The 288,358-nt window shown below is 37.8% G+C and overlaps 1 protein-coding gene across 2 annotated transcripts; it reads right to left on the bottom strand.

The window, feature by feature from the left end:
* Positions 1–81,500: 81,500 nt before the first annotated feature.
* On the bottom strand, positions 81,501–278,352 carry xylt1.S (xylosyltransferase I S homeolog). 2 transcript variants are annotated; one of them, XM_018239112.2, is made up of 11 exons: positions 277,875–278,352; positions 171,869–172,394; positions 147,097–147,269; positions 145,257–145,459; positions 130,453–130,533; positions 116,836–117,052; positions 109,502–109,678; positions 103,722–103,981; positions 95,988–96,183; positions 83,810–84,143; positions 81,501–82,218 (listed from the first exon to the last, which is right to left on the bottom strand). In XM_018239112.2, exons 1-11 carry the CDS (start codon positions 278,154–278,156, stop codon positions 81,896–81,898), a joined length of 2,772 nt encoding a protein of 923 aa, XP_018094601.1. In that variant the 5' UTR covers positions 278,157–278,352; the 3' UTR covers positions 81,501–81,895. The 2 variants fall into 2 exon arrangements, with proteins under 2 accessions (XP_018094601.1, XP_018094600.1); XM_018239111.2 differs by having other exon boundaries at positions 103,722–103,984; positions 277,875–278,351.
* Positions 278,353–288,358: the final 10,006 nt, after the last annotated feature.

Genomic DNA, 288,358 nt, shown 5'->3' with positions numbered 1-288,358 from the left:
GGACTTTTCAGGCATAAAATCAGAAAAATTCGGATTTTTTGCATGACAATCCGAAAAAGTAAGGGTAAATTGTAGTGAAATTTGCTAAACGCATTGAATTCAATGGGCGTCCAAATAATTTTGACACGCAACCATTTTTATGCAAGCGACTATTTTGACAAAATTCATTCATCCATCACTATTAAATTGTAAATTCTAGTTTGGTCTGACTTTTTTATTTAAAAAATTTGAAAAAATTGGATTTTGTTAAATAACCCCCTTTGTAAATGGCATTTTAACTGGTACTAATTTGGCCCCTTTTACAGGCCCGGATTTATGGAAAGGCCACCAAGGCCTGGGCCTAGGGTGGCAGGATTTTAGGGGGTGGCGTGCTGCCCAACCACACCCACATTGGTTTAAAAACACTGGGGATGTTCTGTTCTGTTCTGTCATTTTTTAAATTTTCTGTGCCAATCCTCATTGCTCCGGTCCTGATGAAAGAGATATGCATGAATAAAGGGGAGGGGACAGGGGCGACAAATGGCAGTTGGCCTCGGGGCGCCCGCTATGCAAATCCAGCCCTGCCCTTTTATGCAACTAGTGATCATAAATGAGCCCTGGAATGTGGCAAAGATTTGGTTCTATACATTTATTTCTTGTGTTTTATGCATAAAATATATGCAGCCTGCAGAGATAACAATTACAGAACAGGCAATCCCGGACAGTGTTATCTTAAGATTCCACCTCTGGTGTTGCTTGACTACTGCTCCCATCACAGTTTAACCCCTGCTCATATGTTTTCAGTGTACTGGAGACTGTAATCAAACAACATTTGGCGACACTAAAGAAGAGGCTCCATTTATAAGGGTAGTAACTTTCTGCATTTCGTTTCTCCTAGTATTGATGTGCAGATTAGTAACATCTAGTGGCTGCAAATGTGCTCATTACATTCTTTTTTCTTGTGCAGATTTGGAATATCTGTTTCAAACTGACTTTCACTGCACATCTCTTTAACTACACCATAAGGCATATTAGGGCTGAGGCTCTATTGTCTATAAGAGCAGCTGTGAAAATAAAACAGCACCTTTTTAGGATATGTGAAAAAAACTCAGTATCAAGGGCAGACTTGCAGCTCATCAAAATGGCACCTAGCAGTATAGGATTATATGTTATATGTTGTATAGGTATGGGATCTGTTATCCAGAAAGCTCTGAATTATGGGATGGCCATCTCCAGTAGGTTAACTAGATTTTAATGGGCCCTACAGCAAATTATTTTCCATGCCCTCAAAATGTCTATAATTTGACTTGTTTTACCAATATGTATGAAATTTGTATATGAATTAGGGCCTCATTGGGCCCCTATCCTTTCTGGGCCCCCCTGCAGTCGCAGAGTCTGCTTCCGCTGTAGTTACGCCCCTGGCCATCTCCTATAGACTCCATATTATCTAAGGGCAGATTTATCAAGGGTCAAATTACGAGTTCATAAGAGTTATTAAAAACTCCCAGGAACTAGAAATTTGACCAACGGAAATTTATTTAAAAAAAAACACATTTTTCAATGTTGGGTGAATAGGATCGACCTGCAAACCTGAATCGAAGTCGTTTTGAATTTTAAAAACTTGAATGTCAGGAAGGCTGCAAACAACTCCAAATTGATCCCAGGACGTCTTCCATAGGCTAAAACCACAATTAAGCAGGTTTAAGGTGGGGAACGGTCGAATTTGAATTCTTAAAGGGCTAGTGTATGATAAATTTTGAAAATCAAATTCGAATTTTTAAAAAAACTCAAATCGAATTTTAATAATTCCCTAGTTGACAGTTTTGGCCATAAAAAAAACTCGGAAATTCAAAATTCAAATTTTCACTTCAAACCTTGATTAATTTGACCCTAAATGTTTTCCTTTTTCTCTGTAATAATAAAACAGTCCCTTGTATTTGATCCCTACTAAGATATAATTAATCTTGGGTTTATTTAAATATTTACATGATTTTCTAGTAGACTTCTGGTATAAAGAATCCGGAGTTATCCGGAAAACCTCAGGTCCCGAGCATTCTGGATAACCGATCCCATACCTGTATTAATATTTTATACAAAATACTACTGCTAAACCCATTCCATTACTTTTCAAACACCTTTCCTTTGACACTTCCTTTTTACATTAGAATTCAGCATATATTTCTAAAACTGGTTTTGAAACCCCCCCATCTAGAATATGCTTGCTTGTCAAAAATAACATTGTTTTTTGTTTTCAAATGTATTGGATTATTTAAGATCTATATTACAAGTATGAGATCAAGGTATCTGGAAACCCATTATTCAGAGATTTTTTAAATTGATGTGACGTGGATCATTATTTGTTAAAGGTCAGATTTTAGTGGCTTTAGAGGATTTTGAAACCACGACTAAACTCACCAACTCTAAAGTCACTGTAGTAGATTTCATTATTTATTACGAAAACCTCTAAAAACCTGAATGGATTAAAAGTGGTCCAATAGGATCAACGCAGCTCCCATTGACTTATATATCACCTCAACAACTTTTACTTGGTGATTTTTTACCTTAGAGGTTTTTGTGGGTTTTTACACTTATTAAATTTAAATTTTTTTGAGTTTTTATTAAATGGGACCCTTAGGGGGTTATTTACTAAAATTCGAAAATGTCTCACTATTTTCTTAAAACCACTTTAAAAAAACTCCCATCGCCATTTTTACCACATTTTTATCAATAAATTAACTCAAGAAAATCTGGACATCTGCCATTGACTACTACATGACCTCAGCTGGTTTTTAGTACTTTTTTAATAATAAATCTAACAAAAATTGTGTTTTCCCCTTTAAAACTCAGACCAGAAAAAATCTGAGTTTAGTAAATAACCTCCTTCATGTGTGGAGATCCAAATTACTGAAAGATCAATTATCCGGAAAACCCCAGGTCCTGAGTATTGTGGATGATCCCATACCTGTACCTGAAAGTAGAAATTGTCAAATACAGGTATGGGACCTGTTATCCAGAATGCTCGGGACCTGGGGTTTTCAGGATAACGGATCTTTCCGTAATTTGGGTCTTCATGCCTTAAGTCTACTAGAAATTCCTTTAAACATTAAATAAACCCAATAGGCTGGTTTTGCTTCCAATAAGGATTAATTATGTCTTAGTTGGGATCAAGTACAAGCTACTGTTTTATTATTACAGAGAAAAAGGAAGTCATTTTTAAAAATTTGGATCATTTGGATAAAATTGAGTCTATGGGAGACAGCCATTCCGTAATTCGGAGCTTTCTGGATATCGGGTTTCCGGATAAGGGATCCTATACCTGTACCGAAAACAATTATTATACTGAACATACTATCATTATCAATTATGTACAGTAACAAGCTGTCTTCCATAAACCTATAACTGGGGCTTAGGAAAATATATAATATTGTAAGTCTTCTGGTTTTAGGTGCCTATTCTTCTTGCAAAGAATAATAAAATAAATAGGAAAAGAATGATAGAAAGAAAATGATCTCCTACTTTCAGTAGCTAAAACTGATCCTTTTTAAAATAAAATATTTCAGTCATGAATAAAATTGCAGTTTTTTTCCAGGTGGAGAGCAATTTGAGGGAATAGAGAAAGATTTATTCCTAATAATATAATGATATGGTGAATTCATTGCAAGAAAAGAATTGCCAATACCTGTGCTTGCTTTCAACGGGGTGCTCCCACATTTATTCAAGGTGCTTCACTGAGGAAGGGCCATGCGGTCCCGAAACGTTTGATCAATTGTAAAGTGTCTGGAAGCACCTTGAATAAATGTGGGAGCACCCCGTTGAAAGCAAGCACAGGTATTGGCAATTCTTTTCTTGGATTTACTACTGGCGAGTGGCTAGGCCAGGGCCATATACACCTGTATCCCCTGCATCGTTGTTTCATGGTGAATTCATTGAACATGGCACTTGCCACCTTAGCCATCTTGTAGTTGTATTATAGAAGGCCATACCTTATTTGCAGTGTGTTATTTTAGTAAAAAGAAATATTTCTGTACCATTACTTCCCTATACGGAGTTAGCTCACAGTAACTGAGACGCAACTTTGCATTTTAGCGAATCAGCGTAGTGGTAACGAATTTGCTCCTGGCGGAGTAGCGCAAAGTGTGATGAATTGGTCGCTAGCGAAAATTTGTACTTTAGTGAATTTGCCCCAATGAGAGAGAGAAGGCCAAGGGACTGATAACATTCAGAATATTACATTTGACTATGAGAGTAGAATTAGCTGATAAATACCAAAATAACAATGTATTCAGCAATGTATAGTTAGCTATTTTGTTGATATTATATTAAAATTACTTATGGGTAATGATAACACTTAAAAGATTTGATAAAATATTACAAACTGCAAATATTAATGAGGCACTCTGTGTTCGGATTATGCCACAACTTAAAAAATAAAAATATTAATTTAACAAGTTTTCGCAATGTTGAGAATATATATTTGCAAAATTACCATCAACTATATATATGAGCACACAGTGGCAACACATGTGCAAGCCAGTTGCAAATATTTGCAGGTAATGTTCATCTCACCACGATGAGCAAAACAAAGAAAGACGGGCAGATTAAAGTAATATTTAAGTAATTAGGGGAAAAACATACACAAAACAACCATATGCAAATAAATATGCCCTGTGTTATTGTGCACGGCCCATTTCCAGTTATTAGCCCCAAATTATAGCTTTCATTTTGCAGAAAAGAAAGTACATTCCGTTATGAAGGGAAACAAAGGAAAAATGAATTGTATTTGAATTATATTTCGCCAAATATATATTATCAGCCTACAACTATGGGGCAATTGCTGAAGCAAAATTTTCTTGCATTTAATAAATGAGCCCCCTTTCTAGGAAAGAATTTTCTGCCTTTTTTTTTTTTGCTGTTGTGCATATCTTGGCTGTGTGTTTCTAGTAATGGATATATCCTGGATTTGGGACTATCCTGTTTTATAAAAATATATAGATCCAAAGTATACAACTGTGCTGCTAGTAATATTTAATTATGCGCACAGAGGTTTTAGTCAATCTACCCCATTAAGCTTTGTTGCTCTGCGCTGCTGCCGTATGAAGTGCTCAGAGCATTAATAAGGGAACTCGTAGAGCAAAGCATATTGCCATATTCTGCTTATGTTCTGCCTTAGTTCATAAACAACATTATTTACAGTAATTTTCAAAAGACTGGTACTCAAGCTCCTGGGGATGTTGTAATTGAAACACAGTTGAAATATTAAAATGTATTGTCACATATATTAATATAAAAGTTGGATTCCCACCGAAGACAATCATATATATTGTTAGAAATGTGTCATCTGCAGACTTCTTTGTAGTTCTAATGAAGACAAATTAAGACTGCTACCTGTTCTAGTAAAATATTTGTTGTTCCTGATACAGTATTCTGGATAATAAAGCTGCACTGGAAGGAGAGATTAGACATATACAGAAAAATAGGTTCTTTCTTGAACCATAATAAGAGCCATCATTTCTTGCTTTTAGGATTAGCACAGATTTAAAGGCACAATCAATACCACAGCTGTCATGTCTCTATTATGTTCCATCCTAATGTTAGTTATCTCACTGAAATGGTCAAGTGGTAGAGGTTTTTTTTTTAAAAAAAAAAAAGAAATGAGCCGCTGCAAACTTTTGATGCAGTTTCGATAATTTTTTTTTTCTGCGCAGAAATCTGGAAGTTCGTTGAGAATCTGTACATGGTGACATTTTTAGCTCATCACTAGACGTAAACTACCAGGAAAGCAAGCCTATAGTGTAGAATAGATTTCAAAATTCTGCTTTTCTCAGCTGCCAATAAGCAATTTGAATGTGCCCCTCCACCCCCCCCAATTATATTATCGTAACAAAGAGTACACAAAAAATTTGATTTAAATACATTGAACATTTCAGCTAAATTAAGTTAAAAGTTAAAGAACTCAATTCCAACTAATTGTAGCGCAGACCACAGAAACTTCCAAATAGGATAGGGACCTCTCCCATTGACTTATATACAACCTCGGCAGGTCTGAGATGCCAGATTTTTGGATTTGGACTTTTTCCATCCTCTGAGTTTAATAAATCTTGGAAAATTCAAGTTTTTTTTCCCACTAAAAATTCAGATTTGATAGTTAAAAAAAACTCAATTTTTTTTTTGGCATTCAGACTCTTTTTCCATCCTCTAGGTTTAATGAATCTCAAAAAATTAAGTTTTTTTTATCCGCTAAAAATTTAGATTTGTTAAAAAAAACTTGTAATTTTTTTGGCATTCAGACTTTAATAAATAATCCCTTGTATCATAAGCCTATTAATAAGTGTTGGTGAACATGAAACGCATAAGGCTAGCTTTACTATACAACATCAATTTGCTTTTACATGCCTGTTGGAATGCCTGACATATCCCAAGATATTGTTTTGCCTTGGTTCCATTGCCATTATTATTCATTGTTCAAGACATACTACTGGGTTATAGTAAACAAGGGAAAGTTGTGCTCACGACTAATTTTTAAAAACATTAAGCGGGGCTGCGATGAGGTTGTGACCACAAAACTCACATAGACAAATTCAAAAGGTCCTCTGCACTCAACCCATTATCAATATATTAAGGACATTGAAACATTGTCTGCCTCAGGCTACTAAAACAGCCTTACTTTTTAAACAAAACAGGGATTGTTTGTCCATATATTGCAATATATTTAAACTGGCCAACTAAGTCAAAGTCATCCCATATCTGACCAGTCTTACACTCAATTTGCATCTGATTCATTAAGAATTCTATTGTTTCATTATACATTTTATAAAGGTTGGTATCTACAACATGAAGTAAGCCACTGCTCATGTATAAATGTTGTGCTCACTACTAATTTTTAAACCATTAAGCAGGTGTGCAATAAGGCGGTGACCACAAAATTTATAAAGACAAATATAAGAGGTTCTTTGCACTCAACCCATTATCAATATATTTAAGACATTGAGATATGTTGTGCCTTAAACTATAGTTTATACAGGAGCAGTGGCCAGCTCCATGTTGTAGCTCCCACCCTTCCCAGCTATAGTCAGGTGATCCCACTGGTGTCTAATAAAAGGGCAGCCAAGTTTGGGAGTTTTACTTTGAAAGCAGCAAGTAAGTTGCAGGTAAAACGTAGTCCCTTTATAAAATGTATAATGAAGCAATAGAATTCTTAATGAATCAGATGCAAGTTGAGTGTAGGAACTGGCCAGATATGGGATGATTTTGACGTAGTTGGCCATCTTAAATATATTGCAATATAAGGACAAGCAATGTTCAAAAAACTTACATGTCTGTATCCCACAATCTCCCTTTAACTGGGTGTTCTTCTTTTTATGCAGGTACCTCCAAAAACTGGTCTTCGGTCCAGTCAGTAGTATCCACGGGATCAAGGAAGGTTAGGCTGTTTAAAACAATGAACAGGTATTATTAGGAAAATGCACTTCCCATTCTATGACGTGTGGTTACACGTCATAGAATGGGAAATACATTTTCCTAGTGATACCTGTTCATTGTTTTAAACAGCCTTGAATAAAGTTTTTTTTTTAAATTTTAACTTCTGTTTGCGGGACACTTTCCTTGGCCCTATGAACAAACAATCCCTGTTTTGTTTAAAAGGTAAGGCACAAAATGATTCAATGCCCTTAAGATATTCATAATGGGTTGAGTGAAGAGGACTTCTTGTATTTGTCTATATACTACTGGGTTAGTTCTCCTAAATGAGCAAAGTAGGAAATGGAATTTAATGACTCAGTAGTCTCCCATTTACAGCCATTTAATATGTTGTTGTCAGTACAGTTGTAAAGCCTTAAACCCTAATCTTTTGAAATAAATCAAAGTTTTATCCCTGAGGAATGCACAAGAAAATGGGGCACTACAAATATATATATAGTTAATATAAATAAATTGAACACACACACACACATTTAATAATTGGACAGGGGATGAATATGGATCTTTATATCTACACCAGCTTCATATAAGTAAGCCCCTTTGGTGTCAGGCCTAGACAGGTGCATGTAAGTACTGCACTCACCACACTGAGAAATTATTTATAAAGGCCACCATTTTTACACTAAAATCCCAACAGATTTCAGTTTTAATTTCTTACTTACTTTCACTGGCAAATTGATGCCAAGGTTAACCAAGATTAACTGAGCTTGTCCAATCAATCTGTTCTTCATTAGATCCTCATTATTTTACTTTATTCTAAGCAGAAAGTCAATTGTAAAATAAATATATCTCATTAAAAGATCTTAAAAAAAGAATTTGGGCATATACTTATTTGATTCTTCAAATTGAAGTAATCAATTATGATAGTATCAGAACTAATTCTGTGGGGAGCCTTTTATGTAGGAACCATGTCTTGTCAGTCAAGTCAATGAGCAGTTACTATAGACAACTCTTTACTCTGCCATCTACCTGGAGAATAAAAGCAGTTATCAAGGCAATGATGTTTGCTGTATTGATTCTGTTAACTTCTAAATGAAACCCAGCTACCAGAAATAGAAGATAATTATCCACACAGGATTCCACTTGTACGTGGCAGTAGCTTGCTTTTTCTTAAACCTAGTTAGGTTTGAGCCACAAGCTCTCAAATGCAATTTAAATTGAATGTCAGAAGAAAAGAAAATAAGACTTTAGTCCTTTGGGAAGGAGCAATCATGAGACAAAAGCCCTGTGTTATAATATTTCTTTGGTGTTAGTGCTCTGTACTATTGTATTGTCAATGAAGTAGATCCAAGATGGAGGAAACCTAAAAACCACATCAACTTGTCATTCTATAATAAGGTTTTCTCAAAGCAATACATTTAACTTTCTGTCACTAAAGCTGGCGACAAAGGCTGATCTCAGATCAGGTCAGATCAAACTTTCAATCAATCAGGACAAATTTTCAATCAGGTAGGTTGAAAGGTGCTGCTCCATAACTGCAAACTTCGATTCGGCCATTCGAGCAATCGACTATGAGGTAATTAGATAAATGACTGACAGCTTCAAATGAGGACCATAGGTACACAACAATGTCTGAGTCAAAAAGACTTTTGCAAACTGATGACCAAATTTAGCTCCCTTCACTATTGAAATAAACAATAGGCAAAAACATTTATTAAACTTGTGAAATGTTACTAAACTTTAAATCCAAAAGGGGAACTTTCCTTACAAGATTAAATATTCCTATGCAGTTTGCTGCTGAATCACTGAACCACTTTACATGACATTGAGGGGGTTATTTATCAAGGTCTGAATTTATTTCAGTATTTCTAATATCCAACTCCGAGCCATTCCGAATTCCTGAATGGACCATATTTGTGAAGAAAAAAGCCCGAAAAAATAGGGTCAGACAAAACTACGAGAACTTCAGAGCTTTCCCAGAAAACTCCGAATTTTTCAGCAAAAACTATGATTTTTTCTGAGTTTTCTGAGTTTTTTGTGCCAAAACCCCGAAATCATCGGCTATTGGTACAGACATCAGTGCAGACACTGGGACCTTCCTCATTGATTTATACAGGACCTCGAGAGTTTTTAGATGCCGTGGTTTCGGATTCTGAGACCATCAGACTGTAATAAATCTCGAAAATGTGTAGTTTTGTTTTTGATCTGAAAACTACGAATTATTCGAGGTTTGGATCTTCGGAGCTTGATAAATACTGTAAATTGTGACCTATGTAGTTTGCTTTATATTAATGGGAAGTTACATCAATGCACTTCCTGTTCTGCTCTCTCATGGAATTTGCTTGTTTCAGTGCTGTTAACAATACAATGCCTCATTTGTTGTACACAAGTCATGCCCAGGATCATATTTATCAACAAAAATCGTCTGGACACCTGCCTGTCCAACATCTAATTCCAAAACCAAGGTGATCTATATTAAGTTGATCCTCTCTTTGTTGCTAAAAAAGCTTTTACTCTCTATTCTTCTTTTCACTAGTAGAGATGTCGCGAACTGTTCGCCGGCGAACTTGTTCGCGCGAACATCGGGTGTTCGCGCTCGCCGGAAGTTCGCGAACGTCGCGCGACGTTCGCCATTTTGGGTTCGCCATTGTTGGCGCTTTTTTTTGCCCTCTCACCCCAGACCAGCAGGTACATGGCAGCCAATCAGGAAGCTCTCCCCTGGACCACTCCCCTTCCCTATAAAAACCGAAGCCCTGCAGCGTTTTTTCACTCTGCCTGTGTGTGCTGAAGAGATAGTGTAGGGAGAGAGCTGCTGCCTGTTAGTGATTTCAGGGACAGTTGAAAGTTTGCTGGCTAGTAATCGTTTTGATACTGCTCTGTTATTGGAGGGACAGAAGTCTGCAGGGGTTTGAGGGACATTTTAGCTTAGGTAGCTTTGCTGGCTAGTAATCTACCTTCTACTGCAGTGCTCTGTATGTAGCTGCAGTGGGCAGCTGTCCTGCTTCTGATCTCATCTGCTGACTGCTGCAATAACAGTAGTCCTTGTAAGGACTGCTTTTATTTATTTTTTTGTTGTTTTACTACTACTACTACTACTACTATAAGAGCCCAGTGCTATTAGTCTAGCAGTGTTGGGGAGTGGGACTGGTGTGCTAATCTGCTGCTCCTAGTAGTTCAGCAGCACCAACTTTAATTTTTTTTTTTAATATTCATTTTTTTTTTATTTTACTTTTTTTTATTTTACTACCGCTGTAGTAGTGTATAAGTTGACCTTTTAGGCATTATTTGCCCTGTAGGCATTATTTGCACAGTGTTTTCTTCAACCCGCCATCTAGCTGTGTGACCTTGTTCACATTCTGTCTAAATATCCATAATATTACCGTCTCCAGAAAAAACACCGGAGTGACTTTTTTCAAGCAGCCATAATATATTTTACGTAATCCGTATCCACCGCTGTAGTAGTGTATACGTTGACCTTGTAGGCATTATTTGCACAGTGTTTTCTTCAACCCGCCATCTAGCTGTGTGACCTTGCTCACATTCTGTCTAAATATCCATAATATTACCGTCTCCAGAAAAAACACCGGAGTGACTTTTTTCAAGCAGCCATAATATATTTTACGTAATCCGTATCCACCGCTGTAGTAGTGTATACGTTGACCTTGTAGGCATTATTTGCACAGTGTTTTCTTCAACCCGCCATCTAGCTGTGTGACCTTGTTCACATTCTGTCTAAATATCCATAATATTACCGTCTCCAGAAAAAACACCGGAGTGACTTTTTTCAAGCAGCCATAATATATTTTACGTAATCCGTATCCACCGCTGTAGTAGTGTATACGTTGACCTTGTAGGCATTATTTGCACAGTGTTTTCTTCAACCCGCCATCTAGCTGTGTGACCTTGTTCACATTCTGTCTAAATATCCATAATATTACCGTCTCCAGAAAAAACACCGGAGTGACTTTTTTCAAGCAGCCATAATATATTTTACGTAATCCGTATCCACCGCTGTAGTAGTGTATACGTTGACCTTGTAGGCATTATTTGCACAGTGTTTTCTTCAACCCGCCATCTAGCTGTGTGACCTTGTTCACATTCTGTCTAAATATCCATAATATTACCGTCTCCAGAAAAAACACCGGAGTGACTTTTTTCAAGCAGCCATAATATATTTTACGTAATCCGTATCCACCGCTGTAGTAGTGTATACGTTGACCTTGTAGGCATTATTTGCACAGTGTTTTCTTCAACCCGCCATCTAGCTGTGTGACCTTGTTCACATTCTGTCTAAATATCCATAATATTACCGTCTCCAGAAAAAACACCGGAGTGACTTTTTTCAAGCAGCCATAATATATTTTACGTAATCCGTATCCACCGCTGTAGTAGTGTATACGTTGACCTTGTAGGCATTATTTGCACACTGTTTTCTTCAACCCGCCATCTAGCTGTGTGACCTTGTTCACATTCTGTCTATCCATAATATTACCGTCTCCAGAAAAAACACCGGAGTGACTTTTTTCAAGCAGCCATAATATATTTTACGTAATCCGTATCCACCGCTGTAGTAGTGTATACGTTGACCTTGTAGGCATTATTTGCACACTGTTTTCTTCAACCCGCCATCTAGCTGTGTGTATTATCGTTTCCAGAAAAACCAACTGAGTTTTTGTTGTTGTTGTTGTTTTTTAAAAAATAATGCCAGGCAAAGGCAGGCCGCCACGCAGAGGCCGTGCTAGGGGCCGTGCTGCTATGCAATCCTGTGGCCCTAGCAAATTGCCCAGTTTTAAAAAGCCAATGACCCTGAACTCCCAAAATGCTGAAGAGGTAGTTGACTGGCTTACACAGCACACCCCATCCTCTACCGTTTCTAACTTTACCACAACATCCTCCTCATCCTCCACTGCTATGGCCACCCCACGTAACACTTCCTCCACCACCGGTGCCCCTTCTTCACTGGCGTCAGAGGAGTTATTTTCCCATGAGTTTCTTGAACTGAGTAATGCGCAACCATTATTGCCAGAAGAAGATGAAGGAGATGAGGACCTTACACCAGATTTAATTCTGGCAGAGAACACGACAGAGATGGACATAATGAGTGATGAGGAGGAGGTCCCCGCTGCTGCTTCCTTCTGTGATGTGTCAGAAGAAATTGATGCATCTGAGGAGAATGATGATGAGGAGATTGATGTTTTGTGGGTGCCTAGTAGAAGAGAGCAAGAGGAGGGTAGTTCAGATGGAGAGACGGAGAGTCAGAGAGGCAGTAGGAGAATAAGACTTAGAAGAAGCAGGGAGGACAGCCCGCAGGGATCAGTAGGGCAACAACATGTATCGGCACCTGTGTTCAGCCGGCCAACGCACCCGCCATTGCCGCCAATGCCGCCAACTTCTACTGTTACCGCCAGATCGCACACTTCCAAAAAGTCAGCAGTGTGGGATTTTTTTAATGTGTGTGCCTCTGACAAAAGCATTGTAATTTGCAATGAGTGCAGTCAGAAACTGAGCCTTGGTAAGCCCAACAGCCACATAGGTACAACTTCTATGCGAAGGCACATGAGCGGCAAGCACAAAGCACTTTGGGAGCAACACCTCAAAGGCAACAGGCAAACTAAAAGCCACACTCCTTCTGGTCCAGCATCTTACTGCTCTACCTCTGCTCTCCTTGACCCGTCTGAACCACCCTCCACTCCGCCTTCCACCTTGACCACCTGTTCCCATTCCCAGTCATCTGCCACCAGCCAAGTTTCTGTGAAGGCCATGTTTGAGCGTAAGAAGCCAATGTCTGACTGTCACCCCCTTGCCCGGCGTCTGACAGCTGGCTTGTCTGCACTCTTAGCCCGCCAGCTTTTACCATACCAGCTGGTGGACTCTGAGGCCTTCCGCAAATTTGTAGCAATTGGGACACCGCAGTGGAAGGTACCCAGCCGCAATTTTTTTTCTAAAAAGGGAATACCACACCTGTACCAACATGTGCAGAGCCAAGTTACCGCATCTCTGTCACTTAGTGTTGGGCCAAAGGTCCATATGACTACTGACGCATGGTCCTCCAAGCATGGTCAGGGCAGGTATGTCACCTACACTGCCCACTGGGTGAACTTGGTAATGGCTGGGAAGCAGGGAATGGGTAGCTCAACAACAACAGTGGAGTTGGTGTCACCGCCACGGATTGCACGCGGTTCTGCCACCACCTCTACTCCTCCATCGCTCTCTACCTCGTCTTCTTCTTCTTCTTACTCTGCTGCTGGGTCCTCCTTCTCCTCCTCCACACCTGTGCACCCCCAGCTCCCCGTAGGCTATTCGACGTGCCAGGTACGCCGTTGTCACGCTGTCTTGGGGATGACGTGCCTGGAAAGCAAAAACCATACCGGATCTGTACTCCTGTCATCTCTGCAGTCACAGGCCGATCGGTGGCTGACCCCACACCAACTGCAGATCGGAAAAGTGGTGTGTGACAATGGAAGCAATCTGTTGGCAGCGTTGAGACTAGGCAATTTAACACATGTGCCCTGCATGGCACATGTGTTAAATTTAATAGTCCAACGTTTTGTCTCCAAGTACCCAGGATTCCAGGACGTTCTCACCCAGTCCAGAAAGGTGTCGGCCCATTTCAGACGTTCCTACACAGCCATGGCACGCCTTGCTGACATTCAGCAGCGCTACAACATGCCAGTCAGGCGTTTGATTTCTGACAGCCAGACTCGCTGGAATTCAACGCTCCTTATGTTGGAACGTCTGCTGCAACAACAAAGGGCCGTCAACGAGTACCTTTTTGAACTGGGTGGTAGAACTGGATCTGCACAGCTGGGGATTTTTTTCCCCCGTTACTGGGTGCTTATGCGCGATGCCTGCAGGCTCATGCGACCTTTTGAAGAGGTGACAAATATGGTCAGTCGCACCGAAGGCACCATCAGCGACCTAATACCCTTCGCTTTATTCCTGGAGCGTGCCGTGCGACGAGTGACAGATGAGGCTGTAGACCAGCGTGACGAGGAGCTGGAAGCGCACGATTTCTGGTCGGAATCACCAGAACGAACCCAGGCACCTGCTGCAACGCAGGGAGAGGTGCCAGAAGTGGAGTCAGAGGAGGAAGGTGGCTTTGTGGAGGAGGAGGAGGAGGACCAACAGGAGCAGGCTTCCCAGGGGGCTAGTGGTGACCTTTTGGGGACCCCTGGTCTTGTACGTGGCTGGGGGGAGGAGACCGTGGATGATGCAGTCCTTGATAATGAGGAAGCGGAGATGGATAGCTCTGCATCCAACCTTGTGAGAATGGGGTCTTTCATGCTGTCATGCCTGTTGAAGGACCCCCGTATCAAGAGGCTTAAGGAGAAGGACCTGTACTGGGTCGCAACGCTACTAGACCCTCGGTACAAGCATAAAGTGTCAGAAATGTTACCAACATACCACAAGTCCGAAAAGATGCGGCATTTACAAACCAGCCTGCAAAACATGTTGTACAATGCTTTTAAGGGTGATGTCACTTCAGGAACTCATCAACATTCCAGGGGCAGAGGTGCCAGTAATCCTGCCACGAGCACACCTGCAAGGACAAAGCCCTTTGGCCAGTCTGTAACGTCAGACATGCAAATGTTTTTCTGTCCAAGGCAGCGCCACAACCCTTCTGGATCCACCCTCAAAGAACGCCTCGACCGGCAGGTAGCGGACTACCTGGCATTAACTGCAGATATCGACACTCTGAGGAGCGATGAACCCCTGGACTACTGGGTGCGCAGGCTTGATCTGTGGCCAGAGCTGTCACAATTTGCCATGAACCTCTTGTCTTGCCCAGCCTCAAGTGTGCTCTCAGAAAGGACCTTCAGTGCAGCAGGAGGGATTGTAACTGAGAAGAGAACTCGCCTAGGTCACAAAAGTGTCGATTACCTGACCTTTATTAAAATGAATGAGGGGTGGATCTCGGAGGGTTACTGCACGCCGGAAGACTTGTTCTGACTTCTATGCAGCTGTCCTTCTCTTCAAGCCTCATGACTCCACACACAGCTGTCCTTTAGCCTCCTCCTCCTCCCTCCGCCACCGTTACAAACTAGGGTGCAAACCCTACTGGTTTAATTTTTCTGGCCTCTGTGCTTCAGTGGCTGCAACCAAAAAAACTGGGCAAACAATGTCTACAAGGTCAACGTATGGCAAAAAATGACTATTTTCAGCATTTATATGGCATATTTTTTCTGGCCTCTGTGCTTCAGTGGCTGCGGCCAAAAAAACTGGGCAAACAATGCCTACAAGGTCAACGACGTTGACCTTGTAGGCATTGTTTGCCCAGTTTTTTTGGCCGCAGCCACTGAAGCACAGAGGCCAGAAAAAATATGCCATATAAATGCTGAAAATAGTCATTTTTTGCCATACGTTGACTCAACGTATATGGCAAAAAATGACTATTTTCAGCATTTATATGGCATATTTTTTCTGGCAACTGTGCTTCAGTGGCTGCGACCAAAAAAACTGGGCAAACAATGCCTACAAGGTCAACGTATGGCAAAAAATGACTATTTTCAGCATTTATATGGCATATTTTTTCTGGCAACTGTGCTTCAGTGGCTGCAACCAAAAAAACTGGGCAAACAATGTCTACAAGGTCAACGTATGGCGAAAAATGACTATTTTCAGCATTTATATGGCATATTTTTTCTGGCAACTGTGCTTCAGTGGCTGCAACCAAAAAAACTGGGCAAACAATGTCTACAAGGTCAACGTATGGCGAAAAATGACTATTTTCAGCATTTATATGGCATATTTTTTCTGGCAACTGTGCTTCAGTGGCTGCGTCCAAAAAAACTGGGCAAACAATGCCTACAAGGTCAACGTATGGCAGTTGTTTAAAGAGAACAGTAGATTACTAGCCAGCAAAGCTACCTAAGCTAAAATGTCCCTCAAATCCCTGCAGACTTCTGTCCCTCCAATACAGAGCAGTATCAAGCAGATTACTAGCCAGCAAACTTACTATCATCTGTCCCTGAAATCACTAACAGCTCTCCCCCTACACTATCTCTTCCAAGCACACACAGGCAGATTTTTCAGATACATTTTTGCCCTTGATCCCCCTCTGGCATGCCACTGTCCAGGTCGTTGCACCCTTTAAACAACTTTAAAATCATTTTTCTGGCCAGAAATTTTTTTTTTTAGATGTTAAAGTTCGCCTTCCCATTGAAGTCTATGGGGTTCGCGGACCGTTCGCGAACCGCTCGCGTTTTTGCGCAAGTTCGCGAATATGTTCGCGAACTTTTTTTCCGACGTTCGCTACATCCCTATTCACTAGATATTGAACCATTGTTGGTGGCATTTCTTCCTTTCATACATAAGAGGTTTTTCACTGATGTTCGGTGATCAGGCCTGATTCACATTAATATTCCAATTCATTCTGCAGGTGTTTGAACTGGGTTTTTTGCAGGCTAGTCAAGTTCTTCTACTCCACCCTCAGCAAAACGAATTCTGTATGAACTGTACTTTGTGCACAGGTTTATTATACTCCTGAAATGAAAAATACATATTTCAACCCTGTACTGGTAAAGATAGTAGTTTTTCTCAGCGACGTGGGAGAAAACTAGAATCTGGGTGGCACCGGGCAGGTGGGTCTGAGGAGAGCATTGTGGGAAGATTCCCATGAGTCATGATCATTATGACTTATTAAAGGCCAGGGGCGCTGCTGCCATGAAGACAGTTGAGAACTCCCCTCAGGCGGCAGCAGCCCTCAAATTAGAAAAGGTGGCAAAAAAAGCTGCTCTTGGTAACTTTAGGAACCAAAATTCTGATTTCTAAAATTAGCGATGCAACCCCCCTACACCCACTCCAGCGATTGGAATTGTTAGATGCAACCTTACCTTAACTGCTGTATCTCAATTACTTTGCACTGTGAGGAATTGTAAAAAAAATTAAATCGCAAGTACTGTCCTTTGTTTTATGTAATATTATGTATTAACATAGCAATTTTATATAGTAGAGTAGACCATTTAAGATAATAATGGTAAAGACTACTTGGTCCCTTATTAATCGCAATCAACAGTATAAGAAAACATGAAAAGAGACTTAGTTAATTTGTGGGTTTGTGTATTTTGTGATCAAGCATTTTGGGCAAATGATATTCTTCCATATTGTTTTGTCTTTGGAAAACAAAGTCAGAGATAAACAAAATTGAATTGTTCACTTACTTTAAAGATTTTTTGCAGAACAAAACATTTATTGCTTCCTGCACAAGACAAAAATCAATGCCCTCCCTGTGAATGATGTCAATACTTTCTGCATTAGAAATGTGTCTGATCAATAATTGTAGAAATTGATTATCTATAAATAAAAGTTTATGCATTCTAGGTTATTATAAATACACGTACTAAATGTTTTGACCTTTTAAAAGATAGATAGAGCTGAAGGAGACACTTCATAATAGGAAGGGCTATATAACATGCCTTACATTGAAATATTTGCATAATATCATTGGTTCATGTTATTGCATGGATGCTGTCCATGTTCAATTGTGTCACAAAAGCTTCAATTTCAAATATATGGTGCAAATGATGATCAGCGTTGTTGCTGGTCAAAGGGGGGCCGCATTTCAAGTGCAATGATCACAATATCGCTCTCTGCACTAGAGGAGCCGAATGTGGGTTAGTGTATTTGGGTGAAACGACACAGAAGGTAAAAGAAAGGATAAAGCAACATTAATCTAAAATACGCTGTAAATTGTTGCATTTACCGATACCCGCACATTTTCATGAAAAGAAATATACGGTTTCACAACTACGATATCAGGTTATTGATAATATGGAGCCATTAAGACTTGGCTGGGATAGACAGGGGTGGCCTGAATAAAGAATATACACCAATGTTATTGCTTGTAGTTGACTTTATTGATATACTTGTTTTTAACGTGTCTGTTTATAGATTTAAAATGACTATTATATAATCATTTTATTTCCATTTTTATTGTGTTATAGGACAGTGAGATTTAAAGATATGGGAGCTCCTGATTCAAAGTAATTCTGGGGTATCAGTTCCCTGAATTCAGCATTGGAGCCAGAGATAAGTAAAATCAAGAGGTCTAATATTGAGATAAAGCAAAGTAAGGCTTCCTGTCCTTGATACTTATGTTGCAATTGTTATTTAAAAAGATTTTAATACATTGTGTCACTGTTTATTATATAAAAAGATTTTTATCTATTACTTGTTACTATATAACCCTTTCTACAATCCACTTTTTTGTTACAATATATGAGTATGAGACACTTAACATATGGGATAATTTGGTATATTGAATGTAATTTGGCATGAAAATATCTCACTGTGACTCATGGGTAATATGGAGGTGGAATGGTGTGACTCCTCCCTGTTGTGGGTATTCAAGCACATTTAGACACTGTTAATTAATGGCTTGACAAAGGGCCTGCGTAGCCGAAACGTTGCCTATGGCATTTGAGTAAAGTTTTTCACTTTTTCAACAATACCTGAATGCTGCTGCTTTATTTGATATTAACAAGAATGGATTATTTTAGGTGCAAAGGAGATTATTGATACAGGACTATGAGCAGAACATTTCACCTATCCGGTTTTGACCTGGACAGCTGGTTTTAGGAGGGGTTGTCAGTACGAAAGCTGGCAACCCTACATAAGAGGAAAAACTTCCAGTCTGCCCAGAGTTCCCCTTCTTCCTCGGGGACTCCGTCAGCTGTTTATCTCATTAGCCCTGAAGCCAACAGTCTCTCCTAAAGAGACATGCCAGGAGATAGCCAACATTTACTGAATTCTGTGCTTGGATGGGGTTCCACCTGCCACTCACTTCCCTTGGGGAAGTCTCTTAAAAAAAGCCCTTAGAACAACATGGCTTTCCAATTATATTTTAGTACACGTCCACCTTGTGGCTAAACTAGGAATAACTAGGGGTCATGCTTTGACCCAGGAAGAGGGTATTACTCCCTTCACAGACTGAGGGGCTAGTTTTCAAACTTGAGGGTATTGCACAATAAATAAAGACCACTCTATAAATAATAGAGGCCACTATTTATCAGTCCCCTACAAATGCAGTTTAGTACTTTTTTTGGCAGGTCTGAACATTCGGCTCTTTGAGATGTACTTTAATTCTTAATCTTTACACTTTCAATCAACATAGAAAAAGTATATCATTTATTTTTGCATCCAATTTCTGAATGTTGGAAGGCATATTTTTTGGTACCTTGTTTGTGTACTTTAATGAAATAGAAACATATTACCATGTATTGGGCAATTGAAATGTGGGCAATGAGTTGTCAGCCATAAACAATCCACTGTGTTAACTCTGATGGACTATATACTCTTAAAGCCAGCCTCTCCCCCTGCAATGTGGCATGCTGGCCTAGTGCTAAGATATCTCAAGTGGCAGGCAAGTGCTGTCATATGGATTTAAACATGGGTGTCTGAGTTTCTTCAGTCCAATATGGATCTCAGAATTGATTATTCTATATACAAATGTACATTTAAAAAATAATGTTACTTATAAAATAATACTTATAAAATAATAATCTACAGTATGCACATAATATTGTTAGGCTTCACTCATTTCTCATCTTAAATAGCATTAAATAATTATGTAGCAAATACAGTGCAGATGTATGCATAATAACATTAATAATACAAAATGATATCTTACTGACATGAAAGGCAAATATGTTTCTGCTGTAAAAATCACACGCTATAGAGGTTTTGGGAATTTGCCATATGGATGTTCTTTTAATGGGATATCAATAAAATAAAAATATCAATAAAATAACATTTTTAAAGGGGAACTATTGTGAAAATGTAATTTTTTATAGAAGCGTCGTCATACTGAAATAAGAATCTTTCTAAATACAATCAATTTAATATTCTGCATTGTTTCTGAAATAATCAATTTAATGCCAACTGTCCCTCTCTCAGCATCTGTTTCTCTTTATTCTGTCTTTATACAGCAGTTGGGTCAGATATTCATTGACAATTAGATACAATATATCTTATATGGGGGGCTTCCATTCCTAGCAGATGTATTAGAACCTCACTCAAATAACTGATTCCAGTACAAACAACATCTAACAAAACAACTGCCTTTTGCACAAATTCTGCATGTAGAGAGACATGATTTCTGGTGATTTTTATAGAGTGAGCTCTAATACATATTCTAGGCAAAAGGGGCCCCCCTATAAGATATATTGGATCTTATTGCCAATATCTGACACCCAACTCCTGCATGAAGAGATACAGATGCTGAGAGCGGTGTGATAAGTATGATGAAGCTAATATGAAATTTTCATTTTTTGCGATAGTTTCCCTTTAAGAAACAGAAATACATTTTAAATTATGTTTATAAAAATTAATTAAAATAAATGCTTCATTTTACCTCTTGGTACTATCAATTTAGATAAGAACAACACAATTTTAACCTTATTGAGATAAATACTCCTTTAACAGCAATATGAATTATATCCTTGAGTCTTCTTATCTTTGTTTCTGGGTACATAGGCATTTTGCTTGTCCAGAAAAGTATAAAAGAGTATTTTTTCTTTTTATGTTACAGAAATCTGTCATAACAAGCTCACAAGGCAGATATTCTGTAACTTTACTGGTTCTACGAAGAACCCATTTACACTGCTGATGGTGAAACTGCCTTTGACTCTAAAGGGATGACCTTTGCACAATTCTGTAGATAATAATGAGATCCCCAGAGATGTTTTCTTTATTAATCTTAATAATGTTTGGAATAGGATTTGGGAATTGTAGTAGATAACAAACCTGAGTGAAGCAGCCAGAGAAAAAGGAAAGAAAGAAAGAAAGAAAGGCGGTGAAGATTAATAGAATGTTAGCATGCATAAATAGAAATATAATTGTATATGTGGATAACGCATTGTCTCGATCATACCATAAGTACATGGAACTACCATGATGGCATACATATGAAGGTAGATTTTTTTTTTTAATATTCAAGCTGTTTCTTTAAAAATAAACACAAGAAAATCTCAAATGTATTTTTTTAAAGCATGACTGCTTATAAACATTAAAAATATGTAATTCAGTGAAATTGCATTCTTCTCTTAAATTTCAACGAAATTCAGATTGGCCTTAAAAAACTTGAATTGAAAAAATATCTTGAATCTTGAAAATACAGCTCTGATCGACCTCTATATGAACTTGAGATGGCTTAAAACTTGAATAGTCATGGAACTTCAATTTGCAATTGTTGCGATACAAAATTGAATTGTGAATCCTGAATGCAGATACATTTACCCCATAATGCTGGAAACTTTTATATTTACTATTGGTGCTGCCTGGTTTCTAGAAGGCAACAAAGACTGGACCTACGCCTTGAGTCTTGATGCTGAAATCATCTGTCAGACTTTTTAAATCTCAGATTTTAAATTTTTTCCCCAAAAGAAATGCCTTGGATATTTGAGGAAATTTAACTACAGCTATTTGATAAAGTCAAGGTGTTTTACTAATTGTGTACTTGTCCTGTCAACTGAATATCTGTCAAAGGACAAGTAAAATCAGAAAATGAAAATGCTCTTTAGTTTAAATTAATGATCATTTATTTATCAATATTTGCCACTTTGTTATTATTTGTCACTTTGTTATTATTTAGGTTGAGGTAACCATTCCACACAATGGACAACATTCAATTCAGTGAGAAAAAAAAACGTTTATCATGTGAAAAGTCACAGACAAGATTCAATTTGAGATGCAATTCAATTTCGAAAATTTGAAATTCTCATCTCATATTAAATCTCGTTCACTACTTTTTTCACTGAATTTAATCTGGTCCAATTTTTTTAGGCACAATTAAAGACTTTAATTTTAATTGTGTCCTTTTAGTGAAAATTTAATAGTGAAGAACCTTTACCTCCATTTCATTGAAGATCAAATCCTCCTTATGTTACTCTAAAGCAGGTTGTTGTCATTTTAGTTTTAACCTACAAGTTATGCACTGACAGGGGACATTTGATTGGTTACTTTATACTACTGCACTTGGCCCAATGTGTCTCTAAAAGAGCCGAAAACAAATCATTGGATCAGTTGGACATACAAGCAAGTGTTTTGCTATATTCTATTTATTTCTCTTTTTCTTTTATCTTTGCCATTTTCTATTTTTTTTTGCCAATTTATTACTGGAACCCTAACTGTTTACTCTAGCTATATAAACTAATGGATGGCTGTATTTCCCTTGATTCAGCTGGCAAAGTGATCAGTTGGCAATCTCATTCCCTTGGCTTCCTTAGCAATGAGTTTTATGGACGACCGAGTGCTTGTTTAGTAATTAGATGCCAGGCAACATACTTTAGGAAAAGACAACATGGCTTGCAAAAAGGCAATGCTTCGTCTAAATCTGTTTAAACATGGCAGCGGTTCTCTGTGCCATTTCTTCTCAATATTACTCTTAAAGGAGAAGGAAAGGTTAAAACTAAGTAAGCCTTATCAGAAAGGTCCATCTAAATACACCAGTAAACCCCCAAAATAGTGCTGCTCTGAGTCCCCTGTCAAAAGAAACACAGCATTGCTTTCCCTCTATTGTGTACACATGGGCTTCTGTATCAGACTTCCTGCCTTCAGCTTAAACCTCATTGCCCTGGGCAAGAGCATGCTCAGTTTGCTCCTCTTCCCACGCCCCCTCCCCTTTCTACTGTAATCTGAGCCCAGAGCAGGGAGAGACTCAGGCAGGAAGTGATGTCACACCACGTTAATACTGCAGCTCCTATCCTAAACAAACAGAGAGTTTCTAGAGCTTTTTACCCAGGTATGGTAAAACATTCTACAGAATAAATATAGCATTCTAGCTTGCACTATTGTGGCTAATCTATTGGTAATAAAATGCCTCCGTAGCTTTCCTTCTCCTTTAATGCTGGAAATAACTGCAAAGCACTGAATTTATCGCTCACCCCCTTTGCCGGCATTATTGGGAACATCTTTTTCAACATTTGGTGTAATAAAATAAGCCTACTTGCCTTTAGTTTTATCATGTGAACACAGCACTTAATATAACACAACAGTATAATTAAATGAATTACTCCTGCTACTAATTGCGTAAGGAAAGAAACTAGTGAAGTATTGTAGCACTTCTGAATTAATTTTAAAATCCTTTGGAAAGGGAACTAATGAGAAAAATTGATCTGTCTTCTTCCCCATTGTCAGATTTTTTTTTAATCTTTTTAGGAGGTAGGAAATAAACTCGGTTATCATGCTCAGCACATATGCAGAATTATTTAATACTACATGCATCATTTGCATTTTTATAAACGGAATCAATACTATAAAGCCACCAGCAGATTTTGATGGTTTTAAAGAGTCACATTTCATACTGTCTCTTAGCAACAAATTATAGTTTGTAAGGGGAAACAATGACAATTCAAGTCTAATGGGGTTATTTATCAAGGTCAGAATGTATCTCTGTAAGGAAGACTTAACTGGCGGAGTCCAAGATGGCGGCGTCTCCCATGCGGTTCCTACTGGGCGCAGCTCTGTGACATCACGCCAGCATAAGGCGCGTCGCCGGCGTCGGATTGGTCGCCAGCACCGAAGTGTCAGCGTTGGATTAGATGGCAGCTTCGAGACGCCTGCCTGAGGAGGGCGTCATGTCATCACTGCGTCTGTTTTGGCGCCAAAGGCGGCCTATAAAAGACGCTGGAGCACTTCTGACTTTGCCCTACAATAGGTTCTTCCTTGTGAGTTCCTGGGTGCGCTTCTAGTAATTCTAATTCTTGATTCTGTGTATTGACCCTTGCCTGTTTCCGTGTACTGAACCTTTGCTGCCTGAACCGACACATTGCCTGAACTCGACCAATCTTCTTCTAAATCCTTATCTGTACCTCGAACTATTAGACTGGTGCTTCCTCCTAAGTCCGCTACTCCTGGCTGAGCCTTTGGGCCCCATACAATCTCAATATCGACTGCTACAAACTCCGATCTAAGCCGCTCCGGTTTTTAATGCTTATTTATTATAAAATTTTCCTGAAAATTACCTTTGCGGGGAAAGCTCAGATTTTTCCCCGAAAAACCCAGAATTTTTGGAGTTTTCACCCGAAAGCTCTGAAAACATTGTGAAATTGCCCGAAACCCCAGACACAACCAAAAATCAATGGGACTGTTCCCATTGACTTTTATGCAACCTCGACAGGTTTGAGATGCCGTGTTTTTATACTCTGCCTTTTTAGCCCTCGGGGTTTAATAAATTCCGAAAAATTTGTGATTTTTTTAAAAGCCTATTAAAACACAAAAAATCTGGAATTTTTCGGATTTCGGGGGTTTTTGGAGTTTAGTAAATAACCCCCTAAGTATTTTCATGTCTACTAAATAAAATTTCCCTAATTTGTTCTGCCTCTCTATAATACCTCCTGCCAATTCGAATGCTTTATTTTGAATTCAATATCTACACCTGCCAATAAACAATGGAATGATCTCATTATGAAAAAAAACAACTTACATGCCTAAGGAGTCTTCTGGGTATTATGCATGCAGTACCTCTCAGTAAATGCCCATCTTCCAGTATGTATCTTTAAATACTGGGCCCTAATATCTTGCTCATAGGCACAGTATGTGATGTTTTCCTTCTGTTTTTCTTTTCAGCATGTCTGTGCATAACCATTCATGCAATGGCATCTTAGGGAAAGACTATTGGAGAACAGATATAAGACTAAAGATACAACATATGCAAATTAGGGGCAGGGAGGAAAGGAAGTAAAACAATTTTTCCCCCTCCCACCCCTAATTTGCATATGCAAATTAGGATTTGTATTCGGCAGAATCTTTCGCTAAGGATTCGGGGGTTCGGCCGAATCCAAAATAGTGGATTCGGTGCATCCCTAATTGCCATACTATGAACTTCAAGGAGTCGTGACTGAAATAGTGTGATACCTAAATGTTTCCCAGGGTTCCCCTTTAAAAACGCGACCAAAAAAAATCAAGGTTAAATAAACAGACCCCCAAAGAGTAAGACCCAGAGAACAGAAGGAATAAACAAACACTACTTCAAGCTACAATTAGATTTACATATACAGGTATTGGACCTGTTATCCAGAATGCTTGGGACCTGGGGTCTTTACTTAATTTGGAGGTTTATGTTTTCTACTAAAAAATAATGTAAACATTAATTAAACTCAATAGGCTGGTTTTGCTTTGAATAAGGATTAATTATATCTTAGTTGGGATCAAATATACAAGGTACTGTTTTATTATTAGTGAGAAAGGGAAATCATTTTTAGAAATTTGAATTATTTGATTAAAATGTAGTTTATAGGAGCTGGCCTTCCCATAATTCAGAGCTTTCTAGATAACAGATGATATACCAGTACATTTAAAAACCTTTCAAGTCTTTAGTGGATGTATATTGGAGAGTTGCTTAGAATTCTATTTTCTTTCATTAAGCAAAACATACAGTAAATATTGCCAGCCAGAAAACAACCCGCCTACCTGTCTTATATAAATATATGGAGACTTGCTGGCATGTAAGCAATGTTATAAAGTGCGGGCATTGCTCAGAATACTCAAGCTTATTTAATAAAAGGCAATACTGCAGTTGCCCATTCTGCAGAAAAAGGCTCATTCAAAGGCTTTTATTTATCAAGCTCTAAAGTCCGAATATTAAACAACATGGGATGCCTTCACCTTTTGATACAAGAGAAAGTACATTTCTTGCAATGATTGGGCCAGTCTCATGCCCCATATTCCTCCTGCAGCAATTATTTTGCAGAAAAGTTACAGAGCAACTTCAACATACAAAAAAAAGGCTGAAGTATTGAGCCACTGATTTATTTGAAAATATAGTATATAGGTGGCTGGGAGGCTGGAGCTATTGTATTTGGGATGTGAACCATTCATATACAATTCTTAAAGTCAACAATATCCAACTTGCCAGCCTTCTCAGCCCTTTAAGCATACTGCCTCATGTTAACACTGCTTTACTGGTTGAAGAAGATTATCACCCAGTCAGATAGCTACCCACCAATCAGCTGAAAGCGTGTAAGTAAGATTTATTCAGACAAGGATTAACTAACGCTTATCTGCAGAATATAGAAAGGAAAACCCCCAAAACTGTCATTAATGAGAAATTATTTATTAACAAAAATTATTTTATCTTCAATTATGTTTCCTTTAATGAAAGAAGAAATTGTTGGGCCACAATGTGTCAGACTTTTACATATGTGGGTGCTCTATAAGAAATACTGCATGGAGAATATACTTATTCTATCACTAAGGGGCTGGTATTTGGGATTCTACCACCAGGGCTCCAACCTCACTAGTTATTAAGGTTGTTCAGCTAGCAAACATTCTATAGCTATTGCTCCTGAAAGAACTCAACATAGAATCTAGCTCTGCAATTGTCTTTTCTCACCCACCGGGTCTCCTACCCAGACTCAGAGTGGCGGCCTACCTGCCCTAGGCTCTAATGCACTCTCAATGCCGAGAGACCACTAGATAACCACTTCCTTCTACTCTCTCTGCCATAAGTCACATGTATATGTCTGGGGCTGCTCTATTCTGTTCCATTAAGCCTACTCCAAAGAAAAGCCCATCCTACTATCAGGTTGCTACTTGTATATGGTTCTCTGTTCTGAGAAGAAGGACTTACTTTATGTACCCCACATATCTACACTATTGTATTATAATACATCATATCATATTTAAGGAATCCCTTTTATATACAAACAATATAGTATATAAATTGTGCTTCTGTCCAAAAGGAGATTTATAAATATGTTGTTTATGCTTCTGCAGATAAGTAAGAACCTGACCCCAAGACACATTATATTGAGGCATTTTATTCATTTTTGTATACAAATGATTATTTCCATTTGACACTGAATACAGGGGGATTATGACACAAGATAGCTTTAAGGCTTACTATGGCAATTGTCTTTCTTGCTGTCATGATTTTGTATAATGCAGCCCTTTGTGTCATGTTATACAAGGTAAGTTTTTTTATAGAAGAGAAAAAAAGCTTAAATGTAGCATATCTATAATAGCATCACATTATCAACATTCAGCACTACATATTTCACTTTAATGATGGTTTTATAATTATCGCTACTTGCTAATCCTGCCAGAGAAAGGCATTAGTATTGGCAAGTCATGATGCTGAAGGTTCAGACTTCCAGATGTATTCGTAATTATATCAGGTCAGTTTCCATCTGTATAATTCACTTAGTTTTAGCAGAAGCACATCTCAGCCTGACATTTACATACAGTCATGTCTATTTCCCTGCTGCCTTTGTCATTCATGCTAGTTAGCTTTACGGCCATCCCGAAACTGCTTCCAGCAGGGGAATGAAATCTCTCAGGGAATCAGTATGGTTTAAAGGGGTTGTTCAACTTTAAATTGACTTATAGTATGATGAAGCAAGTGATATTCTGAGACAATTTGTAATTTGTTTTTATTTTCTATTATTTGGGATTTTTGAGTTATTTAGCTTTCATTTAATAGCTCTCCAGTTTGCAATTTTAGGGTCCAAATGACCCTAGCAACCATGCACTGATTTGAATGAGAAGCTGGAATATGAATAGGAGAGGGACTGAATAGAAAGGTGAGTAATAAAAAAAATAGCAATAACAATACATCTGTATCTGTGTTCTCTTAGATGGGGTCAGTGACTCCATTTGAAAGCTGGAAAGGCCAATGGAAAAGTTACTTAAAATTAGCCATTCTATAAAATGCTAAAAGTTAACTTAAAGGGCATGTAAAAAATTTAATTCCCATTTTTATTTTCTTTAATGAAAAAGAAACCTTCCTCCAATATACTTTAATTTAAAAATGTCTACCGTTTTTATAAGAAACCTGACTGTATGCAGTGAAATTCTCCCTTCATTTACTGCTGTGGATAGGAATTGTCAGATGGTCCCTAACTGCTGAGCAGGGAAACAATCATACTTATGAACAGCAGGGGGAGCCCTCGTCTTAATTACCAGCCATGCAGAACTCAAGCAGCTTTGTTTATGATGATCCCTAAGCAGCCCAGACCACACTGAGCATGTGCACAGTCTTAGTCTGGCAAAGATTTTTAACAAAGTTACAAGATGGTGACCCCCTGTAGCCAACTTTGAAAGCATAAATTATTTGTTTGATTAGGCTTGTGGTGCAGTAAGTTCATGTTTATATTTAGTATACAAAATACAGCATTTCTAGCCTTATTCTATTTTAGGCTTTACATGCCCTTTAAGGCATGGAGATCCGTACCTTAATAGATAACAGGCCCCATACTTGCACTTGATTTGCTTTAGTAGCCACCAAATTACAATTCCTTGTTATAAACAAAAATCCCCAAATCATTCTCAATAAACGAGCTCAAATACACTACCATTTAGTCGCAATTATCTTATTTTTAACCATTTGCATAAACTTGCATTTATTATCTTTGAACCTCATTTTCCAGTTTGCTGCCCAGTTTTCCAATTTAGTCAAATCACTATCTGGCAACATCTTGCATGGAAATTATGGTTTTGTTCAATTTACTAAATAAAAAGACAGATACTTACACTTATGCTTGCCTTATGGGTCACCTTCTGGTGCTGCATTCTTCAACTGAAAGATAAGATATTAATTCAAATTGTGGGTGATAAGGCATGTGTTCTCCTATATAGGCCTTCAGCAGAGCCAGGGAATTTCTTCTCACAGCCATTTGCACAAGGCATATGTACAGCATATCTGACAGACTGACAGGTTTAGGAGGAAGTAAATACAAATTCAGGAAATATATAATTACAATATCGTTTAAAATGTCATGTGAAAGACAAAATCTAAAACTGTCTTTAAAGATAAATTCACAGAAGCGGAGCAGAGAAAATCAGACAAATCTGTCTCCACTTATTTTGTCTCAGGACCACTTTCTTGACTTTCCCCCATATTGTTAACTTTTAAAGTAATCACTTTTATATATATATATATATATATATATATATATATATATATATATATATATATATATTTACATATTATTTTTTCTGACACTTCCTATTAGGGGTGCATGTGAATGGGACAGACAGTAAATGGAAGTCAGGAGTACATTTCACTACGCTAATGTGTTCTGCATTGCTAGAGCCTGAGAAATTCAATGTATTAGCAGAATGAATACCTACAATATTATTTTGGCATTTTCTTCAAATAATGTCAGTGCGATCTCTTACTTGCAAATTTGTTCTCCGCTGAATTGTGGAATGTGTGGCTCTTGTTGTATATACAGTATATAGTATGCATGCAGATTTTAGATGTAGACTTTACCTTAATATTGTATCCTGACTGTGTAGCCGTCATATTGACAGGTGTTATAGATTGTCTGTTACATTTCTCTATGGAACATACAGTAAAACATCGAATGAGTCTCATTCTCAAGTAAATGATGTAGAGTAGAAATGCACACTGACATGAAAACACACATAGTTTTTCTGAAATTGTGAAATATTCTGCAGTCGGCTCCTCTAACTGGAATAGAAATCTGGTACAAAGTGCAGGGGGCAGGCAGTACTATCCTCTTTGCAGTCTGTGCCCTCTGGTGCTCCTTAATTTGTGGCAATTGCAGACGGGTAGGGAGTTAGAGGGGAAGATACCTACATGCATCCCCCTGCCCATCCCTCATGAATTAGGCTTATGCCACCTCCTTACAACATACCTCCCAACATTTAGGAAACTGAAAGATGATTTGGCTCGCGTAGTGTGGAGAATTTTTTTTGGCCATGCCAATTTTGTGGCCACACCCCCTAATTACCATGTTCATGTTACATAATTTGGCAGGTTATGAAAGTTTGAACACATTTCTGTGGTTTTTATATGTTATTACAGTTTTGCAAATGAAGGTGAATTGCCCTTTAAGCTGTGAGTCTTCAAACTGTTACAAAAGTATGTTAAGTATCTATTCTGGGCTGTCTGCCAAGACCCAATTAAGTTAGAAACTTTGTATCTGTTTCTGGCTGTTCAGTGCAGCAGATTAAAGAGAAACTCGGGACTTATCAGTACAAATCCGTGACAGCGGGTTAAGCTGTCAAAAGTGGGTCTGTCCTGCACAAAACGGGACAGTTGGGAGGTATGCATACAAGGGTGTATTTATATATAAAAAAAACAAATAATGGACGAGATCCTGCCTTTATTTTGGACAAGTTATACAACATGTTTCAAGCTTTTTTATATAAAATATATGGGGGCACCTTTAAGATAGTAGTAACTCCAGGGATCCCAAGCATTAATAGGCGCAGTTGCGAACAATTCGCAGCAGGATATGAGACAGGTGCAGCAGCACCAAGGGAAACTATCTGAAAATGCAAGGTCGCAGCTTTTGTTCATGAAATGGTCCTATTACAGGGCTGTAGATTTCTACAAAATGTAACTCCAAGCCTCAGAAATCAAGCAGAGGAGGTGGCAAAATGGATTTTAGTAGAGATCTACTGTATATGGATAATTCAATTAGAATTCAATTAAAAATGAAAACCCTAGAATAACTGGGTTACGTACCTATACCCATTATGAGGGCTGAAAAGGGATGGGAGAGGCATCTTAAATGCGTATTAGTGTCACTTATCAATCACATTAAGCAGGAACATTAATAATATTTTTTTCCAATCCTCAAGAATTTAAACTTAAACATTTTTCATTTTTGCTTTTTATTACTAGATTCTAACACAATGAAAATGAATGCGGCTTTGTTTTCCTTAAAGACTCTGATTCTAAAACAGTAAAGCACAGATATTCATTGAAGCTAATTGATTTTTTTATGAATACGAGAAGGTTTTATCTATGTTCCGCAGAACTTCTCAATTGTATTTATAAATTTCACATGGCAATTATGGAAAGTTCATCCCATTGTATTGGCCTGTTTTGGCACATCGGTCACATCTAATTGTGCATTTCATATTTATATTTATTTTGCTAAAATACAACATTCAACAAATGCTAGGTCTTTTTTTTCCAGACTACAGCAAGGGCGACACTTGAGCACAGCAAGGAAACATAACTGGGATTTGCACATAATATACAATAAGGGTTATTTAGCAAAACCTAAGGCAGAAGTGCAAGTGCCCTAAGGGGTACAAGAGTGTGCCCCTTAATGATCCTGCACAGAACACTTCTGCCACATAAATAAAGATCTGCCAAATGCAAGCAGTGTTGCTGTAGCGCTGTGAAATATGTTGGCGCTCTATAAATACATGTTAATAATAATAATAATGGGAGGTCACTGCAGGTCTCTGTTCTCCAAAACAGAGTACAAAGACCTGGGGCATCATCAAGGAAGGAAGACAGGGCTCATAAATACAAAAAGATGCTGACTATGAATTTTATTGTACAATTGTTTGAATAACTGTAGTTACTGTAGAGAGAGCTGCCACGTGTATTGTTAGATTTGGATCATTGTTGTTTGTAAGTCACAAGAGGCAGCTTTTTGCCACCCCTTGCAACTAGCCGCCTGCTGCCATGGGAGGAGCAGCCACAACTCTGGTTAAGGGTAAGGACACACTGGACGATTTGTCGCCAACGTTTTTAAAAAGCAAATCGCGGCGACATATCGCTCGTTTTGTCTCTGAACAAAACCAAATGAAAGACGCCAGCTCCTGTGCCCACAGCGCGTTTGTGAATAGCCTGTTGCTCCAAAACGCACTGAGACCCTTTTCCGAGCGATTTATCAGAAATAGCATGTACTTAGAAAAGCACTGAAATCTCCTAGACACGCACACACATACAGATAAGTAGCAGCAATTGTATTCAAATTACAATGCGAACGCAATGACGCAAGAACGCAAGCACGTAAAGACGCCAGGTTACAGCGGGAAGCACAAATCGTTTCCGGTTTGGGTGGAGCACGTACCGCACATGGGATACAAATCGCTCTGTGCCAATAGTCGCTGTGAATCGTCTGTTCAAAAAAGACGATCGTCTTGTCGCCGCGATTTACTTTTTTAAAACGTTGGCGACAAATCGTCCAGTGTGCCCTTACCCTAAATGTTCTGGCCTTCAATAGAATTTTAAACTCCTGATTCTTTCCTCCAATAACGTTTGATTGCTCTGAGCAGATAAATAGCATGGTGAAAGGTATGCTGTACACAATCTAATTGATCTAACATCCCCACTATGTAATAAATACACTTGACACACTTTTTGTTGAAGAATGGCCGCAGCTTATTAATTGAAAACCAATTTTTTATTGTTTTCTTATCCATATATTTGCATGTATAAGCCTAGCCAGCCCAATTCCTTCATTAGACCGCCTATCCCAATATAGTTCCACCTTTAACATTTTTAGCCAGGAAACTACTTAATCATAATAATAACTCGTCATTTTCCCCCAAGCTAAAACCCAAATCATATCATTTTTTCTGAGTTTTTTCCCAAATTGCTCCCTTTTTTCGGGCTTTTCCTGAAAAGCCTGAATTTTTCCGAATTTTGCCGAAAAGTCAGAAACAGTTAGATTTTCAGGCTAATTCGAGTGCAGACCACAGAAACTTCCACATAGGATAGGGACCTCCTATATACCTTTGACATATATACAAACTCAGCAGTTCTGAGATGCCGGATTTTCGGATTCAGATTTTTTGCAGCATTGGACTTTAATAAAACCCCAAAAATTTGAGGGTTTTTTTTCAACTAAAAATTTGGAATTCATGGTTTTCAACATTCGGACTTTAATAAATAACCCCCTTAGTGTTAAGCACACTTTGAGCTGGACATTCTATTTCCACGGGTCAAAAACTTGGAAACTTCAGTGAAGTTAAATGCTGTGACATGTTTTCACTCTGCAGCAAAATTGGTCACCATGAGGTTTTCACAGCCTTTGAGCAATCTACTGCCTCTACCTCTATGAATACAAATATCCCATAATGCTTTTCATGCCTGTGTGCAGTTTTTCAGAATATTCCTATGTGCCTTTCATTCCATGGTAATGAACCAATACTTGCAGCAAGGTGAAACAAAGAGAGCACTGAAGAACATCAGAGTTCTTATCCCTGGCAGTCTAAAGCTGGATCTGCCCCAAAGGATCTACTAGTGTAGATAAGATAACCCTTAGGAGTGGGTAGTATGTTTATTTATGATGTATGATGCTCTTGATTCCTGTGGTGCATTCCAACCCCTGAACCTCTGCTCCTCAGTGGTATTCAAAGATAAATTAGGCATCATTTCATTTCTAAAAATATCTTTTTATTTTAGCTTTCCTACTTTTGTCATAATCCTATTTTATTTTGTTTTGCAAATGCATTCTGTTAAACATAATCAGCTGTATTTCTAACTAGAACGCTTTGCCTCCTGGCCCTGCAATGTTCAGTAATCACATGGCAAACAAAGGCAGTGCTTAAACATTGTTCAGCCCAATTTCATCACAGCAATGTATTTGTTGTACAATAAGTCAGTTTATTATTAAGGTGAATTATACCATGTGGTTATGTATTTATCAAATGATATAGGTGCCATAGCTTCTTAGCTTATCTGTCTCAGAGATGATCTTTCTTTATATACACAGGGCTCTGAGTTATATGATAAAATATATGTAATTTTGTAAATAAGTTTGTTTTTGCAGACTAACCTGTGCCAGAATGTGCTACAGGTATGGCTCGGGAATGCTTGCGAACTGGGGTTTTCCTGATAAGGGCTCTAGCCATAATTAGGATCACTTTGCTTTTAAGTGTTCCAAAAAATCACTAAAATGTTAACATACCTCCCAACTTTCCCTTTTTCGGAGGGACAGTCCCTCTTTTGACAGCTCAACCCGCAGTCCCTCATTTGTACTGGAAAGTCCCTCTTTTCTCTGCACTGAAAAAGAAACAAAGTTTCTCACTTAATTGGCTTTTAGCAGAGAGCCCAGCACAACTAACAGGTGCAAATAAGATACTTTGTAACAATTTTGAGACACAAAAACACAGTTTAGATAAGGAGAAATATTTTCAAACTTTCATAAACTGCCAAATTTTGTAAAACAAACATGGTAATTAGGGGGTGTGGCCACAGAAAGGGATGTGGTCAAAACAATTGCTGCGCTACTTGCAGGAAAAAAAATTTTGTCCCTCTTTTTACTTCCAAAATGTTAATGTGTTAAATAAACCCAATAAGATTGTTTTACCACCAATATGGATTCATGCAGCTTAGTTACCATCAATTACCAGGTGATGTTTTATAATTATAGAGAAAAAGGAAGTCAATTTTAAAAATTGTAATTGTTTGATTAAATTGGAGTGCATGGGAGATGACTTTCCTGTATTTCGGATGCTATGCTACATTTGAAATAAAGGCTGTTTCAATGAGAAATTGGAGTGCTGCAATCCGTGTATACTTGAATGGACAATTCTAAACAACTTTTCAATTGGTCTTCGTTAATTTTTATAGTTTTTTAATTTTTTGCCTTTTTTCTTCTGACCCTTTTCAACTTTTGTAAAGCTTTATTGTTTTATTGCTTTATTGTTATTGCTACTTTTTATCACTCTTCTTTCTATTCAGCATCTCTCCTATTCATATTCCAGTTTCTGATTCATATCAGTGCATGGTTGCTATGTTAATTTGGCTATGCAACCAGATTGCTGAAAATGCAAACTGGACTAAAAAGCGAACTAAAAAAAAATACAAATAAAAAATGAAAACCAATTGCAGATCGTCTCAGAATATCACTCTCTACATCATACTAAAAGTTAATTCCAAGGTGGACAATCCCCTTAAACGTGAGCGTTTCATATCAGTTTAAATTAATTATGTATATCTAAATTGCGTGAAACAAGGAAGACTTGAAATTCAATGTAATATCCTTTTTTTTCTTTTCTCTCTGCATTTTTTCTGCCCCAGAAATGAAAGAGTAAATCAAAAACAATCTACGACTAGATGGCTCCTGCATATAGAAATATCCATTCTCATATCAAAAAAAAAAGGTGTTATAATACTGCAATATTTGTAGGGCCCATAAGGAGTCATTATTGTGCATAAGGAGTACTTAATGATTGGAAAACAGGCTGTCAAAAATGCAACAAATAGATCATTATCAACGTGCATATACAGGTATCAGATCAGTTATCCAGAATCACTATTATCCAAAGAGCTCGGAATTACAGAAAGGCCATCTCACACAGACTCCATTTTAATTAAATGTTTAAAAATGATTTCCTTTATTCTCTGTAATAATAAAACAGCACATTGTACTTGATCCAATCTAAGATTTAATTAATCCTTATTGGGGGCAAAATTATCCTATTGGGTTTATTAAATGCTTAACTGATTTCTTGGCAGACGTAAAGGAACAGTAACACCAAAAAATTAAAAAAGTGTATCAAAGGAATTAAAATATAATACAATATGAAAACTACTATAATTTTTCTGTGTAACCATGGGGGCGGGCCTTCAAGATGCAAATAAGGAGAAAAAGCACAGAATAAGCAACAGATAAGCCTGGTGTTACTGTTCCAAATTATGGAATAGAAAATTGGAATGTTCCCACTTCCCGGGTATTCTGGATAACAGGTCCCATATATATTTATGTTGGGTATTTAAGCCCACACCAAACACTTGCACAAAATCCTTGATAAAGGTCCAAACTTGGACCGAAACGTTGGTATGCACAGTGGAATAAAAGGTTATTGACCAGAAATATTGGAGTGCTTATCTTCCTTATTGCTATTTATCATATTTTGATATAGCACCCACTTGGACAAGTCAGAGTGCGGATACACACCTGGACTGTATATATATATATATATATATATATATATATATATATATATATATATATATATACACATACATGATTGGAAAAATAATAGAAGATAGAAGAAAGGTATATCCTTCCCAGAATCCTCTATGAGGCAGTACAGAGGGCTGTGAAAATGAGGATCTGTTCTGTTGCAAGGGCTGATTAACCTCACCTGTAGGTAAAAGGTGTGGTCAAGAGTGAGTGGGTTGCTCTGGTTTGGGAGAGAGAAGAGCAACTGGAGTTGTGTTGTGGAACTTATACTGTATGTTATGTACCATGTGTGTTGTTTGGCACAACGGGAAATGTATTCGCAGAGAGGCAAGTTCCCTGGTAGTATGAATTGGCTACTATCTGCTGCTGTAAAGATTTGGGGGTGAGCTGCAGCTGCTTCAGTGAGAGAGACAGTGAGAGAGAGCACTGGGAATATCCAAAGAACTGTGAGTGAAATTTTCAGTTGCTTATCTTGGATTAATTTGCACAAGTGGGGCTGTGGGCTTTTCTTCATAACAAGGCAGTTACCAGTTGCCTCTGGTAACGTTAAGAGCAGAATTTCTGTATGTGTGTGTGTGTGTGTATATATATATAGATATAGATATAGATATAGCTATAGCTATAGATATATATATATAGATATATATAGATATATATAGATATATATAGATATATGTTATTCTCTATATATAGATATATGTTATTCTCTATATATAGAATATATGTTATTCCCTATATATAGAATATATGTTATTCCCTATATATAGAATATATGTTATTCCCTATATATAGAATATATGTTATTCTCTATATATAGAATATATGTTATTCTCTACCCCATCCCATTAGACACTCTGAGAGGCTTTCAAATGGTCACATAAAGGATCACTATACCCCACAAACCATGTAGGTCTCAATAAAAAGATATTGCATGAAACAACTTATATGTAAAACCCGGCTTCATGTAAATAAACCATTTTCAAAATATACTTTTTAGTAGTATGTGCCATTGGGTAATCATAAATAGAAAATTGCCATTTTAAAAAATAAGGGGCGCCCCCTGGGATCCTATGATTCACGGTGCACACAAATAAAACAAACAAACCATACACGTTAGGTCACATGAGCAAATTAAAAGTTCTGTCTTTTGCTTCCAGACTTCTTCCTGTTACAGTTAGAGTTGCAGTATATCTGGTCAGGTGATCTCTGAGGCAGCACACAGACTATCACAAAATGGTGGTTCAAGGCAAGAGATGCACAAGATTTACTTAAATATATACACCAGTTTGGCAAGATTCTTTAATATGCCCCTTAATATGATATAAATCAGTTGCTTAAGTATTCATTTTGGGGGTTTGGTTTTCTTTTAAAACTCCCCTTTTCATTCAAGCATATAAATTAAGGCCAGTGTCGGACTGGGTTTCCAGGGCACTGGGACAACCCCCTGTGGGCCATGCCAACTGAGGGCCGCTCCCCTGCATGGGCTGGATCTGATTACAGACACAAATTAAAGAGGAGGGTGTTATGTGGCAGCATAAGTGGGGGAGTGATGCAAGGTTGGGTTTTGGGTGCTTGGAGGAGGGTCCTTCGGTTTGCACAGAGAGCTCTTAATGTTGCACTATATGTTGGCCCCTGGATGACCTCAGCAACTTGACCACCAACCAAGCCCCCTACTCTCTGTTCATACACACACTACTTACTGGTATTCACCTCTCATTCTGCACTTACCATTACTATCCTAACCACCAAGAACAATCTCACTGGTAACCCCCACTGTATGTCTCACTTCCTCTTCCTCTCTGAATATAAACTCTTGCGAACAGGGTCCTCTACTCCCTCTGCTATCTCCTAACAATATCCAGTTTTAAAGGAGAACTATACCCCTCAAACAATGTAGGTCCCTATAAAACAGCTCATGTGTAAAACCCTGCTTCGTGTAAATAAACCATTTTCATAATAATATACTTTTTTAGTAGTATGTGCCATTGGGTAATCCTAAATAGAAAATTGCCATTTTAAAAAATAAGGGCCCCCTGTGATCATACGATTCACTGTGCACACAAACATGCCAAACAAACTTTACATGTTAGGCCACATGAGCCATCAGAGTTCTGTCTTTTGCTTTCTTCCTGTTACAGTTAGAGCTGTAGTATTTCTGGTCAGGTGATCTCTGAGGTAGCACACAGACCATGACAAAATGGTGGCTCAAAGCAAGAGATGTAAAAAGCCAATATTTACTTAAATATATATTCCAGTTTGGTAAGATTCTTTAATATATCTCACTTAGGGGCAAATTTACTTATGGTCGAATATCGAGGTCAAAGGATTTACCGCAATTCGTTCGATTCAAAGGATTTTAATCCATTGATCGAACGATTTTTCTTCGACCCAAAAAAGATTGCAAAGCCTATGGGGACCTTCCCCATAGGCAAGGTTTTAGGTGGTGAACTAGGGGGGTCAAAGTTTTTTTTAAAGCGACAGTACTTCGACTATCGAATGTCGAATAGTCGAACGATTTTTAGTTTGAATCGTTTGATTCAAAGTCGTGGTCGAAGTAGCCAAAAAAAACATTCGAAATTCGAAGTTTTATTTATTCTATTCCTCGAGCTAAGTACATGGGCCCCTTATTATGATATAAACTATCTGTTGCATAAATATTCATTTTGGGGGTATAGTTTTCCTTTAACTGTAAATCAATTTTGGTGAAATGCTTTTTTCAGATGAAGTTTTAATGCACCACCCACATATGCAGGGATTTGCAGTCTAACAATAGTGGTGTGCTGGATCAGCTCAGTTGCTCACCAATGCACCCTGCAAAAATTGATCCGCACGTGATTTGTGTTTAATGCAGATTATTAAAAGTTATGTTTTATAGTACTAAATTCTGCTTCTTCAATAAGTATCTAGAAATCACTGAGTGGGGAGAGGCCAGAATGGTTTTGTATGGTCTTGTATTTGTATGTATTTATTCTGTAAAGCAGTACAGGGAACGATGGTGCAATACATATATTAATAATAAATAATGTTCATTTACACTTGACAGCAGCCAAACTGTCACATAGGTTAGTGTGTATTATGATTATTTTTTGACCCCCCATTTCTGTGCTCTGAGCACATTCACTTTCCATGCTTAGTTCTTTCACAAATAGTTATGTTGTTAAATACTCCCTGTTGCTTTATAAACTTCAAACAAGTGACATGCGGAGTATAGGAAAATCTAATAAGATTTTGTGAAAGTAGATTACAAGCAATTATGTTGTGTTGCCAAGAATATCTATAAACTACCATAGGGACCTAGTACTGATGTTTAAATTTGCTATCATTCTGCTGAAGAAATCAGCAATTCATTACACCCAAGCATGTTTAACGGCTTGATGTTAATAACAGAAGTGTCATGATTGTTATTTTCCTGCTGATATTATGTGCCTGGATTAGGGCTCTTATCCATAGGCGGTTTTGCTGCATTTTTTTAAACACATGCTGAGCACCAAAAAAAACACAAATATTTCGTTTAATCGCCGTTTTTTTTTCCGTTCCAAACACAAACCTCTGAACATGCATCAAGCGCAAGGAAATGCAACATGCTGCATCCTAACACATGCACTGAATTGCAAGTATAGTAAAATGCAACTCAGAACACTCTGACAGAATGTAGTGGAATCAATTAGGAAATGCATTTATGTGCCCGTGTGTAAGGGCCTTTACCTCTTACTATTCTTACTCTCCTACTGTATTAAAATCTGTATAATTAGGGTATGTACCTGAAGGGGACTCAAAGGGTTAATCTCGCCAACTGCTGAGGGATTCCCAGCTCTGTAGTATTATATATGCCCTATGGGAGGGAGGTTTCCCGAGATGGAGAAGTTGTCCTGTGGGACCTGTTATCCAGAATGCTTGGAACCCGGGGCTATCCGGATAAGGGGTCTTTCTGTAATTTAGATCTTCATACCGTATCTATTTAAATACAATTCAAACATTAATTAAACCCAATAGGCTGGTTTTGCCTCCAATGAGGATTAATTATATCTTAGTTTTGGTCAAGTACAAGGTACTGTTTATTATTACAGAGATAAAGAAATCACTTTTAGGGTAGAGGTCCACAATGCTATTTGGGGAAGATTAGTCGCCCAGTGACAAATTGCCTCTCCTTTGGGCGACTAATCTCCCCACAACGCCATCCTGCTGGCTAGAATCGAAATCATCGGTGGGTTGGCACTCGTCGCACTTCGTTTTCCGAACGAATCACTCCGATCCCACCAGCAATTTAGATTCTAGCCATCCCATAATTGGGAGCTTTCTGGATAGTGTAACATTAGTTCTCCAAGGTGATGGCTGCCTAAGGGGTATATTTATCAAAGAGTGAAGTTAGAGATCGCCATGGTCTGCTAGAGTGAAATTCCGCCACTCTCCATTCATTTCTATGGGATTTTTAAAAGAGTATTAATTAATGGGTTCCAGAAGAAAGTCGCCGATCGTACCTCAAACGAGGATATGGAGAAAAATAAAACAAGAAGAAGCTTATAGTGTAGCGTTCTTAGGTATAATTACACCTCAGAGTGATTATATTCACACACAATCAGTGAGTAGCTCATTGTTAAATACAAAAAGTTTAGTGTGAGTGATACAAACTTCAATCACCATCAAATTTAAAGTGCGCTTGTGCTAGATATGAGAGAGAGGCTTTGAAGACTTTAAAAACATTAGCAAGTAGGGGGATACCCACACAGCTTGTGTTCCTGTTTTAGTGCTTAATTATAATCAGACATTCACGTCAGAGGTGACGATCGCGGAAGCAATCTCGCACATGCGCAGTTGGACTGAGGGAACGCTACGGTGATCCGCGCACAGGCTTTGGTTTTAAAAAGGTGTTTAAAGAGAAAATTTGAAGGATCTGGGAGGAAAAAAGTCCAACTTTGATGTGCAAGCTTTTATTGTGAACGTCTGTGAGTATAATCAAGCACTACAACAGGAACACAAGCTGTGTGGGTATCCCCCTACTTGCTAATGTTTTTAAAGTCTTTAAAGCCTCTCTCTCATATCTAGCACAAGCGCACTTTAAATTTGATGGTGATTGAAGTTTGTATAACTCACACTAAACTTTTTGTATTTAACAATGAGCTACTCACTGTGTGAATATAATCACTCGGAGGTGTAATTATACCAAAGAACGCTACACTATAAGCTTCTTCTTGTTTTTTTTTTCTCCATATCCTTGTTTGAGGTTCGATAGGCGACTTCCTTCTGGAACTTTTGATTGTTTTTTTGGGGGTTTGAGAGGACCTTCGGTGTTGTTGAACTGGAGAAAATATTTGGTTTGAAACTTTTAATTGTATTTTTGTATTTATTAATGGGTGACCGGGAATGTTCATCCTTTGATTAATATGCCTTTAAAAATCCCATAGAAATGAATGGAGAGTGCCAAAATTTCACTCTAGAGGACCGTGGCAATATCTAACTTCACTCTTTGATAAATATACCCCTTAGTGTAGGGACCACATATTGGAAAGAGACTCGGGACCTTTTTTCATGCAAAATACATTGGAGTCTATGGACGTTGTATGATGAATTTTTTTCACAATAGTTTTGTTGAAATATTCAATCAATGACAACATTTGGGATTTCACCACCACAAATGTCACTCGTTAATACTGAGAGACTTCCACTGGAGGGGTTTCATTACATGGAACTGCGCCTGATTGGTGAAACAAATCGTTCACAAATTCTGGCTGCTCAGTGTATGGGTATGTGAGCCACTGTGTACGGTGTATATTTACTATGTCACTTGTGTTTAATTTTGCCTCATCAATTGAAGTTGGTCAAGACCAGTTTGTTATGCCTTCAGCAGTGGTGTCTGCTACCCCCAATATGGGCCTTAAGGCCAGAGTGAAATCAATGTACAGGTATAGGACCTGTTATCCAGAATGATTGGGACATGGGGTTTTCTTGATAATGGGTCTTTCTGTAATTTGGATCTCCACACCTTTAGGGCCTTTACTCACAGGCATTTGAAGCTGCGCTCCCCTGTGTTCCGGTTTCATGCGTTCAGCCGCAGGGGAGCGCAGGAGTAGACGCAATGAATTCTTTTCAATTCGGCTGTACTCACACAGACGCATGTAAGCGCCGAATGCAGGTTGGGAAGCAGCATGTTGCATCTATGTGAGTACAGCCGCATTGAAAAGAATTAATTGCATCTACTCCTGTGCTCTACTCCCCTGTGGCTGAACGCATAAAACCGGAACGCAGGGGCGCACAGCTTCAAACGCCCGTGAGTAAGGGCCCTTAGTCTATTGATACATTGACTCACAGCATCCAATCAGCAATTCACTTGTATCATCCTAGAGCAATTTGAATAAATTAATTAATTGTCTGATTGGTTTTTGCAGATTATAGCAAATGTGTCCATAATTTTATAAATGGTGTTCTACCAAACCAATGACTAAGCTCAGTTGTATAGCCTGTGTGACTGCACAAGTTATAGGTGCAATAATCTCCAGGCTATACAAATAGCTTTTAAGGGGCTGGTTCAAGTTTTAACTTTTAGTATGTTGTATGTAACAATACCTTGTATTTTATCCCAACAATAGAGTGGCTAATTCTAAGCAACTTTTTATTTGTCCTTAATTTTTCCCCTTTTAATATAATTTTGTAATTATTTGCCTTCTTCTTCTGACTGTTTCCGCTTTCAAATGGGGAACACTGACCCCACTCTAAAAACAAATGCTCTGTAAGGCTACAAATTCCTAGTTATTGCTATTTTTTTAAAAAAAACAAAAAAAAAAACATTTTTTTATTTAGGCCCTCTCCTATTGATATTCCAGTCTCTTATTCAAATCAATGCATGGTTGCTAGGACAATTTGACACTAGCAATCAGACTGCTGACGTTGCAAACTGGAGAACTGCAGAAAAAAAAATTTAATTGAATTTTTACGCGGTAGCTGCAATCTCATGGGGTAGAAACAGTGAATCTTTATTAAACCGGCGATTTTCACCATTCCGTAAGCAAGACGATTTGTTTCCTGAAGTTAATAATGCTCATTTTTCCTGGGGACCTACATTAACTGTATGTGGGATGGGAACTGTTCGCCACACGTGTGATTCATATTCTTTCATTTCTGAAATGGGAGTTGGTTAAACAATCCTGCTGGATAGAGCTCATTTTTACGGTCCCTGGGGATGTCCTGAACACAATAGCCCTGTCTTTATAGGTATGGAATTCTCAGGCATTAAAGAACAGCTGTCTTCCCTTGGAGACCAGTTATTTGCTTGCAAATGTGTTATCTCTGGGGTGGATTTCTTAGCATTCTCAGGTATAATACAAGTAGCTTCTATTTCTGGAACATACATAATGTAGTAAGATAACCTGTTGCTATGCAAAAGTGTATAGATATTCAATATAAATCTAGATTAATATAGCAGCAATTAGCATATTAGGATATTCAGTGCAGACCCATACAACTAATATGTATGATCTCAATTGCACACCGTTTTCTTTCAAACATTGTTTATATCTCTTCAATAGTTTTTAATCTATGTCACAATTGCTAAAGTTTCAGATTATCTGTCCAGTCATTAGTTAATATATAACGTGGCAGAAGCCGTGGACAGCCAACTGAATGGAAGGGCGGCTCCTGATATTTCAGGATTTTTAGTATGTCCTCCAAATTGCACCATGAATGTGAACCCTTAAAAGATGATATTTTCTGTCCAGATAGAAGACAACCCCTGCTTTCAGAACTGTTTGCTGAAACCGCCTGTACAGGTTTGGGATACGATATCCAGGAAACCTGTTATCCAGAAAGATCAGAATTAAGGAAAGGCTGTCTCCCATAGACTCCATTTTATCCAAATAATCCAAATTTTTAAAAATTATTTATTGTTTCTCTGTAATAATAAAACAGCAACTTTTACATGATCCAAACTAAGATATAATTAATCCTTATTAGAAACCCCAACCAGCCTAGTTGTGTTAATGTTTAGATGGTTTTCTAGTAGACTTAAGGCATACCTCCCAACATTGTGGAAATAAAAAGAGGGATAAAAAAGCTGCTGTGCGGAGCGCGGTGAACATTTTTTGTCCATGCCTATTTTTTGGTCACACCCCCTAATTATCATGGTCATTTTGCAAAATTTGGCAGGTTATGAAAGTTTTGACATATTTCTGTGGTATTTTTTTTCCAGTTATTACAGTTTTGCTAATGAAGGTGAACTGCACTTTAAGCTGTGAGTCTAACTTCTCCCAAGGGACCTGTTATCTTATATTGTTACAGTTAATTATTTGCTTATCTAGAAATTGTTACAAAAGTATCTTATCTTCTGCTGTGGCTGTTGTGGACTCTCAGCCAAAAGCCAATTAAGTTAGAAATGTTGTTTCTTTTTCTGGCTGTTCAGTGCAGAGAAAAATTGGAATCTCCAGTACAAATGAGGGACTGCGGGTTGAGCTGTCAAAAGAGAGATTGTCCCTCTAAAAACGGGACAGTTAGGAGGTATGCTTAAGGTATGAAGATCCAAATGACAAAAAGATTCATTATCCAGAAAACAAAATGAAACTAAGTCTGAGCAAATGGGCAGTAGCAACCAAACAACACAACCCTATTGCTGGGTGTAACTTGAACCCTAGTACAGCTAACGTATTATCCAGAATGCTTGAGACCTGAGGTTTCTAGATAATGGAACATTCTCTAATTAGAATCGGCATACTTTGTGTACTAAAAAAATAATTTTTATTAAATAAATCCAATAGTATTGTTTTACCGTCAACAGTGATTAATTATATCTTAGATGGGATCAAATAGAAGGCACTGTCTTATTAAAAAAAAAATTAAACTATTGAATTAGAGTCTAGGGGAGATGGCCTTCCCATAATTTGGAGCTTTCTGGACAACAGATTCCATACCTATAATATGTTTTGGTTTGAGTAAACACTGAATCTATATTAAACTGCTAATTCTCACCATTCCGTAAGCAAGATGACATTCCTGTTTGATGTATTCAGGGCTGCAAAAGACCTACATTCATTTACTGTGCGGGATGTGGATTGTTCTGCACACGTGCTATTCATATTCTTCATTTCTTAATGGGAGGTATATAAAAGTTTCCTGATGGATAGAGCTCATTTGTACCCTGTAATGGTCACTGGGGATGTCCTGAGCATAATAGGCTTGGCTATACTGTTAGGGAATTCTCAAGCATTTAAAAGCTTTCTGTCCCTGGAGACCAGTTATTTGCTTGCAAATGTGTTATCTCTGGGGGGGATGTCTTAGCATTCTCAGGTATAATGCAAGTAGCTTCTATTTCTGGAACATACATAATGTAGTAAGATAACCTGCTATTATGCAGTATAGATATTAGCAGTTATAAATATAGATTAATTTAACATATGAGGCTATACAGCATAGTCCAATAGAACTAATATGACTTTATTTCACGGATCCCCATTGCACACAATATTTACTAAGTAGAATGTTTCCCCTTAAGGGCCACACAGGTAACTAAATAAAGAAGAATTAGAAATGGAATTCAATAAGCACGTGCAAGATGAGAATCTGCCAAGTTTTGCAAGTTCCAACAGGAAGTATATTTGTATTTATATATGAGATAAAAGAAAATATGTATATATGAGATAAAAGAAAATATGTATTTATATATGAGATAAAGGAAGATATATGATAAGCCCTAAAACTCGAGGTGATATTAAATAATCCCTGCCTATCATCACTGGGAAGGTTTTCTGCAAAATATTGTAGGATTTGCTTAGCAAACACTGGCCAGTTTTGGATGTTCCAAAGTCATTATTAAATGGATTAAGGATTTATGTAGTAATGAGTTCAAAGCCTTGAATCTTTGGGAATTATAAAACATATCTGTCTTGACCTTGAATGAAGCAGGTTTTGATTTAGCTTCTTCTCTATGATCATTTATGTGTTGTTGATTTTCTTTTTCTTTCTGGTATAGGTCACAAAGAGCATTCTCCAAAGCAGTAGGCTTAATCTTTGTATGCTTTTTTTTCACAGTTGTCAGTCACTGTAATATAAAAGGATAGACCACGTTTAGCGTTATTAAGCAGTAGAATAAATATAATGTACAGTATGTCTTTCGTTTGTCACATTCCACATACCCCAGTTGTTCTTTTCTCCTAGAGGACAGACATATATTTATTTATTCCTATGTTACCCCTATGACTAGGGAATCAGAATTTTAATTTTAGTGGACATAGAGCTGATTATCTGTTCTTCAGTTCAAGAAGCCACTTAGAGTGCCGAACCATTTTCAAGAAAATCACAAAGTCTGGTTGCTTTAGACCTATTTCTACTAGATATTGTAATTGCATAATGCTTTCCATAATTATCATATCAAACTAAGTCTAGTGACACACTGATGAATTGCAAAAGTGCGCAATTGTGTTTATTTAGCTCATATACATGTACAGAAGGCAACATTTCGGGCCCTCCTGGGCCCTTTACCAAGCCTCTGGGAGTTGGTCTGTAAAACGTTGCCTTCTGTGCATGTTTAGATGGGCTGAATAAACTCAATTCTGCACTTTTGGGTTATTGAACAGTCTACTTTTTCGTATTATAAAACTAAGGCAAGAGGCACAGGGGATATTTTTGCATGGGATCAGTCTGTCAGTGCATACTTTAGCGTTTCCATACCAGAATTCACTCTCTCTGTGTTTAAATCAACTGATGCATGATGTCCATGTATGCAATATATGGGGTGGAAGGCAGTGGATTGGCTGCCAGTGGAGAAAACAATATGTGTGGCATTACTCTTAGAGTAGGTAAGTAATTTCAAGGTTGGAACGGACATGATGGTACATAAAAAGTATTGAAGTTACTACTACTGGTATCTGTATCTTGAGTTTTCTCTCAGTCCTACCTGCCACCCCATTTTTCAGCTTTAGCTGAAGAACCCCTAAGTAATACATCAGTTTGTTTAATTGGTGTTGGCGATGAAAGGGAGACCCATGGGACTGAAGGGAGAACTTTACTACTAGGAATGGGAAAGATAACGGGGCTCATGTATAAACACTGGGCAAATTTGCGCCTAGACAGTAACCCATAGCAATTAATCAGTGATTTGTTTTTTTCAGCCAGCCTGCAAGTAGAATACTGAAAGCAATCATCTGATTGGTTGCCATGAGTAACTGCCCAGGTGCAAATTTGCCCAGGTTTATACAGTAAATGACCCCCCAAACCGGGGGCTAGACAAAGGAAGAAGGCTGGATTAGGAAGGATCTAACAGGAGCTGGAGGAAGCAAGTATAGAACAACTGGGAGTGGAGCAGGACAGACATGAAATGTTGTTTGGGGTAAGGCCACAGAACACAGGGCCCTGTACTTATATCCCTAGTAGGCACTTGCTTATCAGTTCTCTGCAAGCAGACTTCAGGGGCTCAGTGTATACTAAGCTTTTAAGGGCTGTAACCTTTCTCAAAACTGACTTGCGTCCACTAGAATCCAATAGAAACTATCTCAACAGCAGACCCTGCGGTAGCAGAGGGTCCTGGGCAATAGGGGGGCCTGGACCATGGGATCTGCTGCATCGTAATCCCCTCTCCCCAGCCCTTCTCTAACCATTAATATAACAGTGTAGCTTGAGGAGGGACTGTGGAGCTGGGCCCCCCCTTAGATTTTTTTACACTGCTGATTTATATTTATTTACCCATGATCAGATCTCAAAATGATATTAAACAAGGCAACAAGCTGCTTTTCTCTAATATCTAGTTAATATTTTCATAATGTCAATTATATTTTCACATACTCCCAACCGTGCTGAAATTTTACAGTTCCATTAATTATTCTTTGTTATAATCAAATCATAGAAATCATTTTTGATCTATATTATGTAAGCATTCTTTTTTTTTTTTTATTCCAGCTCTGCAGAAAAGTATTTCATTTTGCATTAATGCTAATGAACCAAGATTGTTCCACAGCCAACTGAAATGTTGACTAAATATGATAATTTTATGAAGACATAAAAATATCAACTGATTTTCCCTTAAGAGAATAAAGGCGAGACAGGTTTTTTTTTATTTTTATGAACACCCTGCAATGCTAATAAATGTATTCCCTTTAGGTTTTCAGAATTAGAATCTCTTATTACTTATTCATTTATTTTCGGCTAGCTTATTTTAATGTGTAAAAGTTTTCTTTAAAGAATTACTAACCATATGGCCGCACTAAAACTTCATATAGTCTCTGTTTTTCATGATTCTTTATCTCAATGCATAAAAAAATGAACTGTTGGCCTCTTTTTCCTTATATGCCTTCAGTGTTAAAACTGGAAGATGCCAAAGAAGAATTAGAATTAATTAATTTGACTGTTAACAATAAATCACAAAACTGTTCTTGAGCTGTTCTCAGAAATGAACTGATATTCTCTATGAGACACTTATGAGTGGTGTAAGAGCTGGGTGGTACACTGAAATATAATATCTGCTTTACATATAAGATTGAGATTCAAGAAACTGTACAATTCTCAACAATTTGAAGGGTTTGCATGTGTATAACCTACACTGAGCATTGAGAGCAGCAGCCTGGCTTATTTCAATGTAACACTATACTGCGCTACTCTTACTTACTCATTACTGAGTAATGATGAGCATCCGCAAATTCGCCATCAGCGAATATTTTTATGATGGCAATTTTCCCTGCAGTTCTGTGGGACAGATTCTTTAATCACTGCAGAGACTCCTTTGCCCAAATATTCTTCTGGATTTGTTGTTAAATGCTAGAATATGGCTGGAGAGTCCTTGGATATTCCTAAAGTACCTTTTGAGCTGAAGTGGACCACAGATTCCTGGGTTGCTGTAACTGAAAGGAAACCTTTTAAATGCATTTTATTATGTAATAGATGTATCTATCCTTAACAAATAGCAACTTATTCAGGTGGTCCTTATTTCTCTGAAATGTTGTTCGCTTTATACCTTTGGTTTAAAATGCTGACTAGCTATCCTATTTCAGTAATGTAACAGGTATTTGGAATACGGGGTAACTAAGATCACACTTACCCCCAACAGGATTACCTCACATCGGGTCAGATCAGGCTCAACTCCACATTGTATCTCCACCATAAAACAGATCCTTCAAATAACTTGGGCGCCAGCTGGGGGTGCTGATTTAGAAAGTGCAACATCTGATCATCAATAAATGCAATCACTGATACAGTGTTCACAACACCCAGAGGTAGCATTGCCTGCCTTGGTAAGCAATCCCCAGTGCTAGACAAAGCTCACAGTGGGGCATTATCCTGGAATCTTTCTATTACTTAGCCTGGCCACTTGAGTCCCTATACTGGCAGCTTGGACACATAGTTAAATCGAGTTGAAAAAAGTCCATCAAGTTCCTCCAAATGAAAACCCAGCATCCATACACGCACCCCTCCCTACTTTTAATTCAATTCTATATACCCATACCTATACTAATTATAGAGTTTAGTATCACAATAGCCTTTGATATTCTGTCTGCCCAAGAAATCATCCAAGCCACTCTTAAAGGCATTAACTGAATCAGCCATCACAACATCACCCGGCAGTGCATTCCACAACCTCACTGTCCTGACTGTGAAGAACCCCCTACGTTGCTTCAAATGAAAGTTCTTTTCTTCTAGTCTAAAGGGGTGGCCTCTGGTACGGTGATCCAATTTATGGGTTAAAAGGTCCCCTGCTATTTGTCTATAATGTCCTCTAATGTACTTTATGTACATAGGCCTATGATTAAGGGATACATTCCCGAAACGCGTTAGGTGTCTAACAGCAGCAATCCTAATAAACCACATTCCAGAAGTGCCGTCTGAGTTATAAGGGGTTTTACAACCTCCAGTACTGTCCACTTCAGCTGGGAAAGGTTATGGTTAGAAGTATTAAAGTATCGTGAGACAGTTGTATCTGTGGCCGTTCCTTGCTTAAAATTCCGTATACTACCTCTGTGTTCTTTTATACGGGTTTTAACTGATCTTAATGTCTGGCCAACATATCCCATACTGGAAGGACATTTAAGCAAGTAAATGACATTTGTTGGGTCGCATGTAGCAAAATGTTTAACCTTTATTAGTACGCCTTGTGTAGGATGTCTCAATACGTCTCCTTTTATTATGGAAGGGCAACAGATGAAATTAAGACAATGGAAGGTGCCCATTTTTGGTGTCCCCAGAAATCTTTGTGTTCCTTTTTTAGTGTGGCTAATTTCAGCCTGACATAAGGAATCCCTTAAAGTGGACCTGTCACCCTGACACAAAAATCTATATAATAAAAGCCCTTTTCAAATTAAACATGAAATCCAATTTCTATTTTTTATTAAAGTATTCATAGCTGCTGTAAGCTCATTTAAAAATTTCAGATGTCAATCAAATATTGTCTGCCCCTCCTCTATGCCATGGGCATAGAGGTGGGGCAGACAATTACTTTCACTTTCCTTTCAGCACTTCCTAGATGTCACTGCTCTCCCCACATTCCCCTGTGCTCTTTACCATTTAATTGTGTAACCAAGGCATGGGGATGGACATCGGGTGCACAAACAAGATTCTGAGATGATGCAAGGCTTTCCTTAAAAACAGTGTCCACAAAATGGCTGCTGCCTGCTTGCTATCATTTTGAATTCCCAGACTGAAGGAAACAAGATTCAAATCATTTAAACAGTGTAATTAAAGTTCATTTTGCTTGACTAATATGATAAAATAGGATTTTGAATATTTTTTTTGGGTGACGGGTCCACTTTAAGCTTTTACCTTTGGTATAGCTGAACAATGGGGGTTTGGTTAGAACTTTTTTAAGGGTTTTATCCTGTAATAATATTGGCCAAAATCTATGAACAATATGTTCTATTTCTTTGCTACAAATGTTGTATTGGCTTACAAATGGCAAACATTTTTGGTCACTCTTAACTTTGTACATAAGTAACTGGTCTCTTTTCATCTCCCCCACTTCTTTGGAACATGTTTCAACCGTTTTTGGTTTGTAGCCTCTTTTGATAAACCTTTCTTTCAGGGTATTGGCAGCTAATTTATAATCTTCTGCTTTAGAGGAGATTCTTCTAGCTCTAATAAATTGACCCTTTGGTATGGCCTTTATTACATTAGGTGCGTGGTAACTTGAGGCATGTAAAGCAAACCTCTTATTGGTTGCTATAGGTTACTGCTCCTGGGCAAACTTAGTGCCTTTTATTACATATGGGGGGAAAGTGTTTTGATTGCCCCAAATAGCTATATGTACCAAAGCACTGAAATATTTCCTGGGCTATTAATGTTCTTACTGTATATCAAAACACAGACTAATAGTGATGGGCGATTTTCTCCCGTTTCGATTCGCTGAAAAATTCACGAATTTCGTGAAACAGCGAAAAATGCACGAAAAATTTGTGAAGGTTAAAAATTGACACCCGTGTCAATTTTGGACGTGTCCAAAAAGTCGCTCGCATAAATTTTGATGCCGGCTTTAAAGTCAATGGGTGTCCGAATAGTGTTGACATGCATAGATTTTGACACGAGCAACTTTTCGGACGCGCTTCCAAAATATTTTGACGCAGGTGAATTTTCGCGGGAGTTTCGCAAATTTATTCGTCAGTGGCAAAACCTGGAAATTCGCCGCAAATTTGCGCCAGGCAAATTTATTCACCCATCACTACCGACTAAGCATGGATTACAATCGTCTTTGTATTTAAATGTAACGATGAGCGAATTTTCTCGCCAGGCATGTATTCACAACGAATTTCTGCATTTCGCCATCTGCAAATTCTTTCACGAAACAGAGGCAAAAATCCGCCATGAAAAATTTTGCTGGCACAAAAAAGTTGTGGAGACAAAATAGTTTTAAAGACAATTAGAAAAAACGCCCATTGACTTTAATGCCTTTGGAGTGAGAATTTATCACATGTATAAAAATGTTGCATGCAAAAAAAAGTTTTGCTGCCAATTGACTTCAATTCGTTTGGCTAATTTTCCTCCATACACAACTGCATCAATATTAAAATGTGTTCATGGGAACAATTAGGTTGCTATAAAAAAAAAAGAGGATAAATAAAGAAATGAAATACAAGATGTTTTGACATGATTACATAGTGAAGCAGCCAAGAGAAACGGGACAGATTTGCTAATCACTACTAATAATAATTAATTTGGTAACATTTTCTTTGCCTTACATGAATACTTTACATTTGAAGTGCAGTTAGATGCTGATTACCACCCTGTTCTCCAAACTACAAAAAAAAAAAAAAAAAAAAAGTTGCGTCAACAAACATTTTACACCCAATAACAAATTTGCAGCAACATTGGTGTCTTAGTGTGGTGAAAATGTTCACGAGTCTGTGCCAGATGTTTGCCATGTGTTTATTTTGTCACCAGATAATATGTGTAGAATTTCGTGGGGGGGGAGAAAACATGGAGAAAAAAATACCCATTTTGGGGCAGTTTTACTAATAACAAAAAATAAATACTTGCAAAGTAATATTAGTCAATAGACAAATTTGTGAATTTTTAGTTGTGCATTTTAAAGGTGATGTACTCTTTTCCAAACCCGCCCCCTCCCCTTTTTTTAGTAAGGAGTATTATTACATACATTGCACTCTGGTGCAAACTATATAAAGGGAAGGAGAAAAATCATGAGGCTTCGGGGAGACTGCAGTATTAACAAGTAATTCATCTGTCATGTAGTCCACTTACCTTGGGCCCTGGTGCACCATCATCTGCCATTTCCCATTGGCTATCCAGTCACATGCACAGCAGCATACAATAGAGTAGAGCAAAATAAAAACCACTACTCTACTGCTAATGGGAATGATCTTGGACAACCAGTGGGAAGGAACTGAGAGAGATCATAACAGCAGAACACTCAACAGATAATTGGCCAAGGCCAATGCATTTCATCAATGAAGAGGAGCGCCGGCCAAGGATCCATGATTAATTTTATTCACTAGGGGTCCCTTAGAAATTAGCGCCGCCTAATGTATAACATTTGCCTTGCCCTTTAATTACAGAAGCAGTAAGAGTCCTACCTATCATACCTAATGCAGTGAGATCAGTGTGTAGTTTTGTTACTTGTATATCACTGTGTAATCAGATATTCGATGAACGGTAGATGTTACAGATTATTTCATACTGTATACAGCCTATTCCCAAATGATCAATGCATTGTTACATAGAGGCCTATTTACTAAAGTCCAACTTTGTTTAAAAAAAAAACCTCACTTTATCAAAAACGTGTGACCATTCGAATCATGCAACTTTTTTCAATTTGCCGCTCGAATTGCGTGACTTTTTCGAGGTGACGCCCGAAGAAAAAAAACAACGAATTTCTTGGATTACCAAATAAAAGCAACTCTGGTTCCAATTGTTAAAGGGATCATATTCCATTAACAGGTTTTAACTGGAGTATTTTCAAATTCTGATTTCAGAGTATAATTTTGTTTTTTTTCCCTCTAAACATTTAAAATAGCACTTCCATTATACCATTATACTTAAAGGGATACTGTCATGGGAAAAAAAATTTTTTTTCAAAATGAATCAGTTAATAGTGCTGCTGCAGCAGAATTCTGCACTGAAATCCATTCCTCAAAAGAGAAAACTGATTTTTTTATATTCAATTTTGAAATCTGACATGGGGCTAGACATTTTGTCAATTTCCCAGCTGCCCCATGTCATGTGACTTGTGCCTGCACTTTAGGAGAGAAATGCTTTTTGGCAGGCTGCTGTTTTTCCTTCTCAATGTAACTGAATGTGTCTCAGTGAGACATGGTTTTTTACTATTGAGTGTTGTTCTTAGATCTACCAGGCAGCTGTTATCTTGTGTTAGGGAGCTGCTATCTGGTTACCTTCCCATTGTTCTTTTGTTTGGCTGCTGGGGGAAAAGGAAGGGGGTGATATCACTCCAACTTGCAGTACAGCAGTAAAGAGTGATTGAAGTTTATCAGAGCACAAGTCACATGACTTGGGGCAGCTGGGAAATTGACAATATGTCTAGCCCCATGTCAGATTTCAAAATTGAATATAAAAAAATCAGTTTGCTCTTTTGAGAAATGGACTTCAGTGCAGAATTCTGCTGGATCAGCACTATTAACTGATTCATTTTGAAAAAAAAATGTTTTTCCCATGACAGTATCCCTTTAAATATACTTTAACTTAGCTATTTTTAGTGCTCCCACAAACCCCCTTTTTGGATATTACTAAATAGGTTCCCTGATCTTCTGAATAATATTATGTGATGCAAATGTTTTGTTACCACACACTGTGGCACATATAATCTAGATATCGCTGGGGCCACAATCTGCTACAAAGATGTTCTATTACATTACACATAAAACTGGTTCTAAAATATAAAATAATGACCACAAGTGCAGTGTGCAAAATGCAATTTCAGGTACAAGCCAGCAGGGTTTTTACCCCCAATGCAGCATTCCCCCCCCATAATATTTTTAGCTGCAAAATGAGATGCGCCTGATGTAATTGCAGCCGATGCTTCAAAACACAGGCACTCAATGATCTACTTTATATCAATAACTTTCTTTAGTCCCCCCTGCCCCTTCTAGTAACTTGTGGGAAGCGCACATATCCTTGCTCTAGAAGTGTTTTCCATATCACAATTCTGTTGGGTCAGTCAGTAGACAGAACCAAGTCCCTGGATATTATTTGGGGAGAGGTCACAAGTTCAATAATTCCTCCCCTAATTGAGATGAAATGAACCTAACGTTCTTAAAATCCTCCTGCTGGGCATTAGCTGTAGGTTTTGCTCGTTAGTGGTGTTCAGAAAACCAAGAACATGGTGACTTTCTAACTGCGAAACAGACGCAGCCCCTTAGCTGGATTAACCCTTATGGTGACTGGCTAAAGTAGAGACACCTTTGCTTTCCTACAGAATGTTTAAGGAAATGAAATGCTCTGCTAAACAAAATGTCTAGTTAAGTGACTGCTCTAGGACCATATGGCAGAACTATAAATGTGTTTATTATTAATCAATTCCAGGCATTTCTGCAAAAAAAAAAAAAAAATAAAAAGGAAAAGTGGGTTTTGTAACACTGAGTTATGTTTTATATTAATCTTGTGACATTAACATCACTCCAAATAAACACACATTTCAAAGCGTAAGACGGTTTTCTTTTATGTGTGGGTCACTTAGCGCTATATTTTATTTATTTGGAGGATAATATACCCACTGTGTGGCTTCTGGCACCCATACACAATTAAGAGTGTATTTGTAAGAGAAAAGTTATCATTTCCATATGCAGGCAGGAGCTGAGAGTTGCATAGCTACTTATGACATGTTACAAGTGCTTGGCACTTACCAAATGCTGCCATGCTAAGACTGGTAGATATACTGTAAATATTGTATGTTGTCATATAGTATAACTAAAATCTAATTTTTATTACCCAACAACTAAAATATAAAAGGCATGGTGCTAATGGAGTGGAGATCAGATGAACAATTTTATGCTATAAATACTTATACTATCATTTATGGCCAAACTAAAAAACTGTTATTTTTATAAATCAAGTACATGACCTCATCATACCTTATTATTCTGATATAAAAGTTTATGAAAGCTCTTTTGAAAAGGAATGGTGTCAGCCGTGATGGAATTAAAGAGGTCAATGCACAAATGGAAGTGCACCATACTACAGAGAAAAAAATACTTACTATAGACATCTGGCCCTCATGGGTTAGTGTATTCTGGCCCAGTGATCCCAATTAATGAACCATGGATATCCGTTGGCTCGGTAATTGGGGCAGCTTTGAATCTCTGGTTTCTTTGGCAGAAGCACCGTTAGAAAGAACATGGTGCATAGGCAGTTCCTCCACTTTTAGGGTCAGGGCACACAGGCAGATTAGTCGCCCGAAGTTGCCTCCTCATGTGGCAACTTCGGAAAACGAAATTGTGCCGAGTGCCATTCCGCCTGCAATTGCACCCATTGACGGAGCGGGTCCACGATCCTATCTGCTGTACACTACAGTTATGGGATCCATTAGCCGGAAACCCATTATCCAGAAAACTCTGAATTATGGGAAGATTATCTCAAATAGACTCCATTGTAGTCAAATAATTCTAATGTTTAAAAAGGATTTCACTTTTCTTTATGATAATTAAACAGTACTTTGTACTTTGACAAAATGAATCCTTATTAAAGGTAAAACAGTCCTATTAAATGTTTAAATTATTTTTTAGAAGACACGTTATGGTGATCCAAATTCCAGAAAAACCCAGGTCCCATGCATTCTGGATAATATGTCCCAAACCTGTACCTCCAAACGAGGAGGCTCCAGAGTTGCATACTTTTTTATCAGCCGAGCCTGTAGACATAATGCACTAGCTATATTCACTCCGTATAGCAGTGAGAGTGCAAACATCCTTTGATTTCCATCAGAGATGCTCTAATTAATATGCATCAGGCCACACACTGAGATGCTACAGAGACAACCAGTTGGCATTTCCATAAACTCTGTGCTGACAGATTGATGCCGGAGATCAAAATGCTCCAGGAATTATTACAGACACGGCAACATTTAGTCCAGAGGTGCTTTATTTAATGAGGTTGAAACAAAAATCAGAAAGAGGTTTCTTATGTATTACAGAGTTATATATTGCCAGAGGAGCATTTGAATAACAAATGTTATGATAGAATAAAACACCAAGCACGGCAGGCTTTTAGTACATATAGTCAGCTGGACACAATTCATAGAATAAACAGTAATCAGTGCATGCCATTTTTAGGACTATAAAATCTCTCAAAATGCAGTTATTCTGGGTCTCTATTGTTGCTGCCATGACAACTTGCCAATGCAGGTGGGGGGTCGCAGTCTGACATGGGGTTTACTGCACTTTTTGCTGAGTTTGCATGCGCTGCACATTCACCCTGAACATCATGGCTTCTATTTACAGAAGGGAGAATGGAAATGTGTCAGTCATTTCTAATAAGAAACAAATGTCTGCTCCACACTTTGCTATTTAAAGGCAGAAAGGTATATTTTTGATTTTAAGTGCATTATGCAGCCTAGGAGCTAACATGGCTATATTTGGATGCCAGTGGTTTTGTGCCACACTATGTTTAGCCATTGTTTAGTGTAAAAATCATATGAATATTAACATTTCAAACATCCAAATACTTAGAATACATCCAGTGGTGTAACTAGATGTTACTGGGCCCCACAGCATAATATTATAATATTTTAGGGCCCCCAACGTATCCAGAGATTGCCTATTTTATTAATAAATATTGAAATTTATTTGGGCCTCATGGGGCCCCCTATGCCTCCTGGGCCCCCTGCAGCCGCAGGGTCTGCTTCCTTTATAGTTACGCCCCTGAATACATCAGGTTCTGGATCAGCATTAACGAAGAGGAAAGGTTGTCATTAGATCATGCCAAGTTATTGCCCCCCTTTTATTCTAGCCTGATGATCCTCTTCTTTAAATAATGTGCCAGCCCAAAGTACTGATTTGGGAGCGAATTGCTGGCATCTTCTCCCAACCCCGTTTTGCAATTCTGCATTGCATATGTGCAGTACAGAAGTCTGAGTTCTGTACTGTACATGCAGTCCTCTAACTAAGAGCTAGGCTCAGACAAGTGGAAGAAGGTTGTAGCATGGTGATCCTCAAACCCACGGCTGGTCACAGACAGCAGTGAATCTTTTTTACTATAAAAAAAAGAGAATGCACCAGACAAGAAGACCAGATCTTTCCTTAGAAGCGACATAGGTGCTTCTTCACAGTCAGGACAGTGAGGTTGTGGAAAGCCCTGTCGAGTGATATTGTGATGGCTGATTCTGATAATGCCTTTAAGAGGGGCTTGGATGGTTTCTTGGACAGCATAATATCAAAGGCTATTGTGATAATAAAATCTACATTAAGTATAGATCTTGGTATAGTTTATAAATGTAAGCGTATAGATAGGTCTCTATATGTATGTGTACATTATGCATCGAATATATGCACTGGGACATACCTCCCAACTGTCCCTTTTTTGGAGGGACAGTCCCACTTTTGACAGCTCAACCCACAGTCCCTCATTTGTACTGGAAAGTCCCTCTTTTCTCTGCACTGAACAGCCAGAAAAAGAAACAAAGTTTAGCAGAGAGCCCAGAACAAGCGAACAGGTGCAAATAAGATACTTTGTAACAATTTTGAGACACAAAAACACAGTTTAGATAAAAATATTTTCAAACTTTCATAACCTGCCAAAATGTTGGGAGGTATGCTGGGGGTCCTCTGCAATCTAAATTGACTAAATTGACTATAAAGCCATGTAAACTAAAGATGAAAAAAATCATATATATGTATATATGTGTGTATGCATGTATGTATATGTGTGTGTGTGTGTGTATATATATATATATATATATATATATATATATATATATATATATATATATATATATATATATATATATATATATATATAGTCAACTACAAGAGGTCCTCTGCACTCAACCCATTATCAATATATTTAAGACAGACATTTTGTGCATACTGCTACAAAAAAATGCCATGCCCTTTAACCAACACAGGGATTGTTTGTCCATATATTGCAATATATATATATATATATATATATATATATATATATGTGTGTGTGTGTGTGTCACCCTCTTGGCCACCCCCCTGTGCCAAGGTTATACATCTTTACCCTATATCAGGTCCCGAGTCCCCTTTGCTAAGTGAATGGGTACTGGGAATTACCTCTCGTGGCAGTGCCTCCACCTAATAGTATCCGGGAATACACCTGCGGGTGGCTCCATTAGGAAAAACAAATCAAACACACTCTATTTAGTAAAACACATATCTTTATATAAAATTAAAGGCAAAGTAATAATGCAGTCACATAATTTGATATTTGCAGTCCTATTCTGGCACATCCTTGCAAAGCAAAGTCCCACACTCCACTCCTGAAGGACAAAGTGTCACATATCCCTTTCCACCAAAGAGCTTGTAAGTTTCCCAGGTAGTGCTACCTGCCCAAATACCTTTCCAGATGGACAAAAGTATTTTCTCCCATATGGCAGGCACACAAACAAAACCTGTAACTTTAACAGGGACACATACCGGATCCTTTCTTTCTCTACCCTCCCTGGGGCACAACTCACCTGGGGATTCACACAGATGGGTAGGCTTATCCAGAGCTGGAACAGGCATCCATAGGGATGAAATCCATTCAGTGACATACACGCAGACTGCTTTATCTTCATGGCATAGCTCCCAGCACTCTCCATAGTATGAGCACATAAAAAGTCCAAAGCTCTAAACGTGCATGGTTGAGTTTACCAGGATTTGGAGTACTTTACCCCTGCCCGCAGGACTATCAAACTCCTTTTTAGCCCTACATCCAGCAGCACTTTTAATCACTTTGTGAGAAATAAATCAGCAATGGCTGTGAGCACATGGCTCTGCCTATATCAAACTAGTTGTGCAGCAGCGAAACCTTATGACACCCTCTGGTACTGTATGTTTTTATTTCATCGTGGTACAGGAATCAACGTTTTGGCTCACATCCCGAGCCTTTATCAAAATGCCTTACCCTTTAAACAAAACAGGGATTGTTTGTCCATATATTGCAATATGCTCCCTGGTAGATCTGAGAATAGCACTCAATAGTAAAATCCAGGTCCCACTGCGACACATTCAGTTACATTGAGTAGGAGAAACAACAGCCTATCATAAAGCAGTTCCATCCTAAAGTGCTGGCTCTTTCTGAAAGCACATGACCAGGCAAAATGACCTGAGATGGCGCCTACACACCAATATTACAACTAAAAAAATACACTTGCTGGTTCAGAATTGAAATTTTATACTGTAGAGTGAATTATTTGCAGTGTAAGTTAGAAAAAAAAACGTCCTCATTAAAATCATGACAGAATCCCTTTAAGCTGCTCAACTACATCAAAGTCATCCCATATCTGGCCAGTCCTATGCTCAATTGTATCTGATTCATTAAGAATTCTATTGCTTCATTATACATTTTACACAGGGACTAGGTTTTACCTGCAATCATTTGCTTTCAGGGTTCAAGTTTGCCCTTATAGTACCTGACTATAACTGGGATGACTTTGACGTAGTTGGCCAGCTTAAAGTGATACTGTCATGGGAAAAAAAAATTTTTTCAAAATGAATCCGTTAATAGTGCTGCTCCAGCAGAATTCTGCACTGAAATCCATTTCTCAAAAGAGCAAACAGATTTTTTTATATTCAATTTTGAAATTTGACATGGGGCTAGACATTTTGTCAATTTCCCAGCTGCCCCTGGTCATGTGACTTGTGCCTGCACTTTAGGAGAGAAAAGCTTTCTGGCAGGCTGCTGTTTTTCCTTCTCAATGTAACTGAATGTGTCTCAGTGGGATATGGGTTTTTACTATTGAGTGTTGTTCTTAGATCTACCAGGCAGCTGTTATCTTGTGTTAGGGAGCTGTTATCTGGTTACCTTCCCATTGTTCTTTTGTTTGGCTGCTGGGGGGGAAAAGGGAGGGGGTGATATCACTCCAACTTGCAGTACAGCAGTAAAGAGTGATTGAAGTTTATCAGAGCACAAGTCACATGACATGGGGCAGCTGGGAAATTGACAAAATGTCTAGCCCTATGTCAGATTTCAAAATTGAATATAAAAAAATCTGTTTGCTTTTTTGAGAAATGGATTTCAGTGCAGAATTCTGCTGGAGCAGCACTATTAACTGATTCATTTTGAAAAAAACATTTTTTCCCATGACAGTATCCCTTTAAATATATAGTAATATATGGATAAACAATCCCTGTTTTGTTTAAAGGGTAAGGCATTTTTTCAGTAGCAGTATGCACAAAATGTCTCTGTCTTAAATATATTGATAATGGGTTGAGTGCAGAGGACTCTTGTATTTGTCTATATATATATATATATATATATATATATATATATATATATATATATATATATATATACTGTATATTGGATTTCTATCTATATTATATTTCTGCTCTGATTAAATATTTCTTGTGAACTAGTATGACTTGCAAAGATATATCTGCTAACACAACCTCTGTGGGCAGAGAATCCCATTATTTGACTGCTCTTCTGTAAATAACAGTTATCATTGCTCAAGGTGAAATCCCCTTTGCTCTAATTCTCTCGGATGACCTTTTGTTCTCATTTCATATGAACCTTCTCATAATGCTGAAAAAAGAGCCAGACATTCTTGTTAATTAAAATATCAGATGCCCTATATTGATGCAATTGTGAAGAGTTCTATCCCAATGCTCTACACAGGTGATCAGGGATTTGACTTGGAGAGTTCTTCCAAGGCCTCCCCTTACATAGGCGAATAAATTTGCCTATCATGAATTCGCAGTGAAATGTCGCATTTCCGCATTTCACCACCAGCGAATAAATTTGTGAATCTCCCGGGAAAATTTGCTGGCGAAAATTTGCGTCCCATAAGTTGCTTGCGTCAAAATGTGTGTGTCGACACTATTCGGACGCCCATTTATCGTTCGCGTCAAAATTGACGCGATCGACTTTTCGGACGCACGTCCAAAATTAGACACGGGCGTCAATTTCCATTTTCCCAATTTATTTTGCAAAATTGTCACAGTTTTGCAAATTTTGTGTGAAATTGGAAATTTTTTCGGCGAATCGAAACAGGAGAAATTTGCCCATTACTGACAATAATAAAGAATTCAAAAGCTGTGTTTGCAGCAGGGCCAGAACTAGGGTTAGGCAGAAGAGGCACCTGCCTAGGGCAGAAAACAATGTGGGGGTGCTGGGCAGGTACCTGTTCAAAGATCTTCTGCCTACCCCTAGTCTGTGTTCACTCCCCTGCTGCTCTCGCCTCGTTCCTCTCTCCTTCCCTCCCCTTTATCACTCCCCCCTACCACCCTCCCCTGCCCTTCCTCTTCAATGATCTCTCCTCCCTCCTCTCTCTTCTATTATGGCACTTGCAAGAACACAGGGGGGGGGGATAGCCGACTGGGGTGCCTAGGGTGCCCTGTAGGCTTGGCCTGGCCATGCAACAGATGCTGAAAATTTCAGATCCTGGGAGTCTTATCGGAAATCACCTAGAGCAGCGGTCCCCAACCTTTGGCCCTTGGACCGGTGTAGAGCCAAATGTTTTTTGCAAGGACCGGGGGGGGGTCTGGGTTTTTGGGGGAGCGGTCGGGAGGGGGCGCTATTCTCGGCGGCCCAATCTAAGACTGTCACCGGCCCGGTTCTGGGCCTGGTGGTTGGGGACCCCTGACCTAGAGAATATCTGATCCTCCTGCAGCCCTATGGGAGGAAAGTATGTCAATTTTCAGGAATGGAAACTATAACTATAATACATAAAAAGCCATGAATATCTTGTAAATTATATCCTTATAAATGGTGAGTTCTGATGTCATCAGTTATAAACGGTGAGTTCTGATGTCATTTCTGTCACATGACTCACTGAAACTTGTGTATTATAATAAATAAAGTACCCCCAGTTGCAAAATATTGAGGATATTAGTAGTTACCTCGGAGTTCCATGACCTGTATAAAACAGGTCATGAAACTGTATAAAAACAGGTCATGGAAACTCCGAGTTAACTTATAATATCCTTATAATTTTCAAGAGGGGGTACTTTATTCACTATATAACCGTCTGCCATTTCTTCCAGTCTGGGGGAGTATTACCACACAGGCTCATATTTCAATAGAAAATCTTTCATCTCTGTATTATTTGTATTATACTGTATACTACTACCTAAATTGGTTGTATTGCCTTGAGGTGGGACACGGGAGTAAAGGATAAAATGAGGGGAAAGCAATTATTACAGGGTACACACAAACAGCTCTGTTTTCATGTCCCCTACAAATATAGCCACTGCTATTATGCTTTTGACTCTGCTTTGAGCTTTCATCCAAACATTGTCTAATAAAAATACATTTTAATTGGCTGATTCAGAAAGACAGAATTGAATAAATGTGGGTGAAAAGGTGGCAAATACCCTCTCTGCCCTACTCTTCTACCAGTACTGAGTAAGCAAATAGCAGACAATTCGCTCACATGGGGCAGCATTACTGTATCTACAAAAGATCATTTTATTAAAAAAAGCAGTGAATTCTGTATATTCAGTGAAACCAGCTGCTTCCATATGATCTGTATTGTTGCTCCAAGTGGAAATATTCACATTCACAGTATATATTATCATTAAAAGAACCTCATTCACTGGACTATCCAGCGGGTCATGGAAAATCTTAAAATCGTTTTTCCAGGTGTTGACTAAGCAGTCACAAGTAACCGTCAATTTTTCTAAATAAATGTTCTTTCATAGTAGACATTGGAAGGTTTGCAGCTGAGAGGAAGCCAGATGCTTTGATTTTCCAGGTAGCTTGGGAGTGTTTGCTTTAAACATGAATTAGCCTGGTTCGCTCAGGTACTCGTTCAGCATCTCCGCAATAATTTAGATGTTCTGTAGCGGTATTAATGTACTGAGTGTGCATTTTAATTGTGGCTTAATGTCAACCAGTTGTACATTGTCAAATGCAGATTAATAACGAGTGGTAGAATGAGACTCAGAAGATGTACTATTAATTGCAGTTGCAGCCCCGAGATTTCATTTTATTGTTAAGGTCAGTCCAGAAGCTTTGGCTTGTTGATCCAGAGTATTTCAAAGAACAGAATTATTTGCAACATGTAACATATAGGGGCAAATTTACTAACCTCCGAAAATTCACCAGCGACGGCTTCACTCACAACGCAACACTAAGGGGCAGATTCACTAAGGGTCGAATTTCGAAGTAAAAAATACTTCGAAATTCGACCCTCGAATTGAAATCCTTCGACTTCGAATATCGAAGTCGAAGGATTTAGCGCTAAACGTTCGTTCGATCGATCGAAGGATTTTTAGTTCGATCGAACGATTAAATCCTTCGAATCGAACGATTCGAAGGATTTTAATCCAACGATCGAAGGAAAATCCTTCGATCAAAAAAAGGTTAGCAAATCTATGGGGACCTTCCCCATAGGCTAACATTGACTTCGGTAGGTTTTACCTGCCGAAGTAGGGGGTCGAAGTTTTTTTTAAAGGGAAAGTACTTTGACTATCGAATGGTCGAATAGTCGAACGATTTTTCGTTCGATTTCGTTCGTATTCGAACGAATTTAACCAATTCGATGGTCGAAGTACCAAAAAAATACTTCGAAATTCGAATTTTTTTCATTCGAATCCTTCACTCGAGCTTAGTGAATCGGCCCCTAAACCAGGCGTAGATTCGTCAAAACCGCTAATTTACTAAAATCTGAAGTTGCATCCAGGGTGCCGAATGCTGGCGAAGTTACACTAGTATTACTGCCCCAAGCTAAGTGAAGTTGCGCTAGCGTTGCCTAATTTGCATACGGCGGGAAGTTAAAGTTGAATGGACGTATATGTTGCAGCAAATACATTACACAAGCCCAGGGAACCTTAATAAAAGTTGTTATATTGCCCTACACATGAGCCCAGTGTATAGTTTATGTGCCTTATGTTAGGAAATGTAGGGGGGAAGCCAGTTACCCCCAAAAAAATATAGGCTCTTTTTCAGCCTATCACCCTGAAAAAGGAAAAGACGCCAGCGTTTTTTGGGACTTAGAAAAATTTTCAACAATTTTTTTTTAGGAACTCTTGTCTACTCTATTGCACTTCGCCTGGTCTGAGGTGACGAAGGCAAGTCTGGCGCAAGAGGTAACGTTCAGTAAAATCCGCATCTTAGTGAATTTGTGTAGTTACGTCCATTCTCCAGAGCGCAAATTCGCCAGGTGTTAGGGAGCGAAGAACCGCTAGAGTCTATCTCCTTTGCTAGCGAAGTTACACCAGCGACCGTTATTTGTCAGCGTTGGTCATTTCGCCCTGTAGTAAATTTGGCCCATAACGTCTATATAATGCTTGAAAAAAAGGTTGCGACAGTGATATTGTTTGCACACACACACATCTAGACCTGGGGTTTTCCGGATAATGGGTCTTTCCATAATTCTTCATACCTTCAGTCCACTAGAAAATCATTTAAACACTAAATAAACCCAATAGGCTGGCTTTGCTTCCAATAACGATTAGTTACATCTTTGTTTGGATCAAGTTCAAGGTACAGGCATGGGACCTGTTATCCAGAATGCTCGGGACCTGGGGTTTTCCGGATAACAGATCTTTCCGTAATTTGGGTCTTCATGCCTTAAGTCTACTAGAAAATCATTTAAACATTAAATAAACCCAATAGGCTGGTTTTGCTTCCAATAAGGATTAATTATATCTTAGTTTGGATCAAGTACAAGCTACTGTTTTATTATTACAGAGAAAAAGGAAATCATTTTAAAAAATTTGGATTATTTGGATAAAATGGAGTCTATGGGAGTCAACCATTCCATAATTCGGAGCTTTCTGGATATTGGGTTTCCGGATAAGGGATCCTATACCTGTACTGTCTTATTTTTACAGAGAAAAAGGAAATCATTTTTAAAAATATGGATTATTTGGATAAAATGTCTTCATCTAAAAGCTGCGGAGTTCATGTAGAAATCAATGGGAGTTCTCCTAGGAAAAATATAAGGTTTTTTGTTTTTTTTCAATGTGTTTCTCAAACTTTTAAGATTTCTTTGTGTGTTTTGAGACCTTTTAACAATGAGGAGTAGAATATAAATGACTGGCTTGAGTTTTTCACATTCTTATTCAATGACTTTTTTTATATTCAATTTCTTTCATAAAGAAGCACACATTCCAGTTCCTTAAATTTTTTGTTTATTCCCATGTAAAATAATTCGAATTTGAATAAACAGGCCTCTGTGCTCAAGGGGAGTATGGCAAGGGCCTATTTTTACTAAAATAAAAAATGGGAAAAAAGAAGTAGATATTGTCCTGCTTGATTACAATGATGGGTCTGCCATTTCTAGGGAATAATGCAGACATTATTGTAGTGAAATGGATGATGGTCGGACCCCCTTTTCTTGTTGGATCTGTAGTTCCTCAGCAAATGCCCTTTTTGCTTGTTTATTTTAGAACCCGTTTCACTACAGTCGCAATTCATTGATGCAAATGGTGCACAAGGCATTTTGGGCATGTAAAATATTGCTTATGTTGTTCATATAATATGTTGCTAATTCAGTGCATGGCAGGCTCATGAACGCTACGTAGCAAGGAAGGGCATTCTTTTTTTAAATTGACATGGAACCAGATTTTGCTGGTTTTTCTTCTCATTGCTGTGCTGAAATTCATTTCTGGGTTATGTCCTTGTGACTAATATTAGAAAAACAAATGGAGCATAGAAAACCACATATGGAACTACCATATGCATATCATTTTAACATGTGCAGACTTGCATGTCTTTGCACCTAGCAGTTGCACCCAGGCCTGGATTTGCCCCAGGCCTAGGGCGGCAGGATTTTAAAGGCGCAAAACCCCTCCCCCGTAGGCCCTCCTCCCCCCCGGGCAAATGCCCCTAAGTTGCTACTTACCCCTCAGCACAGGTCCTCTCCTGTGGAGTTCGCAGGCGTCATCTTCTCCCGTGCGGTTTTCTTCCTGGATTCCCCGGCGCATGCACAGTAGGAGCATCTGCCGGTTGGAATCTACTGCACATGCGCTGAAAGTTTTCCTTTGTTCGTCAACTTCGTGACTTTTGGCGCATTCTTTTTGGGTTTATTTCATGTTTACAAGATTTTCTAGTAAACAAGGTATGAAGATCCAAATTACAGAAAGATCTGTTATCCAGAAAACCCAAGGTCCCGAGCATTCTGGATAACCGGTCCCATGCCTGTTTTAGGTGTTTCTGTGTTATTCGGGTCTCTTTATCAAATTTTGATATGGAAGCTGGAGTTCCCGTTTAATGTTTACATATCCAAAAAAAAGTCCACGTCCCGCACATTTTAGATTACAGACAGGCTTTGAACCTGACAAACCTCTGGCAAACTACAGAGTGAAATTACTCCAAAAATTCTAGTTATTAGTGTCCTCTCTGTAAAGACCATTCCTGAATGCCTGTAACACATACTCTGAAAATGCACACGTATATTTAGGGGCACATTTACAAAGCTCGAGTGAAGGATTCAAATTAAAAAAACTTTGAATTTCGAAGTGTTTTTTGGGCTACTTCGACCATCGAATGGGCTAGTTCGACCTTCGACTACGAATCGAACGATTCGAACTAAAAATCGTTCGACTATTCGACCATTCGATAGTCGAAGTACTGTCTCTTTAAGAAAAACTTCGACCCCCTAGTTCGGCAGCTAAAAGCTACCGAAGTCAATGTTAGCCTATGGGGAAGGTCCCCATAGGCTTGCCTGTGTTTTTTTGATCGAAGGATATTCCTTCGATCGTTGTATTAAAATCCTTTGAATCGTTCGATTCGAAGGATTTAATCGTTCGATCGAACGAATAATCCTTCGATCGTAGGATTAGCGCTAAATCGTTCAACTTCGATATTCGAAGTCGAACGATTTTAGTTCCTATATTGTAATTCAAAATCGGGAGTCCATATCATTAATCAGCCAGGCACAAGGGACTCGCCCCAGTTCAGAAAGGCATTCAACTACAAAAAATTTTTATATCAAAAACGATATAAGTCCCAGGCCTCTTCAAATAAAAAATATTAATTTATTGTAATTCACATTAAAACAGTAGCTAGTACATACAACCCCACATACCCCACCTTACGCGTTTCGCACCCTCCGGCGCTTAGTCATAGGTGAGATACACCTATGACTAAGCGCCGGAGGGTGCGAAACGCGTAAGGTGGGGTATGTGGGGTTGTATGTACTAGCTACTGTTTTAATGTGAATTACAATAAATTAATATTTTTTATTTGAAGAGGCCTGGGACTTATATCGTTTTTGATATAAAAAATTTTTGGATTTTAGTTCCTAGTCGAATATCGAGGGTTAATTAACCCTCGATATTCGACCCTTAGTAAATCTGCCCCTTAATTTCTTCCAAATTAAATGCATATTTGTTACAAAATTAATTCCATCCTCTGCCATAATAAATTACATTATTTTTTCATAAAACTGAATGTTACCTCTGTTTTGTTAAATTTCAAAGCACAGTGCTACCTTTACAGTAAAGAAACCCTATACCTACACTTAATCAGAATCTGAAATGTTCTTTTCTGCTATCTAAACAGATCCAGCACTGGTAGAAAGGTCATGATAAATAAAGTGGTCTACAATACATCGTACGTCAGCTGTCGCCAGGTGTAATCAATCTCGCTTTGGCTACATTGCCTTCATGCTCAAAAGCAAATTCTAATACCCTACTTAGACTTTTTTAGTGCATCTTTTTCCTGTAAATAGATACAACTGTAAAGTTATACCTGATTGTGTCCAGAGACCAGTGTAGAAATAACATTAGACTCTTTCAAATTCTTTATTAAAGAAAGTTTGCATCTGAAAACACAGTATGGCAGCACTTTAATACGTCGCAGCTTCCCCCCCCCTTTTTTTGGTATTACACAGTCTACCATACATCCATTATTTTCTTCAAACACTTTTGTCATGTCGGAGACGTGAAAACCGACAATCCTAGAAAAAATACAGCTAAGGCACAATTTGTTAAGTTAAAAGAAAGACATTGGGGTAGTGCAATATATGGGTAAAAAAAACCCCACTGTCTACAGGTACAAAGAAAAAAAATATTTTGAACCATTAAGACTGGTCAATTTAATACATTATTCATTTTTTTTCCAAATAAATAGCAAACTATCTACATCTTTAAGTGTGTGCCACGTAAATGTGTTACCTTTGCTATAGACATCATTGTTTAGACGTTTTTGAATCAATACCAAATATTACTGTACAGTTGTTTTTATTTTTTTTTAACCACGATGGTTAGTAACAAAATAGAATTTATTTAATGTATGGCATTACAAAATATTTGAAGATCAATATATCATGGTGGATTTTAAACAAAGGAATTGAACCCAATTCTTCTAAAAATGTGTTGGATTGACCCACAACTACTGTATATAACGACATAGAAATGTTTCAATTAAAAACACTTGTTTTGGACTGTAGTATAAATATTATGTTTAGCTAGAGGAAAAGGAAAGTCCTATTTTTTGCAAATATTCTGTAATACAGGGGTCCCCAACCACTGGGCCACCGAGCCTAGCCCGCAATTAACGCTGGCGCGCCCGAATTGGACGCGCAGTTGCTGCTGACCCCATGACCCCCTTCTGACCTCTCCGACCCCCCTCCCTCGGTCCTTGCAAAAAATGTTTCCTTTACACCGGTCCCTGGGCCAAAAAAGGTTGGGGGCCGCTGTAATATATAGTGAATAAAATAAAGGATATTATAAGTCACAGAGGAGTTCAATGACAATATAAAAACACGAGGCAGAAGGCCGAGTTCTTTTATACAGGTCATGGAACTCCGAGGTTACTCTGATATCCTCATTTTCCAACAAGGGGTACTTTATTTATTATAATACCCACGTTTTAGTGAGCAGTGTGACATAAATGACATCACTAGTCACCGTTTATAACTGATGACATCACTAGTGACCGTTTATAACTGATGACATCACTAGTCACCGTTTATAAGGATATCGTTTTCAAGATATTCATGGCTTTTGTGTAGTATACATTCTATATAAGCCATGGCAAACTTAAAAGTTGATTTAATTAATATGTTGCTGTTTTTCTTGGGACTGTCAGAATAATTGAACTAATGAGAACTGATACCCCACCATTTGGAAATAAAGCTTAGACCATTAGAGAGAGAAGTTAAAAGTTTTTCCATGGCCTCTGCCGGTCTATTGCTAATAAAATAACTTCAACTTGAGACGTGTTTCTATGGAAATGAAGAAAATATTTAGTAGGCTTTATATCTAATTTCTCTTTCCATATTCAGATGTGCAGAGTGAAGCTGTCATATCGGGCAGATTCAATTGGCTAAGAAAAAACGTATGCCATAGTTTATCTCATGAAACGCCCCCCACTTTTATTGGCATTCAATTAGCAGAAATGTTTTTCTTATTAAATAGAATCTAGACTAGTGATGGGCGAATTTATTCGCCAGGTACGAATTTGCGGCGAATTTCCGTGATTCGCCGCCAGCGAATATATTTGTGAAACGCCCTCAAAAATTTGCCGGCGTCAAAAAAATGGACACCGGCATCAAAAACGGACAACGGCGTAAAAAACAGACGCCCATCACTAATCTAGACTATTAGGCCTAATTCAATATATTGTCGTTATATTTTACAATTGAAACAATGAATTGCCTAAAAGTACACCGAGCGTATTTTTTTGAATTCTAAACTGTTATATTTGCCAAAGTGTAGTCTGGTTGAGAGTTTTCCCAGTTTACAGTGCAACAAACAATCAATATATAATAGTGGATGGCCAATAGAGGAATAATTGGCAATTCCCAAGTGAGGCCAACTTACTACGAAGTAGAAATTACAGTTCTAGCAAACCACAAAAGACTTCTATTTTCAAGAAAATGTTTACCATTCCCAAATACAGTATACTGTGTAAATGTATAGTCATCCATATTCCTATGGTAATTTGTTCATTGGTCGCATACCTGACTTTGTGACTATGACTCCAGCTATGAGAAGCGTTATATACGGCATTTACCTTTTTTAGAAATCAAGTTGACATTTCCAAATATGAAATATAAATTTAAATGCAAAATCTTTCCTGAATTGTACCAGATTATAGAATGATAGACACCTAAAGGCAGATTTATCAAAAATTTAATTTTCAAAAGTTTTTCTCTGGTTCAAAAATCATTAATGTGTGCTGATCTATGAAGAAACTCAAATTTCTAAAATTCAGTAACAGAAAAAACATTAAAAAAAATTGAATGAAGTGAAATCTACCCATCAATTATTAGTCGGCCAAATTTCTAATCCATCTTGAAAACTCAAAAATAGCTTGACTTTTGCGAATACAATATTAATAATAATACTTCCACTGACTTTTGCATTAATGCGCCAGCTTTTAGGTTTCAGATTTTTATATTTGAGTTTTTGAGCTTTTTGCTCATCTCAAAAATTCGAGAAGCTTGAATTTGTGACTTTTGCAGCAAAAACCTCGAATTGCAGTAAAAACTGCATTTTGAATGTTGATAACTGATTCACTTAAAGTACAAAGTGATGTTTAATATAATTTTGCAGATCAATAAGATATACGTTTTTGTTTTTAAATTAATAAGTATACATTTCCTTTGAGTAAGCTGAATATTCTGTAAAAGTTGATTAAACTTAACATTGAGGGGCAGATTTATCAAGGGTCGAAGTGAATTTGATGGAATTTTCAAAGTAAAAAAATTCGAAATTCAAAGTAATTTTTTGGATACTTCGACCATCGAATAGGATATTTCTACTTTGATTCGAAGTAAAATCGTTCGAATATTCGTCCATTCCATAATCAAAGTACTGTCTCGATAAAAAAACTTTGATTTCAATACCTCGACAAATTAAACCTGCCGAAGTGCTATGTTAGCCTATTGGGACCTTCTAGAGCATTTTTCTAAGTTTTTGGAAGTCTAATTAAAATCATTCAATCGATTGCTGAAATCCTTTGGATTTTTTCGATTCTAAGGATTTAATCGTTCGATCGAACGATTTTAATTCGACCGCAGGATACCCAAATTCGCTGAAAAAAACATAGACCTCGATATTCGAAGTCGAAGTATTTCAATTCGATGGTCGAATTTCGAAGTATTTTTATCTTCAAAATTCGACCCTTGATAAATCTGCCCCTGAATGTAATTAAATCCTCTAAACTTGGAATATTTGTAAAAAGAATTCAGTGTCAGAGAAACATATATTATTAATTATGGTTTCATTTTCCAGTTGAGAATTTAAAGCAGGAAGTTATGACTTAAATGACATTTTCAGCACATTTGAAAGAACAAAAAATAAATGAAACCCTTTACCAGACGCAGCTGCATAATATAAACTTCTCATTTTACCTTGCAAATCAATTGAATGTACTTTCCAGCAGCACCTCTTTAATGCACATTCTAGAATGAAACGAATTCCCTCAAAAAATGCAAAACATGCTTCTAATACTAACAAGCTGCGTATGCTGTATTGAAGTATTTTAATTCTGATTCTGTAAATTCAAGACCTGAATTCAGAATGGAAACTAATATTTCTTTTATGCACTTGCACGCCTGCTAGAGTCTTGGTTTTGGTGCTAAAACAAACACCCTAACTAAATATTATGCTGATCTGAAATAATTCTAACGGCAACCTGCCATTGTATGTGTAAAATAAAATTGGAAAAAAATCATATTTAGGAAAACTACACAGAGCAAGAGATGGCTTTTGCCATCTTTGAAAAAAATTATGGTTCAAAAACACGAAGTTAAATATATACTGGTGTATATTTTTAAATCCCATTTATGAATTAGATCAGGGGTCCTCAACCTTTTTTTACTCGCGAGCCACATTTAAATGTAAAAAGAGTTGGAGAGCAACTCAAGCATGAAAAAGTCCATGGGGATGTCAAATAAGGGCTATGATTGGCTATTTAATAGCCTCTATATGCACTGGTAGCCTAGAGGAAGTGTATTATGTTCTGATGGGTGCAATTTTCTGCCCATGAGCATTTACAGTTTTCGTCAGACACAAATTTGCTATGAATTTTCCGCGTTGGGCAGCAAGCGAATTAATTTGCGAAACTGTGATGACAATTTGCAGGTGAAAAATTCCACCACGTGAAAAAAAAATGACGCGCATCAAAATCGGCACTCGTATAAAAATTGTCGCACGGCAAAATTATTCAGACACCCATTTTGCTCATTTTTCGCCATTTCGCGATAACAGATTTTCGCCTATCACTACTCTACACTACAGAGCTTACTCCTGGAGTTGGTAAATGTGTCCTGAAGTACCTGATGTACTGGTGTCCTATTTCTTCTGACGAAAATATGGGAACATAAGAATGGCTAATCCAAACTAACATTAATAACTGATGATACATATTATCTATGTAAATTTATAGTTCCTTTAGTATATGGGCAGATCTGCCATTCCCTTAATGTAACTATACATGTTTGTAGATACAGTAAGGCTGTGTGCTTAGTTGGTGAGTTCTTTTCAGGAACACATACAAAGGTAAAACACCAACAACTGGCCAAACAGTAATGGGAATGAAGGTGTTTATACCATAGAGTATGGCAAATCCACTTCCACTAATGCCCACAGAAGAATAAGATCAAAACAAGCTCTTTTTTGAACCGAGTATTTGGCTAGATAAGTACCACCTTATATTAGCAGGACTGAGTACCTATATGGATTATGAATACAGATTGTGTATTATTGGGCAATAGCACATACACCGTAATCATATTCTATTGAAGCTTCTAGTCAGTTAATAATGAAGCCAAACAAGACATGCCCAATCACTCATCTTTTTTGTATTTAGATTCTTCTATAGCAGTGACAAAGTGTAAGGTCACAGGAGCCATTTATAATAAAGATAAAATTTGCTTTTATTTAAAATATAATGACATCATATTTACAGTGTCACATTCTTGAACAGAAAAATGAAAATAGTTGTCCTAACAAACGGTGCAGGCTATAACTAATGTATAAAAAATGTGAATTTTAACAGAACATACCTTTATGTTGGATTTTGACTGAAATGCCTTATCATTATTTTATATCACATATTTCTTCTAAATTTTTAAATTAGAAGTGGTGTTTTGCATATGATTAGAAATCACTTCCAGATAATTGGATGTTATATACGGACTAAAAACAAAACAAAAAAAACTTACAAATTCTCCAAGAAAAAACCCACACCGATTCTTGTCATTGGATTTTTTTTAGAGAAATCACTTGTTATGCTTACTTTAACAAATGCCAGGAATTGCCTCCCAACACAAATATTTTTGATCTTTCTATTTCAATAAAATGTCAAGGGAGATCATCCCAAATACAATTAAAGATCTTTAATTTCCAGTGATTTGTATGATCATTGATTTCCAGGATTTTGTTGGAGGGCATTTTATCCTGCTGTCAAATGAAAAACCACAACATACATTGTTGCTAAACAAAGAAATGAATTTCTGCCATTTTAGCAGAATTTGTGAGGAACTTGCTTAGTGCATCGCATTAAAGGGCATGTAAAGTCTAAAATAGAATAAGGCTAGAAATGCTGTATTTTGTATACTAAATATAAACATGAACTTACTGCACCACAAGCCTAATCAAACAAATAATTTATGCTTTTAAAGTTGGCTACAGGGGGTCACCATCTTGTAACTATGTTAAACATCTTTGCAAGACTAAGACTGTGCACATGCTCAGTGTGGTCTGGGCTGCTTAGGGATCATCATAAACAAAGCTGCTTGAGTTCTGCATGGCTGGTAAGTAAGGCGGGGGCTCCCCCTGCTGTTCATAAGTATGATTGTTTCCCTGCTCAGCAGTTAGGGACCGTCGGACAATTCCTATCCACAGCAGTAAATGAAGGGAGAATTTCACTGCATACAGTCAGGTTTCTTATATACATGGTAGACATTTTTTAATTAAAGTATCTTGGAGATAGGTTTCTTTTTCATTAAAGAAAGTAAAAATGGGATTTTATTTTTTTGCCTTTACATGCCCTTTAAGGGACATTTATAAATATATATTAAAAGCCACTTTATCCCCAGTACAATGTGTAAAACCATTTATAAAGCTGTTCAATTTTTATTTAGGGGAATTCACTTTTCATGCCAGAAATTCTTCTTCATCTGAACATCCTTCAATTGGCATGAACAGTTTAAGCAATGTTTGAATTGTCCAAAACAATGGTGTTTTGAACTAACCCTTACAGTTACCATGATAACCTCTTATCTCTGAAACTTGGGTTTAAAGTTTAAGGACAACAAAAGAGCCTTATAAATATGCCATTTATTTTACATCAAATTTTAAACTTTTTTTTTTTTTACACAACTTTATAAATAGGCATAAGAGAATCAAAACCATCCAAATGAACCTTCAGAATATAAAAGGAAGCTGTAACCTATTTATAAGTAGGGTATGAGATATATCATCTATGTGTCGTCAGATATATCGTCTATGTATTTTCTATGTGCAGTCTGCCCTACTGGTTGCCTGAACAGAGTCATTCTACTTTGAATTGAAAAATGTAGCACTACCTAGTTTTGATATCCATAGGAAAGCCTTTGGAGAAGCCCTCGGCTGAGGCAAACAATAAGGCAACAATCTTATGTGTAGGAACACACACCTGTAATGGATGTTTTGTGTACACAATAAGCAAAGTCTTCATATTTGTCTGTAAAACAGAAATATATCTCAAGTACACCACACTTATTCACAGAGTATTTTCCCTTTAACGCTTCAAAAATTACTTTTCACAAGAGCACAGCAAAATTGATCTGGAGTAGAAAAAAAATCCAAAAATAAATCTGCCTCTTTGATGAAGAAATTCATTGACATACATATAAAAAAAGCAAGTATACATATTTATTTTAACAAAGCATCTACAAAGGTCAACACCCTAACTCTTGTTTTGATCATATTCTAGGGTTGATGGTTTACAACGTTATTAGAACAATATACAAATACAGCACCATTAACAGCGCCAAACATTATTATTACTCTGTTATCAGAGAAGCCTGTACAGTACCTTGCCAAGGACTGGCAAAGTAACATTTAATACTTCCAAGCTTAACTAAAATGAAATGTGTGTGAAGTCCACAAAAGACAGTTTGCATAGTTTGTACATTCAACATAGGGTTTTAATCATTTAGGATATCCTCTCACAGATTCATTTGATTATGCAAAGTGAGGTAGCAGCTGTGGAAGCACCCTTATGCAAAATAATGTACATTTCTGTATAAAAAAAGTCAGACTTCAAATTAAAAATTTGCGAGCAACACTTTAAAGTCTCATGGACCATCATTTGTTTTGTTTTTTTAGTCCATTGACTTAAATGGGAAATACCTGAACATTTCATATTCAAGTCAACATGAGCCACAGGAAACAATTTTGTACGCTTTTCAGCCAGCTGAAAAGCATCAAGCTGAAATTAGCCTAAGCATCACTGTTACAAAAAACCCTTTATCACTAAACAAAACAAAACAAAAAAACACATACTGTAGCATCACCGAAAAACATATAATCATTGTTCTCAATCTTTGTTTCTCGTGTTTTTGGAGCCACTAAGAGTTTGGTTAGAGATGAATCGGAGGCTGTCAAGGGATTCTGTGAACTGGAGATAGAGACTGGACACCTCAGACATTGGACCAGCTTTAATTTGATGAGAACTCATGAAAACTCAATAGAAGTCTACGGATAATTTTGAAACTAAGGCGATATGTGTTTCTCGTGGAATTGAGTCTGGTCCAAGCTCTGAGATAAAAGGGTTCATACACCACCTACCTGCTCTGAATGCAACACTGCTAAATGCAGACATCGACGCATTCAGAGCAAAGTGCAGTGTGTTCCATTCTAGAAATGCAAGGGTGCATCCCACAGGGCAGTATGCACTGCAAATTGTAAAAAAAAAACAGGTTGTTCGGGCCTACTTTTTGCGCTTTGTCTAACAAATGGCAAATGCGCCCTAAAACATCTATTCCATGTATGAACTAAGTTCAATCAGGACAAAAACTTTTCTCCTAATTTAGTTGAGAATCTGCTCATAGAGGTACATTTTTCTGAACTGAATCTGGCCCAATATGTTTAAAATACTGAATAATTTAGAGATGTAGCACTTTCACAAGTTTTCTCCTCTCAGTGTGGAAGGTACAATCCATATTATTCTTGTAACTAAGTAGGCACATTTCTTCCACTATGCTGGGAAATAACAAAAGAAATGTTACAAGCAAATTGTTTTTTTTTCAATAAAAGTTCAAATGTTATACAGGTATAGTACCTGTTAACCAAAATGCTCGGGACAAGAGGTTTTCTGGATAACAGATCTTTCAATAATTTGGATCTTCATACCTAATAGAAAATCATGTAATAAATCCAATTGACTGGTTCTGCTTCCAATAAGGATTAATTACATCTTAGTTGGGATCAAGTACAAGCTACTGTTTTATTATTACAGAGAAAAATAAATTAACTTATAATGGAGTCTATGGGAGCCGGCCTTTCCGTAATTTGGGGCTTTCTGCATAACAGGTTTCCGGATAATATTCCCGTACCTGTAATAGAGTTTGAAGGTAATAAACTCTTCCTTGTTTACTTAAGTCTAAGTACATTATGCAATGGCTGTTCATTTATTCGAAATTACTAAAATGTATAAATCCATAAAAAAAAAAAAAACTCTTGTTTCCCAGGTGTTTAGTAACTCTATGGGTGGGGGAACAACCCCAAACATCACCCCCACCATCCTCCATTAAGTTGAAATCAAAAAGCAGTTTGTGCAGACAATTATCACTTAAATTGCACCGATGCATTTCTAAGATATAATGATCAACATTACTAGGCGGGTCTTTTGGAGTATTTGTCCCCACCCACAGAGCTACGAAAAAAAAACTTGGTGACAAAATGCTCCAAACTGCCTATTGTATCTTTACCCTAAAGGCAGAAACCTGTACAGGTATGGGACCTGTTATCCAGAATGCTCAGGACCTGGGGTAGTCCAGATAATGGATATTTCCATAATTTGGAACCTCAAGGGGCAGAATTTCAAGGGGTTAAATCCCTCGAAATTCAACTGGGGAATAGAATCGAATAGGGAATTCAGGTGAATTTACGCGCTGGCGAATAGTCGAATGGGAAAATATTCGCCCGGCGAATAGTCGCACGATCGAATATTCGATCGAAGGATTTTCATTCGATCGAATACCTTTTTATTCGATCAAAAACTTAGAAAACAAGCCTATGGGACTTTCCCATAGGCTTTTAAAGCAATTCGGTAGATTTAATCTGGCGAAGTAGGCAGTCGAATGATTTTTAAAAGAGACAGTACTTCGACTATCGAATGGGCGAATATTCGCAGCGTTTTTGCGCTCGATCTATTCGAATCATTCTACTCAGGCGAATTTACACCAATTCGATAGTCGAGGAGCACAAAAAACTACTCGAAATTAGAGTTTTTTTCCCTCTATTCATTCACCCGAGCTTGGTGAATGTACCCCTACGTCTACTAGAAAATCATAAAAACATGAAATAAACCCAATAGGCTGGTTCTGCTTCCAATAAAGATTAATTATATCTTAGTTAGGATCATGTACAAGCTACTGTTATATTACTACAGAGAAAAAGGGAATGCCTTTTAAAAATTTGGATTATTTGGCTAAAATGCAGACTATAGGAAACAGCCCTTCCGTAATTCGGAGCTTTCAGGATAACAGGTTTCCAAATAATGGATCCCCTACCTGAATAAGATGAAACATTGGGTTTCAGATGCGTCTTACATTGTCATTCTATAATAAATCTATCCAGATGTCCTAAATCAACCCAACTGAACCACCCAACCAAAAATGACAACAAAATAATTCTCTTTATTAGTAAAGTGCACCTACCTTAGAACATTTCACTAGCCTTTAAAACGTGCACTTTTACAATATTTAGCTTTTTGTTCACAATCAGTAATAAAAATAGAATCCTACAGAGCTTTTACTTGACCAATGTACTGCTGTTAGAACGATGGCTGATCATTTCTTGGCACACAAGCATTTTCAGACAAAAATCCCCCGTGTGTGCCCTGTAGAATGCCATTACACTCTGCCATTAGATGCTGACAGGAGCTAAAGACATTTGCCTTAAGTCACGTCTGGAATTGAATTTAGATTTTTCTTTACTGAAATGATTATGCAAATATCATGTACTGAAATGAAAGTAGTATATTTTTAGCCTTATGTGCATTAAAAGATGTAACGGAGTGCCAGATATTGATAGATGAATAACTATCTCCTCAATAGTAAAGTTCTATTGCTGTCTAGTTCTGTGTTGTCCAAATCCAAGGCAATCAATTTGTTATTTACCTAAAGCACTTACAGGCAGATTTACTAAATTGTCACCTGCGACCGCTTCGCACCCATTGCACCATTTGCAACGATCGAAGGAATATCCTTCGATCAAAAAAAGTTAGCCAAGCCTATGGGGACCTTCCCCATAGGCTAACATTGAGTTCGGTAGCTTTTAGATGGCGAACTAGGGGGTCGAAGTTTTTTCTTAAAGAGACAGTACTGCGACTATCGAATGGTCGAACGATTTTTAGTTCGAATAGTTCGATTCGAAGTCGTAGTAGCCCATTCGATGGTCGAAGTAGCCCAAAAAACACTTCAAAATTCGAAGTTTTTTTACTTCGAATCCTTCACTCGAAGTTAGTGCATCGGCCCCTAGATGTTCCTTTTAAATTAGTGGACAACTGGCTATGGAGAACTATGGGTAAGATGATATCAAATAGTTGCTTTGGGAAACCACTGGTCTTGCTGAAGAATACAACCCAACATGTCTCCATTATTGACCATATGGTGGAGTGTGGTATGATAGTCCATCAACATATGAGAAAAGCAACACTACTGTAGATGGTATAAAACCCTTTTAAACAGTGCCCCAACATACTGTACTTCTATAAAAATCTATTATTGATTTTAAATTTGCTGGGGGTTGGTTCGAACCTACGCTTTTAATTACCCTTGGCTCCAGCTGGGTTTGTGAGTGTTGGGAAAGACGTTTCTGCTTACACAGATGTGCACTCTCCAATACTAAGATGTTTGTTAACACTGGAAATCAGAAATGTTACTGCTATGATACAAATTGGGCAATAGAATTGCAAAAATACATTAAAACAGTCTGTTTTTATACATTGGCAAACATATGCCTTCTTAAGTGATGAACGGAAAATGACTGAATAAATATTAAAACCTTTGAGCTGCATATATAAATTCACAATATGAACTGCAATGTTCTGTGATGAGACATTTAAACAAAATAACAAGTTCAGGATGTTGATCTAGACACTCACATTACAAGCCTCCTATTCCTCATAGATACTCATTAAAATGCAGAGCGAGAGGCCTTTACTGAAGAAAGGCAACTGTAGTTAGTAAGATAAATTTCAAGCTGCAAAAGCAGCATTTGCTAATTAGTCACTGACTAAAAATATAAATAATAAATATCTAGTATATATTTCTCCGAGAGGATTCTGCCTCCAGCCGTATGCTGCCAAAGGGGGCCTGCAATGCGCCATAGTCCCTCTCTGGATTTTAAGAAGCTAAATGTCAGCTCTGCTAATGTCGGCTTGTTGGGTTTGCTGTGTTGCAGGGCAACAAAAGTAAACTTATCAAGCACTGACTGGGTTACTCTAGCTCTATAAAAAATGAAAATGTTTGTTACAATAAACTTGGCAGGCAAGTTTTGGTAAAAAGGGAATCTGACTTACGGATAATGAAATGAATCAATTAAAAAGAAAAAAAATCAAGGCCTGGTATGTGTATTGACACTAGAGATCATATCATAAATATTAAAGAGGGCTTGTATGGGCATGAGCATGGCTTATTTCTATACTTTTGCTTTTCTTGGTAGAACATTTTGTTTGTTATGGTCCACTCCTTCCAGACATTTCTTAATGTAATTGGATAAATTACAGTATTCATAAATTGTCTAAAATAAATGGAGGTGTGAGATTCAGTAACCTATTCCTGTTCCATTATAAATATAGCCACTAACGGATCAGACTGCATCTCTGGCTATAAAGAGGTCAATATCTAGATTATGGAAGCCCAACAGAAATGGGAAGCCTGTGCCACAGACACAGAAGAATGAGCGACGGTAAAAGGAAGACTTTTCCTGTATTTCTCACTGGTACACTAATTAATTATACTCATTGCACCTTTAATGTTTGCATTGCCAACATTTCGGAGTTCAGAGTAGAGTCAGACTAGGGCCTACCAAAGAACTTGACATTGTGGATAAGGTGGCTACCTGGCCAGTAAGTCGGTAAAAAGAATGCTTGATGCCAATGTTATTAATAAGAAGGAAGATAAAAATATAGAAAGGCAGTTTTTTTTGGTAGAAAAGCTGGCAACCCTAGCCATGGGCCCATTCAATTTGATATTGCCAAAATGTATAGGTTTTTTTAAGGGCCTATAGTGAAAATAAGGATAGTCTAATGGGAATAATCCTAGACTGGGCCACAATGATCAGGGGCTACTGGGAGACCATCAGGTAGGCCAGTCCGACCCTACACAGAAGTGTGCAGAAATCCAATTTTGTTTTCAAAATAATTTTAACTCAAAATGCTTTTTCAGGTGTTATATGGTTACTTGATTTTTGTCAAAATTCCCCATAATAGTCCAGGTAATTCAAAGCCATACTGGACATTATCAAACAGAACATTTTTAGTGACAATATCATGGTAATTGATGTACCTGAACTAGAATCTAGAAGGACAGTTGCATAAGGTCTACTGTCATCTTACTGGGCCAGATTTTCTAAAAGAAAAAGATTTGACATTCGTAATAACCTGGTTTGAAAAAAAAATCATACATCTAAAAAATCAGATCAAATCCTTATGGAAAAACACTCAAATATTTAAAGCAATATCTGCCTTGATGCCATGGTCCTTAACAATACAAGACTTTTCCAGCAAAATATTATTTCTTTGAAGGCCACCTTTCACAAATTTCTAGACCAATAATTCAATAAATATTTAATTTGTTTTGGGTTTTTTTTTAAGATCCATACTAACAAAGACTAAAATACATGATATTACAAAAATAGAAAACATTTGTGCAAAGGAAACGGGGATGTTCATGAATCAATCCTCTGGTTTCTACCTGCACATCTAAGCCCTTGGTCAATACCAATTGTTGAAGAGCCAATTGTAGGGAAGTGCTATATTTGTAAGTCAGAAGAAAAGCCTACAATGGCAAGGCGTTTTGAAGCACCCCCTTGACACTAGAACGTATAAAAAGGGGATAAAGTAAAAACTCTTTCAAAAATGTGATTTTTTTTTTGTTTGCTGAACTGATGTAAGAAATGGTGAATTTTCCCTTTTAGTTCCCATGCCGTGGAAGGGTGTAACAGATGCTACCTCAACCGACCATCATGTTTCACAAGTCCAAGTTCTGATTTGGGGTCAGGGCTGAGTGAACTCCAGGCAGTCTGAGAACACGACTGCATTACTGGACAAGAGGATGGCCCAGTTGTGCAGATATCCACCGCTGACCACATGCTGCTTGTCAGGTTGTCCACTAAGTTTTCCAGCTTTTCTCCTAGAAGAGCTACATTTTTCCTTGCTTCTTCCACTTGCGCTGTATTAATTGGTATATTCAAAACGGGATTTAAGCCTTGGAAACTTTGCTCCATGTAGGCATTTTTTGGAGGTCCTCCATGGAACTTGGCTAGCTCCTCTGAAGATGAGAAGAAATAGATATGAGTGAACTATGTTCATAAAACCTAACATATACTAAACCTAACATATATTCATGCATAATATAAATACATTGAAGAGACAATAAAACACAAACAAACAGCCTATTTCTGCTTCCTCTAGACCTAATACTATTTCAGTAACATGAACTGAATCGCTGTATTGGGGACTTTAACATGCATTTCTATTTGTTTCGCCCATAAATTACTGTAAATAGGAAAAACTCGATCTTTCTTCAAAAAAATCTGCAGTTTTGAGTCACTATCTAAAAAAAAACATTAAATTAATTTTTAATAGATATACAACAGTATGATATGGATAGAGTGAGAAGTTTATTTTATATTCTAAATATTTAAAAAAAGTAGGCTTTATTAACTGAAATCCATGTGTTTAAGAGCCCTGTAAGTGACCTACTGTCGACTTTCAGCACTGCCTATGTGTTACATGCAGTTGGCGGAATAAATCATAGAGATTTCAAGATGGCGTAAAGGTGTGAAGTCTTCCTAGACACACATTCATACTTACTTTACAACTGTCCATTTATTTTAGGTTGACAGTTAGCATTAAACTGACAAATTTGCAGTCCAAGATACACATTGCCTAGACCACAAAGACGACTTATTATATTTAATATTCTCTAAGGATAGAAAAGCACCCCTTCTTCTATTTTAGATATGGCTAAATGGTCAAGAATTGCTTACAATTGCAGGGCTGTCCATGTCATATACACATATCTTTTGAGATAGAGCAGCCTTGCTTTCATAGGTGGAATGGACATTGGCAGGAATTAGGCAGTTTAGGTCATCCACATCATCTATTTACCATCCTCCATGCCAAATACCTAGACTTTCACACAACTTAAAGTTCTAGGAAACGGCTTTATTATTAGGGATGCACCGAATCCACTATTTGGGATTCGGCCGAATCCCCAGTCCTGGGTGAAAGATTCGGCCAAATACCGAACCGAATCCTAATTTACACATGCAAATTAGGGTCAGAAAAGGAAAAAGTCGAAAAGTATTCTTCTTTTGTGATAAAAAGTCATGTGAGTTCCATACCCACCTCTAATTTACATATGCAAATTAGGATTCGAATCGGCCAGGCACAAGGATTCGGCTGAATCTGAATCCTGGCTGAATCCCGAACCGAATCCTGGATTCGGTGCATCCCTATTTATTATAATCCAATATTTGCATTTATACATCTAAGAAATACACTGCATACATAAAGGTGTCAAGAAGAATATGTAACCAGAAATGGATATGGTAAGGGATTTTCCATATCTTACACAATTGGCTGCTTAATTTTGGATCAAATCCTATACATAATAGCCGCCACCATGCAGTATCAGCAATTTAAATCTCTATCCAACAAGCAAGAGCCACACTCTCAGGTCTTAAAAGGATTGAAAATTGTTATTGTTAAATGAGAAACTAACGTTTCGGCCTCCTCCAAGGCCTTTCTCAAAGTGATTTTTTTTCAATCCTTGTAAGACCCGCGAGTGCGGATCTTATTTGTTGGATATATATGTATATATATATAATAAAATGCCAGGAACACATTACACTTACCTTGTTTAATTGGTTGGTGATTAGAAAACATGAGGGGAGTAACCAAGAACTTTGTTTCAGCTACTGGAACCCAGTGATGTAAAATACGAATAGTCCAAACTCCTGGTCTGAGTGGCAAGTTCAGAGGTGGTTTGTAATGGGTATATTCTGCTGTGGACTCAATAAGAATATCGTACGTGGCTGCAATGACATTGATTGGATCGATCCACACAACAGTCACTGTTATATTAGGTCCTTTCCCCCACTTCTGCATAGCGATTGGTTCATCCATCGGCCCCATAAGACCTCCAAAGTTCCTGAATATCCTCTCTTTTGCATCCCACTCTGTTCCAACCTGAAATACCAATGTACAGAGTTATAAGTAGTATTCTCTAAATCAAACATTTTGATGTAGTATACTGCATCTTATTTAATATAATCATTGATATTTTTTTTTACTGCCAGAAATTTCAGGCAGTTCCTTCATCAGTTTACTTTCTGTAAAGTAATACTGTCCTGTAAAACACTTTCTGAAAATACATTTCTTACATGGCGCTGAAGTAAAATAATCAATAGTAACGATCATTTCAATTTGGTAACTTGTCTTTCACCAACAAACCTGTTTCCCAGTCATCAATTTTTATCATTATACTGTAAGTACTTCTCATATTATTGATGTGCCTATATGGATGAGAGAAAAGGCCAGAGAAAAAGCCAAACCTCAAAATCTATATTCCTATGTTTAAACATTCCTATTAGTTAGTCCAGACACTGTATGATGAGCTACAGACTAAATGATGGCACAGTTACAACGTTAACTATGACAGTGATTCTGAACATTGTTCTTTACAATATGGTTTACAAAAGGTTCAAAGATCTTAGATGCTTGAAACCCCAAAGGGCCCATGATCCTCACTGGGATATGTGGTATAAAATGCTCCCCAAAAAGTTTTAGGTAATGTTCTGTGTTGGAACATCTCAGTTATGTTTCTACTGCTTTTATTGCTGCCTTTGAATTTCCTAATAATACCCATGAACCATAAGAGATAATTAGAAAAAGCTAAAATTCTACCATAAAAAAAATTGCCGACACCTGTTTTTTTTTTTAACACAAGTGCAAAAGATGACAAGAGGGCACCCATTATGATCAGTGTCGGACTGGGCTGGCGGGACACCGGGAAAAAACCCGGTGGGCCCCGCCGGCCCAGATCCGCTACTTAGTGGGGCGGCGCGACCCGGTAGAATAGAATATCTGTGCATGCACACAAATGTGGCGCCATGCGCACTAGTCCGTTGCAGCACTACGCAGTGGCGAGTGAGGGAATACAGGGTTATGGAAGATAAGCTCATAGTACAAGTTGATCCAGGGACTAGTCTGATTGCCGTCTTAGAGTCAGGAAGGAATTTTTTCCCCCTCTGAGGCAAATTGGAGAGGCTTCAGATGGGGTTTTTTACCTTCCTCTGGATCAACTGGCAGTTAGGCAGGTTATATACAGACTTAATATTGAATTTGATAAATGTGTGTCTTTTTTTAACCTAACTTACAATATTACTATGTTACTAGCTATATCGGGTGGGTTAGACAACTGAAACACTTACCCAAAATCAGTGTGGTTATAGGGCAACCACATTTACAATGTGATTTTTTTAAAACTAGTTTGTAATTGGGCTTTAGGTTTTAATTGGTTATTTTCAATCAAAAATTACCTCTTTCCGAATAAACCAAACATGGTTTTAAACTACAGACAAACAACATACTTTCCGACTGCTATGGATACATTCCAGCAACTAGATTTCACATTCCATGTGACAGACAAAATATTAAAGCAAACTATCATTGCTAATTTTAGAAATCACTTTTTAACAATACAAATTATTTTAGCTCGGCAAAGGATGCTGGTATGGTTACACAACTTACCGGTTTGCAAGTCAAATAGATAACCTGAGAGTTACTGTATGTGCCACTGGAAAAATATCTGCCCCAAAATGGGCATCAGGAAAGGGCAGGAGGGGCAACTAATGACACAGACTGCTGATAAAGGACTTGCATGCATTAGAGAAATAAAACCGGACAAGCGATGACAATAAAGTTTCATCATGTTAGATAAAATAAACCTAATTTTACTATGTAGGCCTAATTAAAATTAGCTACACCAAGCAAAGTATAATACAGGTATAGGATCCGTTATCTGGAAACCCATTGTCCAGAAAGCTCAGAATTACGGGAAGGCTGGCTCCCATTGACTCCATTATAAAAAATAATCCACATTTTTAAAAATTATTTCCTTTTTCTCTGTAATAATAAAACAGTAGCTTGTACTTGATCTCAACTAAGATATAACAAATCCTTATTGGAAGCAAAACCAGCCTGTTGGGTTTATTTAATGTTTACATCATTTTCTAGTGGACTTAAGGTATGAAGATCCAAATTACGGAAAGATCCATTATCCGGAAAACCCCAGGTCCTGAGCAATCTAGATAACAGGTCCTATACCTGTAATACAATCACAGTTAGAAATCATATCTGCAGGTATACCTGTATATAACATTGCACAATACCCAGTGGCATTGTTGAGTGGGGGGGGACACATACAATACACACATTCAATGCTCTCAACATTCCTTAAAATCAACTTTTCTGGTTCATAGAAACTATTTACCCTTTATTTTATGTATTGAGTTAAGAGCGTGATGTTAAGGCTTTGGAGGTGACTCTCAGGCTTTGGCCTCTACATCTCTTCTAGGGAAGCTCATAAATATTCATTTGCAACTCACTAGTATCACAGGGCACGAGACAGCTACTCATGTTGGATATTGATGATACAGGTATAGGATCCCTTATCAGAAAGCTCCGAATTACGGAATGGCTGTCTCCCATAGACTCCATTTTATCCAAATAATCCACATTTTTAAAAATGATTTTCTTTTTCTCTGTAATAATAAAACAGTAGCTTGTATTTGATCCCAACTAAGATATAATTAATCCTTGTTGGAAGCAAAACCAGCCTATTGGGTTTATTTAATGTTTAAATGAATTTCTAGTAGACTTAAGGCATGAAGACCCAAATTACGGAAAGATCTGTTATCCGGAAAAGCCGAGCATTCTGGATAACAGGTCCCGTCCCACTGTACTATAAAAAAAATGATATATTCTGATATTGTGGATTGTGGAAGTAAATTAACAACCTATAACTGCTTTATTGTTGGCTGTTTATCATCTTGGTGCAATCTTTTAATAATATTTCAATGTATTTATAATTTCAAGTCTCTTTTTATTTCTCTATAGGTAATTTTTAACTGCTGCATAATCTCACCCTTAATGTGGGCAGGAGAACAACAACAAACTGATGTAAATTCCCACCCTCTAGTATCATCAGCTACTGGTAAATTACAGCTTTTTCTTTTTTTTTTTTTTTTATTTAATGCCATTGGCCATGCGAGGAGAAGAACTGTTGCTACTTTAAGAGTTATATATATATATATTTTTGTATTATAGAAAATGCTTCCTGATCATTTAATAATGGATTGTGAATTGTAAATGACCTGGAAACCTGCAAATGGATATACACACCTACTTGTGGTCCCAAGAGTAGAACGTGGATGGTGAGAAACTGCTCTTTGGACTGAATAATATTAAACACAACACGCTATTAAAGGCAAAACTGTGCTGAGATTTAACCTTGAATCACACTGATTAAATACTGACCTACTTAAAAGGGAGTATATACACCAAACTGTATTGTAGCATACATATTAACAGCTCCATTGATTATTACAAAGCTTCCTGGATTATCACGTCTGCAAATGATTAGCACAAGCGGCAATGCTCTGTCTCTTTGTAGCAGTCACTTTTTTAAATGCTTAGGACTAGTCTACACAAGGAGATTCAGGGAGATTTTGTCGCCTCGTCTTTTGAGCGACTATAGTCGGCAGGCGACAAAATCTCCCCGAATCTCCTCGTGTGGCCTTACCCTTAGTAAAGCAGGCAATAACATCATTGCTTTGTGTGACAAAATGACTTGTGAGCCCGTAACCAGCAAGCAAGGTATACCAAGCAATAGTCTCTGTGAATATTCACGTATGATATGACTTGCCCAAAAGTCTTAAAATAGGAACGTTCGTCTAATGAAGAGTATAAGGGGTTGTTCACCTTTAAATTGACCTTTTAGTATCATGTAGAGAGATTCCATCCTGCCTAGTACAGGTTTGGGATCAATTATACAGAATACTCAGGTTTTCCGGATAAAGGGTTATTTCCGTAATTTGAATATTCAAACCTTAGTAGGGGAATGGAATATAAAAAATGTTTATAAAATGTGTTATTTAAAATGCAATATTTATTTTTGCGAATGTTTTTCACAATGTAAAATCATTCGCTGGCGAATACTACATCATGAAGCAAAGGTTAGCGTTAACATCTGCTCTGGAGTTTCATTAAATATTTCATCGCAATATACACTTTGTGATTGCGAAATTCTATTATACACGCACACTTGAATGTTCGCCAAAAGCCATTTGGTTGCAAACTTTGCGGGGAAGTCGCCGAGGTCTGTAATCGGTCAAAAGGAAGCATTTGTATTAAACTTTGCGAACGTTTTTTTGTGCTAATAAAACATGTTACATTACCCCTTAAGTCTACTAAAAAACAATTTAAACATTTAATTCAACCCAATTGTTTAGCCTCCAATTGGTTGGGATCAAGCACCAGGTTCTGTTTTATTATTACAGTGAAAAAGGAATCATTTCAACATTTTTGAATTGTTTGATTAAAATTAAGTTTAGCCTTGCTGAAATCAGGGCTTTATAGATAACATGTATGTATATTTTTATTTGTAAAGCGCTCCTTTAGGGCAAAGCACTGTACAGCAAAACAATAAATCAGTAGTAACAAACAAGGGGTCATTGGAATAAAAAGTAACAATAAGTGCATAATTAGAAATACAATTCACATAAATATAAAAAATATAATGACAATACAGATTAAGTGCGCAGTGTCAAGGAAACAAAAGGCTAGAGGACCCTACACCGTAGAGCTTACAGTCTAAATGGGAGGGTAACATACAGACACAATTCAGAGGGGTATTAAGGTGCTGTGGGTTACAGTTTGTTACACTGTTATATAAGTGCCAGTTCAGGTGTTATCCAGGTGCTCCCAGAGGTAGTCTCTTTGTTTTGTTTTAAAAACATTGAAGGAGGATTCTCTCCTGAGAGATTCAGGAATGGCATTCCAAATATAAGGAGTGGCAAGAGAGAAGGGTTTGATACGGGAAACAGCAGTAGTAGTGGGGGGTACAACCAAGCGGTTGCTCTGAGAGGAGCGGAGGTTTCGGGTAGAAACATATAGAGAGACAAGAGATGAGATGTAGTTAGGTGCAGAGGAATGGAGGGCTTTGAAGGTTATGAGTAGGAGTTTATAAGTTATTCTTTGTTTTATAGGAAGCCATGATAAGCAGATGCCATTATTTTGCTGGAATATATCTGCCAAATTAAATAGTTGCTTAAATTTGGACTGGCCTGCAAAAAGTACCAAAGATTGTTACTGTGAGCCCAGGTCCTAATGGGTCCCAGCCTAGCAAATTTCCATTGGCTTCTTTATTTTCTCTCCACTCTTAAGCAGGGCTGATTTTATAAAGACTGGTATAATGTTTTCAAATTAAATTCAGGACAATAAACTAAACCTCTGCCCACTTCCTTGTAGGCCTCACTCTTTGGGGGGGGGGGGGTATGCGATATGGAAATCAACCAAGCACACCAGGAATGGCTCACAATTTAAAGGAACAGTAACATAAAAAAATGAAAGTGTTTTAAAGTAATAAAAACGAATGCAGTGTTGCCCTGCACTGGTTAAACTGCTTTGTTTGCTTCAGAAACTCTACTATTGTTTATATAAATAAGCTGCTGTGTAGCAATGGGGGCAGCCATTCAAAGGAGAAAAGGCTCAGGTTACACAGCAGATAAGTTCTGTAGAACTTAATGGTGTTATCTGTTATCCACTAACCTGTGCCATATAGTCTTTTTTCAATTTCCACCATTGCTACACAGCAGCTTGTTTATATGAACTATATGAAAAAAAAACACCAGTTATACCAGTGCAGGGCAACAGAACATTTCCAATACTTGTTCCTTCAACTAATAGTCTTTCTGGTTCTATTATGTTTTAAATATGTTTTTTGCTGAAGACATGCAGGGACAGAACATAATAGAATCCAAGCTATCAGATAAAGACAATCATTATTTTTCAGGCTTCAATAGCTGGATTATTATACTTTGTATATCTAATGATATAATAACATTCTTTAAGTCTATAAGATCTATTCATGATAAAAATTCAACGAATGAGTAATGTGGCCAAGAAATGTCAGTTATGTGACTTTCAAACAATACATTATGCCAAGTATAATGTGTCTAAAATGAATAATGCATGTGCTTATCATTTTGTATGGGGTTACTTTATTATTATGTCCTTTTTCTAAATATCAATAGATATATTGTACAATTGAAAAGAATTATAGAGTCACTTCACCCCTCAAGTTTGTTTTTTTTCTTTTAAATTTCGTTTTATTACTTAAACTAATCCTGGGTGCCAATAATTGAAATTAAGTGGATCTAATGAATACTATGATCTGCACATTTTGTTGTATGCGTTAAAGTTGATTTGTTAAAGAAAGTCTTATTCAGAAGAAAAGGTTGGATTCAGAATCACTGCCACTGAATTCTGAAAGATTGTCCGGTAACAATAATCGGTGTGGATGGCATTAGGCCTTCCTTAGTTAATATAGATTATTCAGTTCACAGGGTAGCAGTGCCGCTCATATAAAGTTAGGCTCTGTGCACAATTGATTCCAGTTGGGGCTGAAATATAATGACCATGACCAGATTGCCTGGAGAATACTTGTATAATATTGGTTGCACTGCACACAAATGTGAGTTCTGACCATTTGATCCAACCGCTGGCTAAAAATGCGACAACTTTGCTCCAGCAGGCCGAGTCAGATTACACAGAAGTCAATGGATATAGTCACACTGGCCTTAGATTAAGGTCATCAGATACTGCAAGAGCTACTTCTGCGTGTGGGCTCCTATTCAGACAGCTCTGCTTAAAGGAGGACCAAACCCTTAATTATAAAAACTCCTGCCCCTCTACTCTTCATAGACCCCCTCCCTGCCCCCCCCCAGCCTAGCTGTTACCTTCGGTAAATGCCTTAACTTTACTTAACTCTCTTTGCAGATTCAGCGCAGCGGAGCTCACGGGCGCCATCTTCTTCTCTTCGGTCTGCTTTGGGAAGTAAGCGCCGTATCAGCACATGCGCAGTTGGAGCAGTCTTCAGCTTTATAAAAAACTGCGCATGCACCGAAATTGCCAAAGTGCTGGAAGAAGACCCGGATTACTGAAGAGCCGGAAGATGGCGCCCGTGAGCTCCACAGTGCTGAATCTGCAAAGAGAGGTAAGTAAAGAGTTAGGGGCATTTACTGAAGGTAACAGCTAGGCTGGGGGGAGCAGGGAGGAGTCAATGTAGGGTAGGGGTTTTTATAATTAAGGGTTTGGTTCTCCTTTAAGTGGGACTATACACCCTACTTGAAATTAGTTTTCATTCTATGTTGTAGACATTTAAAAATTATATAATTTACTTTCCCCAAAGTACATTTCTAATAGAAATTAGTTGGGCTGAGACTACTACAAGTTACAAAAGGAAAGCAAAATTCTGACTGGTTGATAATGGGCAACTGCCATTCTAATAAGGGATGGGACCACACAACAAATAAAGTCATATGGCATAGCTCTAAATGATATAAATATCTCATCTATATTTAAGGAACTTACAGATGTTTAACAGGTAATACTGGAGAACTTGAAAGGTCCAGGAGAAGGAGCGCCAGCCTCTGTAGGAAAACAACTTGGCAAGACATGATAACTTGGCTCCTGTTAAATAACATACTGCACTGGACCAGGAAAATTTTAATTGTAGTGCCCAGTCATCCCACTGTCAGATTTTATGCTACTACACATAAGCAAATATGCATTACAGAAGGCCATGCTACTGTAACTAAGTCTAATTGGGAACTGATTAAGCAAGGCAAGATGGTGCTGAGGCACTATGATTCAAACATCAATAGCCGGTGCAGTTTTTTCCAAACAGGAGCACTGGCCCCCAGAACAAACTGGACGGTGCCTAATATTTCAGCAAAACTCAGTGAATAGGGCTTTCCTTGTTCTTTAAAGGGATTCACCATGCAATGCCTTAAACATGGATGCACTGAATGCCACTAGTACCATTGACGGGTTCCTTTAGTATTCCCTTGGTACCTTAAGATGAATGTTGTTGACAGCTGATCAGGAGTCATGTAGTATTTCCTTCCATAGAATAGGAAACCAAGTTAACGAGCAAGCCATAAGCATACACAATAAAACAGATTTGTAATACTAAATGTTTGTGCAACATAATATCTGGATCCCTTGAGGACTCTCTGTAATTTTCACACTTTAGGAATCAATTCTGGAAACTGCTAAATAAATGTTTGCTCATAAAATATAAAATCAATTTAGGATTTCTGCAGTTTTCAGCTTAAGCCATACCTAGGCTAAGTCGCCCTTAAGAAACAGAATCAGATCAAATGTTACAAGTAAAACAAAACATTGGGAAAATAAATAAATAATGCTGTGATAACTTATCACTTTAGGGAATTAAAAGTAAACCGGCCGACATTCTGATAAACAGCTCTAACCAGGCATTCATCTCCTTAATGGGACATTAATGTCTGGGATTTGCCACACACACCAAAAGTCTGAAATCTACATTGGTCTTTCTTAATTGCCCAATCATGACCACCATTTATTATGTTGGCCACAATAACAAAAAAAAAGCATGTGCCCTATTAATTGCAGGATAGGAAGGAATATAAAATCTCTCTATATGTTCTCTGTTTTATCTCTCTCTATATGTTCTATTTTTTATCTAATCATATACATATACATATATCTTCTTCCCATAAAGCATTTATACAGTTAGGGTAAGGGCAAACGGGCAGATTAGTCGCCCTGGCGACAAATCTCCTCTTCTTCGGGGCGACAATCTCCCCGAACTGCCTTCCCGCTACCTAGAATGAATAATCGCCATGGGATGGCACTCGTGGCGCTTCATTTTCAGAAGTCGCCCAAAGTTGCCTCACGAGAAAAATTCTGGCGACTCAGGAAAACGAATCACCGCGAGTGCCATCCCGCTGACGATTTTTCTTTCAAGCCGGCGGGAAGGCAGTTCGGGGAGATTGTCGCCCCGAAGAAGAGGAGATTTGTCGCTGGTGTGACTAATCTTCCCAAATCTGCCCGTGTCGCCTTACCCTAAGGGGCCCATTCATAAAGTTCGAGTGAAGGAATAGAAGAAAAAATACTTCGAATTTCAAAGTGTTGTTTTTGGCTACTTCGACCATCGAATGGGCTACTTCGACCTTCGACTACGACTTCGAATTGAAGGATTCGAACTAAAAATCGTTCGACTATTTGACCATTCAAAGTACTGTCTCTTTAAGAAAAAACTTCAACCCCCTAGTTCGCCACCTAAAAGCTACCGAAGTCAATGTTAGTCTATGGGGAAGGTCCCCATAGGCTTGGCTAACTTTTTTTGGTCGAAGGATAATCCTTCGATCGATGGATTAAAATCCTTCGAATCGTTCGATTCGAAGGATTTAATCGTTCGATCTAACGATTATTCCTTCAATCGTTCGATCAAACTATTTGCACAAAATCCTTCAACTTCGATATTCGAAGTCGAAGGATTTTCATTCCCCAGTCGAATATCGAGGGTTAATTAACCCCTCGATATTCAACCATTAACACATCTGCCCCTTAATGTCTCAAGTCCAGAAGAATTCAGTTACTTTAAGGCTAGAATGACATAATTGTGTTGCAAAGCTGTATCCAAATGTAATGTCCTTAAAAAAGTTTGTGCAGATTGTTGACATATGCAACAAACAGAAAACTGATGCTTTGACATGTACTGTTACAAGCAAAACAAAATAAAAAAAAAAGAACCACACCAATTAAATGGAATATTCGCTATTTTTTTTAGCATTGCTGCAGGCAATGGTATAGTAGCACATTACTCTTATGTCTTGTTCCTTTTATATTGTTGAACTTTTTGTTCTGCAGTTCACCAGATTGGAAATGAATCTGCTGGTTGGTATCTGGCTTACCCTAGCAACCAAGCAGAGGTTTGAATGACAGATTGGAAGTGGAAACACAAATGAAAATGATAAAAAAAAAAAAACAGGCTCGGATGAATTCTTTCTCTGCAAAGATGCTGCTGACCCAAGCAACTAGAAAGCATTTTAAATATTATGTTTGAGAGGCAGTTTCTTGCCCAATTATATGCTATATAATTATAGTGTTGTTGAACTACAACAACTGCATATTGTGTCTGAATGCCATTATCTAATTCATAATAAAATTACTTTTAAGTGAACATCCACTTGAAACAGATCTATTATTGCACACATGAACCCTTTAAGTGTCATATAATGTAGAATCTAGGGTCCCTGTGTCAAAAGATCAAGGCTGTGTATTCTTTGTGGTGTATTTTTTTCTATGCCACATTTTTGTTGTTCTTCTTATATTCTTTTTTTATTACATTTTTTTGTTGATATACAACAGCGAACATTAGCTTTAGATAGAATTTTGTAAACACATATTTGTTGAGATGCCTATGCATGGGGCAGATCAAAGAGCTGAGAAGGGTTAAAGCGACACCAACTATATTTTTTTTACAGCAAAAAATGTAAGTATCCCTTTCAAAACATACCTAGTGTTATTAGGTCTAAACTGACCACTTATAACAAATCTAGTAGAGTCCTGCCACTTTGAACATCCACTTTAAGTACTGGCATGTTATTCAATTAAAGGAAAACTTTACCCCCAAAATGAACACTTAAGCAAGAGTTTACATCATATTAAGTGACATATTACAGAATCTTACCAAACTGGTATATATATTAAAGTAAATATTGTCATTTTAAATCTCTTGCCTTGAGCCACCATTTTGTGATGGTCTGTGTGCTGTCTCAGAGATCACCTGACCAGAAATACTACAACTCTAACTGTAACACAGGGTCGGACTGGGCCGGTGGCACACTGGGAAAAAACCCGGTGGGCCCCTAGTCTTTTGGGGCCCCACTGGCCTAGATCCTCTTCCTGTATTCCCTCTCTGGTTATGCTGTGCCAGTAAAACGTGAGAGCGCACTCCAGTCCAGGCTTCCATGCACAATAATCACTCTCCCTGTGTGCACCGACTGCAACACAGTTGCGAAATCACGATTAGGCGTTGCAGTTCATTGAACGTGTTCTCAGGCGTGCAACTGCTACGTAGACGTGGTCAAAACACTGACGAAAAGCAAAGCCTTCCTAAGATGCCACAATAAGTTGTGACAGCTGATTTTGTGTGATCGTCTCATTAAGCAAGGAAGAGTAGATTGGAAATTTTGGGTCTGTCCTACGGACAGGGTGTTAGGCAGGGTGACTAGGACTCTTTCACTCTATTAATGAGACAATACGCTCAAAGCGGTTTCAGCAAGAGTATCCTGGTAACCGGAGGGGCATACGCGTGGGGGTGTGCACGGAGTTGTTTGTGGCTGGGGGCCCCTGAGGTTGAATTAACAATTCTATAGGCGTTTGAATGTTTTAAGAAGCCTTGAACATAGGGTTGCCACCTAGCTGGTATTTTACCGGCCTGACCGGTAAAAATGATGGCTTATCCCAATGTTATTAATAGGTAAAAAAGGTAAATATATAGGAAGGCCGGTATTTTTTTTCTAGAAAAGGTGGCAACCCTACTTGGACATTACATCAACAACATATAGGGCATTGTGCTCCACTTTAAACTGCGACCTCTTGTCCAATAAAACACATGAGCTGCCACTCAAGATTTTAAGTTCATATTTGTATAAAAGTAAGGTCTGGAGAAACAAACAGTGATGCTTTAACTGGGTGACAATTGGGTGCTGACTGTGATAAAAAGATGAGGTCTTAAAAACAGAACCTTTACTTTAAAATATGGTATCTGAAACCATAATGAAAAGTATTTAGATAATAAATAAAACTTATGAAATATGAAAGTTAATAAGTATTGTTTATTAAACTATTTTCACTGTATTGAGACACCACTCTGCTCCTTCACTGAAAGCTAAAGAAAATTTTGACTTATTAACTTACCTCGGAAAACTGCAGCCTTCCAAAATCACTTGTGGGATTTGCAATCTTGAAAACTTTCTTTGGCATAACCCAAGTCTCCAATGTCTCCATCTTACTGACCGCTAGATTGGTGGCATGATGTTTAATGAGAAAGCCCTGAAAGCGATCAGCGAGGAAATAAAGATGGACCGACACTGGATGCCCCATGGGATAGTACCTGAAATACAAGATTGGATTCAAACTAGATGGCTGAAAAGACAGGAATAAGGCAAGAGTTCTGCACATATGTTAGTGCCTAGAATGGATTGAGCAAAATGCCACGGGCAGGTTCGCTGATATGCACTTAATAACAAGTTCAGACAGGTATATAAAAAGGTTATATGATGGACAGATTGCCGAACTACAATAGCTTAAATGATTTATGTACTTATCAGGCATAGGAGAAGGGTTTAAAATACAGAGCCCTGTCTTGTTCCACCAGTTGCAGACTTTCTAAACGTAATGAATTACAAAGATCTGTTCCATTTCTAAAATAATCAAGTAATTTAGTCTAAGGGTGACCCGACTAAGGACGGGACTGGTCACTCCCAGCCTCCCCTGCGGTCAGCACTCAATATGTCCCCTTACCTCACTGACACCGGGTTGGAAGGTTAGCTATTTGCATGTGTCGGGTAGTGGGTCTAGATAGATGAACATATTGGGTGGTGGTGTGGTTTAAGTTGCTGTTCAGCGGGTCTAGGTTGAGCACGAGTCTGTCCAACTGGACCTGCACAAGGATATTTCTATGAGAACAAAGAGGCTAAATAGATGAAATAATAGATTATAGTATGTAAAGAAAAGAGACTAGGAGAATAGAGTTTGAGTGAGGAGAGGAAGATTAATAATACTGCGAGTGGGCCCTGGTTTTTTGGTTGGCCCCTGGTGTCAACACTGTGTGCAGGACCTTTAGGCTAAGGGCACACGCAACTTATTTCTACAAGAGGAGAAACAGCGGTATTAAATGCCATGGACTTGGATTTCAAGTTAATGGCATACTACACTGCCTGGTGTGCCATTATCCTTTGAACATTGTCCCAGATGACATACAAAGTTGACTAAAGGTAAAATTCTAAATGGAATTACTTTCATACAAATGAATCAACAAAACTTTCAGCTACTGCGACGTGGCATTTCTATTAAGATATTAATTTCCCTTGCTTCCTCCTCCTCCTTGGCTTCGGGCTGATGATATCAACTTTGTGCACATCTCTTGCGAAACTTCTGCAAATGAAGCAATTAGGTTTCCACTCTCTTTATTCTCCAAATTATGCTATTTCCAGAGTTAGTGCCTGAACATTGGTTGATGTGAAAAATGCCTTTTGCTCATGTGGGCATTTCATTTGCTCAGTAAGCTTTAGGAAAAGTTCAAATTAGAATGCGCTGCCTGGAAATAGTGCACATAAAGCCTAATATTTATAAGGGAGAAACAAAAGAATGTGAAAGTTGCATATAGTAAATTAGGGTAGAAAAAGAGAAAAGTCATTCAAGTCCAAAGCTTCTGAAACCCAAGGAAAGCAAAGTAAAATATTCCTGCCTCCTCCCAACTGACGTGCATTTGGTAACCCATCCATTGTAAAGGTGCAAGGCCAGGAACTAGGAGTTCCACCTTTGCCAATAATGAAATTCAGATAAAGGGGCAGGCTAGTGGCATCAGAGCAGATACCATGTGATGTCGGAAGGTGGAGCAGTGATGTTAGGGGTGTGTCTGATGTTGAGGGTGTGGCTAATTAACTGGGCTGTCCTGTTCAAAACCAGACAAATGGCTGTGGATCCGCTATAGCAAGCCGTTATAACCAGGTACTCCCTGAAATGCATGGATAAGCTTTAAGCTGTTTTTTTTACACTAAATCATGGCCATTTTTTTCACTACACTAAATTTTGAAGACGTCTCCTGCCAAGGGCAGACATCGGTTTTGATCAGATTCACACAATAACTGTATGAAATATTATTAAACAAGGTGAAATGTGTCCTTGCATTTTAAATCCTTAACTTGGCAGCAGCGATGGCTTAACATTGAATTAAGCCCCAACGTACCCTACTGAAAGACACAGCTGTGCTGCTTTGGCAGACAGTGCAAGGCTTTACCATCATACTTAAGCCTACAAATAATATTTTCCAGCTAATCGTCCACGAAAAGGGATGCCGTGTGTCTGTCTTTAGGTGAGACAACTTTAAGAAAATGCTGCCCCTTTTAATACTCGAATACGTAACGCTGTTAGCATTTACTGTTATGTATGGTGCCACGCACAAGTGATATACCAGATCAGCTGACAGTGCTCCTCCTGTAGATTAAGGGATATGGAGAGCTCAACATCCATTTGGCACAGTTATAAAGTAAAAGAAAAAAATGAATATCCATAGCTAAGAGACTAATTCTTTGTTGAAGTATATTTTCATTATAAGAAGTTGTTTTGAGAATGTTTCATTGATGTAAACTTGTTAGAATCAGTTGGACAACTATTACAGGTATGGGACCTGTTATTCCAGAATACTAAGGACCTTGGGTTTTCCAGATAACAACAGATCTTTCCGTAAATTGGATCTTCATACCTTCTACAAAATCATGTAAACATTAAATAAACCCAAGCTTTGCTTTTAATAAGGATTAATTATATCTTAGTTTGGACCAAGTGTAAGGTACTGTTTTATTACTACAGAGAAAAAGGAAATTATTTTTAAAAAGTTATTTGATTTTAATAGAGTCTATGGGAGATGGCCTTTCTGTAAATCGGGGCTTTCCGGATAACGGGTTTCCAGATAACCGTGCCCATACCTGTACTATCATTATATTACACAAGATAATTCAACTGTAACAAATACCACTAACCATTAGACTTCTAAACCAGCAAAGCACTGAGCTTGTGTAAAAGTGGCAGCTGCATGGGATTAATGCACAACCCATTAGCCATGGCGAGAAGCTAAGCTGTGACAGAAGGTGCATAGGCAGAACAACATGCCATGTTAATGAGGATCTAAACACTCGTTCAACTACATTTTAGGTACTGGATCAGGATACTGGGATCTGTAGTCCAACAACGTAAAGTGTGTCGTCTTGAAGCAATATTGCTTGAAAACATAGGTCCCCAGCTCTCCAGGGACAGCAACACCATTAAAGGGATAGGTAACCTTTAAGTATTTTTTAGTATGTTACAAAATGGCTAATTCTAAGCAACTTTTCAATTTACCTTCATTTATTCCCGTGTATAGTTTTTGACTTATTTGCCCTCTGACTCGCTCCAGCTTTTAAATCCCCATTAAAAACAAATGCAAAGCAAGGCTACAAGTGTATAGTTATTGATATTTGCATATTACTCATTCACATCCGCTCCTATTCGTATTTCAGTCTCCTTTATATCAATGCATGGTTGCTAGGGTAAATTGGGTCCTAGCAACCAGAGTGCTGAAATGACAAACTGGAGAGCTACTGAATAAAAAGCTAAATAACTCAAAAACCACAAATAATACATTTTTTAAAAAAAAAAACGAATTGTTTTCAGGGTTGTACTGAAAGAGGAACCATGGCTCATTTTTGGTGGGATTGTAAGGTTGTATCTAGATATTGGGATCTGGTAGCTCAGCTCATTTCCAAAGTTGTTACACTTTAAATTTTGCAAGGACCCCTTTGTTATGCTACTGGGAATGAAACCAAAGAAAATGTGTAGAGCAGCATATAGATTGTGTCAACACATTCTCACGGCAGCCAGAATAAATATAGCCAGCAACTGGAGAAAACCAAATATACCCTTGGCACCTCTTAAAACTAGAATAATACAGATAGCAGTTAAGGAAAACCTTGGCTATATTCTGCAAAATGATATGGAGACGTATGATAAAACCTGGCTTCCATGGCTAACATGAGAATGATCCTTTACTTTTTTCAGCGCTACATGTTTGAGGAGATTTATTCCGATTGGGGGATTAGAACGATCAAGATCACCACTGCGGAGGTTAAAGCTTTATAGTATAATAACCCTGGTCGCCAGGGGTTGGGGGTTTTTTAATTTTTTTTGGGGGGGGGGGTTATGTCATTTTCTTTTTTTCTTCTTTTGTATGCATTAAAAAGAATCTGGAAAAGAAAAAAACTAATTGTCAGTTGTCTCAGACTATCACTCTCTTGCTTTTGATAATTTTCTTTCAAGAACTGGGGGGGGGGAGTTTTAAAAGGGTTTTAGAAACCTTATTATTGAAACTTTTACAATAAAACCCCACAAAAAAATAAAATTTTCCTGCCCAGACATGCTGTTTCACATAAGTGAGTGAAACTGTGTTGAGAGAAAAATTCCATTCATTAAAGGGACTGCTTGCACTTCCATACTTAACTGCGGTCTGCACCACTCCTTGCCTCATGTTCTTAATCAAGTGCTGTTGCAACTATTGATGCGGGGGAACCATGGAGCAACCTCCACCTCAGAACCAGAGCTCCCAGGTTCCAACAGCGGCCTGAATCTATAAGTATAGCAGAGATGCTCAAAAGGAACAGGCACATGACACTCTAAAGCCAAATCCACCTAAAAATGTTTGTGCAATTGCATCTGACTCGTGTCAAAGTGTGAGTGCACCTATCAGGGGTTGGCGAAAGAAAATATAAGTGCTTGGCTCCCCCACTTTGTTGCGCCCTAGGCATGTGCCTCTTCTGTCTACCCCTAGTTCCATCCCTGGAAACTATTTGCAACCGCAACATTGCTGGAATTCTGGGGGGGGTTTGCTGCATTGTGTGCAGGGCCGGATTTACATAGTGTGCGCCCCTAGGCCCACTGCCATTCATTGCCCCTGTCCCCTCCCCTTTATTCGTGCAAATTTTCATCATCTGGACTGGAGCAATGGGGATTGGCGCACAGGAAATTAAAAAAAATTATTGTATCTCCAGCGCATCCCCAGTGTTTCTGAATCAATGTGGGTGTGGTTGGGCAGCATGTCGCCCCCTAAAATCCTGCCGGCCTAGGTGGCCTTTCCACAAATCCGGGCCTGATTGTGGGTAAAAAAACCTGCCGATTTTGCCTGAAATTGCACACATCATCTGCTGTTAATTAAAGGAATTGTTCAGTATAAAACTAAAAATTGGGTAAATAAACAGGCTGTGCAAAATAAAACATGTTTCTAATATAGTTAGGCAAAAATGTAATGTATAAAGGCTGGAGTGACTGGATGTCTAACATAATAGCTAGAACACTACTTCCTGCTTTGCAGCTCTCTTGGTTTCCACTGATTGGTTACCAGGCAGTAGCCAATCAGAGACGTGGGGGGGCACATGGGTCATACCTGTTTGCTTTTGAATCTGAGCTGCATGCTGAGGATCAATTGAAAACTCACAAAACCATTATGTCCCATGTTGCCCCCCTTTAAGTCGCTGACTAACTCAGAGTTAGAGAGCTGAAAAGCAGGAAGTAGTGTTCTGGCTATTTTGTTAGACATCCAGTCACTCCAGCCTTTATACATTACATTTATGACTAACTAACTATATTAGAAATGTTTTTTTATTTTGCACATCTGTTTTTATATTTACATTGAACTGTTCCTTTAACATTTCCCCACCAAGAAAGACAGTTGGTAAGAGAATGACAGAACCGAGGCTCACGTGGTTATCACTGTAGATGGTTAAAAAGAGTCACAGATGGATGAGCAGATCTCTCTATCTACAGAATCTGTCTTATTGATTCCTTTGCAAACATGGGTGCATTAGTTAGTTTACAGTACATAAAACACACAGGGATTTAAAGGTGTAAAACCATGTACTGGAATAAAATCAGGGTACCAAAAAAATGCTAAATTCTCCATTTTGGCTGCCCTATTCTCCGTGACCGATAATGTCCTCCTGCAATTCCCACCCCGGATTAGATCAGGACGGGCAATGTGAGCGAAATGTTAAAACAGCATTTAGTTTAAGCTGCAAGTTAAAGAGTTAAATAATTCTGTTGCGATATAGAACATCTGGAAAGATTTTCTTGCTGCCCGTTAAGAACATCGAGTAGTCAGAATACAAACAAGGCTGACATTGATGGACTCTGCAAACAAATCACTGCAGCCAATATAAGCAAAATCCCACCTGCTGAGCGGAATACTAAAGCGGCTTGTTGTGCATGTGCCGCAGTAAACATTTACTCATGAAATAGTCGGAGCAACAGGAGTTACAAGAAAAGGGCTTATGCTATGGCTGTAACCCAATATCCTGGTTTCCCAAGTATCCCCCTTTTTTGCTGCAAAAATATTCCGGATCAATAAAGAATGGTAGACATGCGAGCATTGATTCCAAACTTGGCTTCAGAAATGGGAAAGGAATTGGATCTGGCGAACGGCACTGTATTGACTTACTGTGAACTGCACTTTAGATATTCAGCCAGACGACTGTAGTGAAATTACAGGGCTGGGACTGTTCTTCTAATTGCTGTGCCGGATGATATTGACAAATGGCTATAAGTCTAAACAATTGTTTAGATTTCTCTCCTGCCCTTGTTGGCCAAATGTGCAATTTGTCTAAGGGTCCCTTTTATTTCAGAACAAAAAAAAACGTTGCAGAGGAAACGGCTTTCTGATTTGAAATGTTATTACAGAAAATGTATTTAAATTGCTACTTTTGGTGCTTTTTTCTGTCAAATCAAAATGGAAATTATTGGATTTTATCAGACTAGTGAACCAGCTAGACATGGTAAACTGCATATTTGGGCTGGTTGGGATATACTATCTACTTACAGTTTGGCACAGTAGAGCTCATTTAGTAAAGCAGTAGGTGCAAGTGATAAATATGAGGGGGTGAAAAATTAAGCACATCAGCAGAGCTCTCAGGGACAAGGCAGCCTTAACGCAATACCTACCATACTGTAGTTATGTGCTAAGCAAAGGGCTCTGCTGCACTTTGTTCCCTAAAGGTGGTCATAGACGTAACAATTACCATCTTTCTTGGAAAAGATCTTTCCAAGAAAGATCGTGTGTTTCAATATACATGTGTAGAGCTGAATCTTCAGATATACAGGTAGATATACAGGTAGAAACAATAGAATTCTACCTGTATCTGACGATTCAGCACTAAAGGTGGCCATAGACGCAAAGATCTGCTTGTTTGGCGACATCGCCATATGAGCGGATCTTTCCCCGATATGCCATTAACGAGCATGGCTATATCGGGGGTAACTGAACTTTCGGGCGTGTGGCCGAACGATCCGATTACAATGCGCAATGGGCTCCTGGGGGATCGGTCGGGTCAAAATCAAACCTGTCCGATCGACCAAACGAGCGATCTCCGCCGGACGAAAGATGTCGGCACAAACGATCTGAAAATCGTACGAATCCTCGATTCGTACTATAGGATCTGTGCATTTATGGCGACCTTAAAAATGGCCGATGTTTGGGTGCCTTCAAAGGCACTGGATCAAAATTTTCTGTCCAGCCCGATTGACAAGCCGACCCATATCCAAATCTTCTGCCGATGTCAGTCAGCTCTTTTCCCACCATACACGCACTGAATATCGTATGATAATTAGTTTTGTTCAATATTATCTGTGCATCTATGGCCACCTTAACAGGCATGTGTGAATTACACTCAAGTTAGGGGTCTGGATAGGGAGTGCCTGTATCCCACCTACTACTGACTACTTTACATTACAATTATATTATTAATTTCCCCTTCTCGCTTCTACTCTGGTTGGGCAGCACAGTGAGCAGTAGAAATGTGCCACATATAAATGCATTATACATAAACTTGGAAAACAAATTCAACTTACCGGCAGGTGTTTTCCCCATCAGTGTGGAGTGAAGACTCTGCTCTTTTCAGACCCAAGCGGGAAAATGCATGGAACATGGTCAGCATGACATCAGAGATACTGTGAATGCCATCGGCCTCATCATACAGATTCTCCCAGTACGACCGAAGTCCTGGTGTGCCTGAAGGGTAGTTACCATACAAATAATAATCCAGCTGGCCAATGATTTCTTGGTTAACCACGGCTTCGAATTTTCGACCAAAAAAGGTCGGCCTTGATGTCTGCTAAATAAAAAAGAAGATATCTAATTCAGTAACCACTCAGAGAAAAGCAGGTTATTCAGCACCATACATGTAGGTTTTTATTCTCATTTCAGGGAATTAAATATCAATGCTCCAGACCTGGGGTTTTCTGGATAAGGCATCCGTAATTTGGATCCCCATACCTGAAAGAGGTTGTTCACCTTTGAGGTAACTTTTAATATGTTGTGATATTCTGAGACAATTTGCAATAGGGTGTCATTTTATATTATTTAAGGTTTCTCCAGTTTGCATTTTAAGAAATCTGGTAGCTAGGGTCCGAATTCCCCTAGCAACCATACCCTGATTTGAATTAGAGACTGGAATATGAATAAAAGAGGCCTGAATATAAAGATGAGTAATAATAAAGTAGCAATAACAATAAATTTTTAGCCTTACAGAGCATTTGCTTTGTAGAAGGGGTCAGCGACGCCCATTTGAAAGCTGAAAAAAGTGAGAAGAAGGCCGCAAATAATTAAAAAACTATAAGAAATAATTAGTGACAACCAATTGAAAAGTTGTTTAGAATTGGTCATTCTATAACATACTAAAAGTTAACTTAAAGGTGAACCACCCCTTTAAGTCTACTAAAAATCTTTTAAATATTATATAAAACCAAAAGGATTGTTTTGAAAACATATAGATAAATATTAATATAGATAAATTAATCTTAGGATCAAGTACAAGGTACTGTTTCATTATTACAGAGAAAAAGGAAATTTACAGGTATGGGACATGTTATCCAGAAAGGTTGGGCCCTGGAGTTTTCGGATAACAGATCTTTCCATAATTTGGATCTTCATACCTAAAGTCCACTAGAAAATCATTTAAACATGAAATAAATCCAACTGGCTGGTTTTGCTTCCAATAATGATTAATTATATCTCTGTTTGGATCAATTACAAGGTATTTTTTATTATTACAGAGAAAAAGAAAAATGATTATTTGGATAAAATTGAGTTTATGGGAGTTGGTCATCCCATAATTCAGAGCTTTCTGGATAATGGGTTTCCGGATAACGGATCCCATACCTATAATAGCTTGGGAGATCAGCTTCCCATAATTTGGAGCCTGGATAATGGGTTTCTGGATAACATAAACTGATCCCATACTTGTATAACCATTAATGGAGACATATTGGATATGCCGTGTCCTAACAGTCCCTGCCAGAAGCACAGTAGCAGGGGGACAGCCAATCACAGCTCGGCAGTCACACAAGCAAAGACGGGCTTCAGTTCCCTATCAGGTCAGCCTAGTTGATGATTAGTTCCTTCTCTACAGTGCAGTGAGCTGAGAGCCGCCGACTCCCCCGCACAGGCAGAGAATTCAGTGGGTAGAAATTGGACTAGATTAGCAGGGCTATCTTGGTTTTGGGAGAATTTTTTAATAAATCAGACCCAAACACACATTTTTTAAGCACATTCCTTCTATAGTTAGAGGAGTATAATGCATTGGCAGGTTTTTGTTTAATACACAATATGTATGTATAAGATATGTATAATATATGTATAATTTCCCTTTTAATACTGAACCAGCTGCAGTACAGTGCTGATAGAAAGTCTGATATGTGGATAGCTGTGTTCATTCCTCCAATATACTGCAACTACTGGGCTCTATTACAGCGATCTCTGGATTGTATCATTTTTGCAAGTGACAGTTTTGATATTTATACTGACGCCATGAAGTTCTAAAGAAGGCAAAACATTAAGTTACTGCTATTTACACACATTAACGTTTGCGCAGCTGATCCATATTATGTTTTCTTTTTGTAGTTACTACTTTACTATGTAAGAATGTCTTGTTTTTTCCAACTACACAAGACATGACACGGCTCAGACAGCGGGTTTCCATGATAAAACCTCATTACTTACTGATGACTAAAGCTGAAAACCAACAGACCATTTACAGTAAGTATCAAACAATTTTCCTTCTAAAACCCATAAAGGTTTAATCTCAGATTCCTCTTAGGAGATGGATTGTGCACGGGCCATGTTATTTATGTGTTACTGTGTGAAACCACATGTAGGTATTATGTCTAGCACAGCACTGTTACATACCAGATGCCTACACCAAGCAATTATATCAAAGGCCACTTGTACTGCATCGTGTAGGGCCTGCTGGAAGATAACCTATAAAGGCAATTACTTTGCTATCAGATTTTTATCCTCATCCTATGCAGTTTCTGTTCTTAACAATTTGCATAAAGTCATTATTGCTGCCATGTTTTTTTAAAAGAGTAAGTTACTTAGATATGAAGAGTAAAACAGGGTCGGACTGGGGGCTTGGGGTTCACCGGGGCTACTGGCCCCAAGCCCCCCCTCCAGCACTCCCTGCCGCTCCAGAACTCCGGTGCCGGGTATGTGTATGCGCGTCAGTGCGCACGAGTGAAATTTAGATTTTTGATTTGACAAAGAGGAGTCGCGCGCCACTGGGAAGCGGATCTGGGCCAGCGGGGCCCACAAGAGCCTGGGGCCCACCGGGTTCTTTTCCCGGTGTCCCGCCAGCCCAGTACAACACTGGAGTAAAAACACCTCTTGAGAAGGGTCGATGGGATGATTTGATCTTAAATGCCAAAACAATCTACAAAGTAAATCAACCTAAATTAGGCCTGAAATTATTATACTCCCAGGATCAATCAGAAGTAGCATGTCCTGCTTGTGTAATTGTAATATTGTGCCTGGGCAACTGTAAAGCCTTTAATTATTGATGGGGGATAGACTGTACATCCAAATGCCAACAGCCTTAATCCATCTGAAATCACTACAAAACTACATACCCCAGTGTTATGGTATTAGAGGCATGGGACCTGTTATTCAGAATGCTCGGGATCTGGGGTTTTTCCAGATAAGGGCTCTTTCCATAATTTAGGTCACTATTCCTGCTAAAAATCATCGAAACACTAAACAAACCCAATAGGTTCTGAATAACAGCCTTCCAGTTACTGGATCTATCTATCTATCTCTCTATCTATCTATCTATCTATCTATCTATCTATCTATCTATCTATCTATCTATCTATCTATTATCTATCTATCTATCTATTATCTATCTATCTATCTATCTATCTATCTATCTATCTATCTATCTATCTGTGTAGAATGTACAGAGCCTTTTACCCCAGACCTTTAGAAATGTCACCCAAGTAAGTGCACATTGGACCATTATGCCCTTCTTCTGTATGCTGCAGCAGCAAGTAAATGTGACCCTCTTTTCCAGTGTAATGAGAGTACGAAATGCATTGCTCAACATATAGCTGTTAATTATGTCTAGACGAAGGCAAATACTGCACTGAGAGAAGCATTGATTTCTGTTGAATCCATTGGCCTTTCAGAGAAGTGGATACTGTTTACAGCAATTATACGTTGGCCAAAATCAACGTCTTTTCCCATGTGAACATCGCAGTGGATGAATACAAAACGCAGAGTAAAACATTCCTTGTTTAGAGCTTAACGGTTACAGAGAAAGAAGCAGGGCATTTGCAAGGGGGAAAAGCATCCAGCATTTTAAAGGGCAAAAGAAACAAAAATTGTATTAGTTCATTCACTTATAGTAACCATTTAGAGGTTTGATTCTAAGCAACAGGCCAACTGCTGACTGGTTGCTGATGCTATTTGTACCTGCTATTACATATATCTTAAAGGAGAAGAAAAGTCATCTTGCACTTGGGGGTGCCTAACATTTGGCACCCCAAGTGCAAGATGACTTTTCTTCTCCTTTAAGAGTATACACACCCACCACAGAGGCTCATATATCAACACTGGGTTGTTTTGTACCCAGGCAATAACCCACAGCAACCAATCAGTAATAAGTTTGTTTCTAAGCCAATTGCTGGTAAAATATGGAAAAATAAAAATGTAAATGTGATGGGTAGCTACCCAAGTGCAAATGTACCCAGTGCCAATCTGTTATGAATGCAAGAGCTAATATTATTATTAATTATAATTATTAATTATTATTAATAATTAATCTAGCAACCAATCAGCTTGCAGTATTTGTTGGTTAGATGGTAAAAAACAAATAATGCATTGTTGCTATGTGTTGCTGGTGCAAAAGCTTTGACATTTAATCTATTAACCCTTAAACATTTTCTAAGTGAGTTAGAGCAAAATGCATTGCAGGTAAAGAGCAAATCAAAGTCACAGCCCAAACAGCTTCTCCGTTGAATCATCTTAGTGAAAAGATAAATGCTGTAGACTGGACTCGTCCTACTTCAGTCTGTAGTTGTCACAACATCCATTAAGCAGCTCCATTAATTCATTCCCTTACTAAGCTTCTCTGAATATAAATGATATTTATTTGCATACATCAATGTTCCAGCTCAAGCCTGCGCAATTTTAGGAAACCAAAACATAGAGAAAGGCACCTCAACGGCAGAACAATGATTAACGGGCCCTATTAATTCTAAACACAGCTCATGTTGGAGCAGATTCACATCTTATATCAAATCATAATACAGTTATTCTACAATATATAGAGTAATACAATTTATAAAGAAATGAGTTTTGCATATATGAGAATGTACATATGATGTATATGTGATCTTTTATTTCTCATCAGGAACTTCACACAACAAAAAGCAGTGGTTTGCCTTAGTTCTAGTGATCAACAGCAACAATTGAGTGTGGTATTTACTAGCCAACTGTTTGAAAGCAATTGGTTGCTATGGGTTACAAGACTTAGGGGGTTATTTTTTTAAAGTCTGATTTTTAGCCGGACTTTCATAGGGAAAAAATACTAACATTTTCCGTGATTTATGAAACCAAAAGTGCTCCATCTCAAACCTGCGCAGTTCATGCAGAAGTCAATGGCAGATGTCCCGTTTAAAATTGGAAGATATCATGATCTGCACTAGGTTTCATTCAATAATCAGAAGATTTTGCGAACAAGTCACAGTTTTCGGCGACAAATCCAAAAAAATAGTTTGATCGGGATTTTTTCACGTTTTTTATTGAGTCTTTTCCCTGCCAGATTTTTTTCAGGAACATTTATTGATAAATATGGTAAAAAAATGCATGGCAGTTTGGTTGCAGTGGTTTTGAAAAAATAGTGACTTTGATAAATAACCCCCTATGTGTTCATTTTGTGACTTTTATTACATTATCCTATATCTAGCTAAGGAAAGAGCAACTCAACAGACAAATCAATCACTCCTTCCTGCATATCTACCAATATGGAAATCATAAAAAAAAAATTTAGACCATGGCACTGATCCACACCCATTTATATACAAAGATGCCCCCAATGCACTTGAGACCCTATTCACTGTCTAGTAAGGCAGGTCCCTTTTGAGACCTGTGATTCATTACACTTGCAGCCCGAAATACCTGCAGATCCATACTAAATATTCTACTTAATTCTACTGGTCACCATCAAGGAAACTATGACATTAAATTGCATTACCCACTAACCAATGAAAAAAGGTAGAAAAGAACCAACCCCAAACACTATTTCCCATTATTAAACAATGGCTCAGATTTGTAAACATGCTTAGTGATCACGTACCTGAAATCTATGGAAATCCGATGGCTTGAAGTCATTGGGAGAGCATCCACACCAGTCGACTATGTGTTTATACTGGCATTTGCAGCCTAATTTACGGTTCCAGTTTGTGATCCGGAGATTATTGTCAACCATGGTGTCACAATATGGACTGTTTTCCAGGACTGTATGAAAGAAGGACTGAAACCAAATGGCAAAAATATATGTAAATGTAAATCGCTGCATAAACAAGTAGCGCTACATAAATAAAAATATACAAATATATATATGTAAACAAATTAATAAAGAGTCTGTTGTATTATATTATATATTGTTTCTGTGATCAGTTGAAGTATACAGACAACACATTTTGAAATGGTGCTGGGGGAAGCCCTTTTTAGGTTCAAACCAACAAAGGAGAAAAAAAACTTACCAAGTGACTTAGTACAAAGCAATAATAGCGATAGACCCATTAAAGGTGTTCTAAACACAACCATATTGCTATCTCATTGCAATAAGTTTTAAATAGAAGTAATATATTATATACAGGTATACTGGGACCTGTTATCAAGAATCCTCAGGACCTGGGGTTTTCCTGCATAACAGATCTTTCCATAATTCAGATCTTCATACCTTAAGTCTACAAGAAGATCATATAAACATTAAATAAACCCAATAGGCTGCTTTTGCTTCCAATAAAGATGAATTATATCTTCGTTTGGATCAAGTTTATTTGGATTTAGTTTATTATTACAGAGAAAAAGGAAATAATGTTTACAAATTTGGATTATTTGGATAATATGTAGTCTATGGGAGACAGCCTTTCCGTAATTCAGATCTTTCTTGATGATAGGTTTCTGGATAACGGATCCCATACCTGTATAGATATTATGTCATTTTTGTTTCATTATAGTAAACTGTAATCAAACACAAAAAAAAAAAGGACATACTTGTTCAGTGATGGGGATATTTAGTTCAACTTCAATCGCAATATATTATTTAAACTATATATTAGTTCAACTTCAATCGCAAGAACAAAACTCAAAGCTTGTTGGATTCTCGTTGGAGCATTCTTTATTGCATTTTATGGGAGTGGAGATTTGGAGGAAAATTTTAGTTTCCACTATTGCTTTAAGCAACCGTAATGTTAGCCACAGCACCCAGCATGCCTTAACCTCTATAACTAATAACATTATTCTGATATTTGTAGTCCATCAACAACTGAGGAAAGTGGGGTTGAGTAGTGCAATGCAGCAGTGTTTATATTAGGGATGCACCGAATCCAGGATTCAGTTCGGGATTTGGTCAGGATTCAGCCTAACCAAATCTGAATCCTAATTTGCATATGCAAATTAGGGGTGGGAGGGAAATTATGTGACTTTTTGTCACAAAACAAGGAAGTAACATGTTTCCCTTCCCCTAATTTGCAAATGCAAATTAGGATTCGGTTCGGTATTTGGCGAATCTTTCATGAAGGATTCGGGGGTTCGGCCGAATCCAAAATAGTGGATCCGGTGCATTCCTAGTTTATATCCCCTTTAAATATACTACTAAATATAATAGCCTTTAGGGACAAACTGAACTTTTGAATTTAAGCTAAAGTGGATAAGCAACAAAATGTTGATGTCGCTAGTTTAAGATATGCCGGGTGACACTGCATTTATAATGATAAAAGTATTCTGGACACACTAAAAGTGAAGCAGTCACTGCCTTTTATACTTCTAGAAGTTTGTTTTGTAAAGGTGGACTACAAAAAGCTCCAGTAGAACATTTGTTAGGGGTACCATAAAAGAAACTTTCTTGCTTGATTGCACTATCACTGTATTATCTGACGTAATATAGAGAAAAGTGCATTTAATGGCAGCACTTCTGATTTATGAAATCTCAAATTCCAAGTAGCTCTATATATTCCCCATTTATCATGCTGTAGGAAAGGGTTGAAGGTAGGGATGCACCGAATCCCCTATTTTGGATTTGGCCGAACCCCCGGATCCTTCGTGAAAGATTCGGCCGAATACCAAACCGAATCCGAACCCTAATTTGCATATGCAAATTAGGAGTGGGAAGGGGAAAACATTTTTTACTTACTTGTTTTGTGACAAAAAGTCACGCAATTTCCCTCCCTGCCCCTAATTTGCATATGCAAATTAGGATTCGGTTCGGCCGTGCAGAAGGATTTACCTGCTCACAATCTCATGCTAGTTGTAGTATGCTCCTAAGGTCCAAGCTTAAAGCAGCGACACAATTATGGAAAGGCCAACTGCATGACAATTACAAACAGTGACCATTCTAAAATGTTACTTTTCCTTTCATACTATATAATATATATATATATATATATATATATATATATATATATATATATATATATATATATATAGCCTGATGGTTATAGGACACACTATACAGTTACACAGAAAAATACCTCTCGTTTCTATATTGTTCTGTATATGTCTTGAATACTGTAACAGAAATAATTCCTGTAATTTGTTTAAATTCGGATGACAATACATGTGTGTACCACACTTCTCATATGCCAGAAGGAAATTCAGCCTGTTGTAACTCTATTCAAATTACCCTGCATCTGTTGTGTGCTGACTTCAGGGGACATACTTCTATTTGTTGGTTCTCGCTTCAAGGAAAGCATGTGTCATTGTATTGTACATAGAAAAGCCGTGTAATTTGTGTCAAAACTCACCGTTGAGTTTGGCATGTATAACAATGGTTATTTATGAAGGTGTATAGTCTTTCTACTCTGATTTCTTTGGGGAATTAGAACTACTCCTTACACGGCTGGAAATTACAGACCTATTTTAAAGCAGACTTTTTATAAAAACGATCAAAAATGCATTCTTCTAGCACTTATTCTGCACTTATAGAAAAGAATCGGTTTAAAAAAATACAGTAAGTCACAGCATAGAAGACCATTTTAATCTCCTTAGTGAGATACATTTTATCTGTACAACTGTTTCCAAAATATCCCCATATCCACTTGTAGCTAGTCAAGTAACCTTTGCTCCAAAGAATCATGCAGAACAGGAAATTATTTAGTAAATGATTCATGCTGTCTACTGGAAAAAAAGGATAAAAAAGATAAAAAGGCTTAAGTTAATTGGAGATGCACGGGACTATGATATAAGGTTGCTATGCTACACGTAGAAGAAGTTTGCTAGAATCTACTGCCTTACAGTGCCTTGAGTGCTTTTTACCTCTAGGTCGCCATTTGAAAATCTTCAAGACATTAAATGCGTGGCATGCTTCCCAATGACTTCAGACCATTGGTCCAGAGTGTAATGTAGATTTTAAGGACACAGCATAAAAATTTGGGTTATAATAAATTTAATGAAAACAATTCCTTCTGCCCCACAGCGCTCACATTTCTTACAGTCATCAGAACTCACTTCTACAGCTCAATCTAGGTTTTTAGGGCAGAACATATTAATTTTGTTAATGAGAGAGATAATAGCAAGTCCCCTCTGGTTGACAATGCCATGAAGCAAAAATCTGAATATGTAATGAGCATAAATAACACTACAAGCAAAACATAATGATGTAAAAACACCATGGTCTAAACATAAACGGCATAGAATTCTAATGAGTAGATTCTTCTCAATAACTTTGTGATATTATGTGAATATGGATTTAATGCTTGAATTGATTAGTTAAATCTGTAAAGGCATCCGTTTCCACTGAAGCGATGCAAAACTTCCCAATTGCCCTGTGTCCTTTCATAATGATACAGAAATTCTCTTAGAGATAATGGACCAAAAGGTTATCAGAGTTGAGAGGAAGAGGTAATAGTAACTGGGATGGAATTAAAAGGGATCATTTAACATGTGCGCTGAACGCAACTAGTCGATGACGGCAAATCTCTATGGGGAAACGCTTCTACGTATAGTGGGATTTTACAAGGCTGATTTATCTGACAATTGAAAGGAGGCCATTATGATACCACTACAAGATATTTAAATATCCTTGCCTCAATTGTATCAACTGTGGTTGGCTTAGTTCTAATTTCATCCTCTTAACTGTGAGACACTTATCTATTATAGAGGCGAGTGAATTTAAGAGGGGGATTCAGACAAAAATCAGTCTTATGATTGGTTTCATCGAACTGCAAGTTCCACTTACAGTAGTTTACAATTCAAACAGACAACTTCGTCTAAGTTCCCCTTCATAAGCCACAGCTAGGTTCCCATGTCTATATTTTATCTTATGTCTCTATGTACTTTGCCCCATATAGAACATTCAGGAAAGCATAAAGAGTAACTGAGATACAAAAGTATCTAACACAGAGATCCAAAGATTTGGTTTTATGCAAAATAAGAGGTTATTAAGATAGTGAGGTTACAACCAGAGTTGCCCATTGGTTCTTTTAATTATCACAGTCTTTTGAGGGACATTGGCCAAGAGCGTCTTCCTTTAATGGGGAACTAAAGTCTAAAATAGAATAATGCTAGAAATGCTGTATTTTGTATACTAAACATAAACATGTTACTGCACCAGAAGCCTAATAAAACAAATGATTTATGCTTTCAGTTGGCTGCAGGGGGCTGTCATCTTGTAACTATATTAAACATATTTGCAAGACCAAGACTACGCACATGCTCAGTGTGGTCTGGGCTTCAGTTGGGAGGTTAAGCTTAGGGATCGTCATAAATTATCAAAACAGCACAACTCAAATAATATCTGCCAGAAGCCGATACAGCAAGACTGCGGATACAAATCTCTACACAGTCGCCTGCTGCTCTACAGGGAAACAAACAAAGCTGCTTGAGGTCAGGGAAGTAAGGTGGAGGGCTTCCCCCTGCCGTTTGAAATTATGATCAGTTTCCCTGCAGAGCAGTTAGGGACGTCTGAGGTTTCCTATCTGCCAGAGCAAGTAAAATGAAGAGGGGATTTCACTGCATACAATCAGGTTTCTTATAAACTGTACACATTTTTTAATTAAAGAAGACATATTGTGTAAAAAATAAGAATGTACCAGCGTGTTACACTCATTTAGATATAGAAGAATTGTGCTTAAAAAAGTAGTGTTTCAAGCTGATTTATTGAATATTTCTGCAAAAACCCTACTAATCCCTCCCTTCTCTTCCACTTCCTGCTCCCTGAATTCCCAGGCTGTGCAGGGGAGCCGGCGGTTTTAAGCTCACTGCACTGTAGGACAGGAACCAATCAGCAGTTAGCAGGACCTGATAGGGAACTGAAGCCTGTCTGTACTTGTGTGACTGACTGTAGGGCTGTGATTGGCTGTCCCCTCCTACTGTGCTTCTGGCAGGGAACGTTAGGACACGCCCACCCCTCATTTGAACCACAGACAGGCACCAGAGAACATCTATAGGGAGCTCTTATAAAGGGGCTATTTTTAAAGATAATATTAATTTTTAGACCCATGTAAAAGCAACACATATATTACTTATAATAGTCAACATAACTAGGTTTTTTTTCATTTATGCTATATGTCTCCTTTAAAGAAAATTGGAGATATATTTCTTTTTTATTAAAGAAAGTAAAAATGGGATTTTACTTTTCTGCCTTTATATTCCCTTTAAGGCAGCCAATTATCATTTTGGTTAAAGGAAATGGCTGCCCTTTGGCTGTTGACTGTTCTGAAGCGATGCATGCCTAATGGAATGAAGTGTGCCAAAGGGCAACCATTTTTCTATTCACCAGAATTGGAATTTGGATGAAAATAAGTACATTCGCTACTGGTCTTAGCCATTTACAGTGACACAATAATGACTAGTTTCCTTATATGAGCATTTTTAGAGGAATAAAGCAGCTCACATCAGCCCACTGCAGTCTGGTCATTTAGCTTTCCTCGTACACATGTACTCAAGTTTCATAGAAGTGCATTTAAAGTGAACCATCTCATGGAATACCATGATCCCTTCCATAAAATAAGAGGACTGGAGGGCCACCAGTAACATGTATACAACACTGCCCAGGATCCCCAGCAGTCTCAATGCACTTGAGTCCAGTATGCCTCATTTACTATTAGCACGTCTGATAAACTGAATAACTCACACACTGCAACTGCTGCTTAGGAAATTATACAATTATATCAGTGCGGATATTTTTGTTCCAGAAATGTGTTCAATTTCAAAATATAAAGAAAGGAGAAAAAGAGAAAATTAAACATTTTCGAACTATGCCATTTCAACTCTTTTACTGAAAGAATGGAAATAATTATAGGTTTGCTGATGCACTGGACTTGATTCACTGACATTTAAATTGTACATTTAATTTACTTTAAAAAAAATGGCTTGTAGTTTTTTTTCTGTGGTTTTCAAATGGAAAATATGTCAGAAAAGACTATAAATTAATCAAGTTTCCATACATTAGAATTCTTCTTGTATCTATAATATCTGACTATCCGGGCAACAATGCCTAAACATGTTCTATAGGCACATTTTGTTACTTTTTAATTTATGGAACTACAGCTGCTGTCACAGCGCAACTTAGCTATGGCTTGGGAGTTGTAGTATTGTCTAAGCTTAAACCAATCCTCTTGGAAAACAAATCATCAAAGGAAAATAAACCCTAAAAATATATGTAAAATGCAATTGTTTATTATGAACTTCCTACCCTAGCCTACGGGTTCAGTATTTATCTAATAGTAGTGACTCAGGCTTTCAGAGTTGTGCACAGGAGCTCACCATCTTGTAACGTGAGCAGCTTAAGAAGTTTAGTTTAGGGGGTGTTGCAAAATATCAAGCAGAAAATGAGGTTCGTCTGTCATAGAAGCTGAAGCTACAGGGCTGATTATTAAATTCTGATGCTAATTGTCTGAGCTACCATGTAATGTGCCTCTGAATGAATTGCTAATCAGCCTTGAATCATTAAAGTATATTGTGATGGACATTTTAGAGGCACAGATTTTCACTGCTAAAGGGCAATGGTTGCCTTGGGCTGGTACAATACCCCCAAAACATAATGCTCAGCATTTGTAACCTACTTTTTGTTTATTCTTTAGCTCTCCTTTAATGCTTTTGCATCTCATAGTTGCTTGTCCTTAGCTGCAGGGCTATCCCACCATGCTCCTTAAAATTCCATCACCTTTTACTGTAGCATTACAACGGGAGTCTTTGATTTATGGTACATGTAACTTTTTCAGGAAAATATTTTAAAAAAACCTAAAGGCAAGGGTCCCTCCCACATAGTTGCTTTGTGCCAAATTGTCATCTCAAGCACCAAACGATCAGATGATCCAGATTTGGCCCAGCACAGTAGTAGCCAAAGCAAGGGGATCATACAGAGTAAAAGTTTGTGTGTATATGTAAAATAAATTATATAACTCCCACATTACCTAGATGCTCACAAGAAGTAAATATTCGTATGTTATTTAGCCTTCATACCTCAGCTGGAAGAAGGGTGTAGGAATAAAACTGCTTCATCTTCGTAACCAGATCATCATTGGAGAAGGTCACATACTCCACAAACTTCCTATTTAGCAGGAACCAATCAGAGCCACCATCGACATTAATGCCTTCTGGGATCTTTCTATCCCCAAGTCGCCACATATGTGCGTCGCATTCAAGAAACAGTCGATCCAAACCTTGTTTTCGTATAAATCTAATGGGGAAAAAACGTACAGTGTTATTTTGCCAACACAATACTTGGATATAATTAATGATAATCATATCAATGTATCAGATGCATACTCTGCATATATTTACAGTATAAATGTAGCATTTGAAAGAGTCAGAAAACAAAATACTGATGAATACAGTGAGGGCAAGCCCAGACGTGGCGTTTTTGCGGTGCGTTTATAAAAAAAGAACAGCCAGGCGTAAAAACGCATAAACTGCACTACCACTGGAACTAATGGAAAAGGCACTATGGCAATTCACGCAAGCTGAAATCTGCCACAGGACGCCAGTATTGGCGTTTCTTTAGCAGAAACGCTAATACGTCAACAAACTACAAAATCGATAGACACTATGGGATCTGCACATTTGAAACCACACTTTACGTAAATACGCAGCGTATATGGCGTCCAAATTCAATGAGAACAATGAGAAGTGCATGTAGGGAAAAGAATCGTACGTGTTGAAAAACACATGAAAAACGGTCGCATGTGGTTTCAGTAGCGTATTTACGCCTGGGTGTTCTTTTTTAAAAGAAAACGCCGCAAAAACGCCATGTCTGGCCTTGCCCTCAATTTTACATCACCTGATTTTAAGTTTCCCTCCTTTTACAATGTTTTTTGTGGTCCCACCTATATATTATGCCCAATACATTTCTCTGATTTTACATTTTCCTAAATTTTACACCATTTTCGGATTTCCCTTGAAAAATGTAAAATGGGGGTTCTACTGTACTAGCATATGCACTATCCAGATGTAGGGAAAATAATATCCGTAAACCTCTCATCCAGAAAGCTCTAAATTACAGGTAGGCCATCTCACATAGATTATATTATATCCAAATAATAGACTATATTTTATCCAAATAATTAAATTTTTTTAAAATAATATTTCTTTTTTCTCTATACAGGTATGAGATTTGTTATGTGGAAACCCGTTATCCAGAAAGCTCTGACTTATGGAATGGCTGTCTCCCATCCAAAAAAATCTATTTTTTTAAATGATTTCCTTTTTCTCTGTAAATAAAATAATAAAGTAAATCAAGTAATTAATCAGTACCTTGTACTGGATTCAAATTAACATATAATTAATCCTCATTGGAGGCAAACCCAGCCTATTGGATTTATTTAATGTTCAAATGATTTTCTAATCTGTTGGATAGAGGCAGCGCACTCCTGGGTTTCCAAAAAATCACTTATCTCCAGATCAAGGTAAAATCATACACTTTATTTAAACATCGTACTAATCATACATAGCGTCTGAGACCTCAGTGAGCAAGACACGGCTCGTAATAACAATTTATGGCTGGTATCAGAACCCGCAAAACATTTCCTGTGTGAAAGAGGTTTAAGCCAGTAATAGTGCCGGAGCTCTTCTTTCGATATCTGTGCAAATGATTTTCTAGTAGACTTAAGGTATGAAGATCCAAATTACAGAAAGAACTGTTATCCGTAAAACCCCATGTCGCGAGCATTCTGGAAAACAGATCCCATGCCTGTACTAATAAAACACTACCTTGCACTGGATTCAAAGTAAGATCTAACTAATCCTTATTGGAGGTAAAACAAGTCTATTGTGTATATTTAACGTTTAAATGATTTTTTTAGTGGTTGTTCACCTTTGAGTGAACTTTTAGTATGATATAGAGAGTGATATTCTGAGACAATTTGTAATTGGTTTTCATTATTTGTAGTTTTTGAGTTATCTAGCTTTTTATTCCGCGGCTCTCTATTTTGCAGGATGATCAATTTGGTTTCTAGGGTCCAAATTAACCTAGCAACCACTCATGGATTTGAATAAGAGATTGGAATATGAGTAGGAGAGGGCCTGAATAGAAAGATGAACAATAAAAAGTAGCAATAACTATACATTGGTAGCCTTATGGAGCATTTGTCTGTAGCTGGGGTCAGTGACCCCCATTTGAAAGCTGGTAAGAGTCAGGAGAAGAAGGCAAACCATTTCAAAACTATAAAATACAAATAATGAAGACCAATTGAAAAGAGAGAGCCATTATCCGGAAAACCCCAGGCCTGAGCATTCTAGATAACAGGTCCCATACCTGTATCTCCTTAGCATCTATTTCTTATGAAAAATCCAGCTGGGTCTGCCCTTCACTTTTAAGATATACAGGTATAGGACCTGTTATCCAGAATGCTCAGGAGCTGGGGTTTTCCAGATAATGGCTCTCTCTTTTTAATTGGTCTTCCTTATTTGTATTTTATAGTTTTGAAATGGTTTGCCTTCTTCTCCTGACTCTTACTGGATAACGTATCTTTCCTTAATTTGGATCTTCATACCTTAAGGGCAGAGGCACACAAAGCTACTGGGGGAGATTAGTCGCCCAGCGACAAATTGCTTCTAATCTCCCTGAACTGCCTCCCCGCCGGCTAGATGGTACTCGGATCGATTCGTTTTTATCGAAGTCGTCCAAACTTTGGAAAACGAAGCACTCCGAGTGCCATTCCGGCGGGGAGGCAGTTTGGGGAGATTATTCGCCCGAAGATCTCGCCCAGTAGCTTTGTGTGCCCCTGTCCTAAGTCTACTAGAAAATCATTTAAACAACAATTAAACTCAATAGGCTTGTTTTGCCTTCAATACAGATGAATTATATGTATGGTTGGATCAAGTCCAAGGTACTGTTTCATTATTACAAAGAAAACGCCAATGGTTTTTAAAAATCTAAATTATTTAATTATAATGGAGTATATGGGAGACAACCTTCCTGTAATTCAGAACTTTCTGGATAACAGATCCCATACCTGTACCTAATTAACACAAGTGATTCTTGTTCACTTGTGGTTACCTACAGTTGTGCACTGTAATGTACCACTATAATCATGATTTTAATGAAATGGCACTTAAAATCAATATTCTTTTATTTAAACCTTTAGAATATAGAATATAAGGGAAGCAGACACCATAACAGCCAATATCACTGAACACAGGCAAGAGAAAAATAAAACAAAAAGTGCTGCATTCCGATTTAGAAACAATAAAAAAAAATATCTCTGACTGACAAGAAAATAACATGAAGTAACCATAATTGTTGCTGTGGAATTGCCATTGGCACGAAAGCAAATATCATTTTAGTTTCGAATAGGTGGGCTCCTAAGTCACAATTCCCAGCAACGAGTGTAGGATGAATCAAGCTGCTTTTAATGCCTCCAGTAGAATTTCAGACAATAATGGATAATTTTAGAGTAGCTGCCTCGTAATTACCATTATAATAATATGTACTTATCTGCGCGCGTTGAGAAAGCGAAATTACTTCTAATTTCTATTTGCATTGGTCCCTTTTTTCTGTTTAAAATCACGGCTTTCAATTTATTGAACGTCAGATAAAGTGATGCATTTACATTACGCCACACTCTAGTTACTCTGCATTCTGTTTTCCTCTGACATTTAAAATAGACAAGATGTGTGTCATACAAGAAACAACTTGTGTACAAAACGCAGCATGTATTATTAAATCTTTATAGATAATGTCTTCTCATTAAACCTCCACTAAGCTCTCTATATGGACTATTCCTCATTATGAGTGCGTGATTCATGGATAATATGGGTTAACTCTGCTTCTATGTTTTAAAGGAGAAGAAATCGTTAACAAAGGAGTAGGCTAGAAATGTTGTACATTATAGGGTTTATTTATCAAAGTCCGAGTTTATCTCAATATTTTCTGCTACAAACTCCGATCAAATCTGCTCGGGTTTTTTCTGTGCTAATTTAGTATTACATTTTCCCGAAAATTTGCTTTGCAGGAAAAAATCTGATTTTCAAGATTTTTTCAGGGATTTTCACCCAAAAACTCAGAAAACGTAGGGGTATTGCATGAATCCCAACACACATCAAAAAAATCATTGGAGCTTCTCCCATTGACTTATATGCATGCATATTGACAGCTTTGAAATGCCGGATTTTCAGATTCAGACTTTTCCATCCTCGGGGTTTAATAAATTCCGAAAAATTTGTGATTTTTTAAAAGTCCAATTCCATTAAAAAAAATCTAAGATTTTTGGTGATTTTTGCATTTGGAGTTTAGTAAATAACCCCCTATATCTTGGGATTCAGCCCAAGGCAACCGCAGCCCTTTAGCAGGGAAGAGCTGTGTCTCAAAAGATGCCCCAGTAGCTCCCCATCTTCTTTCCTGCTGATTCACTGCACATGTTCTGTGCTGCTGTCACTGACTGAGCTTAGGGACAGATGCAAAATATACTGTATATATATATATATATATATATATATATATATATATATATATATATATATATATATATATATATATATATAGCCCAGTAACATCGGCTTCTATGACAGGCAAACTTTATTTACTGCTTGATGATTCAAAACGACCCCTAAGTTTAACTTCTCACAGCTGCTCAGTGCAAACTGAGCATGTGCAGCTACTGACACTTCTAGCAAAATCCAAGATGGCGAACTTCTGTGCACAAATTTGTAGGGATCGTTATCGCTAGACTGATGCTGAACAACTCGGGTGGTGCAGTACATTCAGCATATAAAATATCCCATTCTAGCCATATTCTTTTTATAGTTTTGTTCTCCTTTAAATATTCAATGAGGTGATTTCCAGTACAGGTATAGGATCAATTATCCGGAAACCTGCTATCCAGAAAGTCCTGAATTATGGAAAGGCTGTCTCCAGCCATTATAATCAAATTTTTTAAAATGATTTCCTTTTTCTGTGTAATAATAAAACAGTAGCTTGTACTTGATCCAAACTAAGATATAATTAATCCTTATTGTAAGCAAAACCAGCCTTTTGGATTATTTAATGTTTACATGATTTTCTAGTAGACTTAAGGTATGATCCAAATTATGGAAAGATCCATTATCCGAAAAGACCCAGGTCCCGAGCATTCTGGATAATAGGTCCCATAACTGTATACTTAAAACTACCTTACATGGGCTAGGATATTTTTTCGGTACTTGTGTGGACAGCTTTATATTTTAAGGAAAGATGTTTTTTTTTAATCACAACATAAATGACATCAATAAATGCCAATTATAACTGACATCACCATAAATGATTTATTATTGCCTGTGTATAGTAAAACATGTAAAAACTATATCAGAATATATATTTCTAATGGATGCTTTGCACATGAGAGGGCTTGTTTACTAAAGAATTGCAATGAAAATCCGTGTCCTATTTGGTCAAGGCAGGTGTTAGGCACAGGGCACCAAAGCAGGAGTAACTAGTATACTGGAGCATGGTACTAAGAGATGCTTGCAACGCAAAGGTGTTATATGTATGGCATTTTAATAGACTTTAAAGGAAAATTCAACCCTAAAGTTAAAAAAAACCCCTACCGCCCTACCCTACATAGACCCCCTCCCTCCTCCCCCAGCCTAAGTGTTACCCCGGGCAAATGCCCCTAACATTTAACTTACCCCTCGGTGCAGATTCAGTCATCGGAGTTCACAGGCATCATCTTCTTCTCTTCAGAATGAGACCAGTGTGTCGGTGCATGCGCAGTTGGAGCAATGCATGCGCTAAAACTCACGAAAATTGCCGAAGCACCGTTCTCATTACGATGATTACCGAAGGGGCTGAAAATTGCACCTGTGAACCCCGATGCCTAAATCTGCAGCAAAGGTGTATTAAAACGTTAGAGGGGTAACACTCGCTGGTGAGAGGAGGGTCTATGTAGGGTAGGGGGGTAGGGTTTTTTTAAATTTAGGGTTTAGTTCTCCTTTAAAGGGGTCGTTTGGCTTTCAATTGACTTTTAGTATGATGTAGGGAGTGATATTCTGAGAAAAATTGCAATTGGTTTACATGTTTTATTATTTGTGTTTTTTGAGTTATTTAGCTTTTTATTCAGCAGCTCTCCAGTTTACAGTTTCAACAACCTGGTTGCTACCATCCCAATTACCCTAGAAACCATGCATTGATTTAAATAAGAGACGGGAATTTAAACAGGAAAGGGCCCAAATAGGACAGAAACGTAATAAGAGGAATCAAACTGCCTTTATTAGCATCTTGCTGTGACTCCGGCAATTACCAATGGCAGTCTGGAGCGTCACAGTAATTGCATACTACATAAACAATAATGATGCCACAGCTACAATAATCACCATTAAAATGACCCCTGAGACTCAGTTTATAGAAATTATATAGAATAATTGAAATGTATTTAATATCATTAAAAAAGAAGATTCCTTGTTTTTATGTCTCAACATTGACACAATGAGAAGCAACAGATAAAGGCAGAATTAGCCATCCTCATTAGAACTGTACAGTGGGTTCTGGTAACCAAGCAACAGACAAATAAATATATAAGATTGTGTCCAGTGCAATATGTATAGTCCCCAGGCAAGCCATGCAGGGAAGTGAAAGATATTATAGGGGGAACTGATTACAATGGAACAATGTTTGTTCAGTGGATGCAACATTTAATATCTCACATCAGGATGTTTCATTTCAGACAGGGTAAAAATGTAAAGTCATTTCTCCCATGCACTCACCATATAGGGCTTGTGCCAAAAATATACATGTTATCAGTATTATTAAACACAATCAATGTTTTATTTACATAAGACACAGGAAGCACAACCTATTTGGAAATGTATTTGGTCTTTTCCACAACTCAGGGAAGCCACTGTGGAGGGTTGATTTCAGTCTCCCCAATGACTACTTTCTTCTAGGGTTGCCTACTGCCTGGTTTTTGCATGGGCTGTCGGCTTCAAAACTGCCTATTCCAATTTCAGGTGTCTAAAACCCAGACTGGACAGGGTTTTTTTTAATAAGGGGTTTGTTTCTCCTTTAAATGTCATCATTCTGCCCCTGATGTCACCTGCTTCCCAGTTTGGACTTTTAGTACAGGTATGGGACCTGGTGTTTTCTGGATAACAGATTTTTCCTTAAATTGGATCTTGATACCTTAACTCTAGTAGAAAATAATGTAAACATTAAGGGGGTTATTTACAGAACTCCGAATGCAAAAATCTTGAAAATTTTGTGGGTTTTTTTTTCTGACTTTTAAAAAATCACGAATTTTTCAGAAATGTATTAAACCCAGAGGATGGAAAAGTCTGAATCTAAAAATCCGGCATCTTAGACCTCTCAAAGCTGCATATAAGTCAATAGGAGAAGACTCAATGATTTTTAGATGTGCAATACCTCGAAGTTTTCGGGCAAAAAGCATAAGATATCTGAGTTTTAGGGCGGAAAATCCAAAAAGAAAATCGCAAAAATCTGATAAAAACCCCAAAAAACATCAATATCTGATTTTTTCCTGCAATGCACATTTTTGGGAAAATGTAATAATAAATAAGCATAAAAAATCCAGAGGCAAAAAGCATAAAAAATCTGAGTTTTAGGGTGGAAAATCCAAAAAAAAAAAATCGCAAAAATCGGATAAAAACCCAAGACATAAAAATCTGATTTTTTCCCGCAAAGCACATTTTTGGGAAAATGTTATAATAAATAAGAGTAAAAAAACCTGATTTGATCGGAGTTTGGAGCAGAAAATATTGAGATAAATTCAGACTTTGATAAATAACCCCCTAAATAAACCCAATAGGATTGTTTTGCTTCCAATAAGGATTCATTATATCTTTGTTTGGATCAAGTACAAGGTACTGTTTTATTATTACAGAGTAAAAGGAAATCATTTTTTAAAAATGTAGATTGTTTGATTATAATTGAGCCGATGGTAGATGGCCTTTCCATAATTCTGAGCTTTCTGGATAACGGATCCCATACCTGTAGCTGTGAACCGACTGATGCTTGTTGATGGTCTAATCAGTAAAACAGTCTTATAAATGGCATCTCCACTTAAAATCATAATAAATCATCATGCATAATCAAACAAAAAGTAATTCAAATTAAAAAAAAAAAATACATTAAAGTCAATATCCATTTCTACGCCCTAGCAAAACCTAGCGAAAAATGTTGAAGAATATCACTTAAGAATATTGCTCAGGGGCAGTTTCCTGCTAATTGGTTGGGGTGATTATAATCACTGGGGGGTTCCTAACTTTTGGCACACTCAGTGATTTCACTTTTCCTTCTCCTTTGAACATATTTCTTTTTAAAGTAACAGTAACACCAACATTTTTAAAGAATGACAATATAATGTACTGTTGCCCTGTACTAGTAAAACTGGTGCATTTGATTCAGAAACTCTACAATAGTTCATATTAACAAGCTGCAGTGTGGCAATGGGGGCAGCCATTCAAAGCTGAAAAAGGAGAAAAGGCACAGGATACACAGCAGATAACAGATAATCTCTGTAGTATACAATGGGATTCTTCAGAATTTATCTGTCATCTACTGGATATCCTATGCTTGAATGGTTGCCCCCATGGCTACACAACAACTTGTTTATAGAAACTATAGTTGTATTTCTGAAGCAAACTCACCAGTTGTACCAGTGCAGGGCAACAGTATATTATATGTTCATTCCCTTAAAACACTTTAATTTTTTGGTGTTACTGTTGCTTTACAAGTACTAAAAGTGTTGTGTATATACTGGAAGTTACCATTTCCATTCCATTATCATAAGACTTCATTTACTATGTGATGGATACTTTTTTAAATTTACATTTATGAGTAACAGTTTGCCTGCAAATTTGCTGTTAAATTATCTCCTGGCATTTTGTGTACTGTACTACTATACTATACTACTAAACTACTATACTACTATACTATACTACTATACTATCTAATAAGGATGGGGCTCATCAATGCAGGTGGCTCTGTTACATAAATGTTATTTAGGAGTAGCAAGTAGTATACAAATTAACTGAGACTAATCTAAACGGTGCTAATCTCCAGACAAAATCTACGAGGTAGAATGTTAATACATTTATTCATAATTAGTGACAGGCGAATCTGACCCATCGCGGAACTGCAAAAAATTTGCCAAAGCCTTGAAGTCTATGGCCGACAATTTTTTTTTTATCACAAATATATTTTTTTTCCCATTGGAGTCTATGGGCATCTCTTTTACGGCAAAACCTGGCTAAAAATCGTAATCATCAATATTCATAATATTAATTTGTACTATAAAATCAGTAATACCACCTTAAAAATAATAGAATCAAGAAAAGAAAGGTTAGCTGTACAGTAACTGTCATTTTCTTTTATTTACAGCCCAGGTTATAATAAAAAGCTGTTTGCTTGTATACCTCACTGCTCATCATTTCCTCTACAATATTGCTAATTGAACTGACTTTTAAACACAGATAATGCATTAAATACAGCGCGTGCAGGAGCCATTTCAATCACAATTAAACATAATTACACATAATTTCATATTTACAAGGCTAACAGATGTTACATTAAAGGAGAGCTCTGCAATAAAAATTCGACTTTGGTTTTGTCCGGTCTCATGTGTACATAACTCCACAAGAAAAGAAGGTCAAGACAGAGATATTTATATTATGGCCCCAGAAACATCTAGAATATTAATACAAGAATGTTTTTTCCAAACTGCTGGAAATTAAAGGAGAACTACAATTTAAACCAACAGGTAATTTACTGTATATTAGCAAAGAATCGCTCCAAAGTGGCATAAAGCTATCAGTTAATATTACCAGGCATACCATCTAACATGACTGATTCACGGGACAGCAACTTTCCTTATGGTACTTGGCCATTCATCCTTCTTGTCCCAGTTGTCATTCTCAATATTTGTTGACCGACCCCTACTTCTCACTGCCTTTCTTGACACTGTTATCATGTATGAGATTACATTTTTACCCTGGCAGAGCAGACCATGCTGAAGCTTCTGATGGACAATTCTTTGCATCTGAACAAACCATATACAGTCAGGATTCAGCCATGTTCAGCAAGACATACCTCCCTACTATGGTACATGAGCTCGTGCTAAGTAATCATCTTTCTGGTTATGTATATAAAAACATTGAGAAGATTATAGGACAACTCAGAAGGTCAAACCATTGCTGAAGTCTCAGGTAAATCTTACCAGGACAGCAGAGAACCTAACTTGGTTAGCGCAAGACAGGCTGAAAGGAGCCAAAAAGTTCTTTATGTGCAAGACATGCAACAAAGAGCCTTCTGAAAACAAAAGATATTTACTTGCCTCGTGCCATATACATAGCACTGCCTTAATACCACTAACGAGAGATTAACTTTCACATGAGGCTTTATGGGCGGAGACATGCAAATCACCCCTTTACCCCCCTTTGGCCAACTATGCATGCTTACGGATTCACGCTCACCCCATCCTGATGTTTCACATGATTGGATTTCAGCCAGCACTAAGTTATGTTTTGTCCTGTTTCTCAGCGACAATTTTAGGGAAAGTGAAAAAAAGTGTTAATAGTCATATATTGATTGTCAAATGGTGGGGCTCACCCTCTGGGGCCTGAACGCTAATTAGGGTAAAATGTTGCTCTCCTTTATACATCTGAAATCCCAGTTGAAGGCTATTTATGGTGTGATTTGGGGATACAATATTCTTGGAACTATGGATAACTACACGTAGCAATGTTTCCTGTATCTGCACCCTTGTTATGAACTAATGGTGAGACCTCCAAGGGAGGGTTTGAATGCCTCTCTCTAATTCTATGGGGGCCAGACAAGTATACTTCTGATACTGTTCTTGTGTTTTCTAGAAGTATTGTCTCTTGGGTACATAGTATAACAAAATCCTCTATTTTAAATTGTACAAGTAGAACTATACAAGGTACTGTTTGTATTTTTTAGGGATCAAGGCACATTCCGTAGCTAGACTAAAGAGTTAGAACCAATGGTGGCTTGGCCATTTTATAATCATTAACTTGTAACTAAACTCCCTGTTTCAAAAAAATGTATGCACTTCTCAGAATAAATAACTAAAGATGAGGCCAGGGAATCTGCATTAATCAATCTGGTTTTTCGGATGTCTGATGGCTATTCCATAATACTTTATTCATAATTTGTTTGCCCTAAATTGCTCCCACAGTCCCTTTGCATATTAAATATACAAATATACTGACACAAACAACAACTGGGTGCAAACCAGATCTTTCATGTAAATAATGCTTCTAAACAGAAAAGATTTATCCTCCAAGAAAATGTATTTTGGGACATTGTGTTGAACAGTAGACACGTGTTGCTATAGCAGAACTGCGTATTCCTGGAGGCGATATATCCCAGTATGAAAATATAAAATATTCAGCCATTTGGCCAAGGTATATATGAAGTATTATGTTTAACAGTTATTTTTATAATTAATGCTTAGCAACTATACAAGTACCTTGAGACCAGTAGCACATTATTATATTGTAAATGATTCTAATAAACATGGAAATTTAACTGCTTTTTCCTCTGCAAGATCCATTTTGAAGCGCACAATAGAAAATAAATGTGTCTTGCATGAACTATTTTATATATAGGTACCATAAGGACAACTTCTGTTCTGTCTTCTAACCACAGAGAACTACTGGGATTTCACTAAGGTTTTAATGACTTGGGACACTGCAAGGAGACAAGGAAGATCACTAATACGAGCCGGCTACCACTGCTAACCCATGTATGCAATTTCTGTTAATGCATCCCAGATCTCCTGGAATGAATGTATCTCCTGCTGAGTTGAAGGCCCATTTTCACCTTTATGTTCTTTTTATCTTTAGACTCTAAAATATTTAGTGCGCTGCGATTTTCTGTGACTTTTTACAGAAGACTGGGATTAAAGCTTATTGAAGGAAACGGGCACAGATTCTTTATTATGCAATACAATATTCCATTAAAATGAAATATACAGTAGTTTAAATGAATACATTAATTGATTGAGAGAATTCAGAAAATATTGCTAAATGAAGGTGAAAATAGGATCACTACTTAAAAAGTTTTAATATAGCAATTAGGGAAACACTCATCAAGGACAAAATTATCCACCAAATTTCCCTTTTCTTAATGAAAGAAAATGCAATTCTAAGCAACTTTCCAATATTCATTAATTAAAAATGTTGACATTTTCAAATGTTATTTGTAAATGAATTGCTATTAATGAGTGGGACCTATTTTTAAAAGGTCATTATCAGTGGCAGACTCTAGGCTACTGTTGGCTCCGGATGCATACAGATCCAGACACACGTGCACCCAAGCTCTCTCCCAGTCACTGGATCTGCACCCATGCATGCATCTTGCCTTCTTCTCCCAGAAAATAAAATTAGGGTTAAGTTTAGGGTTGTATGGCCAGTCAATCATTACTAGACTTACATACAGTAGTCAGTTACATACATTAAGGGGCAGCTACTGTATATCAAATTCAATTTTTTACAGCAATTCAAGTTTTTTTTGCAGCAAAAATTGCAAATTTGAGTTTCCACAACTCCAACTTGATTAAGCTCAAAAACATGAAGCTATTTTTCAATTCGTCTTTTCAAGATCAATTTGAAATTTGGCAAGACTACTTTCTTTTTTTTTGGTAACTTAAATTTTTTATTAGGAAATAAAGAAGACATACACAATCTGGCAAGACTCCTTTCTTATGTTTTAAGGTAATTGTTTTCCAGATTCAAGATTTAATTTTTTATATATTGACCTCCCAGTTGTTGGACCTAAAATATGATTGTCACCTGAAATACCCCATACTCTAAATGATAAAATATAAGCCATTAGAAGCAAATGGGGACCCAGAATGATTCCCAGCAATTTCATATGTTTTGAGTTAGAATGTTCTCAACTTCTTGAAGCAGTTGGACTACACTGGAATTTTAAATAGAGAATGAAGGGTAATACAGCGGATGACATTAATATCTTTCATTTATATATTCATATGGATGAATATATTTATTAATATCGATTAATATGGATGAAATTAATTTCTCCATCTGCACACTTCTCCATACTCTTTCCATCCTTATTCAATAAGCAGTAAATTGTACCTTATAAATTGTTACAATTTACAGTTTAACTGTTGTTTAATATGTTTAAATAAACCGTGTTTTTTAGGGTAAGCTGCCAAATGAATTTAAGAAACCCAAAATATCTAATTAACTTGACACCGAATGCAAAGTTATTCATTGTTATGACGACAGCAATGCAAATTAAATGCAAATCGAAATAATATGATATGCAAGGCTAGAAACAAGACAACAAATATTGTAGAATGAAATTTGTACTTATCAGGAGATATTTAATTAGACAAAGACCTACTAATTGAGTATAACTATGTAAATAAAATATTTAACAGCCAGGTTCAATATCTTGTATGCCTACTGACTGATGAAAACAAAAATCATTAAGAATATTGTAATCCTTTTAAATAAAAGGGGAGAACCAAACATTCTGCCCAACCAGATCCCACTGCCATGGTGCTAACAATTATTTTGTAGAAAAAAAATAAATCATTAAGAAAACCTGGGTGGCGCTATACACATGAATAACAACCGTTATTATTTAATTAACTTTACCTTGCGTTGTCTCTCCCATGGGACTTCAAAAAATTCATGTCTCGATATCTAGAGAGGAATGCAACCAGTTGGTCGTTTGTCCTATAGAAAGAAAAAAAGGGGAAATTATTTAAACACTGTCAAAGTGACATACATGTTTAGGACAGACACACGCGGTGGTATTTTCGGAGATTAGTCAACCAGCGACAAATTGCTTCTTCTTCAGGCGACTAATCTCCCCGAACTGCCTTCCCACCAGCTAGAATGTGAATCGCTGGCGGGATGGCAGTCGGATTGCTTTGGCTTTCCAAAGTAGCATGAACTTTCCTCGTGACGCCACTACGAGCGACTTTGGAAAAGGAAGTGCTACGAAGTGCCATCCCGCCGACTATTTCGAATGTAGCCGGCAGGAAGGCAGTTCGGGGAGATTAGTCGCCGGAAGAAGCAATTTGTCGCTGGGCGACTAATCTCCCCAAATAGCAGCATGTGCCCTTACCCTTAGGGTGCACATACATTTATTAAATTTGATATAATTAATTGCATTTCAATGTGTATTTCAGCATTTAGTCATTGTCATGAAAGCTTGTGCATGACCTGAAAACAACCTCAACAACAATAAATCGGAACCCTTAAAGGTAAATAAAGTAGTCGATTTCCCTGAGCTACAATTCCCTAACTGGAGAGTCTAATGAAGCAAAGGCCTGTTTCCATGTTCACTCATGTGTACACTAACACAGTCTAGTGTTAGAGTCTGTATCTCACTTGCACTTCTGTATCTGAGGCTAGCAGCCACAGGAAAAATCTTTCTTTCTATAGTAAGCACTGCAGATTTTCACATTTGCTGCTTGGGTGATTCACTGTCACAGCAGGATGAATGGGCATTTAGTAAATTTATTTAGTAACCCTTCCACGTGAAAAAATTTCAATAGCTTAGTTCTTTACGGCCCGCAAAGAAGCAATTTTATCTGAAGGAAATTTGGGTAGCATTTGGGATAGCTCAGGAAGAATTTCCACATTATCCTTTGACCTGAAAGTATACAAAGTAAAGTAAAAGCATTTCAGCCAAAGGAAATCAATTAAATAAGGTCTCATGAACTTAGTGAAAAAGCCTGAGCTTTTTACTTTCTTGATGGCATGTATAGTTACATTACGGGACGTTGGGTCTGGACTGATTTATCTTTAAGATTCTTGTAAAGAAAATATTTATCTGAAAATGTTTTATAAATGTGAGCCAGCCTTGACAAAGGGTCCAGAAGGGCCCAATACGATGACCTATATTTGTATGCTTTGAGGCAATAAAATGGACTTTTTCATGTATTAAAATATTTTTTCAGTATTTCAGTAAGTGCAATACCACTCTTCTTAATATTTTTCTGGTCAGCCGCACTCATTTTAGACTTTGGACAATAACAAAAAAACACAATTTTTTCCCTGCATTGTATAGTATCCCAAACACACAAGGGCAAACCACCAAAAATTGCTTAGGTGTTGGTCCATCCTTAGAAGAAAATCATTGGCCAAAGTAAACTTTAAATACAGCGGCAAAGACTCATTCATGAACAAACTGTATGGGACTTGGTTCACCTTTCGTACACAAATCACCATGTTTCGTCTCACAATGCAAGATTCCCCCGCTCCGTTATTCCAGAATTATTGCGGCTGCCACAATTGTGTACAATACTTTTAAATTGTGTGAAATACAGTACATCTAACCTTGTGCATTTTCATAAATCTACCATTATTTTAAGAGTCAGGATGGAGTTAGTTTGAGTATGCTTGCAGCTGTTTGCCCTAGTCAGTTGTGGCTACTGACTCAACCTCCAAGGGAAAAGCCAGAATTACTGCCTCATTCAAAGTGGCAGTAATTCAAGGGTTCCGCTGCATCAATGCATACAATTCATCAGAGCAGGCTGGGTGGGTGCACCTGTAAACACATAAAATTGCAAAGTGAATGTTTGGGTTCAAGTAACTTTTGTGAATGGCATTGATACATTCACAACTTTGCATCCAGATTGGCTTGCCTTTACTTGTAGTTGAGTTTTTAAATTAAAGTCTCTATCATGTAGTAGTAGTAAGGGTGCACAGAATCCATATTTTTTTTTTGTATTTACATAGTTACATAGTTACATAGTTAAATTGGGTTGAAAAAAGACAAAGTCCATCAAGTTCAACCCCTCCAAATGAAAACCCAGCATCCATACATACACCAATCCCTACTTTTAATTAAATTCTATATACCCATACCTATACTACGGTAACTATAGATCTTAGTATCACAATAGCCTTTGATATTATGTCTGTCCAAAAAATCATCCAAGCCATTCTTAAAGGAATTAACTGAATCAGCCATCACAACATCACCCGGCAGTGCATTCCACAACCTCACTGTCCTCACTGTGAAGAACCCCCTACGTTGCTTCAAATGAAAGTTCTTTTCCTCTAGTCTAAAGGGGTGGCCTCTGGTACGGTGATCCACTTTATGGGTAAAAAGGTCCCCTGCCATTTGTCTATAATGTCCTCTAATGTACTTGTAAAGTGTAATCATGTCCCCTCGCAAGCGCCTTTTTTCCAGAGAAAACAACCCCAACCTTGACAGTCTACCCTCATAATTTAAGTCTTCCGTCCCTCTAACCAATTTAGTTGCATGTCTCTGCACTCTCTCCAGCTCATTTATATCCCTCTTAAGGACTGGAGTCCAAAACTGCACTGCATACTCCAGATGAGGCCTCACCAGGGACCTATAAAGAGGCATAATTATGTTTTCATCCCTTGAGTTAATGCCCTTTTTTATGCAAGACAGAACTTTATTTGCTTTAGTAGCCACAGAATGACACTGCCCAGAATTAGACAACGTGTTATTTACAAAGACCCCTAGATCCTTCTCATTTAAGACAACTTCCAACACACTGCCATTTAGTGTATAAATATCAAATCCTTAATAAAATATTTGGGAAACAATTAATTTACATAATACATTTTAAGAATTATCAATAAAATGCATCAACTGTGAACAAAAAATTGTCCGTTCATTTTGTTCAGACCAAATCTAGGACTCGGTATAGGCTCCGACTGATGTACAAAATCTATGACTAATTCATTTTGGGCCACATCTTTTGAGGCTCACTGTCACTAATGTTTCTGTGGAAAATATTGAATGTATACATAGCTGAAACAGTGTTATTGTATATGTGCTAGACTTCAGAAGACTGTAGTAATAGGGTTTCACTAACTTTATTAAAGTGTCTCGTAAAACTACAGTACACACAAGGGTAAAATTGATTGTAAAAAGGAGAAGAGAAAAGACAAAGAACCTTGTTTTGTGACTGCCAGTTGCCTTCAACGGTTAAAATTAACCCTCACTTCTATAGACCGTATGTCAATTGACTTAGTGACCAACTTTTTCACTTAGTTCATTCACCAATCAGTAAATATGTATGTATAAAATTCTCACCTTGTGCCAATAAATATAAAGTGATTGTGCTTAAATAAATACAACCAATAAAATATTGATTGTCACTACACCGGCTCTGTGTATATTTTATCAATTAATAATTCTCTAATAAAGCTAATACCAATTCATTAATACAGATTTTTAGTATTATATCAGTTACCTAATGAATTATAATTGATTAATTTAAGTTATAAAGTGCCTGTGCTGCAGTGGTTGGTAAAAAACCTCTTAATTCATATTTATCATAATGATTAAGGTAATGATTACAAGAAGTGACCAGTGCTAATGATACGTTCGTTTTTTTAAAAAATATTGAGTAAAAATAAAAATAAACTTCAAGCAGAGAGAGTGGGAGAGGTGGCACTGGCAGATTATGTGCTTGTTTACACTGTCTGATCTGTTGCAGCACAACTAGGGTTAGTGGGGTTTATGCTGCAGTCTCAGGCTGCCTATACAAGTAGCTGCACATTATTGTTACAAATATTAGCCTCCAATGTTGAAAAAGCTGTTGCCATCAATAAACAGGCTTAGCTGCACAGTATATTCCTAATTATTCAACGTGAGAATTATATTCTTCACAATCACACAGAGCCTGCCCTAACCTCCCTATAATCAAGAGAACGGAACATTGCCGTACTTGAAAATAATTATCAACCTCTGCAACTCTCAAATATGCTTAAGGGTTTAGCAGGACTTCTCAAAATATATTGTTGGGGAAATATAAGCATCATTTTTAAATACATAAGAGCGACTGCCGAACTTTAAAGATATAAGCTGAACTAATTACTTATCTTTACTTTTAAAGAGATTTTTTTGTGTGTGTGTAGCGTTTCCAAGTCTTAAAAGAACATTATAAGAATAATTGAAAAGTTGCTCTCCAATAAAAACAATGCTCATAGTTTATTGAAAAAATGGAATCGATTGTATACTTTTTGCACAAAATGTGCCCTAACTCTGGTGTACAAAAAGATATTTCAGATATAGTGCATCATTTGTAATTGATTATACTTTTTTTACTATTTTTATACTATTATAATTTTTACTTTTTCTACTTCGAATAAACTCACATTTTTAAAATCTGAATTTAAATAAGTGACTGAATAAAATTGTGGAAATTGAGTTTACAAGCTTTAAAAAAACATCTAAAAAACTCCAATTGCAAAAAACACATTTTGTCTAAGACAACTCCCATTGACTGCTTCATGAACGTGGCAGGTTTTAGCTGCCAAGTTTTTTACATTTTATGTTTTTTTGGCTTAATAAAGCTCTATAATTTACATTTTTTTTAAACTCTAATTCAAATTTGTGAGTTTTACCTAAAAAAAAATTGGAATTGTGACAATTTCAGCATTGATAAATCACACCCATAGGATGTTTCCTATTTTTTTTAAGAGATGTTTTTTTATAATATATTTAGGGTTTTTCCTATTTAATTGAAATCAATTCTATGGTTTTCATGATACATTCCTTTGAATGTTTGAGTGTTTTTTCTTTTGTTTTTTTAAGGCCACATCTTTTAGGTACGAAGGGATCCTTTTCATTACTCAGCAAGAAAACCGATATTTTCAGAATTCATAATTAGTTATTATGGGGATTGTTTATCAAACTTTAAAAACTTCTCATAATTTTTGGAAAAATACTCAGACTGAATACACACGTATTTTTCCCCCTAATTTATCAAAACATTTTCCCAAAAATTTCCTGTGCATGGAAAAAAAATTGTGAAAAAAATCGAATTGCACAAATTTTTTCGGATTCTTGCCAGAAAACCACACAATCTTTGAATTATTGCCGGAACCTAGCACAAATCAGTATATCTTCTGGACTTCTCGGGGTTTAATAATTTCCAAATAATTCAAGGTTTTTATTCCACAAAAATCGTATTTTATAGTAAAAGAAAACTCGAACTTAACCCGCTAAGTATGCCACTTTGATAATTTATCTATATTTGGAATTAAATAGAAATCATGTGTGAAAAATAATAGCAGCTGGAAAGATAACACAGAAGTAGTAACATAAAAAAATACACCTGCAAAAAATGACAGTGAACAGACATTTATGGAAATCCCCAGGAGAGGATTCCATAATCTAATTAGAGCTATTGGTTTCTCCAACCTCACAAATTATAAACACAATCTCATTACTGTTTAGAATGTAATGTTCATTTGTTTTGAATGCTTTACACCGGTCTCCCTTGAAACCAGCAGATGCCTTAAGCTAATGAAAACAAAAATGCCATACCGATATGTATTAATAAGCCTGGGGATGGCGGCACAGGGGCAAATGCTCATTACGTTTTTTTTCCATTTGCTGAATCTTCAAATTGTGCCTCATTTATTCATTAGGCAAAGTACCGCTCCTTCCATTGTTTGTGTTAGAATCATAGTAATTTATTATAGCTTTAGTATGGATCATCTATCTAACTATAAAGCTAGCTAGCTATATTCCTGTGTATATTTCTATCATCATAGTGATGGGCGAATCTAACCCATTTTGCTTCTCCGAAAATTTGGGAAATGGCAAAGAAATAGCCTAACACATTGAAGTCAATGGAGATTTTTTTTCAGGCAACATTTTCCAAACAGCGCACATTTTTTAAAAACTATATATTAGAGTCTATGGGGGGGGGGGGTTGCCCTGAAATACAGAGAAATATTTCGTTCATCCCTACGTAACTATTGAGCTTGCCATCTATCTTCCTGTCTAACTATCTATCATCATCATCTTACTATTTAGCTAGCCAGCTATCATCTTTGTGTCTATCTATCTATCTCTATCAATCATTGTATCTACCTATCTCCGTCTATCTATATCTCTCTTACTTTATCTGTCTATATATCTTTTGTGGGTGTTTTACTGATTAAGCAGTGCAATGAAAGAATGAAAGCATACACCCTACACACAACTCAGGAGGCAATGGTACTGCATTAAAATTCTTTAAAGGAGAAATAAACCCCATTTCTAATAAAAACCCTATCCTCCATAGTCTACCCTCCATAGTCCCCCCTCCTTGATCCTCCACGAACAGGTGTTCACACAAGTAAATGCCCCTGAGCTGGTAATTAACCCTCATTGCAGAGTCAGCACAGCAGAGCTCGGGAAACTTGAGAAAGTAAGCAGCATACCTATGTGGGGGGGAGCAGGGAGGGGGGACTATGGAGAGTAGGGGTTTTTATTAGCAAGGGGGTTTACTTCACCTTTAAAGCCAGGGCTAATCGTTGCACTAATTCATAGAGGTTGCAAGCTTTTTATTTTGAACATAAACCCCCATATGTAATAAAAGGCACTAAGTTTGCCAAGGTGCAGTTACCCATAGCAACCGATAAGATGTTTGATTTTAAACAGGAGACCAGTAAATGCTACCTTCTGATTGGTTGCTATGGGTTACTGTACTTAGGCAAACTTATATTACATTAGCCTCAAAGTATTTTGCTAAAAATGTAACTAGATATACTGACCATTTCACTCTATTAGTGGATATTAAAGCATCCCAAAGTCTTACAGGGTTGATGGACAGAAGGATGGTCAGATATATAAGGAGAGAGAGAGAGAGAGAGAGAGAGAGAGAGAGAGAGAGAGAGAGAGAGACTGAAAGAAGATAGAGAGATGGGAGATAAAGCATTGATTGTTTACTTTAGTTTCCACAAGATTCTCTGCATCCAGACAAATACTTTTTAAAACTGTTACTGTTGACAGACAAACAGATGGGCATGATAACTACAAAATAGATTGACATGGCTAAGGCATTCCCTACAGAGACGTCAATGTAAACCTAAAGGCATTCAGGTGAATCTGGCCCTCCCATGCCAACCCCAAACACACCACCCATAACCATGCCCTAGATCTGCTCAGACAACTTCCCATGATTATGCTTTCTGCTTTGGTGGCTTCTGAGTATTTAGGGTAGGGATGCAATGAATCCAGGATTTGATTTGGGATTCAGCCTTTTTCAGCACACTTCTACTAAACCAATCTGAATACTAAATGCTGTGTGACTTTGTCACACAAACAAGAACATTTTTAAAATGTTTTTTTTTCAGGAATATTTCATGATGGTTTCGAGGTTAGGCCAAATCCCAAAAGAGTGGATTTCATGCATCCTTAAAGGGCATGTAACGTCTAAAATAGAATAAGGCTAGAAATGCTGTATTTTGTATACTAAATATAAACATGAACTTACTGCACCGCAAGCCTAATCAAACAAATAATTTATGCTTTCAAAGTTGGCTACAGTGGGGTCACCATCTTGTAACTTTGTTAAACATCTTTGCAAGACTAAGACTGTGCACTTGCTCAGTGTGGTCTGGGCTGCTTAGGGATCATCATAAACAAAAGTGCTTGAGTTCTGCATGGCTGGGAAGTAAGGCGGGGGCTCCCCCTGCTGTTCATAAGTATGATTGTTTCCCTGCTCAGCAGTTAGGGACCGTCTGACAATCCTATCCCCAGCAGTAAATGAAGGGAGAATTTCACTGCATACAGTCAGGTTTCTTATAAATACAGTACACATTTTTTAATTAAAGTATTTTGGAGATAGGTTTCTTTTTTATTAAAGAAAGTAAAAATGGGATTTAATATTTTTTGCCTTTACATGCCCTTTAATTTAGGATGTGATTTTCTGTGCTTTTGAATGAGTATAAGCAAAGTGTTCAGGTCTGATCACTAGGCTGTTTCTGAAGGTGACCAGTGAATTGGGGTTAAACCCATGTGACTCTCAAATATTCCAGGGTGAGTTGACATGCCAGTCATGTTACTTCAAGGAGTAACATAAAATGGATCTGGTCTATAGCTTTTTATAGAGAATATCTTCCTGTAGGCCAGCAATATGACTCCAGTTACATGTTTATACTAAGAGGCATATTTTAAAAATTGCATTCTAAACTTTTCATATTTGGTTCAAGAGCTTACATATTTCTACCAATCCCATATGGGAAAATTTATGGTTTGGGGAAAGTTAGTGCAGGTACAAAGGGGAAGTGCATAATATATATATATATATATATATATATATATATATATATATATATATATATATATATATATATATCTATATCTCTATACTGCTTTCTATATATTATTTTGCTGTATCAAATAAAAACTTTCAACCAGTTTACCGGGAAAAAGGTCAGCTTTGAGGTGGGTAATGGGTATGGCATGACTAGGGCAGGAAAATAAATATTCCTGTATTCAAATATAGTATATTAGCAACTCAATTCCAAGATTATTTATACAGAACAATTGATTTCCAGCTTGTTTACTACTCATTTTAGCTCCAAATGATGCTACAGTAAATTTAGCAAAGAGAGTTGCTGCAACAGATCAGACAGTGTAAACAAGCACATAATCTGCCACCTCTCCCACTCTCTCTGCTTGAAGTAATGGTTTAAATTCTCTTCTGGCTTATCTGCTCCCATTACTTAGTAATGTGCTGCCCCGTGACAGGTTTATACTCTAGTAAAATAAAATAATGCCGGTATGCACATCAGGAAAAGCTGACTGTGGTTTTATAAACATTAGATAACAGCTCTTATGTACAGTGCTTAGGCTTATTTTACAGTGTACTAAATGTAGCAGTATATAAATACAGGGGTTCTATAATTATATCTGTGCTGAGCAGTCTGCTGTTAATGGGGCTGTGCATGTCTAATGATATTGATAGAAACACTAATGTCTCAGACTAGAGGCACTTGCTATCTGTAGCCGCTAGTGATGTGGGGGCCGGCCTGATAACTGCGGGTCAGGATGCTTTTGGGTTTATATCCAACACAGGGTTACTCCAGTATTGTGCATTACTAGATTTTTTTCAAGTACATCATATTTATTAAAAACACTACTAAAAGTTAAGGTAATAGTTGATAATAAAAGCTCTGTCCACACTTGTGTCTGGAGTGAAAAAAACCCAATATTTATTACATCTTCCATATTTCTTAACTTCCAAAATATCACAATACAGGTTATTAATCACAGCCAGGTCCTTTTGTATTGTGAAGTAAAACGACATGTTGCTCCCGTGTGAAAGTTTCCCTTTTAGTCAGAAATGCTGTATATATATATAAAATCATTTTCAATAGCTTTTCAAAACATACTTTTATACAAAGTGTGTGGGCTGGCCCCTGCAATTGCGTACCAGAAACCAGCTTTGTTTTACTAAGCATATTAAATGCCAGCCATTGTTCTGAACTCAATGTATTTATGATTATCTTCTCTATAAAGTGATATCCACCTTCATAACAAAGGGTTGTTCAATAACATTTGTCATTGTTTAAAACAAAGGCGATCCTGTAACAAACCTTCAGGCAAGCATGATCAATGCAGGCTCCCATTATGAGTTTGCACTTCATTATGAGTTTGGTTTCAGTGAAACAGAAATTAACCACAACCAAATGTAAATTAAACTCCATTTGGCACCTACAAGTGGTTGTTATCATAGTGAAAAGTCGATGCATTTGCATGAGTAACCAAACGGAAAAGAAATTTTCTTCTAATGTGCTTCCCAAGTATAATTGTGGGGTATATTCATTAAAGGTCAACATGTAATAGAGCATGTGTTATGAAGTACAGATGGGGCAATTGCTTATTTCTCAATTCATAAATGCAACAACGCATTTATCAGGTTCTTCGTATGCTGTTTTTGGATTAAATAACAATTTTTGTTGAAAGGTTCTTCCTGCCTGGTTCACAAAGCCAAAAACATGAAAGGGGAACTACTTGAACAAATGTAAATGCAACTTAACAATATATGTTGATTAAAAAGTTTCAGTGATTTTAATGTTATTTGTCAATGTTATTTCTATTGTTTGTGAAGATCCTCATTCATCCAGGTCATGGTATATCTGTAGTAATAAGTCAAATCAACTGGACTTGCTGTGTTTTTTTCTTAAGACGTTTCACCAGTCATCTTCAAGTAAAACAAAGCAAGTCCAGTTGATTTGACTTATTACTACAGATATTTATTTCTATTGAGAATGTCTATCTGACTGTTTATATTCTCTGCATTGCTGGTTTGACTGCTGGTTTGATAGCTGGTTAAATGACTCTGAGCAGAACTGGTGACTCCATGGTCTGCATCAATAGAAACTGCGCAATTGTGCATGAAGTATTGATGCGGATATCAATTTATGACAATTGCCACAAATGACTACATCCTGGCACTGAAGATTTTTAGTCCAAAGGAATCCAATTTACATCAAGGTAGGGTTATCACATGGTCAGTTCTTCAGCTAAGGCTGCTGCCAGCCATACAAATTTACTGGCATGTATTTGCCAAGAAATGTGTAATATGCTCTTTGTCTGTCCATGTTTTTAGTTTCTTCTCTGTCCTGATTGTCCTGAATCCGTCTCCATAATCAGACCCATCACTGGCCCACCCATTCACCTCCCTGTCATCAACCTGCCTCCTCTATGCTGTCATCAAGCCCCCTTTACAATGTTGGCCCGTCCTGTTGGTGTTCAACGTTTAAAAAGGGGACAGCCCTAGGTCACAAGGCACATTCTGTCTGAAACGATACTTTGCAAACTGCAGTTGCAGATATGAAGGAGCCCTATTATGTACCTTATTTTGAATAACATTGCCACTGTAGTAAGTCTGAGCATGAACACCCATCCTAAATAGTACAGGAACCCAAACCATGAATTCTTGTTCTTGGATTCGGTAGACTGAAAAAATGTTAGGCAAGGCAGAAAATCCAGATATTGGTTTGTGAAGATAATAACTCACATTTAACAATTAGTGCTAAATGGACATGTTGACTAGAATATGGAATCTAAATACATTTTTTTCACAGATTTACACATTTCAAAGCCAAGTGCAAAGCAAATTAAGCATAATAAGAAGGGGTGAAGCAGGTTTGCTAAATACTCTCAAACGATTATGACCTGACACCAAAAAAGACCGCCAAACAATAAGGTTCCAGGGTGAATGTGTGTGTGTTTAAGGGTGTTATTTGACCTTGATTAATGATGGGCGAATTTGTCCCGTTTCACAGAAAAATTAGTGAATTTCCCGCGAAATTCGCAAAACGACGAAATATTCCCAAAAAGGCGCCGGCGTCTCATTTGCCGGCGAAAATGCGCCATCGTCCAAAAAAACGGACGCTGGTGTACGGTTTTCTTTTACACCAACGAATTTTCGTGGCAAATTTTTGCTGCAGTTTCGCAAATTTATTCGCCGGCAGCGAATCGCGGGAATTCGCCGCTAAATCACGCCTGGCGAATAAATTAACCCATCACTAACCCTGACCTGAGATCCCCAGCCTTTTATACACATGAGCCACAATCAAATGTAAAAAGAGTTGGGTAGCAAAACATTAAAAAAGTTCCTGTGAAAGCCAAATAAGGCATTTGGGGGTCCATTTACTAAAGTGCGTTAAAAATATTCGCACAATATATAGACAGAATTTTCGCCAAATATGTTATCGCCAGTTTACTAACCTGCGGTAAATATAAATTTGCAAATTTTCTTACGCAAGAATAATTGTTCGCCAGTTATCGCATTTGCTGAAAATAACGCTACGTACACATTAACGCATGGTTTACTAAACAGCGAAATGTGCTAAAGACAAAATTAACGCCAGAATATTCGCAAACTTTTACCGCCACCTATGAAGTGGCGTAAAAGTATTTTTTCCGCCAGAAAATTCTCAAGGGGCAGGAAATATCCCATAATAATGTTTTTTTTTTTACCCATCATTCTTTGCTGACAGGAGACAGATCTGTAGCTATTGCTGACAGGATGTTTTGGCTTCTGCTTCTATCTGGTGCAACAGCAGCAGTTTCAGCTCAGAGGTGTATTATTGGCAGCGGCATCACAGTCCAAGGATTCGTCAGCCTCTACACTTTTTTGGTTTCATTGGGATTGGCTACATTAAACTGTGCATTTCTATGAAGCAAAGAGATTGACTGGTATCATTTCCTATGATTCTATTGGCAGAAGGGTTTATATGATGCATACATGTTTGATTGGTGTTACTCTGGTGATGTTGTTGGATGGTATAATCATCAGTCAATAAAGTTTATGAGTTTTGAAGATGCATTTCTGGCCATAAATGTCACAGTAAAAATTGCCATAATAACCGCCATAAAACAAGACTATTTTATAGCATAAATATTCGCAAAAACGTAATTTTTCGCCAGAAAATTCGCAACTCGCTAAAATTACCGCTAACGTAAGCTAGTTCCTTAACGTAGTTACCGCAAGTGATCGCAATGACTTCTGAGCGCATCGCTGTTTAGTAAACTTAGTCGCTGCGAATATTCTGGCGTAAAAATATTCTCAGCGATAACATGCGGAAACTTAAAGTCAGATTTACCGCACTTTAGTAAACGGACCCCTTGATTTATTATTTTGTAGCCCTATGTGGACTGGTAGCCTAAAAGATGCTGTTTGGCAGTACACCTAATTTTTATGCAACCAAAACTTGCCAGGAATTCAAAAATAAGCACCTGCTTTGAGACCACTGAGAGCAACATCCAATGAGCCACTTAGATAGTTATTATATTACAATGAAAAGTCTTATCAAATTGCTACAACACTCACAGCACATAGGGTCATAGTTATAGTAATTGCTTCACATTAAACCACATAGGGAAATGCTGTGAGCAGCATATGGCTCACAACATCACATTTTCAGGGAATAACTGCCGGTTGTAGTTCAAGATCCACTTTTTTTGTAAGCGGTGTACTTTGCATTGCTGCCATTTGTGTGTGTGTGTGCACATCTAGTGGTATATGCTGATTTTTCATAGTTACTGGAACTGCCGGCATTTATCTCGCTTATCTATTCTGCCCCCTGTCAGTCAGTATGTAAAACACTATTGACATTTATTCAGCGAGACAAAGAAAGATATACTGTATTAAAGGCACTATTAGATAATTACATATCAAATGTGCTCTGCTCCTGTCAGGGACTGTACAATAAATCTAAGCACTGATTGCTGGCACATTCCAATGTCCTTGACTACTTGTCCAAGAGAGGATAAACCAATCCATCTTGTGCATGTGTGTGACTTTAACATCCTGATATCTTGAGATGATGCCAATTAGCTACAGAGGCCTTAGGAGTCAATTGCTCTCCTAGTATTAGAAGGCGTAAGCCATTCTTTGACAAGCCCTTTGCTATCCTCATATTCAGCCACAGAGCTTCTCTAGCTGTAACTGATAACGTAACATTTCTACTTGTCAGCTTGACTGAGTCAGTTGAGGCATCAGAGATTAAATCTGTGATCAACAGCAAGAAAAGAAACCCCATGGTAAATATTGCAGCTAGATCTCATGAAAAAAATGCTTGTCTAACCAGTAGCTCTATGTTGCTGAGCAACCAGGGCCATGTTTAGAAGATCCAGGAGAAGGAATTGACATAAGACTTTATTACAAGTATTTTCTAATTAAGACAAATTGCAGAAATTGGGAACCACTGTTTATATTTGTCACTCAAATACTATAGTGATAGATGCACCTGAACTGTGTGTGTCTTACATGTTGTGGTGCAGAGCCTGAAACATGTGATGTGTAATTAATTACAAACTCTGTAGTTAATCCACTGGGTTCCAATACTCCTTTCTATGAAGTTCTTATACATTGAAGCATTGTATTAGGGCAGAGCATAATAATGCAGAGTAACATCCCAGATCTATTAACTATGCCCCATATCAAACCCAATTCCATCGAGCTTCCCAGGTCAGGCCCTGTTCTTATTTGCCCCAGTCCCTACCCCACGTTAACAACTACAACAATGCCTGTTCCCCTGCATCACTATTGGTGGTATTTTCTTTGTACAAAGAGCCAAGTTTTTATATGTTCATTCAACTATTTTATAGAACTCCGTTTTCATACAATCACAACTTTATAAAGGTTTATAAAGTGAAAAAAACAAACAATACCTAAATATAAAGACCAAAGACAATCAAAGATTATCAGTCCCTAACTGATGCCCTTACCTTTTACACTTTACCTCCTGTATCAATATTTGTCTGTCATCAGTATTGTTTAAGTATGCCTATTATACAGCATTATGCAGAATATGTTGGCACACCATAAATGCTTTTTAAAAACAATGCTACTTTCTGGACTAATCCATTTATTCTCTTAAACTGTACTTTGCCAACAGTAACAGGACAAAACATTACAAATTCATTTTGCTTTTCCGAGAGTCTAAAAGTTCTCTGTTGTTATGTGAAGGATATTTCTAAGCTTTTGAAATCGCTACCAATGTAGATGCAGGTTTGTAAACACTACAAGGAACAAGGGCTCTATAGAAATAATAATAATAATAAGTACACAGTGATGTTACCTATTTACTCTGCATAAACAAAATACAGAAGCCAAGATCAATTCTATAAAAAAAAAATATAAAACACACTATAAAGAATAATAACGTACCTGACTGGATAGTCAGCAGCACTGAGATTGATGAAGAAATCCCAAGACCAATCAGAAATCTCCAGCAGATCCCTCATACTTTGCAAGTAGGTGGACAACAGACTTGCTCCGCCCCAAATGGTTGACATTCTCCAGGGAGTAACACGGACATTGGGATACTGGCTGACAAACTGTAACACTTGTCTGTGTAGATAATGGGATCGCTGTTCAAGAAGAGAAATTAAATTAATCACCCTCTGGGTATTCTTTTTCATAGTCTGATTCTGTGTCTTACCAAAAAGTGGTCAAACCTCAGACAGGTACAATGGATTGTCCATTATTGTTTCTCTTTGAATACTGTGGAAAACTGCACCCTTTACCTCTGCCATGCCAAAGTCAAACTGCAAGCAGGGTTGCAAACATTATAAACAAGAGGGTAAGTCTGACCTACCAGGACACCAGGAATATGCCAGTGGGCACCTGTAATGGCAGGCTGCAGGTATTGGTTGTGTGCTGTGCAATCACTCAGCATGTATGTATAAGCAGTAATTCGAGGAAATACAAGCAGAACCTTAACATGAAAGGTAAATTTCAGAGCTAGTGGTCAGGCAGATGCAAGTGGAGAACATGCCATGGATAGAGTGAGACAGTAACTAAAGAAGAGTAGTAAAACTTTATTTGCTGTGTGTGATATGTTAAGATCACTTACACATTCCCCCCTCCAGCAACCCCTATTTAAAAGCTCAAGTATCTAGCAATTTTAGTCCACTGACAACTAGAGAGCAGTGGCAGGTCGGGCATCCAAAGTGGACCTCTTATTCTCAGGTTATAAACCCAACACAAAACCCAAAGGCTAAATAACATGAAATCCTTAAAGGCCACCCGTCACCCAAAAAAAACATTCCAAATCCTATTTTATCACATTAATCAAGAAAAATGAACTTTAATTACACTATATAAATTATTTGAATCTTTTTTCCTTCAATCTGGGAATTCATAATTATAGCAAGCAGGCAGGAGCCATTTGGGACACTGTTATTAAGACAAGCCTTGTATCATCTCAGAATCTTGTTTGTGCACCAGAATGGGGGACCTGATGTCCATTCCCATGTCCTGGCTACACAATTAAACAGTAAAGAGAACGGGGGAATATATGGAGAGCAGTGACATCTAGGAAGTGCTGAATGGAAAGTGAAAGTAATTGTCTGCCCCGCCTCTATGCCACTGGCATAGAGGAGGGGCAGACAATATTTGATTAACATCTGAGATGTTTAAATGAGCTTACAACAGCTATGAATGCTTTAATAAAAAATAGAAATTGGATTTCATGTTTAATTTGAAAAGGGCTTTTATTATATAGATTTTTGTGTCTGGGTGACAGGTCCACTTTAATACTTTATTTATTTCAGTGTCCAGGGCTCTTTAATCTGTATATCTGACAAAAAACCCAAAGGCTAAATAATATAAAATCCTTAATAATCTAGATCCTTAATGATCTAGAACAGGTTGAGGGCTGCATTTCATTTAAAAGTGAGATAAGAACAATATTATGACCAGACAGCCAGACTTGGTTTGCTTACGTAGCCTATTAAAACTTCATAAAGTGAAGAGATACTTAAATACTATCTTATAAATTCCATGGTTGTCCGCAGACTAAGGGTCAATCTGAAAAGCAAAGGATGGCCTAGAGCACCGAACACAACCATTAGATTTCCCATTATTGATAAGGAGACAAGGTATCCCATGGGCATCCATCTGTTGCTGTTCAACCACCATGAAGCTATGGAAGAAATGTGCTGGTTCATAAAAGGTCACAGGCCATGGTCGTCTAACCAAAAATTAGGGAATGTGAGTTCTGTACCTTGTCACAATGGATATAATAATAATGGTCCTTGTGGTAAATTGCCTTGAACATTCTCTGGAGCTGTCTGGAGGCTCTGCCATGGACAACCAAAACAAAGGCAATTCGGACTGGATTCACAGTTGGGTACTCCACTGAATCATCGTCCCACTGCACATTGTTGCTTGATTTTCCTGTTTGATAAAAGAAACATTCATTAGTAACTTATTGACCCAAGTGAAAACATATTATTTACATATCTTAAAGATTTCCATTATAAATGGTTTAGACTAATCAACAGAAAAAAACAGGTTTGATTCCCCATAACCAGATAAAAAGACAATGTTGTTTCAAGTAGATCTTTGGGAGATTGTAAATCAAATGTTCTGTAGCGCTGGAGGAAATTATTGTTCTTTGCAAAAGAACGGTCTGGACATCTCAAAGCAAATTTAGCAATCTGACAAACAGATGGAAAATAGCAAAGAAACAATAAAAAAAAAAAAATTGGAAAAGAATTTGAAAGAAACCTTTATCATGAGCCTTAGAACTTCATGGACTCACCAAGAGTGTGCTGGCTTAGAAGCAGAAGACATACAAAATTTACTTATTTTTATTTCGAATACTTGGATAGAAGACTTTCATTTTTAGGATATGATCAGCAACCTTACACAATTTTTGCATGGGGGACACCAGTCCATGAGCAAAACATATGTTTAGTCCTAATCATTGAAGCTGTGTTAAATAAGGGAGTATACTGCCCTTTTAAATAGAAGAAATTGAGTTGTTGGGTCTCTATTACATGACAAACAGTACATATGATATACTGTACATTTTAGAAGCAAAGGCCATCGTCTGAAAAATAAAATATATGAACCTTAAAATGTTGATATTCTGCTCTCTGTTTTGTCACTGAAAGATATTGCACAGTTTTTTTCAAATACATTATGACAGCTGAAATCGGAGATTAATTTACTAACCAAGTGCAATTTGATATGATTTACTGCTGCTTCTCATCCAGAAGCATATGTACCGCAATTAATCATGCATGCAGTTAGAATTTTAAACATAGTCCAATAACACAGGTCAAAGACCCAGAGCAATTTAGACTTTAAAAAGATATTGACTGAGAATTTTCAGCCCAGGCACACTATTAACTAGTAAATCATTTCACTACTGGAAAGATATTTTGATACTGAACCTTTACCTTGACAGCTTTCATAGGGCTCAGAATACGAGCTGCAAGGCTGTACACTGTCCTTAAGGATGGTGGAGCTCAACATAAAATACCCCACATGGGGTTGCATTATTTATTCTTTAACCCATAGTTCTTTTATTGTTACTAAACAACTTTCAGTGTCTCCAGGGAATCATGTTGCTGGATTCTGGAGTTATCCTTGGGTTGCAAAGCACTAAAAGCAGTTTTTTTTTTACAAAGTGTTGGAACCAGGGTTTTCCCTCCTGTTTGCTCCCCATTAAAGATGGTTCTAATACATAGCATCCTAATGTATATACAGATACGTAGTTATAAGTCTCATGCAAATTCTTCTATTATCACATACACTGAGCTGACCACTGAAGGCCAGATATTATTGGCCTATTATGACCAAACTGATAGAGACTAATACAATTAAAAAATAATATGACCACAATTACATTGAATCTTTTCATTGCTGTACAGCAAATCAAATGTTTAAAAAGCAAGGGTTGCCCAGTATGATGGGCTTGGCCTCCTTTTCTAGTCGAAGTGTTGGCTGGGTAAGGAAAAAACATGGTGGACCATCATAAACTCTATAGCTGCAGCAGACTTCAAGTTTTAGGGAGGATGCAGTAATGTATATGATTCTAAGTGAGCTCAAAAAGGTGATGCATACATAAAGTGCTCATCTATGGTTTTGGAGAACAGAGAAATGGGTATGTAGGGTTCCATAAATACAATGCTTAACTGTAAAAAGCAAACAATAATGCTCCTTACAGTATTCTAAATAGGGGCCGTGGTGATTTACATGCAGAGGACATGCAAGGTCACTGGTTATTACAGAATGCCACTGGGAGAGACAAAGTACTTTGTAGGTACTAGAATGTGTCAAGTTAAAAGGAAGGATGTGGTGAGGCTTTATAAACAGGAAAAAGCTATTGAGATAAAGAAGGTCAATGATATAGACTGGGAGAGGAAGGGTGGAGGGCAGCAGAGATCTGCATTAAAGGTATTTTTTTCAGCTGTTCTCTACAGCCACATACACAAAGTGACCCTACCTGCGACAGCGGATGGCTACATTCTGCCTGTTCTCTGTCCAACCCATCCAATCCTGCAACTCTATTCAAGTGAAGTGACGCTAATACATATCTGTTAGCGGAGTCAGACTTCTATACAAAGTATAGATTTACTAAAAAAGTGCCAAATAAAAAAGATTTAACCAAAATGCTACATTGCTAAAATATAGTAGAAACAAAAAGGTTGCAATAGCATTCATTAATAATTGCAACTGCAAAATTGTCCACACTTCATGCATGAAAAATCAAGACGGTCACCATGCACTCCTTGAATTTCTGTAGTTTTCTGGGTTAGTAATCCTTCTCCTGTTCCTAATTGAGCACAATTGCACCTATTGATACAGAGGGACCATAAAGCTACTGCCACCTTTGAACCAAGTGATAGTTCTGAACTCACCACAGTGGCTTGCATCAATTGCCACAGCACAGTTACACCAAAAGAATAGGACGCATAAGCTTCTCTCACACAAGAAACTACACCAATCGTACTCTTTTTTCATGCAATTTACGTGAGTCAATTTTGATGCGGCAGTCACAATTGTGTCAGGCGCAACTCTGTCTGGCAACCAAAATGATGTTGGAATTATAGGCACAAATACTGCATTATGGGTAAAAAAACACATGGCAAACACCTGAAAGCAGGGCTCATTACAAATAAAACACAAATGGAGTAATGTAATAAAAGTCAGTAACGGAAAAACCATTTGCAATGCGAAAAGGTATGGCTTTGCGCAAACAAATTTTTCTTTGCGCAAATTTAATATAGCTTTTGCGAACCCGGAAACTGTTTAGCGACCGCTTCCAACAGTGGAAGAAAGATTGCAAATTTTATAGTTTGCGCCAATGCGCAGTAAATGTAATAAAAGTTATTGAAAAAGTTATGTTTGCTCCAAAAGATTACGACACCTTCAAGCACTTCTTAAAAGTGCACAATTAAAATTTGCAATGCAATAACAGTTTAATGAAGAATATTACATTGTGAGATGTGAATTTTTATTCTAATTGGTGTGAATTGTTTTTATCTTTGTGACTTTTATTACATTCCCCCCTGTTGTGCACTAAATGAATGCAACACAAATTCCAGGATAATCACAGCTTCTGCGCTGTCCATCACAACTTGTGTAGCATCAATAATAAAATTAGTACCCAATTTCTTGATAAAATTAGTTGAATCCATTGATACTATTACCTACGAAATTTTTGAAACGGCAAAAAAAATTGCGAAACACAAAATTTGACGGCCGCGTCAATTTTGCCGCCGGTGTTAAAGTCAATGGGCATCCGAATAGTGTTGACGCATGACGGTTTTGACGTGAGTGAAATTTTTTTGATCACAGCACTTTTGCAAATTTATCCGCCGGGGCCAAACGCGGAAATTCGCTGCAAATTGGTGCCTGACGCAGAATTTATTCGCCCATCACTAGTACTTACATATGTAAATGAGACAGAATATCTTTTGCTGCTGTTGCTTTTCTAGAAGAAAAGCTGTAGCTATTCTAAGACAGACTGACATCAATCTTAATGATCATTTTATAATGTTCCATTCTCACTGGGTGGACTCATGTAGCTTTCAGTCTGTTGAAGAGTTATTCACCTAACCTGAGAATGCAAAGCTTCACATATAATGAGAACATCTAAAGTTCTAAGCATGGAACACAATTTAACTCAGAAATAAGCAACACCTGCAGAAGGGGACAAAACAATTATTCTGTTCTACATATCTGTCTACTTTAGTTTCACATCTCTAAACTCGCCGCACCTGTGCGCAGAAATAAATAACCCACAACCTCGCGCAGCATCATAATTTACTTTTTTTCCCACAGACTGCTGTTTTTATGGTGGTTTTAATATATATGCCTGAGCAGTTGTACTGAAATATGTAAATTACAGGCTGTTTAGAAGATAGTCTCAGTTGTGGTTCTTGATTGGAACGTTCTCTGTTAAAGGTAGCAATTTGGGACTTTTATTCCATGGCGAGATTTTAAATAATGAGAACAACAAGATATTTCCATAATAAATCAAACAAGAACATATATATTTTTAAATAATTATTTAACCCAAGCAGAACCATAGAAAGTCTAGTGCAGCTAAGCTTGAGCTACTACATGCTATGTGTTCTTTATAACCAGCTCCTATTAATATTCCTAAAAGTATTAAGCAAATATAAATTGCCTGTGAATGGGAGATGGCTGAGTAAATCTATTTTTCAAGCACATTAGTGCATACAACAATCTACAGATACTTCAAGTTTATCCCACGTAGAGCCACAATGAGTGATTTGCTTATTGTCTGCTGAGGCAAGAGGTATGGTAGCAGCATTGCCTCCCTCCTTATACACATTCAAAGGTAAACATTCATGAAATTAATGGGAAACTGGTATGATTGAAGCTCATATAAACAGTATGAATGCAAAAATCCCAAAAATGTTTAGTGCCTATATTAGTCAGCAGGACAAATTACACATGTGACAATTTGTCTTTGTAAATGAGAAGTCGCATCCTAATTGCAACATAGCCTTATTTACAGTGGTGTGAAAAACTTTTTGCCCCCTTCCTGATTTCTTATTCTTTTGCATGTCTGTCACACTTAAATGTTTCTGCTCATCAAAAACCGTTAACTATTAGTCAAAGATAACATAATTGAACACAAAATGCAGTTTTTAAATGAAGGTTTACGTTATTAAGGGAGGAAAAAAACTCCAAATCTACATGGGCCTGTGTGAAAAAGTGATTGCCCCCCTTGTTAAAAAATAACTTAACTGTGGTTTATCACACCTGAGTTCAATTTCAAAGGTTATAAAGCCATTTCTAAAGCTTTGGGACTCCAGCGAACCACAGTGAGAGCCATTATCCACAAATGGCAAAAACATGGAACAGTGGTGAACCTTCCCAGGAGCGCAGAGACAACTCATCCGAGAGGCCACAAAAGACCCCAGGACAACATCTAAAGAACTGCAGGCCTCACTTGCCTCAATTAAGGTCAGTGTTCACGACTCCACCATAAGAAAGAGACTGGGCAAAAACGGCCTGCACGGCAGATTTCCAAGGCGCAAACCACTTTTAAGCAAAAAGAACATTAAGGCTCGTCTCAATTTTGCTAAAAAACATCTCAATGATTGCCAAGACTTTTGGGAAAATACCTTGTGGACCGACGAAGAACAAAAGTTGAACTTTTTGGAAGGTGCGCGTCCCGTTACATCTGGCGTAAAAGTAACACAGCATTTCAGAAAAAGAACATCATACCAACAGTAAAATATGGTGGTGGTAGTGTGATGGTCTGGGGTTGTTTTGCTGCTTCAGGACCTGGAAGACTTGCTGTGATAGATGGAACCATCTACTGTCTACCAAAAAATCCTGAAGGAGAATGTCCGGCCATCTGTTCGTCAACTCAAGCTGAAGCGATCTTGGGTGCTGCAGCAGGACAATGACCCAAAACACACCAGCAAATCCACCTCTGAATGGCTGAAGAAAAACAAAATGAAGACTTTGGAGTGGCCTAGTCAAAGTCCTGACCTGAATCCTATTGAGATGTTGTGGCATGACCTTAAAAAGGCGGTTCATGCTAGAAACCCTCAAATAAAGCTGAATTACAACAATTCTGCAAAGATGAGTGGGCCAAAATTCCTCCAGAGCGCTGTAAAAGACTCGTTGCAAGTTATCGCAAACGCTTGATTGCAGTTATTGCTGCTAAGGGTGGCCCAACCAGTTATTAGGTTCAGGGGGCAATTACTTTTTCACACAGGTTTGGATTTCTTTTCTCCCTAAATAATAAAAACCCTCATTTAAAAACTGCATTTTGTGTTTACTTGTGTTATCTTTGACTAATAGTTAAATGTGTTTGATGATCAGAAACATTTTGTGTGACAAACATGCAAAAGAATAAGAAATCAGGAAGGGGGCAAATAGTTTTTCACACCACTGTACATTTTACCCTGACGGCTGCTGAATCTACTGCTACCTATGGGTAATAGGTTTACGGGGATTTGAGCGTCAGCAAACTCTCCCCATTTAGGCTTGTGGACAAATCTAAATGGGACTTCAAGAAGACAATCCATATGAACAATGAATGGGCCTGATAAACTGACAAAAAACATTACCCTAGTCTCTATACTTTTTCAGTTATTTCAACTGACTACAAATCACCAAAGAGCCGCTTGCACTTCTCCCCACCCTCTGCAATGGGAATTTCAGTTTATTACATAGAATTATCACCCTTTGATAAATACGCCTTTAAAAATCCAATATAAACGAATGGAGAGAGGTGGTATTTCACTCTGCGGACTGTGGAGATCTCTAACTTCACTCTTTGATAAATCTACCCCATGGAGCAAAAGGGTAACAGAAGCACTTTAAGTTGCAGGTTGGTGGTTCTTCCCAAGGAGGTTGAGGAATGCACTGGCGGGTGATGTTGTGATGGCTGATTCAGTTAATGCCTTTAAGAATGGCTTGGATGATTTTTTGGACAGACATAATATCAAAGGCTATTGTGACACTAAGCTCTATAGTTAGTTTAGGTATGGGTATGTATATAATTTATGTAAAAGTAGGGAGGGGTGTGTGTATGGATGCTGGGTTTTCATTTGGAGGGGTTGAACTTGATGGACTATGGTCTTTTTTCAACTCAACTTAATAATAGTTTAGGACATATGCATGCAAATATAAATCCAACTTGATGCATTAGTCATCAGTCATTTTTGTAAAGGACTTTTGTGAAGTGTAAGAAAATATCTATTCACCATAAAAAAAAAAGATGGTGGCAATTACGAACTAGAGGCCAATATAGACAACCAGTTGTCCTTCAGAATTTTTTAAGATATATTTCCCAGTATCCCAGTGACAACCATAGATTTTGATCCGTTTCTAGGAGATGTAGCTGCCCAAAGCTGACACCAGGAATACAGCAGACAGTTCAGTGAGCCCAAACAAATGTCATACTCAAAGTAATTCATGTATCAACATTTCAATTTCTTAATTCACCTGTAGGTTAGGTCTCTATAGAATATATTGTGTTGTTATACCATTCATTTTCACCGGTTCAGAGCACAAAATAGGCACTTTAACATTTGTATAAGCCGGCAAGCCCATCGTTTTATTCTCAATAGGTGCATATTAATGGCAAAGGTTAAAAGGCAAAGCATATTTTTAAAATGTATCAATGTGTCATGAACCTTGGGGACATGGGGGATATTTTATTAATACACACCAAAATGACTTCTGCTTTGACCTCCAATATACATATAAAAAGGATACCTTTCAGGGCCTTAAAGGGGTTGTTAACCTTCCAAACACAGTTGAATTGTTTACAGATTGTTCACCATATATAAAGACTTTTCTCAACTGCTTTCCATCGTTTATTTTTTAGCATTTTCCCAATATTTAAAGTTTAATGTTCTTTTTAGTGTCTGTCTCGCAGCTCGGTAATCTAGGAGCGTTTTGAACGGTTACAATTTGAAACAATTAGTTGATACATTTCTCAGCAGTAGCTGTTGACTATCACAGCAACTATTGTATCAATTCTAACAGCTGCCTTTAATGAAACTCAGAAGCTCTGCTCAGCAGGGACAAAGATAATAAACGTATAAACTAAATGTATTCATTTAAAACAGTTAAAGAGTCGGAGACCCCCCTCCCAGAGCTGCTTTAGAACAGGGGTCCCCAACTTTTTTTGGACCGGGGACCGGTGCAAAAAAACAAAGTCTTTTTCTTTTCTTTTTTTTTGCAAGGACCGGGGGGTGGGGTTGGGCCTGGGGTCAGCAGCAAGTTTGGACGTGCCGGTGTCCAATTTCAGCGCGCCTCGTTTTTGTCCGCGGCCCGGCGGTTGGGGACCCCTGCTTTAGAAGATAAAAATTGAAACTTTACACTTCAATATTGATATAAAAATGGTCACAAATAGAAAATAGAAAGTAATTGGAAAACAAATCTTTATTTCTAGTGAACAATCTGAAACCAACTGAACTGAAAATAATGTTTGAAGATGAACCTCCACTTTAAAGGAGAACCAAACCATTTTTATTAAAATCCCCTACCCTAAATAGACCCCCTCCCTGCTCCCCCCCAGCCTGGGTGTTATACTGGGTAAATGGCCCAAACTTGTTACTTACCCCTTGTTGCAGATTCAGGGCATCGGAGTTCACAGACGGCACAGACAATACAATGGGGGACATTCCATTCTTGCAGGTGAAATGGGTATAACAATGAAAAAGAATACAAATTGTGCCACTATTTATGGCTGTTACTAACTAAGATTCCTCACTTATATTTTACCCTTTTTCAGATTCTACATTGAGTTTCCTGTCATGCATAGGAGAAGACTTAAAGGAGAACTAAACCTTAAAAATCAGTATTGGGTAAAAATGCTGTTTTTTACATACTGAACCAGTCCAAAGTTTCAGAATATTAATAACAGTAATGATTGAGGCCTTAGAAGTTGTGCACAGGAGCTCACCATCTTAGATTTTGTTAGGAGTTGCCAGTGACACTGCACTTCATCATTTGTAACATTGTAGGTATTTGTGTCCTACAATGTCCCTCTATTGTAGGACACAAATACTTACAATGTTACAAACAATGATGTTTATAATTACAAAGCATTATTTGTTTCTTTAATGTTACAGGAAGGTTGTTTCTCTTGTCATTTCATTAACTGACTGTGCATTGGCTGTATAATGATACCCTTAGGCTGGGGATACACGCCCAGCCAATTACTATATGGGAGTGATATTATGGCATTTTTTGATTCCTCTTATTTTGTTTCAGGCTTTTTACCCACAATATGAGCTATAATAGAGTGAATAGAAGGTAGGCCCTTTACTGTCATTCGTACCACCAAGCAGAAATTCCCCTGGAATTCGAGGATACTTACAGTAAATCTGTCGATCCACTTTGTGTAAAAAAAATACCCTACTGAATGCATTTATGTTGGTCCATGGTGCGCCTAACGCCTTCTCCATTCATTGGTGTATGGGCAATATATTGGTTGACTGGTTTTGCTGAGTAAGTATGCCAACGAGGGGACAGAAAGTGTGCGTGCCAGACGGTACCTCATACTACTAATCCTGGTGAGCATGAAGCAATATGGCCAACGGCTGAGAACCAGTAATGTCATGGGAATGTGAAAGTGACTTGGAAAGTAACATACACAAACAATGCCCCTGTACACCGAGCAGTGGCTTACTCGCAATGCAGAGGTAGATGTGGCCAACTACATTGAGGCAGATGGACTCAGTGTGGTTGTTTGCCAGTAGGCACTGTGCATTGACAGTCTCCGGAGCATTATGGAGGGGTTTCTTCTGCTTCTTAGGTGGCTACAACTCTGCAGGAATGGGCGATATATCAAGTTAGCAGTTGCTTAATACGGTTGACATATTGTCTCTATGTGGGTACTGAGTTCCCATTCGGAACTCGGAATGGAAATAGGTGGCGATGCCCCTAAGACAAGTTTTAATTCTATATTTACCTTTCTGGTCTGTTTTAATTGTCACTAGGGATCCACACCACGGGATTGGGCACACCAATGGGGGAATGTATAAGAGACTGAACGATTTTTATGTTGGGCTTGGAACCGATGTGGTTATGTGTATATTTCACTTCCTGGCACTAGACATGTCATCACGTATGTTGTATACTCTGGGGTATGCCATCATGGGTAGTTGTTGGCGCCACTAGGGCCATTATGATGGGAATTTGTTTGGTGTGTGTTGCACTTCCTGATGACGGTGAGTTAATAGCCAAAACATTGAAGTAAACTACAATTTGTTTGGCACTATGAAAAGTCCTGTGAGAGAGGTTGTTGGATTGATTGGATCTCCTAGCTACTCTGAAGGGCTTTAAAGGGCATGTAAAGTCTAAAATAGAATAAGGCTAAAAATGCTGTATTTTGTATACTAAATATAAACATTAACTTACTGCACTACAAACCTAATCAAACAAATAATTTATGCTTTCAACGTTGGCTACAGGGGGTCACCATCTTGTAACTTTGTTCATAAGTATGATTGTTTCCCTGCTCAGCAGTTAGGGACCATCTGACAATTCCTATCCACAGCAGTAAATAAAGCGAGAATTTCACTGCATACAGTCAGGTTTCTTATAAAACGGTAGACATTTTTTAATTAAAGTATATTGGAGATAGGTTTCTTTTTCATTAAAGAAAGTAAAAACGGGATTTTATTTTTTTTGGCTTTACATGCCCTTTATGGATCATCTTAAGCATTTTAGCCAGGTATGTTTGGGTTCCTAAAAACATGGTGGGCAAGAAGTCCAAAATTAACCAGTGTGCATCTGTTCTAAACCAGAAGCCAACATGATCAAAATAAACAAATCTCTTGACTTGATTTGTGTAAGCTGTACATATCAGAATAACATAGCAATCGTATAACCAGGCTGCTGAACACAGCGATGCAATTTATACCAAATGTAACAGCTGCATTTAAAACATATGAAAATTAAAAATAAAGTTATAAAAAAAAATAATAAACAGAACATTGTTTTTCTAGTGGTGCACTGGTTTTATCATATACAACTATATTTGTTTTGCTATAAAAGAAGCACAACTTGGATTAGAACTGAACAGATTGCTTTATATTGTGCAGACATAACAGTAGAACATGGGGGGGGAGACAACAAATACAGCCTTTCTTAGTTATCCGCAGCCTTTTTTATCACATCACTGAGAAAGACATGCAAAGCGTTATTACAATGTGACACTTAAACTTAACTGCACTGACAGTTCTGCTCCCCTGCTGCTTTCTGTGTATTTATAAACGTGTTATGGATTTAAATGCAGCCGATATGCTCACTTACATCAAGCGAATGTACTGTATGTACCATGTACTGTTATACAATATATCATCAACCAGTGAAATTAGCAACGATTTCACCACATAAAGTGTATTTATACACATATTCCTCATTCTAAAAGAGAATGAAATCAGACAACAAAAAAATTTGCACCCTTTATTTCCCATCTCGGAAACCGGTGTGCAACAGAATTTCATAATCAGCCCTGTAGCATCAGTTGTTATGAGTGATGTAACTCAATTTTCTATTTGATTTCCTGTGACCTTTAAAGGGGAACTATCGCAAAATTTTAAATTTAATATAGGCTTCCTCATACTGAAGTAAGATGAATGATCCAATATATCCTATAGGGAGGGGGGCTTCCTTTCCTAGTAGATGTATTAGAGCTTACTCAAATAACTGATTCCAATGCAAAATGTAACAAAATAACTGTCTTTTGCACAAATTCTGCATGTAGAGAGACAGGATTTCTGGTGATTTAAATAGACTGAGCTTTAATATATCTTCTAGGCAACAGGAGCCCCCTATAATATATATTGGATCATTCATCTGACACCCAACTCCGGCATAAAGACAGAATGAAGAGAAACAGATGCTGAGAGAGGAATAGTAAAGATAAATTTGATAATTTCAGAAATTTTAATTGGTTGTATTTAGAAAGTTTCTTATTTCATTATGCTGAAGCTTATATTACATTTTTATTATTGTGATAGTTCCCCTTTAAGATGAGCTTCTCATCAGCTGCCCAGAGCTCACTGAGCATGTGCAGCATCACTGCCACTTAAAAGGTGGCCTAACAAGATCCAAGATGGCGAGCTGCTTTGGGCCGATTTAAAATTCTCAACCATTAAAGGGCTGTTAAACCTCTCTGCTGGTACAGTCAATTCCGCATATAAAATATAGCTTTTCTAGCCACGTTTGTTTTAGTCTTTAGTTCTCCATTAAAACACCTCTCCATTAAACTGAATGCATGAACTACATTTTTAGAGTCACACGGCCTCTCATAAACCTGCTGACTATGCCTTATAACAGGCACAACACTTTGTCATACATTTATACCTATGCTGGTCTCTAGATCTTGAGAAATTATTAATTTCAACAACCCTTTCTGCCAACTTACAAACTCCTGGATCAGTGTCGGACTGGCCCACCGGGATACCAGGAAAACTCCTGGTGGGCCCAGGTGTCAGTGGCCCCTCATGCTGATAAACATTTGGCCTATTTCACGGTCATTCCCTATTTCTATGAGAACAAAGAGGCAAAATAGTTTGAATAATAGATTATATTATGTAAATAAAAGACACCAGGAGAATAGAGGTTGAGTGAGGAGAGAAAGAATAATAGTACTCAGAGTGGGCCCCTGGTCTAAGGTTTTTGGGTGGGCCCCTGGTGTGCCAGTCCGACACTGTCCTGGATATATCCGAACGCAGCCAAATCATACAAACCTACTGGGAGCGTTGTTAATGATGATGCCTATTCCTGAGGCATCCAGGGAATTAAGCAAGAGGCACATTTATAACCACTGGGCAAATTGTACGTGAGCAGTAACAAGTGGCGACCAATGAAATGGTTGCTTCCATTGTTCTACCTGCAGGCTGGCTGAAAATATATAATCACTGATTGGTTGTTATGGTTTACTGCCCAGGTATAAATATACCCAGTGATTATAAATGAGCCCTGAGTTTTACATCAGAGCGAAAAAAGGAGAATATCAGTCTGGGCTGCAAGACCCTGAAATGTCCCAGAAAACTGATAAATCCCCCTAGTTCTCTGCTTTGAGGTACAAGCTGGCAGGTGGCTACTGGAGAGCTCAAGAAACCAATTATACCCAGCTAAATCATAGCCTACATTTATACAAGCAAGACAGAATGGGCACTTTGAAAAATGGAATTTTGTGAATGTTTTTCTAGAGCAAACAGTTGTGCATTTGTCAGCGGCACTTCGCTCACAAACGAGGGCAGTTGTAGATGCAGAAAGGCGCCACATGTCACGTTTGTACATAAAGCTCAAACAGGAATTACCAGGTATTCATAATTCAGCAGGTGAACAGTAACGGCAGCAAGCAAAATACAAAGGACGTTTGTGTGTTGTAACAAGTGCTGACTGTGTGAGGCTTTGCCTTTATCGCACACTAACGCTTCGGAATGTCTTATAGACACACGTGGGGGCACCCCTCTTGGTTTGCTCCATATTTGCCTCTTAGTTTATCCATTTATAGATTATAACAGCCTTTACAGACATTTTCGCAAGTGGTACAGCATGCCCATTCATACAAAAACAACATTTCCCTTGAACTGCTGGAGATCAGGGACACTTTAGGTTTATGTTAGATATCATGCATCATTTCCTACTGTTGTCCATTTGCAGCCTGAACATGCAAGCTAAGGGGAACTGCATTTGATCTTGATTTAAGTTCCACTGCTCTCGCAGCCACTATGTACTGACCTTTATCTCCAAACTCATTTAAAAGATGATTCCGAGTTTCCAAATGACCTGCAGCTGAATTGAAATAAAAAAGTGGAAACATTGCGGAGACACATTTTTCACTTGGGTGACTTTGCTAACTCAAGGAAAAAAAAAAAAGAATGTTGTGACACAGGAGCTAAAACATATCAGTCTTTGGGTGCATATAATAAAAGATCCCTGACCCCCCATATGATGTGGGGAGCTAAAAACATTCGTGCAGTATATAATGAGATGTGTGCCAGTAGGACACCTGACTAATGTAATAACACACTGATATCAAGTCGTTGGCGCTAAGTTTGTTCTTGTTAGGGCAGGGACACGTCAGATTTGGGGAAATTAGTCACTTTGGGCGACTTCGGAAAACCGAAGTGCTCCGAGTGCCATCCCGCCGGCGATATTCATTCTAACCAGCGGGAAGGCAGGGGAAAGCAGTTTGGAGTGATAAGTCACCCCGAAGAAGAGGAGATTTGTCGACGGGCTACTTATCTCCCTGAATCTGACATGCTGTCTCTGCCCTAAGAGTGTAGTCTGGGATGCTGGGAGTTGTAGCTAGAAGGTTGAAAAATATCTATTATAGCTCAGGAAAATACATTTAGAGTATTGTTTTCTCTCTTAATGAACTGATATCTAAGCCTTACACCTTGGAGGACTCATTTACATCTGCAAGTGCAGTAGGGTTGCCACTTTTTTTTCGATAATGGGCAGAGGGGCAGGCCGGTGACATAGGGGGGTGGGCCGATGACATAGGGAGATGGGCCAGTGATGTTGGGGATGGGCCCGTGACGTTGGGGGCAGGGAGGGTGATGTCAGGGGTGACGACTGATGGCGGTCCTTCCAAAAATCGGGTTGTCCGGGTGAAATCCGGACAGGTGTCAACTCTAAAATGCAGTGAGCACCCTGTTTTTTACCCATAATGCAGTTTTTTTTCTCCCCACAATTCCAGCATCATTGTGGTCTTAAGAGAGTGGCATGCGATTGATGCGTGCGCCCAGGATTGGGAGTGGCACAAGAATGATGAGGCAGGTATCCCGCCTAAAGTCTGCAGAATTATTTTCTCCTCTAGAATTTGTAAGACCACATAAATAAAAAGAAATTTCTCCTCACAATCTCCCTGTTTATCATTCTTCAACACTCCATGCCACAAAATAAAGACTGAGATTAGAGTTTAGGCGTTATCTTAATATTTCTATTCAGAGTGCAGGCCAAAGCGAACATCATTTTTTTTTCCATTAAGATAAAACATTTTGCCATTATAGATTTGCCTGGATTAACTTGATCATGATTGCCAAACATACACAACATATATATCTTTTTGGTATTCAGAGAGAGCAGAGTGGACAAGCTGGATGCAGATTAATTGTTCGGATGAAGCCTAACTTTTTTCAGTTCTTATGTAGATCCCATTCAGACCTTATGTCAGACACCGGCAGGATTATAATCTACAATCAAGCTTTCTATTGCACTAATATTTTATTCTACAAATTACAAAAGAAATTGAACACTAACAAATAGCAGAGTCTTTTCTTGGCTGGGCCTGCCACACATTGCTACTTCAGCTGCACTAGCCAACATAACTGAAATATATTCCACAACACACTTTAGGGATTGGATTTCTATTAAACCAGTCTGTACAGACAGAGCACAGTGTACTGGGGAGACGGAGATACTGAACAAGGATAAATGATAGGAAACTGCTTGAAATGTAAAATAACTCTAGTTCTCTATCACTATGCACTAATGCAGCCACAAGGTGAATGTTGCCTTCCCAAATGTGCATACATTTTTACCACCTCAAACCAGGTACATACTCAATGGCAACCACATTTGTGAGAACAGATTTAATAAATAGGACAGAAAACAGCCAATAGGGAGGGCCACTGCTTAAACAAGGATTCAGATTTAAAGAGGAAACTCCCCCCAAATTCTGAGTAAATTTCTGTAAATTCTGAGTAGATCTGAGTAATTAAACATTGTTATTTTCTTATCATTATCTGGCCCACTCCCGTCTGGAAATCAAAATGTTATGGTTGCTGGGGTCATTGATCATATATAACATTACTCCTTGCAGTAATATGACCATGTAATAAAAAGAACAGATATAACAGAAGTTTTTGCATTTTCCTATGTGAATATGTTTCCATTGGCTTAGGGTGTTATGGGATAGTCTTAGCCTATAAAAAAGTTGGGATCCCATAACTGTCTGGACTCCACTCAACTTAGAGTATGGATTCCTGAAGAGCCTGGGACAGGAGGCCTCACTAGTAAAGATGCCAGGACTCCACAGTGGAAATGAAGGAAAGTGACCCCCATTAATTAAGGCTTCTGGTTAGTGGCAGGTTAGCTCCTGTTAAAGCACATTCTAGGAGGGTCAAATACATAATGTGAGCTACTAAGAGTAGTTCCGTTTGATTATAGTGTGGGGTAGTTCAAAGGCCAAAACCCACCTGACTGTAGGGAGTCCAACTGCAGCTGGATTATGGAACCCCCTCGGGTTTAATGTATCTATATATATATATATATATATATATATATATATATATATATATATATATACACACATTGCAGGACATCACTTAGCTTGTAAAATAGTAAGATATACAGGTATGTGATCTGTTATGGAAACCCATTATATAGAGAGCTCAGACGAAAAGGCTGTCTCCCTTAGACTAAATTATAATCAAATAATCCAAATTTTTCTTAGTATTTTCTTTTTCTCTATCATGATAAAACAGTACCTTGTACATGACTAACTATGAGATAATTAATCCTCATTGAAAGCAGAACCAGGCTATTGGGTGTATTTAATATTTACATGATTTTCTAGCAGACCTAAGGTATGAAGATCCAAATTGTGGAAAGATCTGTTATCCAGAAAACCCCAGCTCTTGAGTATTCTGGATAACAGGTCCCATACCTGTATGACAATAGGGACATAGCGCCAAACTCTTGCTGTTCCAGGGATCCTGGGGACAATATATACACATGCATCTCCCATTTCATTGTAATTGTCTTTTCTTAAATATTGCTGTGCCGTTTACTGCCGACATACATAAATACTCCGGTTTTAACAAAACTATTATTCTTCCTGTCCTTGTTCTCTTTGATTCTGATCCCTTTACAGCTCTGCTGCACTCATGGTTTGCCTAAATCTGTTACACTTACAGTATAAATAAAGGGCAGAATCAAGGTGGCTCTTTGGCTCTTGATCAGTGGGTTAAAGTCACATAATCCAAGCTGAAATCAGAAGAGACCTTGAGTGCGGGGAAACAAAACTGCACACCTATTTGCTTCTAAAATCACTAGCTTTATAAAACCTACAGATAATATTTACAAGTGCAAATAACAGGTCCCCCTGCACGATTGCTCCCCTGATTCTCTAAATAAGAAGTGAACTTTTCGCAATGCCAAGTTTGCTCCAGCTCTAGTAACTAGCAATTAATCAACTAATAACATGTATTGGTCTGATGCTTACACTCAAACATTTCATTCACTGCATTAGTTTAAGAGACCAAGAAAAAAAACTATTATTACATTACAGGGAACCCCCCCCCCCCCGTTAAATGGCCGCTATAGCTTCAAATTTGTTGCAACACTCTGCTTATAACAGGATGTATTACCTTTAATGTTGAACTTTTATACAGAATCTTTCAGAAAGAAACACAAGAGAAAATAAAAACAATGAGGGTATAGTGGTCCTTTGAGAAACCAGTAATAAAGGTATGGAATACGTCATCCAGAAACCCTTTATCCATTAGCTCAGAATTACAGAAAGGCCATCTCCCACAGACTCCATTTTATCCAAATAACCCACATTTTTAAAAATGATTTATTTTTTCTCTGTAATAATAATAAAACAGTACCTTGTACTTGATCCCAGTTAAGATATAATTAATCCTTACTGGAGGCAAAACCAGCCTATTGGGTTTATTTAATGTTTACACGATTTTATAGTAGACTTAAGACATGAAAGTATCCAAATTATGGAAATATCCGTTATCCAGAAAACTAAGCCATTCTGGATAACAGGTCCTATACCTGTACCAAAATACAATAAAACTCTTACATCTACAGAATTTGATTAAAATTTCTATTTTCTGTGTATAGGTAGCTTGTATTGTAGATTACTGGAAATGGTCATCAAGGTCAGAGTTATTTTTATTCCCAGTTTACTTACAGGAACAAAAACAACTTCCTTCTTCAGTAAATAATAACCTCTCTGCTATTTAAATTACAGGTCTTTTCCCAGCATAAAAATACTGTCTTTTCTCCATCAAAATGTTTGGTGTTACCACATTTTGGATCCGAGCAATCCCGGGCGGGTATATTGGGGTAAATCAATGATGTCAAGGGGCAGAACAGTATCATAAATGGGAGGAGCAATGGTGTAAAGGAGCAGAGTGATGACATCAATGGTCAGACGATTGGTGGATTCTGGGGGGAGGGTGGTAGGACGATGGAGAAAATGAGACTGAGCAGTAATTGGGGCATATCAGAGGGTATTACAAATTTACCAGCAAGTACATCAACAGTATATTTGTAGTACCTGCCTTGGTTATTATTTTACGCCTAGGTTAGTGCATGGACACTGGATAGAGACGTGCGTCTTTCTATGTGAACACACTGAAGCATGATATTGTTGAAGTTAGGCTGGTCTGTCAAGCGTAGGGGAACATTAGGTGACTCACAAGCTGCCGAAACACAAAATGATGTCAGTAGTAGGCAGCAAGGTTATATTTCGCTCACAGAAGCGTGCCTGCCTAGATACATATAAAATGCATTTCAATTCTAGCTGAATATATGTTGTTGCAGTACTTAAGGAGAGAACTGTAGCTTTTCTAGGTCATAAAAACACAAGATTTGATTTAACATATTTTTATGACTGTCTGGACTATACAAAATGGAACAGTTTGCAGTCATTCGGCTATGGATTTTATTTTAAATGCTAGTCCTGCTTTCCTTTTAATGGAGCCAGAAAGTTATTTTCCATGTCTAAATATGATCTAGAAACACCTATGAAAAATCGTGTTTTCTGCTTATTCCCAATAAACATTGTACTGTTATATGCTAACGGGGATATACAATAATGGTTACTGAACAGAAAGGGATACCTTCAACATAGACCCATCATTCATTATGTTAACCTTTATGTACTTACTGAAATAAGTACAAGACAGACTGAGAACTAATGTTAAGATGTCCTCACCTGCTAAAATGGCCTTAGGCACATGCATAAAGTGGCCACCTACAGGCCAAGGCCTCGACTGCTACATGTTGGCCAGGCAGATATTAATGCTATTTGACCATACACATGGAAGACCACATTGCACTATACCAACAGATCATCAGGAGAAGCTCTGGTCTCAGTTTTGGATCAATTAATAACAAACACAAACACCAAACTGATGTGATCCCTCTAGACCAGGGATCCCCAACCTTTAGAACCCATAAACAACATTCAGAAGTAAGGAGTTGGGAAGCAACATTAGCATGAAAAATGTTTCTGGGGTGCCAAATAAGGGCTGTGATTGGCCATTTAGTAGCCCCTATGTGGATTGTCAACCTCCATTGAGGCTCTGTTTGGCAGTGTACCTGTTTTTTATGCAGCCAAAACTTGCCTCTAAGATTGGAATTCAAAAATAAGCACCTGCTTTGAGGCCACTGGGAGCAACACCCAAGGGGTTGGAGAGCAACATGTTGCTCACAAGATACTGATTGGGGAATACTGCTCTAGACCATTGGTTGTTAAACTTTTCCAATTCAAGCTCATGCTGAAGTAGCCTTTTTCTATATGAAGCAAGAAAACGCCAAATTGGTTGTAATAAAATTCCACTTCCAAATATGACAAAATAAATATATGAAGTATAGCAAGCATTCATGTGCCTTGCACTTGCCCATTTTCAGATTTTTACCTGAATTTTTAGAATGCTTTATCAAGGGTAACTCTAAGCCTTGTCAGGACATATTGCAGTATAGCTGTATAACAGTAAGAAAGAGAAGCAATCTATTTATTATTTTGTTCTTGCACTACTCTTCCTGGTCTAAACTTGTTGCCATAATAGCTGCCATTGGAGCCAAAGAGATCAGTCATTGAAAGTCAGTAGTTTGCACCAAAATTCTTTGCTAACCCTACCAATGAAAAGCAAAAAAGTTGCACTACAAGTCCTCAAAAGCAACTGAAGCAGGGATCGTGATAAGGGAATGTGGGCCTAGGTGGATCAGGGATGTGATTAGGGAAGAACCAAATGCACCCAGATTCCTTTAGATCTGGGATGAAGTCTCTGAGACAGTAACATCAGCCTTTTAGGGGAGGCAAATGAACTTCTGCTGAGAAAAGATAGGTTAGATCCCAACAAGTGCAGCTGCATTTATTTATTATCTGTTATTTATATAGTACCAACACATTTATACATCCAATAACCATATCACATTCACACAATATGTTCAATTTAATCAGGAGCCAATTAACTTGCCTGTATGTTTTTGGAGTGCTGGAGGACAACATAGCACCCAAAGGAAACCCAAACAGACAGGGGGAGAACATATAAACTCCTCACAGATAGCACCCTGGCTGGGATTGTAAAGCAATAAATCCAGCAGCACTCCGATATGGGATTCAATTGTTTATTCGTACCATTAGCAAACCGACGTTTCGGGCTATTCCAGCCCTTTTCTATTCCTAGCTTTTAAAATGCATATACTGCGTGTGGGATATTAACGAAAAAGCAAACAGCTTGTTCCATTGGCACAATTCATGCCAGACCATGCTGCTATCTTAATGCTGTTGATATTGTTATAGTCTTGGTTATTCAGTAATTAGTAGATTCACAGTAAATTTACTACAACAGAAAAAGTCTATAGAGCATCCAATTGATGTGGTGTTTAGTCTGCAAAAGCATTCCTTCTGAAATGCCAGGGTGAGACTGTTTATGGCCTTTCATAACATTTCTGCTATGTCGGCTAATGGATTAAATGTCTGCAGATAAATGTGAGCTGAGAACGTGACTAAAATATATCACATTACAAAAAAAGATGGAACAAAATTCTGTAACCTTTGTAGACTGACTTTTGGAAACTCATGCAGCTGTACTGAAGCTATCATAAAGTTAAAAGGGATATAAACCCCAAAAACAAAATGTTGTCTAATGGAAGAAATGGTCATTTTAACAGCTTTCAGTCATTTCTGAAGAGCAGTGTGCAAAGTCCATTTTTGGGTGCAAATTTCTATCACTATAACCATGAGTTGCATTTAGCATTCGCTAAAGTGGGTCACTTCTGGATCATATGCTCAAATGGATGTTTGCAACCGATTTAGACTATGCACTGGTGTTCTTACTGACACAATCCACTGCGGGAACCGTGTAAATGCTACCAGGTCCAGTGTGGTGTTAGTTACAATAGGTGCAGTTGGGCACCATTCATCAAAAAAGGCAGGATGGGGGCATTGGTAATCATTTGGAAGAGTAGCAGTGTATTACACCCAAATACCTTAATGAATTGTGTCAACCTGCACTCTTCATTCCATCTATTTTAAAGCAATTCTGGGCGTGTTCATAAATAACCTCAATGCAAAGAGTTTGAAATTGCTTCAAAAAGAGAAAGCAAGCATGATCCCAGTGAACAGTGATTTGCCTAAATCCTGTAATTGTATATATCCATTTACATTATCCATTTGGTGTTATCAATTTGTATATTATTATGACTATTTGGACATGTTATAGGGTTGCCACCTGTTCGGTTTTGACCTGGACAGTTCCGTTTTTCTAAGACCTGTTCGGGCTTTTCAGCTTTATGAAACCCGAACAATCTGGCCAATAAAAAACATTTAAATACTAAGATAATCAACTCAACTTCACATGGCTGTTATTATCAAGTACAGTTAATTTCTTATTACAGAAAAAAAGCAAATCATAGTTACATAGTTAAGTTGGGTTGAAAAAATACCAATGTCCAATCAAACAAAAATAAGCAATTGTTTTTCTAAATTAGCATTTCTGTATTTCAGAGCTTTCTTGATAACTGATTTCTGTATAATGGATCCCAAACCATTAAGAAAACTAAATAGAGAGCCATTTTCACTAACACCACTGACATCATTGTTCCTTCCTCTGATGTCATCATGCCCACCCCAACATCACTGCTCAACCCCCAATGCTATCTGCCCCACCCTCTGTTCAGGTTTAGCCTCTGGCAAAGCTGAGTGTGGAAGTTGTACTGGGGGTGCCAAACTGTTGAGGCAGGTGCTTCTCTTAACTTAAAACAGCTCCAGCCCAAGGTAATAATTTACAAGCACCTGCCATCACCTTTCATCTCTTTTGTGCTTAACTATAAAATAAGCAGACCCCGCAGTCACAGGGGGCAGAGGAACAGGGGTCCAGGACTGTGGGATCCGCTTCCTCTATAGCTAATAAGAAAACCCCCTCTTTCCCAGCTGCTCTCTTACCTGCGACGAGGAAGGGGAACTCAAGTCAGCATTGAATGAGCGGAATAGGGGCGGGGAGTAGGTTGAGGCGGAGCAGAGTAAGTGGGTGGGAGGATGGGGATTGTAATGCGCCAGGCCAGTCTTAAGATTTTTTTGCAGGTGGGCCCAGCACACTCTAGTTACGCCACTGTGTGCAGTAGAGTAAACTTTAACTTTTGCTTTAATTTTGTTATCACTCTACTGCACATCAGCCACTAGAGATTCATGGGAAAGAGAGGTGCTCCTACAGTATTACCCTAGACCAGTGCTTTTTTCAGTGAAGAGGAGGACCTGGGGTGTCCGGTTAACAATCAAAATTTCAGAAGCAACCATTTACATTTTGCTCCCCCCCAGGCGATGATCCCTTTCCTTCTCCTTTAATAACCTTTAGAAAACAGGCAAACGTTTGCCCGAAGGAAATATTTGTCACGCCAGCTTCAGAGCATGGAACAGCTTTCGCTCTGTGCTTTCAATATTTCATATAATCATGTTTATCTCTAGATATCTCACACCAGACTGTTTTCTTGGCAAGGGAGAATAAAAAACAATAGGAAAATAAATAAAAAGAAATAGATTTGCAGAAAGTAATTCCTGTCGATAAGAGCAGATGTGACTGCCTCAGTAAGACTTTATGACAAGCACCCTCCATGGAATTGTTTATCATGATTGATATCCCCATTTAGCGTCTGTGTAGCTTTGAACCAGTGTGCATCTGTAGCTGAATGCAAGGGAATTACATAGAGGATGACATCTCAGTGGAAGCCACAGCTCTATACACAAACATAATAAATGAATCTGTTAACCTAATGCGTAAATATTTAAAGTGCAAGCATCGTCAGGAAACAGACCGCAGATCTTTTTTTTCTCTGCCATGAGGCTTTATAAATCCTGGAATATTGAACACCTGGATGATGTTTGACTGCAATGGCGATAAATGCCATCGATGGGGAATTGTGTGGCACGCACAAGCCAAGCTGAATAGTCTGACCCAGTGGGTGTTAGCTCCCTGCCTTTGCAAGGCCTCATATTTTACATTTGGACTGGCCTGTTGGGGTACTGGGATTTTTCTTGAAGCATAGAGCATTAACTCTTTCCCCATTCCAGGTTCTGCTTGTGCCGCTGTGAGAAAGATAGGGTTATCTTAGCAGAGAAATGACAAAGGCCAAATTCATTGCCACAGATTTTAGTGAACTGGCATTTAGAGGGCAAGCACCATGGTTATATTAATGTCAGCATGCACAATGAACATGGGCTTAACAGTGTGTTTCTAAAGCAAGAAAAAACATTCAAGGCCAAGGGCACATTGGCATATGGTCCACTTCTCTCTGCTGATGCCATGCCTGGCAGATCTGTTTTTTTCTGCATACAAAACACAGGCGGTGAGAAGCCAACCATATGTCTAGTGTGCCCTTGGTCTAGGGTTGGTGGGTGCTCCAGTCCAATACTAGTCAAGGAAATGTTTCCAAATCAGCCATAGTTCCAAGATTATACTCCATACATAAAGATGTCAACCCCAAATATTAAGTGCCCTTCTACCTGGGCTTTCAGTGGTATCTAGGAGAACCCATCCCTAACTTCAGGCTGAGCCCCCTTTCACTGTCCCCCAGGAGGGACAAAACCCCCACGGTTTGTGAACTAGAGGTCTAATCCCATGTAGTGAGCTTTGAGGTATCATCTGAATGTTGCCTCAACAAGAGGCATGTCTAGACTTCTGTGCATTGTAACAAATCAGAGAAAGAATATTATATCAATAAAATATAATACTGTGTGTCACATCTACTTCAGGGTGCTGTGACTTTAACAAACCTTTCTTTTTTTTTTGGCCCCTGTATTGGTGTTGGCTAGTGATCACTATTTCATAGTTTTACTCGCTCAGCAGATTTTGGACCTCCCAAAGCTTATTAATAATAACATATTATATACATATTTAAATATAACATGGTCCATGGACATGGACATTGTACTTTTCTTTAAAAGCTACATTTAAAAAAACATTTGTTCAAATACCCAGTCAATTGCAACTAGGCCACCAGATTCCCAGTTCAATGAGAAAACATAATGTGCATGAAGACCTATTAATATCCATGCCCCTGAATACACTTTTAATATTGCTGATATTGAATTAACTTAATGCAAATTATCACTGGACTTAACAGCCTGAAAAGTTCCATGGGGGATTGTTCAAAATGTAAACTCTATTAATGCAATTTATGGTTTCAACTGCGGTATATTTGCATTGAATTTCATTTCTATAAGGCCTTCTGAGCCAACAAAAGAAATTAATTTCCAGGTGAACTTTATTGATGGGATGACATATTTCACAAAAAATGGCTCTAAATAGGTGAATATGACATGCTGCTCAATATATATCCCTTCTTCATAATATTTTTGGCAATGGCCCGATATGCCTACTTTATAGATGTTGCTTCTCTCTAAAAACCTGGTTAATTTCTCCATTCGGACAGCCCACAAAGTACTTTTTTTTTAAAGAGCAATGCAATGTGCTTCAGTTCCACAGACATTGATGTAACATTTGTACCATACTCGAAAATTTCTGGAAACATAACTTAGATGACAGAGCACTGCAGGAGGTTTTGCCAGTCTGCTGAGCAAAGACTAATTTATATAGTTTTGTTCTACAAGGTTCTGCAGAAAAACTATCTAGAGAAATCTGTCCAATAAAAAAACAAAACAAATATCTCATGGCAATATAAGCCATAGATTATCAAGGAACATGATGTTTTAGACTGCAAGCTCTTTTGATCTGTGCTAGGATATGAAAAATATTGGAAAATCTCACCTTCCAGAGGACACAGTCTTGTTACTTTCTCTGGCATGAGCTTCCCCTGCTTATGTTGGCAATAAACCTCTGCAATTTCTTGTCGACACTGTTTGGACTTGGCCCGAGAAAGTGCTGATATTGCCTCCTTGCCAGTTATCTCACATTTGGGAGGTAGCTCATACTTTATTTCAGGGGAGCTGTTGCCACTTTTCTTGGTGTGGTGTGACTTGGAGCTTTTGTATGAATCCTTCAGATTGCTTTTGCTGGTGTTCTTGGAAGTATTGCCAACATATTTTAACACCTCATTGGAATTTTTGCCCAGCAGAGAATTTTCTTTTACCTTGCCTTCTAAGGCGAGTTTTCTCTTTATATGTTCTTTCTGCTTGCTAACAGGCTTCTTTATTAGCTCTGTTTGGTACTTGTGCCGTTGAGTCCTTGGGGCAAAATTACTGTTGTCAATGTTCTCAAAGTCTTTAGGGACGGAGTTTTCATTGTTGCTATCTGTCCGGTGTTTCTCTTTGGGCCGGTGAGAAAAATAACCATTCTGCAAGTAGGAATAAGAAAATATGAAACTGTTAAGAGAGAGAGAATCCTCCAGACCAGGTCTATTGTCAGTTATATGCTCATAAATCAGTCACAAAACTGGGCAGCAAACTGGAAAATGAGGTTTAATGTTGATAAATGCAAGGTTATGCACTTTGGCAAAACAAATATAAATGCAAGTTATATATTGTGATACTAAACTCTATAGTTAGTATCGGTATGGGTATATATAATTTATGTGAAAGTAGGGAGGGGTGTGTGTATGGATGCTGGGTTTTCATTTGGAGGGGTTGAACTTGATGGGCTTTGTCTTTTTTCAACCCAATTTAACTATGTAACTTAGGAACAATGTAAATGTGGGTGTTTGACCAATAAGCAGTGCTGTCCTTTCTACATTCACTCTCTACCTTTATCCAGGTTAAAATTCTACATCTGTCTCCAACCTGCCTCTGGCATGTGCTTCTCTGTATTCTCTACATTAAAAGTGTCCTGAAATGGCTACAGCTACGGAGTCAATGACATTGAAAGCCTTCTTCTGAATGAACAAAAATATGTAGACTCTGGCAGTTGTACATTCAGTAATTAAATGTCCTGAAATTAATTTAGTACATCACACAACTCTACTAAAGATTACGTCATTACAGTTAAGGGAAAAGCATCCTTATTTGTTTTACCCAGGGGATAACGTGGAACACAGATGTGAGCCAGGCCTAGTCCCCAATATCAGTGCCCAACCTCTCACGTATGAATGGATAATGTAGAAAAATACATCTAGTGAAAACCTTCCCAGAGGACAGTGTCAGACTGGGCCAGTGGGACACCGGGAAAAAAACTGATGGACCCTGCTGACCTGGGTCCACTCTAGAGCCTGGTCCATGCCATTTTGAAATGAGATGTTGGACAGACTGGTGTCTACATACTTTTGTAATGTGCTAGGTCTGTTTATTTTGCACACTGCTGTTGGAACTGTGCTAGGACCTCAACCATGGTTCAGACTTTCCTGATTTAAATTCTAGTTACCATGTCTTAGGTACTTCCAGCTACATTAACCAGTTCTACCACCATTTTCCAACACAGCAATATGGACTTGCTTTAATACAGAAGAAAGTTTCTTTTGAAACAACTCAAGCTCTCATTTTAACTAATTGTAAGAATCTGTATTCAAAATAAAAATGTATAGACAGCAGCTAGCCTTCCAATTAAAAAACATATCTTTATTTGTTCAGCTTAAAAACATCAAAGCCTTTTTACCTTATGCATTTCAGGTGCAGCCAATAATTAATCAATCAATTTTAAGGTAAGACCCCAGCTTTAACAGACCTCACTCAACTGAAGAAACAAAACAGACAAGCAGTGAAGTGAGCAAGGTTATATAAATGATTTCCAGAATCATTGGAATACAGATCATTAATGTCATCTATATACGAGACACATCCATGGAAACAAGCCTAACTTTTTATACTGTTCCACAACACATTTGAATGGACAACATAAAAGAAAACTGTACTACATTCAACAGGTGTCAGGCACAAGACCAGCCTCAATAAAAGTCAAATGAAATATAAAAAGAGTTCCTGTCACTTTCAGGGAAGAGAAATAAATGACATGTCATGGAATCAGTAATGGGGCTTACTCTGGTTTATTCCACGTACAGCCCCTCCCAGTGGGCTCTAAAGCTAGCAACAGACTTAAGAAATGTGCATGGCTAGGAATTACATGAGGAATATTTAAACCAAGGGAAAAAAGGATCCATAATGGAAGTGTGATTGTGGCTTCTTGCATTGGCATGATGCTGAACACACTGTCCCTCCACCAAACTGCTCAGGATTAAAAGTATTAAAGGAGAACTAAACACCCCAATTAGAAAATCTACTACCCTAGATAGTCCATCCGCTTTCTACCTGCATAGTATGTTATTCCAGAAAGTGTCCCTGGCAGCATGCTCACTTATTTATGCAGAGTAGCTCAGCGGAGCTCATGGGCATCATCTTCTGGGTCTTCTTCGGATCTTCTTCCTTCCCTTCGGCAATTCCAGGAACTTTTCAGCAGATGCGCAGTTGGTACAAATACAGGACCGCTCCAACTGAGCATTCACCAAATACGACTTTCCCTTGCAGAAGAAGTGCGGAGACCCGGAAGATGGCACCCATGAACTCCGCTGCGATACTCTGCATAAAAATGTGAGTATGCTACCAGGGACACTTTCTGGAATAATGCACTATGCGGGTAGAAAGCAGGGGGAAGGGGGGACTATCCAGGGTTTAGTTCTCCTTTAAGCTAAGTAATGAGTTAAGTTTAATAATATTGTAATAATAAATGTTTGTGCCAGTCGAATTATCTGTTTTAATGGAATGTTGTGACATTTAGCAACAGGGAGACAAGAGAAAGGAAAAGGAGGTGAGGGGTATAAAAGGCTGATAGCATAAAAATTCACTATAGTAATGATAGAGAAGGAAACCTTGACTGTAAAGACTTTTTGAGTTAAGGTGTAACTAATGAATTACTGATGAAGAACTTGCAGCTCAGTAATAATGCTGTGACATTCTGTGGCTAAGACACGGCACCACCACCACCACCGAGTTACACTTCTCAGGAATAACCTATACTCTTAATGTTAGCTTGTTGTTTGGAAGAACATACCTTCCTGCTCCCTTACTTGTATAGTAGGTAGTCAGAACAGGGTGGCCTTGCTCCTGACAGTACTTTGCTATGCACCTCAAGATGTACTTAAAATCCAGGGAACAGCAAGACACTAGATGCAAGATCATCTGCAAATTACCTATTTATACCTTATTTCAGTTTCCCCATCCTACCAGAATAAACATTACTTAGGGGCACATTTACTTAGGGTCGAATTAACCCTCGATATTCGACCGTCGAAGTAAAATCCTTCGACTTCGAATATCGAAGTCGAAAGGATTTACCGCATTTGCTTCGTTAATATGATCTAAGGAAAAATCGTTCATTTTAATCCATCGATCGAACGATTTTCCTTCGATCAAAAAAAGCTAGGAAAGCCTATGGCGACCTTCCCCATAGGCTAACATTGATGCTCGGTAGGTTTTAGGTGACGAAGTAGGTGGTCGAAGTTTTTTTTAAAGAGACAGTACTTCAACTATGGAATGGTCGAATAGTCGAACGATTTTTATTTTGAATCGTTCGATTCAAAGTCGTAGTCGAAGGTCAAAGTAGCCAATTCGATGGTCGAAGTAGCCAAAAAAATACTTCGAAATTCGAAGTATTTTTTATTCTATTCCTTCACTCGAGCTAAGTAAATGTGCCCCTTAATGTCACTAATAATATTTATCAAAAACTATGATGTTGGTCTCAATGACACTACCCATATCAAGGCCTCCTATACATTGGAAACGGATTCCTCGTACTGTCGGACTACGGTGATGAATTCTGCAAACTTTCCAAAGTCAGCTGCCCGGCTGTTTTCTTTTATCAGAAGCCCAAATGCTGTTTCCTCAAGCTCTCCATAGATTTCCTATAAAAATATATATAAATATAGCTGTATTTTTAGAAGAGCAACATGCCTGTTGCAACACACTCCACCATAAACATCCCTTCCTTTGTCATTTAACCAACAAAAGAAAGCTGCTGTATCAGGCAGGAAGGACAATAATAGGCAGAGGGAAGGACACTTGTAAAACATAGCATTTCTTTTTATGGTAATGAAATAAAAGACAGGGCAGTCAGTAAACAAAGCACAGTGACTGTTTTAAAACTTCTGCTGGTATATAAAACCATACATTAAATTCAGCTTTGACATCCACTGCTATATAGCTAGATAAATGTTCACTCCCAGACAGGTTTATAGGTAAGACCTCTTTAAAACTTTTATTATGAATGAGGTTGTAGCCAAAGGTCCATATTTATCAATGGGTGAAAATAAATCTCAACATGGTTTGCCATGGCTCGCTCTTTATACTTGCAGGATATTTCTGGGCAAAGATCAAAAATACAGAAAATTCTAGTGTCACCCTTTCATAAATATACATCTAAAAATCTTATACAACAAAACTAGGATAAACTGTGAAGAATTCTATTTTCGCTCTTTGATATACAGGCCCCAAAAGTTCTGGTTACAGGTAACATCACTGCACAAAACATTGATTTATCGCTGAATATGGAAATGAAAAGAGAGAATCCTTTTGAAGTTAGCTGAATAAGGATTAGCGAGGAGGCACTTCTCTCCACTTAGCAGCAATTAAACAAACTGATTAATCTCACAGGTAATTCAGTGCAAATGCATGCAAAGCGATAAAACACAGAGAGAAAATGAATATGCTTTGATCTCAGCACTAATATTCTGATGCCATTTTATGGATGCTTTTAAAGTCTAAATTGGATAGCCAACCAGTAATAAAGACATCAGTAACAATGGAACTAGGACCTTTTGACATAATAAACTCCTGCTCAGAGGTAATTTAGAAGTTCTTTACACGGATATGCAAAATAAATCTCATGGTTATCTCCACATCAAATGTTTTCTCATGGCTATTAAATCTAGAAGGAAGTTTCCTAAAATGAATTTGGTGCATAATGAACCTGCTAGCATTTACTAATTGGTCAAATGTTTTTTGCTTACGGACTCTTCCTAAACTTAGTAGGTAAAAACTGATTTTCAAACTCATAATTGCCCTACCACCTGGAGAGATAGTTTGTGTATTTACAGATGAATGGCTGAACTGTTGATTAACCTCATAAATTAAGATATACTTAGCATTTGCCCTTTGGTTTGTGATTGTGAAATTACTTAGCCAAATACCAAAGTACTTTTGAGGGTTGAAGAAGAGAAGAAACACCAAACAAATTTTTGCATACATGAGCCGGCACAAACAGGACCATGACATCCTATGATATCTACAACTAAAGATCCTATTTCAGATTCGTACGATTTTCAGACCGTGTGTAGAGAGTCCCGACATTTTTCGTCCGGCGGAGATCGGTCGTTTGGTCGATCGGACAGGTTTAATTTTGTCCCAACCGATCCCGCCAGAGCCCATTGCGCTATCATCGTAATCTGATCGTTCGGCCATGGGGCTGAACGTCCAGATTACCCTAATATAGCCATGCCCGTTAGTGGCATATCGGGGAAAGATCAGCTTGTTTCGTCAATGGCCACCTTATGTGCCCCATTTAGGCACAAAACAGGTCAGGCTTGCTTTAGATTATGTTAAAGGGTGTCGGAACCGTTTAATAAAATAATAGACAGAATTTATTGATTACAATTTTACTGTTTGTGCAAGAATAGTTTGGTGTTTTTCCTCAAGCTGACATTCTGGAGCATGGGCATCTGGACCCCAAGTGATGTGGTCAACTACCTTCTTGTTCAAAAAACCTGGTTCTTTTTTTACAAGTCCTATATGAAGGAGAAGAGAGCATTGGTGTTAGCAAGAGACACAAGAGCAATGTAATGCTAGGCAGAAGTTACAATTTGATGCTTTAACACTCTACTAATGTTTATCTGCCACGAAAGATTGAAAATGCATGAATTTCAGTTCATTTCATGCTCCCTTCACATTCTATAAAATTCCCTGTGCAGATATGCCAGTCTTTCTAAATAAAAATCTCAAACATATTGGAGATTCTAAAGTATATGGAAACCAACTGCCCGAAGGAAGATTTCCAAAGTAAAAGTGAATGGTACTAGTGAACATCTACAGTACCGTTATTGCATGAGGTCAGTGTTGACTTATGTAGTAGAATCTTTTCTAATTGTATTGGTCTAACAATGGCCATGCTGTGCTTGAGCAAGCTTTGAAAACACTGCATGGCCTGAAAGGTATCAGTGCTATTTCAGGCAGGATATGCCAAGTTTCATTATAAGGAACCAAGAATGTAATATTGAATGCTGATATTTTGTGTCATGCTGTTTACTGTAGTTGACGGGAGGGGAGATGTTTGTTATTGTATGGGAAATTTTTTCTTCAAAAGCTAGAGCTATGCTCAAGATCTGGAAGCAATTTCCATACAAACCTTTCAGTTATGTTTACATCACATTAGAGTAGGGCATCATCTATTTACCATATTAGCTGTTGAAATGAAATTACCTTTTAATGCTATTCTATATAAGGCATATGCCAACACATACGTACTACTAAAAAACAGTGTTACATTGAAAAACATTGAACATTGGTGTTTTGCTTTTAATTTGTATCATTAAAAGCGTAATTGTTGCACAAAGACCATTCATTTATATCTGTCGGCACCATCTGAGTCAAAGAAACAGTGGTTGCCATCACAACATACAGATTGTTCTTTTTTTCAGTCTTGGTCACAATTATGAGAGTATTAAGAGGCTTGAACATATCCATGTTCTAGACTAGACAGCATTTGTTCAGACAATGAGAAAAATAATCTATTATTCTTGATATAAAATCAACGACGATATTCACATACGCTTATGGTGCATGAAAAAGCCTTTTTATGCCATTGTTGTATATTTAGCACATATGGAATGCTATTTTTCATTCATTTAGGGCAGAGACACATGCTGCTATTTCAGGAAGATGCAACAAATCGCTTCTTATTCGGGCGACTAATCTCCCCGAACTGCTTTCTCGCTGGCTAGAATGTAAATCGACAACGGGGTGGCACTTGGATTGCTTCGGCTTTCCAATGTCGCCCGAAGTTGACTCACGAGGAAACTTCGGAAAACGAAGCGCTCCGAGTGCCTTCCTGCAGGCGTTTTAGATTCTAACCGGCTTTTCGGGAAGATAAGTCATCTGAAGAAGAGACGATTTATTGCTGGGTGACTAAATCTTCACTTGTCTCTGCCCTTAAAGACAGTATAAGAAGCCTATTTCAGAGAAAGATGTTGACACTATTTTAGAAAGTAATTTTAGTAGAAATATATGGTCCCCTCATTCCATTTGTTCTGTAACCCGTTTGTGAAAGTTTGTTAAAGTCGAAAACTTACCAAACTTGAATGCATGTTTATTTATTAAAAAAAAACTTGAAAAAAACTCAGTCGATTAAAAATGAAATATCTTAATATTCAGGAGCAAAGTTGTTTCAAAGTATTGATTTACAATGACTTGTACAATTAATTATTAAAAAAAAATAAAATGTATAAAGTTTCAGAGATATTTTTCCTTCACAGGCTCATTACACCATACTGTATGACCTCTATTTTGCAGCTTATACTAACCTGTCTTTAGGATCCCTTGCAGTTATTTTTACAGAGATTAGAAATGGTCCAAAAAATTGCAGGATGTCTTATCTATATCGGTCACATGTTTGATGAAAACCTCTGTACCAATGGCCATAGATAAACAGGTAATCCCAAGGTTACAACTGCTCTAGTTGTCTAGAAGAAAAATAACTGATGGGTCATAAAAGACCCGTAACTCACTCTTGGGGAGCCAACATCTCCACAACGCTCAGATGTCAACTAGTTGATTTGTGAGCGATAGGTTTGCTTTAATCACTGCTCACTCCAGCAGAGCAAATCAGATTTGTCTTCAATAAAATGATGGCTGGTAAAATAAAACATCTTTCAAACTTTAACAGATGTCTTCACATCTCACTTGTGAAAGCCTATACTGAACAACTCACTAGCTCCCATTTCTGTGAATACTATGCAAACAGGTATATACATAATCACAGTTCTCATACCTAAGATACAAAGGGCATGTGTACAATGATTTGCCAGCCACAGCCATTTTCAGGTTTTTGTAGTCCCAAAAGATTGTAATGTGTTTTTTTGTTTAAGGTGATAAGCAGATCTGTCCCGTTTCGACAAAAAATCTGCAAAACTACAAAAATGGGGTCAAAAGGGTTATTGCACGCAAAAAAAATTCTCACGCTAATTGCATTAAAGTCAATGGCTGTTTTTTCTTATGGCGAATTTTTTGTCTCCGCGACAATTTTGTCTTGCCGACTTTTTTTTGTCGAAATGCATTGACATTGACCATGTCAATGGTCGTTTTTTCTTATGGCAACTTTTTTGTACAGGTGAAAATTTTCTCACGGCAAAATTTTCTGAGACAAATTTTTGCCGCAGTTTCGCAAAAACAATTGCAGGTGGCGAAGTGCGGAATTTCGCTACAAATGCCTGGCGAATAAATCCGCTCATCACTACTTATAAGTGATGACACTTTAAGGACACATGAACAGACAACAGCTGTTACTGCTGAGATAGTATCTTATTGATGACATCTCAAAAATAATACATAAAGCTCTCTAAAACACTTAAGAGGAAGGCACAAAATAGAGCAAAACATTATCTATTATGAGATGCAAAGAAACAACTTCAAGAATAATTTGATATGAAGTACACATGTCTGTTCAAAAGGAACATGGCATATTGTGAGGAATTATAATGAAACTTGAATGCAACAATGAATGATATGGTTTGGTCTGACAGATATAAAATCTAAAATCTGAAATTAAATAAAAGAACCAATTATTATGCCATAAGACCCTTGGAGAACAAACAGTTTTGGCAAGTCTGGGCACGAACAGCGCCAAAGGAAGCAGATGGTGAGAAGGCAGCAGATGTTAATGTAGTTTGCCTCTTCCATATGTTTTATTGTGTGGCTGTAATAAATAAGTTGTACTTTGAATATTTTACTGTGATACAAAAAGAAATAAAAGAGAATAAATTGCCACTATTTTTCTCTGCGTACAATTGGGGGCCGATTCATCAAGGGTCGAATATCGAGGGTTAATTAACCCTCGATATTCGACTAGGAACTAAAATCCTTCGACTTCGAATATCGAAGTCGAAGGATTTAGCGCAAATTCTGCGATCGTACGATCGAAGGATTATTCCTTCGATGGAACGATTAAATCCTTCGAATCGAACGATTCGAAGGATTTTAATCCAACGATCGAAGGAATATCCTTCGATCAAAAAAACTTAGGCAAGCCTATGGGGACCTTCCCCATAGGCTAACATTGACTTCGGTAGCTTTTAGCTGCCAAACTAGGGGGTCGAAGTTTTTATTAAAGAGGCAGTACTTCGACTATCGAATGATTTTTAGTTCGAATCTTTCGATAGTCGAAGGTCGAAGTAGTCCATTCGATGGTCGAAGTAGCCCAAAAAAACTTCGAAATTCGAAGCTTTTTACCTTCGAATCCTTCACTCGAAGTTAATGAATCGGCCCCTTAATGTTCTGTCTTGTTTTATGGCAGAAAAATGTAATGTGACAGCTATGTTGCATTATTAATAGGGATGTAATGTCCATATATCCATGAGAGAAGTAGTGGTTTCAAAGATAAGATAGATGACAGTTATGACCCAACCGGACTACATAGCTACATTGGTGAAACTGTGCATCGCTTTCTGTAGATACTGCTTTATGTGGGAATGAAAAGAGAAATGAAGATTAAAATGTAGAACATTGCCACTAGAAGCTCCCTCTTCTGTCTTTAGTCTTGCTAGTTCTTGGTTCTTACATTATATTGACATCAGTAGAAACTTGACATGCCAATCGCAACGTAAGAGCCGTCTGGTTCTGTAGATGGAGACAAGAATGGTTGTCTATAGCCATGAAAACCACAGGAAACCTAGGCATTTTAGACTGGTTGGTAAGGGGTCCAACTTGAATTGGTCAAATGTCTCTGTCCCCAAATCATGAACAGCTATGGGAGAAAGTCAGACAGCTACAGGAAGCATACAGTATAATACATCAGTTATTCACATTTGTACAGTGTGTAAGGAATCCTACTTTCATCCATAAACCTGTCAAAAATCCATCCAGGCTTTTTAATAAGTAAATATTTTACAATTTTTCCAGTAGGGCAAAAGTCTAATAGAATTCCTTCCCAATTGAATGCTGATTCTGACTCATGAAAATCAGCCATGCATTATCAAGCAGAAGACACAAAATGTTCATCGTGGCTCTCACAGGAAAAACAAAAATTTCGAATTTTGTTATAATGTGATAATCCCTGTTCAGTACACTACCTACACAACCTAACCTTTCTTTAGTGTATGGGCATCTACTTGCCGCCATACATACTAAGATGCCATTAGTGTTTGAAGTCTCTCAAAATGCATCTCTGAGCCTGCTCACATCAACACCATCGGTGAAGGAGATGACTGGATGAAAGCTGTCAAGTCTGCGTATGACCAAGAAAGTGTATTGTATATTGCATTGCGTTCATGGAAAGGCCATTTACCAAGCTGTGAAATGAATGATTGAGCGATAGACTGATATTTAAATAGTTAATGGGAGGAGGGGAAACATGTACTGCTTGGCATTCATTCAGTTGTGTTACCCTAGCAATCGCTACAAAGATATGGAAATAATGATTTAGCTTGACAACTTTAATAACTTCCCACATTTACCAAGAAATAGCAAAGAGGAGTACATTAAGTAATTTTCAGTAGTATTAATCGTCTTTGATGGGTCTTCACGTTTTTTTACTTGCAGATTCTGGTGGAGACCTACTGAGGAGCTGAGTACACTTTCAGTGAAAAACCAAGTATTTGATGGTTATATATATTCTTCGAAGATTTCATGAAGTCCTCTAACAAGCAGATGATGTTACCTAGCAATCACAGGGGGCCTGAAGAATAACGCATCCATGTACATGGAATGTGGCTGTATCATTCTCAGTTATTGGCTTAATGATTGGCAGCTTCTACCCGAGCTAGCAATTTGCATTACATTAATTAGGACTTTGCCTCGTTCCACAGTGGAAGAGAGATTGTTTACTTTGGCAGTGTTCAAAATAAATAAATAAATAATTCATATTTTTTAGAATAATTCTAGAAAAGACAGGTCTTTCCTATTATACACAGACAAAAACATTACTCCTGAAGATGTAGTAGAGACATGCCAAAGCTACATATCATTTTGGCATGTGAACCTAAATAACAGCTGACCCATCAAGGTCAGTATACAAGAGAAATGTTCAGGAAATGATCAGGAAACCATTGTCAAACTTTAATAACACTTAGATCGGCAGCCAGTGCTGAAAGCTAGATCACTCTTAGTTACACGGCCAACTGTTCCTGAGTGCATTGCAGCCCTTGTTAAGTCAATGCTAAGTCTATTACAAGACTGAATTTTAATATATTTGACCCAGAGGTGATGACATTCAGGAGGGACGGAAAATTGGTGCTATTTTATCTGCACAGAGAAATAAGGTTGTGGTGTTAATATTCACATTTCGTAGGATCAAAGACAATTAAGTCTTCCTTTTTGTTGCATTAAGGAGGCTCTTGAGACAAATGTAAACTTCAACTTTAAGACAAGTGTAATTTATAGTCACATTTTACAGACATATCTCCTTAGGCTGACAGGTAATGATTGCTGCAAACAGTATTTTAAAAAATTAAGCTCAAAACAAGATTGTTCCACTGATATGAATATACAAGGAAAGAAGTCATATGTACTATGAGATGTCATGACACATTCCTGCAAGACCCTACGGGTCCGTCTTCTGACGATTATCCAAAAAATATGAAAACATTCAACAAGCTAACATATATACAGTTATATATACAGTATATATTATGTATAAATAAGGGATGTAAACCTAGGCTAGTGATATAAACTAAAATGTATGTATTACTTTATTGCTTAACTTAACAAAGTAACCAGCTGGAGCACACACGCATGTTTTTCTTCAGTTTAGAAAACTAATTGATGTAATTAAATAATTGATTTTCCACATTAAAGTATATTTAGTCAAACATATTCCGACCAAGTGCTAAGACCAGAACAGACATCAAAGGATACTATGGGGCAAATTTACTAACCTCCGAAAATTCGCTCACATCGCAACACTTCACCAGGCGTAGATTTGGCAGGACAACACTAATTCACTAAATCCAAAGTTGCTTCCAGGGCGCCGAACGCTGGCGAAGTTGCGCTAGCATTACTGCACCAAGCGAAGCAAAGTTGCGCTAGCGTTGGCTAATTTGCATACGGCGGGAAGTTAAATTTCAATGGACATATATGTTGCAGCAAATACATTACACTACACAAGCCCAGGGAACCTTAATAAAATAAAATAAAGTTGTTATATTGCCCTACACATGAGCCCAGTGTATAGTTTATGTGCCATATGTTAGGAAATGTAGGGGGGAAGCCGGTTACCCCAAAAAAATTTACGCTCCTTTTCAGCCTATCACCCTGAAACAGGAAAAGACCCTAGCATTTTTTGGGACTTAGAAAAATGTTCAACTATTTTTTGAATAACTCCTATCTACTCTATTGCACTTCGCCTGGTCTGAGGTGGCAAAGGCAAGTCTGGCACAAGAGGTAACGTTCAGTAAAATCCGCATCTTTGTGAATTTGCGTAGTTACGTCCATTCGCCAGAGCGCAAATTCGCCAGGCATTAGGGAGCGAAGTACCGCTAGAGTCTATCACCTTCGCTTGTTAAGTTATGCCAATGACCGTTAGTAAATCGGCGAAGTACCAAAATGACGTTGCCCGCTTTAGTCACTTCGCCTTTTAGTAAATTTGCCCCTATGGATACAAATATATATTTGTATAATTATTCAAAGTATCCTGTTTAGTGGTACAGACAGTGGAAAAAATATGCAAAAATAAGAAATATCATAACTCCTCATCAGGCTCTAAGCGACATTAAAATATATAATTTACTGATCCACAATTCTGTACCTTGTTTTGTTTGTAAAGTACACTTTCAGTACAAAGACCTTAATAGACTACTGGTGTGACCCCCATGGGCCTCCATTCATGGAGGGCTTACATTTTAACCTAGCTAAATACAAAGCTATAAAATTAGAAATTTTAGCAGTGAAAGTCTGAGCCTTCAAATATTCCCCCAGTAGCTCCACATTTTTTTTTTTTTGCTCCTGATTTACTTCACATGCTTTGTGCTGTTGTCGCTTACCTGAGCTTAGGGACCCAATTACAATATATAGTGAATAAAGTACCCCCTCTTGTAAAATATAAGGATATTATAAGTTACCGAGGAGTTTCATGACCCTATAAAAACACGAGGCCGAAGGCCGAGTGTTTTTATACAGGTCATGGAACTCCGAGGTAAATTATAATATCCTCATATTTTACAACTGGGGGTACTTTATTTATTATAATACACAAATTTTAGTGAGTCATGTGACAGAAATTACATCACTACTCACCGTTTATAACTGATGACATCACTACTCACCGTTTATAAGGATATAATTTACAAGATATTCATGGCTTTTGTGTATTATATAGAATATAAATGTCACAATATATTTATATTAGTAATTACTTCATATTCACAGTACAGGGAAGCATAGAAACCATGCCCTTCCGGCCTGTGCGCACCGAACGTGTACAATGGAAGCGGGGGTCACAATGAACTGTGAATGCTCATGACATCACTTCTGCCGCACCCCGGCAGCAGTACCCCCTACCCCCCCACTTCTGCTGCTGGATTTCATGGATATATATGCGGCGTGGGAAAAGGTTTTTTGCAACAAAAAAAAAAAATGATTTACTATATAGGCATCCAAGGATGGTCCCTTTAAAGCTGCTGCCCTAAGCACAGACCCTCAATTGCCTATATGATAAATAAGGACCTGCTTTTGCTTTAGAATGTATCGATAATCATCTTCCATGACAGATGTAACCTCAATTTCTGCTACTGTCTAAGCTTCTCAACAGCAGCCTTCTGCACACTGAGCATGAGCAGTGTCACTGGCACTCAATTGATGGGGCCATGCTGTGGACAATTTATGGATCTTTTCATTCACAGGACTAAACCTCTGGTCTGCGAGAGTAAGTTTCATTATATAAAATAGAGCATTTGCAGACATATTCTTTACTTGAGTTTTTCTTGAATCACAGAGCAAAATCTGCCTCACTGGGTTACATTTTCTTTACAAATTAAAGAAAGCCCCTTTGCAGCCCTTTTGACTTTGTACTACAACTCCCAACTTCCCTGGCCAACTTTGTTAAACACCTGTGCTACGAAACATTGCAGAATTTTTACATACACAGGAGCTGCCTTACTGATCGCCTAAATTATGCAATCTCTATAAACAGCACTTTTTACAATAAGGTAGCGTCCACTATTGCCTATAATGCAAATATCAATATAAACATACAAGTCACTGTGTATTCAAATAGATACAAATCAGAGTACCATATATTCTAAATTTCATTCTCCCTGGAAGTCTTTTGCATAGAATGCAGCAGTTAAGGGGGGCCAAATCATGTATATTTCCCTTTAAACTTTTGGAAGTTTGTGACTACAACAGCAGAGCAATTTGGGGACACAAATGCCTTCTGGTAACAATTTCCTGACTACTTTCTGCACTGATAAGACTATCCATTCTCCTCCATTAGACATTTAGTAATAGGATCTCTATAGTTTTTTTTTAAGATTTGTCCTCTCTTAGAAAGCAAACTCTATAGGGCAATGGGTACAATGTCTGCACTTTATAACCCTGTATACAACAAAAGTGGATGCAAACTATGTTCATTTAACAATATTTCACAATTATATGAGGGACTGCAGAGTTACAACAGCAGGAAGAACAAGGGGTCAGATTATGCAGATCAACATGTCAATACAGCCCTCCTGTCTGTCAGATATCTTGCTGATTTTCACCCAGGCAAACAATTGTTAGAACCCCATACACAGACCATGTGGGCCACTTATATACATTTTTAAGGTGGCCATACATGCACAGATATTATATTTGCTGCTTGTATTGTGGCAGCCAGTTGATAGCATCAGTCAGCTCTTTGATTGGCCAAGTCGGAAAATTTTGATTGGGCACCTTTTAAGGCAACCGAACATCGGCCAGTGCTTACTGTTGAATTGTCAGATACAGGTTGGATTCTATTTTTTCCACCTGTTTATATAACGATTCAGCTTTAAATGTCTAAAGTCTGATGGTCGCAAGAAATATCATAATAGTTACGTGTATGGCCACCTTAACTTCCATGGTTCTATTTGCATGTAACAGAACAATATAGTCCAGAGAAGAGTGCAGAAGGGCAATGCAGGGAGCATGGAATTTGGAGACTCAGCCTCTTGTTGTTGAGTCACAGTATTTGTGAGTCATTTTTTGTCTGTGAGACATTGAAAGTCGCATTAGAGCAAAAGCTGCAGGTTGAAGAACTCTCAAGTAAACAATTAGACAATCTACTCAAATAAATCTAATTACTACATTTAGCCTTTTCTGGCTATAAATGCCCTCTTTAGAAGGATACCAGGCTGATACCCTCTCTGATATTGTATATAAACAAATACAAATAATTTGGGAATCTACTGGGGATATCTTTGAAGGGACATATCGTCACTGCTGAAGTGTTGTGGTGACCTTGGGCTGGTGCAGAAGTGTAAACATATGGTGCAACGTGCCTTGATTAATTATTTGTTAAGCTTTGGTCTTGCTTTAATCTTTAACGTGTTTTCTAGAGTAGCTTAATGGACACAGGGTGCAATATATTGTAATGGCTATACCGTCCAAAATTGGAACAGCCAATAATTGTTTTTGGGAAGGAAGTATTATTCTGTAAAAAAAACAAACAAAGGTTTTAATCCTGTATGTATGTAAAGAAGCATTAATGATGTTTGACTCCTGTTTATGACCATTTAAGAACTTAAACCGATGCAATCTAAACAGATTATCTGTTATCTGCCTTACAATATGGACAAGATTGCCACCACTAAACTGATGTATTTACAAGCTATTAGAGCTTCTCAAGCAGCAATTTTTTATACTTTACTGTTTTTTTTATATTGAGAAGACTGGGGTGTATTTATGATGTGTGTCAGGGATTTAAGATAAAGGGCTGAAGTGCTTGAGGTGCTCTGATCATAACAGAGTAACATGTGCCTTTTAACAGAAGGTAAGATGCCTCCTTCTGCCCATGTTCATGCCTGTGTTTAGCAGATACCAGAGCCAGTGCATGCTTGTTTAAAGCTCCAGTCTGCTCTAGGAATGTCTCAATGTCATATTTCACTCTATAATATATTGAGTGTTTATGCATGAGTGTTTGCCCTCTTAGTACAGCTAAACGGACATAGCCCTTAGTGAATGCTGTCATGTCCAATCATTTGGCTGCCAATACATTCTATCAAGGGGCCTTCTCTGCCTTAGCCCCCCACTCCCACACAGGGTCAGCCGTCATACACAGACCAGCAGCTATATGTCGGCATTGGAACAGCAGATACAAAAAGAAAATCTCTGCTCTCTCTGGTGTTTCACTCCTATGACCTGATTTGAAAACATAATGTTATGGATAGGGCATTAGTGTCTTAATAAATCTGGGGTGGAACTGGAGATGGAGATTAAAGACTAGATCATTTGTCAACCAAATGTTGGCCATTTATCAGAGCTGTAATCTGATTTTTAGATTCACAGGGCAGATATAACGATGACTTTGTATCTGGAATAGCAAACTGCTGCCTTCCAGCTGTTTCTGAATATATTCTCCCAGCAGCCTCCGCTAGCCTCACAGTTTTTATACAATTTTCTATACAATTATTCACGTGCGGGAAATATTGCTAAACGCTGGTTGCAATGATAAATGATGTCCTGCATCAGTTCGTTCGCACTAATTCCCTTCATTGCTTACAGACGCCAGAGAGCAAAGCCAGGCATGAGGCTGGGATATGTACTGAAAGAATTTATTATTCAGAAAGGAAGGCTGTTCAAACACACAGAGGGCAATAATCAATCTGCTTGTTTACTTTTCTACTAGCAGCACCCTCTGTGGATGCTAATAGGACACAATGCAGACAAAACGGCCCTGTGATATTACATAGGCCAGCTTTCAGCACCACATCTGTGGTTAGCAGCGGGACACAGGGCTGCCTCTGGTTAACGGGACGTGCTGCCAAAACGCTTCGGACAAGCAACACATTGTTTAAGAAAGAAAAATGTTTAGCCAGGTTGAATGAGTCTGTAAATACACCCGCCATTCCCATAAATGAACAGAAAGCAAGCAAAATGATTGGTTGTTACTTTGCCTGCAACGGCGTATATATAAGCACAATGGACAGAGTGTTAGCAGAAGGGAGAAGAAGTTAGCAAAACTAATAACCACAATCTGTTCTACTGCCATAATGTGTTTCAAGCTTAAAGCGAACTATTGAATTGACACACTGTAATATAAAATCTTTGTTAATCTGAAAAGGGCTTCAATGTACAGGTCCTAAGTACAGGTATGGGATCTGTTATCTACAAAGCTCTGAATTAAGGGAAGGCCATTTCCAATAGATTCCATTTTAATCAAAAAATTCCCTATTTTTCTGTAATAATAAAAAAGTACCTTCTACTCGATCCCAGCTAACATATCATTAGCCCTGATTGGAGGCCAAACAATTCTACTGGGTTTATTTAATGTTTAAATTATTTTTTACCAGACTTAAATTATGGTCATCCAAATTACATAAAGATCCCTTATCTGGAAAACCACAGAACCCAAGCATTCCATGGTCCAATACCTGTATTTCAAAGAGAGCATATGGGGTTTAAAATGGCCTCCATAAATGAGCTTGAGGCCAGTAATGTAGTAGTGATTCACCGCACAGCCGTCATTTACCCATAGACTTTACTGCTGGTGCAGGCTTACTGTTTGGCCAGCTAGGTCCTTGGAATACAGTTAGGGGCACATTTACTTAGCTCGAGGGAAGGAATAGAATAAAAAATATTTCGAATTTCGAACGTTTTTTTTAGTAACTTCAACCATCAAATTGGCTACTTCGACCTTCGACTTTGAATCGAACGATTTGAACTAAAAATCATTTGACTATTCGACCATTCGATAGTCGAAGTACTGTCTCTTTAAAAAAAACTTCGACCACCTACTTCGCCACCTAAAACCTACCGAGCATCAATTTTAGCCTATGGGTAAGGTCCCCATAGGCTTTCTAGCCAATTTCTGATTGAAGGAAAATCGTTCCATCGATGGATTAAAATCCTTCGAATCGTTCGATCGGACGAATAGCGCTAAATCCTTCGACTTCGATATTTGAAAGTCAAAGGATTTAACTTCGATGGTCGAATATCGAGGGTTAATTAACCCTCGATATTCGACCCTAAGTAAACGTGCCCCTAAAAGTTTGAATGAAGCCATACACACGCACTTACACCACGTACTGTATATGCAGCTGGGGAGCATACCCCATTTATTCAAGCGCCAAAATATCAACATTTAATGGGGAACACCCTCCCTTCATCAGGATACAGAGTCAAGTGCAGAGTTACCTATAAGACAGTAAGACCAGTATAAGACCAGGAAGCCCATCGAAACTTACTGAGGCTACACATCAATTAATGTTAAAGGTACATTGAGCTAATGTGATTACTGAGAAGCCCTGGTCACAGCAAGGTGAGAACAAAATATGCTACTCATTGTAATACATTGTGATGAAGAGCCTGTTAAAGTACACACTTTCCATTTCCACTGTAGGTTCTAACAAAAGGTGCTAAGCATACAGGGCACCTTGTACTAACTAGTTGTTCACCATCATCTAATAGATTTTTTTATGTGAACAAGTCATCTGTATAGAATTCAAGCCCTGCAAGAGCTCGTTACCCAATAACTGGGGGTTTTCAATATAAAAATGCCCTGCAAAAGGGGCAAAAGAAAATATAAAACTTTCTATTATATTCCAGGCTTGTTTACTGCAGTTCAAAATATGACAGTCAATCAATTTTTAGTCAAATGTCACAATTAGCAGGGAATAAGCCTTATCGATTTGCAAGTTTAAGAAAAACTAACTTATCTTTAATATATGTACTTTGATTCAATAGCTGTACAGAACACGTTTCATTGTTATTAATAATTTGCTAAATTATTCCAGTGAATTTTAGGAAAAATGAACAATTGACAAATGTATTTTTAGAAAACAATCTTTTGAACAATAACTCCTTTCAAATGATCTCTTAATTAATGATATATATATTTTTAGCAATATAATTATATAATTAATTTGTTTTTATGAAAAAAACAATAATTGTGAAAAATGTATTCCAAATAAGGCTGCTTTTACCAAGAAAACAAATATTTCTTTAAGACTTCTGTTATTCTCGTATTATTGCTTTACATCATTAACTTTGTGCCAGTTGTGGGGACAAATAGGATATTAGAGATGCACTTAATCTAACCCTGTACCACCTGACAAACAATGCTGAATCTTTTGGTAATTAATTCTATTGGAATAATAGAAAGCTATAGGAAATTCTTATTATTAAAAGATAGATAGATAGATAGATGATAGACAGACAGACAGACAGATAATAGATAGATAGATAGATAGATAGATAGATAGATAGATAGATAGACAGACAGACAGACATATGATAGATAGATTATAGATAGATAGACAGACAGACAGATGATAGATAGAAAGATGGATGGATGGATGGATGGATAGATAGATAGATAGATAGATAGATAGATAGATAGATAGATAGATAGATAGATAGATAGATAGATAGATAGATAGACAGACAGACAGAAAGACATATGATAGATAGATTATAGATAGATAGACAGACAGACAGACAGATGATATATAGATAGATAGATAGATCGACAGACAGACAGACAGACAGATAGATAGATAGATAGATAGATATAAGATAGATAGATATAAGATAGATAGATATAAGATAGATAGATATAAGATAGATAGATAGATATAAGATGGATGGATGGATAGATAGATAGATAGATAGATAGATAGATAGATAGATAGATAGATAGATAGATAGATGATAGAGGTAGATGATAGATAGATAGAGATAGATAGGTGGATAGATAGATAGATGATAGATAGATAGATAGATAGATAGATAGATAGATAGATAGATAGATAGATAGATAGATACTGAAGAGATCATTTTTGACCCTATCAGAGAATTTTGTAGATAAGTAATCTTCAGGCATAATTACAATTTCCCGGTGAATGGTACATCTCCTCATTAGCTCTGTACTTTTACGAACATAAAAATAAATAACTGGATTAAGTATTCACAGAAGACACAAGGTTATTGTACTTATGACAGCATTATGTCCAACCAGAGTGTATCATTTGCAGTACATTTATAAAAGCAATATTGGAAATAGTTCTCATTTTACAGTTATTGGGTTTGTCTTACCAGCAGATATCTCCAGTGTCTCTTAGGGATGATCAATATGCGCAAGGTCTTAGCAGTTCTTACTCTTTCAATTTATATTTACATTAATAGTCCACAATTGCCATTAACCCTTCTTTGGGACTTTGCTACTGCTCAGCTCTATCACATCATTTAAACCTACTAAAACATTGAATACAACAAATATTATTATAGTGCTAACTTTTATTTACATTTTTTAGGTTTGTCTAGTATTGATTTATTGTAGATATCTTACCTCTATCTACTTTGCTGTGGTTTGTACTTACTGTATATCTATTTACAATTAATACAGCATCCTCCAGTGGGCTCCTTTATCCAGAAACCCGTTATCCAGAGAGCTTCCACTTATAGGAAGGCCAACTCCCATAGACTCCATTTTAATCAAATAATTGAACACTTTAAAACATATCTCCCTTTTCTCTATAATAATAAAACAGTAGCTTGAACACTTTAAAACATCTCCCTGTTCTCTGTAATAATAAAACAGCAGCTTGTACTTAATCCCAGCTATTATATTTTAATCCTTATTGGAGGCAAAACAATCGTGTTGGGGCTATTTGATCTTTACATTATTTTTTAACAGTCGTGGAGACTTATTTATAGAAGGTGGATTTCTAGAGGTTTTTGAAATCACGACTAAACGCACAAACTCTAAAACTACGGATGCTGTGAGATTTATTAAAAAATCGGAATAAAAAAGCGCTTAACAATAAACAGAGAAATAGGTATGCCTCGAAAATATTCAAGTTTTTCGGATGATTTCTAGTGGAGAAAAAATCCGAACACCTCTAAAAATCTGAATTGATTTATAGTGGTCCAATATGATCACAATAGAAAAACCACACATTTTTAGAGATATAAACCAATAGAATTAATACTTTGTGTTTCCTGCATGAATACAACAGATACAAATAAATCCTAAAACCTGCTGAAAGAAATGTATGTAAAAACACACAATTGTATTTTAATGTGCATACCCATTTTAGTCTCATGTGAAAAATGTTTATATGGGTATTTTACAATGCTAAATCTTCTCTACAGCCATTTCAGGCTTAATCAGCAAATCCTCACAAACAGCCTACAAAAATAGCAGTAAACTTATTTTCACAAGGTCAAATGCCAATGCTGCAAAATCATAAGGGAATAAAAGTAAATTTGGGCAAAAGAGTTAATGTTAAATTTAAGTTTTGTAATAATTTCACAACGTTGTGTAATTATTTCCTTCTGAATTCTGCTTTTCCTTAGAGCTCAGAAAATGAAAATGACATTGAAATACCTCTCGGTAACCAGGAGCAACAGCCTGGGCACTTCATAGACACTCAAGAACATAAGCAGAGGCATGTGGACCAATTTTCTATGTGAAATTAGAAAATGATGCCCGGTTTTGTGATTCAAGTAGAATGAGGACAATTAAGCTGTGGTTTGTGAATATGAGCCATCCCCAGCATCACTCAGATTGAAGAAGAGATGGAGTTTCTGAATCTGCTCCGATTAACTCTCAGAGAAGCATTGCATCATTTGGGTGCTAGAAGAACTCAAAGCATTTTATTCTGAAGTGCTCTTGAAAACCAGTCTATATCAAGCACAGAGATACATCATTGTCCACGCTCATAATATCTTCCACTTCAGCAGAGCTGCACTGCATATTTAGGTCATATAAATATTAGACTGTTTAGTGGGAAAATAATAGTGCAAGGTGTGATTTAGCATACATAATCTATATAATCTATTTACATGAATCACAAACCCAGAGCAGAACATTAACATGCCAAGCTATTGACAAGCCCGGATCTAACTATATCCCTGCCTGACTGCAGGTCAGGTCATTAGTTAATCACTTCTTCTGGCTAAAATAAAAGCTAAACCTAATAACTATCCTTATAATGACCTTGAGGACTGGAGCTAGGTTACCTTGCCATATTTCCTTGCTGTAGAAGAGGATGCATGATGCTAAAGCTCTTGGTTATGCTACAGACCTATCTACTCTAGATACTCTGCAAATCCTGTAGCACATTGGTGTTAAAGCTCTTGGTTATGCTACAGACGTATCTCCTTTTGTTATTCTGCAAATCCTGTAGCACATATCCTGACCAATTTTTCTTACGCCCCTTGGAATGATGCCATGTGATACAGGGGGCCATATTTCCTTGTTGTAGAAGAGGATACGTGGTGCTAAAGCTTGTGGTTATACTGCAGACTTATCTTCTCTTGTTACTCTACAAATCCTGTAGCACATAGTGCTAAAGCTCTTGGTTATGCTACAGACCTATCTCCTCTTGTTACTCTGCAAATCCTGTAGCACATATCCTGACCAATTTCTCTTACGCCCCTTGGAATGATGCCATGTGATACAGGGGACCATATTTCCTTGTTGTAGAAGAGGATACGTGGTGCTAAAGCTTGTGGTTATACTGCAGACTTATCTTCTCTTGTTACTCTACAAATCCTGTAGCCCATAGTGCTAAAGCTCTTGGTTATGCTACAGACCTATCTCCTCTTGTTACTCTGCAAATCCTGTAGCACATATCCTGACCAATTTCTCTTGTTGCAGAAGAGGATACGTGGTGCTAAAGCTTGTGGTTATACTGCAGACTTATCTTCTCTTGTTACTCTACAAATCCTGTAGCACATAGTGCTAAAGCTCTTGGTTATGCTACAGACCTATCTCCTCTTGTTACTCTGCAAATCCTGTAGCACATATCCTGACCAATTTCCCTTAGGCCCCTTGGAATTGATGCCGTGTGATACAGGGGGTCATACTTTCTAGCTGTAGAAGAGGATACATGGTGCCAAAGCACTTGGTTATGCTACAGACATAGCTTTTCTCATGCCTACAACTCAATCTGCTTATATCCTGACCAACTCCACCAATGCCAAATGATACAGGAGGGCTTGTTTACCAACACATGACCTATAGCAACCAATCTGAGTTTTGTTTTTATCATTCAACCAGATTAAAATGAATCAAAAATTGTTGTGCTTAAAGGTTACTGCCGTGAACAAATGTGCCCAGTATTAGTAAATGAGCTCCAGTATCTATAGTGGAAGAGCCCATTAAATATATATTGTACAAGACCATTACAAGGGTAGCCCCGTTCTTTCTTCTGTATTTAATGCTGCAGCTAATCACACAGATTAGTGTGAAACAATTACAATGGCTAATTAAAGAATAGCACATATTTTTGGCTTCTTCCCAGCCTGCACTCCTGAGAATTCCTAACTCAGTGCAGAAATAATTATTAGAGGGGGGGGGACAGATCTGGCTTTCTCAAACTAGCTACTAAATCAAGATAATTAAATCATCTCACTAGGCAAAATGTGAAGTCAAAACAGTTTCACAAATAAAAGCCTTAACAGTTTTGCTGCCAGACTAAATGAGAATTTCATATGGTGTTATGACGTGTGGGTCCTAAAGTACATTGGCGAGGGTCTATACAAATAAAACAATATGTTATTGTATATGAGAATGAAAAAACAAGTCTCCTTGGCTGCTGAAATCATTGATAAAACGAGTTGATAATGCCAGCTGTAACCAAATTAATGAACGGCTAAGCAAACGTCTTTTTTTGGGCTTCTGTACCAGCCCAAAGAAACCACAGCCCTTTAGCAGTAAAGATCTGTGCCTCCAAAGATGCCCCAGTAGCTCCCCATCTTCTTTTCTGATGATTCACTGAGAATGCTCTGTGCTGCTGTCACTTACTGAGCTTAGGGACCCACTCACAATATACAGTACACATAGAATAGAAATATAAGGCCGATTACTAATTAATATAGGTAATTACTACATGGCAGAACATAAACCAGTGCAACTAGCATCTGAATTTAATAATTAGCCCTGTAGAATCAGCTTTTATTACAGACCAATCTCATTTTCTGCTTGATAATTTGTGACAACCCCTGTTTAGCTTCTCAACAGCTGCTCAGAGCTCACTGAGCATGTGAGTGTCACAGACACTTTCCAAGATGGTGACCTCCTGTGACAAGTTCGGAGTCCTGAATCATTGCTGCTATTGACAAGCTGAAACTTTGGGCTGGCGCAATAAGTTCATATATAGCATATAAAACCCCTCTACTAACATTCAAAGCCCTTTACTCCTCTGCTCCTCACTACATTTCTTCTCTTGTCTCACTATACATTCCTGGTCGTCTTCTCCGCTCTTCTCAGAGCCACCTTCTCTTCACACCATCCACATCCACTACCACGTCTCGTCTCAAACCCTTCTATCTTGCTGCTCCTTACCTCTGGAATTCAATCCCTGAATTCCTCCGTAAGGAATCCTCTTTTAAACTAAGAGTCTACCTTTTGGAGCAATAGAACATTAGCCTAGTCCTGTCACTACTGAGTATGCCTTACCTTGTGCACTCTTTTATCTCCAATTTGTACCTGTAGGTTAGCCTCCCACTATGTCTCTTACCACATAGCACTTAAATTCTTTGTCCTATGATTTGGTATATATTTATTATGTGATTTGTCTCCCCCATGTATACTATGTATACTTTTATATATATTGTACTTTTATGCACTGCGGCTCCTTAACAGAGCTTTACAAATAAAGTTATACATACATACATACATTATATTAAATATGGCATTTTTAGCGATATTCATTTTTAGAGCTTAGTTACTCCTTTAAGTAGCAGTCAACTCAAAGCCATTGTAGGTGCTCACATTCCCTTGCAACAATCACCTAACAAATGCCTACATGAGTCCAATATGCTGTGCAAGGGTGGGGGTGACAGATCTATAGCACTGTAGCAGGCAAATTGCATGAACTCCAAAATAATGACATAACATTGGGCAGGATGTTAAAATTTCTACACATATATTTAAACTGTAATTGATGCATAACTTCACACTTGTTTGGCGCAATTATTGGGCCCAAATTGAGTAAATTGCAGTGGTATGGGCCCAAGAGTGCACTTGCATGTCAGAAACTACATTTGGAAACTCTGGTTTCAATGTTATTGAATTTAGTTATTTATGTTATTGCATAGTGCAATAGGGCAGTGGTGGCACTGGTAAGTAGAATGTTACTTTAATTTACTTTGCGCTTTTGGGGGAAAAAAAAAACAAAAAACAAAATATATATATATATATATATATATATATATATATATATATATATATATGACCAAACCTCACCTTACATAAACATGTGTGTGTGATTATTGCTATACACTACACAGCCTTGGAAAACAGGTGTTCCTTAAAGGAAATTTCAGACCACAATAATATAAATTATCCACTGGATACAATGATATTCCTTTAAGGGAAATGTTATAAGATAGGATATTAGGCTTTCCTTCCAAGATTTTCTAGAAGCTCATTTTAATTTACTTTCCTGCTTATGACATGCCAGCTCAGCATTTGCTTCTTCACTAATGAGATGCACTGCTGAAAAGTCTGCTTTGTACTATGGTGACAAAAATAAAGAGATAATACCCAGGTGTTGAAGCAATGAGGTCATTATACCCTTCTTGGATATAGCTATGAGCTAAGCCCAAGGCTCACATGTAGTGCCAGTATTACACATGGCCTGCACTGAAAATATGAAAAAATACTATATAAATCTTTTAAATTAGTATAGGTATGGGACCTGTTATCCAGAATGCTCGGGACCTGGGGTTTTCTGGATAACGGATCTTTCCGTAATTTGGATCTTCATGCCTTAAGTCTACCAGAAAATCATTAAATACGGCCAATAGGCTGGTTCTGCTTCCAATAAGGATTAATTATATCTTAGTTTGTATCGTGTACAAGGAACTGTTTTATTATTACAGAGAAAAATGAAATTATTTTTTAAAACTTGGATTATTTGGATAAAAAGGAGTCTATGGGAGACGGCCTTTCTGTAATTCGGATCTTACTGGATAACTGTTTTCTGGATAACGAATCCCATACCTGTACTGAGCTTTCACAAGGATAGGTAGAAGTACTGGAACAACAGAAAACAGGCAATTATGAGTACAGGTATTGGATCTGTTATCCGGAAACCTATCATCCAGAAAGTTCTAAATTATGGAAAGGCTGTCCCCCATAGACTCCATTTTGGAAGCAAACCCAGCCTATTGGGTTTATTTAATGTATACATGAATGTCTAGTAGACTTGAGGTTTGAAGATCCAAATTGGGGAAAGATCTGTTATGAGCATTCTGGATAACAGGTCCCATACCTGTACTTAGCAAACATAATAAGCACTATATTGCACAAAAGGGGGTAAGGCTATATCCCCCAAGAGGGATGGACTTTTTATAGGCACTTACAGCTCTTCATACAAAGTAAACGTCAAATTTGAACAGAAGAACAGTGGATTTTGGAAGGTGTTGTTCACAGTGATTAGATACTGTAGCACAGGTCCTGGTGAAATGTTTCTTCCCAAAGCATCTATTGACCCAATTAACACCTGTTTTCTTAATCTCAACTCTTCTGCAAAAATTTGTCTGTTCCAAAATCAGAAGTATTTGGACAAACTAACATAATACAATAATCGTTTCCAATACCCATTGCTATTAAAAAGTATTGAAATACTGTATGTGATTGGATGTTATGTCCTGTGGAGCAGAACAGGCCTGTAGCTAAGACTTTATTACAGAGTCATGTAAATTCCAAATTTTCTCTTCCTGGCAGTCAATACTAACCCATGCCCATATGTTTTACACACAATTACAGAAACATAACAGAAACCCCAAATGGTATACAATGTTTATATTGCAGAATTTGCTTAAGCTAACTGTATGTAACCAGCATAAAGAAATAAATGTAGCTTGATGAATGTGCTGGAAGGCAAATTGGCGGAACTGAATTAAGGAAACCAATTCCCTTTGATTATAGAAGTATGTCAAAATAAGCAGTTGCTCAGAAACTCAAATTTTTTTCCCCCTTCTGTCATTAATTCAAAGCCGTTCCCTGCAAACTATTAACATCAATTTATTCTTACTTCCTAACTATATTTTACAAGTTGAACAACACGAGCAGGCTGTAATTATTCACACTTGCCTCTTTCCATTACATCCAGTAAAACAAACAAAAAGCCATAAAGTCTGCTGTGTGATGGGGCTTATCAGACAAAAGAACCGTCACTTTGGGTAAGGAGCCTCACATTTCACTATTTAGCTTGCATTGAGCATTACCCGCAGTTAAATGGAATTATGGTAGACATGTATAAGAACAATTGGAGACCTGCTTTATTTATAATCAAATTGCTTTGGAATCAAAGGGGAATAGAAACCTTGTTTGCCGTAAAGCCTCCGCTAATATGTCAGACCCAAAGATATACTGTATAATTGTCCATTGGACTGGGTAACAAATATGAGCTATAACCTATTGCATACTAAGCTCCTACTAGTAAGCAAATAGCAAAGTGCTCCCAGGAAGTCTAAAGGTTCCATCAAACACTAAGGGGTTATTTATCCAAATCCGAAGACTTTTCCCCCAAATCCGTAGACAAGAAAATCTCTTGTGCGGGAAAAAAATCAATAAAATTGTGAAAAACTCAGAATCATACAACTTTTTCAGATTTGCCGCTGAAACCTGCGATTTTTTCGGATTTGTTGCCGGAAAAACACAAAATCTTCAGGTTATTGAATGAAACCCAGCGCAGATCAGAATATAAACAGGACATCTGGCATTAAATTCTACATGAACTCGGCTGCTCTGAGTTGGAGAACTTTTTCATTCGGACTGTTAACACCGTGGTGGTTTTACCCCTTCAAAATTCAAACTTTAATAAATAATCTCCTAAATTGTATGGTTTTCTGCTTTCTTGCAGGATTGCCAATCATTTGATATGGACAGAAGCTTGTAGGAATAAACTAGTTCAATTGTGATAAATAAAGATCAATCTCAACATTAATTATTGTCTAAGCCTTCAGTAGTTGTTATTCTGAACACCTGCTGATGTTGGTTTCCATATATGCCTATGGTCAAGGTTAATGTCTCTTTTAAAGAGCTTTTCAAGTGGATTCCAACAATATAGATCAAATCATAAGAAATTACAGTGATCGTTATAGATTGATGGGGATTTATTATTCTATAACGATAAAAATGTAGTAAATGTGCCCAGCATCCGGCTGGGGGGAGAAGAGAATCATAGAAAGATAGTAGACTAACATTGTTTTTCAACCACATTGGGAGTTTATGTTAAATAGGGCTGTGTATTACCCATTTTAAATACCTTTCATGTTGACAATGTAATAAGGGCAACATTATAGTTTGTATTATACAAGAAATTAAGTGGACAACTGTTGAGTTTTATTGTGCACAAATTATATTTTTTTTTATTGTGTGAACTATATATTGAAAAAAAAAATCTTACCTGGGATTTTAGGGCAGGGGCACACGGGCAGATTAAGGGAGATTTAGTCGCCTGGTGACTAATCGGCTCTTCTGCGGGCCGATAATCTCCCCGAACTGCCCGCCTGCTATAATGAGAAAACACCAGCGCAATGGTACTCGTGGCACTTCGATTTCCAAAGCCGCCTGAAGTTGCCTCACCAGGAAACGAAAATCGAAGAGCAGCGAGTGCATTGGTGCATGCGTTTTATTCATTATAGCAGGCGGAAGGCAATTCGGGGAGATTGTCACCCTGGGGAAGAGGCGATTAGTCGCCAGGCGACTAAATCTCCTCGAATCTGCCCGTGTGCTCCTGCCCTTAACCTCTGAATGTTAAATTGAAATTAGCAGCTAATTAAGTGAGTGGTAAATTTATGTCAGAATAATAATCTAATTTCAGATGCTCGCAATGATATCTAGGTCACTTGGGCAGTGTGTAGCAATAATATGACCTGGAGCAACAGCTTCCAGGTTTCTACAATTTGTCAGACCTGCATATAGATAAGTTCTACAATGAGTATATAAAAATAGCTCTGTGCTTTACTGCAGAACTCTTTATGCTTTAGCTCATGGAGGCAGGAAAAGAAACTAGAAAGATGGCATTTCTATTATTCCCTCCTGTAAAGATTTCTGCTTTGGGTCTGATCTATTTTGGTAGCGCCGGACTCATTTTTCTTGCTCCAGTTATCGGAAATTGTTTTATTAGTCTAAACCACAATGTTGTGTTATAAATGTTAGCCATACCAAGCATCAACCAATCAATATAATTAACTGTAATTATAGTTATCTTTATTTAGCTGGATGATAAGTGCTTTAGAAGTCCTGTGGTGTTTAGCACTTCTGGTGTGAATCACCACAATAACCATCATAGGCTGTATTTATTATATTAGGGTCTAAATGAACAGCTCATCACAACAGACATTTATTCCACTGGATTAACGGACACAATACTGTAAATCTCAGCTCTTTGCTTTCATTTGTTTTCTTAAAGTCAACTTTTCAAAACTAGTTGCTGATTGTCAGCTGCAATTACATTTAAAGATAACTTTACAACTGGTGAAAAGGTTCATTTAAAGTATACTGAATTGTATATTGGAAAGTCGCTTACACAACATTTCCTTTCATCAAGTGAAATGTTGTTTTGGGGTCTCTGTCCCCTTTAACTCATTTTCGTTTGGTTTATAGAGATTTCCTTAGTACAACTTTCACCTTCCCTTTGGACATGTTGTTGATTATGCTTTTTTATAAAACCCAAAGCTTAGGTAAAGTTTGGTCAGTGAAAAGCAGATTTTTAGAATAAATAATCTTACAGTAAATGAGATCAAAACAATATGCAAGGCAGAGTTCTGAATAGGCAAACAAATGCTGGCTTCTGAGACAAACTGCTCCGCTATTACATATAGGGAACATTGTCAGAAGCGAAATGGAAATCATTACGAAAAAATCCCAAGAGCAGAATGATTTCCAGATGTGTGTGCCATGTGCAGCGCAGGCCATTACAGAAGCCACTAAGAGCTCATACAGCTTTCTCACTTGTATCCTACAACCCTGTGCTGCTATGCAAAAAGCCCTTTGGCCATAATCCAGACGGCCCAATTCAATATTGCTTAGGAGGCTATGTACTGCAATGTATCATTTTTACAAGTGCTAAGCCTTGCAGAAATTACAAATACCTTGCCTGGTGCTTAGAGGAACTGGTTCTTGAGCACTGACGCAGTCCCACTAGGAAACTAGATGTCAGCTCAGAAAATAATTAACAGACCCAAGTGCCACCTAACAACACGAAAAGTGTCTGAAGAAAAAATATCTAAATAATCAGCTGTCTGTGTTTTTTTTTTGTCATTCACACACTGGTAAAAAAAAAATAGCAGTACTAGCAGAAAGTTGTTTCAGTGACTTTAGAGAATGTGGCCTGGCTTGTAGAAAATGGCCGACAATAGTCAGTGGCCACATCATGCCATTCACACAGTCTTGCTATGTCGAGACCTGCAGGACACCTTCATCTAAACCTGAACCTGGGGTATTTTACATACATGCACTTCAAGGTTGTTCCTAGGGCGGCAGTTTTAGAGGAACATCCTTCAGGTGCCTATATGGTACAGGTATCAGACCGTTTACCCAGAATTCTTAGGACTTAAGTCTGTAAAAAAATCATTTAAATATTAATTTAATTCAATAGGATTCTTTAGCCTCCATTAAGGATTAATTATATCTGAGTTGGGAATATATATATATATATATATACATATATATATATATATATATATATATATATATATATATATATATATATATATAAATAGAATGTCTGTAGTGATGGCACTCACAGGATTTACACAACCAAAGCAAATGTAGTTAAAAAAGGAAACAGGTTTATTAATCGACGTTTTGGTCCCCCACAGGAACCACAACCAAAGCGAATGTAGTTTAAAAAAGGAAACAGGTTAATTAATCTGACATTTCCGTCCCCCACAGGAAGCTTTCTTTAAGAAATTGAATTGATAAACCTGTTTCCTTTTTTATAACTACATTCGCTTTGGTTGTGTAAATCCTGTGAGTCCAAAAAACAATGTTTTCTTCAGCACACCACTTACTGTTTCAGGGTGCATCCACTCCCAAGCTGCCTCCAAGTCAGCCAAATTTCTTATCTTGAATAATAGGATATGAAGCACACCATCCTCAGGCTTTGCCTTTAAAACATTTTATTCCAGCGGAATTCCCACACAAGCTTTCGGGGGGAAAACCCCTTCCTCGGGTGCATATATATATATATATATATATATATATATATATATATATATATATATATACAGTGGTGTGAAAAACTATTTGCCCCCTTCCTGATTTCTTATTCTTTTGTATGTTTGTCACACAAAATGTTTCTGATCATCAAACACATTTAACTATTAGTCAAAGATAACACAAGTAAACACAAAATGCAGTTTTTAAATGAGGGTTTTTATTATTTAGGGAGAAAAGAAATCCAAACCTGTGTGAAAAAGTAATTGCCCCCTGAACCTAATAACTGGTTGGGCCACCCTTAGCAGCAATAACTGCAATCAAGCGTTTGCGATAACTTGCAACGAGTCTTTTACAGCGCTCTGGAGGAATTTTGGCCCACTCATCTTTGCAGAATTGTTGTAATTCAGCTTTATTTGAGGGTTTTCTAGCATGAACCGCCTTTTTAAGGTCATGCCACAACATCTCAATAGGATTCAGGTCAGGACTTTGACTAGGCCACTCCAAAGTCTTCATTTTGTTTTTCTTCAGCCATTCAGAGGTGGATTTGCTGGTGTGTTTTGGGCCATTGTCCTGCTGCAGCACCCAAGATCGCTTCAGCTTGAGTTGACGAACAGATGGCCGGACATTCTCCTTCAGGATTTTTTGGTAGACAGTAGAATTCATGGTTCCATCTATCACAGCAAGTCTTCCAGGTCCTGAAGCAGCAAAACAACCCCAGACCATCACACTACCACCACCATATTTTACTGTTGGTATGATGTTCTTTTTCTGAAATGCTGTGTTACTTTTACGCCAGAAGTAACGGGACGCGCACCTTCCAAAAAGTTCAACTTTTGTCTCGTCGGTCCACAAGGTATTTTCCCAAAAGTCTTGGCAATCATTGAGATGTTTTTTAGCAAAATTGAGACGAGCCTTAATGTTCTTTTTGCTTAAAAGTGGTTTGCGCCTTGGAAATCTGCCATGCAGGCCGTTTTTGCCCAGTCTCTTTCTTATGGTGGAGTCGTGAACACTGACCTTAATTGAGGCAAGTGAGGCCTGCAGTTCTTTAGATGTTGTCCTGGGGTCTTTTGTGGCCTCTCGGATGAGTTGTCTCTGCGCTCTTGGGGTAATTTTGGTCGGCCGGCCACTCCTGGGAAGGTTCACCACTGTTCCATGTTTTTGCCATTTGTGGATAATGGCTCTCACTGTGGTTCGCTGGAGTCCCAAAGCTTTAGAAATGGCTTTATAACCTTTGAAATTGAACTCAGGTGTGATAAACCACAGTTAAGTTATTTTTTAACAAGGGGGGCAATCACTTTTTCACACAGGCCCATGTAGATTTGGAGTTTTTTTTCTCCCTTAATAACGTAAACCTTCATTTAAAAACTGCATTTTGTGTTCAATTATGTTATCTTTGACTAATAGTTAACGGTTTTTGATGAGCAGAAACATTTAAGTGTGACAAACATGCAAAAGAATAAGAAATCAGGAAGGGGGCAAATAGTTTTTCACACCACTGTATATATCTATATCTCAAAGACTATTCCCACTCTCCGTACTCTCAGGACTTAGTGGACAAAGATTTGTTTATTGTGGAGGGACTAACGTTTCGGCTACATCCGTATCCTTTGACGAGAGAGAGAATGAGTACATTTTTGAAAAGTATTTTTTAAATTAGAGCTTAATAAGCTGCATTTTCCTTTGTATACTTGGAAATATAGTATAACCAACTTTAAACTATATGCACTATGGGGAAAAAGATCAGATTTTCCTGGCCCATATAACATATTAGCAATCAAGTTTCAAACCAATCATGTCACTTCAGGAAAAATACAGAGAACCGGAGAGCAGCACATGCCGACAATATCATGTTGTCATCAAGGTGTGATAATTTCCAAGCTGCATTCTTATCAACCTATTAATGCTGTTAAAGTGCAGAGACTGTGGCAGAGCATTAAAATGGCCTTGGACACATTCCAGAGCTATAAATGAGTTTCATAATTGTCATTTCACTTTATTGACAAGTCAGGAGATTCACAGTGGCTCTACATAATAACCTGGGGATTGGAAAGCAGCAGTGACAAATACTGTAAATGACAATAACAAGTTGTTGAAACACACAATCTTTATTACAATAAAGCTGCAGTGCTGAAGGAGTGACTGGTATTAGTATGGTTTGCGGATTTATTACAAACACAGTGACTGCATCCCCCAGGTCTACCTGGATGTCCTATACGTCACTACACTATGTTGTAATACTCTCCAGACTGAATAACTACAACCTAAAAGACAGATGGTTCATCTAATACTTAAGTTTCAATAATATCCTACACAAGAGAGCAATTGTGTGCTAGATTATAAACAGATTTAGTTATATGGACTTAAAGGCCCACGCATTCATTTACTCAACAACTGTGTTTAACTGGATTGCCCCGGTTCTGGCACCAGAGAAAATGGGAAGTCTGTAGGAGATTTAACAACTTTTGTAGCTTATTTGTCAGAGAGAAAATGGTTGCACAGGAAAGACTAGAAAGAGACTAGAAAGACTCTAAAAGCTGGGACAGAAATACTTTCCCAGAAGCTTAGAATGGAAAAGAAAAACATTCAGCAAATCCAGTAAAATTAAAGTAAAGTTATAGGTGTCTTTTAAGACATGCCATAGTATAAAAACTACACTTATTTAATTGTAAATATGGAATGGAAGCTACTTTGTTGCTTACCATATCTGAACAGCGGATGGTAAGTTTCCTATATAAATAAATGGTGATTGAAACATCTATTTATTGCCCGCCACTGGTATTAAAGACTGTCCCTCCAAAGTGAGGATTGGGACCAATTCACAACCATTAGGAGGTGTGTGTTATGCACTATGCAGTAGTCACACTACAGAGGAAAAGTATGTTGGTCTGGGATGGGGAATCCCCAGAAACCGGTAAAAAAAATCGGAAAAGGTTGGGAAGGAAAGAGTTTGGAAAAGGACAAGTACAGAGCAGAGTGGGATAAGAAGATAATTAAAAAAGATCAAGACGGAGCAGGTGAAATATAGAACTAGAGAAAATGGTATACATACAGTAGGACAGGACAAGATGGAGCAGATAAACTACAGGATAATGGACAATGTACAGCCCTGGACAGACAATGAACAAAGTAGACTAAGTAAAAGTCTGAAAAGGGAACAGGAGAGAGTGGACAAAGTAAAGGACTAATTTAAAGTCAGAGACAGGTCGAGGTACAAACCAGCAGCAAACAAACAAGTGTAAGCTTCCTTAAAATCCAAAGGTCAAGAACTCAGATACTCATGTCTGGAAATATAGGAAAATAATACACAGGGTCGGGTACTGAGGATCTATGTTCAGGTTGGGTACATAAATTCAGGAAAACAAGAAGACTAGAGGTAGCCTATCTGAGGATATATATTGAGCACACAAGAGAAAACACAGTTGTGGTGATTGAGCTTTGGCATCATCTAAGGGTTTGGTGCTAACAATAGTATTGTAATACTGTATCAATTTATATAAAGACTCCTTTTACAGCAATAAACAGCTGTAGTAGTAGATTTTGATATAAACAAATATGGGGAAACTGTTTATTTTAGAGGTTAGAATATAGAACCCACTGAACGCACGATTGACAAACTCCATAGCATGTTTATTTCTACCAAATACCAGTTTGAAAACAATTGATACAACTGACTGGCAAGAGAAGACAAATCAAAGCAAAGATGACATTCCTAACTCTGTTGCACTGACCTCTACAGTTCCTCTATCATCACTTACTGAAAAGGAAAAGAAGCTCATCAGATCCAGAGCTAGCAAAGGTCATTTGGGCAACTAAGTGCAATGAAAAGGAAACAGCCGTATTAAACATGAGCTACCAAACAATGAACACCAGAAATATGGTTCTGGGATACAAAAAAGAAACATTATCTTTACAAATGTGTATCAGACAATTTTTAGGTTCACATGTTTTGTACAATTATGTATATGCCTTACATTATAATTAGCTCTCTAATACAACTTAAGCTATTTTTAATTATTGCCTTTATTGTTTCAAGCTGCATGAATCATTTTTTCCATATCATTAAAATGCAATCTAATAAAAGACACACATAAATTAAAAAAACTCTATTCAATAAGATGGTATATGCTTCCAATAATACAGCACTTCTATGAGATAGTAAGTTGCTCCAAGGTATGCTTAATAATGCACACAGAACCATGGTCAGAAATGCCTTTATAGGACTGGATAATAGTTATATCTTTTTGTAATGGTTATAAAGGTCAAACTGGTTATGTAGCATATAGGGTTCAGCAGTCAACAATGATACAAATGTTTTTTGCAACAAGATTATGTCAGTCCCCTTCCAGGGCTTACAATTTACAGTTCACACAAGAAGAAAGCTAAAGACAAAGACCACTAGAAATAGCCAATGCTGCACAGGTTACCTTCTCTACTAAATATTAGAAAACCCTAGAGCCCCTAGAAGGTCTACCATTCTGGAACACTCCTAAGAGTACAAAATAAAGCTTACCATAAAAAGGTAGATGCTCTAGTTTGGTGGGGTTGCAAACAAAATGTATTAATACCAAATTGGTCTGCTCCAGTGGTGGGAAATACTGGCCTTATACTGTGTATGGACAGCCGGTCTAATAGTAATATCTAAATGAAAGATTGGCAGATTTAGAATGGGGTTTGCATTATTTTTTGGCCCACACAGAGACCTATCTAAACCATATACTCACACTCGTAACCTAACATACTCATAACCTAACACTTATTATTCTTAAATTTAAACATCTCTTTGAAAAAGCAATGTCTTGGATATATGTGCACAATTGTTTCTAACTGCATGCTTTCGGCCCTCTATCCAGTGTACTGGAGGAAAGTTCCCTTGAGACTTAAGAAAGAACGAATGGCTCTTTTCCAGCTCTTCGCAGACTTCTTAATCAAAAAATAATGATGCAGTAAGCAGAAGAAAATGAAAAGAGAACGTCTGCTTGTAAAATATTTCAAATCCTTTATCGAATGAAAATGCTATAGTCCTTTAGTGCTATTTTAAATGAGCTAAAAACCAAGGGAAAATCATTCACCTACCAAAGCTTAGAAGTAAGTAGAGAAATCCAACTTAAAAAGGGTTTAGTGTTAGTGGCCCTAGATTGGCTTACATAGTAGTAATACGACTAGTAACACTCCTTACATACATCAAGGACAGAGCCATAGAGTAGGGCCGAATACATGGGAAGGAATGAGTTGTACTTGCTGGATGTTTCCAGTCTCCACATATATATTAGTTTTATCCTTTATTGTATGTAGGAATACTTATGGACACACTCTAGTGATATGAGAAATAATAAACATAGGACATGACCTTAGCCTGCCTTTTGGAAAAACTCAAATTAAAGGGATCCTGTCATCAGAAAACATGTTTTTTTTCAAAATGAACCAGTTAATAGTGCTACTCCAGCAGACTTCTGCACTGAAATCCATTTCTCAAAAGAACAAACAGATTTTTTTATATTCAATTTTGAAATCTGAAATGGGGCTAGACATATTGTCAATTTCCCAGCTGCCCCAAGTCATGTGACTTGTGCCTGCACTTTAGGAGAGAAATGCTTTCTGGCAGGCTGCTGTTTTTCCTTCTCAATGTAACTGAATGTGTCTCAGTGAGACATGGGTTTTTACCATTGAGTGTTGTTCTTAGATCTACCAGGCAGCTGTTTTCTTGTGTTAGGGAACTGCTATCTGGTTACCTTCCCATTGTTCTTTTGTTTGGCTGCTGGGGGGGAAATGGAGGGGTGATATCACTCCAACTTGCAGTACAGCAGTAAAGAGTGATTGAAGTTTATCAGAGCACAAGTCACATGACTTGGGGCAGCTGGGAAATTGACAATATGTCTAGCCCCATGTCAGATTTCAAAATTGAATATAAAAAAATCTGTTTGCTCTTTTGAGAAATGGATTTCAGTGCAGAATTCTGCTGGAGCAGCACTATTAACTGATTCATTTTGAAAAATAATTATTTTCCCATGACAGTATCCCTTTAATGTCATTGGTGTATAACACATACAAGCTAGAAATGTCACAGATGAAAGTACTGGGGAAGTGCAAAAAAGGGGGAAGCAAAGGCATTACTTTGACAATCACTTTCTAGGTGATAGTTTCCTTGTATTAGTGCAGTCTGGACTCACCACTTGCATATTTAGGGGGTTATTTATCAAAGTCCGAATGCCAAAAACTCAAACATTTGAGTTTTTTTTTTACTATAAAATGCAAATTTTAAGTGGAAAAAAAAAACTATGAAACATCTCAGACCTGCCAAGGTTGTATATAAGTCAATGGGAGAGGTATCTATCCTGTTTGAAAGTTTCTGTGGGCTACACTGGAATTAGCCCCAAAATTTGACTATTTCAGACTTTTTTGGCAAAAAATATTCATGCTTTTCAGAAAATAGAAAAAAAGAAAAAATTGTACGATACGGATTTCCCACGATTTTCTTTGTGTTTGTCCCCGATCTGATTAAATTGTGATTTTTTTCAAAATAAATAAGGTCTAATCGTGGATTCTAATTTGGTCTGACTTTCTTTTATTAAAATAATCAAAAAATGTGGCTTTTGATAAATAAGGCCCCTTTTGTATACTTTGAACCCAAGCCATCCATGAGTAAAGGTGGCCATACATGCAAAGATCCGCTCGTTTGGCGATGTCGCCAAATGAGCGGATCTCCTTCCGATATGCCCACCTTGAGGTGGGCAATATCGGGCTGACTAGGGCCCAACAATCGGATCCTAGTGAACGCAGACGGGCGATCGGATCGCGGGACCGCATCAACGAACAGATGCGGCCGCGATCCGATGGGATTTTTAGTCCCATCCGATCGAGATCTGGCCGACTTTCGGCCAAATCTCGATTGGGGAAGCCCGTCGGGGGCCCCCATACACGGGCCAATAAGCTGCCGACTCGGTCTGTCGGCAGCTTTTATCGGCCCGTGTATGGCCGATATAAATCTCACCGTTTTCTGGATGGCCTCACCACTAAAAGCTTCTTGCCTGTTAAGAAAAGAAGGTTTAAAAGGATGGTTTTAATCATTATTTTTATTTTTGAACCTAAAGCCACGGCGATAGTATGGCAAGGTGTACCCTTGGTAAATCTGTGTTCTTCAGTGAAAAAAGTCAACATGTAACTGTTTTCTGCTGCTATACCTTATGTTCACCTTGTTATCTGACCACTTTTATTGCTAATGTCATATGTGAAAAAAATCAATATTTTTGAAGTATATATCTTTTCCTCTCCGTGCATCACTAGATGAGAGCAATGCAAAAAGATTTTAAAAATACTGTAATAAAAACTGACATGAGCTTCATCAATCTCAAGACAAAGAGGTTTAAGAACCATTGAAAACCTTCCATGAGTTTTTATATTTTATTTTGCATTAAATATACAAGTATTGCCTGAATTATTATTATATTATTATTATTATTATTATTATTATTATACAAATGTTGCTGAACTCAGCATAGATGAGTGCAATAAGAAGGTTTTGTTTTTGCTTATATGTTCTTACACAAGGTTACTTTTTATCTCAGTTGACAAGCATAGAAGCCAAGACCACAAATCACCATCCCAAATCTATATTAATGTATAAATTAAAGCATTAAGTGTCCCAGGTCAGAAGGAGCCTTTTTTTCCCCAGAGCATCTTGCAGAAGAGACTTTACATTCAAGTCTCTGTCAGGCCGTAATCCAACCCAAGGTGGCAAGCATATTATAAATAATATATAGGCTGCATAAGGCTCTGACAAGGCTGTCTTGTTTGATTTAATGAAAAGAAACAGGGGATTTGAAATCTATTTGTAAAAGAATGACTAAGCCCAGCTAGGGGCAGGGAAGAAATGCAGGTTTCCTTTTCTTTGCCCAGTAACAAACTGGGATACAGTATAGGATGTGGACAGCGTGAAATAGAAACTGAAGCTTTTGGCTACATTACAACTACGCTATAATGAAATCAAAACCTACTGCTTCTGCAGACAGGACCACCAGGGTGCTAAAAATGTGCTGATGTTATGATTTCAGAAGGCATTAACTTTTAATATACCTGATGAAATGTTCTTTTCTTAGCACTTGCTTGAGAAGTACTCAAAAAGTTGTCACCTAAATGTGTTAAGCCAGAAAATTTTACTTAGGGTAATGAGTGGCCTTTGGTGGCTCATATCACAGAAATTAGGTCCTTCTAATCTCCATCCTCCTGCCATAGACTTCTTCAGGTATGAAGCTCGTTTCTCACAAAGCAATGGGTACAAACGGCTTTCATTCCTTCTTTTGGGAGGGGGATCATAGATTGACTGCCTCATAACAAATAATAAAACCTATTTATAAAGCTGTAAGTAGTCCTGCATAAAGGTGGCCATACACGAAATTATATTATTGTACGAAACTTTGTCTCGTCCGATATTTGGTGTATGTATGGTGGGAGGCAAGCGATATCGGCAAAATACTTGGATATCAGTCACCTCATCCATCGGACAGGTTGGAAAATGCCTTTGAAGGCGCATATATATATATATATATATATATATATACACACACACACACACACACACACACACACACACACACACACACAAATATATGCTGTTCCCGTATAAAGTCTTCTAAATCATTACTATGAGCAAATTACTTGCAGTCAGTATTGGCCTTATGTACAGTGTAACCTAGCAAGCACAGGATTATTGGATATAATTAATTGCACTGACCTTGGCTAGATCAACTATTTCAGTTCTGCTATACTTGAAAATAACTTTCTTTCACAATATCTCTGAATTTCTATGTGTTTTTTAATTGAAAATGTGACATAGCATTGCCTATATAATATACCCGTCTATATGAATGGAACAACTATAGGTTATAGATACAGGTAACATCAATTCTATAGAAGAAAAAACATGTGACTTGATTATAATTAAGTCAATTAGTTATAAACTAGATATTCCTTTTAGTAGAGGTATGGGATCCCATATCTGGAGTATGCAGTTCAGTTTTGGACTCCAGTCCTTAAGAGGGATATAAATGAGCTGGAGAGAGTGCTGAGACTAAGTGCAACTAAATTGGTTAGAGGGATGGAAGACTTAAATTATGAGGGTAGACTGTCAAGGTTGGGGTTGTTTTCTCTGGGAAAAAGGTGCTTGCGAGGGGACATGATTACACTTTACAAGTACGTTAGAGGACATTATAGACAAATAGCAGGGGACCTTTTTACCCATAAAGAGGATCACCGTACCAGAGGCCACCCCTTTAGACTAGAAGAAAAGAACTTTCATTTGAAGCAACGTAGGGGGTTCTTCACAGTCAGGACAGTGAGGTTGTGGAATGCACTGCCGGGTGATGTTGTGATGCTGATTCAGTTAATGCCTTTAAGAATGGCTTGGATGATTTTTTGGACAGACATAATATCAAAGGCTATTGTGATATTAAACTCTATAGTTAGTATAGATATGGGTATATAGAATTGAATCAAAAGTAGGGAGGGGTGTGTGTATGGATGCTGGGTTTTCATTTAGAGGGGTTGAACTTGATGGACTTTGTCATTTTTCAACCCAATTTAAATATGTAACTATGTCACATGTAACTATGTAACTATGGAAGTCAATCTCCCATAGTCCATGTTGAGCAAATAATTAAAATTATTTAGAATATAAAACACTACCATGTATGTGATGGTAACTAAGCTACACAAATCCATACTGGTGAAAAAAAATAACCCTATTTGGTTTATTTCATGCTTAAATTAATTTTAGCAGAATACATTTTTGGCAGTCCAAATTAAGGAAACATGCCTTCCCCAGAAAACCCATGGTCTTAAGCATTCAGCATAAAAGATCACATACTTCTATCTGCATTTGTGACTTAGACTTTACTGAGCAAGTGATAAGAGCTAAGTTTTTCACCATTAAACAGGTGAAAGTCTGAGAAAGAATGACGTGCTTGAAGAATGTAGAAGAGCAAATAAACTTTGGACTCTCTAGGGGGCAGAACAACAATTCGGAAATCGGTGCATTGCACACATCACAGAACAGCAATATCTAACATTAATCAGAGTTAAGTATCTTTTGCAGTGTGGACAACAGTTTCAGCAGATCATGTTATTCTGAGGTTGTTGTGAAAAACAAGAATAGAAAAGGCTTCCTAATCCAGAATACTGCTCTACAAGTACACAGATGAAATAGAAATCGAAATCATTTGCACACCATGCCTTAAAACTGCTAAGTAAGTATGTAAGTAAGTACAAGGTAGTGTTTTATTATGAGAAAAATGCAAATCAGTAAAAAAATTAATTATTCTTTAAATTGGATTCTACGAGTTATGGCATCTCCATATTTTGAAGCGATCTGAATAACCAATATCTGAATAATAGTTCCCATACATGTCCGGGTGAAACAGCAAACTGATGTGTACATAATTCTGTGTAGATCATGGAGACAGTTATTGAGAGTGCAACATGCCCACCATGGTCGTACTTCCCCACCCCCTCTTCAAGGGAAGGACTCGTGAAATTCTTTAAGTATCGCATTGCCATTCTTGCTTCAGCTACAGAGAAGAGCCGGTCAAATAACACACAACCTGTTTTAGCTGGCTCAGCCTGAGTTTTATTACTTTATGATCCAAGCCTATGGGAGAATGTGTGAACACATGGCCACTTGCTCATATGCACTGCCACCATCAGAGGTGAAAAATCCCTTGCTTAATTATGATACAAACATTATGGCTGCAGTTACACTTTCCCTTTATCTCATTTGATGCTTCAATTTAGGTGGCAGTGACATTATCTAGACAAATGAGTTGTTTATTTTCCTTAATTCTCAGCAACTCAGTTTCTTTAAGGCCTTGGTTCTTCATGATGACTTGATACAATAAACCAAATTTCCCTAAAGTCTAGTGATAATTCCTTTGAATTTGACAGAGAATGTAGTACAGTATGTCAAATCCCATATATCAACATTTTTCTTTCTTAGCTGAAATATATTGGAACAGTAAGGCATATCTTTCTCTTTCAGCTTCGGTATAAGATAGATAGATAGATAGATAGATATATAGATAGATAGATGATAGCATAGATAGAAGATGGATATATTTAGATAGATTTAGATATATGATAGATAGGTATATGATAGATAGACAGATAGATAGATAGATAGATAGATAGATAGATAGATAGATAGATAGGAGCGGGGGGAGGAAAGTATAAAGACGTTTATTCAATCATATGAAGGTCACCCTTGAAACCAATTCAATAATATCTAATTTAATAAACTTCTGCAATTTTTTGGTTTCCCATTTTATATGTTGGATTAAAAAGTATACTTGATTTTGTTTACTCCAGGGCTGTCCAACTGGTGTCCCATGGGCCGCATCTGGCCCATGACCCCCTTGTGTGGCCCCCCACATGAAAGTCTACCTGTTCTGACTACTTACCTTGTGTACAATTTAAAATGTATCAGTACTGAGATTAACTGGCCCCTGTATTGTTTACACCTTAAATTCAGACAGTAAAATGCTGTATTGTTCACATCTGTAACATCTCCATTGTTCCCACCCCTAAAGCCCTGTACTGTTCCCACCACAGACCCAGACTGTTCACACCTAAGGCAAACTACTGGAGGGGCACCAGCATTGAATCACTGTAGTTGTCAGTGTACACAGATTATTCCTTCCTTGTATATATATTATTTATAAGAGGAGTAGCCATCTTGACACCTAATTCTTGATACTGATACCTGATGCTAATTCTAAACCCCTTAGAATCTAAAGATATTAATTGCAAAAGATGCAGCCAATACCTCTCCCTCTTAGTAATACATCCATTATTTTTCTACCTCCTTCTAGTGGGATTTAACAAGCAAACAAATTGTCTCCTATATTTTCTTCTAGTGAATTAATTGTACAAGCAGTTAGTGCATGTTATACAATAAACTTCCCATGTCTAATACTCAATGGCACATGTAGCATTGTGACCCCTGTGATAAAGACATCATATGAACACAACAATCCACCTCTCAATGAAGTCAATACGATTGCCAGAACATAATCGTTATGTAAGCCATTAGCCTCCATTTAAGTAGTAAGTTGACTTCTGTTGTTAAGATTAATGAGTCATGTCAAAGTTTGTAGTGGAAGGATGCAAGAACACTATTACTTCTTTTTAATCTCACATTTGCATAATGTAGACTTTCAGGTACCTGCTATAAAAGTACAAAGTGAACATTTTCCAGAATGGCATTTGGAATAGAAAGAGACTCCGCTTTTAAAGTAATAAATCAAATTGCCAATGGGATTTCCCCAGATGCAATAAATGTAAAATAAATGTTTCTCCAAATGCAGCAAAACCATTTATCAAGGGATATCTTTATATGAAATCGGAGCTCAAATCTACATGTCTAATGTACTATACAGTTCCGATACTCAAGGCTGACTACTAGTAGGTGATCGTACAGGAGGCCCATCCTTCCGGTGGTTTCTACTGTCTTAACAAAAAGAGATTTCGAGTAACATGGCCTGATAAAAGATGCAGACAGACACAGTTGGCAGCTTACTGGTTGGATGAGGACCACATTGTCTCGTTGATGTGGTCCTCCCCCCGATGGCCTTTATACACATCATAGTGATCACCCGATTTCATCCACCTCAAGGTGGGCATATTGGAGAAAGATTTGCTCATTTGCCAACCTCGCCAAATGAGCAGATCTTCCAGAAAACAATTTGCCAAATAAATACCATCACCTGAACCTAACAATGGCTGCCAAAAACTCTTGTTTCCTGGTACTCAAGCCTCCTAGTGTAAGGATAAGATATCTACGCTCTGATATTCCAACTGTCCCTCATTTCTTAATTATATCAAAATTATATCACACCAGCAAGTCTACAGGTGGAATAGAACATACAAATGCTTGTATACTGCTGGTCCACATCTGTTTTATATCTCATAGCTCTCCTAGAAAGTGTCTTGTAGAGCACTTGTTTCTCAGAGACACTTCCCCTTTAAATATTTAATCCTCTCCCTAGCTTAGGGAATAGCGTGAATTTCCCTTCCTCTTATTTAATGATAATCAAATATCCATAACATAACACTTTAAATCTGAATTAAGTAGCACTTGCTAAAACACTCATCTATGGTAATTCAGGCCATGCACGGATCACATTACAGAGATTCCACCACAATGTTCTATTCTTACATGAGTGATTGATGAAGAATGTGCAGATACTCTGGAGGGAGAAGCTTTGGAAATTACTGACTTACAATAAAAAGCTTTCTAAAACAAGTCTTAGAACTTTTTTATATATTCTACTGACCAAGTAGGGATTTAGAAAATGTTTGCATGGCTCTTGTTGCTAAATCAAATTAGGGTGCTCACATGGTTGACAGAGATTACCTTTTCTCAAAAGTTACTGTTTGTTAATCTCAAACAGGTATTTAACTCTTTTTTCATTTTTTGTTCCTAATTTGTCCACTAGAGGCACTGTTTCATTATCATGATTAGATAAGACTATTTAATGGTATCATGACATAGAAATCGTGGCTGCTCCCACTTATACATTGAGAACCTCTATGCACAACATATATAGTGAATAAAGTACCCCCTCTTGTAAAATATAAGGATATTATTAGTTACCGAGGAGTTTCATGACCATATAAAAACACGAGGCCGAAGGCCGAGTGTTTTTATACAGGTCATGGAACTCCGAGGTAACTTCTAATATCCTCATATTTTACAACTGGGGGTACTTTATTTATTATAATACACAAATTTTAGTGAGTCATGTGACACAAATGACATCACTACTCACCGTTTATAACTGATGACATCACTAGTCACCGTTTATAAGGATATAATTTACAGGATATTCATGGCTTTTGTGTATTATATACTAATACGCTAACCAAACAAGTATGAAACCCTACTTTTCAAAAGGTTGAATGATTTCCTTTAAAAATAGTATTTCCAGAAGGATATTCTTTTTTTATTTTTTTTTAAATAAATGCAACATATATTTTCAAATTGTTCTATGTTCGTTATGACTTTGCACCAAACGTTTAATTGGTCAGCAACGGATATATTTGCAACTGCAATTGGATGTGGCAATATGAAAAGTGGTTCTTAAAAAGATTAATATTCAGTTGAATAACACGAGTGTATGTTTATTTAAATTAAACCCATACCTCTAAATCTGTAAAAACTCCAGATAAATTATACAGTATATACAGGCATGGGATCCATTATACAAAAGACCACTATCCAGAAAGATCCAAATTTCAGGAAGGCCATCTCCCTTAGACTACATTTTACTGAAATAATTCGAATGTTTTAAAATAATGTCCCAGGCATTCTGGATAAAAGGTCCCATACCTGTATATACAGTATACATTGCAGAGGCACCAAACTATTTTGGGGTGATGAACACAAAGTAACTGTCATTTCAGTCTTGGATAACCCCCATTTTTTCCGTGCCTATTACCATTTTAGACTCTTCAGATTACATACCTCCAAACAATCATACAGAGCTGTCAACGCTCCCAATTTATTTGGGAGTTATCAGATTTTCAGCTCTGTCCCCTGGTCTCCCGTCACTCTGATGCATTCCCCCCGATTTGTAACAATTGCGGCCGTATTCCAGCGATTTGCAGGCAAGAATCCGGTGTCTGCATGTGCGGAACAATTCTGTGACATCAGTGAAGCAAAGTGTTCATGTGCAGCACAGTTTGGTGGCTTTAGGAGAAGTTCTGCTAATGCGTGTGATGTCACATTTGCTGATGTCACAACCCAGAAAAATCCATATCTCCCGAAAACTCTTCAAATAAAGTTGACAGCTCTGCTGGTCTATAATCTAAGTCTGTTTTTTCAAACTTTTTTTGGGTTAAGCACCATTTGGCACTAAACATTTATGTATTCACCCAAAACCTTATTGTTATTTACTTCAAGGTGGGCATCAAGGACTATCTGTAAAAACAAATTTTGATCAAATCCCGAAGTAACATTCAATTTGGGTCTCCCGCCATGGTTCTGAGCTACCATAGGGGGCAGCATGGCATTCAATAATATATAATGAGTTAATAATAAATGATTCATAAAAAGTAAATGTGGATATAGAACCCCACAAGATCAAGCAGACCATGGAACAGCTCTGGTTATCCAAGAAGACATATTAAACTATAAATTGTTAAGCAACTGCTGACAGTTTGATTATTCTCTTTACTATATAAAAGCAAAGGTTTCCCTTGGCACATGTGTATAAAATCACAATGGATTTCCTTTTATGCCGTCTTTGATTAAACCATATCGCTATATATATATATTTTTATAAGAAAATTGAGCGGTGATTAATAAATAGATAAGGCATAAATAAGGCATAAAACAAAAGATCTCACCTCTGGGCCAGCTGCTGTCTTGGGCAACCTTTACGCCATGATTCACAATGAAATCATGTCTTTACAGGCCCATTTCACAAATTCATAAATCTTAAAATGATGACTCACTTTCTTAGAGTTATTAAAAAAAGGACAGAAATATGCCACTTTGCTGCAAAGGTCATTTTTACAGCATAATATTTTTAGCAGAGCATTCCATGTGCTGAATTGAACACTGGCTGTAAGCAGACCAATCAAGACAGACAACATGTTTTAGTTACATGTTTGTTATTGCCTACATGTATGTTTGGTGGAGAGTTATGACCAATATCTATATACCATGGATACTGGTCATTGACTAGATATGTTTTCTGCTCCTGCAAATAGTAGCAGGCTGTTATTCATATTGTTTTGGGGTAAGGCCACATGTACAATACTACTACATTCGACCCAGTGCAAAGTCATTTATAGTCCTTAGTAGAGGTGTGAAAACAGTGTTCTCTACTGAGATTCATGTAGGCAATACTTAGAGGTCCATTTACTTAGTTCGAGTGAGGGAATAGAATAAAAAAAACTTTGAATTTTTTTTTGGCTACTTCGACCATTAATTGGCTACTTCGACCACGAATCGAACGATTCGAACTAAAAATCGTTCAACTATTCGAAGTACTGTCTCTTTAAAAAAAACTTCAACCCCCAAGTTCGCCACCTAAAACCTACCGAAGTCAATGTTAGCGTATGGAGAAGGTCCCCATAGGCTTTGGAACAATTTTTAGGTCGAAGAAAAATCGTTCGATCGATTAAAATCCTTCGGATTGAATGATTCGAAGGATTTAATCGTTCGATCGTTCGATCTAACTATTTGCGGTAAATCCTTCGACTTCGATATTCGAAGTCGAAGGATTTCAATTCGGCAGTCGAATATTGAGGGTTAATTAACCCTTGATATTCGACCATAAGTAAATTTTCCCCTTCAATTTTAGCGATTTTACAGTTTTTGAAACTATAATTTAACTCTATTTCTCTAAAATCATGAATTTATGGACAATTCGTGAAAAAAAGGTCCAATAGGATTAGCACAGCGCCCATTGACTGCTTTTGTATTATAGCTTTTCTTGATTTTTACACATTGTGAATCTCGAGTTGTAGAGAAAAAAATAGATTCTTAAAAAAAATAGAAATTTGCATGTGTTAGGTCCCTTAAGGTGTTTAGGGCTACTTCTTGTAAGGATGCAATTGGTCTCATAGGCACAGGACTGGCTACTAAAAGCAAAAACCACTGGGCTTTGTCTTAAATTTTATGCTCTTGGAGTTTACATTTATTCTGCAGCTTCTATGGTGTTTTACCTTTATAAAACCCAAAATGCTAAAGTACACCTTGATCACTCCAAAGGATGACAAGGGAAGACTTAACTCTTCCTTTATCAAGCACCTTAGAAATAAAGTGATGCTGCTTTTTATCATGTGATAGAATAAAAAAAAGGGCAGAGGCAAGGAGTGTCAGAGAAAGAAGGGAAACGCTGTAAACACTGTTGCCCTCCAGCCGAATAAGTGGAGGCACAGGTAGAAGGTCAGTGAGCAACTGCATTCAGACGCACAAGTGATAATAAGCCACGGTTCTTTACAGCCTAATCTAGAATGCCTACAGATTGTCTTTATTCCAGTGGTTTGGGGCCAGACTGTGGTGCCGGAGAGGAATGCAACAGTCAGAACATATTAATACAAGGCAAGCCAATGTTACCACTGGAAGATTTGTCTGTCTGCCAGAAGTCATGTTTAGGAGTCTAGGGTTTTCCCAGCAGAGATTAATTCATGTGGTCCCGCTGCAGCTGTATTTACATGAGATGATTTTGAAGGACTCTGCATATGATAATGAGAAATGGAGTTTCCTGCTCTCTGCTTCCTTATAAATATCGCAAGCTGTTTGGCTATTACTGTTCGATTTACAGTCTAGTCTGTTTCAAATAAAAAAAAAATGTCTGTAATTTCTTATCCCTGACATTTTCTCTGCTGCCCTATCACTGTCCTTCATCTGCTTCTGATTAGCAGTAAATAAAGCAACATTTCAGATACACAAACATAACTGTAAAAGACATTTCTAGGAATGCACCCCTTTTGCGGAATTTTAACTCAACGGGGGAGAGAGATGTCCTCCTGTAACTGCGTGATAAACGATAAAACATTCATTCTTATCCCAGGGGAAAGGTTATTATGGTTTGAGAGAGACAATCTCTTGCTGCAAAGGATCTTTTAAATAGGTTGTGTATTCCTTTTAATGAAAAATTAGAATCTGATTCTCAAAATGCTCACAGTTAACAGAGATTTCTGACTGTAATTAGGGAAACTGCAATTGCTCATGCTGGTAAATGACTTCTGTCTGAGAACATATACCGTATATACTCGTGTATAAGCCGAGGTACCTAATTTTACCTACAAAAACTGGGAAAACTTATTGACTCGCGTATAAGCCTAGGGTGAGAAATGCAGCAGCTACTGGTAAGTTTCAATAATCAAAAATTGAGGCATGAGTGGGTTAAATGTTTTTGAAATGTTAGCTGTGCTCAATGTTTTTAAAATGAGAGGGTGCTGAGAAATGTGAAACCCCCAGAAGGCAGTCCCTGAGTACTGTACATGCTACCAATCGTAGGCCAGCTTACTGTTCTGTCTCATCTCGTGAGACTTGTGACTTCCCGTCCTGCAACACTCCTACTGGGATCTACTGGGCACCCCTGTTTTAAGGATGACGGTACCTGGACGGCTGCAGGTCAGAAAGAGCAGCCACACAGAAGCCACACAGAAGCGCAGCTGCCAGAAGCCCAGCCGCACGGAAGAGCAGCCGCAGGGAAGAGCAGCCGCAGGGAAGAGCAGCCGCAGGGAAGAGGATCGCGAAGAGGATCGCGCATCGCGTATGGCGCATCAGTGAAATACCGGTAGGTAATGTTTTTTTTAACTTTTTTAGCCCAGCCGCACGACATTATAGTGCATTTGTATTACCGTACGGTATATTTTTCTAGCTAGCTGTTTGTCCTGCTTTCAAATGCTGGCTACCTGTTCTCTGAGCCACTACCATCTCTCCATTTACCGGTAACAAGCACATTCTTTTAACAGCCTGCTGTGACCATAGCCCAGCCGCACAGAAGCCCAGCCGCACGGAAGCCCAGCCGCACGGAAGAGCAGCCGCAGGGAAGAGCAGCCGCAGGGAAGACGATCGCATCACGTATGGCGCATCAGTGAAATACCGGTAGGTAATGTTTTTTTTAACTGACCCGCGTATAAGCCGAGGCAGCGTTTTTCAGCTTATTTTGGGTGCTGAAAAACTCGGCTTATACGCGAGTATATACGGTACTCGCTTGTTCATGATGAACGGGTGATCAGTTGCGCTGACCGAAGTTTTCAAGCAAACGACTTGTGTCCATCAGGCAGAACTGGCATGTGTTAAGGGATCAAGAGGCAGATTTACTAATGGTGCGAAGTGGCCGTCGCTAGCGAAAATTCGCCAGAAATACCATCCACAGAGAGACGACCAATTTACTAACAGGCGTAGACAACAATTCGCTAGCGAAACCGACCATCGCTAGCGCAGTTTCGCCCCCTATCGCCAGGTGAATTTTCACTCAGGCGAATGATCGTTACTCTGCAAATTCCCTAAAGTGCAAATTTTACAGAACGTTACCCCATTCGCCAGTTTAGACCTGGCGAACTGATAAAACAAAGCTACATCCACCTAAATCTTATGTCAGCGACATCATATTCTGTATGCCAGAAGGTCATAATAGTTCTTTAAAGCAGGATTGCCTTCAAAAGTCCTAGCTATTAAAGATTTTTTCCCAACCATTTGAGGGGTATGCCACATTTGTTTTAGGGTGGGCTCATGTCTAGAGCATTAGAGGATCTTTTTGTCCTTATTATGCTTCCTTGGACATTTTTAATAATAAGTGGCCACTTCAAGCATTTGCACCAGCATCTCTAATAAAGACGTCTATACGACCCCCAATTCAAATTGATCTAAACGTAAGAATACTAATGAAGTGTAGCTAGGCAGAAACAAACGTTAGTGAAAGTTCGCTATGAAATGCTCGCGCTGACATATTAATACTTGTGAAGCTTCGCCAGCGTTCGGCTACAGAGACAAAACTACGCATTTTAGTGAATTAGCGAAGTGGCAGCAAATTTGCGCCTGGCAAAGTGCCTCGAAGTGTGGCGGAAGAATGTAAAATTTGAAGTACCAGTAAAAGAATCTAAAAGACTTGATAAGAAAAGTCCAGCCTTCTGCTTTTGCAAAGCTAAAGCTACAGCTGAGCTTTAGACTTAACTGTCTTTTAGTTATAATTTAGGGAAAGGAGTCCTCTTTTTCATCTACCAGTAGTAACAGAGTTCCAACCACAGGAGTGTATTCTTAGGCTTTATAACCTGACTCAACATGTTTATTGCATCAACTCCTATAAAATGGTCTTTTGCGAGTGTAATAAAACCTGGGTTTTTTTTGTTTTTTTTTTTGCAAGAAGCATAATGGACCTATAGAGCCTTGCTTTTGGGTCATATCCCTCAGGAATAGGTTTACCCTCTGCAAGCATTGATAAAATCATTACACGATTCCACATACGGTTTCAAGACCTGCAACTGAACTCCCCTGTAAGTTGAGTTAGTGGTTTATTTAAGTAGGTCTATTTCATTAAGCTATGCCTGCATGTAATATAATAAATTGGGAGTTATCGGTCTAGATGGTTAGTAAACCCAAATATGAAACTTTAGATAATGGAAGCAAATATAATCCTAAGCATGTTTAACACACATTAATATATTAATAGAGTGTCAATTTGTTAGGCACAACATGCAAGTTATTGTAGGGAGCAGGGTCTACTAGGGATCTACTACATTATTTCAATGATACATGTAGTCAGGACTAGCAGTGACCTTTCAGTAAACATTGCCTGGGCCCATCAAACTCTTCTTTAAAAATGAAAGGGAGTCCAGGAAACTTTCATTTCCATTTTTATCCATTCCCAGGTGTCCCTTGCACTGCTCTTGGCCGAGCACATGCACAGTACATAACTTTATACGAAGTTTACTCTACTCTGCATGTGCACAGCTTAAATCAGTACAAGAGAAACCCAGGAGTGGGGAAAATACAATGGTGACTTTGGTCATGAATGGTGCCTTACTGTAGAGTTCTGCAGTGGGTCGGGTACCCGCAGGTTACCCGCAAAAAAAAGCGGGCACCCTGCGGAATGAGGGGAGGATTTTCAGCTGCGGGTATACCCTCGGGTCTGTGTGATTGCGGGTCTCATCTAAATGTCTTATCTTATGTAATATTGTCTATATTTTACTCCTTTTAAAGTTTTACAAAACTTGTTTCTGCCCACTTTTGATGATGTCACTTCCGGTTTGCAGCACCATCACTTCCTGTTTGATCCGTAACCCGACCCGGGTTGCGGGTTACGGATAAGGCAGTTGCAGGTCGGGTAGCGCATCAAAGTAGGTAAATAAGCGGATTGCGGTTCCGGTCGCAGGCTGCGGATTCAGGTCCGGGTCTTAGAAAATGGTTCCACGCAGGACTCTACCTTACTGATTAAACCATTAATGTTCTATTCAAACGAATGCCCATTATATGTGAATTCATTCCCCACTCTCCATTATTATTTACTGTTCTTTATTTATGGTATATAAAGGCAATGCATTTATCTGCCACTTTACTGTTCGCCAAAGGACATACTGAAATTGTAAGCAAATGGCTTACCAAAAACGAAATCAGAGCAATTTTACTGAACATTCTGAGGAACTAGCAAGTAGCTATAGTAATGAGCAGGAGAATCATCGCAGTTTGCATGCAGTAGTACATCCCCAGAGGCATACTTACTTTTCTTAGAATTGCGGGGAATATTTGAAGGAAATTAACCAACCAGCAGTGATTTCTTATGGGAAAACTACAACTGTAATTTGAGTTTAATCCACCTATTAGCATGAATAAGAATTGTAGCATTTGCATCCACATACTGTATAACACTATAAAATGTAGCTTTTAAAGTTCACAAAAAATAAGGGTAAATGTATAAAGTTCAAAGCCAGACCAGCTAATATTTTTAGATGTCTTACAGTATCTTTCTAATATACCAACCTATGAAAGTGCCCCGTTATATTTCACCTCTCAGGCTGAGGTCTATGCAGAGTGCTGTTCCACGGCAATTAAAGGGCCACAGCTGGAACACTCACCAACTGTCATGTGCAATGAGTGAGACGTGCCTCTCTTTTGGTAATGCAAAGAGGAAGACTGTCTAACCATAAACTGATTGTTTTTGCTATGCTTCATTTCATTTCTCAAGCAGTAAATCTGGTGTTAAGGTTAACAGTTTGAAAAAAAGCTATGTTGAGATCCCCTGACTGGATAGTCTCAGTAATGGCTTAAGCAGCTGCCAGAGGCTACTCCTGAGAGACAAATCTCCCCACTATGTAAGGGTTTAGCAGAGGATCCCCAGTTTTTAAGTACCAGTATCTCTTAAAGGAAAACTAAAGCTTAACTAAAGAAGTAGGCTAGAAATGTTGTACATTATGTTTTGGGCTTCTGTACCAACCCCAGCCCTTTAGCAGTAAAGATCTGTGCTCCCCATCTTCTTTTCTGCTGATTCACTGCACATGCTCTGTGCTGCTTTCACTTACTGAGCTTAGGGACCCACTCACAATATACAGTACACATAGTATATAAATGTCACAATATAAGGCTGATTAGTAATTAATACAGATAATTACTACATGGCAGCACAGAAACCAGTGCAATTAGCATCAGAATTTAATAATCAGCCTTGTAGCATCAGCTTATATTAGAGACCAACCTCATTTTCCGCTTGATAATTTTCGACGACCCCTAAGCTTAGCCTCTCAACAGCTGCTCAGAGCCCCATGTGAGTGTCGCCAACACTTTCTAAGATGGTGACCCCGTGTGACAGCTTTAAAATCCTGAATCATTGCTGCTATTGAGAAACTGAAACCTTAGGCTGGTGCAATAAGTTCAGTATATTAAATATGGCATTTTTAGCCATATTCGTTTTTAGGGTTTAGTTTTCCTTTAAAGGAGCAGTATGCCACCTTTTCAGCATGAGTTTGGTGAATATGGCTTGTGCTGAATATACTGTTTGCCTATAGGTTTAATTAATTGGTTATTTTTGCTCCATACAGCAAACATGGAAACGGATTGGTGTTTAGTTTCCCGCTTCCTGGTAACTGTAAGAAGTTTTCACAAATTGTTGCATCTTGTGATCACTTTGCAGATGAGCAATTATACCAGTTTTTTTTCAGTGAATGTTGTTTACATAAACACTGTTCATATGTAAAACCCTGCTTAATGTAAATAAACTATTCTCTATTAGTAGTATGTTCCATTGGGTAATCCTAATAGAAATTTGCCATTTTAAGAAATAAGGGCCGCCCCCTGTGGTGCACACAAACAAACCATACATGCTAGGTCCCATGAGCCAATTAACATTCATTTTGGGGGTATAATTTTCCTTTAAAGTGCCCCGTAAAACAAATGGTTTGGGGAGAACAAGTGCGGTTCATAAAAAGGGGTCTGCTTCACTTTATTAACCACAGAGCGGATTAACTGATTTGCAATTACAAATTGCTGCTGTGCTTCCTCTGAAAACAAGGGATGCACTTGGTGCCCAGTGGTGTGCCCTAAAGAGAAAGGGATCCCAGTGTACCATTAGTACGTAGTATATAAAGATGCAAATTGGTTAATTGCCTTCCATTTCTCACCACTATCCTAAAAAGAAATGTACTGAAAACACATATTGAGTGTACAGATCTCTATCATACACTGAAGACATTAGCTCAGCAGCATTCGCATATAATATACGTGTCATCCTTTTCCCAATGCTTTCTATATTTCTTGCAGGGAGAGAAAGTCCTTTTGTTCGGGCTTGCTTATACAGACTTCCCCTTGTTGTGCTTCAGTAGATTCTTTATCTGCTTGAAACTTCCTAAGACAAGTTAATACAAGCGAACAGGCAGTTCCATTTCTTTTCTTCCATTCAGAGGGTATCCTTTAATGACCGTGGTGGCTATGCAGATTGTGTATCTGATCATTGCTGCTGCACATTAAGATAAGCATCTTGTCCATCAAAGGCTTTATTCCAAGAAATCAAATTATCTCAAAAAAGATAAATTATATCTCCACATATATATATATATATATATATATATATATATATATATATATATATATATATATATATATATATATATATATATATATATATATATATTTTCATAGAAGCTGGAAATAAGGGCAAAATGTCTTTTCTATGTTAGGACTATATCTATATACTTGAGAAACAACATATGGCAGAGTTCTGTGTGGAACTAGTTTTTCAAACTCCGACCCGACCTTGAACCACATCCCACAATCTGCACCTGGTCCTTCAACCCGCATTTTTGCTCTACCAGACCCGCAACTGCCTTAACCACAACCATAATCTGCTGACCACTAAGAAACAGGAAGTGCTGTTGCTGTTCAACTGGAAGTGACATCATCAGAAATGGGCAGAGACAGGGTAAAAACATTTAAAGGAGACATATAGGATAAATGAAAAAAAAAAACTAATTTTGTAGGCAAGTATACGTAGTATATGGTGTTGCTTTTACGTGGTGCTAAAAATGAATATTCTATTTAAAAATAGCCCCTTTATTGGCGCTCCCTATAGATGTTTTCTGGTCCTTACTGTGTTTCAAATGAGGGGTGGGCGTGTCCTAACAGTCCCTGCCAGAAGCACAGTAGGAGGGAGACAGCCAATCACAGTCCTGTAGTCACACAAGCACATACAGGCTTCAGTTCCCTATCAGGTCCTGCTAGCTGCTGATTGGTTCCTGTCCTACAGTGCAGTGACCTGAAAGCCACCGGCTCCCCTGCACAGCCTGGGATTTCAGGGAGCAGGAAGTGGAAGAGAAGGGAGGGATTATTAGGGATTTTGCAGAAATATTCAATAAATCAACATAAAACACTACTTTTTTAAGTACAATTCTTCTGTATCTAAATGAGTATAATGCACCGGTACATTATTATTTTTTACACAAAGTGTCTCCTTTAAAAATGTGTAAAGGAGTAAAACTTGCTAAAGATAAGACCAGTGACCCGCAAACCCGTCAATCTTCATCTATACCTGCATCCAAAAGTCCTATTCTTTTTTTGTGGGTAACCCGCAGGTTCCGGACCCGCTGCAGGACTCTAGCATAAGGGATATCTATACAGATACATGTGGTGGCCTCTAGTCTCCCTAAGTGACTTACAACTTAATGCCAACTCTTCTGCCTCCACATATTGGACTCCATATTATTATTAGTAGACTACTAAATCACCTTCCAAGCAAATTTCAAATAGAAGGGGTCCTTGGCAATTTAATGAATACCCAGACCTTCTGTACGTACAGCATTCTTCTGAACAGTCACTTCAGAGCTTACACTCTCTTCTCCAGAACACTGAATTCACAACATAGTTCAAAGGTGACCCTACAGTGACCAGCTACCATACATAGTACAGTCACCTTTCTATTACTGTACATGCAACGGCAGGCTGTGGTTCTTCTTTACTTCATTATCTGCTAAGGCGCCAGGCACTGGCCAACTATCCATGGTACAAAGATCAGGACCGTCTGTCCAACATACATACACACACGCTGCACAGTACAGTGCTATCAGATGAAATTTTTTGTCCACGCCCATTTTTGGCCACACACCCTAATTACTATGTTCGTTTTACAAAATTTGGTAGGGTATGAAAGTTTGAACATATTTCTGTGTTTTCTTTTCAGTTATTACAGTTTTGCTAATGAAGGCGAATTGCCCGATAAGCAGTAAGTCTAACTTCTCCCAAGGATCCTGTTATCTTATATTGTTACAATTACTTATTTGTTTATCTCAAAATTGTTACAAAGTATTTTATCTGAACCTGTTGCTGTTCTGGGGTCTCTGCCAAAAGCCAATTAAGTTAGAAACATTGCACAGTATCTTTTTTATGCTGTTTTGTCCTATCAAGCTTAAACTGAAACCACCTTCTTTGGAAGTAGGGTTTATTTGCATGTAGAGGGGCAGGGATTACAGTCATTCAATATGGTGATGACAAGCGTGAAACATTCTTCTACTCAGCCACAGTTCACCGCAGCCAGCTTGTAAAGTTTGCATTTCCCCACATGTTATATTCTGATTTACTGGCTCCTAGTTGGACATTGAGCTGTTACAGGCGAATAACAATAAAGGAACACACAAAAGGAGAACTAAAATGACTTAAAAAGAATATTGGTAGAAATTGGTAGAAACTGTCCAAAGCAGCTTCCATCTTGGATCTTGTAAGGGTGTCTTTTGTGTGCCAGTGGCACTGCACATGCTCAGTGTGCTTCGGGGTGCTGTTAAGAAGCTAAGGGGGACGGGGTCATCAAAAATGATTAGCAAAACATTAGCGAAAAGTAAAAATGCATCTGTCATAGAAGTAATAAATAGGAGTGACCTCCTTGAAAAGGTCCTCCTAGCAGACGTAACGGAAACTCACGCAAGGATGATAAATTGCTTTTATGTCTTCAGTGAAGGGAGGAAAGTGCTGCAGGAGCCCCAGGCTATTAGCTGCATAAACAGAGGCATGGCTGATCTTAACTTGCAATTATTCCAGTTCATGAAGTGACAGCGGTGCTTTTTAAATCCACCAACATAGAAATAATTGCACAATCAAATATTACAGGTTGCAATTATTTGTGCCATTTAGTTCTCTATTGATCTCTGTCAGGGTACATAAATTGCAGTCTTTTTAGAGTCACAAAACAAGACATATTTTGTGTTGCAAAATAGAAATGATGCTGGCCTGCGGGACTAGCCAAAATATAAAGGATATATTTCCCTTTAGGCAAAGCATGGTAAAACCATTCATTATATGGTATGGTATAACATTTATTGTATGCAAGGTTTCCATTTAGTCTCACTAATAGTGAAAAATAAGTTTATTACTTTTAGTTTTTAACTAGTTATAGGCGAATTTTTTTGATGCCGGTGATAATTCCGAATTGCTTTCCATCTTTTGTTTTTTTTTTACTGGTTTTCCAAAATTGATGTTTAAAGTATACTGTTCTTGTCTGCAGTGTTTTAGTCTGGCAACTCGGGGATCCAGGTGCACATTCTGAATTATTACAATTTGATACATTCAGTTTATACATATTTCAGCAGTATCTGTGGATTTAAAACAGAATTTTTCCCTGCAAAAATGACTCCATAGACTCCAATGGGTGAAAAAAAAAAAGTCGTCCATAGATTTCAATGCATTTTGGTGAATTGCTGCTGTTTCGTAATTTTTTGGCGAACCAAAATGGGTCAGATTTGCCAATCACTAATCACAAATAGAATGTAACTGGAAAAAGTCTGAGCAATCTGAAAACAGCTGAACTGAAAAAAAAAAGTTTTGAAGGTGAACTCCTTTAATAATCCATCCATGATGTTGCTGCACTACAGCTCCCAGCACTAGTTAATTCTTGATAATATTCTGGAGCACTTTGAGAGTTGTAATTCAGCATTTGCATAGATAATACTGGTTAGGAAGGGTTATACTGGTTTGAAGAAAGTGTAGGTCCTTGATTATGAAAAACAAGTAAGGAAATATAGAGAATATCTGTTTTGTGATATAATAGCACCTATTAAAGTGATTTGTTTAAGATGAATTCCTAGAATGACCAAGTGCCAGTATTCACATTCACATCTGAGTTTCATTAATCAGTGGTTTGGAAAATATTCAGCAGATTTTGTGTCCATACGAGCTACTTAGACAGTTAATGAACTCATGAAACTGAACTCCTCTAGCAATTACAAAAGACAATACTTCATTGAGTTAGTGATCTCTGGCATATTGCACTTTAATCACCATTTTGCAGAGCAGAGAACTTGAAGAGCACTATGACTCGAGGCACAGCTTTCATTTAATAAACAAGACATGACTGAGTCATTCCTGAGAATGTGCCGGTCGCTTGTATAAAGCTTTCACAGTACTTTCTAGGAGTCATCTAGCAAGTTTAAGTTTATATATCACTCAGCACTAAATCTTGTACAACCTTATTGTATTATTGCCTTGTTATTATTATTAACATTGTGCACAAACCTCACATATAGTAAATTATAATGAAATAAGAGCAATACAACCTCATTTGACAAGCACCTACCCCAGCAAATTCCAGCAGGTAGTATTTACTGTTCACCTATCTGAAAGAAAAAAACATCTGAATGGCTGCTATGGACTACTAGACCTGGGGCAAACAATCCATTGCATTTACAAACCGCAAGGAAAAATAAATTCCATAAACATAAACTGTCTTTTTGTTTCATTCCATCTTGATTCCATCTCACTGCTGCTTAACAAATCAAACTCATTTCAAGAGAAGCAGCACATTGAAAAATAAATAGTACGGTTATAGAGCTAAAAGCAGACGAAGAAAGCTCTCTGCGACTTGCACTGATTGCTCCTGAAGAGATAACTTCAGAAGGCTATAAAATATGTATCCTAATGGCAACTAATGGCATAGACTAGACCGAGAGGGATTTAATGTACATTACAGTCAAATGGGTCTAATCATGTTTCTAATTTTACCTGACCAATGACATTAGGGGGCACATTTACTTGGCTCGAGTGAAGGATTAGAAGGAAAAAAACTTTGAATTTCTAAGGTTTTTTTGGCTACTTCGACCTTCGACTATGACTTCAAAACGAATTTTGACTACCTACTTCGCCACCTAAAACCTACCGAGCACCAATGTTAACCTATGAGGAAGGTCCCCATAAGCTTTCTAAGCTTTTTTTGATCGAAGGAAAATCCTTTGATCGGTGGATTAAAATCCTTTGAATCGTTCTATTCGAATGATTTAATCGTTCGATCGAAGGATTTAATCGTTCGATCTGACGATTTTTCCTTCAATCTGCGATAAATTCCTTCGAAATGCGGTAAATCCTTCGATTTCGATATTCGAAGTCGAAGGATTTAACTTCGATGGTCGAATATCGAGGATTAATTAACCCTCGATATTCAACCCATAGTAAATGTGCCCCTAGGTGTATTACTAGAAATTCAGAAAATCTTACGTAAACATCAGTATTCTTATGTATTTCTTTGTTAATCAAAAGCAAACCAGTTTTTGCAGGGAAGCAATACAGTTTAGGGGTTGAGTTCCTCAACACGGTAGAAGAAATGCCATTCTAACCTTTCACGGCTGGCTCCTCTGCTGATACTTTTATATTAGGGATGCACCAAATTTAGGATTCAGTTCAGGATTCGGCCACGATTCAGACTCTTTTCAGCAGGATGCACATTGAGCTGAATCTAAGGGGGTTATTTACTAAGCTCCGAATACCCGAAATCCGAAAAATTTGTCTTTTTTTTTTAATGAAATCGGACTTTTAAAAAAATCATGAATTTTTCAGAATTTATTAAACCCGAGGGCTAAAAAGCCAGAATATAAAAACACGGCATCTCAAACCTGTCGAGGTTGCATAAAAGTCAATGGGAACAGTCCCATTGATTTTTGTTTGTGTCGGGGGTTTCGGGCAATTTCACAATGTTTTCGGAGCTTTCGTGTGAAAAGTCTGAAAAATTCAGAGATTTCGGAGAAAATTCATGAAAAAATCGTGAAAATCTGAGCTTTTCCCCGCAAAGCAAATTTTCAGTAAAATGTAATAATAAATAAGCGTTAAAAACCTGAGCGGGTTCGATCGGAGTTTGTAGCAGCCAATATTGAGATAAATTCGTACCTTGATAAATAACCTCCTAAGTATCTGGCTGAATCGAATTTGAATCCTAAAAATGCTGTAGCTTTTCATCACATTGTACAGTGGCAAAGTCCTATGTTTATACAGGGTTAACTCCTAGCGGTCAATCATATATATATTTTACCGGACCTACAGAGTATTCTTTTCGTTTTTTTGATGCTAGTAAGATAAGTGCCTAACTTTTATGATCAGACTAGATTGTTCCATATACAGTAGATTCCTGCTCTACTAGCTGTTGTAGAGTAGGTGAGACTGGCTTCCTCAGATCCTATAGAAAAAGACCATCTTACTACTCATGCTATACTATACCACCCTGTGAAAGGTATCTATGGCCATTGCACTTTAACTGCTTGACTTAACCTTATCAGTTACAGTAATTATGTCACCCACATGTGCAATAATTAGGCATATTAAACCACTTATGGGGGAATTTAATAAAAGTCGTTAACGGAAAAAATATGCGCAATGCCAAAAGTTATGCCTTTGTGTGAAATTGTTTTCCTTCCTTTTATGAACCCAGAAACTGTTTAGCGACCATTTCCGACGGTAGAAGAAGGATTCACAGTGAATTTAAAGGGATCCTGTCATCGGAAAGCATGTTTTTTTCAAAACGCACCAGTTAATAGTGCTACTCCAGCAGACTTCTGCACTGAAATCAAGAGCAAACAGATTTTTTTATATTCAATTTTGAAATTTGACATGGGGCTAGACATTTTGTCAATTTCCCAGCTGCCCCTGGTCATGTGACTTGTGCCTGCACTTTAGGAGAGAAATGCTTTCTGGCAGGCTGCTGTTTTTCCTTCTCAATGTAACTGAATGTGTCTCAGTGAGACATGGGTTTTCACAATTGAGTGTTGTTCTTAGAATTACCAGGCAGCTGTTATCTTGTGTTAGGGAGCTGCTATCTGGTGACCTTCCCATTGTTCTTTTGTTTGGCTGCTGGGGGGGTGATATCACTCCAAATTGCTGTACAGCAGTAAAGAGTGATCGAAGTTTATCAGAGCACAAGTCACATGACTTTGGGCAGCTGGGAAATTGACAATATGTCTAGCCCCATGTAAGATTTCAAAATTGAATATAAAAAAAATCGGTTTGCTCTTTAGAAAAATGGATTTCAGTGCAAAATTCTGCTGGAGCAGCACTATTTACTGATTCGTTTTGAAAAAAAAATTTTCCCATGACAGTATCCCTTTAATATAACTTCTTACTGAAAAAGTTATGTTTCCGCTAATCTTAACCTCCAAGCACTTCTTAAAAGTGGGCAATGTGCAATTGAAATTCGAAATGCATTAACATTTTAAGGAAGAGAATTACATTGCGAAATGCGAATTTTTATTCTTATTTGTGTGACTTTTATTTCATTCCCCCATTAATGTCTCACTAAGCCCTTTCTCTGTTGAGGAATACCATGTCACTAACTACAAGAGTTACCAAGTCACCCTTCAAGTATAAACCATTCAGGCTAAGTAATGAAATGGTTTTCTCAAAGCCTACAAGCAATGAAATACCCTACTAGGGATAATCTTAGGTAAATGAACAATAATGTATCGGTTACACATTGTCATGCACAAGACAATGGCATCGAATTACGTTGACAAGACAACAATGACTTTGTTTATAGTAAAGGTGATATAAACAGGCAGTGGTATTTAACAAAGATGTCCACCTTGCAGCCCTGTAGTTTAACTTCACCTTTCAAAAGCCAATGCTTGGAGAAAGGCCAATGCTTGGAAATGACCAATTACAAATATAAATATTTACATAGGATGTTCTTATGCGTTCTTTCATGTGTGGGCAGGACGATTTCAGCCACTCACCACTAGCAGTATCCTCTGATAAGGAGAACAACAAACATATACAGTAGGTTATAGTGAGTGACAGAAAATGCAAGAGCATACCAGGACAAGAGCAACAGACAATGCCGTCAAACTGATGGACTGTGGTTCCTGTGGTCACCAGAAACCCAATCTATAAAGTAGTGTTCATCTCTCTCTCTCTCTACCACATTTCATAAAATTAAGTCAGTATCTTACACTACGAACCTGAGTTGAACATTACTCAAGCACTGTCCGACTTAGGGGCCAATATATTATGCTTTGGTTATTTTTAATGCTAGTTAACGATTGGCAAAACATAACTGATCATATTAGATTTAACAATTAATTTTCTGCTTTAGAGCGATTCATCTTCTTGCCAGAAAAGTTTTGATAAATCATAATTATCGAAATGAAATGCTGAGACTCCTTCTTGTTTCTCCAATCAAGTTGTAATAAATCTCCCCCTTAGGTTAGGGCTAGATGGGGCCAAAATCAGTCTGCTCAAATCCACAGGGAGATTTCTTGTTTTGTGTCCAGAAGACTTGCACCGGCTCTGGATTTCAGTCATGTTTCTTAGACAAAATCTGTTGACTGTTCTCGATGGAGCCAACACAAGGCTTCCGAAAGTGAACAGAAGAAGAGGATACTGTTAGCAGTGAGTGTCTGAAACAATCCTGCCCACACAAAGAATACAAAAGAACATCCTATGAAAATATTTATTTATAATTAGGGCTATAACCTAAACAAATGGACAAAACCCCCAAATCACTTGTTACAGTTTGGCAATGTTTTAGTTTGTCCTTTAAATTGCATATTTTATTGTTGAACTCTTTGAAGTCTCCTGAATCTCTTATTCAGAAGTTAGGTTTCTGTAATTTGGATCATCCATACCATAAATTTGCTTATAAAAAAACATTTAAACATTAAATAAACCCTTCCCGTAATTTGGAGCTTTCTGGATAATGCGTTTTCCCGGATAATGGATCCCATAGCTGTACTGTAACAAAAAGCACGACCGCATGTACTTTTACGGTAGGATAACGAAACCTCAGTCAGTCTCAATGAAAACTAAATTATTGTTCCTATCTTATATTTTAAGAAGGCATAGCAAAGAGTGTTCACAGTTTATTACTCTGTGCTTCCATGTTGCTGGGTTCAACTGAGGCTGAACTGACTGGCATACTCTCGCATTTATGATGACTTTGGACCTTGTTTCTATGTAAAAGGGAGAAGGGGTGGACTATAAATAAATATTTGAACAAGAAAATTGCAATGAGCTACAAGCATGGTTCTTTTTAACCTTTTCTTACCCTTATTTTACATCTGTAAATAGGTGGGGGATTCAGCTGAATCTTTGATGAAGGATTCGGCCAAAACCCAAACAGTGAATTTTAGGCATCCTTAAAGGAACAGCAACATCAAAAAATATAAGTGTTTTAAAGTAATGAAAATATAATGTAGTGTTGCCCTGCACTGGTAAAACTGATCTGCTATAGTTCATATAAACAAACTGCTGTATAGCAATGGCGGAAATTGAAAAAAGTCTATATGGCACAGGTTAAATAGTGGATAACAGATAACACCATTATGTTCTACAGAGCTTATCTGCTGTGTAACCTGAGCATTTTCTCCTTTGAATGGCTGCCCCCATTGCTACACAGCAGCTTATTTATATAAACAATAGTAGAGTTTCTGAAGCAAAAACAGCAATTTTACCAATGCAGGGCAACACTGCATTATATTTTTATTACTTTAAAGCAACCTCGTTCATCTAATAAAACAACATTTGCCAGCAGTACAGTAGCTCTGTTGTATACAGAGACCAGAACTTGATAAAAAAAAACAGTTGAAAACAGGAAACTTATCTATGCCAGGAAATGAATTGTGTAGTACAAAAATAGTTATCAAATCATAAGCCACTGCCTGAAAGTGGGAATACTGTTTCTTTAATGTAAATAAATGTATATAGACAGCACTTCCATTATAGATAGTTCTCCCTTTATATAACAAACAAGATGTATTATTAGTATTAGGATTTCGTTTCATTAGCTTTCTGCCCATACAGTATATAGGATTCAACGCATTCTGGCACAGCTGGAGTTATGCTTCTACAAATGACTTCACAAACAGTAATATTCTATTTTGAAAGACAAAGTTAATTTATCAGCACATATAAAAATGTTCTGAGTTTGGGGGCCCTGGAGATGAGTAGTAGTCCTTATTTATTACAAGAAAAACACATATTTCACAGGAATTAATCAGCCAAGCTTTCTGCAGTAAAAAGAACAGCCATAAAACATTTTATGAATGTGTACAGCCATTATACCGTATTATGTGCTAAACAGTCAACAATATTTTAGAGTACGTGTTCCTAAGGTTAATGATCCCAATTACTACAACTGAAATAATAAATTAGTATGAAGGCAGAATGAGGCCAGGAAACTCAAATTAAATTCTGAAAAACAGCATTGACCCTGTCTAGGTTTGCTGCATTGTAGCGCTGAATTAATTTTTGTAGAACAAAATTCGACAAAAATTAATTCACAGGTAAAAGATCCATTATCAGGAAACTCGTTATCCAGAAAGCTCTGAATTATGGGAAGGCTGTCTTCTATGGATTCCATTTTATTTAAACCATTTTCGTTTCTAATAACGATTTCCTTTTTCTCTGTAGTAATAAAAAAAAAAAAAAAAAAAAAGTACCTTGTGCTTGATCGTAACTAAGCTATAACTAATCCTTATTGAAGGCAAAACAATTGTGTTGGGTTTATTTAATGTTTAAATATTTTTTTAGTAGACATGTTAATCCAAATTACAGAAAAGCCCCTATTCCAGAGCATTCTGGATAACTGGTCTCAAACCTGTACTGAAAAAAACATCAGCAGCTTTCTGAACAAGAGATGCAAGAGACTTCAAACAGTTCAAAGATAAAATATGCAATTTAAAAGACAAACTGAAAGATTCCCAAGCTGTAATATTAGGCTTACTCAGTTAATGGGTACCCAATAGCCTTCCATAAACGGCAAATATTTTGTCTTTGGGATATTGGGATTAGTTTAGGTTATAGCTCTAAATATTTATAAACATTTACATAGGATGTTCTTTCATGTTCATGTTTTCATTGTTTACTGTTGTTTTAGACCTCACGCATGTTTGATGGGCAAGTCTCCAACACAATTGAGTCATGTTGGGACAGATAGATCTCCTAATTAGATCTGCTTAATGCAAGGAAACAGTAGGTAATTATAGAGAACTAAATTCAAATCAATGAAACACCATAAACAGTGCCTACAAATCTATCTCAAGAGAAAGACCACCCTAAGCACTCCAGCTTCTGTCGCAACTCCTAGCTTCATACAACTATGACCAAATGCTGTCAGGGGTACTGGAATTTGTAGTGCAAGAAATACAGAGAGCTGTCTGTCCCTGATCTATCTTATTCATATCAGTATATGCGCAGGGGTTCTGTAGAAAAATTGATTTTAATGCACTGTTCAAAGTAGATTATTCACATCCAGAATGTAAAGCCCAAAGAGCACGGAAAAGGTTAATGCTCAGTCCACTCTTATCCACCTACTGTGAAAGAGCTTTTTATTCTCTGGGATGACATAATAGAAATGCTGGTATGGTTGTTTCAAATATGTCACTTTCCTACAGATCAACATTGAACGTTTTTCTTGGAAGCAGTTCTTTTCTTGAGAAGTTACCCAATTGCTTACTCAGCCAACTTCTGCCTTTCAAATGAAGCAAGTCCATTTATAACCAGCCGATTGTACCAAGCTGCGCTACAATAAATACGCGGGGATACACGCCAACGGGAAATATACCTAGAAGCAGGTAGATCATTATTTCCAGTGGAGACGTTCCATGACTCAGTGGCCTATGACAGTATTTATGGGAATGGCAGCAAAATGTTCATATATTCCCCACCGGTCAATGAGTATAATAAACACAAGAGCCGGGTAACCACGGAAAAAGAATATAACCTGCTGGCAAATTTCACCCAAAAAATCTGGCCATAGGATATATGCTAGGAACAATCGCAATATAAGGGACAGGCAATGTCTAGCAGTATTACACAGAATTCAGCTTCTACTCTAAGGAATTAAAATCCTTGCGGGCACAGGCTGCCTATGTCTGAATCATGTCATTCAGTCAGCTATCCATGCCAGTGCCTGCATGTCACAGAATGGAAAATATAGCACGAAAATGGGCACACACATTTACAGTAATGTTAAATTGCTGTCTTATTCCATTGAAATGATTCCCAACTCTTTCCATGTAGCAACACAAATATATTTTTTAAGAGATTTTCTATGAGATGATTAATTATATTAAAATCATAATGTCATACAAAGTTGTCTAAGGCTCCCTTAGGAGTGCAGGAGACCATACAAATCCCATGATAAGTAGCATCCAGAATAAAGGCCTCCAGTCTGACAGACCTCTTCTAATTAAAAGTGTGAAGTGGATGAACTGCAAGGCACATGACAGAAGCTCCTCAACTGGATGTGCAGACAACGTGCCATTATTAGGACTCCCATCTCTAATTGGCAGTTTTTTTGAGAAGTACAGGCAGGTACTGTATATCTGAGGCATAAGCAGGTTAGCCACAAACATAGCATTTAAAGGAAAAAATAAATAAAGACGCACCTTAGCAAATAGTATTTTATAACATTGTAACTATTGTACAACAAAAGTTTGAGGTTATTGTTGAGGTTAACATATTTACAGATAACATTTTCCTCCTAAAGCGTTATTTTGCAAATCCCTTAAGAATATAAGGATATATATATATATATATATATATATATTTTTTTTTTAAGAGACGTGTTGGAAAGGACGAAGATTTTGTGTATTTTTCACCAGTGGTAAAATATAAATGTTTGAACTCCAGGGAAAACTGTGTGTTGCTGCAGCAAACAAGGCTATGTTTATTTGCCAGTTTAGGTAAACTGGATAAATGGGGGCCTGGAGTGAATCCATTTTAGGATTTTGTAGCTGTCCAGGTAGAAGTAGCTATCGGATTAGGCTGTAGGTGGGCTGCAGATAAAAGAGGTGTGGGATTACCCCTCAGTTTCCGGGGATCCCTCCTTCCACTGAAGGCGGGTGTGAGTTTTCACTTTGTGCGGGAGCAAGGTGAGAGGCCATGGACACCTATATGCTGCAGGGAGGTCCCTGTCTTTTGCTCCTGACCCTCTGCTAAACCTGCCTACCATTGCTACTTCCCCCAAAAATCACATGTACAAGCAGCCATATATATTTATCAAGGGTCGAATTTTGAATTAGAATTTCGAATTTGAATTTTCAAGTTTTTTTTATGGCCAAAACTGTCAAATTCAACTAGGGAGGTATCCTTATTTCATTCAAGTTTTAAAACTGAACTGCCTGCAGTTGTGTGCTTGCTTTGTGCTGAATCACCCAAAACTACACTAAGGGGCAGATTTATCAAGGGTAGAATTTCGAATTCGAATTTTCAAGTTTTTTTATGGACAAAACTGTCAAATTCAACTAGGGAGGTATCCTTATTTCATTCAAGTTTAAAAAAAATAAAAAAAAATAAATGTAATTTTCGAGATTTATCATACTCTGGCCCTTTAAGAATTCAAATTCGACCATTCCCCACCTAAAACCTGCCAAATTGCTGTATAAGTCAATGAGAGTCATCCAGGGATCAATTTAGTGATGTTTGCAGACTTCCTGACATCTGAGTTTTTAAGACTCTAATCAAATTAGTTTTTAGTTTCCGGGTTGATCCTATTGACCAGAGTTTAGAAAATTAGATTTTTATAATACATTTAAATTGTTTGAATTTTGAGTTCATGGGAGTTTCCCATAAATTTGAAATTCGACCCTTGATAAAAGCGCCTCCCCATGTCTTCGGTGTCAGGTGCTGTCATTTACTCATTTCTTAAATTATAATTGCAACAGACAACTGTGGGAATATTGTAGCTACCACTTTGAGGGTTCCCTTAAGATCAATAGGCAAACTGCAGACAATTTGAACAGATGGGAGGGGTGCAGTGGCACCAAAAGTTTCAGGTGCAGGATGCGGCTTTAGCCACTCGTACCTTTAATGAATGGTGCCCTATTCTGGCAATGACTGCAGCTATAGATGGTATAATAAATGAGCCCTCTGATACCGAAGCAATATTGGCAGAGTCTGATCATATCCGTTTACGTTCCTGTTTAAGTTATGTCTATATATGCTTTGGGATACAGAATTTTTATGGGCAGACAGTACACCCTTTTGCTAAAGAAAGAGGCCTCTTTAATGAATTAGGGGTTATACATTCCACAAGCAATACTCTGTAGAGAGAAAATGATTTGAAGCTGTGGTGCACCTTTATTATGAGACTAAAGAATGCAGCAACTGATTTATAACGTCTACTGGGTCGACAGTACAAGTACATTTTCCCGACCTCATCCTAATCATCATACTGGTGAAACTGAACTTAAAAAAAAACTATATGTACAGTAAACGGAAACCCTAGCACTGTTAATTGATTTCTGCTTTAATAACCAAAATCAAGCCCTTAACCCCTGGCACTTCATGTCGGTCTGAAAATTGGGTGTTAGAAGCAGACCCCAGGAGCAGGAACGTATCCACTTTATAGTCACCTGTGGGCAGGGACCTGTATGGTTGAGCAATTCAATTTGGCCATCAATGAGTATGGCAAACTGTACTAACACCTGACAGAAAAATTGGTTGGATATTTAAATTCCTATAGGAAATGCCTTTGTGTGGCACAAAACGCGTAAGGCTACTTTTTTTTTAATTGTACTTGGACAATAAAATAGACTAGAACATTTTTAAAACTTAACTAGCTGCCTTGCCTTATAAATTCTATTTCCCTGGATTCTGCCAGCCTGTTTTCCTGTGTGTTCCTGCTACCCTACAGGACCCCAAACAGTAAACCACTGTTTCACAATAGAGCAATATAAATATAGTGCTGCATCCATTTCTCACCTGCAATTTAGGGACCCAGGTTGCTTGGAACACAGGTCATTACAACAGGCATAATATATACAGGTATGAGACCTGTTATCCAAAATGCTTCGGACCTGAGGTTTTCCGGATAATGGATCTTTCTGTAATTTGGATCTTCACACCTTAAGTCTACCAGAAAATCATTTAAACTTTAAATAAACGCAATAGGCTTGTTTTGCCTCCAATAAGTGTTAATTACATCTTAGTTTGGATAATATACATGATACTGTTTTAAAAATCTGGATTATTTGATTATAATGGAGTCCATAGGAGATCACCATTTCGTAATTCTGAGCTTTCTGGATAACAGGTTTCCGGATAATGGATCCCATACCATTATAAAACTAAATTATAATAGACACCTGGTCAGTATTTACTCAATTTAGTAAAGCACTTGGGTAGCAACTCCTCAAGTATGCTGTATCCTTATATCCCTTCCTTATGCAGTGATAATCTAAACCAAGTTACATTATTACACAATATCCTCCAGCAAAAAAAGAAGCTGCCAGTGTGGTATCAGTAATTATCTTTATTTAATAAATTGCTTAGCTATGCATAGTTCCCAGGGCTCACTTCAAATTATTGTTTTGTCTGCTCAGCAACAGAATGAGGAGGTGGGTGTCTGCTGATTTCAAATTAATATATCACTGCTGCTCAGCTGTATTGTCAGTGAGCATCTAAGAAATTCTTGTATTACAGGTACCATACAACTTGGAATTTACTAGATGTTTCCTACCATTTAAGATATCATTTTCCAGTTGGAATTATCAGTATCTGGTACAAAAACAGGAAGGTTATCACACAAGATACTTCCTACTAACAAACCAACCACAAGAAAAAACAGGAACAGCATTAAGGCATTTTTACATTTGGTAAAAGACACATTGAAATGTTTGTTGCAATACTAGCTATGAAATACAGTATCTACTTTGTCTAGCGGGACGATAGTGTGATGTGCTATTGCAGATCAAATATGTATTTGTGCAGATTTCCAGCCAAGCAACTGATTTTTTTTCTTAAACTAATACATTTTCTATCAGCAATGTTAACATTTCTTACATGCAGGAGCATATTCATCTATCTATCTATCTATCTATCTATCTATCTATCTATCCATCCATCTTGCTATCATCTATCTATCATCTATCTATCCATCCATCTTGCTATCATCTATCTATCATCTATCCATCCATAATCTATCCATCTCTCTATTTATCATCTATCTCTATCCATCCACCTATCTATATATCTATCCATCTATCATATATCCATCCATAATCTATCCATCCATAATCTATCCATCTATCTATCCATCTATCTATCATCTATCCACCTATTTATCTATCTATCTCTATCCATCATCTATCTATTTATCATCTATCTCTATCCATCCACCTATCCACCTATCTATCTATCTATCTATCTATCTATCTATCATCTATTTATCATCTATCTCTATCCATCATCTATCCACCTATCTATCCATCTATCATATATCCATCCATAATCTAACTATCATCTATCCACCTATTTATCTATCTATCATCTATCCACCTATTTATCATCTATCTCTATCCATCATCTATCCATCTATCTATCTATTTATCATCTATCTCTATCCATCATCTATCCACCTATCTATCCATCATCTATCTATCTATCATCTATCTCTATCCATCCATAATTTATCCATCAATCTATCTATCCATCCATAATGTATCTATCTATCCGTCTATCTATCCATCCATAATCTATCTATCTATCTCTATCCATCATCTATCCATCCATCTATCTATCTACCTACCTACCTACCTATCTATCCACCTATCTATCTAGGCCCCTGAAGGCTTATGCCAAAGGCGGAAGCTTTTACTGGACGGCCCTCGGGTGATGTAGGTGGGTGAGGGGTACAGGCCTCAGAGCAAATGATGTAGCCAGAAGTGACATCCCATCATATGTTGCGGTCGCTGTAAGCTCATGTGCCCAGGTTGGCACCAGCCCTAAATAAAGCCCTGTCTCCATATTTTCTTATATGGCTAATATTTAGTAAATGATAAAGTAAATTATTTTGTAAATGGTGGGAAGCTGATTTTCGACCGCTAGGTGCCATACACTTCAGCACAATATAAGGTCACATCACTTAAGCAGTGAAGAGCTGAGCCTTTAAAGGGGCAGTTCACCTTTGAGTTAACTTTTAGTATGCTATTGAATGGCTAATTATAAGTAACTTTTCAACTGGTCTTCCTTTTTCTTTAAATAATTTTTGAATTACCTAAAAGAACTGTCAGAAGTAATACAAAAGTTTAATTTACACCTACGCAATCCCCTTGCACATAGGAGGCACCAAAAGAGAAGATACGGAAGATTGAGGGGTGCAACTTTAACAGTTACAGTGTCAATAAAGGGCCTGTTCCAGTCCGTCAATTGCTGGTAGCCAGGCTTGCTCCTAGCCCATTATGATGTGTTTTCAAACGACAGCACACATTGATGGAATACTAATAGGCTCTCAGACACAACCGAGGTGACTGTTTTCTGTCATTCCCTTTAATAGCTCTGCACCGCAACAATTCACTTGTGACAACGTTGTTTTTGAGCGGCTGTGAATGAGTCAATATTTGCTATTGTTCTTTGAAGAGACTATGAGGGTATGCCATGACACTCTCACAATACCGCTCTAAATTCTTTGCTGGAGTGCTGTGACAATCACGATAAATGCAAAACACGGGAACACTCGATGTGCAATGATCATACAAAGGAGGAAATCACACGAGCTGTTTGCAGGACTATTTTCCTTAGCAAAATATTCATTCACCGAGAGTGACTAGCAGGAGTCTGTAGCAGAAATACAGTTTCTACTCAACCCCTCACAATCACGTGTACATATATATATATATTAATAGGTACAGATACATACAGTACAAGTATACATATACAGTCTACCGTGTTTCATAATGAGGAGCACCACAACCTCTTTAAAGGAGAAGGAAAGGTCTTTTAACTTGGGGGGTGCCAAAAGTTAGGCACCCCAAGTGATCAAATGTATTTACCTGAAACCCCAGGCCGGTGCTCCTATCAGAAAGAAAACTAGGATTCTTCCAGTGAGCACCATGGAGCAATCATTTTCTGGCTTCTTCTATCTTCAAATTTCCCGGGGCAGACGCATGCACATTAGAATGAAATAACCAACATTTTCATTAAAGTTTGGCTTTTCGCACTACTCCACATGCGCAGAAGATGACCATTCCAAGGTTCTTGCTGGAAGAATCCTGGACCGATAGGAGCACCTTGCGAGGAAACTTTGGGCAACCTCGTAGAAAAAAGCAATGCGCATGTTTTTTCACCAGCGATTTACACGATCACCGGTGGAAAGCATAATTTTGTATTTGCAGAAGCAATTTAGGTATGATCAGTGGTCCTTATCTAAATGTATGAATATTTATATTTCTAGGGCTACTTGTATTCATTGTTAATTCAAATCACCAAGTATTGCTTCAAAGTCTTAAACGAAAAGAAAAAGCTTACATTTTTATGTATACCCTTATATCCTCAACTTTTCTTGAGTAACCAAACTATGAGGCTGATGTGTTATGCGATATAAGAGAGCAAAGGAATTTCATAGCGCTTTGACTTTTTCAATATTCAAAGTATTACACATTTTTTCCTGATTATTATTATCGGTGTACGGTCTGTCTGGCAATGAGGCAATTGTTATTTTAAATTGTGATGGAAGTCACCAAATGAGCTTCAGGAGTCAAATAACTTAAAGCGGTTATGCAAGAGAATGTTTTCGGAAGTGCTGCTGAACAGGCTGAATTTCATAAGTAGCTTGCTCTTCTATTAGAAAATCTATTTATAGTGTTAAAGCATTTGATCAGACAATAAACAAAGGTTAAGGGGCTGATTCACTAACTTCGAGTGAAGTTTTTTGTGCTCCTGGACTATCGAAATGGCGTAAATTCGCCTGAGTAGAATGATTAGAATAGATTGAGCGCAAAAACGCTGCAACTATTCGCCATTCGATAGTCAAAGTACTGGATCGAGCGCAAAAACGCTGCGACTATTCACCCATTCGATAGTCGAAGTACTGTCTCTTTTAAAAATACTTTGACTGCCTACTTCGCCACCTAAAACCTACCGAATTGCTTTAAAAGCCTATGGGAAAGTCCCATAGGCTTGTTTTCCAAGTTTTTGATCGAATAAAAAGGCATTCGATCGAATGAAAATTCTTCGAGCAAATATTTGATCGAGCGCCTATTCGCCTGGCGAATATTCGCCAATTCGACTATTCGCCAGCGAGTAAATTCGCCCGAATTGTCTATTCGATTCTATTCCCCAGTTGAATTTCGAGGGATTTAACCCCTCGAAATTCGACCCTTGATGAATTTGCCCCTAAATGTTATTGTCCAACAGTTTCACTGGTGCCGCCAAGGATAAAAGGACACACACATTGAAAAAATATTTCAAAATTGCATATTGTATGAAACCTAAAGTAGGGAAAAAAAATAGTATTGTAAAAAAAAGTATTGTATTTAAAACAAGCAAAATAAAAAATATATGCTTATGAAATTGTAACATAATAAAGCTCGGGGTTCTTAAGGATTTCTGCCCACCAACGTTCTCTTAGAGCTGTCCAGTGAGCAGTTCCACCAAACTGCAAATTCATCCTAAGTGGACTTATTGCACTGACCCAGAGAAGAATTCCAAAGCAGAAACAATAGGTCTTGATGTTGACTTCTGAAGAATTTAGAATACATGGATGCTTAAGTGTTATGGGTCAGTGTGTTGTGCCATAAATAGTATAAAACAAGTTGGTGCACTCCATGAACTTTTATCAAGCATCAATTTTGTGCACACTGTCAAAGTTATATTAACATTACAGTAATACACAGCAGTTTTATATCTGTAAAAGGTACAGCATGTTCCTTCACAAAAGAAGAAATGATTTTCAAACATAAATTCCTTTTAAAATATAATTCTGTTAAACCTGTCCATTGTGCAGTGTAAAGACGTGAATTCCATGCAGGGTGTTACCTTCCCACACACACAGGATAACTTTTTATTTTTTCTTCAAATTTTGACCTTTATGGATAATTATCTATGCCTCTCAATGATCCAAACCTGTTTGCATGATACAAATAATACTTTAATCGCATTATCCAAGAAATCTGGTGTTTAATTATCGGTGCATCAGCACCTGAACAAAATGATGGAATGTGTGATTTTAAAATGAAGAAAAAGTAGACGTGCAGAAACATCTTAATTAACAATCAAAGATGAAAAAGCTCAGTAAAACATAAGCAACTTTTAAAGTGGTGGAACAGGAGGGAGGCATATATGGCGAACAAAGATACAGGCTAGCAGGATTGCCACATAAATGTATTATTCACCCAGCTTTTCATAATTTCTTAGGAAGCAGAGCAAGGATAGCAAACTCCAGGTCTTCGGATATTCTAGGAGTAGAAATTCAAGTAGCCCTCCAATGTCTATGAAGATATTACAGATCAACCAGGTCCAGTAAATAATGAATAACATCCATTTGGGTTCCCCATTGAATTTAAGCTCTGTGGTCTTCATCATACATAACAACTAGGTCACAAACAAAACAAAAACCTTCGCTGAACTCACAAATCCAAAATGGGAATATCAAGTTTGCAAGGGATGATGTACAAGACAATAAATTGGTCTTTTTTGTGATTTACAACAAAGCCTGAATATTTACTGTTACCGTGTTAAAATTAAAATATGGAGAAAAGATCTGCCGCGTGCAGCGTGGCAAAATTTTTGTCCATGCCCATTTTATGGCCACATTCCCTAATTACCATGTTCATTTTACATAATTTGGTAGTTAAAGCTTTAACACATTTCTAAGCGTTTTAGGGCAATATTTTATTTAACCAATGGAGGTGCAATTGCCCTTTAAAATGCTAGATAAACTGCTAGATTTGCTTATTTTAAATAGTTACAATTGTATCTTCACTTATCTTAAATTGTTACAAATCTATCTCAGTGCAGATGCTAAGTTTTCTGATTCTCTGCCAAAAAGCATTTTATTTAAGTTTCAGAAACGTTGTATCTTTTTCTGGAATCAGTGCTGGAGATCAAAGAGAAACCGAGGACCTTTTTATTAAAAATACGGCACTGCGGGCTGAGCTGTCAAAATCGGGACTGTCTCACAGAAATCCGACAGTTGCAAGGCATGTTGCACTACCACCACCCAATGGAACTTTATACCACTGGACTGAAAATGTGCTAACACTGGACTGTGTGCAACACACAATATAAACATTACAGAGGAGAAAGTGCTTGGACACCCAGTGTGGGCCTTCATAAAAATAACAGCAGAAAAAAACAATATAGTCATGTTATATGTGGCTGCAGTGAAGTTTGAGCTAAAAAATAAAAGGGCAACTAAAAGATTGATGGACACTTTTCTGATGACAATGTACCCCTTTGGATAGATGTCAAAGAACAAAGATTTATCTCAAACCAGTTTATATAAAACTGCAACAATCCTTTCTTATAAGGAGGGGGTTGCAACACCAACTGTCGGCATGTTTGGCAGCATGGCAGTCGAACAACAATGCTCACCTACAGTCACGCAACATGTAAAAGTAACACTTGATTTAATGGGTTTCATGGCACCATGGTGCCCTCCACACTAGATTATGGGAATTATTAAATCTAAAAGTGCCAAGGGTTTCCTTCAGCTACAGATTGTGGGAAAAAGGATAGCGGGTATTGGCTAATTACTTATAGGATCTACCATTAGTAAAACTAAAGTGCAGACAAACCTATTCCAAAAAATAAACTGCTTCATTCGTATGCTTTAAATTAGATCTGAGATGGCTCTTGTGCCTCACGTGCAAACAAATAGTATGTAAACTATTAGGGTTGGATGGGCAGATTCGGGGAGATTTAGTCACCTGGCGACTAATCGCCTCTTCTGCGGGGCGACAATCTCCCAGAACTGCCTTCCGTCTGCTTGAATGAAGAATCGCCTGCATTTAGGCACTCGCGGCGCTTCGATTTCCGAAGTCTCCCGAAGTTGCCTTGCGGCTCTTTGATTTCCGAAGTCGCCCGAAGTTGCCTTGTGAGGCAACTTCGGAAATCGAAGCGCCGCGAGTGCATTAGCACAGGCGATTCTTCATTCAAGCAGGCGGAAGGCAGTTTCGGGGAGATTGTCGTCCCGCAGAAGAGGCGATTAGTCATCAGGCGACTAAATCTCCCCGAATCTACCCGTCTGTCCCAACCTGAAGATATGTCAGAGGTACCATAATAATTTCAGACACATCCGCAGACTGTGATGTCATCTAATTGGCCCCTGGGTTGAATTGTCAGATACTGTCTTATTTCACTAATAAAGTTCATTAGCAGTTTTGATCGGTGGTTCCTCTAACTTTGACTATGTCAATGTTGCACCACTGCATTCACATGAAATATTCAGTCTGCACAGGCTGCCTATAATCCAACTGGATCAGCAGTATGTCAAATCATTCCCCTGAGGTGGCCATATATGTTCAGATAATTGGACTGGAAAGTCAAGATTGAATGAACTGCTTGAGCAAATCGGCTCTTCTATCAATATCATTACTTTTTGGTTGACCTAATCACTTGAAGTGACAGATGATGCCATAGGCTTGCCAGTTACTTATATATTATAAATGAGACGGGTAGCTTACAATCATTCTTGCAACTTCTGCCAATTTGGCCAACCTCACCCTCAATTTATTTTGTCGGCCTTTTTTCCCCCTCTAAATTTGTATGGCAAGTTTCCATTCGTTTTCATCTGAGTTGACACAGATTCCAAATGACTGAAAAAGATTAATTGAACCCAATAAGCCTGTATCAATGCAGACTTTGATGACTGAATCAATACATATAGCAAGCTGTTAGAAGTCGTGTTTAAAAACAAAACACACTGTCCATGATAAAGGTGTATGTATACATTACACTGCTAAATATACTCAGTGCAATATATTATGTTGTGCTTGTACCAGAACTGTGATGTTTCATCGTCTCAACTATGCAATTTGCTGCATAAAATTATTTAATACATTTCATACACAGCAATAAAACAGCCCATGTATTTACACCTATTTCTGCAGCTATATGCTTGATTGATAGGCGCTCGAGGGATTTCTCCTCCACAGCTGAATCTTCCAGGAATGTTATCAAATATAATTTCCGAGGACAGATTTTTTTTTTTTCTAGCTGCTTTTCCAATTAATGTTATTGTAAAAATATCAGCGGGTCCCTTTTATTGGTCTTTATTTTTCCCTAGAGGAAACAGACGGTACATATTGCTTAATGAGATTTCCAATATATGTTTATGTTCATTCTCAGTCTAGACCCCTTGCCACAGCACACTGAGCGTTCTCTCTGAATCTATGGCATCTTTCTTCATTATGTGCCACTACATTCTCTAGAGACACCCCAGGACTTGTAGCATAAAATGTTTTTATGATAAACAGTGCCGTTCTTATGGCCATACCCCAGCATGACAAAATAAACACAGATACTTAGCAGTTAATATGTACATAGATAAAGGGACATCAGCCTATTAGATGGTTTGTTTAACAGATAACAACCTTGTTACAGATAACAAGTATATTAGAGGTGACTGAGGAGTCATGCTAATAGCAGGAAGAAACAAGGCAAAGAGATATGTGCCAATACAGAGTTCAGGAAATGCCACTGTTATTTATAGTCTGCCTATTACAATCAGGAGTCTTTACTTTATTATGTATGGTTTAATTATTATATTAAGTCATAGGCAATCTTGTATAAGACCAGAGTGAAAAGTGTGTAGCTATGTAAAGGAGAAAGAATTGATGAGATAAAAGTAGTTTAGAGAAATATTGAACTTGAACATTATTTCTCGTGCAATAGGAAAATGTATTTTCTGGAATACAGCCTTGCCTTTGTGATATGGATGAAAAGTAAGGTATCACTGCAACATAGCATGTCACAAAATATCCCCAGCAGTTTAAATGAGTATAAATATAAGACTCATATCTATTATAGTTTATACCTGTTGGGTACACTGTAGCTCTATCAAGCAGAACAGAAAGATAAATTAAAGCTAATGGTACCCAGGTTTGACCATATAAGGTAAAATTATTTGTATTGAAAGGGGTTAAAATGCATAGTTCAGCAACTCCATACAAGGAGAAGAAAACAGCTGGCATCTCAGTCCTTTAATTGTAGCACCCCTAAAAGATGACTTTTGGGGCCCAATTAAAGAATGCGCTAACCTTTGTGCTTGAGCATTATTGGTCCAAAAACCACACAAGAGTTCTGGGTTTTTTTCCCCAGGTTTAAGGTGCCAAGCTTTTTACATTTTAGAAAGATCGACTCAGGGGAAAAAATCTGCTCAGCAGAACTTAGTTTAGGTTTTTGGACTTGAATGCTCAAGCACAAAGGCTTGAGTATTCCTACATCTACAAATAGAGTAATGTTGCACTCCTAGAGGATTCTGAGAATATTCTTTGTTAGTATGTAACTTTTATATTAGTGTCACTCCCCTAAATGATTTTTAGAGAACTGTACCTAGATGAATTTCAGTTCAGATTCATGACTTTCAGACCAATACTTTGTCTAGGACGGTAAATAGATCAGACTGAATGTACAGTTAAGTGGCTAAAGTCCAGTTTGAGGCATAAAGCAGCTCCCTGGTGGTAATGGCAGTAAAATAGAAATGATATTCATATCCGGTTATGTCCCATATTATAGCATGTGATAGAGACAGATCATATAATTCTTACTGTGGTTAGAGGAGTCAATTTTTCTTTACTTTTAAAGTTACGAGTTGGGCTTTGTTGATTTCAGAATGTAATAGCTTTAGAAGAAAAGGCTGTTCTAAACGCTAGTGTTTAGAGTTTAGCATTTAAAGCTAATCCTAACACCTAATCCTAACACTGCACCATTTTTACAAATTCATGTGCCTTCATGTCTGAGAAGATGCTTTGAAATGTAGTTCAGCAAGAACAGAGGGCAATGCAGGTTATACCTTTCTGCACTTCTGCACTTCCCTCCGCATTCAGACATCAAAACCAACCACAGAAGAAAGATTAAAGTCTCTAAATTGTCTTCTAGTTGGCGCTGTACTCCTTACACGCTAGCAAAAAGGCTAAGTATAAGTAATTAAAAAAGCGTTACCCCTTGTGACATTGCTTTTTTTTTTTTTTTTTGATGCCTACATTTTCAATTTCATGTTTTTTATTATTAAAAGCAACAAAGCAAGACTTAAATCACACATTTGATAACCCATTCTGTGGGTGTGTAGATTGAAGGACTGTGCTGCCAGCATTAACCAAACTCAGGGTAAGTACTACACGGACGTTTTCGGCGAGATTCGAGGCACATGTGATGGAAATAAGGTAAGAGATAGACATGTCGGATGAAGTCGCAGCGTCTGCATCCGACAGTCGTGTCATCGCTGCGACTTCATCTGACATTTCTATCCCTTACCTTATTTCCGTCGCATGCGATTTGTCTCATGCGTTTTGTCTCAGCGTGTCGGATGGCGCCAGAAACGTCCGTGTAGTCCTACCCTCAAGTACAAACCAACGGCAAGAGATTCTCTCTGAGAATACAAGAATGAAGGGGATTGGGTATTTCTGTATCCGGAGTTGGGAAACCCCAGGAAAATAGAGGTGGAGCAATTCTAACAAGCAATGTAGTGTAGCCCGCTCGCACAACCCTGGCCTTCAGCAGTTCAGCGCCTGGTGCACGGTGTTGGAGGGATCGGCACCCCCCTCAGCAAATTGTCCAAGAAGACACTGGCAAACAAAGGCAAGTAACAGCAGAGTTATACCCTTGCGTGTTTATTCTGCAAACGTGCAACGTTTCGGGGTCAGACCCCTTTGTCAAGCATAGAAAAAATGTGCAAGTGCAAACAATTTAACACCCCTCACATAATTTTGATTGGTCAATCCCCACATTTGCATACATAATTAACGACACAAAATTAACCCTTGAGATTCCACATGTAAAAACACATATAAGATAATAAAAAGTCCACAATATAAATAGTAATGCCAGTAGTGAAAAAAGTTAGAAATTTCTTTTAAAAAGTTCCATAGAAAAATTTGTAGAAAAATGCTGGTTTATATTCATAAAACCAGATACCTAATAAAAGGCAAAAATGCTTAATTTTTGGAGTTTTGCTACTTAAATTAAGCATTTTTGTGAGGGGTGTTAAATTGTTTGCACTTGCACATTTTTTCTATGCTTGACAAAGGGGTCTGACCCCGAAACGTTGCACGTTTGCAGAATAAACACGCAAGGGTATAACCCTGCTGTTACTAGCCTTTGTGTGCCAGTGTCTTCTTGGGCAATTCTAATAAGGACATCTTACACAAGTGATAAAAATTAGTCAATTTAAGAAATAAGATTAGGAATTATACATTTGGGGGATGCACTACGCATTTTACATGGTAAAACGTAACACCCACAATTTCAACAGATGACTGAGTATGGACACATTTCAAATTTAATTTCAAATAACATAAAAATGACTTGAGATCCATTAGCATTTAAAGTAAAAACAGAGTGCAATAACCAAAGCTTCGGCCCCTTTGTATATTTTAATAATGCTGACTGTATCAGAATCTGAGCTTTAGCTCTGCTTATAAGCAAATTGAGTCCAATATAAGCAAAAAGGCTCATTTTACTGCTAAGGGTCTAGTATGCCATATTAAACAAGCAGTAGGCGGCAGTTACTAATTAGCTGTTTAAAACGCACATCTGATTGGCTGCTTTGGGTTACTAGACCTTGGCCTTTAATTATAATGCTCTGAAAGAATGCAAAGCCATAGTACCATTTTGCAACTTCCATACGGTTATGAGGTATTCCTGGTATCTAGAACTTCCACTACATTAGGTTTATAGACAGGGAAAAGTACAGCATGCCTATAAACTATATAATTATCTAGTAAAAGTTGTCATTACTCCACTTTAAAAGGTTTAACACTGGTAACCTTTGATGCTGTAATTAGCACCCTGGATAGGCGCAGGTTTGAAATACTGTAGAGTTTGCATCCAGTCCAGTAACTCATACGAACTTGCATTTGTGGCCTGCAGATATCTCATTAAAAACTATGAGTTTTGACAATTGGGGCAAACTTGCACCTGTTAATACGTCCCTCTCAAATGAATGCAGCTACAACTGGAAAGTTGGCACTACTTTTGATATTGTTATTCTAAATTGGACTGCTTTGGTTACTAGACCAGGAGCAAACTTAATAAATAAGTACAGTGTGGGATTCATCAACAATTCAGGCAGTAGTGAAAGTAAATTGCAAGATAAAAAGTAATTTATTAGGACATAGCTTAACACGTTTCATGCCTAATGGGCCACTTACACAAAGGTGATTAACAGTAACGCATAGACTGAGGTTCATGTATTGAGACCATCTATTATTTTGCCATTAGGGCTTTACTTACTGTATATTACTTATTTGAATTATTTCATTTTACTGATCATAACGGAGAGTCATACATTACCATTATAAACAGCAAAATATGCCTAAAATACAGAACCCTCTCCGCACAGCAGCACAAGTAAATTCGTAATTAGAACAGGTGTCTTCAATAGAAACACATTTAAGTTTTCTGCTCGAATCCTTGGCCTGCAACCAAAGCTTGGGATTAGTCCCTAAACAACAGTAACTACTGCTCTTCCTGAAAAGTTTAGTAAGATGTTGCTTTGCCCCAAGCTTGGCACCACTTGGATGAAATCTGGCCACACAGCAGCAAGGAGATTCACAAGTTCTATCCTCGGCGCAGCAGGCACACATTCGCGAGGCCCTGCCAATACCAAACTGCATTCATTATAATTCGTTTTTTAATTAGAATCTCAATTTCTCCTAGGAGTTACAGCCAAGAACAAAAGCCCCTTTATATGAACCTGTATAAAAGAAGAGGCAGACGCATTCATTTAAAAACATACAAAAATATAATGTTGCATGAAAATGTATATTGGCTATGGCTTGAAGAGTATCTCTTATATGCTGAATGTCGGTAATATCCTTTTTATAACATGCAGATTTTTAAAATATACAGGTTTAGTAGTTCAAACTTCTTATAGCCAGGATATTCCACATTTTAATTATCATGTACGCAACCACAATATTTTTTACATAATGGTTTCTTCCCCACAACCATAAAACTGAAATTTCCTGTGAGTGTTCAGTAGCCATTTAAAGATAAACATGGAAAACGTATACATGAATAAAAGCGTCCACATTCTTTGTAACGTGAAGATCGAATTAGTACAAATAAAAAGTAATGAATGATCTTAAAAAACAAGCACCGATTTAACTGAAGTCATTCACAGTAGAGCATGTTAAAGCAAAGATACCACTGTGAACAGCAAAGAGCTACAAACCCCAGGACAAAGCCGATGAAAGACGCAGATCAGGAGAAACATTTAAAGAAAATAAAATCAAACGCCTTACATATATTTTGGAGAACTGTCAAGAATTTTATGTAAATGGAAAGATGTAGGGTACTAGTTAGACCCTGCCTAGATCATGTTGTTAAAACTCAATGATATTAAAGAAGGGGTTGATCAACGGGTTCATAGGAGGCTGGAGGCCTAGCATTGTTGTTTAACAGCAACCTGGATGAATAGTGCATTTGACAGCGCTTGTGCTATCAACACAAAATGAAACAAAAGATTTGTAAAGAAAAATGGCCACTGGGTAGCAACCTCTGGTCTTTAAAGTTAGAAAAGCATATAATGCTGTTAGTGACCAGGCCAACTACATTGCATTGAATTTGGGAATGGAGAATTCTATTTTATTTACTTGAATCATGAAAGGGGACATAGGGATACTTGTCTCAGTGTGACCCTAGTTGATGTAGCTGAATCAGGTGAGGAGATACAGTATCTGCACTTTAGTCTTTCACACTGGTCAAAATGTAATTTTATTCCATATCAGAACATTAAAACTGCCTGACATATTTCAATCACAATGTAATTTTAGGAATCTGCAACTTCCCAACTCAAGCTGGGGTTGACATAGAGGATTTATCCTTAAGCAAGACAGTCTTATGTCTTCTCTTGTTGCAGAAGGGTACAAGTAATAGGCTAACTGTGGTGCACACTATTACTCAATGTATCTAAAGTCTTTAGCAGTCTCCCCCCTGGCCCTGGGCTTCAACAATTTGTAAATAAATGTGAAACATGAATGATAGATTGATACACTAATCCAACATAAAGCATAAAGACACGCAGTGTTGTGTTTTGGTTTAGTCAGTAGCAGCACTGTGTTCCTGCAAGAAAATAAACAGCAACTGAATGTCCTTAAACAGTCTGGCTATTCAAAGAGGGACCCGTGTGTTCCCATAATAAGAATAACTGACACAAAACAAAGAACAATGCATTTTCCCAAACTACACTGACTTCAAGTCTTCTTCATTAATTTCTAGTTCTGAAAGGAATGAATGTTTTTCATCTTAGTTTGTGTCTAGGCATATTACACAGGATTCGTTTTAGGTTTGATTATCATTGTTATAACAAGGTGCACCCATATACTGAATACACAACTTGACAGTCATTGGACCTGTGATACAAACAATATCAAATCTATTAGAAAGAAATATAAAACACATGGAGGGTGCCTACTGTATTGGGACTCCTCATTGTTTTAACTTTTGCCCCTTGCATCAAAAGTCAAATCACTAATCCCTAAGGCCCATGTGTGTCTTCCATAAAAATCAACGGCAATACTATAAGAGAGTGCTTCCAGGCACTCAAAGAAATCAAAAAGTACATCCAACCTATGTAAGCACTTCTAAAGTCAATACAATTTCAAAAATAGAATATGAGTTAGAACATACATACAGTTCACCCCAGTCCAAGGGTGCATATACATTGGAACCAAAACCAAGAATGTGAGTTCCTCCAAAAAAGTGTTCAGGCAGCAAGTAAAAAAGTACAAAAGTTAATTAGAACATATTAGGACATGGCCTGATGCGTTTTGTGCCTGTTGGGGGCATGAAACGCATCAGGAATGAAACGCATCAGGCCATGTCCTAATATGTTCTAATAAACTTTTGTATTTTTTTTTACTTGCTGCCTGAAAGTGCCCCAACAGGCACGTAACGCGTCACATTCTTGGTTTTGGTTCCACTCAAAGAAATCCACAAGGCCACAAATGCAAAGTAAAAAACACAAACTTTTAATTCAATAAAAAATAGTAAACATTTCCAATGGCTCTACGCGTTTCATGCCCTACACAATGTTTACTTTTTCATTGAATTACATTAAACAGTGTTTTTTACTTACTTTTGTGGCCCTTTGGGTTTTCTAGAGTGCCTGGAAACCCCCTCTGATAGTACTGCTGGCAGTATTCTGCTCCCCAAGCTGAGGGGCTGGGGCTGGGCCACTGCCTCAACTTTCTGAGTTATTTATACCAGTTGCTTCTGGCACCTTCTCTACTGAAATTTTGCCATAAGAACCAAACCAGCCTGGGATACTTTCTTCATGCGTGCCATGCTGCAGAGTTGGCTCCAATTACCCATGTATTCCCTTTACTCCACTGGCAGACATATGTGCAGTACAGTAAATTCGGTAATAGTGCTAAACTAAGCTTGCACCCTCATAGTATGCACAGGGGGCATAGTAATTGAAGTCAACATGTCAATACTTTAACACACACCCCAGACACATATATTTTAACTAAAGATGCCCTCTGGCTGGGGCCACAACATTAGTTAATTTCACTAACAGTGGGTTGACATTGGCTTGACAAGATCTGACTTTTGTTTATTATGCTCCACCCATTCTTCTACCTATAAGAGACAGCAATTTCTATCACTAATACCAAGATGGTCAGAAACTCCATACAGGAAATATATTATTACATTAAAACAAATACCAAACTGTAATATAATATAATATAATATATGAAAGAATAATGTTTATACAACATGTACGACACTGATAGGAGCTGTGCACTAACCAATAATTTATGAGCCGAGGAAGAGAGACCAGTTGCTAAAACTTTATCTTCTAGCTATAATTTTTTTGTTGTGAAGCTCGAGTAAAGCCATGGTCATTATCGGTCAATTAAATATTTTCTGGCCATGACTCATGGGAAACAGCACTGCCTGCAGAGAAGAGGCAACTCTAATATAATGAGGTTATTGTGAGAATTCAAGTCTACTCAGGATGGCACTACTCTACAGGCATAAGATAAAAAGAACAATTAGAAGCAGACCTCAGGTACAATAAATTATAGATGTGCTGCCTCACTGCATTAACAATTGATTGCAAGTTATGTATTATTTCGTTTCTTGTTACTTGGCTCAGTAATACAACATTAATGGTGTTTGATGCCACCCGAGTCCGCTATAGTTTTGCGTGTCATACTTTCATAGTGTAAATTGTCCTACATGTTATTTTCCCTCCAGTTTCACAGAACTATTATCCTCTAGACACTAGCGTAAGTAGCACTATACAGAGAATGCATAATTATTCACTTCAGTCCCATCCCCGTAGATGTACATTTTAATATCCCAACCACAGGCATTCACACATGACTAGGGTCATTATCATCACAAGCCAATTAACCTCTCGGTATGATTCTAGATGGTGGGATGGTGAAAAAAAAAAAAAAATATGGGGGCGAGTAAACACACTACTTGTAGACAGAGTGCTGGATAGAAAAAAAATCAGGACAAAGATAATACAATTCAAGCCTTTGTGTCACTGTGAGAAATTTTTGTGAAACTTTTGTGGCTCACAAGTCCACTTCCCCTGATAAAAAGTGACCACGATACCTATTCACACTACTTCCATATATACAAGCTTTATACTGTACTACTTCTGAGAGATGTGCCATGAGTGAAATACATGACCCATGCAAGACAATGACTATGAACAAGGAAAATTGCAACACCATGTGCCTCTGGTGACTATTTAAGACACCTCTCCCAGGAACTGTATCCTTCTACAGCAACTCTTAAGCGGTAATGAAGGCTTGCTGTACTGCTTCCCATATACAGTAGTAATGCTATGCACCTCGAGTCTCCGTTTCATAATTCTGCAAGTGTTCCCTCCTTACAGGCAAGGGGTGCAAGGGTGGTCACAGCCAGTAATCCACATTACTAAATACAATTCACTAAAGGGTTGGTTAACTTTTAGTATGTTATAATACAGCTTAAAGGGATACTGTCATGGGAAAAAACATCTTTTCAAAATGAATCAGTTAATAGTGCTGCTCGAGCAGAATTCTACACTGAAATCCATTTCTCAAAAGAGCAAACAGATTTTTTTTATATTCAATTTCGAAATCTGACATGGGGCTAGACATTTTGTCAATTTCCCAGCTGCCCCGAGTCATGTGACTTGTGCTCTGATAAACTTCAATCACTCTTTACTGCTGTACTGCAAGTTGGAGTGATATCGCCCCCTCCCCCCAACAGCCAAACAAAAGAACAATGGGAAGGTAACCAGATAACAGCTCCCTAACACCAGATAACAGCTGCCTGATAGATCAAAGAACAGCACAGAATAGTAAAAACTCATGTCCCACTGAGACACATTCAGTTACATTGAGAAGGAAAAACAGCAGCCTGCCAGAAAGCATTTCTCTCCTAAAGTGCAGGCACAAGTCACATGACCAGGGGCAGCTGGGAAATTGACAAAATGTCTACCCCCATGTCAGATTTCAAAGTTAAATATAAAAAAATCTGTTTGCTCTTTTGAGAAATGGATTCAGTGCCGAATTCTGCTGGAGTAGCACTATTAACTGATGCGTTTTGAAAAAAACATGTTTTCTGATGACAGGATACCTTTAATTCTAAGCAACTTTTTAGTTGGCCTTCATTTTTTCTTTTCTAAAGTTTTTGCATTATTTACCAATTGCGAATTTGAGTATCACTCTCGACATCATTCTAAAAGTTAATTTAAAGGTGAGCAACCCTTTTAAGAATTCTTTGCAGTGAATCTATATTACTGTTATGTTTTTGCCACAGGGGGTATTCAATACTCGAGCAGCACAGAGAACTAACAAGGCACGAACAGGATGACTGTGCCAGACAATGGTACATTCCATTTTTTCTGCACCATCTATATACTGCCAATGTATTTAATAGCAGACATTGGTACATTCCATTTTTTCTGCACCAGCTATCTACTGCCAATGAATTTAATGCCCCCTGCAGCCACAAAAAGTGGCACGTAAAAAACATTTAATTACCTTGGGGACTGACCCTAAATGTGAAACTCCGGTATATTGAAATCCATTCCCATTACAATTCATTTTCAATATGCTTCACTGGTAAAGGAGACGGTAATAACTTCCATGCTTATCAGTGACATTTCTAAGAAGCTAGGAACCATGGGAATATATATATATCAGTCATAACATAGACTGTAAATGCAACATGATTTATTTTTCAGCATGGTGCCGCCACATGGGGTGTCCACAAATTCAAAATATGGCAGGTTGTGATAAAGCAGTACTAACTGTTATATGTGCAGAAACAATGCGCCCTCCTATGCAGACGCATCCCTGCACTACTGGTAAATCCCTTGTACAAGGCAGGAGAAGCACAAGAGGAGACTGCCGGAATACTAATGTTTCATAGCAGGCAAGATAAATGTGTTCTCCTAAGTCTGTAATTGGCAAACAGCTGTTGAGCCCTCAAGTCTGCAGTCTTGGAAGAGCCCTCTCACAGATTTCTATGGCAGACCTGCAGCTACTGCTATTTCCTCATAGGCAATGCTGACTTTATTTAACCATGTCCTTCAGAGCAAAAGGCACTAAAGGACAAGCCGTGAGGCAGGTAACGTCGGCACAGCAAAATGCTCTAAACATCTGTTTACTTGAAATTGGGCCCTTGGCACATGCTCAAACCCCCTTCTGGGCTTCCCCGGACTATGTCACAGCTCAAGAACAGCGATATTTTGTCTTTGGAGGCAAATCCTGAAACAGCATTAGTAAGTAGTTTAACTAAACCTGAGCGGACATGAAAGCCCAGTTATCCCAGTTTTCCGGCAGCTTCCAAAAATATTACATCAAACAGGAATTATCCATGAGAAGTTATCTGTCTGACGAATGCTCATTACAGAAATGTACTGACACATCAAAAAGGCACCAATTGCTATATCTGTAGATGATATCTCTCTCTCTCTCTCTCTCTGTTGCCTGAACAATATATATTCCCTGCAGGATTTTCCACTATTATTTTTGTAGAATTCAAGTCCTCAGTGAAATAGAATTAAAAAAAAAAAAGAAATATAATGACCAGAGGACACGGCTGTTAAGAAACAAGCTTGCTAAGAGTATCTTTGTTAAATTCCCGTCCATCCTCCTATAAATACAATGAGACATTAAAGTCTTTATATCCCACTGGCATTTAACTGTTATGGTGATCTCCAAAGCCCAAATACATCTGTGTTAATTGTTTTATTACATGCTGGTGAGTAATTAAAATGCTGCACTAAAAAGAACCTTCTGTGGGTTCTGCTCTTCCTCTGTGCATGTCACAACCTGCATCACAATAAAGTACATGTGGTCTTTCTATAATAACTATCCATCAAGGCACATTAAAACAAAATGAAAAAAAAGTTAAGGGTAATTAAATCTCCCCAAAAACATGTTTTTAATTACTGGTAAAGTGCCATAAATGGGTTTGTACAAATAGAGAAATATTTGCAAGTTTTTTTCCAACTGATGCCCATACGAAATTAAAACTATAGTAAAATAGGGGCCAAAGCTCATATCCCAATTTTGTGGGCATTGTCCCTTTATTTTACTTTTCTGCTACACGGATTCCATGGAGTCATTGGGTAGAGTTATAGACATGCTATGATATCCTTTACGTGTGCATACAGTATGTATTTACCTGTCTTCAGGGACACAGTTGGTCACTAATTAATGAAAAGTTTCAATAAACACTGGTAAAACAGGTCAACTTTTGAAAAATGTTGGAGGCCCCTTAAAATGGGAGCCAAGTAATATACAGCATCCAATCAAATAACTGCTTTCAAACAGAGGTAAAGATTGGTTTTTCTAGGCTGCTAGAAGTGGAACTAAGTTTGCACCTGTTTCTATATTACTGCATATTGGGGTAATGAAATAGCTAGTGCAATATTTGCTCTATTTCTAGTAAGCCATGGCAACCAATGGTGCTGCTGCACAAGAACTGCTGTTACCATATATGAAAATACTTGTCTTAAGGCATGATCTGCAAGTGGACTTTTGTGCCAGTAGCAAGTTATATTAAGAGACAATTTGCCATTGGTTTTAATTTTTATTATTTGTGGTTTTTGAGTTATTTAGGTCTCCAGTTTTAAATGTCAGCAGTCTGGTTGCTAGGGTCCAACTTACCCTAGCAACCAAGCACTGGTTTGAATAATAGACTGGAATAGTATCAGATATGTAGCCTTACGGAGCAACTGGAAAGTATCAGAAAAATCAAAAACTATAAAAGAAAAAAATGAAGGCCAATTGAAAAGATGATTAGAATTAGTCATACTAGAACATACTAAAAAAACAACTTAAAGGGGAATTTCTGGTGAAAAACATCAGTGCAGTTGGCCAGTTTTAAAACCAGGGATATTTCCAAGGAAAGCGGACTATGAAGTGCATACCAGCTCACATTATCAAATAAAAATGTAGGCACATTTCTGGCAACCTTTCTGTTCTACATAAACTAACCCAGATCATTCTAGGCCCACCGTCAACCTCTCCCACCTTATATACCCTAAGGGAGGAACTCCACAATACGTCTCGCGCCGACACGTCGCCATGCGACGAAACGCATGCGATGTTGTGAAGATAACAGAAAGTGAAGGAGAAATTGCAGGTAAGAACTACATTTATCCGACTGTCAGATTAAAACGCAGCGCGCTTACCGTAAATGTAGTTCTTACCTGCGATTTTTCCTTCACTTCCTGTTATCTTCACAACATCCGACACGCCGCATGTGTTTCATCGCATGGCGACGTGTCGGCACCAGACGCATCGTGGAGTTCCTCCCTTACACGTGGAAACTTCACTTTTCTGTGAAGAAAGATTCACATGGCAGGGATGCAAGAATGGCACATAGATCGATCAAGTAATTAACTGCAATTATACATTTTTCTAGGTCGCAGAAATAACTGTACCCCATGAAAACTACCCTGTACTTCTGTAAAGCACAATAATTCCGGTTCAGTATAAGGAACAACGTACTTATCCTTAAATTGATGGAAATGGCCCTTTAGCTATATCCCACCCTGGACCTCACTATTATTGCTTCTCAAATCCTGCCATTTAAAATTCAAAAATTTTTTTATTAAAAATGACAGTGAGTAAATATTTTTCACATTCCCTTTTTCTTTTTTTTTAATCTCTTCTACTCCCTCAATATCAAATGCACTTTTAATTTGCTTGAAAACTGTGTGTGCTGTGGTATAATTTGACAATATTTAACAGCATGTACCCTGCTCAGCACACAAGCCTGAGACAGGACCGAATGACACTCGGCACATTTTTAATTAAAAGTAGTCTCATAACTGCTGCAGGGAACGGGGGAAATCTGAATATATTGAAGGTCCTGCATGCTGTCATTACATGTCCACATACTTCCAGGGAAGGAAAAGAGAAGAATTCGCCAAATTCACCATGGTATTTGGAGAAAGAGCACAGTAATATGGAATATATGGAATATAACAGTCCCCACTTACAGGCAAATTTTACTTGTGTACGAGCCAATAAGCAAATGATTGTCTTCCTTGTTTGCTGAACTAATAATCCTAGGAGAAATCTGCTGAAGGATACTGAGAGTTTCAGTTCAATGGCAACAGCAAAGGAGGAATATGGAGATGCCAGATCTAGACAGAAAAGCTTCTGGTTGCATCCAAGAGTTACCAAATAGCGTTCATATCTCTTGTCCCAGTTTTCATCTGTCTTGGAAAAATCAGGCAGGTAGCTACACATCATACAGATTCTTTTCTTTCCACTAAAAAAAACGAGCCACAGCAGGAAATTATTCTCGGTATAAATTAAACAAATGGCAGGTAATGAGGGTATTTCATACTGTAAACGCAGCCATCTGCAATACTTGATGACAAGAAAATGGGATCTGTATCTGCCTTGTCTATAACAGCTGGCACCGGGGCTAAAACAGCAGAATGAATAGGCATTCGTTGCAAATGGAGCATCTGCAATCGGCTCTCACACAAAATAAAAAACAAATTGTCCAACGCCGTTATATTCCCAATTAATTATAATCCATTTTGTTGAAATGTGTGTAGCAGAAGTGGGTACAGAAGCGGGTACAGTTGATATTTGACTGGATTCATGCGACTTTAACAATAAAATTCTAATATAAAGGGAGTGGAGTAAAGCAAGTTAGGCCACAAACACATAAGCCAAATTGTTAGCATCCAGACAGAATGTAAGACATCGGCTGTTCTTTAGTAAACTGGTGAAGTAATCCTTCTTTGGCAAAGAGTAAAACGCAAAAGCATATAATAAGGTCAGTCTCAAAGTCTTTCCTCTAGTCTTTTAGGTTGGTGTCAACTAAAAGTGACTCCACAAATTACCCTAGCAACCATGCAGTGATTTGAATAGGAGACTGATTGTGGTTAGGAGATGGCCTGAATAGAAAGATGATGAATACAGTAATAAGAAGCAATAACAATATATTTGTAGCCTTACAGAGCATTTGTTTTTTTAAGTGACCCCATATGAAAACTGGAAAGAGAAGAAGAAAAAATAATAATTAAAAAACTAAAAAAAAGATATTACGAAGGCCAATTGAAAAGTTGCTTAGAATTAGTCATTCTTTAAAATACTAATATTTAACTATGGTGAACCACCCCTTTAAAGTGCAATTCCATAATTTAGCGCTTTCTGGATAATGGGTTTCTAAATAACAATTCCCATACCTGTACAATATCATGGAAAACAAGCTGATGTATACATTTAATGCTAATTATATATATATATATATATATATATATATATATATATATATATATATATATATATATATATATATATAGTACCCCAGAATCTGACAAGTTAAAGAAAAATTGCAATTTAATAAGCAATCTTCTCAGAATAAATGGAAAGATCAATAAAGTGCCAAGTCCAAGTATAATAGTCTAAAACTCATCAATTTCATGAATAATAGTAGCAGAACACATGGCAGGAAAAATACAGTGTCAACTCCATGCTTTTAAAGAACACATGGCAGGATAAAGTGCTAATTCCATGCATCATACCTCCATCCTGTTTGTAAGAAATTCATTGGGGTTTAGGGAAGGCTTAGCATCCCAAAAGCCTTCATTAAAAAGCTGCTGTTGTCTTAGCAGAAGGGCATCATTATTTCATGTTAGTTACAGGTATAGGATGTGGAAAACCTGCTATACAGAAAGCTCTGAATTGTGGGAAGTTCCATTATCTGGGTAATAGGACCCATTCCCCTATTTATTCAATGCTATCATCAACATGAAATATGCTGAGAAATCTTGCATGTTGACCTTCACCTCCTTTGGTACAGAAAAATAATATATATATATATATATATATATTCTGATGGCACAACACAGAAAAAGGCACTAGGTGGCAGATTTACTCAGTGTCGAAGTGAATTAGAGGGAATTTTCGAAGTAAAAAAATTCGAAAATTCAAAGTAGTTATTTGGATACTTCAACCATTGAATAGGATACTACGAATTTACTTCGATTCGAGGTAGAAATCGTTCGAATATTGGACCATTCGATAATCGAAGTACTGTCTCTTTAAAAAAACTTCGAATTCAATACTTCGCCAAATTAAACCTGCCGAAGTGCTATGTTAGCCTATGGGGACCTTCTACAACATTTTTCTAAGCCTTTACACATCGAATAAAAATCCTTCGATCAATCGGTAAAATCTTCGATTTTTATTCAACTGCAGGATTGGCAAATTTGTTGAAAAAAACTTTGAATTTGATATTCGAATTCAAATTTTTTTAATTCGATGGTCGAATTTCGAAGTTTTTTGTACTTCGAAATTCGACCCTTGATAAATCTGCCCCTAGGAGTGCACTGACAAGCTGTGCATGAGTAGCTTCTCAAAACAACATGCTTCCTTGAATTTCCCTTTCCTGAATACAGCCATAACGCCTCTTACAGATAATGACAGAAAAGGTTATAATGCTGTACACAGTCTTTTTGGATTATATTTTATTGACGGATTACAGTATATACCCGAGTATAAAGCGAGTTTTTCAGCATCCAAAATGTGCTGAAAAAGTCTACCTCGGCTTATACTCGGGTCAGCGGTACCCGACCCGATTAGCTGAGATTGCAGTCACTTTTAATCATTCCTATACCAACAGTTCACTTGGGGAGAGACTGCAATATCCCACAATGCCCTCTGTTGGTTATATGAAAGAATAACAGTGACTGCAATATCACACAGCGCCATCTGTTGGTTATATGAAAGAATAACAGTGACAGCAATATCACACAGCACCCTCTGTTGGTTATATGAAAGAATAACAGTGCGCCCTCTGTTGGTTATATGAAAGAATAACAGTGCGCCCTCTGTTGGTTATATGAAAGAATAACAGTGCGCCCTCTGTTGGTTATATGAAAGAATAACAGTGACTGCAATATCACACAGCGCCATCTGTTGGTTATATGGAAGAATAACAGTGACTGCAATATCACACAGTGCCCTCTGTTGGTTATATGAAATAACAGTGACTGCAATATCACACAGCGCTCTCTGTTGGTTATATGAAAGAATAACAGTGACTGCAATATCACACAGCGCCCTCTGTTGGTTTTATGAAAGATTAACAGTGATGGCAATATCAAACAGCACCCTCTGCACATGGTAGTGGGACAGTGGGACAATGCACACAGTAATCCGTTTGGCAATTCTCTGTCACCATCAACTTTGCAAAGAAGTCTGGTTGATCGCTGGTGGGGTCGCTTTGGCAGAATGTGCGCTGCTGGGAGACAGGGCTGTAGTTGTGTCTAGGCTTATACTAGAGTCAATAAGTTTTCCCAGTTTTCGTATGTAAAATTATACTCGGGTCGGCTTATACTCGAGTATATACGGTAATCATTCAGAATTACGGAGTGGCTCACTTAACTTGTAGTATGTCAATGAATAGCCAATTATTAGCAACTTTTTAATTGGTCTTCATTTTTATTTTTTATATTTTTTGAATTATTTCCATTCCCTACAGCTTTACTGTTATAGTTACTTATTATTACTTATCATTCTATTCAGACACCCTCCTTATTTGGACCATAGCAACAAATTAGCTGCTAAAATTCCAAACTAGAGAGCTGCTGAAAAAAAGCTAAATCATTAAAAAAAACACATATAGTAGAAAAAGATGATAATTTGCAAATTGGCTAAGGATACTACTACTCTCTACAACACACTTAGGGGGTTATTTGTAAAAATTCTGATTTTTCTGATTTTTTTTAAATTAAAAAAGTCCTACCAAAATAGAATTCACGATTTACCCTTACAGTATTTATCAATAAAAAAAACACGAAAAAACTAAACTTTTTCATTTTGTTGCATGAAAACCATTACTTTTTCGTATTGTCACTTGAAAAATCTGAATTTTTCTGATTTGATGCCCAGAATTTTGCGTTAAAAGCTCTAGGGGGTTATTTACTAAGCTCTGAATGCAAAAATCACAACATTTTTTTTTTATATAAAATCACTGATTTTTCAGAATTTATCAAACCCAGAGGATGGAAAAGTCTGAATCTAAAAATCCGGCATCTCAGACCTGTCAAGGTTGCAAAGAAGTCAATGGGAGAAGTCCCAATGATTTTTTGATGCGCGCTGGGTTTCGTGCAATACCGGGAAAATTGTGAAATTCGTGAAAAAAAATCGGGAAAACCGTGAAAATCTGATTTTTTCCCGCAAAGCAAATTTACGGGAAAATGTAATAATAAATAAGCGTAAAAAACCTGAGCCAATTTGATCGGAGTTTGTAGCAGAAAATATTGAGATAAATTCGGACTTTGATAAATAACCCCCTAAATGTTTGGAGTCTTGTGTGAAATCCAGTGCAGACAATAATATCTTCAAATTTCAAATAGGACCTCTGCCATTGACTTCTACAGGACCTTGACAGGTTGAAGATAGAATATTTTCGGATATTTTCGGATCCTGCCTTTTTGCAGCCTCAGGGTTTAATAGATCTCAAAAAATGTTTGTTTGCTTTTTTTCCATTGGAAACTTGAATTTTATAGTAGAAAACTCAAGTTTTTAGAACTAATAAATAACCACATAAAAGTGATTTTAAAGGTGAATAACCCCTTAAAATGGGCTTTTTGAGCATTACAACACAAATTTAAATTTGAATATTGCACGATTACATTAGCAATTAAAACCCTTTTAATACAAGCAATTATTTCTAACATACTACAAATTTGTTTTTTTTCCCTAAAAGTATCCAATTAATGCTATGACTCACACTTATCCCTGTACAAGATTGCTGCAAGTTTAGAGGGCTTTTAAGCAGAATAAAAAATAGATAAATGTAAAAGAAGAAGAATTTAAAAAAAAGAATCTCATTGGTGGTGTTTCGTAAATGTAGGCTCCAACAATAAGTTTACAAAGCTATAATTCTTGGGTATGGTAACAAAGTAACTGTACTTAGCGTTCTAGAATAAACATTAATTATCATCTGCTGAAAAGTCAATTTCTAAAATTGCTTGGGTAGTGAGAATCATTCAAGCCTCAGTTTTCACATTTCGTAATTGAGAAATTAAGCAAATGTGCTTCAAAGAGAGAAACCGATATTTCCCTTTCATTTGTAAGGATCCAGTGATTGAAAAATACGTTCCCTCAGACGTTTTGCTAATACAAAAGCAATTAGTGAGCCCTAATTAGAAAGAGTGCAGAGAATCCCTGGCTAACGCTATACGTGTTTGTAGAACTACTAAAATGACAGATGTGCCTTCCATAAAAACCTTATTCAACGCCACCAGGCTAGAGTTACATTTCACTGAGCAGACATATTAACAAATGTGTTGGCATTTGTGCATTGACTTTTTACAGTAAATGCTAAAAACCCAATGATAATTCATGACACATGGCATTAATACGAACCCAAGTATTGAAAAATGGCTTCTTCTCAGGAAGGACACGACCAACAAATAATTTAACTGCAGGTGCCACCGGAAGATAGCATGGGTATGTATGGGCGGCATTCACCTTTGTGGCTGCCACCTGAGACTGTCTTAGATAAAAGTTCCTAAGCTGGAAGAAACGGTCGGCTAAAATTATTACATTACAACTGACTAGTGATGAGCAAATTTAATCACCAAGTGCAATCTCGTTGAGAATTTCCTCGTTTAGTCCTCGGGGAATAAATTCGCAAAACTGCCACGAAAATTCACTGTCAACATTGTCGCCAGGCGTCGATTTTTTGCCTTTCCGCAATTTCTCTGGAAATTCGCAAATTTTTCGGCGAAGTGAAACTGGACAAATTCGGCCATCACTTTCTAAATGACCAGCTGTGTGGGATGAAACACATTATGTTTTGTCTTGTTTATTATATAGTGAATAAAGTACCCCCTCTTGTAAAATATAAGGATATTATTAGTTACCAAGGAGTTTCATGACCATATAAAAACACGAGGCCGAAGGCCGAGTGCTTTTTATACAGGTCATGAAACTCCGACGTAACTTCTAATATCCTCATATTTTGCAACTGGGGGTACTTTATTTATTATAATACACAAATTTAAGTGAGTCATGTGACAGAAATGACATCAGAACTCACCGTTTATAACTGATGACATCAGAACTCACCGTTTATAAGGATATAATTTACAGGATATTCATGGCTTTTGTCTATTATAAAGGGTTATTGTGTATATTACACTTTCTTACGTTGGCCATACTCACATCTCACATTGAGGGGCAGATTTATTAAGGGTCGAATTTTAAATTCAAATTTCCTTATGGCCAAAACTGTCAAATTCGAACAGGGAATTGTTAAAATTAGATTCGAGTTTTTTTAAAAATTCGATTTTTGAGATTTATCATACTCTGGCCCTTTAAGAACTCAAATTCGACTATTCACCACCTAAAACCTGCCGAATTGCTGTTTTAGTCAATGGAAGACGTCCTGGGATTAATTTGGAGTTGTTTGCTGCCTTCCTGACATAGTTTGCGCATCAATAAAGGCACTGCTGCCATGAGGCAAGTTCAGTAGGAGTTGTTTGCTGCTTTCCTGACATTCAAATTTTTCTCGGAGAAAGCTCAAATTCGACTATTCACCACCTAAAACCTGCCGAATTGCTGTTTTAGTCAATTGGAGACGTCCTGGGATTAATTTGGAGTTGTTTGCTGCCTTCCTGACATAGTTTGCGCATCAATAAAGGCACTGCTGCCATGAGGCAAGTTCAGTAAGAGTTGTTTGCTGCTTTCCTGACATTCAAATTTTTCTCTGAGAAAAAACTTGAATTGAGTTTTTAAAATTCTAATCGAATTTGATTTGAATTTGAGTTTTTAAGATCGATCCTATTCACCTGAGTTTAGAAAATTAGATTTTTTTTAATACATTTCGATTGGTCAAATTTTGAGTTCATGGGAGTTTATGGGAGTTTTTAAAAAAAACTCCCATGAATTCGAAATTTGACCCTTCATAAATCTGCTCCCTAAATGATGTGGCCAATAAACCATTTTGTAAAAGGGAGAGGGAGAGAGGAGCAAACTGAGCATGCTCAAGCCCTAGCCCTAGAAGTTTATGCTGAAAACAGGAAGTCTGATACAGAAGCCCATGTGTACACAATAAAAGGAAAGAAATGAGGTGTTTCTTTTGACAGAGGACTCAGAGCAGCATTACTTTGAGGGTTTACTGGTATATTTTTATAGACCTTTCTGATAAAGCTTTCTTAATTTTAAGCTTTCCTTCTCCTTTAAAGGAAAATCATATAAAGGATTTAATATTATATCACATTCACAAACATAATGAAAACTCAAATGCACAAAAACCCTAGAAAATGATCTTAAAAATGCAAAATGGGGAGGAGAACACGTCAAGAGTAGAGTTTTGTACAACAGGAATATTTTTTGTATATTGCCCAACTTTTATTGCCGATATCACATGGTCATTTTCATGTTCTGCCTATACAGTTTACCAAATAATCAACACCGTTGCATGTAAAGTATGATTACACCAAACAATATGCTAGCTTGATTCCCAGCATTTTATCTACAAATTAATGACATGATATTTCTTCAAGGATACACAATGTCATTGTTCTCTACAGTGACAAAAAGCTTTATTATGCTCCTTTAATTGATTTGATACACAAAAAGTGCAAGAGGCATAATTTGCATCACGTAATCAACGGAGCAGAATAAATCAAGGGTATGGGGATTTTTTAATGCTTATAGAAATGCAGCAATTAAACTATAAAAAGAATGATTGATACAATAACCCATTATGTGTTTAATGATGTTAACCATTGCGCATACCCGTTTTAGTAACAAATAGTCCAAGCGAATGTGTCAATAAAGTGGAGTCTGTACACAACAGCTATGTTTTCCTATAGGATGCCAGCAGTCTCTGGGATTAGGTTTGGGCACCACTTATAAAAGGTGCCTTGTGTTTAAAGGAATAAAAAATATGTTCAGTTTCTGCAGTCTGTAAGAGCTTCTATTGGTTATTGGAAGGAAGGGAGAGAAATCATGCTGAATGGATAAAGAAATCTTTAGTTCTACTACAAAAGCGTCCTTTGAAAACTATGCAATTAATTTTATTTTAGAACTAATCACAAATTAGTCATTAACTGCCCAGGTATGTGCGTGATTATATATAATAACAGGGAGATAAATAATTATGGTAGTTTATAATTCAGTAAATAGTAATAACACTCAAGAAGTGTAAAAACACTGAAAGTAGACCCAAAAGCACAAGGTCTTAAAAAAAGAGATAACCCCTTTTACTATAGCCCACTTGTGTAGATGGTAAGGGGCATATTTATCAAGGGTCGAATTTCGAATTGAAAAAAACTTCGAAATTCGAATTCAAAGACCAACTTAAATTAAGTTGAAGTTTTTTTTTTGGTCGAATAGGTCCGTTTTTGATCGAATAGGTCCGTATTCCGCCGAATTCAAATCGTACGAATCAAAGGAATAGAGAATTAGATCAAATTCAAAGTCCACCAATTGACTCCAAATAGGTTCTAGGAGGTCCCCCATAGGCAAAAACAGCAATTCGGCAGGTTTTAGATGGCGAATGGTTAAAGTTGAATTTTTAAAGAGACGGTACATGATAAATTTCAATATTGGAATTTCTTCATTTTTTTCAAATTCAAATCGAATTGAATAATTCGAAGTTAGAATTTTTTTCATTCGAAAATTCACCTTGGCCTTTGATAAATCTGCCCCTAAGTCTACCAGAAAGATACCAGCCACACTTAATGAATAGCAGAACGTTGTCCCTCCCATAAATTGACCCAAAAACTTGCCTGCACATTTTATCTTTGTATATTGGGGTAAATAAGAGCTGGGGCTAAGCCCCAATCCAGTAATCCACGGCAACCAATCAAATATCTTCATGAGCTGCATGGGTCCACAAAAACAAACTACCTTGCTACTGACTGGTTGCTATGGGTTACTACCAACATTTTCCTTTGGTACAGGTATGAGATCAGTTATCCAGAATGTTTGTGACCTGGGGTTTTCCCGAAAAGGGATCTTTCCGTAATTTGGACCTTAAAGGGGTTTGTCGCTTTTGAGATAATTTTTAGTATGATGTAGAGAGTGATATTCCAAGACAATTTGTTTTCATTTTTTATTATTTTGTTTTTGAGATATTAAAGCTTTTCATTCAGCAGCTCTTCAATTTGCATCTTAACCAATCTGGTAACTAGGGTCCAAATTACCCTAGCAACCATGCATTGATTTGAATATGAATAGGAGAGGCCTAAATAGAATGATCAGTAATAAAAAGTAACAATACCAATACCTTTGTAGCTTTACAGAGCATTTGTTTTTTAGAAGGGAGTCAGCAACGCCCATTTGAAAGCTGCAAGGAGTCAGAAGAAAAAGGCAAATAACTATAAAATTATGAAAAATAAATAATGAAAACCAATTGAAAAGTTGCGTAGGAAGTTACCCAAATGGTGAGCCACCCCTTTAAGTCTACTAAAAAATGATTTAAACATTAATAAAACCCAATAGGGTTATTTTACCTCCAATAAGGATTCATTATGGGGCACATTTACAAAGCTCGAGTGAAGTATTCGAATAAAAAAAACTTCAAATTTCGAAGTGTTTTTTTGGCTACTTCGACCATCGAATGGGCTAGTTCGACCTTCGACTACGACTTCGAATCGAAGGATTCGAACTAAAAATCGTTCGACTATTCGATCGTTCGATAATTGAAGTACTGTCTCTTTAAGAAAAACTTCGACCCCCTAGTTCGGCAGCTAAAAGCTACCGAACTCAATGTTAGCCTATGGGGAAGGTCCCCGTAGGCTTGCCTATGTTTTTTGGATCGAAGGATATTCGTTCGATCGATGAATTAAAATCCTTCGAATCGTTCGATTCGAAGGATTTAATCGTTCGATCGAATGAATAATCGTTCGATCGTTCGATCGAAGTATTATCGCTAAATCGTTCGACTTCGATATTCGAAGTCGAACGATTTTAGTTCCTGGTCGAATATCGAGGGTTAATTAACCCTCGATATTCGACCCTTAGTAAATCTGCCCCTATATGTTAGTTAAAACAAAGTTCTGTTTTATTATTACAGAGAAAAAGAAAATCATTTTAAAAAATTTGATTTATTTATATAAAATGGAGTCTATAGGAGATAGCAGTTTTGCATAACGGGTTTCCGAATAATCTATGCTTTATTTGTACGTGTATAGCTGCCAACAACCCTTATAAAGGCATATATAAACACACAACGCAACGCAAATACTTCAAAGAAAAGTATATAGATTGTACGGAGCAGAGATCCTGAATGATCTGTGGAACAAGATAACATGTATAAGGAAGTTCAGGAAGTGGGGCACGCGGCTGCTCTCATTACCGCAAAAAGAAACACAATAGCTTCACAAACATTTTATATTTTCCCTACGACAGGGGAAAGTAAGGGCACTGCCACTGGCTTCAGTAGCAACATTGCAATCTTAAATCCTCTCAAAGGAAATAGAATTACTGTAATACAAAGCCACTCACAAGACAACATCTGTCAGATGCTATTGGAAAATTGCACTCCAAGAAAAGTGCTCTGTGGTTAATGGTATAGACTGGAGCAGCTACAGGCACATAAAGCTGTGCTGCATGGCTAATAATCATTTTGTGGGGGCTACAATAAAAAAATATATATATTTATTTTGAAGCATATGCACAATGTAAGCAGGGAAAATGGCTACAAATCTAAAAATTACTGGGAGGGATTGACACCTCCCCATGTGCTCAAGCAGTTTCATGAGTAAGAACAGGCAGTTTCATGAGTAAGAACAGGCAGTTTAGAGTATAGGCGACAAGCAGGTGTGTCCTATATTTTTCAGTGCGGGCAAGGAGACAATACTGAATTGTTTCCTAGGGAATGTGACAGCCCTGTGTTAATTAAAGGATGGGGGGGAGTGGAGTAACATTAAGGGGGTTATTTATCAAAACCTGAATCTTTCAGATTTTTTAAATAAAAAAGTCTGACCAAACTAGAATCCACAATTTGATTTATTATTTAAAAAAAAAAAAAAACACTAATTGCTTGGTTTGGAGAAAAACTCAATATTTTTCAGAGTTTTTCCCAAATCATAAGATTTTTTTGTGATTTTTCCCGGAAAACCCGTATTTTTGCCTGCAAAGTCCGAAATAGTAAGATTTTCGAGCTAATTCCAGGGCGTATAGGTCCAAATAAGCAATTCAGGCAGCAATCCGGATAGATTAGAGGGGGTTTATTGCAACATTAGGTTAACAGCATTGCCTATTTAACGCCAGCGCATACCATTGAAACTTTCAATAGGGACCTCTCCCATTGACTTATATACAACCTTGGCAGGTCTGAGATGCTGGATATCTCATTTTTTACAGCATCGGGGTTTATAAAAAAAATAAATAAATGTCAAGTTTTTTTTGCCACTAAAAATTCAAATTTTATAGTAAAAAAAACTTGAATTGTTAGAGTTTTTGGTATTCGGACTTTTTCCACAATATGGTAGCTTCAAATATAGCACACTTTGCACTTTCGCCCTTTCTTGTATAAATAAAAGAAGACAAAGAAAAACAGATTTCCAACTGCATATTTGGAAAGCAACACACAAGGCATATGTTTTCGGTTATTCTCGTGTTCGCCAATCATTTAATCATGTAATGCTGCGATCATCTGGCTCCATCAAATCAGCCTCAACTGGGGACACTGTCACTGCGCCAAGTGTTTCTATAAAGCAAAAGATGCGCAAACAGGAGACATGCTTACATTCTATCAGTCTCCTTGTGCAGTGATCACCCTATTAGACTGTAGCACCCACTTACAGAGCAGTGCTTTTATACTAAGGCTCAACGGTACAACAGGAGGGTGCTGTGGAGACCGAGGTACCTGGTGCCTAAACAAAATGATAGTTAAAATGGTATTTCTATGGTAACAGGTAACATCTGTCCATTACATCACATCTCAAATAGTGTGAGCGTTTGATCAGTTATGGGATCTGTTATCCAGAAACTCATTATCCAGAATTACAGAGAGAGACTGTCCTCCATAGACTTTTAATCAAAGAATTCAATTTTAATAATGTTAATGTTATAATAAAACAGTAGCTTGTACTTGATCCTAACTAAGATATAATTCATCCTTATTGGAAGCAAAGCAATCCTAATGGGTTTAAATAATGTTTACATTTTTTTTTTTAGTAGACTTAAGTTATGGAGATCCAACTTAGGCAAAGACCCCTTATCCAGAAAACTCCCAGAGCATTCTGAAAAAAAGGGCTCATACCTGTATATGAACAAGGTGTTCAGTGTCTGATGGCAGAACAGTTGCTACATTGCTATGAGCATGAACTTCTCAAGAGGAAAAGTAAACTGAACCTCCATAATCTAACACCCTCACCCCCCAGAAAATTCTATTATGCCAAATACATTCATAGTAAATACAGGTATGTGACCTGTTATCCAGGATGCTCGGGACCTGGGGCTTTCTGGAAATGGATCTTTCCATAATTTGGAACTTCATACCTTACATATACTATAAAATCATGTAAACACTTAAAAAAAACAATAGGCTGGTTCTGCTTACAATAAGGATTCATTATATCTTAAGTTGGATCAAGTACAAGGTACTGTTATTTTGTTGCAGAGAAAAAGGAAATAATGTCCAAAAACTTGGATTATTTGAATAAAATAGAGTCTATGGGAGATGGCCGTTCCGTAATTCAGAGCTTTCTGGACAACGGGTTTCCGGATAACTGATCCTATACCGGTACTATTAAATCTATGAAGTAATAAAGCTCCCTCTGACAATATCTCGCAGTAGTTATCTGGCATGGAAGCATTGCACAACTTCAGAACAAATGGCCAACACAACAAACAGCATATTCCGCAGGCAAGGGTCTTTGTTTGGACTAGAGTTTGAAGGAGTCTCACTACGGTGTCACGTTCTCATGGTGGAAGCAACAAAATGATGTGTAAGTGTCAATTCCAGGAGCTTTTCTACACATAGAGGAGGTCACAGAGAAGCATCTGGTCTCCCCAAGGTAATAATGGGCACAAAAAGTGCAAAAGAAAGAGGCCACACATGAGACGCCCCCTGTAGAATAAAGCAAGATATAGTACACTGACAGCCTGCTGAATTCCCCGCTTGATGTCGGCATTAAGACTCAGTCAAGTGCTAGGGATGGTTATTTTACCCTTCACCATTATGAGACTCAAGCAACGGCATGCGGGGTTTGCAGACAAGCACAGCATCTGCATCCCTTTATAGCCATGGGATGTTTATTCTTGGCAGGGAGGATATACACACCGTTACCATAAATATATCACCGCCAGCTGAAAACTTTTAACAGACATAGACACACTCAGGGGTATAAGACACAATGACTTCTAAACACCCTGCAAGCCTTAGATGTCAAACTGTGGCCCACCACTACAGCTCAGGATCCCCAGACTGCTACTGCTGGGAGTTGTAGTTCAACAACAGATGCAAGGCCACAGGTTAAACATCCTCACTAGAACAAATTATGGGGAGGAATCGGTTACACGTGCTGCACGTTACGTTTTATATTCCATGGGGTGCGTCTATGGAACAAATTACTTCCGGCATAGGCAAAGGTTGTTCTGGGAGCGTACCCCAACATTCCTCATGTATATATATATATATATATATATATATATATATATATATATAGTGGGATACTTTATACTGGCATAGGCTATACTGGGAGCGTACCCCAACATTCCTCGTGTGTATATATATATATATATAAATAGGGATACTTCATACTGACATAGGCTATACTGGGAGCGTACCCCAAGGTGTGTGTGTGTGTGTGTGTGTGTATAGTGGGATACTTCATACTGACATATACTGGGAGCATACCCCAACATTCGTGTGTGTGTGTGTGTGTGTGTGTGTGTATATATAGTGGGATAGTTCATAGTGACATAGGCAAAGGCTATACTGGGAGCGTACCCCAACATTCCATATATAGAGAGAGAGAGAGATAGATAGTGGGATACTTCATAGTGACATAGGCAAAGGCTATAATGGGAGCGTACCCCAACATTCCTTATATAGAGAGAGAGAGAGAGAGAGAGAGAGAGATAGTGGGATACTTCATAGTGACATAGGCAAAGGCTATGCTGGGAGTGTACCCCAACATTCCCCTGTGTGTGTGTGTTTAGTACAAGGTTTCGTGGATAGAGCTGCTGAGTGAACTTGCCCTGGCACTTTAATAGGAGCTCATTAAGTGCAGCCTCTGTGCTATGAATGTGGCTCTTGTACTTGGCTAATTGCACAGGCTGAATGTAAAAGAAATGTTAGTGTGTGTGTAATAGTGAGGGGTGTCACATATATGTGTGTATTAGTGAGGGGTGTCACATATATGTGTGTGTGTATTAGTGAGGGGTGTCACATATATGTGTGTATTAGTGAGGGGTGTCACATATATGTGTGTGTGTATTAGTGAGGGGTGTCACATATATGTGTGTAATAGTGAGGGGTGTCACATATATGTGTGTATTAGTGAGGGGTGTCACATATATGTGTGTGTGTGGGCTGAGAGAGTCCCAGTGTGACAGTCATGTAGTGAGCAGACATGGCACGTGGGGTGACAGTGAATAAAGGGGTGTCAGGCTGATGAGATGAATGTATTGGGGTGAGTGTGGGTTTCATTCATTGATTGAGCAGCCCGGGTGCAGTGTTACATACCATAGCCTGGCTGTGCTGCTGAGCCCCGGGTACAGCTCCTCGTCGGTGCCGCTGTTGTTGCTCGTGTCCTCCCAGCAGCCCCACATCATCTCTGTAACTGCCCCGGTCCCTCTTCTCCCGGCTGCTGCCGCCGCCTCCTCCCCCTGCCCGCTGCTCGTCCCCGCTATCCAGGTTGCTAAAATTCCACACGATGAGAGTCTGGATGAGCAGCACGGTGAGAGCCGCCACTATAGCCGTGCGGGAGCGCCTGGCCAGCCGCCGAGGGATTGAAGCAGTCACCATGTTCAGCTTCTCCGCCACACGACTGCCCCGAGACACCAGCCCAGCACAATCCTCCGTCTCGCTGTGTCTCTGTGTGTCTAGCGGGGGGCGAGACGTCACCGGGAATGGGCGGGGCTATAGGAACAGGGGAAGGCCGGGATCGCTGTGGCAATGTGGCAGCGGCAAAAGAAAAGACCCCCCTCCCTTCTCTTCCCCAGAGGTGCTGCTACTGATGCTACTGATGCTACTGATGCTACTGAGGGACAAGGACCTGCACTTGGTGCTTTGCTTCCAGTGATGCTGAGAGTTGTAGTACAACAACAGCTGGAGGGTACTTGTAGGTTGGGCTTGGGCATCTCTCATTCAGGTAACCCCTGGGTTCTTTTGTCAGGACAGTGGAACACTATTGCCCATCCCAACTGCTATAACGTTTGAATGAAAACATCGCCTGGAAATTGCATTTCTACCAACAAGAGCTCTGCCATGGGACCAGCTTTCATTTATTAAGGCTCATTCACAAGTGCAATTCTGAGCAACAGCCATTGTGTTTATTCTAGGGATGCACTGAATACACTATTCTGGATTCCGCCAAACCCCCCAATCCTTCATCAAAGATTCGGCCGAATACCGTACCGAATCCTAATTTGTGGGAAGGGGAAAACGTTTTTTTACTTCCTTCTTTTGTGACAAAAAGTCACACGATTTCCCTCCCCACCACTTATTTGCATATGCAAATTAGGACTCGGATTCGGTTCTGCCTGGCAGAAGGATTCGGCCGAATCCCGAACTGAATACTGGATTCGGTGTATCCCTAGTTTCACCCAAAATGCATCGTCCTCCCCCCCAAATTGTAGAGTAATTGTGGCCATAACTGCGTCCCATTCACCAGAAGTCACTAAACTGCACACGCATTTCATTGCACAGAATTGCACAGAAGTCCACCTGACATTATTTCTGGTGTGCAAATAGTGATGGGTGAATCTGACCCGTTTCGCTTTGCCGAAAAATTTGCGGAACTGCAAAAAATTTGCAAAACGCATTGAAGTCAATGGGCATCAAAATAAATTTTGACGCACGACAATTTTTATGCACATGACAATTTTGTCTCTTTGGCTCTTTTGTTCAAATGCATTAAAGTCAATGGGCATCAAAATAATTTTAACGTGTCAGTTTTTTTTTTTGCAAAAGAATTCCCAGGTGGCGAAATGCGGAAATTCCCTGCAAATCCATGCCTGGCGCATAAATTCATCCATCACTACAAGTGACATGTGCTCCCCATTCTTTAGATGTAGCCAAACTGTACAAAAAATACTTAGAGCCTTGTTTACAGTAAGCAAGCTGTTACTTTTGAGCACAACACTAACACCCAACTAACATTTCTATTTAAGTGGTTCTCCTTTTCTGCTTTAACAGGAACTTTTATTTCTCAATAACAGCCCCAGGGTTGATGAGAGGTGATGTTTTACTTTGCACCCAGTACGACAAATATTGACTATAGAATAGCCAGCAGGGACAGGCCCCTATAACCAGGGTCAGACTGGGGGGCCGGGGCCCACCGCGGCTGCTGCCCCAGGGCCTCCCCTGCTGCGCCAGCGTGTACGCGTGTTTGTGTGCATGCACTCAGTGCAGAGATTTTGCGCATGCACCGAGTGGGTACATAATTTTTTTTGCCACAACCTCCGACAAAGGGGGTCGTGCCATTAAAGGGATACTGTCATGGGAAAAAATTTTTTTTTCAAAATGAATCAGTTAATAGTGCTGCTCCAGCAGAAATCTGCACTGAAATCCGTATCTCAAAAAAGCAAACAGACCTTTTTATATTTAATTTTGAAATATGATATGGGGCTAGACATATTGTCAGTTTCCCAGCTGACCCCAGTCATGTGACTTGTGTTCAGATAAACAACAGAACAATGGGAAGGTAACCAGATAGCAGCTCTCTATCACAAGATAACAGCTCCCTCGTAGATCTAAGAACAGCACTCAATGGAAAAATCCAGGTCCCACTGTGACACATTCAGTTACATTGAGTAGGAGAGACAACAGCCTGCCAGAAAGCAGTTCCATCCTAAAGTGCTGGCTCTTTCTGAAATTGTATGCCAATATTACAACTAAAAAAAACTTTTTGTTCTGTAAGGGTAATGTAAGACAGGGCATCTCTTGCAAAACAGAGTGGCAATATTTTAAACTCCATCTGCAACATAGCAAATGGTAGTTTAAAAGTTTATTTATTTCCCTTTAAATCATCTCTCGTAAGACTGATTACCCAGGGTATATGCTTCAGAGAGCCAGTACTGCTTCCGTCAAAAGTTTCCCAGAACCTAAGGACAGATTTGAGTGGGTCTCTGCCTGTGTGGCATCAACCAAAGGCCTTTTTTTAAACTAATGCAATAAACAACAAAAAAACTCTTACAAATCATCTACGCTGCTGTGACTTTTTGAAACCATCAGCATTTTCAGAAAGGGAAAAACTCATTTCTAAAGCACAACAGCACTACTCTGTTCTAGGAAGGAAGACGATACAGTGTCAAATACAGTGACCCTTAAACACAGAGAAACTTGCTCTATATGTTGTTGCGGAAGTCATAAAAGATTTTACACATGTTGTCCGGTTGTCAATAGACAAACACAGGTTCTATAGCTGAATTCTATTAAGACAATGATGTCATAGAAAGAAATGTATAAAGCCCGGGGCAGGATGGAAGCCATGAAATTCCCTCAGGGGAGGGGCTCCATTCATTCCCAGGGCATCCAGTTAAACAGACCAGCAGCACCATGTCAATTTTATTTGCTTCTTTCCACACTGTACAGTTCATATACTTTAGAGTAAAAACATATGCTAAATTATAAAGGTTCCAATTAAGCTTAGGATCTTCCAGCTATTCCTTATATTATATAGTTATATAAGTATCCTTATATAACTCTCCAGTGCCACCTACTCAAGACCAGACGTATGCTTAGATGGAATAACTTCCCATGCGATGGAAATGGCACTACCCTTGTTTCAGTCTGGAACAGTCTGACAATATTTCAGTCATACGACTTACTGTGTGCACAGAACATTCTTTCTGCATTTCAGTTTATTCATGCAAGCAGATGTAGTGTCATATTACTTGCTGTAGCTGAGGAACGTCTAAAGGATCTCCTGAAATACCAATAGCAACAGTGAACCAAGAAGCAGATTTACGAAGAGCTGGATATTTTGGAGAAATCATAACAATGGGGCTGTCTATTGAGAATGTCTCCACATGCACAGACTTGCTAAATACCCATTCCCCTCTGTCAAATAAATGGACAAAGAAAAGCCCATCACATATAGAAAACACTATTTACTTTTTCTCCACTTATTTTTTAGACCATTTTCAATTTTTATTTTGCTTTGGTAGGTGCCTTGCAGCACTGTGTTCCTCGGTTCAACTCCAGCCAGGGAAAGTCATTTGTATATTCTCCCCATGCTTGAATAGGTTTCTTCTAGGTACTCCAGCTTCCTCCTACATATACAAATACAGAAAGGTTAAATGGCTCAGGGTAAAAATTGACCACAGTGTGTGAATACAAGAAGCTCCACTTATGCAAGGACTCATATGAATGATGTATAATCTTTGTAGAGAGCTGAGGAATATATTGATATTATATATTATGAAGTATAATAATAACAAAAGAAATTACTCACACCTTTGCAGATATCCATTTGTATTAAATGGGCAATTATATATTTTTATAATCTTAAATCTAGTAGTTGCCAGTACTACTAATCTATTACATTTTATCATTGTGGCTTGCTATGAACCATCAAATTAAACATATCAGTACATAGATCTGTTTTTATATTTGTCTGACTCTGTGATTTTGTGTGGGGTTAGTTTTATTGTTAATCTATATTTTATGGCAACTATTTAAATGATTACTTTTACAAGGTGATTTGCTACAGACTTGGGGAAGAAGTTCAGGGCACTATAAGGTGCAAGAGCGCACCCCTTAGTCCTCATTCAACATGCACGCCTTTCCCCAGTCTGACTACACTCTGAACCTTTGCAGTTTGGATAAATTACCCCGTCAACATCTGTATTTCATTTTAATCTTCAAAATAAAACATAGGATACATTTATTTATTTTTTTAAATTCGGGTAGTTTATTGAGTAAATAAAGTAAGCAGTTTACAATGTAAAGTCAAGAGAAGGAAGAACATTGTATCACAGGTTACATGTCTTAGACAAAACATGGTGTAGAAAGCATAGCATGCACCAAATACTTCGTCATAGGTACAACATTTTACAACATTATTGGGGTCTGCCTCCCACTAGGGAGTCAGACCTAGTTGGACAAATGAAGTCATTACACCATTCCCGGTTCCTGGACCCAGTTAACCTAAACTGCTGGTAATTGTCGTGGATGTTGGGGGTAAATGTCGGTCCAGGGTCCCCAAATTCTATGAAATTTGGTGGCAACTCCCCTTTTTAGGTAACATAGGATACATTTAATAGCCTCTACACCTGTTTATTTATCAGATTTGTATAAGTACAAGCTAAAGAGACTCATTTCTGAAGCCGCCCAAAGACAAAAAAAGTTCTATGACTGTCGTTGACCTAGTCTCCAGACCATCACAATGTCTCTGCTTTTCAGAAATTAGTCTTTTGGAAACATAAGATAGCCTATTTGAGCCTCAAATTATACTTTAATGTCTAGTCTACTATGAACCCTCTTTGCACTTGGGGTCCTTGAGTGCAGTACCCCTGTACCTCCCCTGTGGCCCAGAACTTATGTGTTAGGGCTCTTACACTCTGATGTTTTTTGCTGCGCTCTTCTGCTGTACGCACACAGACGCATGTAAGCGCCAAATGCAGGTGGGACGCAGCATGTTGCATTCCACCTACGTTCGGTGCTTACATGCGTCTGTGCGAGTACAGCCCCCTTGACAATAACTGAGTGTGTTTACTCCTGCGCTCCCCTGCAGCTGAACGGAAGAAAGCGGAATGCAGGGGAGCCCAGCAAAAAACGCTGTGTGTAAGAGCCCTTAGTGTGTATAGTCAACTATTTGCCAATACTTGCTCAATTGAACACAGTTGCAAATTTGCCCAAGTGCAGTTAAACATAACATGAGCAATTACCATTGATTTCACTTGTGCTGCTGCAACACTAAAGACAAACAGGATTTACTAATAAAGGCACAACTTTGCCCAAATGCAGTAAACCATAGGAATCAACCAATAACTCGTTTTGACTGGTCCCACTGAAAACAATTAGGACTTTCTTACCAATCAAGGTTCAAAATTGTATTTGTTGGATTACAGGTATGGGATCCATTACCCGGAAACCTGTTATCCAGAAGCTCCAAATTACGTGAAGTCTGTCTCCCATAGACTCCATTTTAAGCAAAAAATTCAGATTTTTTAAATTGATTTTCTTTTCTCTATAATAACAAAACAGTACCTTTTACTTGAGCTCAAACTAAGATAGAATTAATCCTTATTGGAAAAATAATTCCTATTGGGTTTATTTAATGTTTAAATTAATTTTAAGTACACTGAATGTTTAAAGATCCCAATTATGGAAAGATATGTTATCTGGAAAACCCCAGGTCCCGAGAATTCTGGATAATAGGTCCCATACCTGTACTGCATATGCTTGTGCACAACAGACTTCAAGCAGAAAGTGTCAGTAACAACTCTGTAATGCCCCAAGCAGCAGGATTTCTACTTTCCTATTGTTTTAAATTGATGTACAATGTCTGTATTTTAGCACAGCTTACGCCAAGCAAAACATTTTGCAATGACTTCCAGCAGCCAAAGTGACCTGAGTGCTGTGACACTTGGACAGCTTTATTTCCACTTTGCACTTAGCTTTTATTAGGAAATAAGGCCTAGAATATCTACAGTATAAAAACTGCAGCTTACTTTTTTGTTTTTAAAAACCTCAAAAATATAAGGAATGATAATAGATTGATTTGGATCACCATACCTTATATCTGCTAAAAAATATAAAAACATAATATTGCCTCCAATACGAATGAATGAAGCTTAGTCAGCATCAAGCACTAGGTATTGTATTATTATTAGAGAGAAAAACAAAATCATTTAAAAATGTGGGGTTATGTAATAAAAGGCACCAAGTTTGCCCGGGGCAGTAACCCATAGCAACCAATCAGCAGGTAGCATTTACTGGTCACCTGTTTAAAAGCAAACATCTTATTGGTTGCTTTGGGTTACTGCTCCTGGGCAAACTTAGTGCCTTTAATTACATATGGGGGAGTGCTTAAAATGGACTCTCTCCATTTATTGGCCAAATAATGGATTCCATACCTGTACATAATTCTTATAGGAGTATATTTATTCCATAAGAAAAAAAAGTTTTGCTTCTTAGTTTTTTTTTATGCAGAATATAAACAGAAAAGGATTAAACCATGGATAAGCATACAGTATATAGAAGTGCTGATCTGTTTTGTGGAAGATGCATTGCATTAAATTATGTGTCCAGGAGGGTGAGGGTCCCTGCCCTGTAGAGCTTACAATCTTACTGATGTGCTTCCATTTCTGGTGTTTAACTTGTAACACGTGATAATGAAAAAAATAATATTTAATATTTTTAGTACAGTATATAATATTTGAGGTCTCCCTACATTTTTCAGGATCTGTGTGTTTTCCTTGGTTAATGTTTTCATATATTTTCTAGCCCTGCAGAACTTCTCTTAATTATATCCCCCATACATCCTTCCCAAATTCCTTGCTGAAAATTCTCCTGTGATATTAGAGTATTATATGCTAGTAATTCCCAAGCAAAAATCTTTTAGTACCACAATCACATGGTGCTTCCCCTGAGACAGTCTATAAAGATTATTTTACTGGAAGTAAGCTAAAATTGTTTTCTGCCTTTTTGCTTTAAAAATAATTACATTTTCCTTATATATGGAAACGTGCAGTGACTAAACATATATATATATACAGTATATATATATATATATATATATATATATATATATATATATATATATATATACTTAACATTGTTGCATGATTTCAAATGTAAATATTTATTTGCCAAACTGAAAATGATGTGTAAATTCAGTTGATTAGATTAGCTTTGAATATTTAGATTATTTTTACAAATAATCAGACCCAGAAATAAGAGTAGAGGACATGTAAGTATAATTATAATCCTGCACCTAGCTTTTTATTTTAGCCAAGCACAAACATTTACCATAAAAATGATATATGGTACCAATAATCGAAGCAAAAAGGAATGAACTATAGCTTGAAACAAACTTTTCCCATTCACATCAGCTGCACTCAGTTAAAATGTCAGTACTCCAACTGCCAGTGTTTATGCCTTTGATGAGCCCGTCTTCTTGTGAAAACATAGCCATGTTCACATTTGCTAAGGCAGTGTTGCCCATTTCTAGCGTATCATCTGGGCATATCCTGCAATCCGACAGGATGATCTGACATGTTTGAAAATGTCAGATAGTAGTGAAAGTACTGAACGGTTAGAACTGATATGACCTGTCAGTTCTGTCCATTTAGGATTTCAGTCTGCACAAACAGAATATGAATGATGTCCACTTGTACAGCCATTGGGTCAGCTACTGTAGATTTGCTAGTGTAAGGTCATGCCTGTGATTAAGGATCGATGCAGAAATACATCAGGTGGCTGATTCTGCTTGATGGTTTTACTCTATTAGGGCTCTTACAGACGAGCATTTTACCTGCGCTCCCCTGCATTCCGGTTTCATGCATTCAGCCGCAGGAGTAGACGCACTGAATTACACATGTAAGCCCCGAACACAGGAAAAATGCACCATGCTGTGTCCGAACCTGCACTCGGCGCTTACATGCGTCTGTGTGAGTACAGCCACATTAAAAATAATTCAGCACGTCCTGCACTCTCCTGTGGCTGAACATATGAAACCGGAACACAGGGGAGCGCAGGTAAAAACTCTTGTTTGTAAGAGCCCTTATAATAAAGATCTGTGTTTTAACTGAAGCCTTGGAGTGCAACACCTTCTTTCTTTTCTCTCTGATGCTTCTTATGGCTTTAAATGCCTTTAAGGAAAGGTACCTGGAGCACTGGAGTAACTATAGAGGAAGCAGACCCCACTGAAGTCCCGGATTGCATGGTCTGAAAATTGAAAAAGAAATCCCCCTCCCCAGCCAGCTTATTTATGGTGTGCTGGGACAACAGCAGGTGTGGGGCAGAGGTCGGGGGGCAGGTAAGAGTGCCTGTCTGAAGATTATTGTGCCAAGTCCCTTTTGCTGGCTTGTTATTCCACTTACCCAGCAGGTCTACTGGGACACTGTTGGTGGTGAGCCAGAGAGGAGGTTACTCCCATTAATTGTTTAAGGCCACCTTAAGCCTAACCATTCACAGAGTGGCATTAACAGACAGAAATACTTGCAAAAGAGTAAAAGTGCAAATACAGTGTACTGTTCCGTTTTCTGAGAAATCTGAATTGTGAACCCATCGTAGCAAGTAGAATTTACTGGTCAATTGCAGTACAAGAATCTGATTGGTTGCCTTTGCACACAATTTCTAAGGCCAGGGCACACGGCAAATTGTAGTGCGCACAAAGAATTGTGTGTGAAAACACAACATTTTGCTTGCCATAATGGGTTCACATAGTCTTTAAAAATTGTGCGCAATTTTTTTTCGCTCACATAACCGAGAAGGAATTAAGAGGTAATATTGCATTAGAGGAACACCTAATAGTCCTGTGTCTTTAGTAGTTTCCTTCCAGTACTATGGTTTCTTCCTGCACTCTTAAGAACATACATGCAGGTTAAGGGAAAACCCTGCTTCATGTAAATGAACCATTATCATAATAATACACTTTTTTTAGTAGTATGTGCCATTGGGTAATCATAAATAGAAAATTGCCATTTTAAAAAATAAGGGCCGTCCCCAGAGATCGTAAGATTCACTGTGCACACATACAGACCACATGTAAGGTCACATGAGCCAATTAACAGACAGAGTTCTGCCTTTTGCTTCCTCACTTCTTCCTGTTACAGTTAGTGTTGTAGTATTTCTGGTCAGGTGATCTCTGAGGCAGCACAGATAGAGTCACGAAATGGTGGTTCAAGGCAAGAGATGTAAAAGGGCAATATTTATGTAAATATATATTCCAGTTTGGTAAGATTCTTTAATATGTCATTCAATTTGATATAAACTATCTGTTGCTTAAGTATTCATTTTGGGGGTATAGTTTTCCTTTAATTGGCTCCTGGTAAAACTGACCCTAGTAAGGTTGCCACCAGTTTTTGTAAGGGCTGTCAGGGTTTCCAAATGAGAAAATCTAGAAAGTTTCTCCTTTAATGACACATAACCTCGCCCCCTTTAATGCCACACAACTCCACCTCCTAACATCAAGACCCTACCCCCATCACCCATCCAACCCTCTGATTTTACCATCCTGCCCCCGCCGTAGGCACAGAAAGGAGACAACCCTAGATAGGGTGAATGGGACATTAGATTGTAAGCTCCACTGGGGCAGGTACTAATGAGAATGATGTATAAAGTGCTGTGTAAATGTGTTGTCTATGAACAACAGATAATAACAATATAGTAATTCAGCTACTAAAAAATAATATATCTTGGATACAATAAAGAAAAAACTAATGATTTGACAGTTTTCAACAATCTATGCCCATCAAATTCAATTTGTCAAAAGACCGACAACCTCCCCTCTCAGTAATATACAGATAATATGCTTGTATGCTAGGGGTAAGAAGTAGTTACGTTTAACTGGTAGTAAGGTGCTGCTTTTCCTCGGTGTGACCATAATGATCATTTATTATATAGAAATAAATAGAAAGGAAACCACTGTTTTGTCTATCGGATGACATAAGAGGTCAGAGGAAAAAAAGCATGTTTATTTCTTTTCACAAAGTCAGTAACATTGTGGGTTGTCTTATAAAGCAGTGAGGATAGTCTGACCGCAAATGCCCACAGCCGTTACAACAATACTGCAGAATTCTGGCTGAAACAAAAAAAAGATAGTGAATGGACTGAAAAGAAGGGGATTCGGAGGAGAACATAACAAAAGAGAGCGAAAGGTCACAGCACAGACTGCTAAGTCTGATTGATTAAGGATGAGGCCATTCAGATACAGGGTCATTCTTCTGGCGTTGTAAATAATAATATGAATAAAGGGGGAAATAAGGCTTGTAGCTTTATACAGAATGGGAAGGGAAACTAATACTCTCTTCCTAGGGAAAGGAGAAATATCCTCA

This window comes from Xenopus laevis, chromosome 9_10S, assembly GCF_017654675.1.
Source record: "Xenopus laevis strain J_2021 chromosome 9_10S, Xenopus_laevis_v10.1, whole genome shotgun sequence".
In the NCBI taxonomy this organism is placed as follows: Eukaryota; Metazoa; Chordata; class Amphibia; order Anura; family Pipidae; genus Xenopus; species Xenopus laevis.
This window is presented reverse-complemented; position numbering and strand designations above follow the sequence as displayed.

Coding starts and splice junctions, on each gene's coding strand:
- xylt1.S (XM_018239111.2), bottom strand. CDS start 278,156: ATGGTGACTGCTTCAATCCCTCGGCGGCTGGCCAGGCGCTCCCGCACG. Junction 117,053..130,452: donor CATGGGAGAGACAACGCAAG/GTAAAGTTAATT, acceptor TTTCCCCATTAG/ATTTATACGAAAACAAGGTT. Junction 96,184..103,721: donor GATGGGGAAAACACCTGCCG/GTAAGTTGAATT, acceptor CTTGTATTTCAG/GTACTATCCCATGGGGCATC.